The sequence below is a fragment of the Schistocerca americana genome, chromosome 1, assembly GCF_021461395.2.
Source record: "Schistocerca americana isolate TAMUIC-IGC-003095 chromosome 1, iqSchAmer2.1, whole genome shotgun sequence".
NCBI lineage: Eukaryota > Metazoa > Arthropoda > Insecta > Orthoptera > Acrididae > Schistocerca > Schistocerca americana.
In genome coordinates, this window is record NC_060119.1 from 1105298386 (window position 1) to 1105542178 (window position 243793).

The 243793-nt window shown below is 41.0% G+C and overlaps 1 protein-coding gene across 1 annotated transcript; it reads right to left on the bottom strand.

The window, feature by feature from the left end:
• Positions 1-81606: 81606 nt before the first annotated feature.
• Positions 81607-226822, bottom strand: LOC124618413 (E3 ubiquitin-protein ligase listerin). Its single transcript, XM_047145347.1, has 23 exons — positions 226641-226822; positions 226332-226538; positions 213988-214257; positions 205632-205747; positions 193192-193372; positions 183367-183540; positions 177718-177908; positions 176110-176245; positions 170448-171188; positions 169305-169515; positions 163470-163749; positions 159755-160130; positions 142337-142455; positions 126932-127076; positions 125262-125461; positions 123092-123498; positions 109208-109400; positions 106037-106318; positions 101269-101446; positions 99116-99292; positions 89559-89750; positions 88967-89134; positions 81607-81826 (listed from the first exon to the last, which is right to left on the bottom strand). The coding sequence occupies exons 1-23, from the start codon at positions 226686-226688 to the stop codon at positions 81767-81769; spliced, it is 5052 nt and encodes a 1683-aa protein (XP_047001303.1). The 5' UTR covers positions 226689-226822; the 3' UTR covers positions 81607-81766.
• Between the last annotated feature and the right edge of the window lie 16971 nt (positions 226823-243793).

A 243793-nucleotide genomic window follows, 5' to 3' on the forward strand; every position in this document is an offset into this window, starting at 1 on the left:
GCATCTAGAAGACATGGCCGTATGTCAGCGTAACATCATCAGCAGGTACGAGGTGCGACAATAAAGTAATGAGATGATGTGAAAAAAAAATGTTGCTTACCGTTTTAGTCAAGTTCAGTGTTGTCTCCTTCAAAGTAGTTTCCTTCTGACTACACACACTTTTTCCAGCGCTTCTGCCATTGATGGTAACATTTCTGGAACTCATCTTCTGTAATATCCTCCAAGACCCTCGTCACAGCTTTTTGGACATCTTGTGTTGTTTGAAAATGGTGTCCCTTGACCGCCGTTTTGACTCTTGGAAATAGAAAAAAGTTGCACGGAGCGATATCTGGTGAATAAGGTGGCTGTGGTAGTGCTGAAATTTGTTTTGAGATTAAAAATTGCTGTACTGACAGAGCAGTATGGGATGGTGCATTATTGTGATGCAGAATCCAACTATCAGCAATGTTGGCACGGACACAAAGAACTCTTTGTAGTAACATTGGTTCACTGTTTGTCCAGGAGGCACCCACTCTCTATGAACATTTCCCTTGGAATCAAATAAGCACACAAGCATGCATTTCACTTTTGACTTTGACATACGAGCTTTTCTTGGTCAGGGTGATCCCTTTGAGCGCCATTGCGAACTTTGGCGTTTTGCCTCTGGATCGTACTGAAAAAACCAACTTTCATCACCAGTGATAACACGGCTCAACAATTCTGGATTGATTTCCGTTTGCTCTAACAGATCGGCTGCCACATTTTTCCGTGTTTCTCGCTGTTTTGGTGTGAGATTTTTGGGGACCATTTTTGCACAAATCTTCAATTATTATTAGAGGGACCTTTTCTCGATTGACGTTCAGTTCTCCTGCAATAATTTTACGGATAATCTTCGATCAGGTCGTACGAGTTCGCACACCCTGGCTAAGTTGACATCCATCCGTGAGGTTGATGGTCATCCACTGCGGTCTTCTTCAACAGTCGTACTGCCTTCAGTAAACATTTTATGCCAACGAAAAACTTAAGCTCTTGACATAACCTCTTCACCAAAAGCCTTCTGAAGCTTACCATAAGTTGTCGTCGAGTTTTCACCCAATTTAACGCAAAAAAATGGCGTACCGTTGCGCAATATTATGCAGTTCCATTTCCGTGACGAGAGACACAAACACGTGTTAACTTATTACAGCACAACTCACGACTGAGCAGTTGCATCACTGTGCCACTTGGACTAGAAGCAGCTTATAGACCGAGGTCAAAGATATTGTGCCTACGCAAGCCTACATCTTGCAAAGAAAATCAGTCTCATTACTTTATTGTCGCACCTCGTATGTAAATGATTGCGGATGCAATTCTCCGCGACACGTAGAACAACCACTAGAGTGCATAGGCGTCGCTCCTGTTTAGTGTTGTTACGAGGCCTGATAGGGTATGTAAGGGGCCTGAACAGCGTCATATGCTGAGTGACCGCTATCAAGGACACAGTGACGCCGCGTACTCGTGTGAGACTGCATTATCAACATCTGACAGAATTTAAAAGAGGTCTTACAGTATTTTCCTATTTGGTTGGCTGGTCGAATAGCGCAGTATCCAAATTTGTGGGCTATTCGGATGTGACACTGGCCTTTTGTTGGATTGCGTGGGATCGAGAGGACAGGCATACTCGCCATTAAGGTCCCAGTTGACCTCGTCTCACCACCACAATGGAGGCTCCCCGTTTTGCATTAAGAACACCGTAATCTTTTCACATCTGCACCTGCTTCCCAAAAACAAGTAATGGACTCCCTGAAACGTTCTATGTCATCCCGCGTCGATGGTCACAGACTAGCAACAGCCTGATTAGGGAATTACCAACCTGTGTGTCGTCTGCCATTAACACCGCAAACAAACAGCTGCATCTGGCATGGTAGAGCCACCCGGAGGGATGGACTGCTGATAAATGGCGTCGCAGTGTGTTTAGTGATGGATCGCAGTTCTGCAGTACCCCAGAATACAATCGTCGGTGATCTGGGGAGAAGTCTCATTCTTTCAGTGTTTTGAATAGGCACAGCAGTGTTACTCTCGGCGTCAAGGTGAGTGGAGCCGTAGGATACTTTAGGTTATGGCTGGTAGTGATCAAGGAAACTCGGACGGCACAACGAACTTCACGGTCATCCTGGAAGGTTGGAAGGAAGACATGAAGAATTTTACGTCCCATCAACACCGATGTCATTGGAACACATGCTCAGGTAACAAAAGTATGGGGAAGGAAATTGGCCGTGCCATTTTCAAAGGAACGATCTTTGTAGAAATTTAAAGTAAATCTGTGAAGTACCTTTAGAGATTTTTGGTAATAGCATTTTCCCTTCATATGTTACATACATATTTATGTATTATATATACTAAAAATGTACAGCGTATGTCCATCCAAATGTTCCTTAGAATACCACGTATAAAATTTGAAGTAAAATAGGTGAAGATCCTTACGAGATTTTTGATAACAATTTTTCGCTTTTATACAAATATTAAAAATATATAGCCTATGTCTATCGGAATGTTCTTTCGAGTATCTTGTAAAAATTGATGTATATCGGTCAAGGACTTTTCGAGATTTTTGCTGTCAACGTTTCCTCTTTATGTATTATATATGTATTACTATTCGATACATATTAGAAAAATATCTAACATATGTCCGTTCGAACGATATTAGGGCATTGTGTACAAAATTTGAAGTAAGTCATTCAATAACTTCTCGAGATTTTTGGAAACAATATACATATTTACATACAGTACATATTAAAATATGTAGCCCATACCTGTCCCAACGTTTTTTAGAATATCGTGTAAAATGTGAAGCAAACCGGTCAGGTAGCTCCGAGATTTTGTGTAACAGCCCTTGTCTTTATGTCATATGTATGTGTGTGTATTGCAAAGTGTGCCGCGCGGGATTAGCCGAGCTGTGTTATCCATAAGTTTCTTCTAGGCCTTGTCTTTTTACCCCTGCAATCCTCTCCTGCATTCACTGTTTCATATCGCAAAGGTACTCTTTTGTCTTCTGTTGTATTTCTTAGCTATGCTGTAGTCCAACGATGCCTAATGCTCCCTCTGAAGCTCTCAACAACCTCTGGTTCATTCAGCTTATCGAGGTTCCATCTCACTATCTCGTTAATTTCCTATCTTTTGCAGTTTCTTCAGTTTCAATCTTCAGTTAGCAACCAATAAATCTTGTAAAATAAAGAAAAAACTTACCGCCATCAGTCACAAACCGTGACTTTTACTTCAGTGACGATGTGGGTCTATTTTAGATCCGGAACATTTTTCCCAAGAAGATATCATCCTCATTATGCTATGTCCCTGGGAAAAATAAGGGCTGTAGTTTGCTTTCATTTCGAACCCTAAGGGATAATCTTCAGGTGCTCGATCAGTCTACATAATTTTCGCATTTATGTTACTACTGGTCTGTTTCTAGCAGTGGTTACATGGTTTCTGAGCACAGTATAAATTTTTATTATTTGTATAAGGATACAAGGCCGATATCAGTCAGTTATCCGGATATTTTTCTCTTACAAGTACTGAAAAGGCTGCTGCCACTCTGTCTAAGGCGCTGCAGTCATGGACTGTGCGGCTAATCGCGGCGGAGGTTCGAGTCCTCCCTCGGGCATGGGTGTGTGTTTTTGTCCTTACGATAATTTAGGTTAAGTAGTGTGTAACCTAAGGGGCTGATGACCTTAGCAGTTAAGTCCCGTAAGATTTCACACACATTTTTTTATTGCAAAGTGTGCCCGGGACTACGGCCGCGGCTTCAGCTTGGCAGACGTGAGGCGTGCACACACAGAAAGCGCCGTGCAGTCGGTCACGTGCTGCCCCGTGTGACGTGACAGAGCTCACACAGCTGGGAACCAGAGAGACGGGAGAAAGCGGCCAACGGCCAACCTGACGGTAAAGGGGGAGGGGGGGGGGGGGGACAGGAGGGGTCAAGAGCCGCTAACTCAGCAGACCAGGCCACACGTCTGCTCTGCCCACACATGCTGCTGCAGCTCGTCACGGTGTGCCCAAATAGCCGAGCAGAGGATGCGAGCAGCCAGAAGACGGCACTCGCATCTAGCGGAAGAGAGGCACGGATCTAGTACCCGCTTCTGCGGGGAGGAGAGGAGTCACAGTTCTTGACCGCCCCGCCCCTCATCTCCAAATGTAACTTGCCGTCCCCCTTACTTTTAACAAGGCACTGATGACTAAGATTTTAAAAATAATAACAATACATTATTATTGCTTTGAAACATTTTATACTGATTTATGCACCAGTGCTGAGAGCACTGCAGTTCACATAAATGCATCACCTAAAATACATTTGTCCATAAATTAGAATAGTAACTGTATCATACAATCCTGTAATGGCAAAGAAAATTTCACAACTTCGAAAACTCCGTAATTTGTGTGTTATAATTAGATAGTTTTATGTTACATAGATAATTTTACACGATAAATCGTAATGATGAGGAAGAGTCAGTTTTTCCCGGGTTCGATTCCCGGCGGGGTCAGGGATTTTCTCTGCCTCCTGATGACTGAGTGTTGTGTGATGTCCTTAGGTTAGTTAGGTTTAAGTAGTTCTAAGTTCTAGGGGACTGATGACCTCAGGTGTTAAGTCCCATAGTGCTCAGAGCCATTTTTGAACGAGTCAGTTTACATTCACATCGCAAATTAATTTGTACTTATGGTGGCATTCTGAATGTTATAAGTTTTTCCTTATAAGAAGATGAAAAGATATACAGATGCTGGTAAGTAATTCTATCCACCAACTCTTACACATTACAATAATAAAAATTCTTCTGCGGAATAGGAGGAGTTGAAGTAGTTGTCAAGCAGAAACTTCCTGTATATTTTCAAGTTTTACTTTGCTGTATAATCGAACTGTGCGCCAATCTTTATAGGTATTTCACTTGGATTGTGCAGACGACGGCCGTGCGAACATATGAGTGGAAAACTGAATCTGTTTTTTCAATCCACGTTCAGGAAAATTAGTGTTTCTGATATTTTTTCTTAGTGAAGCATCTTTCCCCTTCTATCTTGCCTTCCAGCATCTTCCTGTGGTTTACCTGTCGACCCACGAACCGTGCCAAATTTTTTGTTGGCAGTAAGTATGAAGTAAGTGAGTCTTCTTGCTGGGTGAATTGTTTTCGACTGCCAGTCAGGCTACAAGTCAATCCACGTGGCTAACACTCAGTAAAGCAAGCGAAAATTGTCCTACATTAAACTTAACTCGTAATTTTTTAGAACTTTCTGCCGTTTTCGAGACTCTTAATTCTCATGATACTGTAACCTCCGAAAGTTAGCGGAAAAATTTTAAAATATAATATATAAAAATATAAATGCTTTTACCAAAACATTGTTGTGACTCCCATGAACTCAACACTCTCTGCCCCCTTTACTGAATACGCCCTGGCCGAAGACGAATATGACACTGCATTTACTCTCCGATGGCATTCGTGGCTGACAATGAATAACACTCTCAAATGCAGATAAAACATCGTGTAATTTTGGTCTCGTTACAGTCGTCTTCAATGTCGCAGCCAAACTTGACCCCTCTGCTGGGATCTTCTTCAACAGTCCGGGTGTCTCCCAGTGTCTGAATGAAGATAGTGTCCAGCCACCCAAAAATAACAGATGACTCCTGTGGAACAACCCAACAAAGAGGCCAAAACGTCGAGTGTGAGGAAGAAATTGAAAAGGGTCATGCCAAGGGCTTCTCACACAGAATTCATTTTCAACAATTATATCGAAACCCTCGAACTTAACCACTTTCTGTTTTTTCGTTCCTCAAAATGTATATTAAGACCTACATCTATAGAGGGTAAGACGGGTAAGACAAGCTACACCAAATACACTGACAGAAAAAAACTGCAACACCAAAAAAATAATTAACGTAGAGTAATGAAACTTTGGGAATACATTTGTCCGGGTAAAATTTTTAAATGATAAACATTGCAAAATCACAGGTTAATCTAAGCGCGAGATAAGCCATTGCAAATGTGCAATGCTGGTTGTAAGGTGTCATGCAAATCCAACACCTTCCATGAAAACCCTGACATGGTAAGCAAACCCAGTAGTATGTCACATAGCTCCGAATAAATCGTGACATTAAATTAACCAAAGTAATACGAGTAACGAGTGAGCAAATGGAATACCACAGACTAACACAAGAATGCCTAAATGCATGTCATACCTTCCCACCGTGAGACAGACGCAGTTCCGAGGGGAGAAACGAGAACAGAAGCCAAGAGCAGAACCGTGTTAAGCTAGAAGGCCCTACGATAAGGGACGGACACCCACGTTGCCAGCTAACAGCCAGGACCACCCCCCAGCCCATGTTAAAAGCTAGAGCCCTCCAGAAGAACAGTATAGATCTTACGATAACACTAAAAGGTCCACACCAGCTGCAAGTTTTAGCGTGAGACTTTTTCGCGTCTCTGTTACGTTGCAAACTTTAAAAACATTGCCCCACCACGAAAAGTTTCTCATTGGATAGACAGAATTTTTGTAGGCGGAGCTTAAGGTTAACATTGACACCCTGATTGGTCAGATGAAAACACAGCCAGATAGTTTTTTTTTTTAAACCAACTTCGGTAAATTGTAGTAAGGAGAAGTTAGGAGAGAGTTGCTTCCGATACGGCGAACTGTATGGAGCTTCGCCAGCCGCCACCCCATCACGAAAACCGACAAGGTAATGAACGCACGCGATGCCGCATTTTTGAGTGCATAAGGCTTCACTCAGAACTGCAGAAGTCTCATCTGTTACATCCCATTTTTACGTAATACTAGTGTCGATCGTCAATTGAAGCTCATGGTATTCACATTTGCTACGTAAGTTAAAATCTGAAACGCGATGATTTTTCTGCTATATAATTATTCAGAAGCCACATCAGCCACTGTAATATACGACAAGTTAGATAAGTAATTAAAGATAATTGAGGGTCATTGTAGACCATTTTTGATAGTTTTCTCTTTTGTGAAACTTAATTTAAACCTAGATTATAGATGTTATATGGAATAGGTCATCCTTCGATCCATTGTAGAACTTGGAAACCCACTCAGGGAATATTCGTTCACATTTTTGTTGAACGTAGTTGGTTTTTATCATCCTGTATTAAAATATTTCCTTTTATCAATAGTGCAATTTATAAGCAATGTTTTGTGAGTAGAATAAAATTTCCAATGCTAAACTTAACTGCTTTTTCGACGTTATTTTACCAGCTAACTAAAAATAGGAAAGCCTTGAACCCCTTCCACTAAATTTAGATAGTATTAAGATTCTTTTACAGGGAGTGCAGTGGAGCTGACGCTGAAATCATTAAGTATTTGGTTATATCATCACTAGTCTCCCTGAACTCTTCTGAACTCTACATGTCATGTGTGGTCTGGCGTCTCCTTACCAGCAACAGGTCCCAGGTTCAAACTAGTCAATTCCCTAAAAAACACGCTCAGAGCGTCGTTGCGCGAAAGTGGTAGGGAGACACGACTTAGAACAGAGACACAACGCAGAATGTTAGATGGTACATTAAGGACCAATGTAACCGCCAAACCTTTGAAAAAAAAGCATGCAAAGTGCCTGCACTGTGTTGGACAGATGTCGGAATCAGCTTGTTGGATGGAGTTCCATGTCTGTGGCACTTGGTTAATCAATATATGGACGCCAAATGCTGTTTGTAAATGACGCTGTAGCTGTCGTTCGATGCTGTCCTACATCTGCTCGACTGGAAAGAGTCAGGTAATCGAGCAGACAAAGGCAACATGTCGACACCCTGTAGAGCATGTTGCGTGACAACAACGCTATGCGGACGATCGTTATCATATTGGAAAACACCCCCTGAAATGCTGTTCATGAATGGCAGAACAACACGTCGAATCACAAGACTGACGTACAGATTAGCAGTCAGGATGCGAGGGATAACCATGAGAGTGCTCCTGCTGTGATACGAAATCGTATCCCAGACAATAACTCCAGGTGTAGGTCCAGTGTGTCTAGCACACAGACAGGTTGTTTGCAGGTCTCAGCCGGCCTCCTTCAAACCAACACACGGCCATCACTGGCACCGAGACAGAACCAGCTTTCATCAGAAAACACAACGAACCTCCACCCTGTTCTTCTATGAGCTCTCGATTGACACTACTGCAGTCGCAAATGGCGGTGTTTTGGTGTCAGTGGGATGTACGCTACCGGACGACTGGCTCGGAGCTGTTTTCAAAACAACCGATTGGTTGCGTCACTGTGGTGTCAAATGCTGCTCATACTGCTGCTGCAGATTTAGTACAATGCGCCAGAGCCATACGGCGAACACGATGTCTTCCCTCTCGTTAGGCCGGTATTACACTATCAAATTTCTTTGTCCAATATCTTTTTCCAATATCTTTGTCAAATATATTTGATAGTGTAATAGGGACTTTGTCAAATGTCGTCCAATATTTGATCAAATCTAGGGCGTCGCTGTATATTTGATCAAAGAAACCGCTTGTCTTCTGTTCACTGCAATGTGACATGTTACCACATGGAGCGCTAGCATCGCTGCAGCGTTGTGTCCTCTGTAGTGTTTTTATAACCATTGCCGGTAAATACAATTGGTGTGTGCCGACAACTACAAAATAAATAGAGATGTCTGAAGCTGATGAGGCGCTTTACAACGTGAGGCACCCTGAATACAAAAATAGATTAAGAAGATTGGAGACCTAACCTGACCTAACCTAACCTAATCTAACCTAACATAACCCTCTCCTGTAGCAAGGAATCGGAGTGTTATAGTGAGCCTGTCTTCTGAAGATGTAGCAGTTCTTAAGTGAATATTGTGCTTTGTGATATGAGGATACACTTCATTGAGCACGTACAGAAACGTATGCTCATCCATTCTTAAGTAATTGATGTACGACTTGACATCCTCCACTATAAGCTCACGTAACAAGTTTTGTTGAATGCTTTTATCGTGTCGTCGTAAAACCCACGGCTTCACCCAGATTAGATTAGCTTTTCGTTCCATAGATCCGTGCTGAGGAGATCCTCGTGGATGTGGAACATGTCGATTTTTTTAAGCTGAAATAAAAATACTAATAGTATGAGTAAATACAATACATAATTTGTTTCTATTAACAATTTCACCAATGGAGTAGAAGAAGTTGGCCAGTAGTAAGTCTTTCAGGCTCCTTTTAAACTGATCTTTATTTGTAACTAAATTTTTTATGTTTCCTGGCAAATTATTGAAGATGAGTGTTCCTGAGTAGTGGACCCCTTTTTGAACTAAAGTAAGTGCTTTTAAGTCCTTGTGCAGATCATTTTTGTCCAAAATGGTTCAAACGGCTCTGAGCACTATGGGACTTAACATCTATGGTCATCAGTCCCCTAGAACTTAGAACTACTTAAACCTAACTAACCTAAGGACATCACATAACACCCAGCCATCACGAGGCAGAGAAAATCCCTGACCCCGTCGGGAATCGAACCTGGGAACCCGGGCGTGGGAAGCGAGATCATTTTTGTTCCTGGTATTGTATGTATGAACTGAGTTGTTTGTTGGAAAAAGAGATATATTATTTACGACAAATTTCATTAAGAAGTAAATATACTGAGAGGCAGTAGTTAGTATACCCAGTTCTTTGAAGAGGTTTCTGCAGGAGGTCCGTGAATTTACTCCACAAATAATACGTATTACACGCTTTTGGACCTTGAAAACTTTTGTTTGACTTCAAGATTTACCCCAAAATATTATCCCATATGACATTATGGAATGAAAGTATGCAAGCTTTTTCATTTTTATGTTGCCTATGTCTGCTAACACTCGAATTGCAAGTACATATTTGTTAAGGCCTTTCTGCAGTTCTGTGGTGTGCTCCTACCAACTGAATCTATTATCAAGTTGTAATCCCAGGACTTTTAAGACTGTCAACATCGTATGTATGGTTCCATTTCCCCCCCCCCCCCCCTTCTTTTCCGCATGTGCACACAATGCAATTGGAGTACGTAGAACTGCTGCGGTTAATAACAAGTTGTTGTCAGCCATCTTGAACTTTGACGAAAAATTTGATGACAGTGTAATACCCCTTCTAGCGCTACGTCAAAGATCTTTGTCAAATATATTGGACGGAATATTGGATCACATCTTTGATCAAATCTTTGACAAAGAAATTTGATAGTGTAATACCGGCCTTAGCGCCACATAATCGTCCAGAGCGCTGTCTTCTTATGAGCGTACATTCTCATGATCACTGCTGCCAGCAGTCATGTACAGTGCCTACATTCCCCAAGTCTTTCTGACATATTGCAGAAGGAACATCCATCTTCTCGTAGCCCCATTACACGACCTCGTTCAAACAGAGTGAGGCGTTAATAATGGCTTCTTTGTCGCCTTAAAGGCATTCTTGACTAGCATCAACTAAACACGTGAGTTTCGAAGGTAACTAAGGCTCACGACCATTACAGCACATATTTAAAGCAAACCTGATTTGCATCCTCACATAGCACCACTCTTAAGGTGCGTCCACACTACTCGTGCTCGCCAGACTTGTGCTTGTCTTACTCGTCTGTCGGGAGACTTGTCAAACTTGCCTGACTTTCTCTCGTGCTGCTTCTGCCTTCGTCCACACTACTCCAGTTGCTTGCCAGGCTTTGGCTCGTGAGGATCCGCACCGTACTCGAAGTCGTGACCAGTGCCAGTTTCCTAATTTAAAAATGGACGAAGTGGTTATAGCAAGTGCCAGCTTCCTTGTGATGCGCCTTTTAGCTGAGGAAGAGTATAGAAGAAGACGCTACAAAGTCCCAAGAAAACGCAGTTGGTGGATGACCACAGTTTCCAGAAGCAGAAAAAGATATAGTGGGAGTGATTTGATGGATGACTTGGATGTTGGAAAACATACATTTCAAGACATTTTGCCGTACGTCCGCATCAGATTTTGAATAGCTGATAAATTTGGTAGGACCGAAAATATCAAAGGCTGACAGCAAATTTCGGAAAGCTATACCAGTTGCTGAGCGGTTGGCACTTACGCTCAGATACCTAGCCATTGGCGATTCCTACACCAGCCTCAGATTTTTATTTAAAGTCTCCAAGCAACTGATATCATTGTTCCTGAAGTATGTGCAGCTCCTACTGGCAGCTTGAAGGAGTTTGTAAAGGTAAGTTAATACATTATACAGATTTTGTAATTAATGCACTTTTATTCATCAGGTAATAAGCAAAAGAAATAAAAACATTTAGATTTAAAGAATGAGAAACAATTAAACGCAAAGATTATTACTTTTAATTATTATAAATCAAGTAGATCCAGAAAATGTGGAGAGCCTTGTTCGGTGTTGTCAGAAGTAGAAGTAGATGTCTGTTGGAAGTTGCTTTGCATCTGCTCATGGGCATGAACTTGTTGAGTTGCAGGAATCGGTAAATGCGACGAGAAACTGTAGTCGCTGTTGGTTGAACTTGGTCTAGAATGTTCGAAACAGCCGCTTTCTGCTCTGAAAATCGTGTCGGAAAATTCTTTTTCAACAAAAGCACGTGTTCTGTTGTCCATGGACGTATCTTTATGCGACTGACTCGAAATTTGAATAGGCATCACCGTTCAGATGTGGAAACACGCCTCCCAACGTCCATTTACGTCGCACAACTCCTTCTGGGTGTTGCGATTTTTTTTTTTTTTTTTTTTTTTTTTTTTTTTTTTTTTTTTTTTTTTTTGCCAGTGTATGTGTCCATAACGAGTAAATACATCGGGCTGCGGTTTTGGCTAAGTTATAGAGGACAATATGGCGAATTCCCCGATGTCCGCAACTAATTTTTGACGTCTGTAATTGCCCAAAGTTCGCCTCCTTAGCTAACTGGAAGACGCGTCCGACTACCATGAGGAGGACTGGGTTCAGTGCCAGCTACTGCCATGGACTTTTTCCTGGCGAGAGGCACTGCGCTCGCTGCATTCAGCCTCGTGAGGCAAACTGAGAATCTGCGTGACCGAGAAGTAGCGACTATAAGGTCTGGGAAGCTTACAACGGCCATGAGAGCAGGCTACTGATCCCATATTCCTCCATACCACATCCAAATGACGCCAAAGGCAGAGGATGACACGGCAGCCGATCAGCACTGGTTGGCCCGGGCTGGAATGCGGGGTTGATATATGACGCTGACTTCGGTCTTTTACGGAATTTTAAATTCCCCCATCCCCATGAACCACGAACTTTTTCGACGTGGGGTTGCTTGGGTGCCACAACGATACAGAAAGCCGTGCTGTAGGTGCAGCCACAGGAGAGGCTACAGGAACTTGTGACTCCTGGTGAGTGGCAGCAAAAAAAAATGTTCAAATGTATGTGAAATCTTATGGGACTTAACTGCTAATGTCATCAGTCCCTAAGCTTACACACTACTTAACCTAAATTATCCTAAGAACAAACACACACACCCATGCCCGAGGGAGAACCCGAACCTCCGCCGGGATCAGCCGCACAGTTCATGACTGGAGCGCCTTAGACAGAGTGGCAGCAGCCTTTTCAGTACTTGTAAGGGAAAAATATCCGGATAACTGACTGATATCGGCCTTGTATCCTTATACAAATAATAAAAATTTATACTGTGCTCAGAAACCATGTAACCACTGCTAGAAACAGACCAGTAGTAACATAAATGCGAAAATTATGTAGACTGATCGAGCACCTGAAGATTATCCCTTAGGGTTCGAAATGAAAGCAGACTACAGCCCTTATTTTTCCCAGGGACATAGCATAATGAGGATGACATCTTCTTGGGAAAAATGTTCCGGATCTAAAATAGTCCCTCATCGGCACTGAAATAAAAGTCACAGTTTGTGACTGATGGCAGTAAGTTTTTATTTTTATTTTACAAGATTTATTGGTAAGTTTAATAAGTCACAGCTGCAAAATACTAACGAGAATTCTTTACAGACGAATGGAAAAACTGGTAGAAGCCGACCTCGGGGAAGATCAGTTTGGATTCCGTAGAAATGTTGGAACACGTGAGGCAATACTGACCCTACGACTTATCTTAGAAGAAAGATTAAGGAAAGGCAAACCTACGTTTCTAGCATTTGTAGACTTAGAGAAAGCTTTTGACAATGTTGACTGGAATACTCTCTTTCAAATCCCCAAGGTGGCAGGGGTAAAATACAGGGAGCGAAAGGCTATTTACAATTTGTACAGAAAGCAGATGGCAGTTATAAGAGTCGAGGACATGAAAGGGAAGCAGTGGTTGGGAAGGGAGTGAGACAGGGTTGTAGCCTCTCCCCGATGCTATTCAATCTGTATATTGAGCAAGCAGTAAAGGAAACAAAAGAAAAGTTCGGAGTAGGTATTAAAATCCATGGAGAAGAAATAAAAACTATGAGGTTCGCCTATTACATTGTAATTCTGTCAGAGAGAGCAAAGGACTTGGAAGAGCAGTTGAACGGAATGGACAGTGTCCTGACAGGAGGATATAAGATGAACATCAACAAAAGCAAAACAAGGATAATGTAATGTAATCGAATTAAGTCGGGTGATGCTAAGGGAATTAGATTAGGAAATGAGACACTTAAAGTAGTAAAGGAGTTTTGCTATTTGGGGAGCAAAATAACTGATGATGGTCGACGCAGAGAAGATATAAAATTTAGACTGGCAATGGCAAGGAAAGCGTTTCTGAAGAAGAGAAATTTGTTAACATCGAGTGTAGATTTAAGTGTCAGGAAGTCGTTTCTGAAATTATTTTTATGGAGTGTAGCCACGTATGGAAGTGAAACATGGACGATAAATAGTTTAGACAAGAAGAGAACAGAAGCTTTCGAAATGTGGTGCTACAGAAGAATGTTGAAGATCAGATGGGTAGATCACATAACTAATGAAGAGGTATTGTATAGAATTGGGGAGAAGAGGAGTTTGTGGCACAACTTGACCAGAAGAAGGAACCGGTTGGTAGGACATGTTCTGAGGCATCAAGGGATCATCAATTTAGTACTGGAGGGCAGCGTGGAGGGTAAAAATCGTAGAAGGAGACCAAGAGATGAATACACTGAGCAGATTCAGAAGGATGTAGGCTGCAGTAGGTACTGGGAGATGAAGGAGCTTGCACAGGATGGAGTAGCATGGAGAGCTGCATCAAACCAATCTCAGGACTGAAGACCACAACAACAACAACATTGGTTGCTAACTGAAGATTGAAACTGAAGAAATTCAAAAGATAGGAAATTAACGAGATAGTGAGATGAAATCTCGATAAGCTGAATGAACCAGCGGTTGTTGAGAGCTTCCAGAGGGAGCATTAGGCATCGTTGGACTGCAGCATAGCTAAGAAATACAACAGGAGACGAAAGAGTACCTTTGCGATATGAAACAGTGAATGCAGGAGAGGATTGCAGGCCCGCATCTCGTGGTCGTGCGGTAGCGTTCTCGCTTCCCACGCCCGGGTTCCCGGGTTCGATTCCCGGCGGGGTCAGGGATTTTCTCTGCCTCGTGATGGCTGGGTGTTGTGTGCTGTCCTTAGGTTAGTTAGGTTTAAGTAGTTCTAAGTTCTAGGGGACTTATGACCACAGCAGTTGAGTCCCATGGTGCTCAGAGCCATTTGAACCATTTTAGAGGATTGCAGGGGTAAAAAGGCAAGGCCTAGATGAAACTTATGGATAACACAGGAGATGCTGAATTTAATTAACGGAAACATGTGGAAACGCAGCAAAAGAAGCAGAGCAATGGGGGTATAGAAGAATTAAAAAATTAGATTGACAGGAAATGCAAAACGGCTAAGCTGGAGTGGCTACAGGACGAATACAATGCTGCAGAAGCACGCATGAGTAGGAGAGAGATAGATGCCGCATATGGGAAAATTACGAGACCTTTGGAGAAAAGAGAAGCAGCTGTATGAATCTCAAGAGCTCAGATGGCAAGCCAGTTCTAAACAATGAAGGGAAAGCTGAGAGGTGGAAGGAGTATATAGAACTATTCGAGTATAAGGGAAATGAACTGAAGGCAGTATTGTGGAAGGAGAAATGGGAGTAAATGGAGAGAGGAGATATGATACTGCGAGAAAAATTTGATCGAACAGTGAAAGACTTAAGTCGAAACAAGGCGCTTAGAGTACACGATATTACCTCAGATTTAGTAAGAGTCTTGAGAAAGCCAGCCATGACAAAACTATTCCACCTATTGTGTAAAATATACACTGAAGCGCCAAAGAAACTGGTATAGGCGTGCGTATTCAAATACAGAGATATGTAAACAGGCAGAATACGGCGCTGTGGTCGGCAACGCCTATGTAAGACAAGAAGTGTCTGGAGCAGTTGTTAGATCGGTTACTGCTGCTACAATGGCAAGTTATCAATATTTAAGTGAGTTTCAACGTGGTGTTATAGTTGGCGCACGAGCGATGGGACACAGCATCTCCGAGGTAGCGATGAAGTGGGGATTTTCCCGTATGACCATTTCACGAGAGCACCCTAAGTATCAAGGATTCGGTTAAACATCAAATCTCCGACATCTCTGCGACCGGAAAAAGATCCTGCAAGAACAGGACCAACGATAACTGAAGAGATAGTTCAACGTGACGCGTACGTAAGCATCATGTCTGATCACCTGCATCTGTTCGTGTCTTTTGTGCATTCCGACAATGCGACACCCCACACGTCCAGAATTGCTGCAGAGTGGCTCCAGAAACACAATTTAAACACTTCCGCTGGTCACCGAACTCCCCAGACATGATCATTATTGAGCATATCTGGGATGCCTTGCAACGCACTGTTCAGAAGAGATCTCCACCCCCTCGTACTCTTACGGATTTATGGAGACCCCTGCAGGATTCATGGTATCAGTTCCCTCCAGCAGTATTCCAGACCTCAGTCGAGTCTACACCATCCCGTGCTGCGGCACTTTTGCTTGCTCGCGGGGGCCTTACACGATATTTGGCAGGTGTACCAATTTCTTTGGCTCTTCAGTGTATAAAACAAGCGATAAGTGAAATGGTTTCAGATTTCGGGAAGAATGTAGCAATTTCAAGCCCAAAGACAGCTAGTACTGACAGGAGCGAGTACTACCGACCCATCAGTTTCGTAAGTCATGCTTGCCAAATACCGACGTGACTTATGTACAAAAGGTTGGAAAAACGGGTAGATTCGTCCTCACTTAAGATAAGTCTGGGTACTAAGGAAATATAGGAACACGTGAAGTCTACGACTTATCTTAGAAGATAGGTTCGAGAAAGGAAAACCTCAATTTGTAACGTTTGCAGATTTAGAGAAAGCTTCGGGCAATGTTGACTCGACTACACTCTCTGAAATTCTGAAGGTAACAGAGACAAAATACAGGGAAAGACATGTTATTTTAAACTCGTACAGAAACCAGACCGCATTTATAAATGACAAAGGACATGAAAGGGAAGCAGTGGTTGAGAAGAGAGTGACACAGGTCTGCATCATATCCCTAAAGTTATTCAATCTGTACATTGAGCAAGTAGTAAAGGAAACCAAGGAGACATTTGGAAAGCACATTGAAGTTCAGGGAGAAGAAATGAAAACTTTGATGTTTTCGATGACATTGTAACTCTGTTAGAGACGGCGAAGGAGTTGGAAGAGCAGTTGAACGAATTGGATAATGCCTTCAAAAAGATTTAAGATGAAATGAACAAAAGAAAAACAAGGGTAATGGAATGTAATCGAATTAAACCAGGCAATACCCAGCGAATTACGAAGCGTAGATAAGGAAATGACACACTGAAAGTACTAGATGAGTTTTCTATTTTGCCAGCAAATTAACTAACGATGGCATAAGTAGAGAGGACATACACTGTAGACAAACAATAAAACAAAAGCATTTCTGAAAAAAGAGGTCTTTGTTAACGTCTTATATAAATATAGGTTATAGCAAGTCTTTTCTGAAAGTATTTGTCTCAAGTGTAGCCTTGCAAAGAAGTTAAACGTGGATGATAAGCACTTCAGACAAGAACAGAATAAAGTCTTTTGAAATGTGGTGCCACAGAAGATGGGTAGATCGAATAACTAATGAGGAGGTACTGAATCTAACTGGAGAAAAAAGAAATGGATGGAATGGTTGGCACAACTTAACTAAATGAAGGTATGAGTTGATAGGACACATCCTGAGGCACCAAGAAATCGTTAGTTTGGTAGAGAGAGAGAGAGAGAGAGTTAGAGAGTGTAGAGGGAGATCTAGAGATGAATTCAGTAAGCAGGTTCAACTGCATACATCTACATCTACATCTACATCTACATCTACGTGATTGCTCTGCTGAGGCGATGCGCCTAGTAAGTGGATGAAGGATGGAAACTACCCACCATGGTTTCAAAACTGAACTCCGAGGATGCTGAGGAAACAGAGGCTGTTGCTCTCGGTTCAAAAGGAAACGCGTATATGACGACAAGCGACCGTTAGTAGAGATTCGTGCGTCTGTGAAAAGATCTATACGCGAAGCATACAACAACTACCACCGTCACGTCTTAGCAAAAGATCTGACTGAGAACCCGGGAAAATTCTGGTCTTACGTAAAATCGCTAAGTGAATCTGGCTTCCACTCAGTTCCTTGTTGACCACTCTGGTGCGGCAGTTGAAGGTAGCAAAAAGAAATCCGGAGTTTTAAATCTCACGTTCAAGAAATCATTTACACGGTAGAATCGTACAAACATATCGTCATTTGACTACCGAATAAACTCCCATATGGATGAATAGAAATAAGCACCTCCGGCGCAGAGAAACAACGGAGAGATTTCAAAGCAAATAAGTTACCAGGTCAGGATGGAATCCCAATTCGGTTTTACATAGAGTACTCTACGGCAAAATGTTCAAGGATTCTGCGGCAAACGGAAATTAGGGATATTGGTCTGTAAGGGTAAGAGAACGGACTCGCAAAGTTACAGACCGATATCCCTAATTTCGGTTTGCTTCAGAATCCTTGAACATGTTCTGAATTCGAATATAATAAAATGTATTGAGACTAAGAAGCTTATGTCCACGAAACAGCATGGTTTTAGAAAGCATTGCTCAGGCGAAACTAAGCTTGCCCTTTTTTCACATGCTATACTGCGAAGTATAGCTGAAGGGAATCTGGCAGATTCCATATTTCTAGATTTCCGGAAAGGTTTTGACACGGTGGCCCGTTACAGGCTATTAACGAAGGTACGAGCATACGGAATAAGTTTGCAGATACGTGAGTGGCTCGAAGACTTCTTAAGTAATAGAACCCAGTATGTTGTCCTTGACGGCGAGTGTTCATCAGAGACAAGGGTATCGTCAGGAGTACCCCAGGGAAGTGTGATAGGACTGCTTTTGTTCTCTATGTACGTAAATGATTTGCCGGACAGAGTGGGCATCAATCTGCAGTTGTTTGATGATGATGTTGTGGTGTACGGAAAGGTGTCGAAGTTAGTGACTGTAGGAAGATACAAGGCGACTTGGAAAAATTTACAACTGGTGTGATGAATGCCAGCTAGCTCTAAATGTGGAAAATGTAGGTTAATGCAGATGAGTAGGAAGAACGAAGCTGTAATGATCGGATACAGTATTACTGACACAGTCAATTCGTTTAAATATCTGGGCGTAACGTTGCAAAGGGTATGAAATGGAACGAGTATGTGATAACTGTGGCAGGGGAGGCAAATGGCCGACTTCATTTTATTGGGAGGATTTTAGAAAAGAGTGTTTCATCTGTAAAGGGACCCCATACAGGACGCTGTTGCCACCTATTCTTGAGTACTGCTCGAGTGTTTGGCATCCGTACTAGGTTGGATTGAAGGAAGACATCGAAGCAGTTCAGAGGGCTGCTAGATTTGTTACCGGTAGGCTCGAACAACACGCAAGTATTATGGAGATGCTTCGGCAACTCAGATGCGAATCCCTGGAGGGAAGGTGACGCTCTTATGCGAGACACGCTATTGAGAAAATTTAGAGAACCGGCATTTGAAGCTGACTGTCAAACGATTCGACTGCCGCCAACATAGCTTGCGCATAAGGTCCACGAAGATAAGATATGAGAAATTAGGGCTCATATGGAGGCATACAGATAGTCGTTTTTGCCTGGCTCTATTTGCGAGTGGAACAGGAAAGGAAATGACTAGTACTGGTAAAGCGTACTCTCCGCCACGCACCGTGCAGTGGCTTGCGGAGTATTTATGTAGACGTGGGATAGATTTAGCATAATGAATCCATCATCACGTTTCACTTCCGTGCAAGGCTACACTCCAGTTATATATGAAGGTAGTACCTGTTCCCGAAAGAACAGATACCATTGATGACTGTGCAGCTTCTCTAGAATTCTAGAGAAGCTACACGGTCATCAATGGTATCTGTTCTTTCGGGAACAGGTACTACCTTCATATATAGTTAAAATATGGCTACCCGGCCATTGGCCTTCTGGTGCGAACGCACTCGCTATGCCCCAACTCGTACGGGACTTGGTTGGTTCAAATGGCTCTGAGCACTATGCGACTTAACTTCTGAGGTCATCAGTCGCCTAGAACTTAGAACTAATTAAACCTAACTAACCTAAGGACATCACACACATCCATGCCCGAGGCAGGATTCGAACCTGCGACCGTAGCGGTCGTTCGGTTCCACACTGTAGCGCCTAGAACCGCACGGCCACTCCGGCCGGCCGGGACTTGGTAAATTAATCTGCCACGAGTAATGAGTGTGACGGGCAAACATCCATTAGAGCCGGCACGGCAGCTCAGCGTGTTCGGTCAGAGGGCTGCGTGCTCTCTGTAATAAAAATTAAAAAAAATTTAAAAAAACTGAGTCAAGGAATCAACGATCAACGTGAACGGATGTCTTGTGACGTCCGCCCAAACCAAACGCAACGAACTATATCGAACAAAATCTCCTGGCGAATGACGCCAAGCGCTCATTTCCATTTTTAAGCCAGTACAGTAGCTCAGCGTGTTCGGTCAGAGGGTTTAACTACCCTCTGTAATAAAAAAAACTCAGTCAATGGATCAACGAACAACTTGAACGAGTGTCATCGGACGTCCGCCACGAACAAATTCAACGTACAATATAGAACAAAATGAGATAAAAAAAGGTGGATAGAGCGTCTGCCATGTAAGCAGGAGATCCCGGGTTCGAGTCCCGGTCGGGGCACACATTTTCAACATGTCCCCAATGATGTCTATCAACGCCTGTTTGCAGCTAGGGTGTCGAATGAATTATCATTACACTCCAGTTAATTACTTTCAGAAAAGAATTTCTAAACTTAAGTTACTTTTCCCTTATTGAGACAAGCTTTTCTTACTATTATCAGTCTTAATTTTGTATCATCTCGACAGCTATTTTGCTGCCCAAATAGCAAAACACATCTAATGTGTTAGCGTGTCATTTCTTAATCTACTTGTCCCAGTATCATCTAGTTTAATTCGACTATATTCCAATATTCTTGCTTTACTTTTATAGATGTCTATGTTGTAACTTCTTTTTAAGTCACTACTTATTACGCTCTACTTGTGTTCCAGATCCCTTGGCATATCTGACAGAACTGCAATCAAACCTTCACGTTTTCATTCCAACTTCCGTGGACTTTCATTTCTTTCTTAGTTTCTCCTTAGCTTACTTTACTAGTTGTTGTATGTCCCGATTGAATAACATCGGATGTAGTCCGCAACCCTGCATCACTTCCTCCTGAGCTACTGCCCCCTCCCCCCCCCCCCCCCCTTCCGTGCCTTCCGAATGTTGAAACTGCAGTGTGGTTTCTCTACAAATTGTAGATGATATTATCGTTATTATAAGCGAGGGTATGTATCTCCATGTACTGCTTTCGCCATGTAAAAGTTTGTATATCTAGAGTGTACATGGGTGTACCCAGCGAGGGGAAGGGGGGGGGGGGACAGCTGCTCCGCCCCCCCCACCCCACCCCCCAAAAGATATTCGCAGTTTTTCACTGGTTTACTGTTTTATTTAATAAGAAATGCTGCATGTTTTCTCGGATTGTACAAGTGCATTCTTGCATTTAAAATGTTTATTAAAAGCAGTTTTTCACTGATTTACTGTTTTATTTAATAAGAAGTGCTGTATGTTGTCTCAAGTCCTTGTTTCCTGAGACTAGTATGACCTGCCCCTCCCTAGTTCAGATCCTGGGTACGCCCTTGACAGTGTACACTGTGAGCTGTTAACCGTCTGACCTGAAGGTGGTCAGAAGACCTAACCTCCTCCGTAGGGCAGAAGATGAATAGAAATGAGACGAATGTAATCTGCTTGTTTACGTGACCGGTCACATCGCATGTCTTCTGCTCGCTGTCTGTCACCTCTAAACTAATCACCTTCTCCAGCAGTTCTTGATTATCTCAAGGCCAACGGGCGGAAAAAAGTAGAACTTGCGACACAGCAGGTCTGCGTGCTTAATTTGTACCGGTCACCTTGTTCGCAGAATCCACGTAACTGTCAGCTGACTGTTTACTTGCAAGTTAAACAGAACGACACTGGCGTGCTGAAACACCCGTATACACGATGATCCGGGACGTATTCGCAGTGTCTTTGGTGATAGCACCCCTGATAATTGTCAACAAAGACGTAATGTAACTTGTGGTCTCCTTCGGACTATTATCGAGATTTTATCTGTCTGACGACAACACACTGACATGACAAAAGTCATGAGATAGTGAAGCCAGTTCATTTCATGCAAAAACACACCATTATGAAGCCACCACCAGCTTGCTCAGTGCCCTGTTGAAAACGTGGGTCCATGGCTTCGTCGTGTATGCACCACACTCGAACGGCAGTATCGCGTACACAAGGTATAAAAGGTCAGTACTTTGATGGAGCTATCATCTGTACTCAGGTGATTCATGTGGAAAGGTATCCGACGTGATTATGAGCGCACAACAGGAATTAACAGACTTTGAATGCGGAATGGTAGTTAGAGCTAGATGCATCGTTAGGGGATTCAGTATTCCGAGATCTACAATGTTAAGAATGTGCTGGCGCAAGCTGTCGCCAGCACATCGCTCGGCAAAGATGTAGTACTGAGATCGATAGGAGGCGCTGGATGAAACGCCCCTATCACGAGAGGCCAGAGGAAACACCTGTCGCGCGGGATTAGCCGAGCGGTCTAGGGCGCTGCAGTCATGGACTGTGCGGCTGGTCCCAGCGGAGGTTCGAGTCCTCCCTCGGGCATGGGTGTGCGTGTTTGTCCTTAGGATAATTTTGGTTAAGTAGTGTGTAAGCTTAGGCACTGATGACCTTAGCAGTTAAGTCCCATAAGATTTCACACACATTTGAACATTTTTAGGAAACACCGACAAGCAACACGCCGACAACGTCCTCTCGACAGCAAGTATTTAGGCCGCCGCTGCTGACCAGAGGGTCTCACTGACTCACTGGCTCTCTCAGGCTACGACAGTGCACAGCGACCAGATTAGTGACTAAAACCGATATTGTCTCCAAGAGGACAGTTACTGAAGAGCTTGTACCACGAAGATGGACTCTATTCAAGTTAATTAGCAGCTTCATGTAAATAAAGAATCAAATTAATCAATGTGTGCATTGGTGTTGTAGAAAGAATATACTGGGTACCCATAACCATATCCTCTACCTTGCTTCCTACTGTACAAGACTCTTCAAAGAGTGTGCCGAGAATATCAAATTTCAGGCATTACCTCTCACCACATACAGCGCAGTGGCCGACGACCTTCACTTAACAATCGACATCAGTGGCGTTGGCGTGCAGTTCTAAGTGCTAACAGATAAGCGACACTGCGTGAAATAATTGCAGAAATCAATGAGGGACGTACGATGAACGTATCCATTAGGACAGTGCGGCAAAATTTGGCGTTACTGGGTTACGGTAGCAGTAGACAGACGAGAGTATCTTCGCTAACGGCACGACAACTACCCCCACAAATGTCAACTCACATCTACATCTACATCTACATCTACGTGATTAATCTGCTATTCACAATAAAGTGCCTGGCAGAGGGTTCAATGAACCACCTTCATGCTGTCTCTCTAACGTTCCACTCTCGAACGGCACGCAGGAAAAACGAGCACTTAAATTTTTCCGTGTGAGCCCTGATTTCTCTTATTTTATCGTGATGATAATTTCTCCCTATGTAGTTGGGTGGCAACAGAATATTTTCGCAATCGGAAGAGGAAACTGGTGATTGAAATTTCATGAGAAGATCCCATCGCAACGAAAAACGCCTTTGTTTTAATGATCGCCACTCCAATTCACGTATGTCTGTGACACTATCTCCCCTACTTCGCGATAATACAAAACGAGCTGCCCTTCTTTGCACTTTTTCGATGTCATCCGTCAGTCCCACCTGATGCGGATCCCACACCGCACAGCAATACTCCAGAATAGGGCGGACAAGCGTAGTGTAAGCAGTCTCTTTGGTAGACCTGTTGCACATTCTAAGTGTTCTGCCAATGAATCGCAGTCTTTGGTTTGCTCTACCCACAATAATATCTATGTGATCGTTCCAATTTAGGTTATTTACAATTGTAATCCCTAAGTATTTAGATGAATTTACAGCCCTTAGATTTGTGTGACTTATCGCGTAATGGAAATTTAGCTGATTTCTTTTAGTACTCATGCTAATAACTTCGCACTTTTCTTTATTCAGGGTCAATTGCCGCTTTTCGTACCATACAGATATCTTATCTAAATCATTTTGCAAGTCGTTTTGATCGTCTGATGGCTTAACAAGACGGTAAATGACAGCATCATCAGCCAGCCGGCGTGGCCGTGCGGTTCTAAGCGCTTCGGTTTGGTACCGCGTGACCGCAACGGTCGCAGGTTCGAATCCTGCCTCGGGCATGGATGTGTGTGATGTCCTTAGGTTAGTTAGGTTTAAGTAGTTCTAAGTTCTAGGGGACTGATGACCTCAGAAGTTAAGTCCGATAGTGCTCAGAGCCATTTGACAGCATCATCAGCAAACAATCTAAGACGGCTACTCAGACTGTCTTCTATGTCGTTAATATATATCAGGAACAATAGAGGGCCTATAACACTTCCTTGTGGGACGCCGGATATTACTTCTGTTTTACTCGATGACTTTCCGTCTATTACTATGAACTGTGACCTTTCTGACAGGAAATCACGAATCCAGTCGCACAACTGAGGCGATACTCCGTAGGCACGCAGTTTGATTGGAAGACGCTTGTGAGGACGGTGTCGAAAGCCTTCTGAAATCTAAAAATATAGAATACATTTGACATTCTCTGTCGATAACACTTATTACTTCATGAGTATAAAGAGCTAGTTGTGTTTCACAAGAACGATATTTTCTGAATCCGTGGTGACTATATGTCAACAAATCGTTTTCTTCGAGGTACTTCATAATGTTCGAATAAAATATATGTGTAAAACCCTACTGCAAATCGACGTTAGTGATATAGGCCTGTAATTCAGTGGATTACTCCTACTTCCCTTTTTGGGTATTGGTGTGACTTGAGCAATTTTCCAGTCTTTAGGTACGTATCATTCTTTGAGCGAGTGGTTGTATATAATTGCTAAATATGGAGCTATTTTATTAGCATACTCTGAGAGGAACCTGACTGGTATACACTCTGGACCGGAGGCTTTGCCTTTATTAAGTGATTTAAGCTGTTTTGTTACACCGAGGATATCTACTTGTATGTTTCTCATCTTGGCAATTGCTCTTGACTGGAATTCAGGAATATTTACTTCGTCTTCTTTGGTGAAGGAGTTTCGGAAAACCGTGTTTAATAACTCTGCTTTAGTGGCACGAAACCAGACAGAATCTGCTCCGATCGAAAGCGACACACGTCATTGGTACCTACATGAGCCACCATCTGCAGTTGGCTGCACCCTGTACTCTGTATGGCATCCGGAAGCACCCTTTCCACATCCGGAATGACTCCCCCCCGGAATGCACACAGAGTGCACACTGGCTTCCTTCCCCTCCTTGGCAGCCATGTTCCTAAGAGCCCCATTACGCGCCTAACGTTGGAGCTCCCAACTACTAGCAAATCCACCCTCTGTGAATGCCCAGACCGTGCAGGCTGAGAAGCTTCCTCTGGAACGGGGTGGACGACTGCATCCGGCTCAGAGACATCGTCAGCCACAGATAACAAAGTATTAAGGGTGGAATGTAGGAATGGAGAAATTTAGGAGTACATTATAGGCTACTACGTTTCGTTGCAGTAAGGACCAATAAGCGAAGATTAAATTGATTATAGCGCACACAGTCATATAAACACTCATTCCTCCCGCTCGACATTCGCAAATGAAATGGGAAGAAACCTTAATACGCTGTACAATGGAAAGTACACTCAACCGTGCACTTCACAATGCTTTGCAGACTATAGGTGTAGATGCAGAAGCCACCCTGATGAAGCTGTGCTGCAAAATGTACACTGGCGAAGTAGAAACGCTATTGAAAAGACTGTAAATGATCTTCACATTGAGGTAGCAAAAGTCATGGGATACCTCCTAATATCGCGTCGGACCTCCTTTTGTCCGGCGTAGGGCAGCAGCTTGACGTGGCATGGACTCAACAAGTCGTTGGTAGTCTCCTGCAGAAATACTGAGCGATGCTGCCTCTATAGCCGTTGCAGAAGCGTAGCCAGTGCAGGAGTTTGTGCATGAACTGAACTCTCGATTATGTCTCATAAATGTTCGATGGGATTCATATCAGGGTGACCAAATCATTCGTTTGAATTGTCCAGAATGTTCTTCAAACTAATCATGAACAACTGTGGCACAATGACATGGCGAAATGTCACCCATAAAAATTCCACCATTATTTGGGAACATGGAAGTCCATGAATGGCTGCAAATGGTCTCCAGGCAGCCGAACATAACCATTTGCAGTCAATGACTGGTTCAGCTGGACCAGAGAACCCAGTTCCTTTCATGTAAAAACAGTCCACACCATTATGTAGCCACCACCAGCTTTCACGGTGCCTTGCTGACAGTTTGGTTCATGGCTTCGTGGTGCGTACACCACACTCGAACCCGTCCATCAGCTCTTACCTACTGAAATCGGAACCCATCTGACCAGGCCTCAGTTTCCCAGTCGTTAGGGTCCAACCGATATGGTCAGAAGTCCAGGACAGGCTCTTCGTTCCATGAGCAAAGACTCTCGTGTCGGTCGACTGCTGCCATAGCCAAATAACGCCAAATTTCGCTTCACTGTCCTAACGGATACGTCCGTGGTACATTCCACATTGATTTCTGCTGTTATTTCACGCAATGTTGCTTGTCTCGTAGCACTGACAACTCTACATGACGCCGCTGGTCTCGGTCGTTAAGTGAAGGCCTTCGGCCACTGCCTTGTCCATAGTCTGAGGTAATCCCTGAAATTTGATACTCTCGGCGCACTCTTGACTCTGTATATCTCGGAATACTGAATTTCCTAAGGATTTCCGAAATGGAATGTCCCATGCGTCTGGTTCCAAATACCACTCCACGTTCAAAGTCTGTTAATTAACAGTCGTGCAGCCATAATCACGTCGGGCACATTTTCACACGAATTACCTGAGTGCAAATGACTTCCCTGCCAATGCACTGCCCTTTTATACCTTGTGTACGCGAGACTACTGCCAGCTGTATATGTGCATATCACTATCCCATGACTTGTGTCATCTCAGTGTACTGTTAAGTTGTCCATTTATTCCAATGCGCCGATTTTGCCAAGAAAAGCCACAATAGCTACCATGGAAAATATTGTTAAAATAAGTTTGGTTACTTTTTGAACAGATCCCCGTATATACCTTCCAACATTTGACACATTCGACATCATTATGAGTTATGATCTGCAGAGCCGACAATATCCCAGACATATAAAGGACTCTGTGGACTTTACGTCCGTGGCGTTCCTGGCCGTTTTGTAGGTGCCGCAAGTGCTGTGACACTTCCGGCCAACCAGATTTTACCGTGGAATTTCCGACCACTCTCCACCGCTGATGTCCGAAAGAACAGATACCATCTTCATATAGTTAAGGCTAACCGACCGTTGACCATCTTCTTCTGTGCGGATGCACATGCATTGCCCGAACTCTTACGGGACTCTTTAAGATTGTCTGCTGCATTGAGTGTAATGGGCAGGGGCACTACGAATGTAGTGTGTGGACATTAAGTTGGGAATGTGGGTCTCACGGAGAGCGTGCAAGGGATAAATCCCTGCAGTCGCACTGTCGTCTGTGCCGTCGGTGGCTCTGATGGATAGAGCGTCTGCTATGTAAGCAGGAGATCCCGGGTTCGAGTCCCGGTCGGGGCACACATTAACAACTGTCCCCGTTGATGTATATCAACGCCTGTCGGCAGCGTAGGGTCTTGATTTAATTATCATTACACCCTCGGAAATCGCGACATATTCGGAAAAAAATCGTACTTTCTTTAATCAGACTAAAAATAAAAAGTATACATTTTAACATTCCTATGTACTTTGCGCAAAGTCTGCCCTAAGCCCTTTCGGTGGCCAGCGGAGTGCGCGATTCTTCGTACCACACGCGTAAACTACAAGGTGTGTGGCATTCTACATTGTCCTTCTGGTAGATGTCATCGTTCCGAGGAAAAACTACCTGCATGCACGGGTAGACATGGTCCCCAAGGATAGATGTATACTTGTGTTGATCCATTGTGCCTTTCAGAATGACGAGGTCACTTAGGGAAAGCTACGAAAACATTCCCCAGACCATAATACTCCCTCCTCCACCCTGAACTCTTCAGACGATCGTTGCAGGGTGTTTTCTTTCAGATGTTTCACACCGTACACGCCAACGGCCGTCTGTTATCTGAAAAGGCCACCTATTGCCAATCAGTGGACGTCCAATTGCGGTAGTCGCATGCAAATTCCAGCCTTCATCGCCAATCAACAGCAGTCAGCAGCATTTGTGCATGAATCAGGCGCTTGTTGTGGAGTCCTACACGTTGCAACGTTCGCTGAACGGACGTTGAGGAGACACTGTTGGTAGCCCCTTGGTTCATCTGGGTGATCAGTTGCTCAACAGTTGCACATCTACTCGCCCGTACACATCTCCACAGCCGTTGTTCACCCCTGCCAAGTATGGTCCGTGGTGCACCACAGTTGAGATCATCAAGTAAGATGCAATGAAGTTAACGATATGACACTCCCAGAGCCACAGCCTGTCGCCTAGGGGACCGTTTCGGACTAGTAAGAACTGTCCTTCTCACTTTGTTCACATATTCCGGAGATCGGAATGAACGAGAAAGAACATGTGGTTTTTCCATCATCACAGACCCAGTATATCTAAACAAACAACCCTTCCGAGTAGGGCGTTTCGATCTGGGACCCCACCTCGGCGTTCGGCATTAAAATTTCGATGGAAAAAACGTTGAACCATCACAACAGACTGTTTCTAAAATAACTGCTCGACGGCAAAACACACGATGCTCTTGGCTCCAACGCTCCACAGTGACTGAAATTTCTTTGTTTGAACCGTCCTACAGCGGTCACCAAAGGTCGAATGGTTCAAATGGCTCTGAGCACTATGGGACTTAACTTCTGAGGTCATCAGTCCCCTAGAACATAGAACTACTTAAACCTAACTAACCTAAGGACATCACACACATCCATGCCCGAGGCAGGATTCAAACCTGCGACCGTAGCGGTCGCGCGGTTCCAGACTGAACTACTCGGCCATGACGGTCGACCACCAAAGTTCAATACCTCACTCTCCACTAAGTACTGGCAGTTTAAAAAACATACATTTGCTGTACTCCATCCTGCATTTGCGCATTATCTTATCAGTCACAGACGTCGAAAAATGGTCCATCACTTGCGAATATTTCTTCATGCCTTCCGCACTTTGGGTTAGTAATAGCTGGCCATATACGAGCGGTTTTCCTTAGTGCGCCAGAACCGTGGGCCAGTTCCACGGATGTCTCTGACCGGTCTGTCCCGCCGATCTGGGTCCGCCGTTTCCCAACGTGCAGTCTCTGCCCCTCGGATCTGGCTCTAGGATCAGCCCTCAGACTGGGTCCATTCGTGCGTACGGGCAGATCGGCGGGTTTTCGTGATTTATCCGCAGATCCAGGACTGCCATGCATGCACGACAGGCCAGATGGCACTGGCGATGGATTTTAGGAGTTATGACTGCATCACGCCGCAAAGTACGTAGTTCCGTGCGATGTTTCGTAGGCGTTTTATTTATTGTGGTATATTTTCGCACTTTGAAAGTAGTTTACGTCTTCGAGAGAAGGAATGGACGATGATAGGAAGAAAATTGTGGCATTTGATGACTAGTTGAACCTTTATAAAGTGTAGTAATTCGTAATGCCTGTTAAATAATAGACACGACACAGTTCTGGGGAATATGATAATTAAAAAACAGTCTTGATCGCAAATTTCTTTTAATCGGAGTGACCGGTTTCAATCCTTAAGGATCATCTTCATACTCCGAAATAACAAATGTACAGATAGAGGGATCCCTACAGTAACGTTTATACACTGAAATGAGATTGTTGTTGTTGTTGTGGTCTTCACTCCTGAGACTGGTCTGATGCAGCTCGCCATGCAACTCTATCCTGTGCAAGCTCCTTCATCTCCCAGTACCTACTGCAATCTATATCCTTCTGAATCTGCTTAGTGTATTCATCTCTTGGTCTCCTTCTACGATTTTTACCCTCTACGCTGCCCTCCAGTACTAAATTGGTGATCCCTTGATGCCTCAGAACATATCCTAGCAACCGATCCCTTCTTCTGGTCAAGTTGTGCCACAAACTCCTCTTCTCCCCAATTCTATTTAATACCTCCTCATTAGTTATGTGATCTACCCATCTAATCTTCAGTATTCTTCTGTAGCAGCACATTTCGAAAGCTTCTATTCTCTTCTTGTCCAAACTATTTATCGTCCATGTTTCACTTCCATACATGGCTACACTCCATACAAATACTTTCAGAAACGACTTCCTGACATTTAAACCTATACTCGATGTTAACAAATTTTGCTTCTTCAGAAACGCTTTCCTTGCCATTGCCAGTCTACATTTTATATCCTCTCTACTTCGACCATCATCAGTTATATTGCTCCCCAAATAGCAAATCTCCTTTACTACTTCAAGTGTCTCATTTCCTAATTTAATTCCCTCAGCATCACCCGAATTAATTCGACTACATTCCATTATCCTCGTTTTGCTTTTGTTGATGTTCATCTTATACCCTCCTTTCAAAACACTGTCCATTCCGTTCAACTGCACTTCCAAGTCCTTTGTTGTCTCTGACAGAATCACAATGTCATCGGCGAACCTCATAGTTTTTATTTCTTCTCCATGGAATTTAATACCCAGAACGGCAGGTGGACTTCCATGGAGCAGGTTCCGCCGATCAACGACGCTGAACTGACTGCTAAATGGATAGCCTACAATAATGAATATACAGTAGTATAAGCAACATTTTATTGGCACGCACAATAGTGTTGCTTGTTGGTTGCCGTTGTGACCGAGCGGTTCTAGGCGCTTCAGTCTGGAACCGCGCGACCGCTATGGTCGCAGGTTCGAATCCTGCCTCGGGCATGGATGTGTGGTATGTCCTTAGGTAAGTTAGGTTTAAGTAGTTCTAAGTTCTAGGGGACTGATGACCTCAGATGTTAAGTCCCATAGAGCTCAGAGCCATTTTTGTTGCTTGTTGCTTTATACAACTCATCCCCTTCTTCCCCCTTTTAGGCTTCTTTCAAGAGACTTACACCTTACTGAGATTCTTTCACAGATTACTGCAGGTATTTTAACTCTGTCTTTGCACCTACAATTTTAACACTGTCTTTGCGAGTACAAGAAAATGCGTATTTTTATCACCAAATGCGTTTCGTTTTATTGAAAAAAGCATCATCAGTGGTCTGTAATGAAACCTGTTTTCAATCTCGCTTGCTTTCTGCATCTGAAAACAGTTCGTTACAGAAGATGTTGATATTACTTACGATATGTTATGTCCGATTTTCGCTCACATCAGGAAACACTGTCTGCTTGCATGTTTTTGACGCGTTCCATCGTGTGGCAATGTTGTTAGTTTTTATAACGCTTTGGTTCACAGTTGGAATACTGTCTAGAAATGTTTCAACCATCTCTTTGTAAAACATATTTTTTACAATCTTGTTTTTGTAATGTCATGTGTCAGTTTTCACAATCAAGATTTCACGGTAGTGTTGTATAAGGTTTTTGACGTGCTCATTGGTTGACATCTTTCCTATACTTGCAGCAACTAATACCGTGCGGCTGGTCCCGCCGGAGGTTCGAGTCCTCCCTCGGGCACGGGTGTGTGTGTTTGTCCTTAGGATAATTTAGGTTAAGTAGTGTGTGAGCTTAGGGACTGATGACCTTAGCAGTTAAATCCCATAAGATTTCACACACATTTTTGAGCTTGCTGTAACCTGAAAACCACCCATGAATCAGTGGCAAATTTCCAGTATCATCTAAATTTTTCTTGTTGCCATGTTAAAATTTTCTTCTATTGTTAGAACAAAGTGGAGCTTACACGCTGTCACGTCACTAACATCCTAACGAAACTGCAAATGCAACAGAATCCTGAAACATTGGTTTATTAAGGAAGGAACAGAGGACAAGTCAGGTCCAAAACTTATGAAAAAGAAAATGGTCGGTATAAATATAAACGTGTAATTTCTTCACTCATCTTGTTGCAAAGTCACACTAATGCTCATTCCACCAGTTACCGAGGACTGTTGAAAAACATTATTCCACTGAAAAAGTCTGCAGTTACTCGTACATCACGGAAGCTACGAATGTGGCTTATTTGGCATATCGCAAAATACTCTTCCCTTTGTGTGCTATCATTTGCCAAAATCTCATTTCGATATCTCTAACCGTTGTTTAGATACGACGGGTGTTGTGAGTATTTCATTGTAGCTTTATTGATGGCATATGTGATCCCAAAAGGATGTGATACATAACACCAATTTCCTGGAGATCGGTGGTAGAGACCGTCTCCTAACACCAAAGAAAAATTCAATATGTAATCTAAATTTCACACACGGCAATATATGATTTAATATGCACCAAACGCAAATTCATAGAGACCCATATTTTTCACTGCAAACTTTTGGAATTTTACACTGTGAAAATGGAATGATCGCAAGGCATTGACGGCTGTGAGCCCCGACCAGGGGAAGTTCAGCCGTCGAGTTGCAAGTTAGAAAGGGTAGCTAATCAAATTTTTACTGACATTAATAAGGGATTCATAGCCAATTCACTGTCATTAATCTTTGAAAACCCACTATATGCAGTTCAGAACTTCCAAGAGATTTCCTTCTAGTGTGTGTATAGAATATGATGACATGGAAGTAGGAGAAGTTGAGAGTGTAAAATTCTTAGGATTACAAACTGATAATTAATTCAGTTGGGAGCGACATACTAACGAACTGCTAAAGCGCCTAAAGAAGTCTGTGTTTGCAATGCGAATGATGTCAGACATAGGAGATATAAATATAAAAAAAACTGGCATATTTTGCTTATTTTCACTCCATTATGTCATATGGTACCATATTTTGGGGTAACTCCAGAAACTGAGAAAAAATTTTTACATTACAGAAGTGTATAATAAGAGTAATGTGTAGTGTAATTCCAAGAACATCATGTCGAAACCTATTCAAAGAATTGGGCATACTAACCACAGCTTCTCCGTATATTTATTCCTTAATGATGGTTGTTGTAAATAATACATCCCTTTTTCCAACTAACTGCTTACAGTATCAATACTAGGAATAAGAACAGTAGAGATAAAGATTTAAAATCACTTACTCTTGCCCAGAAAGGAGTTCAGTATTCAGCAACGAATATTTTCAATAAGTTACCGGCAACCATTAAGAGTTTAGACAAGGCATAATTTAAACATAATTTAAAATAATTTGTGGTGGCCAACTCCTTCTATTCCATCCATGAATTTCTCAACAAGTGCAGTAGACTATTTTAATGAAAATTTATTATACTTTAATTTTTGACAATACTTGGTTGTAACAACCAAGTTACCTACTGTGTAAAAGATGGATGTATGGAAAGCAGCTGTAAGTCTCAAGTCTGTAAATAGTGGAAGTTTAATTTTAAATCTTGTACATAATTTGACTGTTCTTAACTGAGGATCATCGAAATGAATAATTTAATTTTTGACAATACTTGGTTGTAATAGCCAAGTAACTAGCTACTGTGTAAATGATGGATTTAATGAAAGCAGATGTAAGTATTAAACCTGTAAATATTAGAAGTTTAATTTTAATTCTTGCACATAATTTACTGTTTATTGATTGAGGATCATTAAAATTAATGAAACTCAAGTTTTTCTAATTTCCTTTTTGTAATGTGTTTATCTGACATGTTCCGCACCCAGAAGGATCCCCTCTTTTGTGGGTCTATGGAATGAATAATCTAATCTAATCTAAAGCCTTTTCAGTTGGGCGACTTGCGTGTCGATGCTGATGAAAGGATAATGAGAGCAACACAGCACGCAGCCCCGAGTGGAGATATCTCCAACCCGGCCGGGAATCGAACCCGTGCCCGCTGCATGGTAATCAGAGGCGCTAAAAGGGCGAACTCACGCAGTGAGTTACTTACATGCGAAATATCCCAATAATTGTGACCAACAGCGAAATTATAGACACTTTATCATGAAACTGTAAACTATGTAAAAACCAATTTTTTTACCGAATAGTTTCTTTAAAATCTTTTGAGAAAGATTGCGGAGTAGCCAACGTGAGCACGCTGTCCTCGGCTCGCCGAAAACTCATGGACTTTGTTGTAGGAGCCCCATCGCAGAAGTCGGCCCACGTGTGTACCTCCTGAAACAGTACACAGTTTTTATCTGTAAGAATCAATCATTATGCCTTTCTAGAAGGCTATTGGAGTGACTTAAAAGGAGTGCTCTACATAAAGTCAGGATGGGATGCCACAATGGGAAAACTACGATCGTAGAAGAGCCTTGCCGTTCAGTAGTCCGAAGACGGAAACAAGGTTTTCTTCGCTCTGGCAAGTTGTTGTCACCACCTGAAGACTGGTTTGATGTGGCTCTCCATGTTAGTCTACCCCATGCAAACCTCTTTATTTCTACGTAACTTCTGCAACTTAGATACATTTGATCCTACTTACTGTAATTAAGTCTTGATCTACCTCTCTACAACTCTCCCGACCTCCTTTTTCACCAACGAAGATGCTTACTCCCTCCTTTCCTGTGTTACTTGTGTTCCGCCAGTGCGACTAATGATTGTCTTGAAGGGTCATTCTATGCATGCGGTGAGCGGAACTTTAAAAGACTGACTCATCTTGAAATAAGGGGGGCAATATTGACAGAATTCTACCAGGCTTTAACGTTATCTTAAATTGGTACTGAGATGAAGCAGTGCCTACCACTTGCAAGATTCATTTCCACTGTTAAGCTGATTGCTCGGTTTGGAGACGCTTCGCGTTGTGTCAGGCTGCGAGTAATTCCTCAACCGCACTTGTCTGCAATTCGCCCACGATTTCCCGACTGAACTGCTGCCAACTGCGGCAAACGAACATCTGGCGGCCGCGTACATCTTGCGTCACTGCGAAATTCAATCCAGATTTGGTTCCACTCGCCGGTATTCCATTGCAAGCGGAGCTTGTGGTAATCTGGGTTCGTGTCCTGTTCTTCTAGTTAGAGCAAAACATACAAGACACTAGTGCGAGAATTTCTACTGTTGCTGCGTTTTGAGTTCTTATAAAGTAGACATGATAGCACACAGGCGACGTATAAGGAAACATGCTAGTAGAATCGTATCAGGTATATATAGGCCAATCGAAAATGTAAATAGAGATACCGAAAGAAATTAATTCGCTCCCCTTAGACACTTGACACCTGCGACGAATTTCCCTGAATTATCACCAATCGGATAATCAAAAGTCGGGTCTTTTCGTATAGGTAATACAATTCTCGCACTGCATTACGTTCATCTACACTTGGAGGTCGACAGTCGACTTCTCATCCAGATTCAAGACAGAAGTTTATCTAGCAAAATCAGATCGTGTGCACTTTGAAGACACATGGAACTGGCAGCACTGTCACATCGTAGAGCGCTTCGGAATGTACGTGTTATCACACCACATTACCATATGAGCTGTCGTAGCTCACTGAGTAGACTGCTGGGCTATCAAACCCGCCCACACAATGGAGCCATGTTTCGAACCCTCGGGAGGTTCCTCTATAATTTATTTAGATATCGGTTCCCTAGTTCTCGTCGTTTATACGCAGAACATCATTTTGTCATATGACAATAGCTTATCGCATGAGAGCGGTATCCATTAAACTGTATGCGTGTGTCTACTGACCGCATAGTCCCGTCGAGCTTATGTAGGGCGGCTTGCCGATAGTGTACAGAAACGACGAATACGTCGATATGCTTTACCAAACTACAAAATTGTTTTTAAATAATTCTATCTCCACTACACGGCAGACCTGCTTCCTTCCTTTTCAAACCAAGTACATAGCCAGACAGTCCAACACAAACTGCTCGCTACTCTCTTTAAAGGAAGTAACCTCTCTGATCAACATCTGTTGTCTCAAAAGCAGACTTACAAAGAATATGATTACGTGGATACTACAGACGTTTAGCACATTTATCAGATTCATAACTTCATTTACATTTATGGTCAAAACTTCTTGAGTAATGCCGGCCGGGGTGGCCGAGCGGTTCTAGGCGCTACAGTCTGGAACCGCGCGACCGCTACGGTCGCAGGTTCGAATCCTGCCTCGGGTATGGATGTGTGTGATGTCCTTAGGTTAGTTAGGTTTAAGTAGTTCTAAGTTCTAGGGGACTTATGACCTCAGAAGTTAAGTCCCATAGTGCTCAGAGCCATTTGAACCATTTCAATGAACCCATCTTCAAGCTGTCTCTCTACCGTTCCACTCTCGAACGGCACGCGGGAAAAACGAGCACTTAAATTTTTCTGGGTGAGCCCCGATTTCGCTTATTTTATCGTGATGATCATTTCTCCCTATGAAGGTGGGTGGCAACAGAATGTTTTCGTAATCTGAAGAGAAAACTGTTGATCGAAATTTCATGAGAAGACCAAGTCACAACAAAAAACGCCTTTGTTTTAATGATTGCCACTCCAATTCACGTATCATGCCTGTGACACTATCTCCCCTATTTCGCGATAATACAAAACGAGCTGCCCTTCTTTGTACTTTTTCGATGTCATCCGTCAGTCTTACCTGATGCGGATCCCACACCGCTCAGCAATACTCCAGAATAGGGCGGACAAACGTGGTGTAAGCAGTCTCTTTAGTAGACCTGCTGCACCTTCTAAGTGTTCTGCCAATGAATCGCAGTCTTTGGTTCGCTCTACCCACAATATTATCTGTGTGATCTTTCCAATTTAGGTTATTTGTAGTTGTAATCCCTAAGCATTTAGTTGAATTTACAGCCTTCGGATTCATGTGACTTATCGCATAATCGAAATTTAGAGATTTCTTATCTTATTCAGGGTCAATTGCCGCTTTTCGCACCATACAGATATCTTATCTAAATCATTTTGCAAGTCGTTTTGATCATCTGATGACTTTACAAGCATCATCTGCAAACAATCTAAGACGGCTTCTCAGATTGTCTCCTATGTCGTTAATATAGATCAGGAACAATAGAGGGCCTATATCTCTTCCTTGGGGAACACCAGACATTACCTCTGTTTTAATCGATGACTTTCCGTCTATTACTACGAACTGTGACCTTTCTGACAGGAAATCACGAATCCAGTCGCACAACTGAGGCGATACTCCGCAGGCATGCAGTTTGGTTAGAAGACGCTTGTGAGGAACGGTATCGAAAGCCTTCTGGAAATCTAAAAACATAGAGTCAATTTGACATCCCCTGTCGATAGCACTTATTACTTCATGAGTATAAAGAGCTAGTTGTGTTTCGCAAGAACGATATTTTCTGAAACCGTGCTGACTATGTGTCAATAAATCGTTTTCTTCGAGGTACTTCATAATGTTCGAATAAAGTATATGTTCCAAACCCTACTGCAAATCGACGTTAGTGATGTAGGCCTGTAATTCAGCGGATTATTCCTACTTCCCTTTTTGGGTATTGGTGTGACTTGAGCAATTTTCCAGTCTTTCGGTACGGATCTTTCTGTGAGCGAGTGGTTGTATATAATTGCTAAATATGGAGTTATTTTATTAGCATACTCTGAGTGGATCCTGACTGGTATACAATCTGGACCGGAGGCCTTGCCTTTATTAAGTGATTTGAGCTGCTTCATTACTCCGAGGATATCTACTTCTATGTTTCTCATCTTGGCAGTTGTTCTTGATTGGAATTCAGGAATATTTACTTTGTCTTCTTTGGTGAAGGAGTTTCGGAAAACCGTGTTAAATAACTCTGCTTTAGTGGCACTGTCATCAGTGACTTCACAGTTGTTATCGTGCAGTGAAGGTATTGACTGCGTCTTGCCACTGGTGTGCTTTATGTGTGACTAGAATCTCTTTGGGTTTTCTGCCAGATTTCTAGACAGAATTTCGTTGTGGAAATTATTAAAAGACTCTCGCATTGAAGTACTCGTCATATTTCGAACTTCTGTAAAACTTTGCTAATCTTGGGGATTTTGCGTTCTTTTAAATTTGGCATGCTTTTTTCGTTGCTTCTACAACAACGATCTGACCCGTTTTGTGTACCATGGGGGATCAGTACCATCACTTATTAATTTATGTAGTATATATCTCTCAATTGCTCTCGATACTGTCTCTTTGAAAACATTCCACAACTTTTCTACACTTACATGATCAGCTCGGAAGGAGTGAAGACTGTATCTTAAAAAGGCGTTAAGAGCATTTTTATCAGCTTTTTTAAATAGATATACTTTGTGTTTCATTTTGATGGTTGTAGGTGTTACGGTATTCAGCCCAGCAGCAACTGCCTTGAGGTCACTAATCCCTGTATTTGTCACAATACTCACTATTTGTCCAGGATTATTTGCTGCTATAAGGTGAAGTATGCTTTCGCAACCATTTACGCTTCGAGTGGGCTCATGAACTAACTGTTCAAAATAATTTTCTGAGAAAGCATTCAGTACAATTTCGGATGACGTTTTATGCTGGCTTTAAACGTATAATTTTTCCAGCATATCGAGGGTAGATTAAAGTCGCCACCGACTATAAATGTATGAGCGGGGTACTTATTTGAAATGAGACTCAAGTTTTCTTTGAACTGTTCAGCAACTATATCTTCTGAGTCGGGGGTCGGTAAAACGATCCAATTAATAGTTTAGTCCGATTGTCAGGTATAACCTCTACCCATACTATTTCACACGAACTATCTACTTCAATTTCGATACAAGGCAAACTACCTCTGACAGCAATAAATACTCCTCCACCAACTGTATTTAATCTATTCTTTCTGAATACTGTTGCCGGCCGCGGTGGTCTCGCGGTTAAGGCGCTCAGTCCGGAACCGCGCGACTGCTACGGTCGCAGGTTCGAATCCTGCCTCGGGCATGGATGTGTGTGATGTCCTTAGGTTAGTTAGGTTTAAGTAGTTCTAAGTTCTAGGGGACTGATGACCGCAGAAGTTAAGTCCCATAGTGCTCAGAGCCATTTTTTTTTAACACCGTTAGATCGTTTGGAAAAATTTCGTCTGAACTTATTTCCGGCTTTTGCCAGCTCTTTGTATTTACAACTATTTGAGCTCCAGTGTTTTCTATTAGGGCTTGGAACTCTGGTTCTTTCCCAACACAGCTACGACAATTTATGACTACAGTACCAATAGTTTCTACAACTATCTTACTGTGTTTTACCTGCCCACTTTTAGAAGGACGTCCCTTCTGTGGTTCCCTGAGACCCCCTAACCTAAAAAACCGCCCAGTCCCTTCCACACAGTCCCCACTACCCGTGTAGCCGCCTCCTGTGTGTAGTGGACTCCTGACCTATTAAGCGATAACCCGGAAACCTACCACCCGATGGCGCAAGTCAAGGAATCTGCAGCCTACACGGTCACAGAACCGCCTGAGCCTCTGATTCACACCCTCCACTCGGCTCAGGACCAAAGGATCGCATTCGGTTCTATCGACGATGCTGCAGATGGTGAGATCCGTCTTAATCTCGGAAGCAAGACTGGCAGTTTTTACCATTTCCGCTAGCCACCCGAAACCAGACAGAATCTGCTCCAATCCAAAGTGACACACGTCATTGGTACCGACATGAGCCACAACCTGCAATTGGCTGCACCCAGTACTCTTCACGGTATCCGGAAGCATCCTTTCCACATCCGGAATGACTCCCTGGAATGCACACGGAGTGCACACTGGCTTCCTTCCCCTCCTTGGCAGCCATGTTCCTAAGGGGCCCCATTACACCCCTATCGTTGGAGCTCCCAACTACCAGCAAACCCACCCTCTGTGAATGCCATGATCTTGTGGGCCGAGAAGCTTCCTCTGGAACAGGGTGGACGACTGCATCCGGCTCAGAGACATCGTCAGCCACAGATAACGCCCGAAACCTATTTGTCAAACGAACCAGGGAGGCCCTACGATCAGCTCCTCGGAAAGTTTTTCGCTGCCTGCCAGACTTTCGAATGATCTCCCACTCGACACGGGTGAGGGGTCAACCTCAATGCAGGCAGTACCTGGGGCGGCCACAGCAGTGGACCGGTAGGAGGACACGTGGGACGTGCTCGACGTCCCTCACATCCCAGCGTTCGATCCCCCACAGTGACGCCCCTTGGCAGTAGCCTCAAGCTGTGTGACGGAAGCCAAAGCTGCCAGGAGCTGCGAGCGAAGGGTCGCCAACTCAGCTCGCATCTGTACACAACAATCACAGTTCCTATCCATTACTGCAGTCGCTCCTGTTTGAAGCTCGTAAAAATATGTAACAAGCGAACGGTGTACTCGCCTTATTAGTAGAGGGAACTGTAGAGGATAAAAACACTGGGCGAGAGAGATATTGGAAACATCCAGAAAATAGTTCAGAACGTTGGGTGTAAGTACATTTGGCAACATATTGGATGAATTCGCAATTGCGAGTAATAACTACCATCAGCTGTAGAATGGAGTGACGACAATGAAAATTTGTGCCGGACTGCGACTCGAACGCGGTGGAAGTTTGGGTCTGACCGTGCGTCGTGCACGGATAGTCAAATGGTAAGGCGACCGCTCGCGATAAGCGGGAAATCCAGATTCGTGTCCCGGTCCGGCACAAATGTTCATTGTCGTCACTCCATTCTACAGCTGATGGTAGTCATTATTCACAATTGTGAATTCATCTAATGTGTTTCGTAACGGCTGTGGTCGCCGCAGTGCATCGTCATCAGAATAGCAGAGGCACTGCAAATCGCATTTTGCAACATCTCTCACTGGAGAGCGAGAAAAGATCCTACCGACCGTTCAAGTGCGCCCGATTGCTCGGCTACGGCACCCAGTGCTTTTCACCACTCATCGCTCCTAATTGTACCATACATTTGAAGAAACACTCCACATGTACAGGGGTGCTACTAGGCTCTCCAACAAGTAACGTGCCCTCAATCCTGCCGGGCACATGTAAACGCCATGAAGCAAAATACCAATCGAGATGGAGCAGTGGAACACACTGGCTTTGCATTCATGAGCAAAGATGCTCAAACGACTGTACAGCTATTCATATAAGCGATTTTCCTTAATTCGCTTAAGAGAAATCCTGGGCTGACTGTCCCTTTGAAAATGGACGTGGCTAAATGCCTTCGCCATCGTTTCTCAACCGCCCTTCGCGATCCGTCTATAATATCACGTTTTCGACAGGGCGTTACACCCTAATTTTCCTGTCTTCCTTCGCCTTGGATCCAACTGCGACCAATCTCTCTGAATGCTGGGCACTCATAGACCAGACCTGAGGCTTTTCCCCATCGCTTTCGCTGCCTAGACGACTCTCTCTGCAGCACTATGCATTGTCGCAACCATCACAACAAAAGGTGGTGCCGCACACTGCTTACAAGGGGAGCCCGCTGGTTCCAAAGCAGGTGCTGCTTGCTCCTGCTCGTGCGTATGCTGCACGGTTCCCTCGAAATCTCCGACCCGATAAGAATGTTTTTCGTCGTCTGGAGCAACGCCTTTGGGAAGCAGGTAATCTTCGTCCTCAAGTGATGGATAGAGGTCGTGCAAGGACTAGACTTAGACAACAAACAGAGGAAGCGATTCTTGAAACTGTTCACCAGTCACGTCGGCGAAGTAACCGAGGCATTCCAGATGTCTCAAAGACTGGCTGCTGAAGTGTTGCACGATAAACTGCATTCATATCATCACACGTTAATTCAACACCAGTGGCCAGAAGACCATATTCGAACGAGTATAGTTTTCTGAATCACTTTTCACCAAGTCGAAGATAACAATCATTTTGTAAATAACATGTCATGGACTCGTGGACGTATTTTTAACCTCCACAGCAGCCACTTTGGTCGGAACACAACATGCATGTCACTTGTGAACGATGGCTTTCAGGCATCCTTTGGCATGAACCTGTGAACTGGAATCGTGGGAGGAGTGCTTTTGGGCCCTTACCTACTCCTGGACAAGTTGAATGGGCCACTGTATCGTACATTTCTTTGCAATACTTTGCCTGCCTCATTAGGAACCGTTCCACTTGGTGTTCGACGACAGCTATGGTTTCAGCGTGATCGTACGCGGACACACTTCTGAATGATTGTGCATAACTACACTCCTGGAAATTGAAATAAGAACACCGTGAATTCATTGTCCCAGGAAGGGGAAACTTTATTGACACATTCCTGGGGTCAGATACATCACATGATCACACTGACAGAACCACAGGCACATAGACACAGGCAACAGAGCATGCACAATGTCGGCACTAGTACAGTGTATATCCACCTTTCGCAGCAATGCAGGCTGCTATTCTCCCATGGAGACGATCGTAGAGATGCTGGATGTAGTCCTGTGGAACGGCTTGCCATGCCATTTCCACCTGGCGCCTCAGTTGGACCAGCGTTCGTGCTGGACGTGCAGACCGCGTGAGACGACGCTTCATCCAGTCCCAAACATGCTCAATGGGGGACAGATCCGGAAATCTTGCTGGCCAGGGTAGTTGACTTACACCTTCTAGAGCACGTTGGGTGGCACGAGATACATGCGGACGTGCATTGTCCTGTTGGAACAGCAAGTTCCCTTGCCGGTCTAGGAATGGTAGAACGATGGGTTCGATGACGGTTTGGATGTACCGTGCACTATTCAGTGTCCCCTCGACGATCACCAGTGGTGTACGGCCAGTGTAGGAGATCGCTCCCCACACCATGATGCCGGGTGTTGGCCCTGTGTGCCTCGGTCGTATGCAGTCCTGATTGTGGCGCTCACCTGCACGGCGCCAAACACGCATACGACCATCATTGGCACCAAGGCAGAAGCGACTCTCATCGCTGAAGACGACACGTCTCCATTCGTCCCTCCATTCACGCCTGTCGCGACACCACTGGAGGCGGGCTGCACGATGTTGGGGCGTGAGAGGAAGATGGCCTAACGGTGTGCGGGACCGTAGCCCAGCTTCATGGAGACGGTTGCGAATGGTCCTCGCCGATACCCCAGGAGCAACAGTGTCCCTAATTTGCTGGGAAGTGGCGGTGCGGTCCCCTACGGCACTGCGTAGGATCCTACGGTCTTGGCGTGCATCCGTGCGTCGCTGCGGTCCGGTCCCAGGTCGACGGGCACGTGCACCTTCCGCCGACCACTGGCGACAACATCGATGTACTGTGGAGACCTCACGCCCCACGTGTTGAGCAATTCGGCGGTACGTCCACCCGGCCTCCCGCATGCCCACTATACGCCCTCGCTCAAAGTCCGTCAACTGCACATACGGTTCACGTCCACGCTGTCGCGGCATGCTACCAGTGTTAAAGACTGCGATGGAGCTCCGTATGCCACGGCAAACTGGCTGACACTGACGGCGGCGGTGCACAAATGCTGCGCAGCTAGCGCCATTCGACGGCCAACACCGCGGTTCCTGGTGTGTCCGCTGTGCCGTGCGTGTGATCATTGCTTGTACAGCCCTCTCGCAGTGTCCGGAGCAAGTATGGTGGGTCTGACACACCGGTGTCAATGTGTTCTTTTTTCCATTTCCAGGAGTGTATTTAAATGAAGCGGAAATGGATTGGTCGTGGAGGTCCTATGTTCTGACCTCCAGATTCCTAATAGCTCACGTGCATGCCGCTTCGGCAGTCATGCCTGCAGGTGTGTTTCGTAGGGTTCAGAAAAGTATGATGCAGCGAGTGGTGAAGTGTTTGCAAATGCAAGGTGGTCGCTTTGAACATCTTCTCTAAAGTGAACGTTGTTCTTACGTGTGTGTACTGGCTCAGTGAAGATAAGCCTGGGCGTCAAACATACAGAATGGAATTAATGTGCGTAGCATAATGTGCAATTTAGTGTAGCCTACCTATTGTGATTTTTGTGCCTCATTGGATACAGACGATGTTACTGTATCTACTGTTATTTTCTATTTTTCTTTATTTGTGTCATGAACGAAACAAAGCGGTCGTGTACGTCTGTAAGAAGTTCATGTTAATGTTTAAACAAAGGTAACAGTAACAGAAAAAAAATACACAAGATACAACATTGTGAAGGTTTAAATTGGATACAGTTTGTTGCTTTAATCGAAAAAAAGTATTTGGTGCGAATACGTTTCCTACATCGGCGAATCTGCACATTCGTTCCCCACTGCATAGCCTCGTCTCACGGAGCTAGCTCAAGCCTAGCACAGAGTTCACGCTACGTATTCTTGGCCGCGCTGCACACAGTTACAGCGTGTTGCCAGAACCTTGTTTTTTTTTTTTTTTTTAATTCCATTCCTATTAAATCTATTGGCGGGAGTAGGTTTTGCTAGATGCATTTTTGTCTCGAACTGGGATGAGGAATCGCATGCCGACCGCCAGGTGCAGCAATTATTTCTTCACACTGTATAATGAATGTCACAGAACTGAAAACGCATAACGAGCGGTTTATGTACGGGAACTGAGGAAGACTGGTCATCCACAATATATCCAGAAAGATTAAATGTCTCAAAGTGTGGATTTGTCAAATTACAACGGACAATGTGCCAAATTTTCTGGCGAAGGCAAGTAATTTTTATGTTTATAGCTGCCGACTGATGAGACCCACTTTGACCTAAATATTACTGCTATTATTATTATTATTATTATTATTATTATTATTATTATTATTAGATGCAACTGCACCCTATCGGACCACGCAAAATTGTTATATTTCAATATTCAGTTTCCAAGAGCTCTCAATTTTTCTGCGTGAATTCCTTTTATTTCTTCAGCCCACTTTCTTTTTGTCTGGTGGTGACTTCGTTCTCTGGAGGTACTCACAATTTGATAATTCTTTGTCTGTATTAGTTTCTGTTGAAAATGTCTGATGGATCTATGCAGAATGATTCTTTTCTAAATCGTTTTTGACCTGCTGGATCCAGGTTTAGTTTTGGGTTGTTCTTCATATGTTCCAATTTTGTGAGAGAGTCTTGTTATTGGGTGTCTGTGCGTATGCTCATAAAATTTCCGTCTTCTCTTTCTGATGTCTCCCGCGAGATTCGATAGTTTTTCGGTCGTGTTACGGGATTGTAGTCTGCATCCATCTTATGTTCCTTTGCGACCGTATCTTTCTTAGAATTTTGTGTTCTTCTTTATAACTGTCTTACAGTGCCTGTTTTTCGAGTGTATGGACATACACTTTCAGCTGTAGATGTAGATTTTACCGTAGGCTCCTCTAAGCTTTTGCATCCGAATTTTTTTGTGTCATCTTTCTCTCCTCCTGTACGTCCAAAGATTACACCGAAATACTTCAAGTAGGAAACTCTCAATTTGTTCACATATGTCATCAGTTTTTTAATAAATCTTTTGCGATAAGCTCTATCAATTAGACATCTCTGGGCATAACTTGTTTACATTTATGTAAACCAGTTGGCTTGGTTTCAACGTGTATGTGAGCATATGAGCAAAAAGTGACAGAAAGCGCCTCAATCCGGAACCGCGCTGCTGCTAAGGTCGCAGGTTCGAATCCTGCTTCGGGCATGGATGTGTGTGATGTCCTTAGGTTAGTTAGGTTTAAGTAGTTTGAAAGGTCTCTGTTGGATTCCTTTCATGTTTGATTTCTTAAATCTGTTGTCATTTATGGAATAAATTCCTCTTCTAAATTTACTGTGGCGTTTCTGACTATCTGGGAGGAGACTGAGTAGTGGAACGTGTTACTTTTACACATAAACAAGAACGATCTGTCACACTACTACACTTTAAAACACAGTTTATATGTAATTCATGTCACACAGTCTTATACGGAACCTACATCCGCTTTCTTTAATATACTGTATATGATAAGATACTGTCATCCCCCTTCCCTTCTGTGTGAGAGTATGAATGAGCAAATGTATTTGTAGTTGCATGCTTGAGGGTAGCAGACAAGGCTGTCTGCTAGAGAACAGTAGGACCAACGTCGGAACAGGTAGCTACGCTTTCTTAAAGCAGAGAGGTTTCTATCCTTAGTATGGTTCTGTCCGTCCGTTGTCATGTTGGTATAGGAAGCTGCCCCTCTGGCCCCTTCCGTTTGTCTTTGTGAGCCACCCTCAGGAAACACGCTCGGCAGTAGGCAGTTGCAGTCTGGCGGTGGCGAGCGTCTGAAGTGGTAAGATCTCCGGCTAAGCGCGTGTCTGCTAAGTCCATAGGACAATGGATTTGTTAAGTTCAGCCTAACTGAAAATTTAATCATCTTTATTTCGGTTTTAACTCTAAAATATCTAAGGTTATCTTAAATTGCAGCGTAGTGTAATTCTCGTGTGAAGTTCATATTATTTTCCGGTTGTTGCTTTGTTACTACTTTGTGAGTAAAGTGGAACCACGTGTTGATCAGTAACTCTAACTAAGTTCATCAATCTTAAATGCGAATGCTTGTGTGATTATAACGTCTCGTCTTGACTATATTTTCAATATAGCAACTTTTCTTTATGTTCAGCCCACGTGGGGTGTACTTTGCGAGACCACTACCACGTGCTTATATAACTGTTTGACCCATCAGGTTAATAGTAAGACGTTAGTAACCAGTTCAAGGTTTTGCTTTTGTCAATTGCTTTTCGATCTAATGTATTTTAATTATCAAAATTATTGTGGAGTTGTACGCTTTGTGTAAACCAAGTTGACCACGTGGAGCATGTGGTGTAATCATCAAAGTAGCCCTCAGCTATTCTTTTTGCGAAGACTTCACAAAGAGTTAATATGAATTTAGTATACCAGTGTGTGGTAATTACATGACGGACAGGATTGTGGTATGAACGTAATTTCTTTGGGTAAAAACTGAATCTGTTGGTTGTGGTTAATTTCTTCTTGCTTATGTTTCAATGTTCTTCGTGAGTTATTTTATGAATGCAGTGTCGTATGCAGTCTCCCAATCTTGGCTCCATATTTTATGTGTTCCGTAAGATTACAATCTCACATTTTTCAATCGTAAATAAGGCACCAGCTGAGTTATAACTCACGTATAATATGCTGAGATTTCAATGAACAATCTTAAAATAAATTTCCAAATATAAACTGATTTCTTTCTTTTTATTTAAATTCTCTTTTTATATATATATATATATTACCGGTTTTGTATGACTATTAAAAGATTATCATTAATGTTAGTCTGCTTGGTAAACCTAGACTAAATATCTGATGAAACAGTTGCCCAGTAATCCACAGTTAACGTCCCCAGACAGATCACGGCTTTTACCCACTTTCATTGTCAATTAGCACCGATATCAGCATACCAAATTAAAGTTACAACATTACACAGCAGCTAGCAAAATTAAAGTTACAACATTACACAGCTGAGGGCTACTTTGATGATTACACCACATGCTCCACGTGGTCAACTTGGTTTACACAAAGCGTACAACTCCACAATAATTTTGATAATTAAAATACATTAGATCGAAAAGCAATTGACAAAAGCAAAACCTTGAACTGGTTACTAACGTCTTACTATTAACCTGATGGGTCAAACAGTTATATAAGCACGTGGTAGTGGTCTCGCAAAGTACACCCCACGTGGGCTGAACATAAAGAAAAGTTGCTATATTGAAAATATAGTCAAGACGAGACGTTATAATCACACAAGCATTCGCATTTAAGATTGATGAACTTAGTTAGAGTTACTGATCAACACGTGGTTCCACTTTACTCACAAAGTAGTAACAAAGCAACAACCGGAAAATAATATGAACTTCACACGAGAATTACACTACGCTGCAATTTAAGATAACCTTAGATATTTTAGAGTTAAAACCGAAATAAAGATGATTAAATTTTCAGTTAGGCTGAACTTAACAAATCCATTGTCCTATGGACTTAGCAGACACGCGCTTAGCCGGAGATCTTACCACTTCAGACGCTCGCCACCGCCAGACTGCAACTGCCTACTGCCGAGCGTGTTTCCTGAGGGTGGCTCACAAAGACAAACGGAAGGGGCCAGAGGGGCAGCTTCCTATACCAACATGACAACGGACGGACAGAACCATACTAAGGATAGAAACCTCTCTGCTTTAAGAAAGCGTAGCTACCTGTTCCGACGTTGGTCCTACTGTTCTCTAGCAGACAGCCTTGTCTGCTACCCTCAAGCATGCAACTACAAATACATTTGCTCATTCATACTCTCACACAGAAGGGAAGGGGGATGACAGTATCTTATCATATACAGTATATTAAAGAAAGCGGATGTAGGTTCCGTATAAGACTGTGTGACATGAATTACATATAAACTGTGTTTTAAAGTGTAGTAGTGTGACAGATCGTTCTTGTTTATGTGTAAAAGTAACACGTTCCACTACTCAGTCTCCTCCCAGATAGTCAGAAACGCCACAGTAAATTTAGAAGAGGAATTTATTCCATAAATGACAACAGATTTAAGAAATCAAACATGAAAGGAATCCAACAGAGACCTTTCAAGTTTTAAGTCTAGGGTACTGATGACCTCACATGTTAAGTCCCATAGTGCTCTGAGCCATTTGAACCTTTTTTTTTTTTTTTTTTTTTTTTTTTTTTTTTTTTTTTTTTTTTTTACAGAAAGCGCAGTAGCGAGAACATCACCAATCAGCAATATGCAGCGTCTTGGCTGTGCCCCCCATGTATATCCAATAGTATGGTCCTGTTTCTGGTGGAAAACTTTTTCCTCATCATCAACTCAAGACGACATATAACTTGCTCATCATTTAACTTGCTACAGAAAGAAATAAAAGTTCTTTTCCATCCCTTATTAAACATTAAAAGACTATAATCCCCGTAATTTTTCACTTGAGTATGGTTGCATTGTTAGGATTCTACATTGTCCAGTCACATGATGTGACCAACTGTCAAAAGTCTAAATAACCAGCTTTTACGGTATGGACCACTGCGAGACGTGCAGGAAGACGTTCAGTGAGGTTCTAGAAGGTAGAGCCCTGTCGATTCTAGTTTCCTAGATGAGTCTCCATTCCACGAACAGTCCGATCGAGGTGGTCCCACTGATTCTCGACTAGGATTGAATCCGGGAAGTTTAACGGTCAGGGGGGGGGGGCGGTAAATTTATCCTGGTGCTCTTCACGCCACGCATGCACACTGCGAGCTGTGTGACGCGTTGCATTCTTCTTCTGGTAGATGTCACTGTGCCGGGGAGGTGCATGTAGAGGTGGGCATGGTCGCCGAGGACGTATGCATACTTGTGTTGGCCTTTGTGCCTTCCAGAATGACTACATCACTCAGGGAATGCCACGAAAACGTGCCACAGACCATAACGCTCCCTCCTCCGGCCTGGACACTTCCGACGATTATTGCAGGATGTTTGCTTTCAGACGTTTCAAACTAAATGCCAACGGCCAACTGTCGGATGGAGCATTAAACGTGATTGATCTGTAAAGCCCACCGTTCGCCATCCAGTGGAAATGCAATTGTGGCACTGGCGTGCAAATTCCAACCATTGTCGCCGATGTAGAGCAGTCAGCATGGGTTTATAAAGCAGGCGCCTGATGCGGAAGCCCATACACACCAACGTTCGCTGAACGGTCGTTCGGGAGACACTGCTGACAGCCCCTTGGTTCGTCTGGGCGGTCAGTTGCTCGACAGTTGCATGTCCAGTCGCCCGTACGAACCTCCGCAGCCGTCGGGTCATCTATGGCCCGTGGTGCACCACAGTTGTCTCTGCGCCAGTCTCGGATAACACCATTTTGCCATGCACGGAATACTTTAACCACTGTGGTACGCGAACAGTTTACAAAATAACCCGAAAGGCAATGATCACGCACATTTGGACGCCAGGCAAATCGCTCCGTTTCCGCATTACGACGACGCACTTTTTACCGCGTCCCCAGATACGCTTTATATACCCTCCACCACTAGTGCTGCCACCTGCGTCTGTGAGTGTTACTGGACGTTGACGCCATTGCTGGCTACAACCGCTGCTGCAAGCCTCGAAATTGAATCAAAGAGGCTCTGGATGTGTCAAATGGTTCAAATGGCTCTGAGCACTATGGCACTTAACTTCTGAGGTCATCAGTCCCCTAGAACTTAGAACTACTTAAACCTAACTAACCTAAGGACACCACACACATATCCATGCCCTAGGCAGGATTCGAACCTGCGACCGTAGCGGTCGCGCGGTTCCAGACTGAAGCGCCTAGAACCGCTCGGCCGCACCGGCCGGCGCTCTGTCTGTAATTGACCGCGCTGTCGACGGGATGTTAAACTCCAATCTGTCTTCGTGTTTTTTTTATGTGTTTCAGCAGCATCCGCGAGGTGTCCTTGTGTAACGACAAATAAGTGAACAGACAACTGACGAGAGAAGTTTTCTTTACACCCGTGTCGGTAACCTTAGTTTGAAATACTATCTGATTTATTATTATAGCAATCAAAATTATCATCCCTGTACGGATGCCATGAAACTCGAACTTTTAACGAGAAGTTTACATCTGAATCTAGCGCTGAACTACACTGACGAAAAAAAAAATCGTAGGCCTAACACCAAGAAGGTGTAGTGCGACGTAAACGAAAATCGATAGGCGTTTTTCTGCATCTGAAAGATGAAGTCTTTTAACATTTCGCACCAGTCGCATAAGATGGCGTTAGTAGTGCCACTGTGAGGATGAAAATCACGTTTGCTTTAAATAAACGATGTAACGGTCGTAAGCGTTAGTTAGCTTTGAGACAGAACGTGGTGAGTTGATATTAGTCAAGAATGCCTTTAGGGCAACAAAGACACCATTATCAACACCTCACTGAGTTTTAACGAGATCGCGTAGTAGGGTTACGAGAAGCTATTGTTCGTTCTGCGAAAGACTTGGCAGGACTGTAGCCGCTGTACATGATTGCTGGCAGCAGTAGTCGCAACAAGACCGGGCTCCGAGCGGCACTGTGATATCCGCCTTTAAATGACCGAGTTCCTCTCTCTGGCTGCAGTATTCTGATCTCCACAGTAGCAATGGCGCTGCCCATAGGGCTTTATGTGAGGCGACTACCGGGAAGAAGAACATCGTGTTGCTGTATAGCTCTGGCGCATCGCACTCTATGTGCAGCAGCAATCTCAGCAGCAGTTGCCACCACAGTGACGCAACCAGCTGTTACGAATCTGTTAGTTCAAGGGCGGCTCCGAGCCAGAGGCTGTGTACCATGCATTCCACGAACGCCACCAACAGCCGCCATTTGCGACTACAGTGGTGAGCGAGAGCTCAACGGAGGGCAAGATTGAGGTCTGTTCTGTTTGCTGATGAAAGCTGATTCTGCCTCGGTGCCAGTGATGTAGTGTTGGTTAGGCCGGTATTACACTATCAAATTTTTCTGTCCAATATCTTTGTCAAATATCTTGTCAAAGAAATTTGATGGTGTAATAGGGAACTTTGTCAAATGTCGTCAAATATTTGATCAACCTCGCTGTAGATTTGATCAGAGAAGTAGCTTGTCTTCTGTTCACTGCAATGTGACATGTTACCACGTTGAGCGCTAGCATCGCTACAGTGTTCTGTCGTCTGTAGTGTTTTTATGAACATTTCCGGTAAATACAATTGGTGTGTACCGACAACTACAAAATTAATAGAGATGTATGAAGCTGATGAGGCGCTTTACAGCGTGAGCGCCCTGAATACAAAAATAGATTAAGAAGATTGGAGACCTGACCTAACCTAACCTAGCCTAACTCTCTCCCGTAGCTAGGAATCGGAGTGTTACAGTGAGCCTGTCTTCTGCAGATATAACAGTTCTTAAGTGAGTATTGTGATTTGTGATATGAGGACACACTTCACTGAGCACATACAGAAATGTATGCTCTACCATTCTAAAGTAATTGACGTACGACTTGACATCCTCCACTATAAGCTTACGTAACAAGTTTTGTTGAATGCTTTTATCGTGTCGTCGTAAAACCCACGGATTCACCCAGGTACGTTTTTCCCCCACTTCTCTTCCGCATGTGCACACAGTGCAAGTGTGGTACATGCAACTGCTGCAGTTAATAACAAGTTGATGTCAGCCATCCTGAACTCCGACGAAAAATATGACGACAGTGTAATACCCCTTTTTAGCGCCACGTCAAAGATCTTGGTCAAATATATTTGACGAATATTTGATCACATCTTTGATCAAATCTTTGACATAGAAATTTGATAGTGGAACACAGGCCTTAGAGGGAGGCCAGTTGTGGACCTGCAAGAAACCTGCCTGCGTGCTAGACACACTGGTCATGTACCTGCATTTATTGTCAGGAGTGCGAATCCGTACGATAGCAGGAGCACTCTCGTGGCTATCCCACGCATCCTGACAGCAAGTCTGTGATTCGAACTGTTTTGCTGTCATTCATGAACAGCATTCCAGGGGGTGTTTTCCAACAGGATAACTCTCGCCCACCTACCACTACTGCAACCCAACAGGCTCTACACAGAGTTGATATGTTGCCTTTGTCTGCTCGATCTCCAGATCTGTCTCCTACCGAGCACATTTGGCACACCATCGGATTGAACACCAGCGTCATCCATAAACAGCATTAGCCGTCCCTGCATTAGCAGATGAACTGCAATAGGCATGGAACTCCATCCCACAAACTGATATCCGGTATATGTACAACACAATGCATGCACGTTAGCATGCCTGCATTCAACATTCTGGCGATTACACCGGTTATTAGTGTACCAGCTGTTTACATTTGCAGTAGCTTATCTCGCACTTACATTAACCTGTGTCTTGCAATGTTAATCATTTAAATATGTTACCTACGCAAATGTTCACCCGAAATTTCATTACTCTACACTGATTATTTTTTGGTGTTGTGATTTTTTCTGTCAGTGTAATCAATTTTATGTGAACTTTCTTTTGGACAGAAAATGGTTATCGAGGCCGCTGATACGATAGTTTGTACGGCGTGGGGGGAGGGGACGAGATCTAGGAGTATCGAGTATTTTTAATATTTTGGGAGACAGGTGGTGACGTGTAAGAAGCCAAAAAATGCTCCAGTTCCAATCCTGTTAAAAACCTGCATGATACCGACATTCAAATCATTTTTTAAAAAGAAGAACACCTGACCACACTGTATTTTTTCCTTTCCCTGGAAGACAATAAACACCAAGTTGTGGCCTGAATTATCGCTTTTACCCTCTGAATCCTTTACTTACCGTTTCGTTGTCCTACACCGAGTTGCTTCACGAATACAAGCATTAATGTTGCGAGAACCCTTTACTTTACAAAGAATCGTAAAGTATTAGCAGCTAGTAGGCAGAGAACGATGATGCGTCAGGGACTACATAGAATAAACCATCGAAACACGTTATCATGTAAATAAAATACGTGACTCACGCAAAAACTTGTTTCATTTATCTGCAGTTGCAACAGCCCTTTGAGGAGAGTGGCAGAATGTTAGACGCTAATTCCACAACAGCTGCCGGATGCTTGCAGAGGTAGGGGTGAAGAAACGGGAAACACGTTTAAACAGCTAAAGCAGCTCCCGCTGTGTCTACACACTGTCAGGAACCCTATGGCTTCTAGCGGTTCAGATACTTTCGAATATCTGCACTCAGCAGCGGGCGTGACTCAGCGCCAGACTACTGCGCATGCGCCGGCGCACGTAGGCATTCGTCACGCGCTGCTGCAGCCGCGTCTGCTTTCCAGGAAGGCGTGGCTGTGTTTAGACTGCAGCGCGCTGTCCCTCACGTCGGCAGCAGACACGCGACCCATTTGCGTGGTGGCCACCTGTAACTGCACACGTGCGCTGACGCACGTGTGTCTGTCGAAGCGCAGCAGGTCCAAGCGCTTGTCCACCACAACTCCATCGTGACACCAGACGGGCGCGACATTGACGATTCGTGCGTCTGAGGAGTCCAACTTGTACAAAGCGGCGTATGCTGTGACAGTGTTCCCCCAGTTCTGCATTACGGCGCACAATACACTTTTTCAGGCAATGCTTAGGCTGCAGGTCTCTTGGAAGCATTCGCTTTTATTCTCGCCAACGCACTGAATGTTGTTCTAGGATTTGTGTATTTGTTTGGTACAAAACTTTTTTTTTTTAATTCTTAAGTCTTAAGAGGAAGTTAAACCATTGTAAGTGGCTCTTTTTTTGTTTATAGCTCAAGTATGGAGGTATTAAACAGATAGAATTGCAAGATACAAAAAGTTTATCCAGCAGATATTGTAGTAGCTCTTGTAATTGCTAGTAACAATTTTCCATCGGAATTAAAATACAGTCTTTACGTATCTTCACAGTTTTTCATTAAAATAATTTTACCGGAGACTTACACAGGTATAAGGTTTCAATACCTAAAAGTCCGCCATACACACGTTCCGACACAGTTATGTTTCCAATCGAATTTTTACACCCAACAGAAAACTGTTTTACTTTACACTGACATCTACATTCACAGTCTACAGAAAACTGCAAACGGTACTTACAATTTTCTGATGTATTAGGGTTCGCGTAAAGAGCACGAGACGAATGACCGTTGAATGCCTCTTCGCACGCAGTAACTAATATTGTCTTCACAGCCCCTATTGGAGCAGTATTAGAAGACAGTAATACACTCCCAGATTTCTCTCTATCAAGTAGTACTTCGTTACAGGTAAATACATCATCTACAAGAAATTAAGGCTACTTTTAATATTATCTACCGGGTTACTGATATACAAAATGAGCAACGAGGGTGCCAAAAAATTTCTCTGGGGCACTCCGGTCGTTTGACGCAACAAAGGAGTAGCTCAGGGGTAGGCTTATCCTCTTTCACACAACACACAGACGAGATATACATCTCTTGAGTAATGAAAGTACTAATGACTGGAGTTACAACTTTCCTGAAGAGACTGAAAGAAATTTTTTCCACTAAATATGTATCTCCATCTACCCAAGGGTGCAGTTACCTCTTAATTGCAGCAAAATGTTCAGTCACCAACCGCTGGTTAAGGACCATCGGTGTATACAGCCTTGTGTCCACTTTTACTGAAATTTCACCAATAGTCTGTGTTGCATTGCTACACACTGAAATACTGTGAATTCAGATTATGACCAACAACTGGGAGTAAACCACGCATGTAAAGAAGCACATCCTGGAAGCAGACCTTATTGAGTCCACCAATAAGTGCAAATGAGCTCTGGCGCGCTTCTGGAACGGCGTCTTGCGTTTACTGAAAGAGCGGTAGTGTGATATTTTTAGCTGACATCCTTTCTGTACGCCCGTTAAGAGCTTTGGTAAGTGCTTATGGCAGGTCGAGGGCTGCAGTCATTAAATCCTTATCGGATGTCCCAGAATTCTTCGGATTTTATGTGTTTGCTATGTGTTACGCGTCTGTTCGACAAGAGATGCACATGCTGACTTGTACGGCCGGATCCACCCTCCATTGTTGACACAATAAACGCTTACTGCTGCCGCTCGATGAAACTTAGACCATACTTAAAAAGGCTACAGTATATGACGTGCGACAATAAGGTAATGAGATTGATGTGAAAAAAAAATGTTGCTTACCGTTTTAGTCAAGTTTAGTGTTGTCTCTCAAAGTAGTTCCCTTCTGACTACACACACTTTTTCCACCGCTTGTGCCATTGATGGTAACATTTCTGGAACTCATCTTCTCTAATATACTCCAAGACCCTCGTCACAGTTTTTTAGACATCTTGTGTTGTTTGAAAATGGTGTCCTTTGACCGCCATTTGACTCTTGGAAATAGAAAAAATTCGCACGGAGCGATATCTGGTGAATAAGGTGGCTGTGGTAGTAATGAGATTTGTTTTGAGGTTAAAAATTGCTGTACTGACAGAGCAGTATGGGATGGCGCATTATCATGATGCAGAATCTTCAGTTATTATTAGACGAACCATTTCTCGACTGATGTTCAGTTGTTCTGCAACCACTTTCACGGATAATCTTCGATCAGACCGTACGAGTTCACGCACCCTGGCCAAGTTGACATCTGTCCGTGAGGTTGATGGTCGTCCACTGTGGTCTGTATCTTCAACATTCGTTCTGCCTTCACTAAACATTTTATGCCAACAAAAAACTTGAGCTCTTGACATAACCCCCACTCCAAAAGCCTTCTGAAGCTTACCGTAAGTTGTCGTTTCATTTTCACCCAATTTAACGCAAAAAAAAAAATGGCATACCGTTTCGCAATACTATGCGGTACCATTTCCGTGACGAGAGACACAAACACGTTATAACATCCACGATATATATATTTTTTTACTTATAATGTGACGAGTGGAATATGAACGTGTGGAAAACTACGTAACTCAATAATATTCATTCAATTATGTAATTATTTCTTTTCTTTTGTTTTGTACCCTTTTGTCGTCTTCTTCTGATGTACGTCGCCGACGCAAGACGCGAATCGATTTGAGGTCTATTGAATGAAAAACATTTAACGTATAATTATTATAGTTTTATGTTCATTTGCTGGTAAAAAAAGAGTCAAATGCGTTAAAACTATTTATGATTAATTATTGAAAAATCACTTCCTCTTTTAATTATAATTTTGCATTAATTGTTTTATCACAGCTGCAAGAAGCACAGCCATTGTTAGTTGCGGTTATATAGCAACTTCGTCTGTGCTTCTGGTCGTAATATCAAGGGTTTGTGTTAAACTAATTTGCAAAACAGTATTAATAATTTTTTGGTGGTATCAATTTAAATGATTAATTATTTATCGAGCAAAGGAAAATCTTAATTAAAAAAGAAATCCTCAGTCTTTTGTTGGCCGCCATCTTAACTTTTATCTCAGCGGCAAATTTAAATTACTTGAAACTGCAAACAATATTCCGATGTGTAAGAAATAAATGTGTACCGGTGGTACTGAACTCTATTTATAAAAAAAAAAAAATAATCGAATCAGACTGCATCTTCTAAGAACAGTGCTGATGGTATTTATTGTTGATGTATCACGCCAAAATTAAACTACGCACGAATCACGGAGAAAAATATTTCTGGTAGCATACGTCAGTGTTGTGTGCGGGTGGTATTCTGTGGTTTTTCATGATCAATTTGCTAAGAATAATTAAATCCATCGAAGACAAAAATTATAAAAGCTCTGATGTACGACCTGTAATTTTAGTGATATGAACACAACTTACAGTCAACATTATTACACTACATCAGGTGGAATTCTTGTGCAATTTGAACAAAATAATTATCCGGGAGAAGTTGTAGTATGAATATTGTATTATACATGAATATAATATTGTCAGTCTCATTTACAAAATCAAATCAATGTAACTGCTAAATATCAGAGTGAATTCAAACCGCAGAATACCATAGAGTATCATATCATCCATATTCATTGCATTTGACCATGTTGATGATACGCAAAACCGCCACAACGTGTTAACTTATCACAGCAGAACTCATGACCGAGCAGTTGCATCGATGTGCCGCTTGGACTAGAAGCAGCTTATAGACCAAGGTCAAAGATATTGTGCCTACACAAGCCTGCAGGGTTGGCACATCTTGCAAAGAAAATCAGTGTCATTACTTTATTGTCGCACCTCGAAGTACAGAAGACAACTGAAAGAAATACGTAGTGACAAGAACAGAAAAACCACTTTTAGTCGAAGACAACAGTAAGACTCACGTCACTGCGATTTATGATGGTCCTCTGGACATTACAAAACGCAGGTCATGGTTCTTAAGCGGATGTCTGATCACCATGGACGGCAATGCATACACTGCAACGTGCTTCCAAGTTGGACACAAAGTTGGTAAGGAGTTCTTGAGGTAGGGCGTTCCATTTCTCCATCAGTGTGGTTGACAAGTGCCGGATGGTCGTTGGTGCATGTGGAAGTGCCGCCATATGCCACCCCAACACTCCTCTTACGTGCTCGATGGGATTTAAGTCGGGGGACTGGGTAGGCCAGTCCATTCGCCAAATATCCTTTCGTTCCAAGGGCTCCTCCAAGTGTGCAGTTTGATTCTATCGCGCATTGTCATCCGTAACAATAAAGACAGAGCCAAATGCAGCACTGAAAAGACACAGATGGATTAGGAGTACAATGTCACAGTTCTATTGACTGGTGAGTGTACCGCATTACAAGGTTTGGAAATAAGTACGCCCATGTAACATTACGCCTCCTGTGAAATTTCCCACCAGCTGGGTTCTTTCACTTCGACAACTATTTGCTAATAATGCAACTTCAATACATCTCAAAAAAAGATTTGTCAAACCAAATACTGCAAAAATAAATATTAAAATTCATTTAATATAGTGGTGTGTACTCATTCATTCCTTTTTGTCGATCCGCTGCTGCAAGTCACTGAGTTACTGTATGTCCGCTGTAACTTTGTGTTTTATGCCAAGAACAATTAAATCGAACATTATGTTTCAGAACTTCTTTTTAATATATCACCTAGTTTTTAATCTTTTTATGTAGCTGCACTGGTGAAATGATAGATCAGACTTCTTACATATTCCATACAATTTGCCAAGTCTGACATGCTTACTGCACTTATTTACATATAGTACTCACATAAGCAATTACATGCTTCTTGCACAAAATGTCATAACACACTGACGTACACCTTAATCCATCGAATGATCATAAAGTACTGGCCTCCTTGTGCCAACATGGCTTTTATATACAATTCCGAACAATCCTCGGAATTGTTATAAAGGGTTTTTTAATAAAATTACAATTGAAACTGTTACCTCAAAATTAATGACTCATTTCAACAGTTGCATTAGCTCTTGTAGAATATACATAGATTAATTTTCAAGTGTATAACATTTTAAAGAGTGTACAAATGCTCAAAATATGAAATATTAACAATATTTTTACTATTTTATTAAATACAAAAGATACATGGTTCGGAAAATGTTTCTACCAATTTATATGTTTCTAAGTCTCCCATTGAATGTGGCAAAATAGGTCTTTTGTTTATTATTGACAAAACACCTAAAGAACTGCCTATGCTTACACGCCACTTACAACAATTTCCCTGATTACATTTCAATTTTCTAATCAATTTTGATTCTCTCAGTTGGTTTTTCTTTTAAATGGTTCAAATGGCTCTGAGCACTAAGGGACTTCACATCTGAGGTCATCAGTCGCCTTTAGAACTACTTAAACCTGACTAACCTAAGGACATCACACACATCCATGCCCGAGGCAGGATTCGAACCTGTGACTGCAGCAGTCGCGCTGTTCCGGACTGAAGCGCCTAGAACCGCTCGGCCATTTTCCTTTAAATACCACAGGCCTTAATTTAGATACTGTTTTGACACAAATCTATCTCAGTTTCAAAGAAATGACTTTGAACATTGTACTTGATCATTTGTTCCAGATTTCACCTAATTGCGTTAATCCTAAATATTCCTACCGATTACAGGACCTATATACTTCAATACAATTATAATTTAGTAACCAGTTTCATTGTAACAATTTTATACGTATAGGTTTACCTATACCACTACCTTTTGTTTACATCAGTGATTCCTGTTTATTTCAAATTGAATCGAAAAATACCTGTTTTAAATAGGTTTCAATGGACTGTTACGTCTCACTCCCCACACCGCAAAACTGGGACACCGAAACGATCATGTTCGACAATGTTCCTGCGTGCATTATGCTGTCCCATCCCTCGCCAAATTAGCATATGTAATGTAACCAGCAACATTATCGAACATAATCGTTTTGGTGGTCCAGTTGTTATGGTCCGTGGAGGCAAATTGTTGTAAGGGTGTACTGGCCTCTGAACCTTTGAATACGGTACAATCGTCATTCAATGTTATCGTGATCCTGTACTCCTTTTCCGTGGGCGTCTTTTCAAGAGTCTATTCGGCTCTGACTTCATTTTTGGAGATGACAATCGATCAGCGCAATTGGATGAGCTCTAAAAATGAGAGGATATTCGGCGAATGGATTGGCCTGCCCATTCCTCAGACTTAAAACCCACCGACTACGTGTGGGATGCGATCAGGAGACATATTGCATCATGTCTAAATGCACCATTGACCAACCAGCAGGTGTGAACAGCGCTGATGAAAAAATGTAACCCTACTACGAAACTCCTTACCATCCTTATGGGAGCACTTTGCAAAGTATGGCTTGCCATCCGTGGTGATACCATTCCCTATTAAGAAGAATGTCCCACCTTTTGTAATGTGCAGGGGACCCCATAAATCGCGACGACTTCAGTGTAATTATTCTCTTTGAATAAAAATGTCATTTCTGATCGTCTCATTGCGTATTTCTCTCAGTTATCTTCTGTACTTTACTATACGGTAGCAGTTCTTTCTACGTATGGTTCTAGTTTCATCGAGCTACACTCCTGGAAATTGAAATAAGAACACCGTGAATTCATTGTCCCAGGAAGGGGAAACTTTATTGACACATTCCTGGGGTCAGATACATCACATGATCACACTGACAGAACCACAGGCACATAGACACAGGCAACAGAGCATGCACAATGTCGGCACTAGTACAGTGTATATCCACCTTTCGCAGCAATGCAGGCTGCTATTCTCCCATGGAGACGATCGTAGAGATGCTGGATGTAGTCCTGTGGAACGGCTTGCTATGCCATTTCCACCTGGCGCCTCAGTTGGACCAGCGTTTGTGCTGGACGTGCAGACCGCGTGAGACGACGCTTCATCCAGTCCCAAACATGCTCAATGGGGGACAGATCCGGAGATCTTGCTGGCCAGGGTAGTTGACTTACACCTTCTAGAGCACGTTGGGTCTAGGAATGCCGGTCTAGGAATGGTAGAACGATGGGTTCGATGACAGTCTGGATGTACCGTGCACTATTCAGTGTCCCCTCGACGATCACCAGTGGTGTACGGCCAGTGTAGGAGATCGCTCCCCACACCATGATGCCGGGTGTTGGCCCTGTGTGCCTCGGTCGTATGAAGTCCTGGTTGTGGCGCTCACCTGCACGGCGCCAAACACGCATACGACCATCATTGGCACCAAGGCAGAAGCGACTCTCATCGCTGAAGACGACACGTCTCCATTCGTCCCTCCATTCACGCCTGTCGCGACACCACTGGAGGCGGGCTGCACGATGTTGGGGCGTGAGCGGAAGACGGCCTAACGGTGTGCGGGACCGTAGCCCAGCTTCATGGAGACGGTTGCGAATGGTCCTCGCCGATACCCCAGGAGCAACAGTGTCCCTGATTTGCTGGGAAGTGGCGGTGCGGTCCCCTACGGCACTGCGTAGGATCCTACGGTCTTGGCGTGCATCCGTGCGTCGCTGCGGTCCGGTCCCAGGTCGACGGGCACGTGCACCTTCCGCCGACCACTGGCGACAACATCGATGTACTGTGGAGACCTCACGCCCCACGTGTTGAGCAATTCGGCGGTACGTCCACCCGGCCTCCCGCATGCCCACTATACGCCCTCGCTCAAAGTCCGTCAACTGCACATACGGTTCACGTCCACGCTGTCGCGGCATGCTACCAGTGTTAAAGACTGCGATGGAGCTCCGTATGCCACGGCAAACTGGTTGACACTGACGGCGGCGGTGCACAAATGCTGCGCAACTAGCGCCATTCGACGGCCAACACCGCGGTTCCTGGTGTGTCCGCTGTGCCGTGCGTGTGATCATTGCTTGTACAGCCCTCTCGCAGTGTCCGGAGCAAGTATGGTGGGTCTGACACACCGGTGTCAATGTGTTCTTTTTTCCATTTCCAGGAGTGTACATTACTTGGCAGTGACACATCATGAGAAAGTTACTTTCGTCTTTACGTTTCGCATAGCAGTGTATATTCTGTCTTTGGAAAACTATCTAACCTTTGTAGACTGATTGTATTTCCTCAGTATCTTACAAACGAACTGAAGCCTGCCGTCTGCTTTACCTGCAATCGAGCCTACGTGGCCATTCCGCTTCGTATCATTACAAATTTTCACACTCGGGTACTTGTATGAGTTGACTGAGTGTAGCTGTGACTTAGTTATACAATAAGACATTTTTTCGCTTTATGGAATGCACTTTTCTACGTTTCTGAACATTTAACTCATTGACTGCCAGCAGTGGCCACAGGAGGGGTTTCCTTTGCCCCTGAGATCTGGCCTAGGGGTGAAACATTCGTCGCGATGTGTGTGGCAGCCAACTTATTACAGAAAGTTGCGAATCTTTGCATCACTTTGAAATAGTCTATCTGTACCAGTTCTGCAGAAACAGACCATCCACTTGAGATAGCCTAATTTAATGGCCCTTATGTAAGCAAACCACTCACTGGGGTGCATGTTTTGTTTATTCGTGCCGTAATTAATGTGCAATTACTGTCATGATAATGACAAATAATGGTCAATAAGTGTCACGATAACGCCGGCCGCTATGGCCGAGCGGTTCTAGCGCTACAGTCCGGAACCGCGCTGCTGCTACGGTCGCAGGTTCGAATCCTGCCTCGGGCATGGGTGTGTGATGTCCTTAGGTTCGTTAGGTTCAGGTAGTTCTAAGCCTAGGAGACTGATGACCTCAGATGTTAAGTCCCATAGTGCTTAGAGCCATTTTTTGTCACGATAATTACCATAATTTATGGGCAATTTGTCCACCTAGTGGGGGACTTGGCTTCATGTTTACAGATTTTCCATGCTTCTAACATAAAGTAATAACTGTCACTTTTAATTATGGTAAATTATGATACAAAAAGTGACATCCCCACCACCACAGGTCCCCTCCCCCACTGCTCCATAGTGCCATCCCGAGGTGGTTGTTTTTAATCAGGACCTCACTGGAGTACCGGCAGTAAATTAAAGTGATGTAAATTTCCAGCGCAGCATAGCACCCAGCATTTTTGGCCGTGTTTTCGCTAATGTTTGGCACCGAACGCCATTTTCTGCAACGTACGACGCTGTTTACGGTTTTATGGCTAATTATTACTGCTTTTTTTTAAAGGTGCACAGTTCATTGCTATTTTCTGATTCCTTGCACTTATTTAAGAAGATACATTTAAACATGGGTTTCGTTGCTATTTTCCCCCACTTTTCAGGAATGTAAACGTACATACTGGTTTCGTGTCTGATTTCACCGACATTTTTAAGGTGAGGTCCATAAAAATAGGTTTCGCTGCTATTTCACCGATTTTCAGGGAAACAAGTACAATACATGGCTTTAATATTTAATAACTATCACTACCAGTATATGACGCTGATTACACTGTTCAGGCAGATCGTTAAAATTTTATCGATTACCTCGTAGTATTCCACAAACAGCTACTTTTTTCGGGAACACTCTCGTAAAAATATTCGTGAAACAAACGCCACATCGCGGTAATCTAATAAATTACACGGATATTCACATTAAACAGTTTTCATTTAACAACAAAACACACACCAGATCTAAGTTTCCCTTGACGTGTTTCGTCATCTGAATACAACTTGACACGTTCTCTCAAGTAAACAGATTTTACTTGCAATTACTCTCCAAATAGAGTGCATAGCTGATGGCTGACACTGATACTCAATGGTCACGACCACGATTTACCAATTAATTTATACCAACAAAATTATGATAGTTAAACCGTCTTCGGTCTAGCGGTTCTAGGCGCTCAGTCCGGAACCGCGCGACTGCTACGGTCGCAGGTTCGAATCCTGGCTCGGGCATGGATGTGTGTGATGTCCTTAGGTTAGTTAGGTTTAAGTAGTTCTACGTTCTAGGGGACTGATGACCTCAGATGTTAAGTCCCATAGTGCTCAGAGCCATTTGAACCATTTGAACCAAACCGTCTTCTAACAATTCCCTGACAAAACTGGCTCCAAACAACACATTTGGAACGTAATCCGCTATCGTCTAAGTGTTTTTTTTTTTTTTTTTCGTGCACCTAACGTATAGTCGTTTTCCTGTCCAGTTCGCGCCGTTGCTATGCATTTTAGGGATGCGAAGCCCGCTTTCGACCGGTGGAGTCATATGTTTCTGCAGCCACCTACCGTATCTAACCATCACTTACATTTCGTATTTTAGTACTACCGTGGCATAACTGCTGCGGTAGTATTGGAATAATCACGTCTATAGTTAAATAAATACTGCACAGCGCAGTGGCCACTTACAAAATGTCGCACAGCGTGTGCGTGTAGTGAATGAGACTCCATGCTGGCTCGCAGGAGCACTGCGCTCACCCATCATTGGCACGCAGGGGGGGGTAATGATAGCAGAGCTTTGTGTGACCTGTTGCGATAGGTCGCATGCCGATGCTGTGCCACGTCTAGGCCCGGGTGCAAGACGGTACACCTCTGTCCGACTCTATGAAAACTTCCCGCACTTGTCACGGTTAATAAATTTGCTTTGACCACTTCCACCCAGATGCACGATTTTGCGATAAGCAGACTGTATTCTACAGAGTGATCGGACGTATCTGGACACTTACCAGCGGACATTAACACGAGATCTGTCTACCGGGGAAATCAGGTGCAATACTCAACTAGAGAGAAAAAAAATCGTGGCAGACAAGTCTGATTCATATGTGCGGGATCTGCGATGCGCTGTAAATGTTTAGCTTTTTTTTTTTTTCTTCCAAGGCATTGTAGCGTAATGCAACAGCAACATTTCAGTACTGCTTAACGTGTTTGTTCTTCTAAATATACAGAAACGGAGACGAAATAACGTGTTTACAGCACGTCGAAGGACAGGGCGAAGACTGTTTTACCCTCACAACACTTGGAAGGTACAGAAAACTCACACAAAAAAGATTGCCATACACCACGCTTGTTCACCCCTTCTCTCGACTATTTCTGCGCGGTACAGAATAGGCTGACATCTAAAAATTTTTTCGATGAATGGTAAGTTATTTACGCATATTCGCGAAATAGATGACACAGTCCCAGGGATGATGATCTTTCCCCATGCAGACCTGCACACCATTCAGTGACTTTCTTTGACAAAGTGCAGACTATTACAGATATCAAAAAAGTTTCGCATCACCCCGGTTCCCAGAACTCCTGAAGACAGACGTTGACTGTGGATATTGCATCACAGACACAGTCCCTTTGACCGTTCAGAGATCTCACTAAACCCACCCAAAGATGTAAACAACCATTCATGAGCAGCGCCTATTAGACGGCGGGGGCCCAACAGCCGATCAGTTCCAGTCATTCGGCCAGTAAGGAGGTACACGGCTCAACCATGCCTTGACGGTCAATACCATGGTTCGATCGCGCCCACATTGTTACTTTGTGCCAGGAAGGGCTCTCAAAAAGGGAAGTGTCCAGACGTCTCGGAGTGAATCAAAGCGATGTTGTTCGGTCATGGAGGATATACAGAGAGACAGGAACTGTCAATAATATGCCTCGCTCAGGCCGCCCAAAGGCTACTACTGCAGTTGGTGATCGCTACCTACAGGTTTATGGCTCGGAGGAACCCTGACAGTAACTCCACCATGTTGAATAATGATTTTCGTGCAGCCACAGGACGTCGTGTTATGACTCAAACTGTGCGCAATAGGCCGCATGATGCGCAACTTCACTTCCGACGTCCATGGCGAGGTCCATCTTTGCAACCACGACACCATGCAGCGCGGTACAGATGGGCCCAACAACATGCCGAATGAGTCGCTCGGGATTGGTATCACGTTCTCTTCACCGATGAGTGTCGCATATGTTCTCAACCAGACAATCGTCGGAGACGTGTTTGGAGGCAAGCCACTCAGGCTGAATGCCTTAGGCACACTGTTCTGCGAGTGCAGCAAGGTGGAGGTTCCCTGCTGCTTTGGGGTGGCATTATGTTGGGACGACGTACGCCGCTGGTGGTCATGGAAGGCGCCGTACTGGCTGTACGCTACGTGAATGCCATCCTCCTACCGATAATGCAACCGTATCGGCAGCATATTGGGGAGGCATTCATCTTCATGAACGACAATTCGCGAGCCCATTGTGCACATCTTGTGAATGACTTCCTTCAGAATAACAACATCGCTCGACCAGAGTGGCCAGCATGTTCTCCAGACATAAACCCTATCGAACACGCCTGGGGTAGATTGAAAAGGGCTGTTTATGGACGACGTGACCCACCAACTACTCTGAGGGATCTACATCGAACTGCCGTTGCGGAGTGGGACAATCTGGACCAACAGTGCCTTAATGAATTTGTGGATGGTTTGCCACGACGAATACAGGCATGCATCAATGCAAGAGGACGTGCTACTGGCTATTAGAGGTACCGTTGAGTACAGAAATCTGGGCCACCACCTCTGAAGGTCTCGCTGTATGGTGGTACTACATACAGTGTGTGTTTTCATGAGCAATAAAAAGGGTGGAAATGATGGTTATGTTGGCCTCTATTCCAGTTTTCTGTACAGGTTCCGGAACTCTCGGAACCGAGGTGATGCAAAACTTTTTTTGATGTGTGTATTGTGCAGAGCCTGTTCAAAAATGGTTCAGATGGCTCTAAGCACTATGGGACTTAACTGCTGAGGTCATGAGTCCTCTAGAACTTTGAACTACTTAAACCTTACTAACCTAAGGACGTCACACACATCCATGCCCGAGGCAGGATTCGAACCTGCGACCGTAGTGGTCTCGTGGTTCTAGACTGTAGCGCCTAGAACCGCTCGGCCACTCCGGCCGGCCCGGAGCCCGTGAACGAGTATTTAGGAAACGGCGAAGATGGTCGAATGTCCGCTCGCTACTGTCGTGAGCATCTGCAGAAAGAGGTAGAAGGACAGTGAAACTACCACTAGGCGCTAAGAGGTTGGATGTCCACGACCCTGCACAGAACGTGGGGTTCGGAGACTTGTCTGCTCTGTAAAGTAGGATAGATGGTGATCTGTGGCATCTCTGCCGAAAGCGCACATGCTGGTGCACGCACAACTGTTCATCATACATTGTTGAACATGGAGCTCCACACCAGACCACACCTAAGAGTTCACATGTTGACCCAACGACATCGTCAATTACGATTGCAGTGGGCACGGGACCATCGGGATTCGACCGTCGATCAATGGAAACGTGTTAGCCCTTCGGGTGAATCACAGTTTTGATACATTAGGTCGGTGGTCGCCACCACAAAAGCCATCAGAGGTGAACGGCGGCTCGAAAAGTGCAGCGCGCCACGGATGCAGGCTGGTGGGAGCAGTATTATGCTATGGGAGACATTCTCCTGCGCTTACGTGGGATCCGTGGTAGTAATTGGAGACACGCTGACAGCTGCGAACCACCTGCACCCCTCCATACCTGATGTCTTCCCAGACGGCGATGACATCTTTCAGCAGTATAATTGTGCTTGTCTCGGAGCCAGAACCTTGCTACAGTGGTCTGAGGAGCATTATAGTTCGCCTGATGTAAATCCTATGGAACCCATCTGGACCGCTGCTGGGCGCCGTCACTGCGTACGCAATTCAGCGGACCCTTATTTACGCGAATTACGTGACATGTGCGTCGAAATCTAATGCCACGTACCTCCACAAACCTACGAACAAACTGTCGGATCCCTGATGCTTAGATTCAGTGATGTATTTCTTTCTAAAGACGGACAAACAATCTAATAAGCAGGTGTTCATAATATTTGGCTCATCAGTGTAGTTGTTTGACAAATGCTTACGTGTGATCGTAATTTGTCCTGCATTATCGAAGTCATATCGCCACAAATCCTCAATTTTCTTTTTACATTCTTCTGTTTATTAATCTTGTCGACTGTTTGGATGCATGAGATGTTAACCTGAATGTGTGATAGTTTCCCACCTGTCTGAAATTTTTATCTTCGAATTGTGTGGTTGACAGTTTTCCGAAAGTCTGAAGATATGCCGCCAATCTACACACCAACCGGAATAGTCGTTTGGTCATCTTTACCCTAATGATTTTAGAAATTCCTGTGGAATGTTCTCTATCCGTTCTCCTTTATTTAGAAGTCTTCCAGAGATCTTTTAAATTCTGACTGTAATACTGGAGTTCCTATTTCTTCCTTATCGACTCCAATTTTTTCGTCTCTCACTTCATGAAAAAAGTCGGAGCTCACGGGTGCTCAACGCCGATGTTATCAGCTCAAACAAGTTCTCCCCCTCACAGAGTCCTTCAATGTATTCTTTCCACCTATTCGCTCTTTCCTCTGTGTTTAACAGTGGAATTCCCATTGAACTCTTATCGTCACCACGCTTGCTTTTAATATCATCAAGGTTTGTTTTGACTTTTTTATAAGCAGGGCAGTTCTTCCGAAGATAATTTCTTTTTAGATTTCTTCACATTTTTTCCTGTAGCGATATCGCCCTGGCTGCCCTGCACTTCCTATTTATTTAATTCCTAAGGTAGTTATATAGCCGTTTTTATGTCTTTCCATGAACATTTCTGTACTTCCTCGATAAATTCATCAGTCAATTAGGGTATCGCCACTAATTTTCTCATTGCAGTCAGTTTGCGAGATGTGTGTGGGAGGGAGCAATATTGTTTCCTCACAACACTCGGAAGAAGCAATAAATATACCATCACTCAGACTCTCTTTTGTCAGAGTATTCTCATGAATCTTCCAATCTTCGATGTAAGGCATTTGCACCTACTCGATTTTGATCTGTAAGACTGGCTTTAGGTATCCCCAACCAAGTCACATAGCGCTGCTAATTCTCTCGAAATCCCATCACGACGCCACAGCATTCTTTCATTAGTTAGAAGGCTGTCCAGTTCTCTACCATCACTGGCTATGCGGTGAGCTGTCACAAAGAGGAAAACAGCACACTAAAGTTCAGGGAGAAATTCACCACCATGCAGGAGCTTATGTCCACACATTTTTTACGACTGTTACTGCTTCTAGTGATCTGCAGTCAGTCGCATAATAGAATAGCAGCAGGTCTCTCCAGCTTTGTATCTCCACGAACACACAAAACTGCTGTCCAGTATTCAGCTCCTCTGGCCAGTCTGATCAGCACGGAAACACTTAAGCCACCCTTCCGAATCTCACATTCGGTCGTCCCGACAATCATCCGACTCGGGCGATGAACAGTCACTTTGCAAGGGTTGCATAAATTTAGCACATGTTGTTGTAGTCCCGGGACACAAGTGGTCATCAACTTCTCGGCATACGTCATAGGTATCATTAGTTTTAACTTTTGTAACTCGACAGGAACCTAAATTCTTGGGCTTCAGCTTTTGTGTTGGTCCAGTGGGTGTTCGTTTTATTGCCACCATATCACCAACTTTGTACTCGTATTTCGAGACTTCGGTTGAAGTTACCATGCTTTCCTTCATGCACCATGCTGATCTGTAGCTTAGCATCATCCTTCAGTTTACCTCGTCTCTCTTCAAATGAATTAATAATTTCTTCTTCTAATAATTTTGTGAAGTGAATATCTATCTGTGTATACATATTAACTCCTAACAAAAGTTCAGATGGTGTTTTCCCAATACTACTGTTGAATGTTGAATTCATGACATGTTGAACTGATGGTGCCATCTTGTACCCTTTATTAAGCCTATAATTACCAAGCTTAGCAATTATTTTAGCCAAAGTAGAATTAATCCCCTCAAGCTATCCATGGCTCTAGAGGGTTCTGTCATTATTGAAACGTGTTCAATTCCTTCTGTAGCGCAGCGCACCTTGAGTTCTTGACAAGTAAAGCAAGTCTCTCTGTCAGTAATTACTTGGACTGAAGTTCCAAAATTAGTTTTCTGTAATTCGATCTTACTGCTTCTGCTGATTTTGTAGTCGTTACAGGATACAGTCAGGTAAACTTGGTGCATGCGTCAATAATACTTAGCATGTGGTTGCATCCTTTGTGCACTAATTGAACTGGTACAATGTGATCTTGTGATAAGTGTGTAATGGATCACTTTCTTTGAATAAGAGATGAAGTAAACCTTCCTTCTTTCCGAATTTCTTATTCACAGTTAAACATTTCACACAATTTGAGATCACTCTTTTCACCTGATCAGTGAAATTTAGCATTTCATGACCTTCATTTACTTCCTCCTCAATTCTCTTAACTGCATAATGACAGTTCTCAAGCACAAGCTTGATGATTTCATGTTGCATAGTGTGTGGAAGTACCACAGTCTCTCTCCCATCATAGAACTTGAGACCAATTCCACCTCTCACTAAAAAGTTTTCTTAAGGCTGTTATTTGCGAACACTTGATTGCTGCTAAACCATCATCATTCTCTTAAAATTCCCTGATTCTCGCTGTTAAACCATCTAAAAAACCAAACAGTACATTCATACAATGACTTAAGGTATCTATCAGGTCGGTGTTCGGTGGGTATAAACGCTCTTCCAAGACTAAAGCCCATCTTGCTACTCTTGGTGATTGTTGTTGTTGTTGTTGTGGTCTTCAGTCCTGAGACTGGTTTGATGCAGCTCTCCATGCTACACTATCCTGTGCAAGCTTCTTCATCTCCCAGTACCTACTGCAACCTACATCCTTCTGAATCTGCTTAGTGTATTCATCTCTTGGTCTCCCTCTACGATTTTTACCCTCCACGCTGCCCTCCAATGCTAAATTTGTGATCCCTTGATGCCTCAAAACATGTCCTACCAACCGATCCCTTCTTCTAGTCAAGTTGTGCCACAAACTTCTCTTCTCCCCAATCCTATTCAATACCTCCTCATTACTTACGTGATCTACCCACCTTATCTTCAGCATTCTTCTGTAGCACCACATTTCGAAAGCTTCTATTCTCTTCTTGTCCAAACTAGTTATCGTCCATGTTTCACTTCCATACATGGCTACACTCCGTACAAATACTTTCAGAAACGACTTCCTGACACTTAAATCTATACTCGACGTTAATAAATTTCTCTTCTTCAGAAACGATTTCCTTGCCATTGCCAGTCTACATTTTATATCCTCTCTACTTCGACCATCATCAGTTATTTTACTCCCTAAATAGCAAAACCCCTTTACTACTTTAAGTGTCTCATTTCCTAATCTAATTCCCTCAGCATCACCCGATTTAATTTGACTACATTCCATTATCCTCGTTTTGCTTTTGTTGATGTTCATCTTATATCCTCCTTTCAAGACACTGTCCATTCCGTTCAACTGCTCTTCCAAGTCCTTTGCTGTCTCTGACAGAATTACAATGTCATCGGCGAACCTCAAAGTTTTTACTTCTTCTCCATGAATTTTAATACCTTCTCCGAATTTTTCTTTTGTTTCCTTTACTGCTTGCACAATATACAGATTGAATAACATTGGGGAGAGGCTACAACCCTGTCTCACTCCTTTCCCAACCACTGCTTCCCTTTCATGCCCCTCGACTCTTATAACTGCCATCTGGTTTCTGTACAAATTGTAAATAGCCTTTCGCTCCCTGTATTTTACCCCTGCCACCTTCAGAATTTGAAAGAGAGTATTCCAGTTAACATTGTCAAAAGCTTTCTCTAAGTCTACAAATGCTAGAAATGTAGGTTTGCCTTTTCTTAATCTTTCTTCTAAGATAAGTCGTAAGGTTAGTATTGCCTCACGTGTTCCAACCTTTCTATGGAATCCAAACTGATCTTCGCCGAGGTTGGCTTCTACCAGTTTTTCCATTCGTCTGCAAAGAATTCGCGTTAGTATTTTGCAGCTGTGACTTATTAAACTGGTAGTTCGGTAATTTTCACATCTGTCAACACCTTCTTTCTTTGGGATTGGAATTATTATATTCTTCTTAAAGTCTGAGAGTATTTCGCCTGTCTCATACATCTTGCTCACCAGATGGTAGAGTTTTGTCATGACTGGCTCTCTCAAGGCCATCAGTAGTTTTAATGGAATGTTGTCTACTCCCGGGGCCTTGTTTCGACTCAGGTCTTTCAGTGCTCTGTCAAACTCTTCACGCAGTATCTTATCTCCCATTTCATCTTCATCTACATCCTCTTCCATTTCCATAATATTGTACTCAAGCACATCGCCCTTGTATAAACCCTCTATATACTCCTTCCACCTTTCTGCCTTCCCTTCTTTTCTTAGAACTGGGTTGCCATCTGAGTTCTTGATATTCATACAAGTGATTCTCTTCTCTCCAAAGGTCTCTTTAATTTTCCTGTAGGCAGTATCTATCTTACCCCTAGTGAGACAAGCCTCTACATCCATACATTTGTCCTCTAGCCATCCCTGCTTAGCCATTTTGCACTTCCTGTTGATCTCATTTTTGAGACGTTTGTATTCCTTTTTGCCTGCCTCATTTACTGCATTTTTATATTTTCTCCTTTCATCAATTAAATTCAATATTTCTTCTGTTACCCAAGGATTTATATTAGCCCTCGTCTTTTTACCTACTTGATCGTCTGCTGCCTTCACTACTTCATCCCTCAGAGCTACCCATTCTTCTTCTACTGTATTTCTTTCGCTCATTCCTGTCAATTGTTCCCTTATGCTCTCCCTGAAACTCTCTACAACCTCTGGTTCTTTCAGTTTATCCAGGTCCCATCTCCTTAAATTCCCACCTTTTTGCAGTTTCTTCAGTTTCAATCTGCAGTTCATAACCAATAGATTGTGGTCAGAATCCACATCTGCCCCTGGAAATGTCTTACAATTTGAAACCTGGTTCCTAAATCTCTGTCTTACCATTATATAATCTATCTGATACCTCTTAGTATCTCCAGGATTCTTCCAGGTATACATCCTTCTTTTATGATTCTTGAACCAAGTGTTAGCTATGATTAAGTCATGCTCTGTGCAAAATTCTACAAGGCGGCCTCCTCTTTCATTTCTTCCCCCCAATCCAAATTCACCTACTACGTTTCCTTCTCCCCCTTTTCCTACTGACGAATTCCAGTCACCCATGACTATTAAATTTTCATCTCTCTTCACTACCTGAATAATTTCTTTTATCTCGTCATACATTTCATCTATTTCTTCATCATCTGCAGAGCTAGTTGGCATATAAACTTGTACTACTGTAGTAGGCATGGGCTTTGTGTCTATCTTGGCCACAATAATGCGTTCACTATGCTGTTTGTAGTAGCTAACGCGCACTCATATTTTCTTATTCGTTATTAAACCTACTCCTGCATTGCCCCTATTTGATTTTGTATTTATAACACTGTAATCACCTGACAAAAAGTCTTGTTCCTCCTGCCACCGAACTTCACTAATTCCCACTATATCTAACTTTAACCTATCCATTTCCTTTTTTCAATTTTCTAACCTACCTGCCCGATTAAGTGATCTGACATTCCACGCTCCGATCCGTAGAACACCAGTTTTCTTCCTCCTGATACCGACGTCCTCTTGAGTAGTCCCCGCCCGGAGATCCGAATGGGGGACTATTTTACCTCCGGAATATTTTACCCAAGAGGACGCCATTATCATTTAATCATACAGTAAAGCTGCATTTCCTCGGGAAAAATTACGGCTGTAGTTTCCACTTGCTTTCAGCCGTTCGCAGTACCAGCACAGCAAGACCGTTTTGGTTAATGTTACAAGGCCAGATCAGTCAGTCATCCAGACTGTTGCCCCTGCAACTACTGAAAAGGCTGCTGCCCCTCTTCAGGAACCACATGTTTGTCTGGCCTCTCAACAGATACCCCTGCGTTGTGGTTGCACCTACGGTACGGCCATCTGTATTGCTGAGGCACACAAGCCTCCCCACCAACGGCAAGGTCCATGGTTCAAGGGGGGATTCTTGGTGATAAGAAGAATTCTTGGTGATAAGTTCTTCTTATTCGTAGTCTTTTGGAATGCAGTGATGCCCGTTGTAACTTTCAAACGTATTCCTAGTAAATACACCCAGAATTTCCTTCAGACATTAACAAAAGCTAGAACTCAGAGCTCATGACTCTGTATTTCATCTCCTTGAGACTGTGTTTTTTTACCCATATACGAGACTGGATGGAACTTTTGCCACTGCTCTTCTTCAAATTTATATTCTCAATTATTCCTCGGTAAATCTGTGTGAATTGCGTGGGGGGGGGGGGGGGGGGGGGATGAGCGGGGTGCAGCATGCATTTTCTTACCCTCCTAGCCGCCCGACTTAGCAAGCGACTTTGCAATGCGTGAATGTTTGCCACTGCTCTTCTTCAAATTTATATTCTCAATTATTCCTCGGTAAATGGTTCAGAGGTGTGGCAGTTGTAGAGTAATTTGAGATAAATTTCCTAAAGTATCCTGTTAGATCTAGGAAACTTTGTATTTCTGCAATAGATTTCGGTTCTGGACAGCCTGAAGAGCTATTGCCTTCTCAGAAGTACGTCGGATTTGTTCACATTGTATGACATACCTAAGTAACTCAACAGTCCCGTTCAAGAACTGGCATTTTGCAAAATTAATTTTTGAGCCATATTCTGCTACTGTTTTTAATACTAGACCATGCCGCTGAAGTGCCTCATCATCAATCTTTGTTGGTATTGTAATACTTGTATCGTCCATGTACATGCCCAAAAAACAGTGTTCGTGTGGATCACTGCAGGTGAATTTGATGAGGCAAATGGGACTTTCCTGAAATGAAACTGCCCTGAGTGTGTCACAAACGAGGTATATTTTCGGCTTTCTTCTTTAACATCAACGTGAAAAAAGATTGCTGGGGGTCTAGTGTGGAAAACACACAAGCGTATTGTAGTTTATTTAAAAGATCTTCTATGAGGGGCAGTGGCCAACGATCTTTACTGTGAATTTGTTTAATTTTCTGTAGCCTATACAGACGCGATAATTTCCTTTATTTATTTATTTTACAGCTACAACCTGGCTTGGTTCTATTATTCCTTGATCAAGCCACTTTTGGACTTGGTTGTCAAGAACTTCTTTCTCTCCTAGTGACATACTTCGGTCTGCTACATATCGGTTGTTGTTCTCTCTCAATAATCTTCATTCGGACATCAGTGGACTTTGTCAGGGCTTAATTAGTCACAAAATCTCCGATGTGTCCCTTTGTTTCTGTTTTATCTATTACACGGATACACGTAAGATGAGCTGCACTTCAAAATCGTTTCCAGTTCCCACTGCTAAATTCATTGTCTCTCTAGGAATCACATAAATATCTGTTCCAATTTTCACATCATCAGTCTCAATAATTAGATTGGATTAGATACAGTTTTCATTTCACAGACTCATAAATGAGATGATTCTCGTGGGTGTGGAACAAGTCGGAAAGTGAAACATAAAACATTTGATTATAATATTCAGTACCCTGATCATTTGTCAGGAATTGGCAAAACCGGTGAATACATTACAATAAGCTGGAATTGCTAATATTTACAGAATTAATACACTGTCAGAATGAAATATAGTTACGTACTTTTAATAAATTTATCATACACAAAATACCTAATCTTGACTGTTGAGACCAAGTGCTGTCAAAATTGAAATGTAACAGACACTTTTATTGAAGCTGGTCTAACAGTCCCTGTTAAGATATTCATCTACAGAGTAGAAGGAGTTGCCTATCAAAAAGTCTTTCAAACTCTGTTTAAACTGTGCTTTATCTGAAATCAAGTTTTTAATGATTGATGGCAATTTATTGAAAATGAGTATTCCTGAATATTGGATTCCTTTTTGGACCACGGTATGTGAATTTAGGTCTTTATGTAGATTGCTCTTATTCCTGGTATTGATACTATGTATTGAGCTTTTGGCTGGAAACAGAGATATATTTTTGTTTTTTGGCCGCCTGTCGTGACGAGTGGAGCCAGGTTGTGGCTTGTGCCTGCCGCAGGGCACTTTAGGTGCGCTCTCCGCGGATGCGATGCCCGAGCTGGATGTCCTTGAGCACGGTGGTGACTCGCTTGGCGCGGATGGCGCACAGGTTGGTGTCTTCGAAGACGTCAACGAAGTAGGTCTCGCTGGCCTCCTGCAGAGCCATGACGGCGCAGCTCCGGAAGCGCAGGTCGGTCTCGAAGTCCTGGGCAATCTCGCTCACTAGGGGCTGGAAGGGCTGACTGCGGATGAGCAGCTCGGTGCTCATTTGGTAGTGGCGGATTTCTCGCAGGGCGACGGTTCCCGGCCTGTAGTGGTGGAGATACTTGACGCTGCCGGTGGCGGCTGCGCTCTTCCTCACCGCCTCAGTGTCGAGCTGTTTGCGCGGCCCCTTTCCGCAGTTGACTTTCAGATCTTTTGCTTTGTGCTCTCCGTGACGAGAGCGTTTAGCGTGACGGAGCGGAGCGGCGTGGAGGTGGGTGCGCGACGGCGTCTACTACTGTCTTGTCTATAAAATACACTTGTGGAGAGGTGAGGTTTTTTGCAAATTCTATCAAGACCACTTCGGTGTTTTACATTTTTAAATTTACAGGGGTCAACTCTCTACCTGTCCGCAGCTCGTGGTCTTGCGGAAGCGTTCTCGCTTCCGGCGCACTGGGTCCCGGATTCGATTCCCGGCGGGGTCAGGGATTTTTCTCTGCCCCGTGATGACTGGGTGCTGTGTGTTCTTCATCATCATTGAGTCGCAAGTCGCCGAAGTGGCGTCAACTAAAAAGGACTTGCAATACAGCAGCCGAACTTCCCCACATGGGGGCTCCCGGCCAACAATGCCATACGATCATTTCATTTCATTTCAACTCTCTTCCTATGTAACGACATTACATATACCAATCAGTAGGCAGCGGGGAAGAAAAAAAAAAAAAAAAAAAAAGCCTGGGAGACTGCACTGAAAATGAAATGCAGGATTTTATAGCTGTTATTCTCCTTAGTAGGTATGTTGTGGTCCAGAGGAGGAAGATGTACTGGCAAGGAGAAACTGACAGCCATAATCAACTTCTCTCCAATGCCATATCAAGGGATATGAATTAATGTTTGAGCATGACCTCAGTGATGTTTTTTCAAATGTAGGCATTCCAGTTATCATTGTTTAGCAGATTTTCCTCATAGTACCAATTGTGAAATGTGAAGCTCAGAGAGGATGCTCCAAACTAGCTCTAGTTACCAAGGACAAATTATGTGCTACAATGCAAGAAGAACGAATTTCCGATCACGCCTTGTTATCAATTGAACATTAGGTAACTAGTTCTCTAAATATCCAGGAATAGATAGAGGGATTTCACTAGGACAGCAATTTTGAGGTATTCTGAACCGTGAATTTACTTTCAAAACCTTTTCTTAAGAATTTACTTTATTTACTTGCGATTCATCAAGAACATCAACACATTTAATCACACTATGTGAGCGTGGAAGTATTTGCCAATGGTAACTGAAGAAACAAATTATGGAAATTTTATTCCTAAAAGCCTTTTTTAAACAGATTTAAAATTATAATCAGAAGCATGCTATAAATATCAAGTTACAATTTATTCAGAGGCAGAAATAACAATTTTTTAGTATGAGCTTTTGGGCTGAGAACCTTGCCGCTCCTTTTTAACACGGCCGTAGTGACTACCGCTCACAACAACATCTGAAAGACTACACTGGTGCAAATCTGCAACACACCAGATTACTTTAAACAAAAAATTTTAACAACTGACACAAACACATAAACTATGCACCCCGTAAGAGGGATGTAAATGGTACAAAACACTCACATTAAAATTATTTGCCACCGAAAGTGCTTAAAAGAACTCTTACGGTGGAAGGGTGGCAACTTTATATATTAAAATGACAATTTAAATAAAATCCATGAAATGCAGTTTTACATAAAATGTACCAACATGCTCTACATTACACACCTCGCAAGATGATAGGCAAGATAAAAACATATTTCAGAAATTCGGCCTTTACACCTTCAGCAATAAATTCCTTAACACCGAATCTGACAAACATGGCAGAGCCAGCTATTAACGTATGGCAGATTGAGAGGGGGATTGCTGAACAATCCGAACCGCAGATTGCGCTAACCCACCCCAACTCCACAGGGGAAAACAGACCACCCAATTCATAAATAACCACCTTCTCGTGGGTGGGCAAACGGAGAAGAATGGTGGGACGACCCCAAAACAAAGCGGCTGGTAACCTCACTAAGAAAACAAGTAGAATTTAACAAGTAAATGAAACAACATATCTCCAATCAATTAACTTCTAATAAACTGCGATTGCTGGCGAAGACCTGGCACAGAACCCCCAATGCTCTCCCGAACCGTCTGCTGCCAGCCGCTTCAACGGAAGCGGGAAGGCGCGCCAATTTCCCGTCTCAGTCACACGGCGTCGCAGCTCGCCCCGGCCAGCCCGACGTCATGGGTTGACTCCTGTTGCTCCTGTGTCGACCGCGAAGCCACTACCCCTTTCTATACGGCACAGCCCACTGGACTCACGTAGGGGCCTCACATGCGCCGACACTCAAGGCGGACCAGTCATCTTGTGTCTCAGTGCGCAACCGACCATCCGACCGATCGATCCAACCACCAATGACCACTGCCCAAGCAACTCGAGCAGACTGGCGGCCTAATGTGCAGACTCAGATGCAGGAACACAGCCCCTGCCGGGCGACCACTAACTGAGTTCTGTTACTGGTGGAGTGGCAAGACCTTCATTTTCTTGCTTTAAAGTTTGATCCAAATGACAGCCATACTAGCACTCCGACGACAGACAGACACTCACTGCCGCACACATGTGAACGAGAGACAGACCAGCAACTGGTGACGCGAGACTGACCCAGCCTCACTCGGACTGACCAACTGCCAAGCTGATAGTGCCCCTTAAAAATGCACGTGAACGGGCAACCTTTCCCTTTCCCACCAGAGGCAGACACCAAAGCTGCAATGGGGAGCCGCTGTATTGTGACGAGCCTGATTCCAGTTCTCTCTAATTAACCCCGGGGATACCCGCTCAGGAAGTAAGCCAGAAATGTGCCATAAGTTAGACAAAGGCGAATTGATAGGATAGGCCAATAAGAGAGAGGCCGGAGTAGTCTACATGCCTCATGAACCGTAGTGTTAAACGCAGAATTAATCCAGGGCAAGTTAGTATCCCACTTACTCAGTTTGACTTGATGGTAAATTATTAAAGCTGATTTTAGGTTGTGATTCACACGTTCAGCAAAGGACCCGTGAGGGTTATACGGTGTTGTGTTTATGTGCTTGATGCCATTCCCAAATTTTACCACAGCTCATACTCATTTTTTAATTTACTGCATTTATACAATAGGTAACCCTGTATGTTATTTTTAGGCTTTTGGAAAGTTCCCTTAGGTATATCATTATGTAATGCATGTCATAGGTGGTGTTGAAGAATTACGTCTATTCCCTGAACTCTCCTACTGCACTTTCATGTAAATGTATTAGGCCTACATGAAGTCAACAGGGGCCACATTTCTTCTGGTCCCAGTCCTCCACATGGGTTAACCCTGTGTATGGTGCACACTACTGCTATACATTGTGAAGTACATTACAGGGGTTACTTTCCATTTTGACACATATTAAGTTTTCCTCCTATTTCATTCACAGGGTCTATAAGGAGAGCAGGAGGAATCGACTCAAATACATCTGTGCATGTGGTAGCTGGTTGTATCTTGTTTTCACAGTTCCTATGGAAATGATAAGTAGGAGACTGTAATATATTCATATATTCCTTAGTTAAAACTGATTCTTGAATCTTTGTAAATATGCTTTTATATGATAGTTAGTGTCTATCAAATCAGTATATTTTGGAGGTCTCACCATGAAAAGCATTTTTAAACAAAAAGTTTGGTGTCAAATTGTGCCTCCTACACCATTTTACGCTATGAAAACTTGCAGGCAACTGAACACCACAATAGCAACAGATCCACATTGCTTTGATCATCCCAGTACCCACTTGCTCATGCATGAACAGCTGCACATACCACCAAGCAACTGAACAACCACACTGTATAAACTTGTTCTTCACATGGTGAACATTGTCATGGTTTTTGTGTTTTGAAATAATGTAGTTTTAAGTACCTTCCAGAAGTTCATTGTTACCCAAGAGCTGTCAAGATTACCTTCGGTTTTTATCCATCACTTTCCACTCCTTTCATCTTTTAACAATGTTTGTCAATGTGAAAAATGCAAAGCTGTGGTGTGGTTTGGTGTCCATGTTAAACTGTAGTTCTGTTAAAATGACAGGGCAAGTTAGTTTAAACTGGAAGGAAGGCAATGCCATACCACCAAAATAGGATTATGCCAAGTAAATCACTTGCCACTCATCCACTCTGGTGGATTACAGGTGTACTTTTTTAAGGTTACTTCTAACAATGTAGAAGTATAGAAGACTACTCATCCAATAACAGAAGTGTTGTCGACAGGCACAGACAAGAGAAAGAAAACTTGCTAGCTTTCCGACCAATCCTTCCTCAAGCTGGAGTACACACATGCGCGTGCACACCTGTGCCCACAAGCAGTGCTGGATGGACACACAATGCTGTGATTACAGTTTAGTACGTTAGTAGGTGGACTGGGTAGGCTGCAGGTTATGTTGGAAGGGTGGGCGCAGAGAGAGAGAGAGAGAGAGAGAGAGAGAGAGAGAGAGAGAGAGAGAGGGGAGGGGGGGTGGGGGGGGTGGGGGGGGGGGGGTGAGGCAAAAGGAGAAGTTGAGGTTAGGCAGCTAGAAACGTGAAATGATGGGTGGCAGATGATGCACAAGTGATGGAGCCAGTTGTGTATGGCGCATGATTAAGGTGATGTGGACATATGAGTTGGGAGGGACTGATAGGACAGAGGAAGGAGAAACTATTAGGTGGAGGGTGTGGGAACAGTGAATTAACAGAGCCAGGGAGGTTACATGAGTGAAGGACGTATTGCAAGGAATGGCACCTATCTATGTTGTTCAGAAAAGCTAATGGTGGACGGGAGTATCTACATGGCCCTGGTTGTTTAGCAACCATTGAAATTAAGCGTGTTGTGTGCAGCTGCATGTTGTGCCACTGGGTGACCTACTTTTGTTTTTGACCACTGTTTGGCAGGAACATTCATTCTGATGGACAGCTGGTTGGCTGTCATACCAACATAAAAAAATTGCAGTGATTGCACATGATTTGGTATACGACATGGCTGCTTTCACAAGTGGCCCTGCCTCTGATGGGGTAGGATAAGCCTCTGACTGAACTGAAGTAGGAAGTGCTGGGTTGGTGGAGTGGACAGGTCCTGCACCTGGGTCTTCCAAAGCGTGAAAGGGGATGGAAGGGTCTGCAAGGGAAGTGGTGAGGGGTTCGAATCAATAGCCTGGAGAAGCACATGCTTCAGTTGGGGGGGGGGGGGGTTGCTCATTTGTAGCTGATTCTTGATGGTGGTGGGAGGATTAGCAGTGTGTGAGGATATGCAAAGGGAAATCTGTCTGTGGACTAGATTTGGGTGGGAGTGCCTGTCTTTGAAGGCCATCATCAGAATGTCAGCATACTAGGCAAGGGACCTCTCGTATCTGCAGATACACTGCCCGCAGGTGGCGAGGCTGTACGGGAAGGATTTTTTTGGTGTGTAAGGGATGATAATTGTTAAACGCACGTATTGTTGGTGGTCAATCTGGGACATCTGGATCCTTCCCTCCGTAACCAGATTCTCTGAACTACACAGATGGGCGTTGTCCTTGCAACGCATCCTTTGTTCCCATAACTATCCTGGCCTGTCTGTTAGCCCACTGGCCCCACAGTCCACTTGAAAATTTTCCCCTCCCTCTCTCCTATTACCCCCTCTCAACTCACATCTGTGTGCCACCTTTATCGTGTGTCACACCCGTCGGCCCCACCACTTATGCATCACTGGCCCAGCCCATGCACCTGGCACCCTCCATCCCTGCATTCCTAACCAGCAAACCACTGCCTTCCTCCACTAGTTACTCACCCCCAAACTCACTTTCTGCCTTCCATCTCTCTCTTCCTCTATCTGCCCCATCCACACAACCCTCACCTTAACCAATCAGGCTGCCAAACTGCAATCGTGGCATTGTGTGTCCAGCTGGCACTATGTAGGGGCACAGGGGTGCATGTGTATTTGTACTTCAGCTCAAGAAAAGACTGACTCCGAAAGATAGCAAGTTTTTGTGTGCCTGTCGTGACTCGGTGCTTTTGCTATTCAGTGAGTTGTCTCCTTTACCCCTAAATTATTTACAGTTACCATATCTTTCCTACTATATTTAATGTTAATTTCAGTTATTTGGATTGTTGTAAAAAAGCCTAATAAAGCAGTTGTGGTGCAAACCATGTTCAAGGCAGTCAAAATAGTTATTTTATCCATGTTGGATCTTGTGAACTCTGTAGCCGTTAGATAATGATAGTTGGCGAATGACACAGTGGCTGGTTTGCTTCATTCACCAACAGTCAAGATAGTGATTTGACAGTTGAATCTGAGGATTAGGAAGACTACCTATGAATACATGCAACAATTTACTGAAACTGGTAATTCCAAAGAAACTTTAAGGGAATACAACACTTATGTGAGTACATTTATTTCATCACACAAGTGACTGACTGTGACTTTGCATTTTTCACCAGTGTGCTTACTATGTTTATCTTTTCATCTAATTGTGTTCATGCGAGTTTGTGTCAGAGTGATGCTTTTGATATGTAAAAGTGGTTTTATTTAGTTAATTTTTTCAACACTGAAGAACTGAGGCATTATTAAAAATTAAGCACACTGTGAAACTCTTAGAAAAATTTATTTAATAATAAATTATAAATTCTGTACAGAATTTCACCCTCAAATATTTACACAAAATTTACATTTTTGCACTTTACAAACATGTGTAACACATTAATTTGTATGAAACATTATTACACATAAATAAAATTCTGAACATTCCTCAGAATATATTTCTGCATATAGGGCATGTTGACTTGTTGCTTGTGCTGAACCATTTGTACTGAAAAAGAAACAAACAATAAGTAGCAGCTTCAAATACTGCAAATAAAACTCTGTGAAAATGACAATTAAAATTCCCATATTAAAATTGACTAACATGTTACTATAACAGCCAGAGGCTTCCTGTGATGTATGGCTGTAACTTCTATAATAGAAGTAGAACTATAGCAAAAAGCAGATATGAATAGAATGTGTACAGTCTTAGTATACAGGAGGATCCTTAATAATACCGACAGACCAGACACAAATAAGTAAAATACCTTGAGGTTATAGGAAATGTATATGATTGAAACATGACTGAAATTGAAACCTGAGACCACTGAAGGACAGAGCCACGTGTTGTGCACATACCAGCACACATGCTAATTGTCTACGTCATATAAACTAACATAAATGCATGTGTTGATGGAGATATAATCCAACACACATCATGGGAAGAATAACAAATTTGACTGGTTACAAAGCTTTTTACTTTCAACTGGATACTCTATGATTAAAAATAGTAATGGAACTTCTTCATACCAAAAAAAGGGACAAACAACACTTCTTGTGTGTGTGTGTGTGTGTGTGTGTGTGTGTGTAGGGCGGAGGGGAACATTAAGTAAAAAACCAAATCTATGTTTAGTAAGTATTACTTCACTGTTGGTCATTATTAGTCAATCAATAAATCTTAATTAACCATAAATATTCCAGTATTTTTGTTTTCTTTCCTTTGGTTACTAATATCCTTCATTTAATCTTAAGAAACTTCAAATTATCATACAAAACCACTAGAGGTTTTAGTTTTTAATTAATATCACTTTTGCAGAAATTAATCATAAAAACTGGGACAAAGACAAAAAGAAATGTATGAAAGTTACATATCGAGTGGCCGATGTGTTTTGCAAACTCAAAAGACCTGAAATTGAAATACACAAAAGTGAGGGTGTAGGATAATGGACCAGACTTTCTTGGTCTAAATTGAATGGTTATTGGTCTAGTTTAGATTCTTTATCTGTACTTTTCTCTCATTATAGGGCTTGTGGGAAGAACCAGAGAATTTGTCTCCTGGTTTCAACATCAATTCACTTAAGATTGGTAACATATGTTAACTTATCCAATTCTCGCACTAATGTAATTATTTCTGACCATACAGGAAAATAAGGGTGGCTTTTGACAGGTTTCCTGGTGCATGATACACTCTATAATGAGTATGTGACAGCCAGATCTGTATTAAATTGTACTGTAGTGACTGTGCATCATTACATTAAGTATGTTCAAGGAACAAAGTGTTTATGCTAAACAACATTATCGCTGACGTTCGCTTATACTTTGGTTTTCATAATTATTCCTAGTATTGATTCTTGCTATGTATTCTCAGACTGTTTTATGTTTTTGCACATCATTAAATGTTACAATAAAGCAGATTTACTCTGAACGGTGACATTTTTGGTGACCCTGACGTGATCCCAGGTGCCAATTGACATAGTATCTGGTGGTAGCTGATGTGAATGCCTGGAGTTAATCAATGTTTCACACAGTTCCACTTCAAATGGCAAGTATGAACTGACCATGTTGCGCAATGTCTGTATATTGAACTGCAGTTCTGTCCCAAACGTCAACCACGCCGTGTGCCATCCACGTATTGAATCCTGAATCCTAGTTTTGCTATGTCAGATCCACCACCGACTGTTGATGCACCTCCAAGCATACCGGTTAGCAGCTTCATGGCCAAACCACCATGATTCTGGCAGGAAAACCTAGTCTTGTGGTTGGCACTGTTCGAGAGACAGTTTGTGCTAGCTGTTACCACTCATGAAACCAAACACAGTTACATAGTTGCTGCATTAAATGAAGACAGGACATTTTGGCTTTACCATCAAACACTGAACAGCAAGAACACCCCTGATCACTTGCCTGTCACAGTCTGAAGTAGAGTGCCTAGAGAAGTTACTGCATACAGAGGAATTAGGCAACTGTGCTTCCTCACAGTTACTGCACCAGCTATGGACTCTAGTGAGGAACATTCTCATCAAGGGTATCCATGAACATCTGGCTGCTGCACTTAACCACCAGATGCAGAAAATATCTTGACACACTTATACTCACTGCGGACCACATCATAGAAATGTATCTGTCCACAGATGTAGCAGTTATTGCTCAGTCGGATAATACTATCGCACCATTATGGGTCAAATTGCTGAAGTTAATGTGCAAGTTGCTGCACTGCAAACACAGCATTCCAGTCACCAATCGTGGTGCTACAGATCAGAGAGGAAATGCAGCCAGTCGCTCTCAGCCACGAAGCTTGTGCTGATACAACTGGCAGTTTGGCTATGAAGCATGGAAAAGCAGTCCTCTATATGAGACGGGAAATAGTCCTGGAGATCAGTAATGACAATGAATGGCTTCCCAAATAGCAGCCATCCACTACTTGGTAGTGAAACTCCAATTTCTAGTGGACACAGGACCTGATGTATCAGTGTATCCATCTTCCAGCTGCCTCGCCAAAGTAGTGATGATCGTTGTCTCTTTGCTGCCAATGGTTCTACCATCCTGACACATGGTAGTGTGACACATTGTTGATGAACCTAGGCCTACATAGCAAGTTCGAATGGCAGTTTATTGTGGCAGATGTGATGCACTCTATTCTCGGGGTAGGCTTTCTACCATTTTATGGCCTGCTATGGGACCTTTGTCATCATCATCTCCTAGACACTACCACTAATTTCACCAGCCATGGGTGTTTACGCTGTGTGGACAATACTGCTCTGCGAATGATTGCAGGTGGTTCTCTGTATATGGAACTTCTTAAACAGTTCCCGGAGATAACTCGCAGTTGCTTACACTATACTGACAATACCAACTCTGCCAGTTCACACTCAACATCATTGCCTGACAACAGGAAAGTTGGAATTAGATAACAAGAGTTTTCCTTTATGTTTTTGCAAGGAATCTATTCCCATAAAGCAGTAGCTGGGTCTCACCCCTAAACATAGCTCCCAAGAAGACCAATGAATGGCGCCTTTGGGAGATTACTGGCAGCTTAATGTCTGAACAATACCGGATTGCTATCTGGTTCCACACACTGAAGACTTTGAATTCGAGATCCATGACAAGCAAATACACTGAAGCGCCAAAGAAACTGCTATAGGCATGCATATTCAAATACAGAGATATATAAACAGGTAGAAGATGGTGCTGTGGTCGGCAATGCCTAATATGATAACAAGTGTCTGGTGCAATTGTTAGAAAGGTTACTGCTGCTACAATGACAGGTTATCATGATTTAAGTGAGTTTCAACGTGGTGCTATAGTTGGCGTATGAGCGATGGGACTCAGCATCTCCAAAGTAGCAATGAAGTGGGGATTTTCCCTTACGACCATTTCATGAGCGTACTGTGAGTATCAGGAATCTGGTAAAACATCAAATCTCATTGCTGCAGCTGGAAAAAGATCCTGCAAGAACAGGTCCAACAACGACTGAAGAGATTGTTCAACATGACAGAGGTGCAACCATTCTGCAAATTTCTGCAGGTTTCAATGCTGGGCCATCAACAAGTGTCAGCGGGCGAAACGAAACATCATCGATATGGGCTTTTGGAGCCTAAGACTCACTCGTGTACCTTTGATGACTGCACAACACATAGCTTTATGCTTCGCCTGTGCCCAACAACACCAACATCGGACTGTTGATGACTGGAAACATGTTGACTCATCGCACGAGTCGCATTTCAAATTGTATTGAGTAGATGGAGTGTATGGGTATGGAGGCAACCTCATGAATCCATGGATCCCACATGTCAGCAGGGGACTGTTCAAGCTGTGGAAGCTCTGTAATGGTGTGGGCCGAGTGCAGTTGGACTGATATGGGATCCAGGATATGTCTAGGTACAACTGTGACAGGTGACACAGACATAAGCAACCTGTCTGATGACCTGCATCCATTCCCGTCCATTGTGCATTCTGACGGACTTGGCCAATTCCAGCAGGACAATGCGACACCCCACACATCCAGAATTGCTACAGAATGGCTCCAGGAACACTCTTCTTAGTTTAAACACTTCCACTGGCCACCAAACAAACTCCCCAGACATGGACATTATTGAGCATGTTCGGGATGCCTTGCAACATACTGTTCAGAAGAGATTGCCACCCATCGTATTCTTACAGTTTATGGTCAGCCCCGCATGATTCATGTTGTCAGCTCCCTCCAGCACTACTTCATACATTAGTCGAGTCCATGCCATGTCGTGTTGCGGCACTTCTACGTGATCGCAGGGGGTCTGCACAATATTAGGCAGGTGTACCAGTTTCTTTGGCTCTTCAGTGTATTTTCCAAATTAGATTTGGTACATGTGTTTTACCCACTACCTGTTGTTGCAGGAGACATAAGTATAACAGCCTGTACTCCGTTCTCTCTCTTTCAGTTTATGAGAATGCCTTTTTCGACAATGCAATGCTGTGCTGTGCAGACCTTTCAATGCTTTATGGATGAAGTACCATGAGATCTCGACTTCCATTATGTTGACATGGACGATGTCTTGGTGACGTCCAGTCCCAAAACTGAACACCTGGAACATGTATGCCAGATCTTTACTCACCTCTGTTTGCATGGACTAATCATAAATCCATCAAAATGCATCTTTTGGGCATCCGAAGTCTGCTTCCTGGGTTGCACCATCAATGCTCAAGGAATACGCCTGCCACAGGACAAGGTTGAAGCTATAAACAACTTCCCACAGCCTGTGACTGCTTGAGTTCCGACGATGTCTTGTGTCACCAATTTCTACTGCTGTTTCATGCAGAACCACGCATTCTTCACTGCCCCATTGAATGAACTTTTACAAGGTTCATCAAAACTTGCCTAATCGAATGGACTTTTACACGGCTCACCAAAAACCAAATGACAGGTTGCTATGGACAAGTGACGCCGAGACAGCCTTCAACAACGTGAAGACTGCTATCACTAAGACTGCACCTTTAGCCCATCCTGCCCCTCAAGTGCTACTTATCTTAATGGTTGAAGTATCTGCAACCACAATAGGTGGTGAACTTCAGCAACAAATAGACCAACACTGACGGCCTGTAGCATTCTTCAACCAGCTGTTATATCCACTACAGCACAGCTGGTCAATGTATGATCGCGAGTTGTATCAAGTATACTTCAATCAAGAAGTTCTGGCACATGACCAAAGATTAACACTTTATGCTCATTACTGACCACAAGCCACTGATGTGTTCTTTCCCTCAGATACTGGACAAAGCATTGCCGCATCAACTATGCTAGTTAGACTGAATAGGATAATTTACGAAACATATAGTCCATACCATACCAGCAGATACCCTCTCTCACATAGAAGCAATACAGGTGCAGTCAATTACGAAGCGCTCGCTTTGGTGCAGCAATCAGACAACAAACTCCACAATTTACTGGCCAAGAAATCTAGTCCACAGCTCCACGGTCATGCATGCTGTTGTATTGTGACATCTCCACATTGAAGCCACGACCATTTGTGACTGTTAACTTGCATCTTTGGACAATTTGTCTCATCCAGGGGTCCAAAGTAGAATGTATTTGGTTACATAAACTTTTGGGTGGCCAAGTATTGACAAAGACTGCAAAGCATTTGTGCACCAGTGTACAGCCTGTCAGTGAAATAAGCGCTGGGGATTTTCTCTGCCCGGAGACTGGGTGTTTATGTTGTCCTCATCATTTCATCATCATTCATGAAAGTGGCTAGACTGGACTGTGTAAAGATTGGGATATTGTACGGGCACTGATGACCGCGCAGTTGAGCGTCCCATAAATCAGACACCATCATCGTCACCAGTGAAATAAAATCATTCGCCATGTAAGTGCACTCTTTGGCACAGTTGTCCCACCTAAACAGCGATCAGACCACATACATATCGACAAAGTCAGGCATTTACCGTATTCTGAAGGACGTACTTGCTGCCTAACTGCCACTGACCACTTCACTTCACTCTTTGCCCTGAAGTCTTTCCCGTGGTCACCACTGCAACAGTCGCAACCACATTCTTTTGCAGATGGATTTTTTGTTCCGTAGTGCCACTTTGCAGTACCACTGGCCAGGGCAGGCAGTTTGAATCCTACCTGTTCAAGGCACTCATGTCCTGTTAGGCATTATGTGCATTCAAACAATGGTTTATCACTCAACAACAGACGGCTTAGTGGAATACCTGCACCAACAGTTAAGGGTACCACTTTGGTGCCCTGAATTGCAATTATAGACAGAAAGCCTGCTGATCATCCTCCTGGGCCTCTGTACATCCATCAATAATGACAAACTCTACAGGACCAGATTTTGTTAACGGCCAACTGATCTGACTGGCCAGTGAGTTCCTCAGCAACATGCCAGACACTTTTAATGAGGCATCAGATTTGTCAACAAACTATGCACGTAGACCTGGCAGCTCCATCCTGCTGCAATGAGAGATCAACAGAGTTGTTGCCCTTTTGTCTTTGCCAATGTACGCAAATGCGACGAAGTTTTTGTTTGCCACAATACTGTCTGCAAGCCTCTGCAGCAACCATATGATGGACCATGTCCAGTCCCCAGCAGAGGTGGCAAAATGTTTCAAGGTAGACGTCATGGGAACCTCGACATCAATCTCCACTGACTACCGTAATCCACATTCAGCACTGCCTATGCTGGTATGAGCAAATTGCCTGACACACCAACCACAGAGAATACAGAATCACCTGCTCCTTCACTGTCTGTCTTGAACAAGCCACAACAGACACTGAACACTGACTACGATGCCTCAGGAGCAGCAAAACCTGTTGTCACGCGATCCAGTTGTCAAGTCTGCTTCAGTCAAAGATACCATTAGCATTTTGTGGGGGAGTGATGTAGTGATTGTGCATTGTTACATCAAATATGCCCAAGGCACAAAGTGTTTATACCAAGTAACATAATAAAGCAGATTTATTCTAACCCAAAACAGTATGTTTCCTTAGAGTATTCTATCAAATATATGTGCATACTTGATAAATAAGTGCTGCTGAAGTAATATTTCCATTGCACACTGCCTGTGTGTGTGTGTGTGTGTGTGTGTTTGTGAAATTTATGAAAACAGTTGTGGTGTATCCCTCAATATTTTATTATTTTCTTACTATAAAAGCTAAATTACTTACAAGACAAGGAGAGTGAAATTTCTTCTTGCAGGTTTTGCAGCATAGTTTCGGCAGTTGGAAATTTGATCCATGCAGTACAGAAAAACAAATGTAACATTCTTCAACACCTTCAAACCGTTTGTCAAGGTTGCTCTTTAGCAACATCAGTCCATCCCACAAAGAACCATTCTAGCAAAGAGATGTTTATGTAGTTAGTAGATGTTATCATTATACATGTTTGACATACTGAAGAGACATGTTTATATACCTGAGATGAACACCACTGATCTCAAATGATTACTTTAATAAAATGTGACAAAACTATCAACTATCACATCTGGAGGTTGTCATTGCACACATATTTTTATATTTTTTATTAAACAACTACAACCAAAAGCTAGTGACACACTTTGACTGATTTCTGCAGTCTACTGCAGCCGTCTTCAGTCAAATGCACATCACTAATGACCTTGTGAGATGAGTGATAATCAATAAACAATAAAAATAATAAATACATTGAGTAAACACAGGAAAGAAAAAAAACATTTTCATATTGAAGAGACACTAGGCAGATGAATTACTGATCTGATGTAGTGATTTTATCTGTACAAACCTGATGTGTGAGGAAGATCGTTAGCTGCAACATCCAGTTCCGCCATTGCCCCGATCCAACAAAACGTTGACCACTCTCCACCTTCACAAGCCCCAGTGGATGATTTGGAGCCAGTTTCACCACCAGTTCAACACGTGCTTCATCAAGTGAGTAGATTACAACTACTTCACGAACACTTGCATGTACTTTCACCTGCAAGATAATAAAGGACCTCATGAAACAACTGTAATTAGACATATACTTAATCTCGCCTCTGTACAATATTCCTTATAAAATATGCTGTAAATCTGTTTGTTGTTTTAGTAATGATACCGACCAAAATCCACATGGTAAACAAAGGTAATTAATTTTTTCACTTAAATATGACACGCTAAATTGGAATGAGTATTCTGAAGGTGTCATCAGCACTATCTCCTTAAAGTGATAAATGCAACAGTACTCCACCATATGTCAGTTGACAAGGATTGGATTCCACTGGAAAGTTACTGTAAGATATAATTAACAAACATGAGACTCATCTATATTACTAAAGGGCTAACCCGGTTAAAATTGGCTACGTAATGACTTCCAGGGGGAACAAAAAGTTTTTAACCAACCAAATTTAAAATGCTACTATCATTTATTCATTAAGAGATAATGTTAAAAATTCAATGCAATAAGACAAGTTTCACAGTTCGAAATTGCTAGGGTAGTTTGAAAAGTTCTCAGAATGGAGTAGAAAAAAAGTACTTCCAGCAAAATAGTTGTCAACTCCATCTATCAATTCTTTGTTTGAAGTGAATCTTCGTCCACCAAGAAAAATTTTCAGTTATGGGAAGAGATGGAAGTCTGATAGAGCCCTATCAGGTGAATAAGGTGGGTGTGGCAACAATTCATACCTTAGTTCGTGTAAATTTGCCATGGTGATGACACGTGTGTGGGCGTGCACTGTCTTCATGGAAGATTACTTTCTTTCTTGCTAAACCTGGCTCTTTTTCACGTATCTTTTGTTGCAATTTGTCCAGGAGGTTAGCATAGTATTCTACAGTAATTGTTTGCCCAGTGGGGAGATAATCTACCGACAGAATCCCCTTCACATCCCAGAACACTGATGACATGACCTTTCCCACCAAAGGAATTGTCTTTGCTTTCTTTGGTGGTGGAGAATCAGCATGTTTCCACTGCTCTGACTGTTGTTTTGTCTCTGGAGTATAGTAATGCACCCGAGTTTCATCTGTGGTCAGAAAGCGGTGCAAAAAATCTTGTTCGATTCTCCTAAAACAGGCCAAACATTGTTCCAATATATCCATTCTCATGCGTTTTTGATCCAGCTTCAAGAGTAACGACACCCATCTTGCAGATAATTTTTTCATTTCTAATTCTTCAGTTAAAATGTGATATACCCTTTCACATGACATCTGGCAAGCGTCAGCAATTTCACACACTTTCAATTGGCGATACTCCATGATCATTTTGTGCACTTTTGCTATGATTTCTGGAGTAGTGACACATCTTGGCTGACCACTGCATGGATTATCATCTAAGCTCTCATGACCACATTTAAATTCATTTGTCCACTTGGAACAACAACAGAGCCACGTCACTGCCACAGCTCACTTCCAAGGGCATTGACATGGCACATGTTTACAAACAATAGTCCAATGAATATCATATGAACAACTTGTTGAGCTAGCGCTGACCTCTCATGGTGATTCCGAGAACTTTTGAAACCACCGTTGTATGTATATGTCTTGAGGCAGTGTATCTCGTGGTGGGCGAATTACCCAGACTACAATTGTACACTATGAGAGCACTTAGCGACTTCCACAACAAACTTTGCATGTAATAAGAGACTCTTTTTCACTGACACAGCACAAAAATAATTAAAGGAAAACAGTTTAGCGTGTACTACATTTTCACTCTTCATTCTGCAAAACTTCAACTCTTTGTTCTGTAAAACTTCAACATCAGCCATGATATTTTAATTTATTACTTCTTTACTATTAACTCTTTTTGCAACACATTCTGCGGATAGTAACAACATATACCACTGCATGAATCTGCCAAAATTATATCATTGTATGTTACATAGTTAAGGAGAATTGATGTTATGCACAATGTGATTTGTGCAAAACTAGCTTTGGCTTAAAAGGGAACTTAAATTATCTGTCATTTGGGGATGAGAGTACTTAGTGACTTCTGACAAACTTTAAATATTATTTCAAATTTTTCTAAACTTTTTGTTGCTTACATTCTTAGCTTCAAATATTTAACACATGAAATTATTTATAAAATAATAAGATGTTTGCAGCTATTTTACACAAGGGACTTCCATTTTTTAAAGAATAGGAGTGGGGTTTACTGGTAGTCTTCTAACTTGTGATAAGGAAACCATCTATTGTAATGTGTCATGAAGCACAAAATACTTCTGAAAATTTTATTTTCTTCTAAAGAATATACTGATGTTTGAGAGGTACACATTTGAACAAATAGAGATTTGTGCCCGGTGCAGTAAGTTTTTCATATCAGCTCTCACAAATAAAATATTCTTCGCTCACAAGATGAATTATTTCATTACACAATCTCAAACTTTAGGGCACTGTCACTTTCATCATTATCAAAATTATACGTTTTAAGTGGCACAACACATCTATTACTTCTTACACTGGTAGTGTAACAGTGTCCACTAGCTACTATAACCAATAAATTTTATTTTCAAATTTTGCGTCCAATTCCAAAATAACAGATTAGTAACAGACAGACTATATGTCTATCCAGCAACAGGTCCAAAGTGACATCAGTGAGAAGGATCAGAGGCTACTATGAGAACTATCTGGAAAGTAACCTCAATTTTCACATAGCAGGGGAAGTAGTTGAGTCAACTCAATAGTCACTACACTGACTCATGCAGTGGGTCAGTGTGCTAACGGCTGTGATAGCGATAAAGCCATATTGCTTCTCATTTGCTTTTAAAATGAGCAATGCAGTTGAAAATCCTGCCAAATTTGAAATCTGAATAGAATTTTTTGTGGCGGGGTATCACAAAACAGTTGGAATTCTTCCTGGAATTTATGCTGTATACTGACTAAATGTGATAAGTGAAGGTGTTGTATGTCAATGCTATCATTTGCTTAACAGTGGAGACGAATGTTCATGTTGAGGACTGAGAAGTTCTGTTAGCTACATAGCAAGTAGCAGTCTTCGTTTGAAAGCTGCACGACAAGCAGTAAACAGGACTCTTTTATTTACAGAAGTAGGTAACTATTTTCTTCAAAAAATTACTCAAGTAAATATTAAGCAACCATAGGAGATAAAAAGCAGCTGTTTAATATAATTGAGGAAGGAGTATCTTTTTCAAAGCAGCAGCTTTCTTTCGAATTTTCTAGGATTAATAAAGCTGACACAACCACAAATAGTATTAAGCACTATAATATACATATTACATTTCTATATTTGCCTGCCTTCTGCTGACATATACCATGACTTTTCCACACCCCATAAAGTTTTCTGTTTTTACAGAATCTATGGAACATGAAGACTGGATGAATGATGATGACAGAAGTGGGATGAATGATGTTGGCAGAAGTGGATATGCAACTGCAGCCACCACCCAAATGTTACAGAAAATTGATGAAAAAATAGTGAAAAATTTCCTTGGATTTCTCAATGTTTTATTTGAGTTTGACAATAAACAACTGAGGTACCACAAGTTTTGTGCTTACCATGGTGTCCAAACTTTCTGAGAAGTACAAAACTCAACAAATGACTATTTTTCTCGACTTAACTTCCCATTATGAAGCAGAAGGAGATGATCTATGGAGCAGGATCATGACAGGTGAAAAGACAATGGTTTCCTATACTAATGTGGTGGCAATAGTCCTCGGTGTGGGGTCATCCAAAAGCTGTACCATATTCTTTCCATCTTTAGTTATGACTACCATTTTTTGTAACATTATTGCAGGATTTTATTTATAGCCGAATGGAGTTTACTTACCTGATTGTCTTTGTACACCACATGTGGATTCTCCATGTGAATGTGAGAACGGTAAATTAATGTAAGTCTGCAGACATTCGTGGCTGTTGTTACTGAAGATAAAATCTTCTGGGTTGTTAGGCTGAATCGTATTTCTTCTATGAGATTGACATTTTGACCCCTGTGCTGGGATCTTCTTCAAGATTTTGTGGTGTCCACAATTAACTGAACATCACAAGACTGTCCTCTTCTAGAGCATGTTCTGCAACATGTATGTGTTGCCAGTGTACACCACCTGCCTATGACCATTCACGATAACTGATAACTTGTTGGTAGTCCTGCCAATGTAAAAGGCTGAACAGTGTTAACACAACACAACAGGTAGTGTATGATGTGTCACTTCACAGGTGGCCCTCCGTTTGATAAGATATGTTTTGCCAGTTACAGAGTTGGTATAGGTGGTGGTAGGAGGGTGCATCGAGCAAGTCTTGCAGCAGGGGCGGTACCAGGGGTTGACAGTTGTCACCTTGGTGCCTGTTTCAGCACAAGTGCCATTTGGATTCTTTCCCCAAACACCAGTTTCTCAGAACACCACAGGTGGGAACTGGCGCTACACCATGTCTTTGGTTCTTGCCATCCATCTGGCCTTAATTACTTTAATTCCTTCAGTCTTAACATTTCTTCACAATAACTATTCATTTGTTGACTTCCTTTTAGTTTACTAAAGCTTTCATTTTTTGACCTGTCTATGTTTTGCCATCCCCATCCACCACATACAATGCACTTTGCTTTTTGCTTTTATTAACTTATCCACAATGTTTTAGCTAATCTCTGTCTTGCAATTTACCGTATCTTCCACCTTTAAGCTCTCAGGTTTTCAAATCTCATCCGGTACATTCCCCAACAATAAATCTTTTCTTCTCATCCCGTCCGGTAAGCCTCTCCTGACCCAGGGTTCTGGGTAGCTTCTCCGAACTCCACCCCTTTTCGTAAACCTCACCAGTCATTTTCCTTCACCCCTCTTCTTTCCCCTTCAACCATTCTCCCAGACGAAAGAGCCAAGGGCTCCAAAAGCTTGCAAACTGTAATACCTTTTATATGTGTGTTCTTCTGCCGCTGCTTGATGTGTACATTTTTTATCCATGTAATTACATTACATTTTCAAAAACTGATTATTTTTATTTATAACATACCATATTTGTTGGTTTTCATATTTATAGTTGTGTATTACACAAACATACAGTTTATGTACTACCGCATTAAAGATATCTTCAAAATGTGTCATTTTTAGCAAGGACTGCTGTGCTCAAGTGTCGGAGAATGTGACTCGTGGATAAACATGTAATCACACTTTTTATAGACTTCATTTAGTATGCTAAATAGGTATTTATAACAAAAGAATTGCTTCTTAACCCCTTTCTGCACTGCAAAATGATCTATGACTGTATCATTGCAATTTTTATGATCAATGTTTCTTTTTCAAAAGAACAAATTGCAAGTGCACAATGTCTGTTCTCCGTCATAGCATTTTGCATGAATATTTTCATCTGCTTTAGCAATGTGAAGCAGTGTTCTGCCTCACCAGTCACCACTGGGAAGATCACATTATCTGTAGAAGTTTAACACTTTTAGGGAAATCTTTTGCCAAGTTGTTCTCTACATCTACATATATATTCCGCTATCCATCAAGTGGTGTGTGGCGGAGGGGAACTATTCATGACAAAGCCATATTTCCCCCCCTCTGTTCCACTCACGGATTGCGCGAGGGAAAAATAACTGTTCGAAAGCCTCAATATGAGCTCTAATTTCCCTTATATTTGAATCGTGATCATTGCGCGATATGAAAGTTGGTGGCAATAATATATGCTCTACATGCTCGGAAAAGATTGGATTTTGGAATTTAGTGAGCAGCCCCTTTCGTTTAATGTGTCTATCTGCAAGTGTGTCCCACTTCACACTTTCTATGAGATTTGTAATGCTCTCGCGATGGCTAAATGTACCCGTTACGAATCTTGCCGCTCTTCTTTGGACCTTCTCAATCTCTTGAATCAGACCCAACTGGTAAGGGTCCCATACAGATGAACAATACTCCAAGACTGGACGAACTAAAGTATTGTAAGCAATTTCCTTTGTTGAAGGACTGCATCACTTCAGGATTCTACCAATAAACCACAATCTAGACTTCGCCTTACCCGTTACTTGTGTAATATGAACATTCCATTTGAGATCATTTCGAATAGTCACACCCAGATATTTGACAAATGTTACAGCTTCTCATGCAGAAAACCTAATAAGGTCAAAGCACCTGATGCTTTCACTAAATCCTTTTGGCCGTAAAATACATTCAGTTCATGAATTAACTCTGAACACTGTAGTTTAAACAAATTAACAGCTATTTTCAGTTCTTTTTCTGGGAAAACAATATGATGTTCCAAAAACAGCTACAATTCAAAGAGAACTGCAACTGACAAGTGATCATTAAATCTTAATCGGTCACTGATTTTGAGTCAAGATGGGGTCACAGATGTCTCGTGCAGAAACCATTCTTGATTCCATGAAACATCCTCATTTTGCACTTGGTTCCTCTTGTTCCCAGTTATAGTCAGTGTCAAGTACGGGCCTAACATGCTGAACAAATATTGCCAAGTGAGATACGCATTCAACAGTTTTTATCTGCATCAATATTCCTTTGCAGTAATTCATCAAACAGAATGTCACATTGAGGTACGACCCTATTAAAAAAATGAAACCAGAAGAAGAAATCTCACTCTTGATATCTTTTCAATTATTTTTACACTTCTCTTCAATTCTGACTTAAGCTCCAGCTATGTGGCCACTTATAACAGGAGCACTGTTGTAATGTTGAGCTATCAGTTTTCCAGGTGTTTCATTTACTTTTCTTTTGTCTAGCTTGCTGAGACAGTTACTATACCAACATCTGCAGTTTGACTTTTTCGCTGTAAAAAAAAAAAAAAAAAAAAAAAAAAAAAAAAAAAAAAAAAAAAAAATATATATATATATATATATATATATATATATATATATATATATATATATATATATTTCATTTATTTTCCCCAGTAGCAAATGCCAAATTATTAGGATCAGTTACAACAATTTGCACAGTCAGAGATTCAGGTATATCTCACAATTGGTTAAAGGAGTTCATTTTGAACTGTTCTGGACCGACCTAAGAAAACCCAATTTTTCAATGTGGTCCTTCAAGATGCATTCAGTTCTGACATTAGACCAAGTAGCCCCCAAAAAATTATTGGGTTTTTGGATTTTCCTATTTCATCAGGACCCCTTAAGGTGAACTCAAATTTGCTGCACTAATTTAGTCTATAAGTTTACTAACTATACTGATTCTTTGACACACTGTCATTGTATGTCTTTATATTAATGTGGCAAGCAATATCTACTTGGTACATAATGTGCACTTTGCATAACACTGAAAATTCAATAAAACCATTTAAATGTTTTTCATTGGTGTGAAAACTCTTTAAGCCTGTATACTATCCTCAGTCTAGGCAGTAACACTGGAATCTGTGACATGACTGGTGGTGGTGGGGGGAATATAATAATAATAATAATAATAATAATAATAATAATAAAATGAATTTTTCCCTTCACAGCCACACCCGCATTGTACATTGCTCTGTTGCAATTGTGTATGCAGCTTTGCCTGGATTTTTACTGTTTTTGTTTTTGATTGATGTTTGGATCAGTTTTGAAATTTGGGTGGACTATTCTTTGCATCTGAAAATTCTCAAAAATAATCTATTTCTTACATAATTATACAATGAAATTAGAGAATGACTGTTCTGAACAAAGATAGGCCTGCTGCTCTCAAAAATTTTAAAAGCGCACAAGTAAGTTTAAGCCTACAATTGATGATAACAGTATGAGTTTATCGTGGCACTCGTGAATATTCAAAATTTTACAATATACCACAATACAAATGGGTGCTGATACAATCAATGAAAGATTATGCAGAAGCAACACAGATGGTAAAATATGCAGATCTAGAATTTCAAATCAGTACATTAATCTTGCTCACACCTTGCTCGCACAAAGGAAAATTCTGAAGTTGGCTTTTACATACTAATAAACATACATATTGTACAGCTGTTTTAATTAGCTGTTTCTGGGCCAATTTCTACAATGGTGTGCCCAAGAAGAAGACCACAGCAGGAGCTTATTTCAGTAAAAATTGCGAAACTGTGCAGCACCAAGAAAATGCATCTTTTGCCTGTTGCAGCAACAATTCTTCTGTACCAGTGAAACTTCTACCTATCATTCATCTTTGCAGTGGAGCGAGAACTGAACTGGGGATGCTTTTGTATCTTCCTTTGTAAAGCAAAATAGAGTTCATTGTCTCTGTTTTTGGAATCCAGTGTCTCTGTTTTTGCTTTGATGCCCTCAATTGCACTTCCTGTCATGTACAAGTGCCTGGACACTAATTATGGTGCCTTCACTTCACATATGAACAGAATTTCTTTGGGTTTTAAGAGTTATTTAGATAATATCCTTCTGTAGTAATTGTCGAAGTCTTCATGCATTTCACTTTTGACAGACATGTGTTTAATTTAAGATCTATATGTAATCCACATTTATATGTAACCCAACTGTCTAGTAATTGCTGTTTACAAATGACAGACCACAGCAATCCGTCGACCCTTTTTGCAGGTTTTATTGGGCAAATCCAGATTTCGGCTAGTGCCTAGCCATTATCATGCACCAAAAGAACTGCGACAGATACCTGAACAACAGCGGACTGACATGCATTGATACTATGAAATAGTGCATTGATAATGGCTAGGCAATAGCCAAAATCCAGATTTTAGCAATAAAACCTACAAAAAAAAAAAGGATGACCGATTGCTGTGCTCTATCATTTGTACATCATATCACAGTCACTGAGTGCACCCACATTCCTAATTGAGGTTAATTTGATGAACTGCTATTTATTTATAAGCTTATTTACTGAACATACAAACTCCTTTCCAACACAAACTTTTCTACTGTGTATACATCCAGTGAATGGTCAACTATTTTTCTGAACTTGATCCACAATTCCTCTACATGCTCCAGCGCAGAGGTGAATGTGCTGAGTTTCTCTGTGAAATACGATACGACTGCCCGTTACCTACTGAGCATGTAAATCTTTCTACTCGTTTTAGTCATCCTTTGTACTTCGGTAGTCATTGTTGCTGCCACTGCCTTGTTATCACTGGTACCAATTTCAACATGGACATCCTCAAAGAGATAAGCTCTGTTTGTTGCTACTAGTCATCATATATTTCCATCATGGGTGTTCTTTTGTACAATTTGTTATATGTATTATAACTATAATTTACTATTAATTAATATATGAACAAAGCAAATATTTTATGCAAAATTCTAGAATTTAACGGCTGATGATGAGTGTGTTAACCTTGAAAAACATTATAGCAAATAAAATATGTTAGTGAGATACAGCAAATAAAATAGATTAGTAAAACTGTCTCACAGACAAATACACCATCATTATAACCTCCACAGTCCTACAGTGATGCCTGATAAAATGGAATACTGCAAGCCAATTTAAACTGTTTTTAAGTACCTGCATGTTGTTGTATTTGACATCCTGCTGCTGAACAGCCTGCATCTCCTGTATACAAAGCAATGGCGATACGTAACAAGACGTCACTTTGTCAACCATATTAGCAACACGGGGCTCCACCTCTCCCCACCACTGCCGCACCATAGCAGGCAGCCGCCTTAAAGTAGAAAAGTATACCTGCAACAGCAAACGAATACCTAACAAACAAACAGACAACAGTGCTTACCAAGGAAAGCTGTACCAGAAAAAGCAGCTCAACAAAACTTAGTTACACAATAAGAGAATTGTTCAGAACATCATCAACTGTAAATTACACATTTAGACAGATATCACCATCAGATTTGAGGAAAAAAATAATGAATACATTAATTGAATTGTCCCATGTAAAAGGGTCAACTAATGCATGGATAAATAATAAAGTACTATCCAGCCATTCTCTCACTGTGTAAGAGCACCATGCTCTATTATAAATTTTAATGGTCTAGATCACGATAAAATGTAATTATGATACAATGATTTCCAGCTCTGGTTCACTAGCAACCATCCTCAGAGCATATTTAAACTAGAATTGATGTCTAAGTACACTGTTGATCACAACATCACTACTATCTGCAATTTGTGAATATTAATTGACCATGCTCATTGATATCTTTCAAGACTTTATGTCTCTTTTCTAACATTGATAGTGCCACAAGTAATGCTGATTTTTTTTTTTTTTTTTGGTCGACCCCAAAATAAAGTATTTTGAAATCTGAATAAAAATTAAAATTAAAAAGCTTGCACAAGGCTTAGTTCACCCTGACTTTTTTGATGATCTGTGGCTGAAGTGGAACAGGAATACATCGAATAATCCTACCACAAGCATTGTTAACACTCTTTTGCTTGTCTATTGACATGACCTGTAAAAAAACATTCAACCTCATTATTACATGATGTTAAGTAGATCATTAAGTGGATGGCTAACTATTAAATTGTAGGATACGCAACAATCAGACAAGCTTTTCTTGTATGTCTGGCCATCACCAAAACACCATGCATTAAAACGAACTGCATCCCTTCTTGAAGCATACACCTGAACTCTCCCTCAGTCATGTTTTGTGGGATATAGACAATAAATTCAGCATTTCCCATGCATTCTTCAAGTAGGGATGCAGTTCATTTTATTACATGGAGTTTTGTACACACACACACACACACACACACACACACAAACACACACACACTCACACACAAACACACACACCGTGAGGGTACATAATTTCATATAATTAAATTGGAGAATTTCCCCTTTTAAGACAAAAAGTGCAAAGTTTTCTGTACTCTTGTTGTCTCCTATAAATAAGTTAATTGTGGAGTTTTTAACATTACAACAGCACACAGGTCTACATTTTGCATGTGGTATTATGTGAGTACATATATCTGTTTGAGTGGTATTATTATTCTGTTTGAGGTGCTCCATGCGTGGCATGCAGTGACTGGAGTTCGCCAGTAAACACTTTTACATGACAAGTATGTCAAGGAGCTTCCAACATTGCAGATGTTGATAGAGTGCCTTGAATAAGACAACTTTGAACTTCATCAATAAAGTCTAGAAAATGTTCGGTAAAATACATGCAATTCAGTTCAGTTGTAATGAGATATCCACACTAAGAATATGCACGCTGTTCATGAATCTGGTGGAAGTCACTGGAAGCAGCTGAACTGATGGAAATGTTTTGATGGATTTTTTAAAAAATTATTTTCCACGATATTGGATACCTAGCAGAATTCTGTCTACACACACACACACACACACACACACACACACACACACACACACACCTACCTGGCTGTGCACTGAATCATACTGTTCAATTTTTTACCATAATTTGATAATAAGATTTAATGTCTCAAAACTGCTCATGTCTATAACTAAAGATAGTCCTCACAGTAGCTGTGGGGAGATTTATTCAATGTATTCCTTAATAAACTTATGTTGCAACTGGGACATTAACAGTGACTGATAACTTGAAGGAATTACAGAATTAGTGCAAAACTCCAGTTAATAGGATACTTCTGGAGTAAAAGTCGATAAAAGAACAAGGCTTCAAGAGAGATTTAATAAAATGCTGCATTCTTTTATCTGAAATTATAGAAAACAACTGAAAACATACCCAACATGCCAGATGCTGTAAATATTGCCTGTCACATGGTTCTGAAAACTGAAGTGATGGTTCCGCACTAAACATAAAGGCCTTCGGTGGTTTTGGCTTTATATCAGACACCTTGAGAACTTCTGCTGGCATTAGGCAAAACAGGTTCTGCAGCAGACACCTCAGACTACCATTTTCACTAAAACAATTTTTTCACAGATACTGAAAATGTATAAGAGAAGTAACACAAAACAGATTTATTCTGTAACAGAGAAAAGAAATAATGTCACATATTCAACTCCCTATGATTTAACTAGTACTTCTTTTTAATTAATTGTCTTCGGTTATTATGAGAAACAGTTCAGTAAGTAATGCAGCACTTTTTTTTCTGAAGGTAGGTTGGTGTTATTCAATATTCCAATACATCATATGATTCTCCAGTCTTTTTTGGCTCCAAAACCCCATTTTTCAACTTACTCTCCAGTGTGATGGCCTTACATTACCTTTCTGGGAGGGCCTGTATACCTGCAAGGCACCACTCTACTGATCAACATCAGAGGCAACGTCTTGCTACGTCAGTAACCTCCTCATTATCCAAGTACTGCTTCCTGTGGAGTGCATCCTTCATTGGACCAAACAGATGGAAGTCAGAAGCTGTGAAATCCGGGCTATAGGGTGGATGAGGAACAATAATCCAATGAAGTTTTGTGAGCTCCTCTCGGACATGCAGACTCGTTGGGTTGGGTAGTTTGGGGGAAGAGACAAACAGCGAGGTCATCGGTCTCATCGGATTAGGGAAGGATGGGGAAGGAAGTCGGCCGTGCCCTTTCGAAAGAACCATCCCAGCATTTGCCTGGAGCGATTTAGGGAAATCACGGAAAACCTAAATCAGGATGGCCGGGTGCAGGATTGAACCGTCGTCCTCCCGAATGCGGGTCCAGTGTGCTAACCACTGCGCCACCTCGCTCGGTGCAGACCCGTATGATGCCTTGCATTGCCATGGAGGAGGAGATGTTCATTTACGTTTTTCTGCCAATGAACACACTGAAGTCAGTTCTTCAACTTCCTGAAGCTGTGTGTGGTTGGTAGGCACACAGATCAGATAGGTTGGCGCATCCTTGTTCAATAACAGATGCTTTACTGAACGACTCACCATGCTTTTGTTCACTGCCAGGTCCCTGTAGACATTCTGGAAGTGCCAATGAGTATCTGCAATGCTCTGGTTTTCTGCCAAAAAAAGCTCAGTGACAGCTCTCTGCTTGGAATCCACCTCTATTACAGATGCCATTTTGAAGCTATATATAATGCCGTCGTCTACCAATCTACCAAAACTTCATGAAACTATAAGAGCTGTAGCAGGAGTATTCCACAATCTCCCACAACAAATTCCGTGCTTAAAGAAAAGAAGAAGAAGAAGAAAAGGGCTGCATTACTTATTGAATGCCTCTCGCAGTTTTATTTTTATACAAATTGAAGAGTATCTATTTAGTGAGAGAAAAACATCATTATATAAGAAAGATACTTCAATTTTGTTAATGAGATGTAAACGCATTTCTCTCTCTCTCTCTCTCTCTCTCTCTCTGACCCTCTCAGCATTATCCAACTTGACCTGTATTGTGGCATCACTGCACTGACTTATTAGCACATCTACATGCTGGATGTTAGATACAAGTGAGCTTCTGAGCAACAAATTGTGATATCTGTGATTCAAAGGCATCTGGTATGGGGCCCAATGCTGGAGTTTAGTAACTCTGAAATCAATCACATCTGAGTATATAATCATTGAGAACATAGCTGTTAATGGGAAATACATTTTATGAATAAAGAAATGTCAGTAGCATTACAGGTTGGCAGCTCCAAGCCATCTTTACTGGAGCCCCAAATTCAACAGAAACGTTTTTCTCTATTGGAAAAATTGCAAGTATGGAGATTAGCAACAGTATGAAATATGTGTCTGTAAAATAAAACTGTTAACATTAAATATAAATTTAAATGTTAGAAATTAAAGCATTTTTCTGGAATATAGCCTTGTACTGAAGTGAAACTTGTATGATAAGAAGAGAATAGAAGCTTTGGAAATGTGGTGCTACAGAAGAATGCTGAAGATTTGACAGTTTACTTAACGAAGATGTACTGACTCAAATAAGGAAAAAAGAAATTTGTGGCACAACTACACAAATAGAAGGGTTTGGTTGACAAGCTACATCCAGAAGCATCAAGGAATTGTCACTTTTTTCAAGAAGGGTCTTGAATAGTGCACAAAATTATGGCCTGTATATCTCACATTGGTCTGCTGTAGAATTTTGGAACATATTTCATGCTCACGAATTACAACAGTTGCGAAGCCTGAAAATTTGTAGGAATCAACATGGGTTCCAAAAACAATGACTATGTGAAACCCATCTCGCTCTGTTCGCCCACGAGGCCCAGAAAACAGTAGATACAGGCACTCAGGTAAATACTACGTTCCTTGAAGGTGTTCAATACATTTCCACATTGCTGCCTAATGAACAAAATGTGAGCGTATGGAATATCAGTCCAAACGTGTGTGTGGATTGAAGAGTTTCTAGCACATGGAACACAGCACGTCACTCTCAAAGGAGAGAAGTCTTCAGAGGTAAAAGTAACTTCGGGCATGCCCAAAGGGAGTGTTATAGGATCACTACTTTTCACAACATATATAAATTACCTAGTAGATAAAGTCCACAAGGCTTTTTGCAGATTATGGCATTGTACACATAAATGTCACAACAGTAAAAAGATGCAGTGAAATGCAGAAAGACTTGCAGAGGATCGACAATTGGTGCAGGGAGTGGCATTTGACCCTCAACATAAACAAATGTAACATATTGTGACTACATACACAGAAAGACCCTTTATTGTACAATTACAAAATTGTAGAACAATCACTGGAAGCAGTTACGTGCATAAAATACCTAAGAGTATGCATACTGAGTGATCTGAAGTGTAACGCCCAAATAAAATTATTCGTGAACAAGGCAGATGCCAGACAGATTCATTGGAAGAATCCTCAGTGAATGTAGTCAACCAAAAAAAGAAAATAACTTCAACACACTTGTTCAACCGATACTTGAATATTGCTTGTCCATCTGGGATTCATAGCAGACAGGATTGATAAGAGGAAACTGAGAAGATCCAAAGAAGAGCAGCAAATTTTGTCGCAGGTTCACTTGGTGGGTGTGGGGACATCATAGAAATGCTCATCAGCTCCAGTGGCAGATGTTGCAAGACAGGCATTCTGTGTCACATAGTGGTCATTCCGAGAGTGTCTTCCTGGAGTCAAACAATATATTGCTTCCTTCTACGTATACCTCACAAAAGGACCATGAAGATAAAATTAGAGAGTTCTGAGCCCACACACAAGATTAACAGCAATCACTCTTCCCTACAACCAATCATTCTTCCTACAAACCATTTGTGTCTGGAATAGGAAAAAGGGGGTTGTGACACTGGAACACAAAGTACTCTCCGTTACACACTGTAAGGTGGCTGGCAGAGTATGGATGTAAATGAAATGGAAGGAAGTGGGAGGGGGGGGGGGGGGTGTAAAAACTGTTGAGGGAGACCAGCAAGTTAAAGTGGATGGTGGTTATAATAGTTATGCAGAGACGAAGAGGCTTGCACAGGGTACTCTGACATGGAGAGCTGCCTCAAACCAGTCTTCAGACTGAAGACTGCAACAACAACAACAACAACAACATGCTGTGGTACTATGAGTAACATTACATTTCAGCAGTAACAGTGGAAACAGTACATGTTAAAATGTAACCAGATCCAGAAGCACAGCATGTTTTACATTTTTGGAGGTGATAGCTTCACTGCAGAAAGTCTTGGGTCACTACCAGACGTACAGCAATTAATCTGTTAGGAACACTTGGTTATTTGTCATAACTTAACAGGCACTGCAACACACCAGCTAATCCTCCAACCGCTCTTCTCTGGCTTTTTGGACAATGTGAATTTATACATCTTTTAACAATTACAGTATTTGACATTATTACGTTACGACTTTTTTACAACATTTGAAGGCTAAAATGCGGAATAATTACGCACAACCCAAAATCTTTAAATTGTGTTACAAAAGATTAATGAATCGTTCTTCTAACATCATTTATGATACAAACTGTCTTTCTGAACGAGGTTAGGTCTCCAATTTAAATGAATCTTCTCTAGTTTTCGTAATATGTGGACATTGCACTGAATTTCTCTATAGAATGTTTCAGAAACTTTAATTACGAGTTTAGTTACAGATTTTTTTTTAGTTGGTGATTTCCATACGAATATGTTGTCCTGACTTGCAAAGATACATAAATGTTAGGCTTTTCCAAAATTAATGGTTTACAGAGTTAATTTATGTTATGGTAAACAATGAATTTTACAAATTGAACTATTATAACAAAACTGAATGAAAAAGGTTATTAACATTTATACACTATTAACCCTGACTCCCGATCTTGTTCTTTCTCTTCAAAACATCCCGAAATTCATATCAAAGTGGTAATGACTTATCCTAACTGTACATTAATTTACAGTAATTGGTGTGTTACACTATTTCACAAAGTTGCACTAAGTGACCTTATTCACTAAGCGTCTTTATACACTACCCACATCTGTTTTAGTGTGTATCGCAAACTGCGAAATCTGCTGTATCGGGTACACCGCATGACCCAATACAGCCTGTTTCGTTACATTGTGCTAAAAGTGAGACTTGTGTGGTAAAGTAAATGAGGGAGGAGAAGAACATGGGAGATAAAAAACAATGCAGTACCTGAGTTTAGCTGCATATTGGTATCTTAGCTGTGGCGATGCATGAGCACAGAGCTCCAGGGTCAGTGACCACAGCAGCAGATAGGCACTGCAGTAGGCATGTGACTCTGTGAACGGCTCAAGAGTGCAGCTCTCGCCCATACGCAGCTCACTAAGCAGAGCACCGGTCGCGGCTTCACCTCTGTCCAGCAAACTGGTCAGGAGGCTGAGGCCCGGAGTGGGCATCTCCTCGCCAGTCACTTGCCCAATGCTTGAATCTTTCGCAGAAAAGAATGGCACCAACCTGAAAGTACAGAAACCGAGATAATCTGTGTGCAATAATAAGTAGCAAATATAATATATGAAGTGGAGAAGATCAAACGTTTGCTGAACGTTGGAAATATGCAGCAGAACCAGTAAAGATAGCATTACACCAATGCATAGTAAAAATCTGGAATGAAGAGAAATTACCAGAAAATTGGACTACTGCTATAATACATCCATTACATAAGAAAGGAGAAAAATCAAATCCAGACAACTATAGAGGAATTTCCCTTTTGGACTGCACGTATAAGATCATGTCAAGAATACTATACAACCGCTGTAAAGATCAATTAGAACTGGAATTGGGAGAATATCAAGTGGGATTTAGATCCTGGAGAAGCTGCCCAGAACAGATAATCACCTTGAAGTTGGTTATGGATGTCTACAAAAGAAGGCAAAAACAACTAGTCATAACCTTTGTAGATTTCAAATAGGGGTATGATTGCATCCATAGATCTTCAATGATGAAAATATTAAGGAATTTTGGACTTCATCCTAAATTAATAAAAATGATACAGTTAACCTTAACAAACACCAAATCCAAAGTAAAATTTAGAGGAGAAATATCTGAACCATTTACGATTAAAACAGGGTTGAGACAGGGAGATTGTTTATCACCATTGCTATTCAATTGTGCTCTTGAATATGTAATGAGAGAATGGTACAAGGAAAATCCTATGAATATTAAAATTGGAACTAAGAAAGATAAAATAAACCTAAATTGCTTGGGATTTGCTGATGACCTAGCATTACTAGCTAATAATATTCAGGAAGCCACGAAACAAATAACAAGCTTACAAAATATAGCACAAAAATTAGGACTCCAGATATCATTTGAAAAGACTGAAATAATGGTAACGGATCCACTTGTAATAGATCACATCACAGTGAACAATAGGGAAATTAAAATAGTGAAACAATTTAAATACCTGGGTGAAATTATAACACACAAATTGGACGAGAAACCTGCATGGCGAGCAAGAACTAATAAAATGATAAAAGCTCAAAAACTAACATGGTCTACGTACAATAAAAAATGTCTATCAATTAAAACAAAATCAAAACATTACAAGACGGTGGTTCAACCAGAGGTTACATACGGAAGTGAAACTCTTTTTAAAGCCACCCAGAAAAACAGAATTGACAAAATTTTAAAAGTAGAGAGAAGAATTGCTAGAACATGCATAAATAAGAAATATCAAAAAGCTGGGCAATGGCGGATAGTTCCAAATGAAGTGGTATACAGAGAACTGGAGCCCATCACTGATACTATACGAAAGAAAAGGATCTCTCTTTGTGGTCACATTCTGAGGACACCAGAAACCAGATTATCAAGGAAAATTATTGAGAAACTCTGGAATTTGAAACAACAAGGAGGATGGCTTAAGGAAATAAGAGAGGATATGGAAGAACTGGAAATAACTCTGGATGATTTGCAGAACAAAACACCAAATTTAAAGAAGTTGAGGGACACAGAAATAAGATTTAAACCAAAAATTGACAAACGACATACAATGAAAAGGGTATTTACAGATAAGGAACGACGAAAAGCATCGGAACGAATGAAGAGATACTGGGCCACTCGGAAGGGGAAAATACCAAAGAAGAGGACCAGAAATGATTGACTGAAGTGGTCCAATGAGGCCGTAAAAGCAGAAGAAGAAGAAGAAGAAGAAGAAGAAGTGATATGAAATGAAACATTACCTCCACAGAACAGATCTATCAAATGAGATCTGAAATAAAAGTTAACAAGAGTTACTTTTACAATTACAATGATGCCCTTTATGTGAACGCACCCCCTCCCCACACACACCCAGCATTTCATTCTTCAAGGTGTTGATGTTAATATAATAATACCAAGTAACAGATCATAACACACACTACTTAAAATTACAGTGCAATATAAATCAGATGCTGACATTTAGAAAGGGTTTGTTTGAGCATCATAGTGACTTAATATGTATGCTCTCACTGAAAATGGTAGCCTCTACTGCATTTTGACTGAAAACTGCTCCTTAACAAGGTGGAAATTACAATTTAACACGAAATCTTAACCATGGTGTAAAATACATGTTTTACAAACTCAGAGGTTAACATGATAAATGTCACAGCACCTATACTGACTTGGGATCAAATCCCGAACCTTTGGATTTGTAATTTAAAATCCCCACAGTGCTGATACTCATGATGTCGGCTGTTTCTGTGTCAAAGTTGGTTAAAATCAATCCAGGGATTTGGGATAAGATTCCAGACATACACATACGTACATACTTTATTGCCCTGAATTTGTGCAATATTTGAGTATTATCATGCAGAATGAATGCACACCAGTGAATTAAGTTGTTGTGGATGTACAGCCTACATAATATGTACTAGACCATTACAGTAACATCAATAATTTAACAACACAATGAGGAATAGTTTAAACTAGTCATCACTTGATCTTAGAGCAGTACCGAAAAGAGTGAGATATTCAGCCATAAAAAACTTTCACCACTTACCCGATAGTTTTAAGAATCTTACAGACACAAAATTAACTTCAAACTGAGATTACTCCATAGACACAGTTTTGGATGTTTACAACTATAAAGTGAGTGTGTGAGTGTGAGTGTGTGTGTGTGTGTGTGTGTGTGTGAGAGAGAGAGAGAGAGAGAGAGAGAGAGAGAGAGAGAGAGAGAGAGAGAGAGTGCTTTTAGGTACGAAATTATTATCTAACTGATCAACATTAGCCATGCACAAAACCAAAAATATCTTTGATGAAATAGCCGCTGTTATGAAAGTTTAGTCAGTTACTAATGATAAAGTTAATACAACAAACTGACAGATAAAGCTACCCCAATAGTAATGATGCAAATTACATCAAACTTACTTTTTCAGCATTTGAAAACCAGTTAGCTGGAGCACATTTAGTGGTGAGTAAATTAATTTTTCACAGCTTTCTATGAATGCTTCATGCTGACTTCCTTGGAGATACTGCCCAACATCAGCACACATAAGAGACTTGCCAATTTCTTGGAGTAATATCTGTCGATCTAGCGTCACAACTGTTTCTTTAGCAGCATCTGAAGCAGAGCAAGTAAGGATGTTAATTAAGAGTACAAAATCTTCTTGGACTGCTAACTTGTATCCCTCTCCAGTGCTTCACCTGAAAACAAAGAGAACGGGCACATCGAAAAGGCAATGGAAATATATAAGGTTCAGGTGAGGAGTGATGGGGAGGGAGGTAGGACAATCTGCTTTCCACATGAGATAAGACCAAATAGCTGCAGAATGGAAGTAACAACAGACTACAATAGTTGAGATTCACATTCCCAAGTAATAGCTATGTGGTGCAGGACTTCAAAATAATAAGAACTACAACATAACAGGAAATTAAAGGAAAATATGGGAACATGATGAAAAAAGGCTGATAATCAAGAATAGAATATCTTTGTTGTGGCTTTCCCATTTGCAGTTAGTGGTACAGAGGAGAAGTATCGTGTAGAGCCTCAATCTTTGCTTAAGACTTTCATATTGAGAGGTTGTAAAATGGTCAAGAAGGGACATTGTTTCAAAAATAAATGGCTTAAGCTCAGTTGGTAAGAGCATTGCCTATGAAATATAGGTTCCACATCTTACACACAGTCTTAATCTGCCAGGAAGGTTTGAAACAATGGATACTCAATTGCAGACTATAAGATTTATTCTGGAAATATAATACCAACATTTCAACACATGTAAACATGTGTGACACTGGTAGGCATTCTTGTATTGGCACTGACTGAAAGGCCGGAACTGAGGATTAATGTGAGACAGTCATATGTTGCAGACTTGGGCTCATATTGGAACTGTGTGTCAATATCAAGAACTGTAGGTGACAAGAGAGATATAATGTACAGCTTTTAGTATGCAGGTAGAATTCTTTTCTCAGCCTGTATCATACAAATCGCTTCCAAGCTCTGTACCATACAAATAGCTTCCAAGCTCTGTACCATACAAATAGCTTCCAAGCTCTATCATGTAGCACAGGGATACTGCGACGCACTGGTATTTCGCACTTAGCATTTAAATGTTTTCTTATTTACTTATTTAGCATCTGCACAGGACACCTTTTTTAAGTTGATCGCACCATGAGTAAACACCTAGCGCAACCTTGGAGTGATCAGAGAAGTATGTGCATTCAGGCGAAATAATTTCAAAGACATAAATTTTTATTATCTCCAAAATTAATAACATTTGTATTTAAGACATATAACTGGTGACTTCTGTCAGTGTGCTGCGCAAACTATTTACCATGTTAAACGCGCTACACAAAAGAAATGTGGTAGGAAGATCTATACCTAAGTTAGCTACAGTATCTTGTAAATAGTGAGGTATACAGGGAGTCTCAGGAAGGAACAGTCAGTATTCTGGGATATGACAGGAATGCTCATTTGAAGCAAAAAACTTCATATGGGTGGACATATACCCTATTCCAAACAGTTTCCAAGATAGAACACATTTAGTGCGCATTGTCATTTATTTTCTGTTTTATTCAGTACATTGTCAAGTTTAACAATGCAGGAAAAGACAGATTGCTACGTAACGTAAAAGAGACATGCTAAGTTGCAGACTGGCACAATTAAAAGACACTCCACATGTGCGACAGTTCTAAATGGGTTGACATTAGATAACGACTGACAGTTTGTACCACTGTTGCCAGCTTTCGAATGTGAAGTGCTAACAGCAGCAGGTCAAACAACAGCTGTCTATAGAGATGTGACAACATCAAGGCATTGCCTTATGTTTAAAAAATTGCATTATGTTATTGGTTGAGGTACGACTGTGAAGCTGCCGCACCCAGCCCACAACAGCTGTCAGGGATTAATTTACACCAACTCAACTACAGTAAGCACTACAACATGCATTTTACAAGTATAATCACACCCAATCTTTTTATTTATCTCCTTTTCCGCAATTTCCTCCCCTCCACACCTCTCCGTGTAGCTTGCAGCACTTCACTGTCTGCCACTCCCATCATACTAAATACTATCCTTCCCCCTCCCCATCCCAGCCTCCTCCTTACCCCCACCCAGTCGCCACTCCAATCATGCACTGGTGCTGCTGCTTGCAGTGTGTTTTCAGTTACCTGAGACTGCAGTTGTGTGTGGGAGTTGCGTTTGTGTGTGTGTGTGTGTGTGTGTGTGTGTGTGTGTGTGTGTGTGTGTCTGCGTCGTCTACTGTTGACGAAGGCCTTAGCGGCCAAAAGCTTTAACTGTAAGTGTCTTTTTGTTGTGCCTATCTGTGACTCAGAACCTGTGCTATATGGTGAGTAGCAATTTTCCTTTTCGTAATATTGTTACATTCCATCCTGGATTTTCCACTGTTAGATTTAATTGAAAAATATGTATTTTTAACAAATTTACCTCTAACCATTGTCATACACTTCACATTAAAGCTGTTGTACAGTTCACAATAAATGTTGGAATACACCACCAACTTCAACTCATTTGTGCACTCTTGGAAGAACATGTAGTGTTGCTTGTCTGAGTGCCTCTGCACATTTCCTAATGAGGGCAACAGTGTTCATGATGCGAAAAAGCACTTCATCTCATGTATTCACCTTTCACTTGTACAATTCAGATTTCATCCAACTCCGTAAACAAAAATTTAATGGTGTAAGGTCTGGCAAACTTGGTGGCCAATCAACTGTACTATCACAGCCAATAAAGCAATTAAGGTAAGTATGGTTGAGATGTCCTCTCATACGTCAGGTAACATGTGGATGGGCTCCATCATGCTGGAAGTACATTCAGGATGTATACGTGGACAAGGAAAAAAAAAATTCCCGGATTTCCCGGTTAAAAATACAGTTTCTCCCAGGTCAAAATATACTTTTTCCATGGTAAGTGACAGTATATTCTTCCTTGCCACTCTAAAACTCATCAATCCTTTGTTTACGGTTTCATATACCGACGTAGAATTTCCTGGCACTTTAGAAAACGAAACTCGAGAGAAGCGGTGCGGAGGGGGCGGAGGGGACTCTTTGAAAGATCTTTGATGTTCAGCAACATGTACGCTGCATATGTTTGTGTTACAGAGATATAAATTCAGATTCCACCAAACACCGCATGTTAACAGCCAATAGCAACATCACTCTTAAGTAGTGCGAACACACAAATAAGAAAAGTTAATGGTTTAAATTAATATACATAGCATTCACATATAATATTGGTCTCGAAGATTAATAAGCTGCAAGAGAAGCTAAGCTTGCACATATAATGCTGACTTCTTTGCGCGTGTTACACTTTAAGATACATCACATAAATGTACCAGTAAAATTTTTAATAATGACCTAAATGTCTGATTTTCTGGGCTAAAAATTCTTCTAAATGGTCCTCCTCGAAGAGTTGATTTTTAAATGAGAGTCAAATGCTTTGTGATTTAAGAAATTCATCGTAATTTCTCGCACATAGTTCATCTTGAGTAAAAGGAAATTTGCTTTGAATGTAACGCTTTTCAAACCACCATTTGCAACATTTTCCTGCGTCCTGTTAGAAATAGGTTCATTTTGGCAGTTGGCAGAGAGCGCCAGATAACAGGCGTCACCACGCTTGCGAAACTAAGATGACGCAGGAAGTCCGATGTTCCTATGTGTAAAACATTAAAAGATCTTACATTATGTCATAAAAGAAACAAGACATCAGAGGATACTTCAAGAGCATCGGAATTTCGTGCACCATACTAAAATGTATAATTCGGTTTAAAGTGCACATTCATTTGTCCAGGTTCAGATGTAAATTCTCTTGGAGCACCAGTACTGTATTACCTCATGTTCGGTTCATTATTATGGAATAATGCTATAAGTGTACTTGAAATATAGTGAACAGTTGAAACTAGCCAACAGTGTGAAACTAAACACTTTGTTTCAAATAAATTGACTGCCTCAGCAGAAAAGATTAATAAAAGCCAAATCTCTTTAGCAAACCTTCAAAAATAACTTCATTACTCTGTAAGGCAATTATGCTTGACTGTCAGAAAGGTGGAAATAAAATCTGAAACTAATAACATATTTTAGCCTTCTGTAATTATGCAAACGTATTTTAATTCATTTGATAGCTCCCAGTCACAAAAATCCTTTTTGTTTTAATTTAACGTGAGAGCCATAAACAAAGAGGAAACAATAAAATCACTGATGTGTACACAGGTCACGTCGAGACGACACACCTCCCCACCACAACTCAGACTGCTCTAAGCATCAGCCCCGGATTTACTGTATTTCTGAACTGGAGCAATATTAGATAGTGGCGCCCAGCCACACTTCTGTAACCAGAAGTGGGAGAAGGTACTACTCATATGCGACTCAACTGCGCATGCGCAAGAGCCCGCCCGCAACTGCTCAGACGAATCTAATTTAAACAGTTGTCACATCAGGCTCATCAGAGGCAATATGTTGTTATGAAGAATTGCACAGTCTTCCTAAAGCCTTTGACAAACTTTGCTGTTGGCAGACGCTTATATGAGCACTGTGTTTTGTTGTTGTATGTGACGCATTTCCTTTGCAACTTAAGTTTTATTTTAGTTTCTTCTCGTTCATGTTTTGTTGCTGCAGTATTATTCTGCAGTAGCAGGATACAGTAATATCCTTTGTTAGAGTATTGGTTCTTACCAATCAAAATCACAAAAATTTAACTGAAAACTAAAACGATGAAAAATTCCTAGAATTCTAAACAATTCCCGGGTCTTTCCTGGATCTCCCGGTTGTCCTGGGTCGTATACACCCTGACGTTGCAATCTGCATCGCCGAATAAATCTCCTCAAGATGTTCAACAAATGAATTTTCCAAAAATGCAAGTAATTCTGTTCCTTCATTCGCTCTTCTTAAATGATAGGACCTATCAACGTTTTATCACTCATATCCCACCAAACACTGATCGCAAAACAAACTTGGAAATTGGTTTCCACTGTAATGTGTGGTTATTCCTACAACCATCAGTGATTTGCATACTTGTTGATTCCATTCCGTGTAAATGTGTCTTCACCAGTGAATCGTATTAATGGTAGCAAACGATTATTGCCAGTGACAAAATTCAAATCATGTCATATTGTCACCAATGTGACAATTGTGAACATGCTGTCTCTGTATTGGTACAAGTTTTTTGCATGTAATATTTGCCATAAAAGTGTTCGTTGGAGGTAGATATATGCAGAAAGTTGCCACATGCTCTTGGTAGGACCACAGTGCACAATTTCAGCATGTTGTTGTTACTGCACAGCTTGTTGAACTACAGATTCAGAAGAAAAATGGAAACTTTAAAGAATATCTGTTTCATGTAATGTGCTGAAAACTCTGGTAAGCTCTCCAGATCAGTAATTCGACATGACAGAAAGTGCCAATGGTATTTTTCAACAGCAGCAGGAGCACTACAATCGCAGAAGCAATAAACATGCACTATCTGCACATTCTTCATTGGCACAGATTTGTGGCATTTTAGCCAGCATTTTGTATGAACAAGGGTAACCAATGCTTCTCTCTGATACACTCTCAATCCTTCACACTACTTCCGTCACAACACACCATGTATAACTGCGCAGGCTTGTTTAATGGCAGAAAGATATTCCGATCAAAGAGGCTGAAAGCAATCAAGTAGGTTGGGCTAGAATTAAAACGCCAAACAGACTATGTGGGTAGGACGCGTGTGCAAGCCATGAGCCCAAAAAACAAATATACATTAAATGTTATCTATCTCAGAAACCATTCGGAATAGGGCATATGTCCATATGAAGTATTTTGTTTCAAATGAGCATTCCTGTCATACCCCTGAATATTGACCATTCCTCCCGGGACATGTGAGTATATACACTATGTGATCAAAAGGATACGGACACCTGTCTGAAAATGACTTACAATCTCGTGGAACCCTCCATCGGCAATGTTGGAATTCAATATGGTGATGGACCACCCTTAGCCTTAATGACAGCTTCCACTCTCGCAGACATATGTTCCATCAGATGTGGAGGTTTCTTTGGGAATGGCAGCTCATTCTTCACGAAGTGTTGCACTGAGGATGGGTATCGATGTCAGTCGGTGAGGCCTGGCACGAAGTAAGCATTCCAAAACATCCCAAAAGTGTTCTATAGGTGTTCTATAGGTGCAGGCAAGTCCATTACAGGGATGTTATTGTCGTGCAACCACTCCACCACAGGCCGTGCATTATGAACAGGTGCTCGATCATGTTGAAAGGTGCAAACGCCATCCCTGAATTGCTCTTCAACAGGGGGGAAGCAAGAAGATGCTTAAAAAAATGTCAATGTAGGCTTGTGCTGTGATAGTGCCATGCAAAGCAACAAGGAGTGCAAGCCTCCTCCATGAAAAACATGACCACGTCATAACACCACCACCTCAGAATTTTACTGTTGCCACTACACACTCTGGCAGATGATGCCCACCAGGTATTCGCCATACCCACACCCTGCCATAGGATTGCCACATTGTGCACCGTGATTCGTCGCTCCACACAATGTTTTCCCACGGTTCAATAGTCCAATGTTGATACAGTTTGGAATTCCTGTGCGATGGTCTGGATAGATGTCTGCCTATTACACATTATGACCCTCTTCAACTGTCGGAGGTCTCTGTCAGTCAACAGATGAGGTCGGCCCGTACGCTTTCGTGATGTACATGTCCCTTCACGTTTCCCCTTCACTACCACATCAGAAACAGTGGACCTAGGGATGTTTAGGAGTGTGGAAATCCCACATACAAATGTATGACACAAGTGACAGCAAAACACCTGATCACATTTGAAGTCTGTGAGTTCCACGGAGTGCACCATTCTGCTCTCTCACGAGGTCTAATGACTACTGAGGTCGCTGATAATGGAGTACCTGGCAGTAGGTGGCAGCACAATGCACCTAATATGAAAAACGTATGTTTCTGATGGGTGTCTGGATACTTTTGATCACATAGTGTACAAGTGTAGAACATTAAATTTACATCTTGTTCTGAACAGATATCGTTCATGTGTTTTTGTTGCCCAATGAAATTAATACTGCAATTTAGATTTTGGTTTGCACTTCACAATGGATCTAATAATGGAGCAACACTCCAGCTTTCAAGTTGAACTCATGAGGTAACATCCATTGTTTGATAACTGGCTCTTCATAAATCAACTATCATAAGTTTTCCTGGATCTTTTGGGGAGAACTTCAATTAATGAGTAACGACTAAAGCTAGTAGTAATTAGATAACATTGAAATTTCCATTCTTACTAGTGCATAAATGTGATGACAGCTGTTACAACAATTAGTTCAGTGTTATTACAGATACACATTTTTGCTTTCTGGCATTACTTATGAAAACATGTGAATTTGATCAAACTATAAACAAACTTTATATTATTTCATGAGCCAGTCCCAGAATATTCAAGAGGACAATAATTAAAAATGCTGTCAATTATTTTTGTGGCTACTGTAGGATATTCATGCTGTTTTATGACTATTCTTCTTGTGGGTTCATTTTTTGCTCTTTAAATACCACAATTTGTGTGAGATTTCTATTGTCATGTGAGTCAGTTGCAATAAATGTGGATTTCAGTTCACTTTCCTGTTCATCTCAGTATTTTTTTAGCTACTATTTTTCTTTTCTTTTCTTTCTTTCTTGACTTGAAAGAAGTTACGTAACTTGACCTCCATACGAACTGATAGATACAATCTCCAAATAATAATCGAGCAGACTCATGGTTGTTTACCTCATTAAAGGTGTTCTGTGGTGGTAGGGACAGAAGATTTTCACACATTTCTAAAACTAAGCAGTATCTACCATATCTTGTATATATACTGACATATTGATTGCATGTAGTAACAGGTGCTCAATCGCTACACAAACTGAAAGTTGTCTCCAGAAAAGAGAGATGAAGTTCCTTTGTTCCTTCCTACAAAAGACAAATATGCATCAAGTAATAAATGAGAATATTCAGCAACAGCTACCACTGGAATGGAGTCTTCAGAAGACTGAAGCAATTGTGGTAGTATGGTCATAGGAAAAGAATGGCTTCCATTAGGATTCTCGAGGACATTTGAACTGGAAAAGCTCTCAAAAGAGTTCATGAGGAAAGATCACGATGGCTGGAACAAGCAGATGTCCATGAACGGTGATCAAGGTTTAGTGTCCCACTGACTTCAAGGTCACTGGAGATGTAGTGCATATGCAGAGGGCTGGAGAAGAAAATCAGCTGTCTCTTTTTTAAAGAGACCACCCAAGCATTTACCTTCAGCAATTTAGGGAAACCACAGGAAAAGTCTGGATGGGCGAATGGGAATTTGTACTTCCACGCTCCTAAATGTGAGTCCAATGTCTTACCACTGCCTTACCTTCCTCAGAACCAGATCTTCAAGGACCTTGAAACTGTAGAAATTATGGAATAAAATATACAAACAGTGGCTGTCAATGAACAACATAAACAAGAAGGACAAACATGAAATCACAACCAGCACAATGGAGTGAAGAAATGATGACTAGAGCTCACATTTTTGCACATTTTCTTGGTAGTGCATATATAAGGGGCTACTGCATATTTAACTAATATGTGAATATTTATGGATATATTTTACCTCTTCAACAATGATTCTTCAAATATAAATAGTTCACCAAGATACTTTAAGAAGAAGAGGAAGACGTGAGCAAATTTCTCTTTTATTGCTCTTTTTTGTACAAGGACTGTAATTTATTATGTTTCTAAATCCATACAGGGTGGGGGAATGAGATCATAGGTATCAACAATGGCTGGTTCCTGATACAGCACAAAAATATGCCGCTCAACAGCTTACCATAAACAAAACTGTGTTCAATAATCATGTGGCAAACATTTAAAGTTCGGTGTGGTCTTCGCATCATTATTATGTTTCAAATGAAGCCATCTGCTGTGACGATAACATTTCCATGAATTAAAAAGTGTCATTTTCAGTTAACTTTTAATTTCTAACTAGTGTGCTGTTACTTATAATTTCTGAAGTGTGAGCAAGAGGAGACAGAACAGTACAATGCTGAAGGAAAAGAGCAGTAAAACTTATTTGGTTTGACTAAGAACAGACAGAAATATGGTACTGTGCCACATATGTAAAAACACATAAGTTGTATTGCTCTATTTTAAACTAACACTATTTTTATACCACTGTTACAGTTACCCAATGACAAAAAATTCCAGATTGCACATCATTTGCAAGCAGCTGCTCATAGAAATGCTGTTAATAGAAATGTCTCCAAGAGCTAAACAACCTCACCAGCAGTATTCTCTGCAAGCAGGTGTGGAAATCATGTCAATGACAGTTTTTTGGAAGATATAAGCAAAGCATTAGTTTCAGCCAACGGCCCTCTGAATAAGTTAAATAATGTAGAATTTTGAACGTTCCTGGAAAAATATTCTGAATGAAAAGTTCCTGATGAATCAACAATAAATAAAAGCTACCTTGGCAAAGTTTATGAAGAGGTAAGTTAAAAAATTTATTTAATGGAATTAGTTTGTGTATGTCAACTAACACCCTCTCCCTGTAACTTTTAAATATGTAATACAAAAATATTTTAAACTGGGAACATAAAATTATGTAGATCTGTAGTTCCACAGATTTTCATTTAGTTTAGTTTATTATGAAGAAACATATTTTTATAAATTTCTTATACTTGTTTGCCGCAAAAGTGAGACCCCAAATTACAACCCTGTTATTTACTAATTTTCGATAAAATAATTCTTTTCATGCAATACAAGAAATAAGAGATGATATCAGCTACTTAATCTTGTTTTTATCTGTAAATGAAACAATCAACTCGTAAGGGACATTTATTGGCAATGTCGCAACAACTGCTAGAGTAGTTCATGATGCATTACCTGTTTTGTGGACTGCTAAAAAAATGAGAAAACATTAGCAGCTCACTGAAACACGACATTTTCCCAGATAGACTGACATATGCTACTGTTAAACCATTGCATAATACAGGTGATAGGTCTGATGCTAACAATTACTGCCCAATCTATCTTCTGACAGCTTAATCCAAAATTCTTGAAAAAATAATGTAAATTGGATCAGCTACATGTATTTGTGAAAATGATGTACTAACAAAATGTCAGTTTAGTTTATAGAAAGGCTCTTCACCAGAAAATGCTATACAGGGTGTACATAAAGTCCAGGAACACTTTCAATTATTTACTGCACACCAAACATTGTGCAGAATCATACATATGTCATTTTGAAGAGAAACCACGAAAGTTTTTTTTTTTTTCTTTTTCCTGTATACTGCCACAGCATAGTTTGGTAATTTGCTGATAGTCAGTGCCGCATCGATGGATCGGCCATGCTACAGAAGGGGACAGATGTTTCATGAAATGATCTCCCCGGTCACCAGATCTCACTCCGCGTGACTTTTTTCTGTGGGGACACATTAAAAATCTGATGTATGTACCGCCTCTACTATATGATGTAGCAGAGTTCCGGGAGAGAATAAGGGAAGCTACTGCCACAGTCGATGATGCCATACTGGGATGGGTATGGCAAGAATTCGATTACCGTATTGACGTCTGCCAGGTGACTCATGGTTCGCATATCAAATGTTTGTAAAAAAAGCTTTCAGAGTTTCTCTTCAAAATACAATATGTATGACATCTGTACAATGTTTAGTTCTTGTGCAATAAATAATTGAAAGTGTTCCCAGACTTTCTGTACACCCTGTATATGCTTTCACTGATCATATATTAAATGTCTCTGTGTGTCCATATTTTCAGAGGTGGTTGCGGAATTCAGCTGTTCACTACAGGATATCAAATCAAACACCTTAGAGGGCTGAAAGGTGTTTGATTTGACATCCTATACGTTAATACTCTGAGTAACTGAACATCACCAATTGGGGTATTTTGTGACCTCTCATAGGCTTTGGACTGTGTGAATCATGAAATTCTTCCAGACAAGCTAAGTAGGTATCAAGAATGGTATCCCACAGGGTTCAGTCTTGGTTCCCTTATTGTTTATATTAATGACTTGCCACTACATTCATGAGGATGCAACGGTAATTTTTTTGCTGATGATGCATTTGTAGTAATCACTCCCAGTAAACAAGAATTAGCTGAGGAAACTGTAAATAATGTATTTCAGAAGATTATTAAGTAGTTCTCTGCAAATGGACTCTCACTAAATTTTGAGAAAACACAGTATCCACAGTTCTGTACAGTAAAAGGCATAACACCATTGATAAGTATAGAATGAACAGAAGTCTGTTGCTAAGGCAGAATATTCAAAATTTCTGGGTGTGTGCATTGATGAGAAATTGAATTGGAAGAAACACATCGATGATCTGCTGAAACGGTTAGATTCAGCTAATTATGCTATTAGGGTTATAGCAAATTTTGGTGATAAATATGTCACTAAATTAGCCTACTATGCCTATTTTCATTCATTGCTTTCATTTGGCACCAAATTTTGGGGCAATACATCATTAAGAGAAAAAGTATTCACTACACAAAAGTGTGTAATCAGAATAATAGCTGGAGCCCACCCAAGATCACCTTGCAGCCATTGATTTAAGGAACTGTGGATATTCACAGTACCTTCACGATACATATATTCTCTTATAAAATTTCTTACTAATAACACATTCCAATTCAGGAATAATAGCAGATGCATAGCTACAACACTAGAAGAAAGGATGATCTTCACTATTCTGGGTTAACTCTGACTATTGCACAGAAAGGTGTGAATTATGCTGCGACAAAAATCTTCGGTCATTTGCCAATTAGCATTAAAAGTCTGACAGATGGCCAACGAACATTTAAAAACAAATTAAAACAATTTATGAATAACAACTTTTCTATTCAATAAATGACTATTTAGATATGAAGCAGTAACTAAAAATTAAAAAAAAAAAAAAAAAAAAAAAAAAAAAAATGTGTAATGAAAACTTATGTTAAACTGATACATTCCACATCATTACGACATATCGTAGTCATGATCTGTGGAACAAGTATTAATGTAATGTAATGTAATTCTTGCTGATAGTTACAGATGCAGCAGAATACATGATTAAGGCTGCAAAAGCTTTGAAGGTATTTTATCCTAAGGCATTTCATATGACATGTTTAACACATGCTCTTCACTGGCTGGCAGCCTTAATTTAATTTGCGATGAAGTATCTGTGAATGTGCCATCAAAAGTGAAATTATTTGCTGATATGATGAAAGGTATTTGTTTACCACCCTAAGCCAATCCTCATGAGATGGGGTACATGAATTGAAGCAATTCCATATTACAGTGATCAATTAGAAAATGTGAAAAGGTGCTTGATGTAATGCATAAAAATGAAGCAGCGAGTACCCTGCTTAGTTTAGTGCTTGCAGTAAGCAGAGTCAACAGAGTAAATTGGTATTTATTAACACATATTTTAGTATTTCCCATCTGAAATCACATGTCTGGAAGGAAAAGAGATGCCTCTATCCACTACACTGCAAGTATAAGAAACAGATGTCACTGGAGACATAGCAGGAGAAATATGAAAGTATCTTTACAACAAAATTGAGAAAACTGATGAAATGAATCCATGTTTAAATTTAGTGCAGGATATGAATAAGGTGCTATCGGAGAAAGTGAAAAACAGCCTAATGCTTAGTCTGGAATTGGCATAGCCTCTTTTCAGTACTGTGCTCTGACTTCATGTGAAGCAGAGAGACCTTTATCTTCTTATAAAAACAATTTAAGTGACAGAAGGAAACTATTTCTTCCGGAAAACTGTGAAAAACATTTAATTTTTTTTTCAATAGAAATGCTAAAATAGATTCAGGGAGGGAGAGGGAGGGAGGGAGGGAGGGAGGGAGGGAGAGAGAGAGAGAGAGAGAGAGAGAAACATTAATTTTGTTAATGACTAAGTTTAGGAATAAATTTGCAAATCTGATAACTTCGTCTAGCTTAATAAATGTGGGAAAGCTGAAATATGGTACTTTATTTTTTATGCATATTTTAAAGTTTTTAGAGCATATTTAGCAGATTTTTTGAATGGAGATGATTGAATATATCATACTTTGTAGTACATCTAAATCTGAGCTCTTGTGGTGATGGTACCGGTGCCAGTGGAGTAAGTAATTTGTAGCTGACAAAAACTCAAATCGGGACTGGATGGGAGGAATTAAATACATGGAGGAACTTGATACTAACAGTAACCTTTCAGGTCTTTTTCAGCATGATTGATTGATTATTGATGTGATTCTAAATGTTCAGCTTAGCTGTGATTCCCATTTTATGCACAATATTTCGATAACCAACTCAGTTGTCTTCAAGTGCTGCGAGTTGTGCTGTTACATGTACTCACTGCCTGTACTCTAACTGGACCAACAATAATTCATAGTCTGGTTGGAGTCCAGCCAGCTAGTATATAAAACAGCACAACTTGCAGCACCTGAAGAAGATGACTGGGCCAGTTGTCAAAATAATGAACATCAAATGGAAACAACAACTCAGCTGAACAACAGGTAGCACAGCATTAATTTTCATAAACTATTTACCAGAAATGTCTGGACTATCACTTAATATTTTTCCTGGAGGATCATGTACAGGTAATAACAACTTACTGTTACTGTATCATAAAATACACATCAATCTCAGAATAAAAGGTAAAAGTCATCAACTGTGAACCACATGTGTAATGCACACAGATTAAGGAATACAGCAAGCAGCACATTAAAGTCAAGATATGCTAATTCCTCAGTATGCTATATTCTAATTAATATTTATCACTAAAAGATTTAATGAAGAGTTATACCTGCTAAGAGTTTGACAATATCTGTGAAGGTCTTGTAAATTTCTCCTACATAAACCAGCTTCCATTCTTCCAGTAAGTCTTTAAACATTTTTTTGTCCAGTTCTTTGTTGTCTTCTTTGGCAACTTCTTTGAAGAAATTGTCAACAGCTCGAAACAAGAGGCATGTTGCAACTGCAAAGGAGGTTAGGTTTCTCCTACTAGTGCTGTGTGTGCGTTGTGCATTTGTTTCTTGCAGGAGAGTCTTAACAGCACTGTGTAAATTCTTTACAAGGTGCACAAGAGCCAAAAGAATGAAATCCCACATGCGCACTGGAAGAACATGCCACGCATTTTTCGTGACTGCAGCAAGGAAGTGTATTTTCTCTATCAACTTATGTACTTCTTCCCAGTCAACATTTGACAATTCACTGTAACACATAAAATCACTGTAATCAGTATTCTGAAGATACAATGTGTTATTAAGATAATATTGGATACGACTGAGAAGGCAGGTAACATTACAACTCAAAGGCAGAGTTACGAGCTGCTGATTGGCCCAGACAAATAGAGCAAGTGACTGATAGTGAAATACATAATATGATCCTGCATTGGAGCAGATATGATGTTTTACAATCATTTGTACAGTCCTGATGCAGTGACATAATTCAGAACAGAACTATATGTGTATATGTATGCAAAACTTCTTTTCAACTCCAATGAAGGACTGTAGTTTAATAGCGTAGCAGTAATCACAATATGTGCCTATGACTCATTCGTCACTTTAGCTTTAAAGTGAGTGGTGACCTATCCTTTCAATTATATTTTCCTTAGACACTAGAAACCAATAATTAATACATATTTCTACTATTGAACAGAATAAAAGAAAGAAGTTATTACCTTAAAAAAGATCAACTGAAACATCAGTTAAGTAAAAGTGTCCAAATCATCAAATTCAAATTTATACGCAAGTCATGTAGAAGTTTTGTTGGTGCTGGGCTGGCTAGTTTCACCCTCCCTGCCAACCGTCATTTATGCTGTTCTGTGTCCTGAATTGATGGACCAGGGCATCAGTGACAGCTTCAGATGTTATTACAGAAATACATTGCTGTATATGGTACTAATTGGAAAAGAATATGGAGTGGGGGGTACTGAATTGGCATTGGTAAAAAGGGATTCATTTTAAGGATTACGTGTATATGACAGCACAAACTTAAGCAACTTCAAGGGCATTATATTAGCAAAAACTTGGAATAAGCTCCTTCCTTCAGATGAGTCGATCAATTGCATCTAAAGAGACACCAAACAGCCAATTTGTTTCTGAACTTGGAGAACCAGTTACATAATGTTCAAGATTTGAAGAATGTGATCAGGAAAATACTCAGAACTGGCTTGAATGTTATGTTGATGACCCTGGCTATCAAGTAGTGACAGACGATGAAGTAACTGCCAGTGTCATCTGTGACGAATACCTGCACAATACCAAGAAAGGGCCTCACGGCAATCACAATGCTGGAAAAGGGCTGTCCAGTAAGAAAGTCATCCATTGTTGACAGATGGCCATCAAGTGGTTAGAATAGAAGAATATGTTGCTGTCCAATAGCTGTCTTTGAAACATTTGCAAGATTTAGAGAGACGGGTGGAGGATTGGGGTGGGGTGACGTGGGTTGGGGTGGGGGGTTACTGAGTCTCAGTTCTACACAATATCTAAATGAACATATGAACATAGAGAACCTGACTCTTGCAATATTACAGAAGACTCAAAAAAGGAATTAAAAAAAAATGAAATTATTACAACATATTTGTCTGTCTCCACTTGTGCTTCAGTTTGACCTGCACTCACTCATGCCATCACATTTATTCTAAGTGGTAACAATTCCCACTGGCTTCAGCTCACTATCTGATACTGCTCACAGCCTAACATGTGCTTACTTGTCAACTGCACATCAATCAGCAACTCATAAGTGTAAATTCACATTGGGCATCAATCTAGTTTTCAGTTTTACATGCAAGCCCATCTGAATTATCTACTGATTCTCAAAGTTTGCCTTGCATCCTTATCATTATAGAAAATCACTCCTCACTGTCCATGTGACATATCTAATAAATGGTTAGAGTTCTAAAGTTTTTAAAACAGATTGTAACAATTCATTTCATCATGCATTTATATCTGAAGTTTACAAGAGGTACTTACCTCGTGGGAATTCGTGCTTCAACTGTTTTCCAGTATGCTGGAATGTGCTCCATGAAATGCCTCACAACAATGTTACCACTTTTATGAAAGGGCCGTGTCACATTATTCAGCCAGCAAGTAATGGTGGGCAAAGTTTTTGACAGTTCTGTTTCCGCAAAATCCACATCGCAGTTCTTTGGGGCGTTAAGGCCATAAAAAATCTGAAATTGATAAAGCACTGGGTAAAGTTTTTATACTATGTGACAACTTACCAAGGGAGACAGCAACCTGAGCAAAATAATTACAGTAAAAATTACCAATGAAGTACTGTTCTAACTAGAAAATACAATAACATACAAGATATTCTTAGCAATCACTTAGACAGGAAGGCAAAGTGAAAGTTCTTGGTGTTACAGTGGAAAGCAATACTGTATCTTTCTCTTTCCTACTGCACTGATGCAAAATAATTTTTTTCCTTTGACACCCAGTGGCAGAAAATGTTGCTGCAAGCAACACACTTGACTTCAATGGCTGCTTTAGAAGCCATGTCATCTGGTTCTTCCTCTCTCAATTGCAGCTTCTTTGAGTTAAGTAGACTGGAATTGTTCTTAAAAGCACATCCTGTGTTCCCACAATCCTCGTGGCCTCAATCTCAACTAGTCCCTGTCCCCATGCTCCCTCTCCTCCACCAACTTCACTTACTCACTCCTTCCTCTCCATGTCATCCCCCACTGCCACCCCCTCCCCCTCCTCCCAAGTCAGTCCAACATTTCACACGTTAAACAACTTGAGCTCACTGGTGCTACATTCCTATCCCATTTCCTGCCTGCCTCTCCGTATCAGTTGGCAATCAACCTTCCCTCCTACCTCCTCTCACCCTCCACACCTCACCCCTCCCACCACTCCACCTGACCTGAGCAAACTAGTCATGATTTCTTAAAAAGAAACTCTTTCAATCTGCTCAAGAAAAAGAGGTAAAAACTAATTTTGCAGAGAACTAGAGAAACAGATTTCAGATGGCAATATGGTTAAAAGAGCATATGCCACATTATTTTGTATCTGTACAAAAACTACAAGAATCAAGAAGAGCCTCTTGCCTCTGCTCCTATGGCTACCAATCCATTTGATACTTGTATTAAGAAAAAGGCACACAAACATACATGCACTCTAAGGTTTATGGAACATAATGTGTGAATTAATTAATTAAATAATTAATATCAAGGAACAGACCAATATATTTCGATCAATATTGGTAATTCAATAGGCAAAACTGAACACAGATAAAAAGAAATGTTAAAAAATGTCTACTTTTTTTAAATTATACCAGCCCCTGCAAAAGAAACCAAGAACTACAAAAATGCAAAAGAAATTTCTGCTTAGCAGGTCATAGCAAACACACGCGTAAACAGAAGCTGACATTAACACTAGCTTCCACACATTCCTCCATTGGAACAACAGAGGAAAGAGGGGTGAATAAAACAGGAATATTCAAGGATCCAGTAAAACATTACTCGGAATGCCAGGTCAGAGGGGACCTTGCAGAACACTGGGGTCTTTCTGGTAACTACCTTGTCACGCCAGCCTTAAATAGCACCAATACTAATTTGCTCATACAGAACTTCCTAATTTCCATCATTTTGTGTTTCAAAGTTGTTTATCACAGAGATACACTAATGGTCATAAATTCTCACCTGTTCAGTATGCATTCTGGGCAGGCCAAATAGTTTGGATTCTTTAATAAGACAAGAGAATATTGCCGCTCCATCTTCTATGCCAAACGCGTATTTGTGTAGGTTGTATATTGCCCATATCCATGTATTACCCTCCACTTCTGCCCTGCAAAATGGCAACATACCTTTGTTACAGTCCTGTCTTTATTTAAGAAAAGATTATTAACTATTAATATGTATGAAATACACAAGTGTGTCACCACAACATGGACAAATTTAAATTTACCATTACATTATTCTTCTGTCAGAGGTCAGTGTTGAGCTCAGCACTGTCAGTTTTTCCTAGTAAACAGCTGTAATCTCAAAATATCCAAAATGTTCAAATGAAGTGCAAAGTATGGTTAGAGAGCCACAGTGGTCAAAGGTCATGAAACAGGTGTTCGGCAAAAAATATAAATTGTTTCTTTAAATACCAATGTTTAGTTAGGAGAAACGAGATATTGCTTTGCAGACTCAAGTCCCCTCATTGGAAATCAGTTAGAATAATTAATAGCTCCAGGACAAAAGTTTTTAAGAATATTTTTCAAGATATGGTGTGGGATGAAATTTTTAGCAAACCAAATGCTGACTTAAAATTTAATCGATTTCATGACAAATTCACATAATTATGACACTCAATCTTAGGATTTTTATCTGTCACTTATGGCTTCTGTCACCTCTGAAAATGTTTGTTGATGTGAAAATTGCCGAGTTGCACCATGGTTCAGAATCCATGTTAAACTGACAGCCCCCCTGTGTACTGGCTGGGTAAGTCAGTTCAAAGGTCTGAGGAAGACAACAGTAAACTCCACAGGACCATGCCCAGCAAAGCACTGAAGCATTCAAAGCAATCTTCAGGTTGATGACTGCTTCACTTTTTTTTTTAATTTGAAAGTAACTTTCCTCATAAACTAATCAGAAAGGGCATTAAACGAATTAACTACAGCCTTCAGTATCACCAGCTGACTCTGACCGAAGGTAAAAATTATTCCAAAATGGAGACCAAGACATCACAATCACCCATTCCTATGGTGTGAAAATATAAACCTCAATTATGGAATTTTACAAATTTTTAATTATAAATAGTGAATCTACTCAGATTAAGTGCTGTAAACTGGCCGTTCTGGGTAGGAACAAACTAAAATCTAAAATAACGATCACAACATTACAGAAATACTAAAATATACAAACAAAAACCACCAGGTAAACACAAAAAAATAACTAGTATCAAAGATGAGGAGGGCGGGAATCAAAATTAGTGTGAACCAACAATATCTCGAGACCTACAAAGCCAAAAAGTGAGATTAACCCAGGCAGTCAAAATTTACAGTAATTCACAAAACACAGTATTTGAAAAGGTTACGTGAACCATTCAGCTCAAGCGAGACTCACGATACCAATACAAAAAGCGATACCAGAACAGAAAGCCAAAAGGCAATCCCAATAGAGACAGCCAGAAAATGCAGAAATGAACAAAATGTGATATCAAAAGTATCACTTGACCTATATAGCTAAACTGCATACAGAAACTAAATACATCTGATACCGCTTAGATGTCAGATGGTGTATATTAAAGAGGGCAATTATGATTTACTTTATTCTATCACTGTACTGTATTGTCAGCTCCCACTTCAACTTATTCTGATACAACTCAATACATTACTTTCTGCTATTAAAATATTAAACTTTACATTAATGATATGTAAAGTGTAATATATTAATAGCTGAAAGTGATCTGCCTAAATGCTATTGCCTGGCTGTTGGGATACAGAGTCATGCACCAATGAGAAGAGTGGCTGGAAGCGACAGGAAAATAAGTTGCATCTAGTAAAGTCCACAATGAGGTAGTGGCGTACCTCCTCCTAGCCAATCAGATGGGATGAGGTCCTTCTAACCCTTCTTTGCATTGGACACAGCCCTAAATGCATGGCTTCTAGCTCTGCTGAGAGGACCATCCTATGTGTGATGCTTGTGGCATACTGATCATAATGCACCACATTTTAGTAGACTGTATTTTGTATTCAGATGAGAGGGCAGCCTTTATATCCCCCAGGAGAGATTCTTGGTATTCATTTGATTGTATGCTGAGTGGACCTGTGGCTGTCCTGGAGGGACTGGAAAGACAAAAAATTCCCACCCTACCTGGGACTGAACCTGGGACCTCCAGGCTGGAATGTATAACATGAATGTCAAATTAATCATTCCACATAATTATGAAAATTTGTACAAATAAATCACAGTTAATGATGTGGCAAAATACTCTGGTTCATAATAGTTGCATGAAGAGTCCAGTGCACTGGTGAGAAGTTGTTCCTTGACAACACTTGGAGGACACCTGAAGTCTCTGAAAGAGCTCAAGTGCTACTTTTGGAGAATTCAAGGAAATAACTGCTATTATTGGCAAACATTGCTCGTGTAAGCGAGCCAATAACGTGTACAATTGGCTCTTTGATAGAAACCTACACACTGAAGTTAACACAAATGCTGCCTGAGACTGGTATGGCAAAGTGAGTCAGCCAAAGTGATTTGCTTCTGTGTTGACTGAAAAATTATACCAAGGGGCCAGAACAAAATTTTCCACCAGTCTGAACATAATAGAAGAAGCTTATTTGACATTATTTCAAGTGTTGTGAAGCTGTGGATGGAAATCGTGACATCTGGAACTCCATATGTTCATCACGAAGACAGTGCACTGACCCACACAAACCATTTTTACACCTACATCAATACTATGCAAACCATTGTCGTGTGCACGGCAGAGGGTATTTCCTACTGTACCACATATTAGGACTTCTTTTCCGATTCGTATGTGTATGCATAACAGAACGAATGCCTGTGTAAGTACTTCTGTGGACACTCTAATTAGTGTAAGCCTGTCTTGTGGTCTCTACAGGAGTAATACCTTGCGAGCTGTAACATAGTCCTAGATTCTTCATTTAATTCTGGTTCTTGAATCTTTATGAGTATGCTTTCATGGGATAGTTGTCACCCTCTTCAAACATCTGCCAATGCAGGTTTTCAGCATTTCTGCGACGTTCTCCTGTGAATCGAACAAACCTGTAATCATTTGTGCTGCCCTTCTTTGTATATACATCCACATATACTCTGCAAGTCATTGTACAGTGCATAGTGAAGAGTATATCATATTATTATCGACTTTCTTTACTATTCCATTCATGTATTGAGCTGGGGAAAAATGACTATATATATATGCTCATGTACAAACCTTAATCTCTTATTCTTGCGATCCCTGCACAAGATATATGTTGGTGACACATAATGTTTGCACAGTCTTTTACATATATAGGTTCTCTAAATTCATCCACCACTGACTCAAGAACATTGGCGTCTTTCTTACAAGGATTCCCATCTACTTTCCTGAGCATTTCTGTTACAGTTACTTACTCCTATACCAACCTGTTTCAATTCTAGCACTGTGTCTAAGAATCTGATGTCTGTTGCTGTCTCTACATGATAAGGGCTCCAAACACCAGAACAGTACTACAGAAGTCTTTCACTACTGTTTTTTATGTAATTTCCTTTACAGATGAATTCCATTTTGCCAAAAGTTTTCCAAACACAATCTGTGTGTTCCATTCACTTTCTGTTGCTGATTTTGTGATTGTCCCAGAACACTGATTCTTAGTGTTACCCCCCAAATACTTGTATGATATGACATGTTCAATAGTTAACCACTAATCATGTAGTCAGATACCTCTTGTGTTATAAGCATTATCTTATACTTATCCATGTTTAAAGAGGGTTGCCATCAGAAATTTCTTTCCAGATTTTTTTGGAATTCCATATGATCATCAAATGATGCTATTCTCTGGTCACACTGAAAACATTAGATGCCCTATTACTCTCTCATTAGTGTTCCAGTGTAACATACTGTGTTCCATTAGTCACATATTCCTTGAGCCAATCACATTTTTGCTAAGATACTTCATATGATTGTGTCTTGGTTAGCTGGTTAGTAGCTGATGATGTAGTACAGTGTGGAACATCTTTCAGAAATTTAGGAACCAAGTAATGATAATACTGCTCCTCAAGAAGAGAAGCAATCATAGCATAAAAATCTATTGTTCCATAAGCTTAATCTGCATTTTGTAAAAAGTTTTTACAAGAATATTGTTAAATCGTATAAGTGTCACCCTTTCTGCAACTCAACCCATTGAGCAGACTGGATTCGGCAGTAGCTTCAGTAAACTACACTATATTTTTGTTGTTGTTGTTGTTGTTCCTGTTGCAGTTTTGGGGTCTACGAGCACTCGACGGTGACGTTATCATAACCCTTATAAATATTAAAACAAATGAATATGGTTAAAGGGGATAAAAATGTTGGCACACTCACTCACTCCTATCTCAATCATGGTGATCCACAGAATCACTCCATATCATATTACGTAAAACAAAGGAGAAATAATGAACAGCACTACACCTGGGAAGAAAACAGAAGGAAAACAACAGGAGAGCTAAAACAATGATACAGGTATATGTAACTGGCTGACCACTTACAAAATACCTCTAAAATTTTTGAAAATAATTTGGACAAACCACAAAACCTTAAAAGTGACATCACATTTGTTTGAATGCCACTTGAAATAGAGGGGAGATCTGTCAGCAAATCTGTTGCTGCCCTCTGGTCCACAAACAAAACACAGCCTAGTAAAATGTGGTGCACAGTGATCTGTACACACATTGGAGGGTCATCATGCTGGAGCAAGAAGCCATGCGTCACGGGACTGTGGCCTTTGCGAAGACGAGTAAGAAGGACCTCAACCCATCTTTGTGGCTAAAAGGAGGTACACCACGGCTGTGTAGTGGGCTTTACTAGATGTAGTTTATTATCTATCATGTCCAGCCACTTGTCTTCCTATTGACACCAAACTCTGTACCTCAACAGTAAGGCAATAGCGTGCAGGGAAATGGCACACTAAAATAACTGAGGATCAGGACACACCTCCTTGGTTGCTACATCTGTCCTTTCGTTCCTACAGTACCCGTGTGCCCTGGTACCCAGCAGAAAGACATTGTAGTTGTAGGGGGATGTCCTGGATATTCTGGACTATTTTATCTGCTGGGGACTAGCATCATGGATGGAGAGTAAAGACCACCCAGAGAATTGGAATACACAAGGAATTTAGCACTTGAAGCACATCTCACCTCCTTCAGTGCCTGTTAGATCGCTTATAGTCCTGCTTCAAGGACAATAAAAGTCTCGAGGCATTCTGACATTGAGGACATTATTATGGAAAACAACAGAGCAACCAACGGAATACCCCCTCTTTCAACCCATCCGTAGAGATGGCTGTAGAGTTGTGGTGCTCAGTTAAAATGTCATAAAATAATGTATTAAAAACATATGCATGAGTGCAATCTCTCCTGTTCTGTAGCAAATCTAAAATTACCCAGGGCCCTCTGCAGTAACCATGGTGGCAAGCAGCTAAGAGCATAGATCTGGGGTTGTACATGCTTCACACCAACTGACTCCAGCATTCGCTTCATGCAGATCCCAAATGGCCTTGCTGCTCATGGACGATAGGAGAAAAGGCATTCCAGAGATGGACAAATAATGGTACAGTATGTAGGTGAAGTTGGAGCTGCAAGGAACTCACATGCCTAATGCACCATGAGGAGCTGTCACGGGATGGTGAGTGGCAGTTCCCCAACCTCTGCCCAGAGCCTGGGTATGACACTGTTCATGTAAGCACCCATGGCCAGCCTAAACCCATCAAGGTGGATAGCGTCTCTAATCTTCAGGTAAGAAGGCCTCACTGACCTGTACTCTGCGCATCTATAGCTTAGCCACAAACACACAAAAACCTATAAAACTGAAGCAGACATGCCCTTTTTGCTCCCCAAGACCTGTGGATAAGGCACTTTATGACATTCAGTGTCTTCTGAGTTTTGGATTCAGGTCTCTCAGATGTGGTAACCACGACAGTTTGGAGTCAAAATTAGGTCCCAGAACGCTCACTGAGTCTTTAAATGTAGAATGGTGTCCCTCATATGTTAGTCAGGTAAATTAAAAGTATGACAACAATGATTAAAATGAAAACACAAAAACAAAACACACACACACACTTATCTGCAACAAACTGTAAACTTATCTTTGCAGCCCACTCCTCTAACCTCTGTACTGTAATCTGAAACTGATGTGTCATCGTTGCAACACTGGAGGACGAACAGAAAACAGCAAAATTGTCTACAAATAAGGAGCACTGCACAGGACTCCTTACCATAAATGTGATACTGTTTATGGCTATGGCAAAGAGGGTAACACTTAAAACACTGCTCTAATGAACATCATACGCCTGTTCAAAATGATACCTGGTCATGACCAAATCCGGTACTGCAAGACAGCATGCCACCAAGAGCGATCTAAAAAAATCGCCAAAACAAAAAAGATCACATGAAGATGGGAATGAAAGCCCCGCAGATAAGAGTTGCATGATGATACTGCATCTCCAAGTAGTGTCGTAAGCCTTACTGATATCAAAGAATTTGACGAGATAGCAATGTTTATGTAGGAAAGTCTGCTGAATGGCCGCAGGTTCAGGTTGCTGACAGTGGACTGAAATCTCCAGAATACACATTGAGAGCAGCTAAAGAATTGCCTGGTCTCTAACAACAAGACCAGACAATGGCTAACCATTAAATCCAGTCTTTCCTGGACATCTTGTTAAGGCAACACTCTGGTAACTACTGGGATGCGTGCAGTCCTTTCCTGGTTGGGGGAGAGGCATCAAAATTGCCTATCTCCATGAGTTGGGGAAGTGATTTGTCTGCCATATCAAATTAAAACATTCGAAGAGGATTTCCTTTGACACTGGTGGCAAGTGTTGAAGCGTGCAGTACCGGATTTGGTCATGACCAGATGCAGTATCACAAGTCTCAGACACTTCTATATGGAAAAAGGGCAGGTGTAAAACTCAGAATTGTGTGATCAGAAGTCCAACTTGTCCCTCTCTGCATGGTAGTGGTAAAACATCGGATCCTGGCTGACATTGGCAGTTGTTGTTGTTGTTGTCGTCGTCTTCAGTCCTGAGACTGGTTTGATGCAGCTCTCCACGCTACTCTATCCTGTGCAAGCTTTTTCATCTCCCAGTACTTACTGCAACCTACATCCTTCTGAATCTGCTCAGTGTATTCATCTCTTGGTCTCCCTCTACGATTTTTACCCTCCATGCTGCTCTCCAATGCTAAATTTGTGATCCCTTGATGCCTCAGAACATGTCCTACCAACCGGTCCCTTCTTGTTGTCAAGTTGTGCCACAAACTCCTCTTCTCCCCAATTCTATTCAATACCTCCTCATTAGTTATGTGATCCACCCATCTAATCTTCAACATTCTTCTGTAGCATCACATTTCCAAAGCTTCTATTCTCTTCTTGTCCAAACTATTTATCGTCCATGTTTCACTTCCATACATGGCTACACACCATACAAATACTTTCAGAAACGACTTCCTGGCACTTAAATCTATACTCGATGTTAACAAATTTCTCTTCTTCAGAAACACTTTCCTTGCCATTGCCAGTCTACATTTCATATCCTCTCTACTTTGACCATCATCAGTTATTTTGCTCCCTAAATAGCAGAACTCCTTTACTACTTTAAGTGTCTCATTTCCTAATCTAATTCCCTCAGCATCACCCAACTTAATTCGACTACATCCTCGTTTCGCTTTTGTTGATGTTCATCTTATATCCTCCTTTCAAGACACTGTCCAGTCCCTTCAGCTGCTCTTCCAGGTCCTTTGCTGTCTCTGACAGAATTACAATGTCATCGGCGAACCTCAACGTTTTTATTTCTTCTCCATGGACTTTAATACCTACTCCGAATTTTTCTTTTGTTCCCTTTACTGCTTGCTCAATATACAGATTGAATAACATCGGGGACAGGCTACAAACCTGTCTCACTCCCTTCCCAACCGCTGCTTCCCTTTCATGCCCCTCTACTCTTATAACTGCCATCTGGTTTTCGTAGAAATTGTAAATAGCCTTTCGCTCCCTGTATTTTACCCCTGCCACCTTTAGAATTTGAAAGGGAGTTTTCCAGTCAACATTGTCAAAAGCTTTCTCTAAGTCTACAAATGCTAGAAATGTAGGTTTGCCTTTCCTTAATCTATTTTCTAAGATAAGTCGTAGGGTCAGTATTGCCTCATGTGTTCCAACATTTCTGAGGAATCCAAACTGATCTACGCCGAGGTCGGCTTCTACCAGTTTTTCCATTCGTCTGTACAGAATTCGCGGTAGTATTTTGCAGATGTGACTTATTAAACTGATAGTTCGGTAATTTTCACATCTGTCAACACCTGCTTTCTTTGGGATTGGAATTATTATATTTTTCTTGAAGTCTGAGGGTATTTCGCCTGCCTCATACATCTTGCCCACCAGATGGAGGAGTTTTGTCAGGACTGGCTCTCCCAAGGCCATCAGTAGTTCTAATGGAATGTTGTCTACTCCCGGGGTCTTGCTTCGACTCAGGTCTTTCAGTGCTCTGTCAAACTCTTCACGCAGTATCGTATCTCCCATTTCATCTTCATCTACATTCTCTTCCATTTCCATAATACTGTCCTCAAGTACATCGCCCTTGTATAGACCCTCTATATACTCCTTCCACCTTTCTGCTTTCCCTTCTTTGCTTAGAACTGGGTTTCAGTTTGAGCTCTTGATATTCGTACAAGTGGCTCTCTTTTCTCCAAAGGTCTCTTTAATTTTCCTGTAGGCAGTATCTATCTTACCCCTAGTCAGATAAGCCTCTACATCCTTACATTTGTCCTCTAGGCATCCCTGCTTAGCCATTTTGCACTTCCTGTTGATCTCATTTTTGAGACGTTTATATTCCCTTTTGCCTGCTTCATTTACTGTGTTTTTATATTTTCTCCTTCCATCAATTAAATTCAATATTTCTTCTGTTACCCAAGGATTTCTACCAGCCCTCGTCTTTTTACCTACTTGATTCTCTGCTGCCTTCACTACTTCATCCCTCAGAGCTACCCATTCTTCTTCTACTGTAATCTACAGTTCATAACCAATAGATTGTGGTCAGAGTCCACATCTGCCCCTGGAAATGTCTTACAATTTAAAACCTGGTTCCTAAATCTGTCTTACCATTATATAATCTATCTGATACCTTCTAGTATCTCCAGGATTCTTCCATGTATAAAACCTTCTTTTATGATTCTTGAACCAAGTGTTAGCTATGGTTAAGTTATGCTCTGTGCAAAATTCTACCAGACGGCTTCCTCTTTCATTTCTCTCCCCCAATCCATATTCACCCACTATGTTTCCTTCTCTCCCTTTTCCTACTCTCGAATTCCAGTCACCCATGACTATTAAATTTTCGTCTCCCTTCACTACCTGGATAATTTCTTTCATCTCATCATACATTTCATCAATTTCTTCATCATCTGCAGAGCTAGTTGGCATATAAACTTGCACTACTGTAGTAGGCATGGGCTTCGTGTCTATCTTGGCCACAATAATGCGTTCACTATGCTGTTGGTAGTAGCTTACCCGCACTCCCATTTTTTTATTCATTATTAAACCTACTCCTGCATTACCCCTATTTGATTTTGTATTTATAACCCTGTAGTTGCCTGACCAAAAGTCTTGTTCCTCCTGCCACCGAACTTCACTAATTCCCACAATATCTAACTTTAACCTATCCATTTCCCTTTTTAAATTTTCTAACCTACCTGTCCGATTAAGGGATCTGACATTCCACGCTCCAATCCGTAGAACGCCAGTTTTCTTTCTCCTGATAACGATGTCCTCTTGAGTAGTCCCCACCCAGAGATCCGAATGGGGGACTATTTTACCTCTGGAATATTTTACCCAAGAGGACGCCATCATCATTTAACCATACAGTAATGCTGCATGCCCTCGGGAAAAGCACTCCTGTTCCAGATTGCTGAAAGGCACTCATCAGTCCACCAACGTACATTTTGCCTTCTAAGATGACCTGAAGACTTTGGGATGGATAAATCAGCAACATGATGAATCACTCATGCGATGTGATCAACTCATTCCTAGACACTGTCGCAGTGTTCAAACACAGCCTGCTGGTTGAGCAGCATCCAGTGAGCCCCACTGATCATCCATTTTGGTGGCTTCCAATCAAGCAGTCCTCCATCCAGGAAGTGGATCTACGGTGGTAAGAGGATACTGGAACGAAGGTCACCAGTTGCTTCCCACTGGGGTGAGTCTGCATGCTTTAGAGAGCAGAAAGAGAGGTTGATGGTTGAGGATGATCCAGTGACAGCTGAGAAATGTGTGGAACTGCATATGTTGAGGATGTACAGCTCCTGAGACTCCATGAGGTTCTCCATGACTCAAATCCTGTGGCAAGTATAGTTCAAGCCCCATAATGCATTATGGGCACTGAAGTCACCCATTAGGAGAAATGGGCAGGGGAGTTGTGTAGTAAGGCCTGCAAGAGCTCCAGAGTCTATTGCATCCCATGGAGGTAAATACAGGGAACATATAGTGATCTTCTGAACCACAAGGACAGCAACAGTCACATTTGTAGGTCAGTAATCAAGGCGAGAGCAGAGGAGTGGTGTGTATTACTGACAAAGACAGCAATCCCTCTCTTGACTCTGTCCCCAGTCAGATTATTCTTTCAGTTCTTCCAGTGAAGGGTATAGCCCCATAGTGCAGGGACACCAGTGGCTTTAAAATGTTTTTCTTGTAAGCACAGGCACAGGGGGTGTTCCTGTGCTAGCAGTTTCAATTCCTCCACACGTGTCCTGAACACAATGATGTTCCATTGTAATATGGCAGCAATCTATGATCAGTTGCACTTTGACCCAGTCTTTCCTCCAGGGAGGGGAGCCCATAATGGGTCGAGACTCAGTCTTGGGCAAAGTGACTGCCCCCAATCAGACATCAAGGTCAATTAGTTCTACAGAAAAATCATGAGAGATGGCAGAGTCGATGATGATAACACTGTTGGAATGTTTACTCCCCGACTTCAATGGTTGGTGGATGCTTGACATTTGACTTTTTGCCCTGGTCAGCCTTCAGAGCCACAACCATGGCAGTTAAGTGACAATGCTGGATGGTGGACAAGACTCAGCCTTTGGAGGAGCAGGGAGATGTGGAATGTTGGCTACCACATCCTTGTCTGGGAGGAAGTATAAGTATCGAAGTAACTGCAGCAGCACAAGTGCACTGACAAATGCAGGTACCAGAGCTGACACTAGCAAAGTCCATTTGTGTACCAGTATTGGTTTTCTGAACTGGCTGTTTAACAACCGAAGCAAAGTAGGCAAACAAGGCGGGCTGCATGGCCTTGTAAATCTTTTTAGTTCGAGGAAGGAGAGCTTTGTCGCTATGAACTCTTGTATCCTCCATTCTTCAAGGAGGGCACAGCAATCTCTAATCCAGACAAGATGGGCCCCAAAGCATTTCACATACTCCGGTAGAGATGAACATCCAACTAATTCATGGGCAGCCTTACCCCACTGCCACAAGTGGTTTCTCCCTTACATCCAAGAGTGGTGTTCCCAAATCACTGGCATTTAAATTACTGCACTGGATGGGAGACATAGAGCTGCACTGCCTTCTTGGGCCCACTCAACTTTCAGGTCTTCTTTGGGGACGTCAACCATGTCCCTGCACGTCACTAAACCTCTACTGTACTTTAAGGTACTATGGAGCTCAGTCTCAATGGCATATTCCCCAAGGCTTTTGGCCTTCTGTAGGTGTGCCACTTCTTGGGAACTTGAGCTTTTGATCAACAGTGTCCCACTCCATAACCGTTTAATAGATTTTAATGTACCTGCACTCTCCTCTAAACCCTTTTGAATGTAAAAAGGTGAGATTTTTTCAAAGCTTCCTTCTCTCCTTTTAACCAATAAAAACACAACCTGACTAACAGCATGAATTCTGTTACTATACATACTATAAGTCTAAAACATCCCTGAGTGTGGATGGCTGGCTACACAAGCCCTTTTGTTTGACTGGATGCTGGGACATACCAGCAGCCTACCCATTCCACTGGGAGGATGAAGAAAAAATTTCAAATGGCTGTTACACCTCAACAGCCATGCACCTCATCAGCAGGAAGCATACCTACACCTTCAGATGGAGGTTTTTCTATATAGAGGGTTTTACTGTCCTCATGATTCAGGTAGGCAAACCAACGTCCCTGTTCCCCGTTGCACACAACGTTCCACCGCAGCACCACATGATGGTCAGCTTACAGTGACAGAAGACTTGTGGTGCATACCAAATCCAGCTCAGTAACCTTGGGGTCGCCAAGCACATACCCAACAAACAAATGCTGAGCCCCTGAGGGTCACTATATTATTGTTCTCTGAGAAGTGGTAAGCAGAGCAAACAAATACTGGGTGCCTTTTGTAAATTTTGAAATGGCCTTTGATTCAGTCAGCCGTACTGATATTGTGCCATCCTTAGCTGGACAAGATGTGGCCTCTGTTACAATTATGTACCATGTATATAAAACTTCTACAGCTTTCGTTAAGTGTCATGGAATCCAACTCAGGAGTTAATAAGTCAGAGAGGTGTGAATCAAGGTGACCAGTCATCTTTCCCAAGCTGAGTTCTGCCTTCCTAGAAATGGCAATGTCATAATTAAACTGGGAAGAAAAAAGGAATTAGAATCAACGGGAACATACTTAACAACCTGAGATTTGCAGATGACACTGTGATACTGGCAAATGGTTTTGAAATACTACAGACATTGGTATTGGATCTCACCTTGGTACGTCACACAGTGGAACAGGACATAAAGCTTTCCAAGACAAACGTTCTGTCTAATAAATAAATACACTACTGGACACTTTCAGAGAATACATTTATCTTGCCTAGATTGTAGACACAAGAGCTGTAATTTTTCAATGTATCAAATTAAGTAGCAAGAACTTGGAAGACCTTCAGCTATCTTCCAGATAAACATGGCAGTAAAACTGAAAAAAATAATTTTGGGTCGGTATGTCTTCCCTGTGTTGACTTACAGCGGTGAGACTTGGACACTTCATGAACATACAAGGCAGTAACTAAGAACTGTGCAGCAAGGTGTGGAAAGCTCTATGTTGGGTTTCACAAGGAAAGACAAAAAAGGGTTGGAGACATTAGATCAATTACTGATATCAAAGACAATCTGATGAGAATAGTCACTATGAAATGGCAGTGGGCCAGCCATGTTACCAGAAGAACTGATGACCAATCGACAAAGGTCAATGCTGGAATGGAGCCCACGAGACATACACACTCCATGAGGATGACTGTCAGACTGATGGTCCATGAGGAAGACTGTCAGACCGATGGGACAAAGACCTGTGGAAGATCACTGGAGTTAGCTGGGTGAACATTGCCCAAGACTGTTGCTCATGGAGAAAATTGCCCAAGGAAGAAGAAGTTGCAGATGTACCTGAACTCAGTACTGGAGAGGCTACATCATTTACTGACAGTAGTGCTTAATGATGATGATGACACTTACACTACAGATCATCTTTATGTTGTTTGCCGAGAACAAGCTGAGCTACTGTAACACTGATACAACGTATTCTCTCTCTCTCTGTCTGTGTGTGTGTGTGTGTGTGTGTGTGTGTGTGTGTGTGTGTGTGTGTGTGTGTGTATTCTATATTAACTAAATCTGAAGAACTACACGGTCTGTAAGCTTTGCAACTTTTTAAATCTTCTTTATGTGTGTACTGACCACTCAACACAATAACTATCCAGTCAGCTGTTACTTTTTCTCCTTCTATTGTTTGTGTTGCATCCTGGACTTTCCATTATTACACTGAAGAGCCTAAGAAACTGGTACACCTACCTAATATCGTGTAGGCCCCCATGAGCACGCAGAAGTGCCGCAACACGACATAGCATGGACTCGACTAATGTCTCAAGTAGTGGTGGAGGCAATTGACACCATGAATACTGCAGGGCTGTCCATAAATCCGTAATAGTATGAGGGGTGGAGATCTCTTCTGAACAGCACACTGCAAAGCATCCCAAATATGCTCAATAATGCCCATGCCTGGAGAGTTTGGTGGCCACTCAGAAGTGTGTTGCTGGAGCCACTCTGTAGCAATTCTGGACATGTGGGGTGTTGCATTGTACTGCTAGAATTGCCCAAAGCTGTCGGAATGCACAATGGACATGAATGGATGATGGTGATCAGACAGGATGCTTATGTACATGTCATCTGTCAGAGTCGTATCTAGACATATAAAGGGTACCATTCCAATAGCACACACCCCACACCATTACAGAGCCTCCACTGGCTTGAACAGTCCCCTGCTGACATGCAGGGTCCATGGATTTATGAGGTTATCTCCATACCCAAACACGTCCATCTGCTCGATACAATTTGAAACAAGAGTTGTCCGACCAGGCAACATGTTTCCAGTCATCAACAGTCCAATGTCGGTGTTGATGGGCCGAGGCGAGGCATAAAGCTTTGTGTCGTGCAGTCATCAAGGGTACATGAGTGGGCCTTCAGCTCCAAAAGCCCATACCTATGATGTTTCATTTAATGGTTCACATGCTGACACTTGTTGACAGAACAGCATTGAAATACGCAGCAACTTTGGGGAAAGGTTGCATTTCTGTCATGTTGAACGATTCTCTCCAGTTGTCGTTAATACTGTTTTTGCAGGACCTTTTTCCAGGAGCAGCGATGTCAGAGATCTGATGTGTTACTGGATCCCTGATATTCATGAAATGGTTGTATGGCAAATCCCTACTTCATTGCTACCTTGAGATGCTGTGTCCCATCACTCATATGCTGACTATAACACCACCGCCAAACTCACTTAAATCTTGATAACCTGTCATTGTAGCAGCAGTAACTGATCTATCAACTGCACCAGACACTTGTTGTTTTGTATAGGCATTGGCAACTGCAGTGCCATATTTTGCCTGTTTACATCTCCCTGTATTCGAATATGCATGCCCATACCAGTTTCTTTCGCAGTTCAGTGTATATTTCCAATTTTGTTTCATATTGTAGCAGCTTGTCAAGGTTATTAATCATGGCAACAATCTCGCCTCTCCTTAACCTAGTTACTCAACCCAACAGTAAACGAATAGTAGAAAAGACATAAAGTGAACCTGTTGCAGCCAGTTGAACATACTCTCACTACATGTAAAATCCCAAGCCTCCTGTTTTTTTTGTAGTTCTTTAGGAAATATTTTCAAAACCATCCCTACTTCATAATTACCTAAGCACTATTTTGAGAATGTGAAGATAACGGTCTGAAATACCCTACTGATACTTCTGGTGTAATTTTCAGTAAGTTCTGTAGGTGAATGAAGCAGCTGGTATGAAAGGAAACATTCAATAAATCTTTCTTTAAAAAACACTGTCCAAAACTTTTATATTTAGTTACGAAGTGAAAGTAGCTTACCTTTCAGTAATTGCATCTGAAACTTTCTGAATCTCTTTCTTACTGAGCTGCTGAATAATTTTTTTGTATCCTGATTTTAAATCTGTAACACATGCAGACATTCCATTTGCTTGAGGTGTCTGAAACAAAACAGAACAGAATATAAGCATTTCTTTAACAATGAATGGGAACTCTCTGTGCAGTTGTAATTGTAAACTTCACTCGATAAATTTATGAGTTAGTATGAGCAGCCCTCTTAAGACTGTTTGCAGATGACGATGTCTTACCATCTAGTAAAGTTATCAGAAAATCAACCACAGACAATAAAAATGTAAGGTCCCCCTCATGAGTAATAAAAAAAATTGTTAAATTTAAAATTGTGTGGTGCTCCACATGAGTACTACAAAGAATCTGTTAAACTTTGGTTGCACAACAAATAATACAAATTTAAAAGTAGTTGGTACAATTAAATATCTAGGGATTAAAATTTCAAACAACTTAACCTGAAACCATCATACAGTAAATGTTGTGAGGAAGGTGAACCAAAGACTCCATTTTATTGGCAGAACTCTTAAAAGATGCAACAAATCTACTAAAGAAACAGCCTACACTACGCCTGTCCATCCTCTGCCAGAGTATTGCTGTGCAGTATGGGATCCATACCAGATATGATTGACAGAGGACTTCAAAAAGTTCAAAGAAAGGCAGCTTGTTTTGTATTTCATGAAACAGCGAAGCAAGTGTCACAGTTATGATATGGTGATCATTAAAACAAAGGCATTTTTCATTGTAAGATTTTTTCACAAAATTTCAGTCACCAACTTTCTCCTTCAAGCGATATTCTGGAAATGATTCTGTGAATCCTGTGCCAAGCACCTGAATGTGAATTGCAGGCTAGTGATGTAGATGAATTGAGGGAACACATTCCGAATATGATGATACATTATGGAAACAAACCAAAGCCAGTGTGTACAAGAGGTATAAAAATTCTGAATAATATAAATCTCTTTTGTGACTCTTCAGGCTTTCCCGGCGGATATGTTGTAAATAGTCTTCACGCGTGTGCCGCCAGATGACGTTGTGCAAATCCCACAATATTTCCTCGGAGCAACTGTCCGACATCATCAGGTGGTTGAACTTCGCTGGTGGCTAGGTACAACTAGCTAGGAAGTCAAGCATTCAAAAGTCTAGTGGAGCCTACAAATGAAGAAACAAAATCTGACAGAGTGTTGTATGACTACTAATTGAAGATTCTTGAGTTTGAAATGACTATGAACATCTCAAGTAAATGGGTATTCAATATTCGCTGGTGGTTAGGTACATAGCTAGTTGTACCTAGCTACCAGCGAAGTTCAACCACCTGATGATGTTGGACAGTTGCTCCGAGGAAATATTGTGGGATTTGCACAACGTCATCCGGCGGCACCCACGTGAAGACTATTTACTACTAAATCTCTTTTGTTTACCTCTGATGTGAAACATCTTTTCCTTTCAAGTATATCCCAAACAACTGGTTTGATCTATTTCTTAGAACTATGTTGAGTAAGATCAATAACAGATATATGGATGTTTCTTAAATAAAAAAAAAGTGAGTTCCAACAGTTGATGAAACATGCAGTGTTGGATTGGGATATGAGAAAAGAAGCAACAGAAAAGTTTAAGAAGTATTATGGGGATTCTTGTTCTTCCATCTTATGGTACACTAAAAAATTGTGCCATTAAAGTTTACTTAATCCATACAAGAATTAGTGAAGTCAAGCATTCAAAAGTCTAGTGGAGCCTACAAATGAAGAGAGAAAATCTGACAGAGTGTTGTATGACTACTAATTGAAGATTCTTGAGTCTGAAATGACTATGAACATCTCAAGTAAATGGATATTCAATATCTTTCATGAACATTTTAGTAGGAAGAGGCTGTTGTCAGAATAGATTCTGCAATTTACCACTGTCAATGAGTTACAGATACACTATTGCATACAAATTCAAGAAGAGTACTTGTAGAATGTACAGAGGTACACTTTCGGAGTTGCAGGATGTTTCACTACTTCCACATAATGTTCAGTGTAAGCATTGTGCAATAGTTGCAATTAACAAAGTCAGGCCAAACAACCTGCATGAACTGGGAAAGAGTTGTCTCTCTATCGAACTCAGACAACTAGATTATTTTTGACCAATAAAACACAGTTGTTTCAAGCCACAGACATTTAACATGTGATTTAATTTTTATTTTACATACTTTCTCAGTCTCAAATCACATTACAACATTGATATGACAGTCACAATATGTAGTACAGATGATAATGGAAAAATTATATACAAAGGGAGAAGCCTGAAGATGAAAGCAACACCACACCATTATATGCTGGCAAATTCTCTGACACAAGACAGCCACACAGTGTTGCTATCTGGTGAAAACATAAGTCGTTGCTATCTGGTGAAAACATAAGTCTACTTTCTTCACTGTGTTTTCTGAGAATCATTGTGCTTTGTTACATTCTCCACGTGTCCGCCATTGATGATAGACTATTTACCATGCTACAGAAAGAATAATCAAATGCACGTACAGCTTGGCTATACGAGTTTTAAATTAATACAATTAGTAATTTCAAACAATAGAAACCACAGTTTGGAATGTCAACAACATTAGGAAAAGGATAGATTGCTACTCACTGTAAAGATGACACAGTGAGTTGAGGAAAGGCACACTGAAAAGACTTCACACATTTAGCTTTCGGCCAACACCTTAGTTAGAAAAGAAAATACACACATGTTCACACAAGCAAGCACACCTCATGCACATGTGACCACCATCTCTGGTAACTCAGACTTGACTGAAAGTAAATGTGTAAAAGTCTTTTTATTGTGCCTGTCTGCAACTCAATGTGCTGCCTTTGCAATGAGTAGCAATCCATCCTTTTCCTATATAATTAATAATCTGTAATAGAGATACAAAATTTGCATTCTTTATTAATGTAATGATCCATTACAAAGGACCAAACTGAAAGAAAATTTATAAAAAGAAGGTAGATTTGTTTCAACATATGTACTGCATTTCTCAGGATAGTTCTCATCCGCTGCTAGGACATCCTCAATGATACCAAAGGAGTTTGCTACAAGGAAGATTTATTGCTTGGATTTGAAAATCTGATTTTTATTGCTCACACACCTCCATTTCTGTTGAAAATCTACAGCAAACAGTATCTGCAAGGAAATGCCTACGGTATCTTTTCGTACAACAATTAAAGAAGAGTAACCAAAGTGAAAATCATTTTTATGGACAGCAGAGAAGTCAGTATGAGTATCCCACTGTAGTATAACAAAAGTGTTGACACTATAATGTTACACGTACTCATGCTGCTTGTGCAATCACTGCCAATCTCAAATTTTAATTACGTATTTCAGTTTTATATGTTATGAAATTAATATATTTAATTTCAATTTTCATGGATATTTATTCCATTTTGTTGTTTTTTTATGTAGAACTAGTGGGTGTTGTGAAATTCGTCCAGCACTGGTCAGTGTGGAACAGTTGAAACAGATACTTATTGTGCCTGCCACTAGTCAAAGATCCTAAGAAGATGGAACATCAAGGCAGCTCACAACCACCACACTTCGATCTCAACAACAGATTTGTTAATGTATAGTAATGGTAAACGTTTGATGAAAAGGCTTTAGTCAATCACATCCAATAAAATATAATGATGACAATGTAGGAAAAGATAGATTGCTACTAACTGTAAAGAAGACACATCAAGTTGCAGACAGGTGCAATTAGGAGACACTCACACTCGTATGTGCATGAGGTTTGCTTCCTTTTGTGTGTGTGTGTGTGTGTGTGTGTGTGTGTGTGTTTCGGATGAAGGCTGTGGCCGAAAACTATATGTGAGGTCTTTTAATCGCGACTGCCTGTAACATGATGTGACTTCTCTAAGGTAAGTATCAATCTGTCTTTTCCTACATTGTTGATATTCTTACCAGGAGTTTCCACTGTTTGAAAATACAATACTGGATGTGTGATGTTATCATCAACAAATTAAATAAAAATGTTAATTTACATCCTGGTTTTACAAAGCAACAATAATAAAAATTCAAATTTAATTTTGTCATGGGTAAACTGCACTTTGAAAATAGTAGCTGATCCTGCAGCTGAAAATAGATAAATACAAATTATACATGCTCACACACAACAACACAGGTACCCAAATGCACACTACCATTACAATAATGATTGTTACTGATTTTCCATTATTGAGAGCAGTTGGCGGGGCTGATGAATGTGGGGAGAAGGTTGGGGAGGAAGTATGAGGCATGGATTGGGTAACAGGGTAGTGAGAGGCAGAAGTGGGAAAGACAGCCGGCTGAATAAGACAAAAGGAATTCTGAGGGGGTAAGGTATGTGCATGATACAGAAAGAGGGAGTGGGAAGAGAAACAGGATGTGAGAGGAGGGCGGGGAGGGGGGTGGAGGGGGCAAGGAAGGGGGAGGGAGAGGGTGAGAGTGAGTCCCCACATGGGAGTGAAGGGAGGAAGAGTTTGTAGAAGAAGCCAGTACACAATCGAGAGAGGGAAGGAGTGGCATGGACAACATACCAAAAAGGGGAGAGATAACATGAGGCACAGGGATACATTAGTAGAGGATTAGGCCAGGATTCGCAAGAATGCTGGATATATTGGATAGACAATTCCCACTTGCGTAGTTCAAAGAAACTTGAGGTAGAAGGGAGTATCCAAGTGGCACAAGTACTGAAACAGCTGTTAAAGTCATTTGTGTTGTGATGTGTAGCATGTTCAGCAAGTGGATGGTCAAATTTGTGGTTGGCTACAGTTCGGTAGGGGCCATTTATATGAGTAAACAGTTGATTACCTATCATGCCCACACAGAATGCTGCACATCAATTGCTGCATAGCTGATACATAACATTGCTGCTTTCACACATGGCCACATCATTTGTAGGGCAAAAAGGGCTTGTGGCTGGACTGCAGTAAGAGGTAGTAAGCGGCTGTATGGGCCAGGTCTTGCGCCTGGGTTTTCCACAAGGGAATGACTGATGGTGTGCAGGATTGGAATAAGGATGGACAAGGAAATTCTGTAGGTTTGGTGGGTGGCAGAACACTACTCTGGGTGATGTGGTTAGGATTTTGGGTAGGATAACTCTTACCTCAGAGCACAATGATGAGAGGTGGTTGAAGCTTTGAGAATGATGTAACTGAGCTTCTCAAGCCAGAGTGACACTGGATGATCAGAGGAGTGCTAGTCGTTGTTTGGTTAACAGGTTTACTGATGTCAGAGGAGATGGCATGGGAGACCTGTTTAAGATGAGCTGGATAGGAAATCATCTGCCAACAAAAGTTCTGGTAATGTTGTCAGTATATTTTGACAACTCCTGTTTTTCACTGCAGATGCAACATCCACAGGTGGCAAGGCTGTAAGGAAGAAACTTTTTGACATGGAATGGGTGACAGGCGTCAGAGATCGATGGCTAGGAAGGTTGTTTATTGAGTTGAGAAGGACCAGGTGAAGCAGATTTGGGAGTAGGTGTTGAGAATATTGAAAAAAAGAGCGAAAGTTGTCCCTGTCATAAGTCTAGATCATGAAAATGTCATTAATGAACCTGAGCAAGACAATGGGTTTTAGGTGTTGTTGAGATAGGAATGATTCCTAATCAGTACTCATGGCAGTGTCACAGATTTGTTTATAGACTTAGCCTTCAAAAGTAAAATAACTGTAGGTCAGAATGTTGTTGGGCAGGAGGATTAGGAAAAAGATGGTGGGTTTGGTATCAGAAGATACTGGGAACAGTGCAGCCATGGGCATCGAGGATGTAGTATATAAGGACATTGCATCCTCAGTTACCAACAAGGAGTCTGGCAGTTACAAGACAGGAACTGTGGAAAGATAGTGAAGGAAGTGAGAAGTGACTTCAACATAGGATGGGAGGATAGGGACAATAATTTTGAGGTGCTGGTCAATAAAGGCAGAGATTTTTTTTTTTTTTCCATGTGAGAATATTGTAACTGACCACAATGGGATGACTAGTAGGAAAAACTGTAGGGTTGGGTTTGTGGAGTTTGCAGAGTAGGTAATAGAAAGGAGTGCAGGAGGTTGCAGGTGTGAGGAGTGAGATGGAGTCAGGTATTAGGTTTTGGGATGGATCTAGGCCTTGAGGAGCTGCTGGAGGTTTTGCTGGACTTCTGGGATGGAATTATGGTTGTGAGGTATGTATGCAGAGGTGTCAGAAAGTTGGTGGAGAACTTCAGCTGCTTAGTCAGCATGATTAATGACCACAGTGGTGGAGGCTCTGTCCGCAGGAAGGATGATACGGTCTGGACAGGTTTTCAGGTAGCTGTGTGTTCCATACAAGTGATGTTGGACTCACTAGGGAGAGATTTAGGAAAGAAAGGTGAAACCAGGTTAGAAGCGAGGAATTCTTGGAAAGATAGCCTGGATACGATTGTGTGGATGGAGAGGAGGAGCATGGTTGGAAAAAGGTTCGAACTGTTTTAAAGAATGAAATGATGATGAAATCAAGACCCTAAGCTGTCAACAGGCATTGATATACATCAATGGGGACAGCTGAAAATTTGTGCCTCGACGGGGACTCGAATCTGGGATCTCCTGCTTACATGGCACACACTCTATCCATGTGAGCCACCGAGGGCACAGAGGATAGTGCGACTGCAGGGATGTATCCTTTACACGCTCCCCGCGAGACCCACATTCCCAACTTAATGTCCACACATTATATTCGTAGTGCCCCTGCTCACGGCACACAATCTTACCGAGTGCTGTAAGAGTTCGACCAATGCATGTGCATCCCGTGCAGAAGAAGGAGGTCAATGGCCAGTTGGCCTTAACTATATGAAGATGGTATCTGTTCTTTTGGACATGTCCGAAATAACAGATAGCATCTTCATATATGTTTTAAAGAAGGTTTTATGTTAGTAGTTTTGGTTGGCTGTTGTTGGTGTGGTGCCTGGTGAAGAAATGTTTCCACTGCCAAGAATGAGTGAAGGAAACCAAGTACTTTAGCAGTCCAGCATGGCTGAAGTTACGTTTTGGGCTACATATGAGGCCTTTAGAAAGCACTGAAACTTCTGCAGGGGTCAGAGTTTTGGCAGATAGGTTGACAACAATGATAAGGAACGAGCAGTGTGTTTCATGGAGGCTGAAGAAAGTTTTCAGGGGTATGGAAGGCAGAGTGAGCTAGAAAAGTATGATCAGAGAGCTTTGAGGGGATGACACGAGTGGCTAGAGGTAATCCCATGCGAGCAAAAGACAGGAGCAGCTTGGATTACCTCCTCAGGTAGTGCTAGGAATGCTGTTCCAACTGATGGGGAAGAATTTCTACTGCAGTGTAGCACCCATCAGCTCAGGCAACTGCTTTCAATAATTAATAATCCTTAAGCCCTGGCTACTGCTCTCCATGATTGATAACCAATAATTCTATCAGTCCAGGCAAGTGCTTTAAATAATTTATTATCAATAATTTCTCTGAACTACGCAGATGGGAATTAAGGGCTCTGCTGAGAGGGGGAGTCATGCCACTTTCATAATAAAAGGAGATAAATTGAGGCATTATTTGTACAATAAAGGTTAAGTTTTCACTGTTTAACTGATTATTAGGTAGATTATGCAAAATCAAAAACATAAATGTCAACGTAAAATGCACTTATTTTGAACATCTATGTATGATACATAGTTTTTGTATGGAAAATGAAGAATTTTATACTGTCGTGTCAGAGAGCTTTATACTGATGTAAATACTTTTTGTTGAATTAAACCATATTAAGAGGCTTACATATCAAGAACATAAAAACTATTTTACATCTACTCTGGCGCATCTTCCCAGTCCAAGTTCCTGTGGATTTCAGTTTTTTGTAAACACCATGAGAAAATGAGGGGGGGGGGGGGGGGGGGGGGAGATACATGACAATATTGAAAGAATGATGATATGGGCAGTCTGTATGGATAGAATAATTATATTTCTTCAAGAAGTTTAGTCATGTAAGGATTATCAAGCATGGTTTCTTTTCTGGTTTCTGAGTGTTGACATTACATCTGCTTGAAGAGTTCCAATCTGTGCCACTTTTCAACTTCAGAATAGATGTCTTTAAAAAAGAGCACACCTGGTTGTCTATCAAATTTAACAGCAGTTATTTTCCTGATATTAAAGCTTGCACTAGGTATTACAACTCCACTGTTTAACTGTTGTTTGACTCTGGCATTTTCCACAACTTCGTACAATTGGTCAAGAGTGTAAATATGACCTGTCTTTCAGAGTCTTTCATTGTGCTAAATCTCGATCACTAAGGTAAATAGGTATGTCCAAGAACAAGGAAATAATGTTGAATGAAATCACAGAGTTCTTTAGCAGTGGCAGAATAACCCACATCAATCATTGTATTGTTTCTGTTTTGTCAAATACGAGAGTCTAACAAAAATTATTGCAAAATGAACATTCAAGGGATCACGGAACATTTTCATGATACAGGATACAATTCTCACAAACCCCTTGAGTCACTATCTTCTCGTGATATAACATAATACCTGAATTGGAGCTGGATTTGTGGAGGCCAAAGTTGTACATTCACAACTGCCTTTGGTAGAAAAATGTATCTGTTGGAATTTTTGGTGCCGGCAGTGCCTGTTGTAAATCATAGGTGATTATACAGTAGTCACAACCATCACTGGAACACGTCATTGTGTATTCCATCAAGAGAGAGTATGCTTCTTCAGTTTTAACACAGAAAGAAACAGTATCTATCATATAAGCAGCACACTCATCACAAGTTTCACATGTGATGTGTGATAACTTAAAGCTCAGTTTTGAAAACTTTCACAGACTTCATATGTTGCGGAGTAAAACTCCTGAACCTTGGTATCCTTATCCACACAGATAGTGCATTTCAGCCACCTTTACTGAATTGTCATTCCTTGAGTAATGACTTTTGTATTTCAGTAACTTTTTAATATGGTCTCAAACACAATCCAATGAGGCTTCACTGATTTTATGCTTAACATTGGCATGTCTTTCACATCTACCTACATGTGGCATGCCAAGGTGCATTGAATTACGTTCATTGCTAACTTCATCACCATCTAACTCTTCCCCAACATTATACACTTTCCTGTTCCTCTTGCTGCTGAAACTCTTTTCCGCAAAACTGCAAGTATACTGCAAAAAGCTTTCAAACATACTCTAAGTTTTGTGCCAGTAGCCACTGTCACATGATCAGTAAATGAGTTCTTTCTTCTGCTCACTCCCACGTCACAGCCCTGACTGCAATCCTTATGCTCAAAAAGGCCACTGAGGTGGGCATTTTGAATGTAGTACTCTAGCAGTTAGTAAAAATCACAAATCTTTGTCTAACACTGAATAGCTACACCAGTTGAGATTAGAACTGTCTGATTTGCTTTTGTAGCCATATCCAGGTCCTTGTTGCTTAGCTCCTACTTTTTTTACTGGTTTTATCACTAATGTTCACATCCACCGTAACTTTTCTTCTTCACATTCTCTCTCTTCTATATCTCTGAGTTACAAATACATTTTCTGCAAGCCCTTTCAACATTCTCTGATACACAAGCAGCCATGTTTCTCTGAAATACTGCATAGCAGGGGTACCAGAGATATCACTTCCACCACCAAAAGAAAGACAAACATCTGTTACAAGCTGGGGAAAAATAACTGTTTGTGTGTAATGTGCATTAAAAAGGGAGATGTAAAAAATAAACAACATGCCCTTATAATATGATAAAATTTATGTAACAGTCTGTAACATTCCTATGTTGGTAACTCTGCCACTGACACAGCAAACATCAGTAAGTGACATAACTTCTCCTCTCACTCAAAATTCTGAGGGGAACATATTCCTGAACTTAACAGAATCTACTGCAGAAAGGGTGGGAGCCTTGCCATTCTAGTTCCCATGACAGACAATATATGATAGAAGTATACTAGAAACAACAAAATCTATATTTTTCCAGTTTAATTCCACAGCTCCCTTTTCACTAAACCTCTAAATCCTCTCTCCAGCATACCCTATGTTTGTTTCCCACTGTCTCAGCATACCGTTTCATTTTTCTCTTCTGTCGTCATCCATACCACTCCTTCCCTGTCCAGATAATGTACTACCTTCTCCAACCACCCTACATCCTCCCCCTCACCCCTATATGTGAGCTCTCCCACCCCCAGCCCCATTTCTGCCCTTCTCCCCCTTTTTTGTTTTTCTCTTCCCTGTTCCTCTTTTTGTCTCTGCCCCCTCTCCCTCTTGCTCTCTCTTTTATATGTTCTACACCCTCATAATTCCTTTCATCTTATTGTGCAGACACTGAGTCTTTCCACTCCTGCCTCACACTACCGCTCCTTCCTTGCATGTCCCTCTCCCCACATCTATCAGCCAAGGCAAGTGCTCTCAATAATGTGTAATCAATAATAAGTGTTGCTGTGGCCAAATGCATGTACTTGCTACTGAAAAAGAGCCAGGACTCAAAAGCTAGTAACAATGTTTTTTGTTACATGTGTCTATGTGTTGTACATCAGCCTGTTATAAGTGTAGTTACCATTCCCTTATTTTATGCATTGTTCTACCCAGGAATTTCCATTACTGCTTCGCAATGAGATTTAGGGCAGAGACTGAAGATGGCATTTGGCAGTGTCATCAGCACCGTATGATGATGATAATGATGACGATGATGCCGGCCGGGGTGGACGAGCAGTTCTAGGCGCTACAGTCTGGAACCGCGCGACTGCTACGGTCGCAAATTCGAATCCTGCCTCGGGCATGGATGTGTGTGATGTCCTTAGGTTAGTTAGCTTTAAGTAGTTCTAAGTTCTAGGGGACTGATGACCTCAGAAGTTAAGTCCCATAGTGCTCAGAGTCATTTGATGATGATGATGATGATGATGACGAACAAGTGACAACATGCTTATCTTGGTGATTCCAACTTGGGGTTGGCAGTGGTGGGCACATGGAATAAGTAGGAGTAATGGAGGAATATAGATGATCCACATAAGAGTTACTAGGGTACGAGGCACAGTACTGTAGCAATGGTTTTAGCAGGTTTGTCACAAACACTTAGAATAATTTTTTATTTCAGAGAGAAGTAAACACTCAACTTTCCAAGGAATATAGTCTGCAACTAAAACCCAATCAAGCCAAGTGTCTGTAAAGTCACTCTTTAGGAGCATGTATATTCTGATAAGAGAAACTAGTCTACTACAAGCTATTTAAAAATGACAGAACAACCAAAAAACCAGTCAGTCTTACTGAAAGAAAACCATCCCTTCTGTCACTCACATGTGACAACATTTCATGATAGTCTACGAGAATATTTTCTTTAAGCTTTCCATAAGTTTTGTTTTTTCATTTTTAGCAAAATAATAAAAAACAAAAGTATAAGATTAGTACAATAAATATTACAAATAACAAAGTTTTTACAGTTTCCCTCAAAGAGAACCTGAAGTATTGTAAAAACAAACATTAATAAGTAGCACAAAAAATGCACATACAGGGTGGTCAGAAATTCCTGTTACAGACTACTAGGACTTGTAGAGGGGAGTGAGTACATCGTATTTTGAATAGGAACCCATGTCCAGAAACGTCATCCAATGAGACTACAAACATCAAAGTTATAGGCACGGGTGTCTGTAAATGTATGTATACACGGGGTGATTCCGTGATGGTGTTACAGACTTTCTAGGATGATGGAGAACGATAAATGTATTAATCTGAAGTAAGGATTCCTGTACTAGAAATGAACGAGTCGAAAGTTATAAACAAAAACCATTCTGATTCCTCTGACAGTTGAATACATATACCGGTTCTTGTGTTGCAAAGAGTGTAGGGTTGGTAACTTTAAGTGATGGTACTGTGGACAAAGACGAGAAAAAATGTGGGCTCTAAAGGGCGTACCTTAACAGCTATGAACACTTGCTCCGTAGAGGAGATGTGTTTCACATTAGCGAAGATGAGCAAATGGTCATAGCTCCTCAGGTATGCAATTTAGAGCATACGTTTATTGGACATTTTTTCTCGTTTCTGTCCACACTACCACCACTGAAAGTTACCAACCTACACTCTTCGCAACACAAGAACCGGTACATGTATTCAACTGTCAGAGGTATCAGAACAGTTTTTGTTTATAACTTTCGACTCGTTCGTTTCCAGTTCAGGGATCCTGACTTCAAATTAATACATTTATCATTCTCCATCATCTTAGAAAGTATGTAACATCATCATGGAATCACCCCATGCATATGTACATTTACAGACACCTGCGCCTGTAACTTTGATGCTCTGTAGTCTTGTTGGATAACGTTTCTGGACATGGGTTCCTATTCAAAATACGGTGTACTCACTCCCCGCCACAAGTTCTAGAAGTCTGTAATGAGAATTTCTGACCACCCTGTATATGATACATGTTGGACTCTGACCCAAGGCAGCTTCATTAATGTGAACAATTTTACGACTCAGCTATGCCAGATTTCATTTCTCACATTGCTTATAAAACATTTATGCAAAATGTTACTTTTCATGCATCTCTTTGCTGTTATTTTATACTCGATACTGTGTTACTAGCCTGCAGTAAAACAAAACAAACGCAAAAATACATTAACTTATATTCTATGATCCTGAGTCAATGTCTTCTCCTTGTTAGACATGTATGTATTGAAGAACATGGCGTCCGGTACAGTTGTTTATAGTGAGAAAGTGAACAAAAGTTATAGTTGTGTGGTGAAAAACGGAACATACATAAATTATAACAGTGAAATAGTGAAGCTAAATGAACGTGTATCAAGCCTGCAATTAATTGTAGATGTACTAAGGCGGGACATTGCGCATTTAGAAAATGAAAATGCCGAACTGAAAAAGGCGCGTAATATCCCGATCGCCAAAGCAAGTAAAACACGGAACTGGGAGCACAGGACTAGCATGATCACGGAAGAAAGAAGCGAAAAGGTGATAAATACAACGAATGGAACGAACCGCGGCAATAAAAGCAGTTTCAGTGTCCTACCTACAATAAACGAGTGCTCTGAAGTGGATATAGGCCTAAAGGCAGAAACAACAAGGCAACATATGTTTACTAGGCCAAAAAGGGTTGGTCGTGTGAAATTCAGTGACTGTAGAATTACTGTGGTAACAAAAAACCGTTTTCATGCACTAGATTCAGATATAAATGTGGAATCCACGGAAAACTGTGACGACAACAACACGCCGAATCTATATAGTGACAAGCACATGAGCAGAAACTTCCGCAATAAACGTGAAGACAAACTCAAAGTGAAAATATTCTCTGATAGCCATGGACGTGAGATCGCAAAAATACTACGTTACAGTCATTGTATACAAGCAACTAGTATTGTCAAACCAGGTGCACCCATCCAAGAACTCGTTAGAAACATAGAAACTGAAAATGATCGTCATATTGTCGTCATAGCAGGAGCCAATAATGTATATAAAAACGACCTCCACAGTGCAACACGAAACCTTAAAGCAATACTAAATTCTCGGTCAACAGGAGAGAAATCAGTTTTTGTAGTCGGAATTCCACATAGGCATGACCTTTCGGAATGGTCATGTGTGAACGTGGAAATCATAAAAGCAAACAGGCAATACTCAAAGATTTGCAGGGCCTATCAAAATGCATATTTTATAAGTATGGACTCCTTGCAAAGAGACTGTTACACGAGACATGGCATGCACCTTAATAACAGAGGCAAGAAGATTCTGTGCCAAAACATCAGCATGATACTGAAAGCATCTGACAACCAAGAAGTAATTGCTGCTCTTCCAGTTCCTTGCTTGACGCAAGCAGAGCCTGAAGAAATGTTTACTTCTATTGCAGCAGTAGAAGTAGAAGTGGAAGCAGCAATTGTACCTACACACATAACAAATGCTGCAGCAGCAATACCTACCACACTTCATCAACAGGATTCAACAGCAGCAGAAGATGAAGCAACATCCAAATCTCCACTGTCACCAGTTGCCACAACAATGCCTACAGCAGCAGCAGCAGTACCAATCACACTTCACCAGCAAGATTCAACAGCAGGAGAAGAAGAAGCAACCACCTTATCTCCTCAGTCACCAGGTGCCACAACAGTGCCTCCAGACACCATAACAGCAGTTACATCAACTCCTCTAGTAGCAGCTTCATCTACAATATCATCACAAGGAGGGAAGAGTAGGTATACAACAGTAGATGTGCTACCACTCCAAGTGAACAATTTTTTAGTAAAAGGCAACAAGAGGCAGAAATCCAAAAGATAAGCCCTGAAAAACGTTTGAAAACCAATCACCATAGTGTTCAGTGTGTTAGCAATAAGAGCATGGATCTTAAAATATGTTACCTTAACGTTCAAGGACTGAAAGATAAAGAACTTATCATAAATGAGTTTGGACTTGATAACCAGTTTGATATTTTTTGTCTGAGTGAACACTGGGCTAATGAGAATGAACTTGCAGTTGCCAAACTTGACAATTTTAGTATAGTAAATAGCTACTGTAGGAAAAAGCACATTAGAGGTGGTGTGGCAATTTATTCCAACCAGTCACTCAATTGTACAATAACCAAACTAGACCTAAATTCCTTGTGTGATGAACAGCACTTTGAAGTTACGGGTATAATCATTAATAGTCATAAGCTAATAGTAGTATCCATGTACAGATCACCAAAGGGAAGCATTAACATATTTTTAGAAAAAATGGACATGCTATTGAGTGAATTAAGTAATATTAAATGGCTACATTATGATATTGCAATAGGAGGTGATTTGAATGCTGATTTTGATGTTACTAACTGTAAGGGTAGTGTTGCAGATCTGGAAAACTTGCTAAGACAATACAATTTACATCATGTTAATAACAGGCCCACAAGAAACAAAGCATGTTTAGATAACATCTTTGAAAACTTCAAGACCACTGAAAACACATGCGAAGTTGTAGTGTTCCCATTCTCTGACCATGACTCCGTATCTCTAAATTATGCAAGTAAAATTCCCCTCAATAGGTGCAATGCAAACAGACCTGTCCCAACAGTTGTGATTACCAGACCCATAACTGAGGATAAAATTAAAACATTTCGTAATTCCCTTGCTGACAGAGACTGGTTTGGCCATTGTAGTGTTGATGGACATTACACATCAAGTAATGATCTGCCAGCCAAAATAATATTTGATAGATTTTTTAATGCATTCTTGACCCTATTTAACCATAGTATTCCCATAAAGAAAATAAAAATAATGGACAGCAGCCACAAATCCAGATCTCAAAACAGACAAAATATATGGTACACTAAACAGCTGACAGATCTAAAGAAACAAGTTTTGTTACTGTACAATATATACAATAGTATGAAGTCTGACTGTGCCAAATCAGCCTATGTGGAATGCAGGAATGAATACAAAAAAGCCATCCTGCAAGCCAAAAAAACCTACAATGCCAACAGCATACATAATTCCACCAATAAATGCAAAACTGCGTGGAAAGTAATTAACAGTGCTGCCAGAGATACTAAAAAAGACAAAATTAATATCCCACCACAAACACTCAATGAGTTTTTTATTAATTCAGTGAAAGAAATAGGAGACGCAATTATCAAACCAGACATTAGTCCATCAGAGTTACTCTCCCAAAATTGGGGTAGACAGTCACTAAATACAAGCATAGTAACCTTCTCCGAAGTATCGCCTAGATATGTACAAGGGGTCATAAAACAACTGAAATCATCTGATAGCTTAGATATATATGGCATATCATCCAACCTGCTAAAAAAAGTGTGTGACTGCATTCTCTACCCCTTAACCCATTGTATAAACAAGTGCTTACTTGAGGGATATTTTCCTGATGAGTTAAAACTATCTAGGATCGTCCCAGTATACAAAAAGGGAGATAAAGACTCTCCATCTAGCTACAGGCCTATTTCAATAGTACCCACATTCTCCAAGGTAATAGAATGCATCATGTACCAACAATTATCATCTCACTTTGAGAATCTAGGAATAATTAATGCTACACAATACGGGTTTAGGAAGAATCTGTCGACCATTGATGCAATCAACACGGTAGTCAGTTACATCCTCAAAGTTTTTGAGAACAAAGGCTTTGCTCAGGTCTCATTCTGTGACCTAAGCAAGGCCTTCGACTGTGTTGAGCACATGCCACTACTAGAGAAACTAGAATTCTACGGCATCAAAGAAAACAGTCTCAGACTATTAAAAGCTTATCTCAACAACCGTAAACAGGTAGTTTGTGTTGGTAAGGAAATGTCAAACATAGAAAATGTTAGAGTAGGTGTGCCTCAGGGATCTGTACTGGGGCCCTTCCTGTTTCTGATAATGATCAATGACCTCCCCTCGTTTATTAGATCCACCACAGTATTGTATGCAGATGATACGACTTTTCTCCATAGCAGTAACAGTCTTAACGATCTTAAAACCTGTGCTGAAAATACACTCACTCATGCAGCATATTGGTTCAGAGCAAATAGTTTTCTGCTAAATGAAAATAAAACTCAGCAGATAATCTTCACTCTAAGAGACAAGCCACTATCTGATGACCCTAGTTCTGTTAAATTCCTGGGAGTTTATTTAGACGAAAAGTTATCCTGGGGCCAACATGTAAACTATATTAGTAGTAAGCTATCTAGAGTAATTTATTTATTAAGACAACTCAGAAATTGTGTACCTGAAACATACATCAGATCATCTTATTTTGCATTTTTCCAGAGTATAATATCCTATGGCATTATCTTGTGGGGTAACTGTAGTCATATACATGACATCCTATTATTGCAGAAGAAAGCCATTAGGATAATTACAAATTCTTCACATAAGGCTCACTGCAAACCCTTATTTACTAAACAAAAAATTATGACTGTAATAAACCTCTATATATACAATGTCTTAATCTTTACGAAGAAGAACCTACAAGATGTGAAACGTAGAGAAAATGTACATTGTTACAACACAAGAAGCATCAAACACATATACACGCCTTACCACAGACTATCAAAATTAATAAATAGCTATGAAGTCACAGGGCACAAGCTATTTAATAAGCTGCCACATGCCATACAGGATCTTCCTGAACATACATTCAAAGAAAGACTGCATGAATGGTTTATTGCCCACCCATTCTATGATATCAATGAATTCTTCAACTGTAAAATGCAGTAATCTAACAGATGACCCACTGTACATTGATTGTAATATAAGCTAAAATATTTCAGTAGTCAATACCTTATCACACTGTATTATAAATTGTAACTTCATTTGACGTTGTCAATTGCTGTAATGGCCTAAAGACAATAAAATCTTTATTATTATTATTATTATTATTATTACTTATTCAGTCACTGGTAACAACCTACAAATATTGTTCTGAAGTACCATAAGTTTAAATATAGACCACATGCCTAACAGATTGTGGTACTTACATTAACATAGCAGGTAAGAAAATCATCAGCGATAGCCAGGGCATGTGTCAGCTCCGGCATGTGCTCAAGCAGTTTATCAGTATCTCCATCATCATCAGAAGAAGACTGGCTTTCTTTTTGTGATTTTTGAGAAAGTAGTAGCTGAACCGACAGCAAAGTGAGTGCAGCAAAGCTGTGAGTGTCATGGGAAGGACCTGGAAGAGGCGGAGGTGTGACAGCATCGCCTGTCAGCTCTCCGAGTAGCCGATGAGCCAGGTGACATGCCCACGACATCCACATACCGTCATCACAGCGAGCAGACTTCAATTCTGTTAACAGTTCGGCTTTGACTTCTGTGGGCAGAGGCTGCAGCTGTTCTGTTATTTCTGCAACCTCACTGAAGGAAGACAACATAGAATAAGAACAGGGAAACACATGTAAACAAAGTAACATTAATCTACAGAACTGGATTACCATCGATTGTGACAAAATGCCTATATTACACAAACAGATCTGAAGTTACTGTTTCTCTGCAACTAATGTAAGTGGAAAATGTAACAAGGTCACATACATATTGGCTTACAGAGCATCACTGCTCAGAAGTGAAACTGTCCTACAAAAGCTTGTCTAACACCTCATTTTGATGTACAAATTCAGCACTGACATGATATTTGCATGAAACAACTACAGCACTGTCCTGTGGCAGTTTATAAGCGGTTCACATAGCTGAATTTGTTTATAAGGTATTTAGTAGTTGTTTATTCCATAAATTAACTGAAAAGCAGTTATATGATATTCACAGAAGTTACTTGATGAGCAGAATTTACCGAGTTCCTTTGCAACACAATTTCCACAAAAGTTTATTTTAGAATGCAATTTCAGTTAATTGATAAATCACACAAATTTTAAGCTGTCAATGCAACTAATACCCAGGGATTACATTCTCTCTTGGGATGTAGCAGAACTGCATATGCAGGAGCTGAACTAAGGTACAAGGCCATTCCAAATATCATTTTTTTGGCAGGGTATGAAGGGTACGTGACAACAATTTTTTTTTTCATCATCACAACAATTAGGTCTTGTATACGTCTACATCTATACTCTGAAAACCACTGTGAAGTGCATGGCAGAGGGTACGGCCCACTGTACCAGTTATTAGGGATTCTCACCATTCCATTCACATAAGGAGTGTGGAAAGAATGATTGAAATGCCTCTGGGCATGCTGTAATTACATTCTAATCTTGGCCTCACAATCTCTATATGAGTGATACGTAGTGGGTTGTAGTATATTTCGAGAGTCATCATTTAAAGCTGGTTTTTGAAACTTTGCAAGTAGACTTTCTCAGGGTAGCTTTGTCTATCTTCAAGAGTCTTCCAGCTCAGTTTCTTCAGCATCTCTGTGACACTTTCCCATGGACCAAACAAACCTGTGACATTTGTGCTGCCCTTCAACGTATACGTTCAATAGCCCCTGTTGGTCCTGTTTGGTAAGGGTCCCATACATTTGAGTAATATTCTTAAATGGATCACACAAGTGATTTGTAAGCAATAGTCTACAAAGGTAGACAGATTGCACTTCCCCAGTATTCTACCAATAAACCAAAGTCTACCTCCTGCTTTACCTACAACTGAGTCTATGTGATCATTCCATTTCATATCCCTACAAAGTGTTACATCCAAGTATTTGGATGAGTCGACATTTTATGTGAAAAACTTGCATTCTATGATGACTTACGAACTCCATGTTATACATGCAGCACTCTACCAGTTGTGCTACAAAGAAACATATGTATTCCATATTCCTTTGCAACACAATTTCAACATAAGTTTATTTTAGAATGCAATTTCAGTTACACGATAAATCACACAAATTTTAAGTTGTCAATGCACCTAATTACCTAGGGATTACAAACAACTTAAATTGGAGTCATCAATAGAAAATGTTGTCCTCTTCTGGAGTATTATTGTGCAGTACAGGATCCTTACCAGAGAAGACTGACAGAGCACACTGAAACAGTTCAAAGGAGGGCAGACAGTTTTGTATCTACATCTACACTACATGACCCCTCTGCAATTCACAATCAAGTGTCTCACAGAGGGTTCATCAAACCACTTTCACACTATTTCTTTAGAACAATGCATGGCAAAAATGAACACTTAACTTTATACATGTGAGCTCTTATTTCTCTTATTTTATTATGGTGATCATTCTTCCGATTCAGTGAGCATCAACAAAATATTTTCACCTCCAGCAGAGAGCTGGAAATTGAAATTTCATAAGAAAACCTCACTGCAATGAAGAACACCTTCGTTTTAATGACTGGCATCCCAACTTGTGTACCGTATCTGTGGCACTCTCTGACCCATTTCATGGTAATTCCAAATGAGCTGCCCTTTTTTGAACTTCTTCAATGCCCTCTGTCATGGATCTCATACAATGCATCAGTACTCCAGAAGAGGACGGACAACTGTAGTGTAGACAGTCTCTTTAGTAGACCTGTTGCATTTTCTAAGCATGCTGCCAATAAATCACAGTGTTTGGTTCATCTTCCTCACAACATTATCTTTGTGACTGTCAGAATTTAAGTTGTTTGTAATTGTTAGCCCTTGTATTTAGTTGAACTGAAAAACTTTATATTCATACGGTTTATTGTGTAACCGAAATTTAACGGATTCCCTTGAGTGCTAAATGTAGATGACCCCACATTTTTCATTATTTAGGGTCAATTGACATTTTTCACATCATACATTTTGTCAATCATTTTGCAATTGGTTTTTCCCTTCTGATGACTTTGCTACATAAGCCACTGTCAGTCCATGTCCAGTATTCAAAGACTACAAACAGTATCAGTCACTCTGCATGTAGCAGCCATCACATAAAGTTCCACGTCAGTCTGCATTGTTTCAAATGAGTCCAAACTACGTAATCATCAGCTAATTTTCATGCAATCAGTTTGTGTTTAGCATTCAGTCATGTAAAATTCCATGTCAGCAGGCTGAATTATGTACATACTGTCACTTGTATGGAACAGCTGTTGTATGTAAATACAGTATTATTGCCACATATTAAGTGTTGTTAGGCTTCTTGAAGTTTATTGACTTGCTGTGTAAAAGTATGAAGATTGCAATACAGCTGATTTCTTCTGTACTATAAAGTAATAATAAATGTGCATAAAGTATTCTGACCATTTTATATACAATTATTTAGATATCACCTAAAGCTCTGTGTAACTGATGAATGAACTTTGAGAAAAAGACTACCAAGGAACATGACTGACAGATCAGCAAAAATTACAACTGGAAAATCTACACCAATCCCAGCAGAATAAGAATAAACTACAGCTGACATGCACCTCAAATGACTGGGAAAAGGCAGCTTCACAAGAGGTTAATGTGATGCCAATACACAAGAAGTCTACCAAATTACAGAAGAATGTCCTTTTGGTCTAAGTGTGGTCATTGGTCTGACTTCTTCACAGTGACAAAAGACACAATCAAATTAACACCATCTAACTATACGCATGTGATTCATGTTCAATTGTTGTGTATGATTTGTAACTTGCTACGCCATTTGCTAAATAAAAAACCCACAATTAATTAGGTCTTGGCACAGCAGCTAGGAGCTAACTGATGCCATCGGTTCTGCTACAGAGCTTTTTCCTGTGTTCTATTTGCCCTGGATATCTTTCCTTATACAGTAAACAGATAAATATTGACATGAGAACTTACACTCACCAGTTATGAAGCAAGGCCCTGATCTCTGCAACCAGTGACGGAACTATAAAGATGTCAACTTCAGGTGCTACACTGTGCCACGCTTCGACAACCTCCGGCTCCTCAGCTTTGTGCAATACTGCCAGAGCGAATACGCCTGCCAGGAGGTCAATGCCAGCAGAGCCAAAGTTCACTGCCATTGCCGCTGCTTCACAAGCCAAAACTGTGCATGTCATTGTAGGTTGTGGAGTCCTTCGAAGGCCCACTGCCAGCTCTCTGAGTATGCCTGGCACTGCTGTGTCTGTAAGTATTATTTAAGAAGCATTAGACTTAAAGAGTAGAAGCTGATCGCTTTTTACAAACTCACATCCAGTATTATCCATATAAACAATACAGAATAGAACAGGTGTTAAATTATTTTTATGCTTATTTTATTTTTGAGGAGCATGACTGAGAACTATAATACGCTTTAGTATTTTTTTAAAAAGCTTATTTAACTGACACAATCAACCAACTATTGCACTGCATTACCTGTTTTGGTTGTGACAGCAACCATCTTCAGATCATATTATTGCTATAGCAGTACACTAACAAATCACTGAATGTTCAAATGCAAGCAAGGCGCAAATGACATTCAGTTTTGGTGTTGCATGTATTCAAACAAGCAATAATTTTTGCTTTCACTGCCACAGCAGTAATACGATCTGAAATTAAGTGGCGTGACAACTGAAGTCTGGTATGGAATTTAACATTGTATTTAATTTTTTTAATCCACTAATTTGTGGCAAGGCATAAAATGATGGAATATGTTGTTGGTTATTAGAGTTATCCGCAGGCTTTAATACCACTGAAGCACTGTATCCAAGTAGCATACAACATTTATTCAACAAGAGCAAGGAATAACTAACTACTACAAAACAAAGACTAAACATACGTTATAGAATGTATCAATGAGCATAAATACTTTTAACACTGTATGGCAAAAATCAATCAATGGAAAATCCAGGATGGAATGTAATAAAATTATGAAAAGGAAAGTTGCTAATCATCATATAGCGGAGACGCTGAGTCACAGATAGGCACAACAAAACGACTGTCACAAAGCTTTCAGCCAGCAAGGCTTTTGTCAAAAATAGATGACTGACACACACACACACACACACACACACACACACACACACACAAAAGAGAAAATCACACGCACAAATGCAGTCTGTGGTATGGCTTCAGTTGCCACAGACTGCAGTCATGTGTGTGAGCTGTGTTCGCGTACACGTACGCGCACGCACCCGTGTGTGTGTGTGTGTGTGTGTGTGTGTGTGTGTGTGTGTGTGTGGTCTATTTTTGATGAAGGCCTTGCTGGCCAAAAGCTTATTAGTGATAGTCTATCTGCAACTCAGCATCTCCACTATATGGTGAGTAGCAATTTTCCTTTTCATAATATTGTTTAACACTGCATGATGTCACTACAGACACTGTAATGTGCGATCAATAACTCACTCACACTAGTGTCAATGATATTTGGTGTTGAAACAGACGTTGTGTCTCGTTCACATGATCTCTTGCTTTGTGGAACCCACTGCAGTATTTTGTGGACTACTGTTTGCAGCACACTCTAGTATAGTCATGTCTGCTGCAGCATCCGTAAGTTTGGTGTCTGCTGATTGTTGTGGCTAGTTCATGACAGGTCGGTTGATGGTAACTGAGAGTGCTATATTTGCAGTAGGCAGAGTAGGTGGACTGCATGTACCAATGGTGAAGTTGCAAAATGCAGGCTTTAGATGATCCACAGAGACTGAGGTGGGAGTAAACATAATATCAGTCTTAAAGTCTTTCCAGTGCTGCTGAGGACTGTGTAAGGCCCATCTACGGGGATTGGAGTGGCTTGCATACCGTGTCGTACCAGACAAAGACTTGGTCATACATTGCTAGATCCTTGAAAATAAAATGATGATGAGTGAGATGGCACTGTGGTGCGACAGGTGGAGTTATTGGATCAGCGGCCACAGCCTGGAGACAAAGTCAGATGCATCGATGAAGTCATTAGGTACATGCTCAAGGAATTTATCTGGTAGTTGTATTGTTTGGCCAGATATGAGATCACTTAATATAGCCTCAAGATTTTCCTTAATGGATGCATGGAGGCCTAGAAGCACAATGGATAATGTTTTTGTCCAATGTTGTGAATTGTGACATTTTGGTGCTGCCTTCAATTACCAGCGCAGTCATTCCACAAGTCTGTTAGCTGCAGTGTAGTCAGCTGTAGTGTCAATATACTTCATACCTAGCAGGGTGGAGAGAGCTTTAAATAAATACAACTCAACTTCTTGGTCTTGATCTGTGTTAACATGAAGAGGCATGCTGAAATGAATCTGGCTAATAGTTTCAGTCATTGTATCACCCATAGGGGAGGCAAAAAGCAGTCCAGAGGCATAAGGGTAAGCGAAGCCTTTGGATGAGGGTAACACTGGTGCACAAACCAGTTGCACGCTTTGTCCATAATCAGCCACACAAAAGCATGTTTTACAAGATTCAATGTACCCAGGTCCCTGGAAGTGCCAAGTTATATAATGATGCAGTGGCCTGGAGTTAAAACCATAGGGGCAACAGTTGTGTCTTCGCTGCTGAAACATCACAATACACCCACATGTTTGCTGGTGGTACTGGGACATATTGAGGTGCAAGTTAGTTGGTTACTCCAGTAATGCACATAGCTATGGATCGAGGTGGTGCGACTTAGCAAGAGCTTCACTGCTGATTGCAGCTGTGAGTGTTTCAACACAAGAGAGAGCACCCAATGGGACATTCAGACTATCCCATGTGATTACATGCATCTGAAATTGACCTATGTAATCTAAATGGTGTAGGTGTCAGGTGATGCCTAGTCTGTCTTCTGATGAAATGCAAATGTCAGTGGCTTGTGGTTGACGACCACAATAAACTGATGCCCTTCGAGCATATGGCAGGATGCGCCACATGTAGGTCACAATTGTGTGTCGACTAGCCTCATTCTGCTGGTAAAATCTTCTGGGTAAAAAAAAAAGGCAGGAGGTTGCCAACACTGTTCTATTTGCTGCTGTAGTACAGTGCTTATCGCTGTTAACTATGCATCTATCACCAAAGCGAGGGGGGGCCTGAGTGACAGGATGTGCTAACAGCGTAGCTTCGGCGATGGCAGCTTTCACTTAGCAGAAAGCTGCCTCTGCTTTGATAGTCCATAAGATTTCATCCTTCAATTTTGAAGCACCTCTCAACAGATCATTCAATGGATCTGTCTTCATTCGGGAGAGAGCTCAATTTAACAATTTCTCAGCCAATGTCAAGAGCTCACAGACTTTAGCATTATAACCATTTAACCTGTAATAATGTTTAGTTTAATAATTTATTGTGCTTAATATTGGCCATTAGGTAAAGTGTAATTTCAACATTAAGAAACAAGTTTGATTCACAACACTCGATGCAAGTGGATTGTATCTTTGCTTACAATGTTTGGTTACCTAAGAACTCATGTCCCTTCCGGAAGCTAGTCAGTTGTTTCTTGAAGATGACCCAACAAGCTGAAAACTAGTTTGAAATAAACAAAAATCTGTGGAACAAAAACAGTGTACTTATTACTCAATCAACAGATAATCACTCCCCTTGCTTAAGCTATTGTCCCAATATGGTACTTGTTTTTCTGTAGTATACCTTTTCTGAAGAATGTCAAAGCCTGAAGAAGCAAAAACTTTCTACTCCATTAGACGCTACTCAACAGCAGATGAAGTGATGACCTTCCAGGGCCTTCATCCAGGAATCAAACACATGGTAATTGCAAAGTGAGAGATTCATACTACATAGAGGGTGATGCAATACATTTCATTAGAAAGACTGTAGACCATCCTGTTCTGCCTTGTTAGTGCATGGTTATCATGAAGCAAAATTGCAACTTGTAACAACTTGCCAGACCACTTGTTTTTAACAATCCTTAGAAAGTTGTGTGTAGTCCTGACATGAATTCACTCCAAAATCAATAGTCCCTGACTCAACATGACCCTTCCAGCCACAGGAGTTGACTGCGCTTTCACAGCCCTAGGCAGAAATGGACCTCTCCGTGACTGACACACACTTTACGTTACCTGTTGGAAATGGTGACATCATGTTTGATCTATAGCCATAACACAGTCCAAGAATGCTGTTTCATACAGGTATCACATCAGATGTACGAGCTTCCGCATGCAAGTCTTTCTGCTCATTACGAAGGTGTCAAAGTACATTTTGCAGAAAAAAATTTCTAATATCCAAAGTCTTTGCACAGCACTTGACAGCACACAAAATATGCTACTTTACTTTGTCAGCCACTCTGAAATCGGGAACATTACTCTTACACACAGCTACATTTGAAGCATGCTTCCCTATACACAGTTTGAATTTGATGATGAATTTAACTTTACGAGAGATGTTCTTTGAACAAAAATTGAATAACAGCATGCTGTACTTGCCTGGACATACATATTCAAGACAATTCTGCTGCTAAAAATGGTGACGTCATGTTTCACCTATAGTAACAACACAGTCTAAAATGCTATTTCATCCAGATATTCTTGTGTGTGGTGCAGGTATCTCTGGAAATTCACATGTTTGCCACAATAACGTCACAGCACCAGCTTGGTTAAAGTGACATCTTGTGGCCAAATGACAATTATTTCTCTTTTACTGGCTTTGTCTATCATTTGAACAATTCGTACCAAAGTTTGTATGTTACACGAAGAAAAGAGAATATGTGATTACTATAATTATAAACATGGGTTTCTCTTTAAAAATACAATCAAGAAAACTGGCTTATTTTTGTTCATATTAAAAAGGCTTTTTCTTTGTGACATTTAATTTGAGTGTTGTGTACTGTCTCATACAAAAAGATATATATTCCTAAAAACAAAGATGATGTGACTTACCAAACGAAAGCGCTGGCACGTCGATAGACACACAAACAAACACAAACATACACACAAAATTCAAGCTTTCGCAACAAACTGTTGCCTCATCAGGAAAGAAGGAAGGAGAGAGAAAGACGAAAGGATGTGGGTTTTAAGGGAGAGGGTAAGGAGTCATTCCAATCCCAGGAGCGGAAAGACTTACCTTAGGGGGAAAAAAGGACAGGTATACACTCGCACACACACTCATATCCATCCGCACATACACAGACACAAGCAGACATTTGTAAAGGCAAAGAGTTTGGGCAGGGATGTCAGTCGAGGTGGAAGTGCAGAGGCAAAGATGTTGTTGAATGACAGGTGAGGTATGAGTGGCGGCAACTTGAAATTAGCGGAGATTGAGGCCTGGTGGATAACGGGAAGAGAGGATATATTGAAGAGCAAGTTCCCATCTCCGGAGTTTGGATAGGTTGGTGTTAGTGGGAAGTATCCAGATAACCCGGACGGCGTAACACTGTGCCAAGATGTGGTGGCCGTGCACCAAGGCATGTTTAGCCACAGGGTGATCCTCATTACCAACAAACACTGTCTGCCTGTGTCCATTCATGCGAATGGACAGTTTGTTGCTGGTCATTCCTACATAGAATGCGTCACAGTGTAGGCAGGTCAGTTGGTAAATGCCTTTGATCGTGTACACCTTCCGAGTTACAGGACTGGAGTAGGTGGTGGTGGGAGGGTGCATGGGACAGGTTTTACACCGGGGGCGGTTACAAGGATAGGAGCCAGAGGGTAGGGAAGGTGGTTTGGGGATTTCATAGGGGTGAACTAAGAGGTTACGAAGGTTAGGTGGACAGCGGAAAGACACTCTTGGTGGAGTGGGGGAGGATTTCATAAAAGATGTATATTAATTGAAATAACTTATAAACTAATATTAATGTAGTTGTACCTGCAATGGCTGGAGTCTTGAGACAGAAACGAAGAATTTCAAGGGCATCCCCACCATCACAATCAGAACAAGATGATACCTCTCCAGAAAGTGCAACAAGTTCTCCACTCATCTTCTCTCCACGAATAAAGTAAATTACATCCTTATCACCAACGTGTTTGACACACATCTTCAGGAGCCACAGAAGCACTGATCTGTGGGACTCAGAAATCTGCCAGATATATCGAACGGTGTATTAGGCAGGACTGTTATTTCCACTTATAACTAAAGGATAGTTATAAAATTTGTGGAGCAATATATAAAGTACTGAAAGAATGTAATTTGAATACTAAATGGAATATAAAAAAGTTGAAACAGAGTAACAAAACAAAACAGCCATACAAAATAGTGTTACTTCAAACCAGGTACATGTTAGTTGCAGAGATATCCCACAGAAAACTATCAGCCACATTGTACTCTGATGCCACACAGGATGTTATTTTAGGACACAGTTACATCCACACCTATACTCCAATGCCATCTTAAAGTGTATAGTGAAGGCTACATCTGCTAGCACTACACTTTCACACCTATCCTGTTCATATTGCTAATGGTGAATCATCACAGTCATTTAGTAACATGTATGTGAGAACAAGTAATACATTGCCCGACTTGTCTTGGAACGTGTGCTCTAGAACTTTTAACAGGAAATCTCTCCACAACGCACAACACCTCTCCCACAGCATCTATTTGACACTCTTGTGCTAATTAAATGAAAATGAATCTGTGACAAAACATGCCACCCTTACTTCAATTTTTCCTACCTCCTCCATTAATTGTGCTTAATAAGGGTCCCACAATGACAAGTATTACTTGAGAACTGAATGATTGAGGGATTTGTAAGCTCGTTCTTACATAGTCTAATTACATTTCCTTAAGATTCTTCCAATGAATCTCACTGTGGCATCTCCTTCTCCTACGTCTAGTTTTATGTGGCCATTCCTGTGTGGCATTCGGATGCTTCCATAAATTGAAGTGGTAACATTTTACTCTGTTTTAGTGCCTTTTTTTAGTCCCCAAGATTAAGAAAGAGTAAAGTAGTCTGGTCTTAGCCTTAATTTCAAATTCAAACATTATGGTAAGAAAATTAGGATTAAAACATACCTCATACAAACGGTGAATAACTCGATCCTTCATTTCGGTGGAAACATGCATCAATAATGAAAATATTAATTCGACAACAGCTTCAGAGCACCTGGCTTTGTCCTGCAACCAAGCACAGAATGTTTCATCCAAAAGCTTTTGCAGTTCATGTATTTTCTGTTCTTCATTTTGGTCAGTGCTCCCCACAGCATTCAGTAAGTCATTACTGCTTAGTGCAGAGTTCACCAAATTTTTCAGGGGTTTAATATATGCAGAAACGTGACATTTTTTCAACTCATTAATAAACACAGTTGCCAATTCACAGCTCAAACGACTCAATTCTTTGGCAAATTCGTCAGCATGATCTTCGCTGAAAACAGTTAATGATACCTGATTGTCAGTTTCACAATTTTCATTTTCACTCACTTCATTGTCAATTATTTCTTTAGATGAAAACCTAACTTTTGAAACACTTTTTGGAATCTCAGAAGCGGGACATTTTAACAAAGCACACAAGTCCACAACACGGTCCACCTTCCATTCTGCCGGGGTTTCCTGTGGCTGCATTGAGTCATGCCCTGGAGGTTTCAGTATCTTCATGTACATTTCCGATAGTCCACACCAAAACAAACTTAGCAGTTCAGCATGCAAAGCATTATGCCTGTTCCTGCTCCAGTGATGAATGAGATTTGAAACTTCTCTGAATAGCATTCCACAGTTAACTGTACGTTCTGTTAAGGCAAGTTCAATGACAGACATTAGCTGCAAAACAAAATCACAAAAAATATCAATTAAGGCCTACAATTTTCTTAAACACTGACTTGAGCAGTCCACAATGACAAGTACACGTGTCTTCCTTAACTGAAGTATACTTTAGTGAAATTTGAAGGGGATGGAATGAATGGCTAGTACTTACCTCCAGAGGATGAAATACTGAGTACCGGTGATATGCACACGTGCCTAAACAGTATATTTAAATGTATTTTAAAGTTAAAACAACCTACTCAGCTTTCGTAACAGTCAGTTAATTTATCAGGAAGGAAAGATGGATTTCTGGGTAGGGTTGGCAAGGAAGAGCAGGTCATTCAGATGCCGTACTGAGAGGGTCTCACTTGCTGCAAGGACAAGGGGAGAAAAAGATGAAGTGGGAGAGGTTCAGTTCAAAGGTGATGGAGGAGAGAATGCAAAATAAGATCAATTAAGACAAAGAGAAATGATAAGAGGGATGAATAGTACAACGGAGAAGAGGAAAGGAGAGGGGAAGAAACCCAAATTGAGACAAAAGGAGAAAGGAAGAGGGACAGGAATGGCGATAAAAAAATAAAAAAGTAATTACTAATGGAATCCTCCAAATGTAAAAAAGGAGTAGTAGGGATACTAGTTTTCTTGAACTCTGACGATGGAAATTCACTATTCAGTACACTGTATATCTTCGAACCCCATCACCCTCCTGGACTCAACTACACTAACCACAGGTTAAGTTCATTAATCCTTTTGCTACTTGACATGCTCTTTGCATTCCATGGTGAGGCAGATTTTATTATGGCTGTACTGCTCGTCAAGTGCTGGTGCTGTGCTGAGAGCCAGCATTCTGGCCGATTTGAAATACTTATCATTCAATTTTTCAAAAACTATTTTTTCACAGCTTACCGTCTAATATCTTTTGTGTGTGTGTGTGTGTGTGTGTGTGTGTGTGTGTGTGTGCGTGCGTCATCAGTCTTCTGACTGGTTTGATGTGGGCCACCACAAATTCCTCTCCTGTGCCAACCTCTTTGTCTCAGAGTAGCTATTGCAACCTATGTCCTCAATTATTTGCTGGATGTATTCCATTCTCTGTCTTGATCTACAGCTTTAGCCCTCTACAGCTCCCTCTAGTACCACGGAAGTCATTCCCTCATGTCTTAACAGATGTCCTATCATCCTGTTCCTTCTCCTTGTCAGTGTTTTCCACATATTCCTTTCCTGTCCTATTCCATGCAGAACCTCGATAAAGAACTGAATTTCTTTTCTTTAACTGCCATACTTACTGCACTGCATCAAATTATGTAAAATACAGCACGAAATGTTAAAGAGTTTGCAGAGGTAAAAACGCACGGCATAAACTTTACATATGTTTGATTTTAGCTCACACATTACAGTGAATGAAGTATACACAAGATATCAGAATTTTATTTAAAACTGAGAGCAGAATGATATTTTGTTTCATTTTCGAGTTATTGGGTTTTATATCTCATGAATGGTCAAGTGTGATGCACTCAGTTCTGTTGATGCGGGCTTGTCATCTGCTATGAAATACTTCTCACCGGTCTTTAAGAAAACTGTTTGGTGAAAAAAATTGATTTTTGCACATCTTACAGTATGATATCTTCATTCAATAAAAGATTGATTCCCTTTTCGTTATATGCCATACTTACTGTGCTGCATCATATTAAGTAAAGTAATATGTGAAATTTTAAAGATTTTAACAGAGGCAATAACGCTTTGTGTAGGCTTTGTGTGTGTGGCTGATTTTAGCTTAAACATTTCAGCAAATGAAATGTACATAAGATATTTAAATTTTATTTAAAACTGAGAGTAGGATATTTCATTTCATTCCTGAATTATTACATTTCATATCCAAAGGACAGTCGCACGCAATGCACCCATTCATGTCCCTGCACGTCGCGAATCATATGGTCATAACAATTGTCATATCTCATAAACGATTCAAGATATCGAAATCAGTTTTTTGCAAATGACATCACACAATGAGACACATATGTTGCATGATGAATACTCAAAAATGTTTCTATTCACTCAGATATGGAAGTAACTCGTCCGCAACAGTGGTGACTCAGGATGCATTCCGACATTCACAGTACTGAAGGAAAACCCAAGTGAGGCACATATACACGTCCTCAACATGTGGGGAAGTGTGGCATGACATATATACATAGCCACACAGTGAAAGGGTTAACATATAGAGGGTGATGAGGGGCGAAGATATATACCACATAGCAAATTCTGATCTCTGGAATTCAGAAAACTAGTACTGGGGGTAAGACGATGCAAATGCCCTTGTGTGTTGCAGGCATTCTGCTGTAGGGCATGCTCATCAACTGTGTATTGTGTGTCCCTAGGCAGACAACCTTTAAATATGTCTGTCAGCAATACTTGGAATTTTGCCTCCTTAAAGTTAAGTACAGGGCTATTACAAATGATTGAAGCGATTTCATAAATTCACTGTAGCTCCATTCATTGACATATGGTCACGAGACACTACAGATACGTAGAAAAACTCATAAAGTTTTGTTCGGGTGAAGCCGCACTTCAGGTTTCTGCCGCCAGAGCACTTGAGAGCGCAGTGAGACAAAATGGCGACAGGAGCCGAGAAAGCATATGTCATGCTTGAAATGCACTCACATCAGTCAGTCATAACAGTGCAACGACACTTCAGGACGAAGTTCAACAAAGATCCACCAACTGCTAACTCCATTCGGCGATGGTATGCGCAGTTTAAAGCTTCTGGATGCCTCTGTAAGGGGAAATCAACGGGTCGGCCTGCAGTGAGCGAAGAAACGGTTGAACGCGTGCGGGCAAGTTTCACGCGTAGCTCGCGGAAGTCGACGAATAAAGCAAGCATGGAGCTAAATGTACCACAGCCGACGGTTTGGAAAATCTTACGGAAAAAAGCTGAATCCTTACCGTTTACAATTGCTACAAGCCCTGACACCCGATGACAAAGTCAAACGCTTTGAATTTTCAGCACGGTTGCAACAGCTCATGGAAGAGGATGCGTTCAGTGCGAAACTTGTTTTCAGTGATGAAGCAACATTTTTTCTTAATGGTGAAATGAACAGACACAATGTCTGAATCTGGGCGGTAGAGAATCCTCACGCATTCGTGCAGCAAATTCGCAATTCACCAAAAGTTAACGTGTTTTGTGCAATCTCACGGTTTAAAGTTTACGGCCCCTTTTTCTTCTGCGAAAAAAACGTTACAGGACACGTATATCTGGACATACTGGAAAATTGGCTCATGCCACAACTGGAGACCGACAGCGCCGACTTCATCTTTCAATAGGATGGTGCTCCACCGCACTTCCATCATGATGTTTGGCATTTCTTAAACAGGAGATTGGAAAACCGATGGATCGGTCGTGGTGGAGATCATGATCAGCAATTCATGTCATGGCCTCCACGCTCTCCCGACTTAACCTCATGTGATTTCTTTCTGTGGGGTTATGTGAAAGATTCAGTGTTTAAACCTCCTCTACCAAGAAACGTGCCAGAACTGCGAGCTCGCATCAACGATGCTTTCGAACTTACTGATGGGGACATGCTGCGCCGAGTGTGGGAGGAACTTGATTATCGGCTTGATGTCTGCCGAATCACTAAAGGGGCACATATCGAACATTTGTGAATGCCTAAAAAAACTTTTTGAGTCTTTGTATGCGTGTGCAAAGCATTGTGAAAATATCTCAAACAATAAAGTTATTGTAGAGCTGTGAAATCTCTTCAATCATTTGTAATAACCCTGTACTTGGGCATCCTGCCTCCTTGTAATTTTACAGTTTATGAGTGATTCTTCCATTTGATGAATTATTTTCTGTGTATAATATGTAAGTCTACGTGCATGGGCATGGGTAATGTCAAAACATATTTACACATACAGTGTTACTCAGAACTCTGAACACATTTATACATTGTTGTACAAAATTTCTGTCTACAGTACAATATATCTGATCACAGAACAACAGTAATTATTTACATCATCAAATTTAGAACTGGGAGACAATTGTTCATAAAATTTCTATTCCCATCAACTTCACAGAAAATGGACATTCAAACAGTTTCTCTAGTGAACACTGGCAGTTCATTAGGTAGCAAATTAATTAAATTCATTGAATTCTTCATCGGTGCTTGACAGAACATAACAATAATATCAAAAAGGTTATACATTACTGATGCTCTGCAACTAGGGCTGCAACTTAGTTCACCAGATGAGCTGCCAATATTAGTCCCTTACTAATCATTTTATACAAAAATTAGATGTGTCCTTTTTAAAGGAACCTCACTGGTCTTCACTTTAATCAATTTAGGGATACCACAGAACACCTAGACCTGCATGTCCAAAAAAGGAATTGGATTGCTATCCTCTTGATTGTTAGTACAGTGTCTCAAAAACCAGAACTGTGTGTTAGAAGCATTACTGGGTGACAAAGGAAGACAAACAAATATAACAAGCAACAAACTGCAGCGAAAAATGTAATTATAACTGTAATGATAATGAAATGGGCCAAGGAAGTACTTCGTTGGATTTCACGAGACAAGGAAAGACCAAGCCAATGAACTAATGGAAGATGTGTAGATGATAACAGAAAACATGCAGGTGCAAAATAGATTTGTATAGCTTAAGACTGGAATGTCTGGAGAAGTCTGCAGAACAATCCTATGTAACAGTGGATGTCAAAATGTTGCTTATGATGTTGTTACCGTTGTAGTTTAATACAGAAAAATGGACATGCTTTTACATAGAAATTAGTGACAATTTTTGTGCAAGAATATTTCAAACTGATTGATTATCCAAACTACAATATTGATGACTGCATATATTTTGGAAAAATGTGCATTTAGACACTTTTTATTTTAATCTGAGGTCCTTAATAGTGTTGTTTTAACACAATGTTTATATTGTTCTTTACCTGCTCCCTGTGCAACAATTTGCAAAATTCTATATCATTGTTCTTCATGCTTATCAAGTAGCGGAAACATTCAATATAACATTTGGCAACAGCATGGTTTTCTGAAATGCTCTGCTGTACTGTTTTCTGCTTGAATCTGAAAGAAAGGAAATAAAGATTATGTTATATATTACACAGCACAAAAAAAGATAATGAAGGGTTTGGAAGAGGAAAAAGTAATGAGAGAGGGTTAATTGTTGGCATGAGGACATACAGTAACTGATGACGTAAAATACTGCTTTTAGTTAATATTACAAGAGTCACTGTTAAGTATTTAATGCATATAATTAAACACAACCATCTATCCTGTAAACTTCTTCACAAATATTATCTAAAATCTAGTATAATCTAAAATCTAGTATAATTTCTATGAACTGATAGTATTCAGGTATTTGTTTGAAACAAAATTTGATTGTGTTTAATAACTTAAATGGATTCAAGGGGTTGGGTTGGGTTGTTTGGGGGAAGAGACTTAGTGTCTATTTTCATTCACTATGCTTCTCACATATTTCTCAAATATCTTCAAGTATTTTGCAATGTGCTACAGAAATAACAGAAATTCTTATCGTACAGCAGAAAAAACAACTACAGGAATCAGTTACAATGGATAAGAGGTTTTTGTGAGAACAGGAAGATAGGATTAATCAACCTACAGGAAGGTAGGAATAATCAAACTATGGAAACTACAGATTGGAATGTCAACAATATTAGGAAAATGACGATTGCTACTCACCATAAAGATGACATGTTGAGTTGCAGACAGTCACACCAAAATGACTGTTAGACATTTAGCTCTTGGCCTAAGCCTTCTCCAGAAAAGAACACACACACACACACAAACACACACACACACACACACACACACACACACACACACACATATATATTCACATAAGCAAGAAGCAAGTATGCACACATGACTGCTACCTCTGGCAGCTCAGACCGGAGTGCCAACCAATGCATTCCGGTCCAAGCTGCCAAGGATGGCAGTCATATGTGTATGACGTGTACTTGCTTGTGTGAATGTGTGTGTGTTTTCTTTTCTGGAAAAGGCTTTAGAAGAAAGCTAAATTTGTAACAGCCTTTTTGTTGTGCCTGTCTGCAACTCAACGTGTCATCGTTACTGGAAGACAGGAATCATCATTTGTGACAGCTGTCTGCCAGATATGACTACCAAATGCGGAAGTAAAATATTATTTAGAGCATTGGAACAAAAATAATTCACATAGTCAGTGGATATAGGAGCTTAATGTGTTACAAATGTCACTATGTTAATACATTTTACATAAGCAATTATACTTAATAACAATATGTAACATCATTTTCTGTAGATTTTGGAAATGATATAAGATGATCTCAAAATGAGTGAGTGAGAGAGAGGCACAAATGGAAAGTCTTACAAGACGACAATGTGCAAGGGTCAAATTGTTGTGAACATTGCAAAGCTGGACAAGAGGGTTTCACACTCTTAAAACTATAGAAAGGTGAGGGTGGTACTTAACAAAAGACTATTTCTGGGCACATTAGTTTATTTCAAATTAGAAAACAAAGTAAGAATAAAACTTTTACCCTTGCCGCAAACTGGAAAAGAACTGCTCACAAAAGCCACCATCATCTGCATATGTAGAAGCAGGCAGCTTGCTAAGGAAAGGAAGCAGGTTTGGGAAAATTGTCACTGCATTTCCATAGCCACCTTCACGCAGCACATTCCATAGTTTTGGAAATACGAGTTTTTCAGTGTCCACTAGCGACCAACAATTCTGCAAGGAAAAAAACAGAACACTAACATGATAAAATAATTTAGACGTGACACACACTGTAGTTTGTTGTCAGTTGAATACAGAAAAGTTCTCACTCAATCAGAATTGCTTGTTCAAGTAGGAATACTCAGATAGCTTGTGGAATCAACATTACAAAAAGCAATAATTTATATTTTGAGTTGATATATCTAAACCACAACAGGAACCAGTTCCCCCCTGTGTGGCCAAGGTTGCTAAAGCACACCTGTGCGGTGGTGCTTGACCCAAGGGTAAGCCAGTTCGAATCCTGGTGCTGCAAAAAATTTTCACTAAATTTGGCTGGCAAGGGGACGAGAAGAGGTACTGGCTTAAAGTTCCTGATCACTAGACTCTGTGCCAACACCCTGGTTTAAATACCAAACCTCTCCACAGTCTCTCATGAACTGAGCACATGTGACACTGTTGATGGTGACCCATCTGTTTGGAAGGGGACGTTAAGCTTGGTGGCTCCCTTGGTGCTATTCATGAGGAGCAAGCTATGTCCCGGCACTGGGTTTCACCCTCCTCCATTTCTCCTCATTACCACCATCAACATAATTCAACAAAAACATTGCACCACACACACACAACACACACACACACACACACACACACACACACACAAAATGCATACCTGTAGGGTTACAAATAGTGTGTAATGCAGCATGTTGTAAACAAACAAACAAACAAATAAAAGCCAGGCTCTAATGCTCAGATAATCCAGATTAGAACTGGGATTTCTGAGATAAAAATTTGAAATAGGAAGGGGATAATTATAAAGTAAGAAGAACAAGCAGTGCAGTGAATATCTTACGAAATAACATCAAAATTACACATATCTGTTATGCTATGAAAGGCATTGTCTGACAAACAGTTTTACCACTGTGTGTAAAAAGCAAAAAGTGATCTTTTATGGAAAGATATCACTGATGTTGAAATTCCTCCAGCACCTCATCAAACTGTAGAAATAAACATTCCCAATACGACTATTTTAGATCTGGTACAGACAGAATAACTATTATCAGCCACATAAATCACTTAAAAAGCCTTCTTCCACACCTTCAAATGTTGCTGATGTGAGCAGAATATCCCCAGAAGACCAGGTCACACAAAATATGATACTCGAGCTGCCCAACTTACAGCAGTCATTAGTAAACATAACTAGCAGTTTTCACACATGATACGAGACTCATAATGTGCTTTCACACAAAAGTTAAATGTACTGTCAATTTAATTATTGCATTAATTCTTGTAGATAAGATACAAACTAAGTAAAAGAAATAAATGAGGCAGTAAACTTGTAAATACATGGATTTGACCATTATATGTTTTATACTGATTTCATAATGCTTAAAATGTTATCTTACATATTATTTTTGTACTCTTTTAAGAACACAATACTGAGGTAAGGAAAGCGCTCATCAACAAATAATTCATGGGTGGCACATAAACATATTTCACTGAACAATTCTTATTAACTTTAGAGCTACTACTCTTCCTCACAATATACACTATCTGATCAAAAGTATCCAGGCATTTGTTAGTGGAGATTAATATAGGGTGAGTCCATTCTTCACATTTATGATGGATCATTTGAATGTCAGTGTAAGTATGGTAGCCCTTTCTTCCTCAAAAACTGAAACCAGAGAAAATAGTAATGTTGGATACTGGGATCTGTAGCGAAGTTAACATTCTAATGCGTTCCAAAAGTGTTTCATTGGATTCAGGTCAGGAATCTGGGGAGGCCAGTCCATTTCAAGAATGATATTGTCCAGAAACTATTGCCTCACAGATGATAGGGCCCATAGTCAGGGTAAAACAATCACTCATTGAAAACAATCACTCATTGTCTCTGAACTGTTTCTACATCATGTACGTAGTACACCATGCCGTAAAAGGTATTCATATCCTCTCATATTTAGCAGTTTCTTAAGCTCAATAAGGAGAGTCGAGTTCTCCATCTTTGGCTTGGATGGATTGTTTGGGGGAAGAGACCAAACAGCGAGGTCATCGGTCTCATCGGATTAGGGAAGGGTGGGGAAGGAAGTCGGCCTTGCCCTTTCAAAGGAACCATCCCAGCATTTGCCTGGAGCGCTTTAGGGAAATCACGGAAAACCTAAATCAGGATGGACGGATGCGGGATTGAACCGTCGTCCTCCCGAATGCGAGTCCAGTGTGCTACCACTGCGCCACCTCGCTTGGTCTCAATAAGGAGATCACGCCTTAACCATGAAAAACACCCCCCATACCGCGACACCACTTGTCGGCACTACATATGATGGCAGGTAACATTCTCCAAGCATTCAGCAAACCCAAACCCTACAGTCATTTTGCCACAGGGTATAATGTGATTCACTACTCAAAATAACTCATTTCCTGTCATTCACTGTTCAGTGGTGTCACTCTATACACCACCTCAAATGTCGCTTGGGATAGCTACAGAAAGGTATGGCTTATAAGGAGCTGCTTGTCCATTGTAGCCCATTATTTTAAACTCCCTATACATTCATTATGCTATCTGATCTGGTAGCACTTTGGAGCTCAAAAATGATCCTTTCCACTGATTTCATGCAATTTGTTACAATCATCTCTCACAACCCTCGACAGTGCCTGTCTGTCAGTACATGAAATCTACCTGGTCTTGGTTTAGCTGTGATTGTTCCTCTATGTTTTTCACTTCTAGTTACATCACAAACAGACACCTTGGGCAGTTTCAGAAAGGCTGAAATGTCCCTAAAGTATTTGTTACTTTGATGGCATACAATAATATTCCATGTTCAAAGTCACTGAGCTCTCCCGACTGACTCACTCTGCTGTTACTGCTTTTCTACTGATAACTCAATACTCTCCACCTCCTTTTATACTGGCTGGTCCACCTCGTGTGAAATTTAGTAGCGACCATGTTGGCTGCAGATTCCTTCACTTGCGCCATAGGGTGGTGGGGTTTCGGGTTCCGCTGAATAGGTCAGGAGTTCACTACACTCAGCTGGCGGCTACACGGGTAACGGAGGCTGTGTGGCGTGGACTGGGCGGTTTATTAGGTTAGAAGGCCTCGGGAAAGTACGGGGTGGGCTGCAATATCAAAGGATGCATGGCAAATACAGGACGTGCTTGGATCAAGGAACAGTCGAAATTGTAGTTATGAATTGTTGTAATTGTGCTGGGAAAGTCCCTGAGCTTCAAGCGCTAATAGAAAGCACAGAAGCTGAAATCGTTATAGGTACAGAAAGCTGGCTAAAGCCTGAAATAAGTTCTGCAGAAATTTTTACGAAGTCTCAGATGGTGTTCATGAAAGATAGATTAAGCAGAATTGGTGGTGGAGTGTTTGTGTCTGTCAGTAGTGGTTTATCTTGTAGTGAAGTCGAAGTAGATACCCCGTGCAAATTGGTATGGGTGGAGGTTATATTTAACAGCCGAACTAAGTTAATAATTGGCTCCATCTACCGACCCCCAGACTCCGATGATATAGTTGCTGAACAGTTCAGAGAAAATTTGAGTCTCGTAACAAATAAATACCCCACTCATACAGTTATAGTTGGTGGGGACTTCAACCTTCCCTCGATATGTTGGCAAAAATACTTGTTCAAAACCGGTGGTAGGCAGAAAACATCTTCTGAGATTGTCCTAAATGCTTTCTCCGAAAATTTTTTCGAGCAGTTAGTCCACGAACCCACACGAATTGTAAATGGTTGCGAAAACACACTTGACCTCTTAGCCTCTGTTGGAATATTGCTGCGTGGTGTGGGATCCTTACCAGGTGGGATTGACGGAGGACATCGAAAGGGTGCAAAAAAGGGCAGCTCATTTTGTATTATCACGAAATAGGGGAGAGAGTGTGGCAGATATGATACGCAAGTTGGGATGGAAGTCATTAAAGCAAAGACGTTTTTTGTCGCGGCGAGATCTATTTACGAAATTTCAGTCACCAACTTTCTCTTCTGAATGCGAAAATATTTTGTTGAGCCCAACCCACATAGGTAGGAATGATCATCAAAATAAAATAAGAGAAATCAGAGCTCGAACAGAAAGGTTTAGGTGTTCGTTTTTCCCGCGCGTTGTTCGGGAGTGGAATGGTAGAGAGATAGTATGATTGTGGTGATGAACCCTCTGCCAAGCACTTAAATGTGATTGCAGAGTAATCATGTAGATGTAGATGTAGATGCAATTCCACCTTACAGTGGGGTGTTGGGAAACTCTTTATCAGGTAGTGTATGTAAGCAAACACATACACAACATATGTTTATGCACCACCTGCTAATGTTTGCAGGTGAGTTGTTTCTTGTTTGCATCCTAAAATTTCCATCATACTATTTCAAGCAAATTATATTTAACAGGAGACACACTGCCTTGTTACTAAATTTCAGAATTATTTAAAGGGCATGCTGAAAAGTAATGTCTGAATGTTTTATTTTGTTTTCAATAATGGCTGAAGTATAGCATGTCATGCATGCTACTTGGGCAACTAACCCACTTCACTGATGCAAGTTGCAACTCTTTACTGCTGGAGGGTTTGAAATTGTGTGGTGTGTGACATGGTGGTGCGTAATGTAATTATATTAGTGCATGAGAAACAGTGTGTGAATCAAGTTTTGAGTTTGAAGAGTTTTTCCACATGTGGGCCACCTTCTTCTTCAGCATGGTAATGCAAGACCACACACCAACGCTGCAACATCTGCAACAATCCCATGCCTCGGGTTCACTCTCATCAATCATTCTCGATATAGTCACGATTTGGTCCCATTCTATTTTCACACGTTTCCAAAACTTTAAGAACACCTTTAAGGACTTCACTTTGATAGTGATGAAGCGGTGCAAGCAGAGATAAGGTTGTGGCCTCATCGACAAAGTCAAACATTCTACAGTGATTGTATCAACAAACTGGTCTCTCATTGGGAGAAATGTGTTTGTCACAAGGGTGACTATGATGAAAAATTCATATGTAGCATGTTAATAACTCTGATTTCATTTAAAAAGGTCTAAGAGTTTTCACATAAATTTGGAGGCTTTGCTTTGCAGCATGCCCTCATATTATTTCCCACCATTATGTTAATCTTTCATGTTCTTTAATTATTTAACCTACTTGCTGAGAAATAAACTTACTGAGAAATTCAACTCGATGCACAAAATTATCACCATCATATAACAATATCCACTTCATAAAAAACATGCAGTAGACATTCTAAACGAGAGGTGTACAATTTAAAACTAATGTCTTCTAAAATCCTAAATGCTGTGTAAAAATGCTGACTGTTACTTCATTAAAATTTTGATAAAGTAGAAGTACTGACGACAATAACGAAGTAGCAATAATGCTCATTCAAGAATTCTAGGCATTCCATTATGCCAGCCAATCAATCATTCAGTGCCTTACATTATTTTACATGACCTCTTTTAACTTTTAGGGCAGAGTATATGGACAATACATCTAAAACATACAGACCTGCACTACTGTAAGGACGTGCAGCGCTGCTTCCCATACCGCGGGTAGTACGACTGGGTCAGTCTCGTCAAGTTTCCCAAACACAGCTACAGTAACTTGGCTGCCGTTGTTTTCCAGAAGGTTTGGTGCTTTCTGGCATACTGCAATAAGTGCAGAAAACCATGCATTCCGTACCTGCAAACACAGTGTTAGTACAGATTGACTAACAAGCATACATTACAAGCCACAGAGCCCTTTTTAAAAAAAAAAACTGGTTTTAATATGTGCACCATATGCTGCAAAACAAAATTTTATCAGATTTTCATTGATAATTTGGAATGAGGAGGATTATCCAGAAACTAAGGTTTAATAGTCTCCAAAAATGGCACATGCATTTGGAGTGGAACGCATCCTTGAGGTAGCAGAGAGGGAACAGGGGACAATAATGTGGTGCACTTTCAGTGTTAGGATGGCAGTGATCATATCACAGTGCTAGGAGAAACTGGTGGGAGCTTTGCGCAATTATCAGATTTCTGCATGCTAAAAAGCAAATTCCAGCAGAGGTCCACTGCCAGCTGTGCCACATTATGAGTAACAGAATGGTTAGAGGATGACACAGGCAAATCACTAACATGCACAGTAAAGATTGTAATGGCCAACCACTTCCAGTGCCAGCGGAATTGGTGAAAAATGTGTGACAAGCAGGTTCATAGAACCCATCCTTCACAGTTAGGGCACTCATCAATTCCCCAGATATTTTACTCACTGCTGCTCAAAACAGACAAACTCAAAACCAAATGTATAGGCACAACATTGATAATCTTCCAGATATTAAAAGAAACATGACAAGTTTCACACTCTTACTGTCACCAGAGATGAAACATGGGTGTTGAATGTTACACCAGAGTCAAAACAAGCATAGTGGTTTACTTGCGAATACCAAATTAAAGCAGAAACACTGCCAAAAATCATGTGCACTGGGACTGACAGGGTGTTCTCCTGAACAAGGGTTTCTGGCAAGGGTAGATCAAAAATGCTGGCCAATATGGTCAAACAATTTACAAGAAGACACCCAAGTAATGTCTTCAACAACCACCAACATTTCTACAGGTGGACGCCACATCATTTTCAAGGCACAAATTTAACTAGAGAGCACTGTACAATGGAATTTAAGTGCTCAGCAGCTATGTGTATGCTGACCAAGGACCTTAATATGGCTTACTTCACCTTTTCAGATTCAACTAATCCTTGGCCCTCACAAACCTGGTACTGCAAAAATACCTCTCCATGTCACAGGTGTGTCAGAACCACCTCTACTCCCTCTACAAGATATTGTTACTGTGCAATCCCTACTCCATACATTATATCTCTGAAATTGAATCCCTTGCTCTCCAGCACCTGGAGGAGCATTCCAGACAACACCTCCATAAGTTATCCAATCTGTTGAAATCCTACTGCCACCTCAGGGCACCACTATCCAACCCCTATCCTACCCACAGTGTTGCTCCTCATCAACCCTTGTAGCATCTAAACCCCACCTAGTTGACCTTTTCAACTTGCCACATCCCCCTAAACTCCATACCAACTCTCCACCAAATCCATAAACAAAATATTCCTGTAACACTGTTGTTAACCTTTCTAGCACAACCCACGGCTCCACAGAAGTTTCAGCTCTATTCAAACACCTCACATTTAACCATGTTGGACTTGTCAAGGACCTACTCTCCTTCTCCCGATCCCTGCAATGGAAGGACTTCTTTGCTGCCAATCCCTCCAATCAAAACCAAACGAATTCCAAAACTAAACCCTTGCCTCTTCCAGTTCATACCACCATCCACAATCCTCCCCCGTCCCACCTAACCACCCCCTAGTCATTTCCCAGGAATTCCTAACCTCTAACGTAGCCTCGCCATCCTTCCCCAGGTACCTTCCTCAAAACACTAACTTTCCAGTAGGAAAAAGAATTGCTGTACACAACCTCAAAACAAATCCTGACATAATTATGCCACCTGCAGACTGTTGTTATGAATTGCAATGACTACCTGACAGAAGGCCTCTGACAGTTATCAGACTCCTGCACCTATGAACTCTGCAACCTCCAATCTCTGCTTAAAGGATTAGGCCCTTCCCGGAACCTCTCTCCAGAATCCACTTCCCTCCTATTCCTTCCTACCCCCATGACACACCGCACATCTACCTTCTACATGCTCCCCAAAGCCCACAAACCCAACAATCCTGGTTGCCCAATTGTGGCTGGTTATTGTGTACCCAATGAAAGAATTTTGGCAACTTTCCACCATGAACACCCCCTTACCTCCTCGATCTCTACTTGTCACTGCTGATGCCACCTCCTTATACATCAACATTCCTCATGCTCATGGTTTTACCACTGTTGAAAATTACCTTTCCCAATGTCCTTCAGATTCCAAACCCACTACCTCATTCACCTTACTGACCTTATCCTAACACACAACTACTTCTCCTTTGAAGGAAAGTCATACAAACAAATCTGTGGCACAGCCATGAGAACCCATGTGGCACCCTCCTATGCCAACCTGTTCATGAGCCACCTAGAGAAGACCTCCCTAGCCTCTGGAAACACCAACCCTTCATCTGGTTCAGTTTCATTGATATCTTCATGATCGGGACTCAGAACTGTTTAGCAGTCAGCTTCAAGTGCTGGTTCTCTAAATTTTCTCAATAGTTTTTCTCAAAAAGACACTGGCCTTCCCTTCAGGGACTCTCATTTGAGTTCCTGAAGCATTTCTGTAACACTTATGTGTTGTTCGAAGCTACCAGTAACAAATCTAGCAGTCTGCCTCTGAACTGCTTTGATGTCTTCCTTCATCCGACCTGGTGCAGACACCAAACATTCAAGCAATACTCAAGAATAGGTTGCACCAGCAACCTATGTTTGGTCTTCTTTACTCTTTTCTAAAATTCTACCAATAAACCGAAGTCAACCATTTGCCTCCCCTACCACAGTTTTCACATGCTAATATCATTTTGCAATGTTATATCCAGATATTTAAAAGACTTGACTGTGTCAATCAGTACACGAGTAATACTGTATCTGAACATTACAGGTTTTTCTTCCTACTCATCCATATCAACTTAAATTTTTCCACATTTAGGGCTAGCTGCCATTCAATACACCAACTAGAAATTTTGTCTAAATCATTTTGTATCTTCCTACTGTCACTCAACTTCGACACCTTACTGTACAACACGGCATCATCAGCAAGCAACCACCTATACAGCCTGGCTTCCTGGGGATGGCATATCTGCAGTGACAAGAACTCCCGTGTTCTGTATGCTAAGTGTCCTCACCAAGGTCTTCACAGACTGGCACTATCCCCCAGACTTAGTTCAAAAACAGATCTCCCATGCCTTTTCGCCTCATACCCTCAATCCTCCCACCACCCCCAAGAAACAACCACCCTTTGTCATCCAGTACCACTCTGGACTGGAACAACTGAACCACACCCTCCATCATGGCTTATGCCCTGAAATGAGGGACATCTTACCCGAGATCTTTCCCACCTCTCCTAAAATGATGTTCCATTGCCCACCCAGCCTCCACAACATCCTAGTCCACCACTATGCCACTCCCAACCCCCAAACTCATGGCACAAGTATCATATCCCAGCGGAAGACCCAGGTGCAAGACCTGCCCAACTTACCCACCCAGCACTTCCTTTTCCAGTCCTGTCACAGGTTTATCCTACCCCATCATGGGCTGGGCTACCTGTGAAAGCAGTTATGTCACTTACCAGCTCTGTTGCAATCATCTGCAAAAGATGAACTGTTTCTAAACGTTTGGAAGAGCACAAGGGAAATTGTAGAAGAGGAGAAACGGAACGATCAGCTGTTGCAGAGCATGCTTTCCAGCCAGGGAACCACAATATTCGTTTCAAGGAGACACAAGTACTAGCGGCCACGAGCGGATACTACGAAAGGCTCTACAGGGAGGCAATCGAAATCGCTAAACACCCAAATAATTTCAACCGAAAGGAGGAGGGCGTCAAATTAAACGGTATATGGATGCCGGTGTTAAAGAAGATGTGTACCACTCGTCCACTACCGGGTGATGGCAACGGCGATCGACGGCGACGGACAGCGGCCAATTGCACAGACGTTTTCAAAACACGTGACGTCACACCGCGGCGCGGGGGTGCGCGGACACGGAATTTAGCGGCAGTCAGTAGCGAGCCAGTGTGTGTGTTGGACCTTCCATCAAGCTACGGACCCCCTTGAAGATGTCTCCCGTAGTCGGAGACAAAACGTTGGGAATCACCACAGAATTCATCAACCGACCACGGCATAACAGCCCGGATAATTATAATGGACATTTTTTATATTGGTATGACTACCAACCAGCTGTCCACCACAATGAACGACCATTGCCAAACTGTGGCCAAGAGCAAAGTAGACCACCCTGTGGCACAAGACGCCTCCTGAGACGCGGCAAGGTAGGAGTAGGCAAAATGCAACAGGGAATAACAATATTAATGTGCTAATAGTAAACTGCAGGAGCGTCTATAGAAAGGTCCCAGAACTGCTTTCATTAATAAACGGTCACAACGCCCACATAGTACTAGGGACAGAAAGTTGGCTGAAACCAGACGTAAACAGTAATGAAATCCTAAACTCAGACTGGAATGTATACCGCAGAGACAGGCTGGACAGTGAAGGGGGAGGCGTGTTTATAGCGATAAGAAGTGCAATAGTATCGAAGGAAATTGATGGAGATCCGAAATGTGAAATGATTTGGGTGAAGGTCATGGTTAAAGCAGGCTCAGACATGGTAACTGGATGTCTCTATAGGCCCTCGGGCTCAGCAGCTGTTGTGGCTGAGCACCTGAAGGATAATTTGGAAAATATTTCGAGTAGATTTCCCCACCATGTTATAGTTCTGGGTGGAGATTTTAATTTCCCGGATATAGACTGGGAGACTCAAACGTTCATAACGGGTGGCAGGGACAAAGAATCCATTGAAATTTTTTTAAGTGCTTTACCTGAAAACTACCTTCAGCAGTTAAACAGAGAACCGACTCATGGCGATAACATATTAGACCTTCTAGTGACAAACAAACCCGAGCTATTTGAAACAGTTAACGCAGAACAGGGAATCAGCGATCATAAAGCGGTTACGGCATCGATGATTTCAGCCGTAAACAGAAATATTAAAACAGGTAGGAAGATTTTTCTGTTTAGCAAAAGTGACAAAAAGCAGATTACAGAGTACCTGACGGCTCAACACAAAAGTTTTGTCTCAAGTACAGATAGTGTTGAGGATCAGTGGACAAAGTTCAAAACCATCGTACAATATGCGTTAGATGAGTATGTGCCAAGCAAGATCGTAAGAGATGGAAAAGAGCCACCGTGGTACAACAACCGAGTTAGAAAACTTCACAGCAAATATAAACATAGCCAAACCCTTGCAGACAAACAAAAATTACGCGAAGCGAAATGTAGTGTGAGGAGGGTTATGCGAGAGGCATTCAATGAATTCGAAAGTAAAGTTCTATGTACTGACTTGGCAGCAAATCCTAAGAAATTTTGGTCTTATGTCAAAGCAGTAGGTGGATCAAAACAAAATGTCCAGACACTCTGTGACCAAAATGGTACTGAAACAGAGGATGACAGACTAAAGGCTGAAATACTAAATGTCTTTTTCCAAAGCTGTTTCACAGAGGAAGACTGCACTGTAGTTCCTTCTCTAGATTGTCGCACAGATGACAAAATGGTAGATATCAAAATAGACAACAGAGGGATAGAGAAACAATTAAAATCGCTCAAAAGAGGAAAGGCCGCTGGACCTGATGGGATACCAGTTCGATTTTAAACAGGGTACGCGAAGGAACTTGCCCCCCTTCTTGCAGCGGTGTACCGTAGGTCTCTAGAAGAGCATAGCGTTCCAAAGGATTGGAAAAGGGCACAGGTCATCCCCGTTTTCAAGAAGGGACGTCGAACAGATGTGCAGAACTATAGACCTATATCTCTAACGTCGATCAGTTGTAGAATTTTGGAACACATATTATGTTCGAGTATAATGACTTTTCTGGAGACTAGAAATCTACTCTGTAGGAATCAGCATGGATTTCGAAAAAGACGGTCGTGTGAAACCCAGCTCGCGCTATTCGTCCACGAGACTCAGAGGGCCATAGACACGGGTTCACAGGTAGATGCCGTGTTTCTTGACTTCCGCAAGGCGTTCGATACAGTTCCCCACAGTCGTTTAATGAACAAAGTAAGAGCATATGGACTATCAGACCAATTGTGTGATTGGATTGAAGAGTTCCTAGATAACAGAACGCAGCATGTCATTCTCAATGGAGAGAAGTCTTCCGAAGTAAGAGTGATTTCAGGTGTGCCGCAGGGGAGTGTCATAGGACCGTTGCTATTCATAATATACATAAATGACCTTGTGGATGACATTGGAAGTTCACTGAGGCTTTTTGCAGATGATGCTGTGGTGTATCGAGAGGTTGTAACAATGGAAAATTGTACTGAAATGCAAGAGGATCTGCAGCGAATTGACGCATGGTGCAGGGAATGGCAATTGAATCTCAATGTAGACAAGTGTAATGTGCTGCGAATACATAGAAAGATAGATCCCTTATCATTCAGCTACAAAATAGCAGGTCAGCAACTGGAAGCAGTTAATTCCATAAGTTATCTGGGAGTATGCATTAGGAGTGATTTAAAATGGAATGATCATATAAAGTTGATCGTCGGTAAAGCAGATGCCAGACAGATTCATTGGAAGAATCCTAAGGAAATGCAATCCGAAAACAAAGGAAGTAGGTTACAGTACGCTTGTTCGCCCACTGCTTGAATACTGCTCAGCAGTGTGGGATCCGTACCAGATAGTGTTGATAGAAGAGATAGAGAAGATCCAACGGAGAGCAGCGCGCTTCGTTACAGGATCATTTAGTAATCGCGAAAGCGTTACGGAGATGATAGATAAACTCCAGTGGAAGACTCTGCAGGAGAGACGCTCAGTAGCTCGGTACGGGCTTTTGTTAAAGTTTCGAGAACATACCTTCACCGAAGAGTCAAGCAGTATATTGCTCCCTCCTATGTATATCTCGCGAAGAGACCATGAGGATAAAATCAGAGAGATTAGAGCCCACACAGAAGCATACTGACAATCCTTCTTTCCACGAACAATACGAGACTGGAATAGAAGGGAGAACTGATAGAGGTACTCAGGGTACCCTCCGCCACACACAGTCAGGTGGCCTGCGGAGTATGGGTGTAGATGTAGATGTAGAACATGCAGCAGAACATAACATGCTTTGTTTCAGTGGTTGCTTCACTACCCGAGCCATCTGGACCCTCCCCTTCACCACCAGCATTTCTTTCTGAACTGCACAGATGGGGGTTATCGTTACAACACTTCCTCTGCTCCTGAAACTGTTCTGGTCTCAACCTATGATAAAATACTGTCCCCACGGCCCTCCACCCAACAGTTTCCACCCTCTCTGTCCTATCATTCCCTCCCCCCCCCCCCCTCCCCAATTCCCGTCTTCCACCCCCTGACAACACACTCTCTCATCTTTCCCCACTCCGCTCCTTTTTTTCTTTTTTTACCCACAACCTACTGACATTGTGCCCAATGCTATTCTAGTCCCTGCACACACTGCCAGACAGTGTCCGCCTTTACCCCCACCCATACACTACTATCCCTTCCCTTCCCCACCACCTGTCTGCTGCTTGCTTCCCAGGTGATACCTGCATTCTGGCCTGAGCTGCTGGAGTTGGCAGTCATCTGCATGAGGTGTGCTTCCTTGCATGTATGAATGGTGTATGTTTCTCTTTTGCTGATGGAGGCTGTGGCTGAAAGCTTTATTAAGTGTCTTTTAATTGCACCCACCTGCAACTTAACATGTCTTCTTTATGGTAAGTAGCAATCTATCTTTTCCTACATTGTTGTTATGCAGAAAGACACCACACAACCACAGATGACCACATCAGAAGTTATCAATAGTTAGTACGAATTATCAGTGAGCGAGCTTGAAGCTCTCTCTTTGTTATTTCATCTGAGAAAGAGCAGGATGCCAAACAGAATTTAAGCAAAAACCTCCGCTTTTATTTATGAGGTGAAATGCTAACTTAATCTCAACTGCATACTTAATGACACTATTCCAAATAGCTGGAGGTGTACACCAGAATCTCAGTTTGTTGTACTCCATACGATGATGGTACCAAGCCAATGTTCCACAATAGCAGATTTCCTCAGATGATGTAAGAGCGTGTGACACTTACGCTCTATACCGAAGCAGGGAAAAAGCAAGAATACTGGCATGGGTGCTGCTGGCAGCATAGTGCTGTGCTGCAAGCTTGTGAGAATCATGTACAAAATGAGGATTTTAACTGTGTGGTTTTTATCATTGTGTGTATTTTACCAGCTGGATTTTTATCAAAACAAGTACATGTGGGGAGTGCCTTTTATGCTTTACTTCAAATAATGTAACATGGCAATTTTATAGCAAGTTCCATAAGATCAGACTGTTGAAACTGGTCACTCTGGAGCAAAAAAACTGTCTACACTGCAATCATGGCATATGAGTGTGTTCACTTTAAACCTTGGTGCCTCAAAAGTATCAATATGTCATCTCCTTTGTGTAGAAAGTAGATAACATTTCAACAGTGTAGGTTTTCATGGCAAGGAAAATTGTATGTTTAATTTGCACTGTTCTCATAAAAATGGCAGATTTATGTGACTGAGCTTTTAGGGGAAATAACTGTTTCTTCCTTGTTTGTTGTCACCAATTCATAGACACATGCACAGACCATAAGCCACTACACAAATGAGAAGAGTTTCATGCAAAATAGTGCACACTTGCACAAATGCACAAACTAGAGAAATTAAACATGGAATGCCTGTCAATACATACACTCTGAGGCTGAGCCAGTTGTGACTGTAGAGCTAGGTAATAGAGAATATTTTTTTTTTTTTTTAAGCATTATAAATTGACCTGCGGCATTATCAAAACTAAGTATCAAATATCTTAACCAGAGTCACATGTGCAAAGTCCTAACAGATGAGATGAGAAATTATGTTAGCCAGCCTTTCAAAAAGAGGCACTGACCTACTACTGCGTGATTGTGGTCATTTCTATGAGATATGATGGGAAAAACAAGATAATTATTTAATGGTGGAAAGGAAGGATCAACAAGGCATCTATAACTTAGTGCCAATATCTTCAAGAAATGAGGGTCAAAACAACGAGAAGACTGTGTCAGTTCTACCAGACACCAACACTTTATGGTAACTTGTCTCATCACGAAGGTGAGTACTACACCTACATCCATGTTTTGCAAACCTGTCACTTCCTGATTTTAACAGGTTTCAGAATTCAACTTTTCCTTTTACACAGCCTTGATGTATTTGAACCCAGAGATGTGCGTATTCTCAAGAGAGCACAAAGAGCACACACAATAGCATCTTTGTTTGTCAGAGTACCTCTTGATGGTGTTCCCATCTGACACCAAAAGTTTTGCAGCTATATGTCCAAATTAACACCTTTAGTCACAATTAATGTATCTACAAATTTACCAAACCAAATTATTGGTGGTAGCATGTGTAAATGATTATGTGAAATGCGACTAGTGTTCAGGTAAACTATAAGTAGTGGAAATGGGGTGCATTCTGTGTTGGGAAAATGTGAGATAATCAAAATATCTAACTGTGCAGCATCTGATCAAAATTAAATTAATGCTTAGAGACAATTGACCAAGTTTAGTGGTACATGCTTCTTAATCTTTTAATTTTCAGTTAGTTATAAAAAATTCAATGCAATTATAATTTAAGATTGCACACGAAGTACTGCATACCAGCGGGGCTTTATGTGAAGCCAGCTTCCAGAACCTCTTGGAAGAAACAAGTTTTTTATTGAGATCATGTACAGCCTCAAGATCCTCTGGTGGCATCTTCTGTAGAAATAATGCATATCCTTGTAAGGAGCTCACAAGTACCCTCTGATATTTGGATTCCATATCTTCAGCAGATGATGTCCTGCATAAACATGCATCACATTAATCTCATATCCATTCCACATACAATACACTGCACTCTCCACAACAACGTATATGAACAGAATATACCTCTGTCCTCCTGCAGTTATTGTCTAGTAATGCAGATTAGTTAGTGATGAGATTTTTGCACAATATTAACAATAAAAGCTTCAAAAGGAAGGTAGAAAAAACAAAAGCAATGAGAGAGTTAGCCAAGAATTTCAAATTAACCACAACACCTCAGTAGGATTACATGGACACATTTATGATACTGTATAAAAATACAACTGGTTCCTAAGTACATTAACTCAGGATGAAGCCTAATATGTTCAACTCAGGGTGCAGATGCAGAGAAAAGAATCACTTTCACTCTTTCGCACGCACATTTTTTGTAGCAACTCAGTGAAGATAATTTTTTGCTGTCCTACCAGAATTGTGATCAGCCAACTATTTTTTTTTTTTTTTTATAATTTTATTTTTGTGATTTAGGACCAAAAATTATAGTGGTAAATAGATTTTCCACTTCCCTTTTGTGAGCTGTTATGTGTTGCCATTACACATAAAAAATAATGAAAAATGTTTTCTGTTTTTATTTTTTTACATTATTTTTTATTTGCTTTATTTTTTTTTACTTTATTTAAAAAATATTTGTAACCAATATTAAAAGTTCACTTACTACAATGTGAAAACAATTCTAGAAACTTTATCATGCAATGTGGTATGAGCTGATGCAGGTCACAATAATGTATAACGCAGAAGTGAAGCAATGTGTTCCAATAACAGCTCATCTCATGCAAACAGAAACTGATTGTTGTAGCAGTTTTCATACACCAGTTACAGTGTACTACCACAAGATGTCAGGCATAGGCAGAGGTGGTAAGACATATTCCCAAAAGCTTTGGGATACTCCTAAGTTGATGGTAAGTATGATTCCCAAGGAACACAAATGATAATTAATTTTGTGGTAAGTATACTTCCCAAGCCCCTTCCAGAAACTACATTGGTGGTAAGCATACTTTCCAAGAATCTTTAAAAAACCATTGTTTGGTGAGATATATACTTCCCACAGTCCAAAAGGCTATATATCACAGCAAATGGAAACCACAGCTGGTGCAGCGGACTGCCACTAGATGCCAGGAGTGTGCACAAGTGGTAACACATACTCCCTTAAACACTGTGAAGAAACACATTTAGTTGGAAGCATATCCTGTACGGCCCAAATAGGGGTTAATGTCTATGTAATATATAGCAACAAAGGATAACTCTGTTAATACTGTATTATTCTGAGTGACCAACTATGCTGACAATCCTACTTTCATTCAGAATATTTCAGCAGCTGAGCTAGCTGTCTTTGTAAGGTGAAGAAAGCAACAGTCTAAGGTGTCATCACTGCCTGGACTCTAAAATTAACTGTGAGTTATCAATATAAATGCACTACTATTTATTTGAGATTCAAACATAAAAGAATTACAGACATTGGCTGCAAGTGGGCATTGATGTAAATCAAGGGGGAAAGTTGAAAATTTATGCTGGACTAGGATTTGAACCCACATCTCCTGCTTACTAGACAGATACTCTGACCATAAGCTGTCCAGCCACAGTGGTCATAACAACTGTACAGACTACCCTAGCATACTTCCCATCAGACCCAAATTCTCAACTTACTCACACATTCTTTCAGACGAAAGAACAGGCTCCTAAAGCAAATACAGCCACTGATCTTTTCAGTGCGGATGCACACCAGGCTCAAACTCTTATGGGAATTGGTGACATGCCACGATGTAATGAGGATAATGGGCAGGGAACACTACATTCGTAGTGTGTGGATAAGTTGAGGATTTGGGTCAGATGGGAAGCATGCTAGTGTAGTCTATCCAGTAGTGATGACCACTGTGGCCAGATGGCTTAGTGGTCAGAACATCTGCCAACTAAGCAGGAGGTGCGGGGTCAAATCCCGGTCCAGCGCAAATTTTCAACTTTCCCCATTGATTCACATGAATGTCTATTTGCAGCCAATGTCTGAAATTCCTATGTGTTTAATTAATAGTGACTGCCAGATCGAAAGGATGGTTGTTCTTTCAAACATGGGCTAAACAATCTTCAACCTAGTTTTCTGCTGTTCCATAATCAGACAGCACATAGGAAAAATGAACACTTAAATCTTTCTGTGTGAGTTCTGATTTCTCTGAATTTATTATGAAGATCATTTCTTCCCATGTACGTGGGTGCCAACAAAATATTTTCAGAGTAATGGGAGAAAGTTTTTGACAGAAATTTCATGAGAAGATCCTGTCGCAACAAAAAATACCTTTGCTTTAATTGGTGCCACCCCAATTCACATATCATATCCGTAGCTCTCTCTCCCATTCTACAATAATACAAAATGAGCTGCTTTTTTTAAAGTTTTTCAATGCCCTCCATAAATCCATCTGCTGCATAGCCCACAGCGCAAAGCAATACTCCACAAGATTAGGAACAAGTGTAGTGTACACAGTCTCTTTAGTAGACCTGTTGCATTTTCATGTTCTGCCAATAAATCACAGTCTTTTCTTCGCTTTCCCTGCAACATTATCTAGGTAGGAACACAATTAGATTACACGTCACTTGTTGGAATGGTATCAAAAGCATTCTGGAAATCTCCAAATATGGAATCAATCTGACATCCCCTTTAGATAGCACCCACTAGTTTGTGAGAGTAAAGTGCTAGTTGTGCGTCACAAGAATGACATTTTCTGAATCTGTGTGGTCTATTTGTCAATAAAACTTTTACTTCGAGGAAATTCATAATGTTGAAACACAATGTGTGTTCCAAAATCCTACTGCAAATGAATGTTAGGGATATGAGTCTGTAGTTCAGCAAATTACTCCTATTTCCATTCTCGGGTGTTGGTTGAGCTGTGCAACTTTCCAATCTTTACTTATAGATTTTTCAACAAGTAATTAGTTTTATATGATTGGTAAGTACTGAGCTACTGTATCAGCATACTCTGAAAGAAACCTAACTGGTATAAAATCTGGACCACAGGCCTTGCCTTTGTTAAGTGATTTAAGCTGATTTGCTACAACAAATTTGTATCTAAGTTAATCATACTGGCAATTGTTCTTAATTTGAATTCTGAAACATTTACTTTGTCTACTTTGGTAAAGGAATTTCTGAAAACTGTGTTTAGTAACTCTGCTTTAGTGGCACTGTCATCAGTAACATTACCACAGCTATCGCACAGTGAAGGTACTGACTACATCTTGCTGCTGGTGTATTTTATGTACAACCAGAATCTCTCTGCGTTATCTGCCAGATTTCGAGATGGAGTGTCCTTGTGGAAACTATTAAAAGCATTGAAGATTATGCTTAATTTTGAGCTTCCATAAAACTTCACCAATCTTGGGGATTTTATGTTCTTTTAAATTTGGCATGATGTTTTTTTTGCTACTGCAACAATGTTCTGAACTATTTCGTGCACCGTCATGGATCAGTACCATCTTTTATTAATTTATTTGGTATATATCTCTCAATTGCCAGCAATGCTATTTCTCTGAATCTAATCCAAATCTAGTCTACACGAACAGAGTCAGATGGGAAGGAATGGAGACTGTCTCTTAGTAATGTATCAAGCAAATTTTTATCTTCTTTTTTAAATAGATATATTTTGCATTTATTTTTGGTGCCTTTTGATGAACATTCATTCTAAAAGCTTTACAGCTGTCCTTGTTTTGTCTTGTGAATCTGGACTGCTCTATTCTGGTTGTTCCTGCATCAACAACTTTTTCACTTTACAAAGAATAATCAACTCTCATAATGCAGTCTGGTTTCTGTAGAAGTGGCAGATAACTTTTCATTCCCATTATTTTATCCATCAGACTTTCAGAATTTCAAAGTGTGCATTCCATCAACATTGTCAAACACTTCTACCAGCCTATTTGATCTTCTGAAAATAGTTCATGTTAGTATTTTGCAATCATATCTTATTAGACTCATGGTTTGGTCATTTTCACACATGTCGGAATCTGCCTTCTTTGGAATTGGGATTATTACATTCTTCTTGAAATCTGAGGGTATTTTACCAGTCTGATATAGCTTGCACAATGAGTGCAACAGATTTGTTATGGGAGGTTAAGCCAAAGTTCTCAATAATACTCTGAGGGAATATCATCTATTTCAATTGCCTTGTTTTGGCTTAGGTCTTTCAGTGTGCTGTCAAATTCTTCCCGCAGTGTCCTCTCTCCTGTCATCTTCATCTATTTATTCTTCCCTTCCAATAACATTGCCCTGTAGTTTGTTTCTTTCATACACCTCTTCTACGAGTGTTGGAACATTAATAGTGACAACTATTTATTTACAGCTCGTACAAAATAGATATATGTTTCAAAGTTTTACTGACCTTCAAGCTGGTTGTAGGTTGTGTTCCAAAAGTGAACAGCATAGAGGCAGAAGTTGTGACACTTTCTGCAGGACCTGACCATCATTTTGCAGGACAATGCTCAAGCACGTACAGTGCAAGCTGTTACTGATTTGTTTGACTGAAGGGGCTGCTAAGTGCTATACCACCTACTGCACTCCCCTGTCTTAAGCCCTCATGAGTTCAACTTCATTTCTAAAGTGAAGGAAACACTTCACGGCATTCGCTTCTGAGCTGCTACAAATTTGTTGGGCAATAGATCGCACTGCTCGAACTGTCAACACACTGGCACTGCTAAGAGTGACCTATAACTTCCACATCACTGGCAATGGGTTATACACAATGCAGGTGACTACACTGAAGGTCAGTAAAAATTTGAAACATGTATCTATTTTGTACGAGCTGTAAATAAATAGTCGCCACTATTAAAGCTCCAACCCTCATATATAGTTTTTCTATCTCTCATCCTTCATCGAATGACATGAAAGGGAGGCACTGGTTGAGGATGGAGTGAGACAGAATTGTAGCCTATCCCCCATGTTATTCGATCAGTACATCCAGCTTACAGTAAAGAAACCCAAGAGGAATCTGAACAAGGAATTAAAGTTCAGAGTGATTAAACAGTAGCTTCAAGCTTTTGCCAATGGTATTGCGATTCTGCAAGAGACAGCAAAGTACATGGAAGATCAGTCTAATAGAGGTTATAAGATGGGCAGTAACAAATTGAATAAAGGGTAACTGAGTGTAGTTGACAGTCTTTTTGCACATATTGCTCCACAGCCATTGTAAATTTCTTGGGGGATGTCATTTTCCTACACAGGCTGTTATTTTATTTTGAAAAAAATATTTTATTTCATAATTTAGTGATTAGCTAATTTTATCCCCTTGGGCAATTATCATGCTAAATCACAGCAAAATTTGTGATTCACTTAGCATGATATATTCCTTACATCTTTGAAGGTGTCTCTAATAAGGGTTTCGCACAGCTAAAGTAGATGTAGACATAACTATCTTGAACGTGAAATCCATATAGGGGGGGAAAAAATGATATAACTATATATGCAAGCCTCATGTCAGTTCTATTACTCAGCCAGCATTCAACACATTAAAATATATTAGTGTCACTGTAAAAAGAACATGCACATAGCTTGGTCACCATCATAAAATCAAACTGAATGCATGTCAACTTTTGGTTTTGGTTTTGTTTTGCTTTAGGGCACAAAAAACAACTGGGGTCATACGCGCCCAATTCAAAACAGGCACATGGAAAAAGGGCTAAAACAAGACGCCATACAGAATTGGAGGTCCAAAACTAAAAATTAAATGGCCTTCGCCATATTACTTTGATGAATAAAAAGTAAAAAACGGTTGACAGCTCACACGTCATTTGCTAAAACGGCCGATAAATCAGACAGCAAACCCAAGCGGGAATGTAAGCGGTTACAAAATGGACAGTCCGTCAGGAAGTAGCAGACTGTTAAAACTTGGGCACAATGTGTACAAAGTGGTGGGGTAGCACCACTTATCAAATGACGATGGCTAAAACAGCAGTGCCCAATACACAGCCTAGTTAAAATGACCTCATCCCACGGGAGGACCGAGAGGAGGTTGTCCAAGCCACTTGGACAGGCTTAATAAGCCAGAGCTTATTCCCGTGAAGTGAGGACCATTGGCGATGCCCAAGGGACACCATCTCCTGACAGATGGCAACACAAAGATAATCAGAGGGAACGCAGGAACTCGCGGGCTGAGGTACGAGAACTGCAACCTCGGCAGCAGCATCAGCAGCCTCATTTTCTGGCAGACCGACATGACCAGGAACCCACAGAAACATCATACTGGCTCCACCAAGAGTGAGTAAGTGACAGTTTTCCTGGACCCATTGCACTAAGGGATGGGCAGTGCACAGCGCACATAGATTTTGAAAGGCGCTGAGGGAGTCTGAGCAGAGGACAGAATCGAAAAGGCTGTGTCACCAGATATACTCTGTGGGCTGATACAGGGCAAAGAGCTTGGCTGTAAATACTGAGAAGTGTGCCGGAAGCAGATATCGAAAGATACAGGTGCCAATGACGAAGGCACACCCAACCCCACAGTCAGTCTGAGAGCCATCAGTGTATACAAAGGTACTCTCGCGAAATTCCATGCGAAGGTCATGAAACTGAAGGCTACAGACCGAGGCTGGAGTAGTGTCCTTAGGAAGCGAATGAAGGCCAAGGCTAACATGGGCCACTTCACGAAGCCAACGTGGTGAAGGGAAAGGTACAGGTAATGTGAAGTTAAGCCACTGTAGCAAGTGCTGAAAGTGGACTCCAGGAGGTAACAGAAAAGAGGAATGTGCTCCATACTGGCGATCAAAGGAATCATCAAAGGAGGAGGGATAGGATGGGTGGCCACGTATGGTAAACAAATGGCGTGCATACCTGCTGAGAAGAAAGTCACATCGTTAGGGCAGTGGTAGTTCAGCAGCTTCAGCAAACAGACTCTCAACTGGGCTAGTGTAAAAGGCGCCTGTGGCCAAACAGATGCCACAATGGTACACAGTGTTGAGACGGCGTAAGACGAATAGACATGCAGATGCATAAACAAAGCACCCACAGTCGAGTCTCAAATGGACAAAGGACTGGTACAAATGGAGAAGGTTGGTTCGATCAGCATCCCAGGAAGTACCGTTGAGAACATGTAGGACATTGAGGAACCATGTACAGTAAGACACATGGGAGGACCAAGAGAATTTCCTATCGAGCATGAGCACCAGGAATTTTGTAGTTTCAACAAACGGAAAGGCAACAGGCCCAAGATGTAAAGATGGTGGAAGAAACCAATTGCGTCACCAAAAATTCATGCAGACGGTTTTGTCAGTGGAAAAGTGAAAGCCACGGTCGATGCTCTAGGCATAAAGACAATGAACACATCGCTGAAGGCGGCACTTGGTGAGGCAGGTCCATGGAGAACTTCAATAGATGGCAAAATCATCAACAAAAAGGGAGCTGGAGATGCCCAGCAAGGAGACAGGCCGTTATAGGGTTGATGGCGACAGCTAAGAGGAAGACGCTCAGGATGGAACCCTGAAGCACACCATTTTTTTGGATAAAGGTGTCCAACAAGGCAGAACCCACTCGGCCTTTTAAAAATGCCTGAAGGAAACAGGGCAGGCAGCCATGGAAGCCCCATGTGTAAAAAGCACGATGGATACCGGTTCTCCAGCAGGTGTCATAGGCCTACTCCAAATCAAAAAACATGGCCAAAGTCTGGGATTTCTGCAGAAAACCATTCATGATGTGGATAGACAAAGTAACGAGATGGTCAACTGCAGAACACTGCGCTCAAAACCCACACTGTGCATTCGTCAGTAAATTGCAAGACTCGAGCTACCATACCAGCTGGACATGAATCATACGTTCCATCACCTTGCAAACACAGCTGGTAAGAGAGATGGGGTGGTAGCTAGAAGGAAAGTTTTTGTCCTTACCAGGCTTAGGTATGGGTATGACAATGGCTTCATACCAGCATTCGGGAAATAAGCCCTCTGCCCAGATGCGGTTGTACGTGTTAAGCAGAAACTGCATGCCCACAAGACAAATTTGCTGCAACATCTGAATGTGGGTGGCGACTGGCCCTGGGGCGGAGGATCAGGAGGAACTGGGAGCATGATCAACTCCCTTATACTAAAGGCGGCATTGTAGCATTCACAATTCTGAGCTTCAAACTTCTGCAAAAAGGCGGTCCAAGGTGTTGAAGATAGCAACAGGGTCCACAAGGACATCATCTGCTACTGTCAGGCCGGAAATTGGGGAATAGTACTTGGTCCCAAAGAGCCGTCAGAGGTTAGCACACATGACAGAAGATGGGGTGGAACTGTTAAAAGAACTAGTGAGTGAAATCCAGCTACCTTCTTTGCTGTCCCGAAGAATGTGATGACACTTTGCACACATCTGTTTATAATGAATGCAGTTTGCCAGGGTAAGATGAAAGTTAAAAACGCAGAGAGCATGTCTCCGTGTACGAATTACGTCACGACATGCCTCAGTCCACCAAGGGACTGGGACATGAAATGGTAAAGAGGATGTGCGAGGAATGGGACATTCTGCAGCAGTAAGGATAACATTTGTGAGATATTCCACCTGGCCATCTCAACTGGGGAAATCTTGTTCTTCGAAGGTCACCAGGCAAGTGTAACGCTGCCAGTCAGCATTAGTAAACTGACATTTGGGCGTCCACGTGGTTGAGGTAGGAGTCAGCAAACAGACAGCACACAGGAAATGGTCACTTGAGTAGGTGTCAGAAAGAATGGACCACTCAAGATGATGGGCAAGCTGGGCGGTGCAGGATAGGTCCAAATGAGAATAGGTGTGCAAGGAGAAAGAAAGGAAAGTGAGTGCTCCAATGTTAAGGCGGAAGAGGTTAGGTTCGTTAAGAAGGTCAGCCAAGAGGGCACCTCTCTGACAGGTCCTGGGAGAACCCCAAAAAGGATGATGTGCATTACAGTTGCTGAGTAGCAAAAATGGGGGAGGTAGCTGCCCAATAAGCTGAAGGAAGTCTGCCATGGTGACATCGAATGACAGAGGGACATAAATGGTACAGGGAAAAAAGTCAGGTGGGAAAGGAAAAGGTGGACTGCAACAGCTTGAAAATCGGTAATCAGGGAGATGGTTTGACTGAGAATGTCATCCTGTATGAGCAGCATAATACCCCATTGAGATAGAATGCCGACCTCAGGGGAAGGTCAAAACGAATCGATAGGAAATGTGAAAGCTCAAAACAGTTGTGAGGGCGCAACTTCATTTCCTGAAGGCATAGAACAAGGGGACGCTGTGATGCTAAAAGCAGCTGTAAATCCTCTTTGTGGGACCGAAGGCCGCGAACTTTCCATTGGAGGAGAGTCATGATGAGGAAGAGATGTGGGGGTGGCACCTCGGCAGCTGCCGAGTGACCGCTGGTGAAGAGTCGCTACTACAGGGCACAGAAGCAGAAGGATCCTGCTCCATAGGGTCCGCAGAGGCATCACCTTGCTTGTGTGGTCGGTCTGTGGAGTCTAACGCTGAAAAACAGTTGGTGGTGCGCACCGGCAACACAGAGGCCAGCTGGGCAACACCGTCAAAGAGGATTCCCGAGTTGGTGAAGGAGAAGACCATTTGCCTTTGGTGGATTTCTCTGAGCCTTACTGGTTAGAGGAAGACACCGGTGTTGTTTGGCTGGAGGGACGGATGAAGTCATCACGGGAGTACTCCTACTGTCCTCTCCGGCCTGCCGGTTGTGTAGCTGGTGGCTTCGCCCCTTGAGGCGAGAGTGTGACGACTTGTTGCACAGCTGGACGGGGGAGATAGCGACGCTACCTTGACACTGGGCGATTTCACAACCTCAGAGCTGAATTGGTGGTCGCACGTCTGCGTGGGCACATCCTTAATGGAGCGAGGGGTAAAAAGAATAGAACTATGGGTGCCACACAGAAGAATGCTGGGTTTGCGACTAGCCAGTAACCTGCAAGCTACTGGGTAACGCACTTTTTCCTTTACCCCGCTCTCTTGGACAGCCCGCTTATCAAGATACACGGGACAATCCCGAGAGGAGGTGGCATGGGCGCCATTGCACTTGATAGAGTGGGCAGGAGGTGGACAATCGCCCTCGTGCGCATCCCTACCACACGTTACACATTTGACTGGATGTCGACCGACGTTCTAGTGTGGTTCAAACAATGACACTGGTAGCAGCGCACCAGGTTCGGAATATATGGCCGGACTGTGATAATTTCATAGCCTGCTTTGATCTTGGATGGAAGCACCACTCTATCAAAGGTGAGAAAAAGAATGTGGGTGGGCACTAAGGAGGAATCTACCTATTTCATTACACGATGGACGGCAACGACATCCTGATCAGAGAGGTAAGATTGAATTTCGGTCTTAGTTAGACCGTCGAGCAGCCTGGTGTAAATTACACCACAGGAAGAATTCAAAGTTCTACGGGCCTCGACACGAACAGGGTAGCTGTGGAGAAGCGAGACTTCAAGCAATTGTTGTGCTTCAGAATCAGAAGTAGTCTCCAAAAGCAAAGTGCCATTCCGTAAATGAGAGCAGGACTTCACAGGGCCGGCAATTGGATCAACACCTTTCTGAATAATAAATGGATTTACTGTGGCGAAGGACTGACTGTCTTCAGTACATAAGACCATGAGGAAACATGGTGCAGTGGGAATAGTCTTTGAATCATTGCCTCATTATGTTTATGTTTTGTAGACACCGATTGTGAACATGGCAATTTGGGAAGTTTGCACCTCAGGTGATCGCCCCTTCTGGGCCTGGCCAGTACCAGGGTGTACGTGCGAACCCTACCTGTCAACATGGGACCGGTTATTCCGCGTTACCCAGTTGCCTGTTATGCATCAGACGCATGGGCTGTCCTTCAGGAGCGCACAGGGAGGAAGAAGAAAAAGAGGAACCTCAAATGCTGAAGTGGAGGAACGAGAGGAGAAGGGAAACAAGGAAAGGAAAATGGAGCAAAAAACATAGGTGAGACTGTTCTTACATCAGTGACAGACAATGCAGAACATTCCCAATAGTATCCCAGACATGTTCCAAAAGTGAGGGGGAAAAGAACAGCAAGAGGATAGACATAAAGCACATAAAGGAAAAAAATGCTGCAAAGGCTGGGGCCCCGTGGTGGCCAAGCACAAACCCGCTAAAGAGTGGCGAGCCTCCTAGGGGACATGTCAGCTTTGACGATACAGTTGTGCTGTTGAGGTGTTTGATATGCATTCCATTTAATTTTATGACACTGACCATACCATGTGTATTTTCACTGTAATAGTAGCACTACTGTATTTTAATGTGTTGCATGCTGGTACAGTGACAATATCTACATATGTTTCATGATCTCCTCCATTTTACATACCCAATCCCAGGCCCCTGCCACAGGGATCATATATCCCAGTGGAAGACCCAGATGCAAGACATCCCCAATCCTGTTATAGTACTGTCACAAGTGTGTCCTATCTCATCATAGGCTGGACCACCTGTGAAAGCAACCATGTCATCTCTGCTGCAATCATTGCTCAGCTTTGTATATTGGTATGACTACCAACCAGCTGTCTGCCAGGATGAATGGACAATGCCAAACTGTGGCTAAGAACAGAGTGGATCACCCCATGGCAAAACAGACAGATGAACATAAAATGCTTGCTTTTAATGGCCACTTCACAACCCAGGCCATCTGAATAATCCCCTCCACCATCAACTTTTGTGAACTGCATAGTTGGCAGTATCCTTACAAAACATTATCTGCTCCCAAAATTACCTCGGCCTCAATCTACGATAACCTAGTATCTCCACATCCTGCCCATCACCCTCACTGTGCTCACTGTCTGCCAATGTCTCCACCAACCTTTTCCACTTTCTGCTAGACATCACTCTTCTCTCCCACACCCTTACTCTGCTATCCCTCCCTCTTCTCTATCCCACTCTGGATTGCTGCTTTCATTCAATGTAACAGTTGCAGTCTGACTAAAGTGGCCAGAGATAGCAATCATGTGTGCCTCCTTGCATGAATGGGTGTGTATGTTTTCCTTCCTTTTCTGAAGACGGCTTTGGCTGAAAGCTTTGTATGTAACAGTCTTTTTGTGGAGCCTGCATGCAACTCAATGTTGCATCTTTACACTGAGTAGGAATCTGTCCTTTCCACAGTTTTTGATATTCCAACCCGGAGTGTTTACCTAAATATCTGACCTTCAGAGACATTATGCATAAAATAAAACATTTCTATAAATGTTTTTAAATGTGTATTACGCATTCTATTTATATTATTCATTAAGCGAGTTTCATAAGTGGCAGAATTCGCCCTTTCAAGAATAAAAATGAGGAGCTCACTTACTTTGGGTTACTCAGGGTCTGAGGAGTCTGCACAGTGACATTATCGATTATGTAATTTAATATTTCTTGTTGGCAAAATATTATTGCTTCAATCATCTTCTTCGGTGGAAAAGCATCCTAAAACAAATAAAACATGATGCATAAATGAGAGGCCATAAAACATGCATTCTCAATGACATTATAACTTATAGAATAATACTGAACTAAATCTTCGCCTTCGAAGTTTTGACAATACATTTAATGTTGCACTGTATGCGAGAGAGAAAGCATGTAGTTAATTCATGCTATTCATTTAACAAATTATAGAACAAAGGAAAAATAGATGGGATGGAACTTTTCTATAACAAAATATAACTTTCACAATGGTTCAGTGTTGAACCCCAGGGGTAATAATATCTCATTAAAAACCTATTTAAAAATGTTTGAGAACTGGTTTTTAACACAGAATCCACAAATTCGTCAGCTGACATATCGCTCCGGTAGTGACCATAAAGATAGAATTACCTCGATAGCACTATGTACAGTAGCTTACTAGAAGGCTTTCTCCTGTTCTCCATCAATAAATGGAACAGGAAGAAACTTTTTAATTTGTCTTACTATGTGGTGCAACATATAATCTCGGTGATTTCCAGAGTATATGTGTAGAACACTGTCCACATAACTTAATACAGTTGCATTTGGAACCGCAATTTTACAAATTCCCATGGAGCTCCTGCATTGCAACCAACCTCTTTCTGAGCAATTTTCCCAGTAGTCCAAAGAAGTGACAAGTCACACAGCAAAATGTCCAGCTTCTCGGTAGAAATGACAAGGGCCAACTATGGGAAACTTGCCAGCATATTGTGCCAAACCTAAACGTTTTTTGGCTCATTACTCACTATCTAAGAGCCCTATTTGCAACCAAACTGCAAATATGTTTAGTTTCTAAATAGATAATTAACATATGAGATTTGCTGTAAATTTTAACTGCTTTTCCCAGGAAATAACAATTTTAGTGACCAAAGTTGAAACTGTTCATGTGTGAATTAACTTGACCAGCTTCCACTGTACAATATGACAGAGAAGGTTGATGAACAAATGATCAAGATGGCGATTTGAAGGCAAGGCTAGTATCTTGAGATGTTTCTCTGAACTCCCAGGTGGACGGATATAAGCTGAAGAAAAAAAGACACCCCCTTAGATAGATAACGCCATTCTGTGTCCAGAAAAGTGCTGCTTAATCCTTTTGCATTACTGCATAATTGTCTATGAAAACAAAGTATTGCTGAGGATGTGAAAGACTCCCTCCACAAGGAGCAAATTTTGGACATAATACTAAGGAGTAAGAGAACAAAACAGTTGCTACTGCCAGCAGTCACAACTGCTGAGTTCATTATTAATGGGTGAGGAACTCTCTTTGTGAATGGTTAGGATAAAGGGCCCTGTATTGCAAATGCAAGTGGGTGACCAAACCTAATGTTTCTTAAGCTTTTCCTAACTGAATATTTATCTAAATCAACATAACAGCTACTCAGTAGAAGAATTCTCTCTATTACAACACAGCGACAAAAACATTCTTTTTAACAATCTTGTACTGTTACCTGATAGCCCAAATTTTACTGTAATAGCCTCTGCTAGTCTACCACACTGGGGAAATTGTAATAACTTTACAATTGTGGAAGACTTGTTTAGTTATGTGAAATAAATGAGTGTTTACGTAGAACATCAATTTCTACCATATACCTTTCCTCTTTGTACAATAGCCTTTGGATAGTTTTAAATATTAAGAGATGTGAGCACTATGGCGATCTTCTGCCAATGCCAAGTAAATCAAGGATTGTAAAGTAGAAGTGGTGTCGACATGAATTACAGGTAATACTGCATCTCTTCCTAACAGTCTCACAGGTACTCGAGGGACCTGCAAGTGGGTGAGTACATCACAATGACTTATCCTTTGCACTGTTCCCTATGGTACGAAATAACTTGCCCAAAATTGCACTCTGTGGTAACAGACTCAAGAGTTTCACTGTTGCAGAGCCAGCCAGCATGTCTGATTGAGAAGTCCGAATGTGCGATTGGAAAAATCTGTGTGGTAGTACAGCAGGTGGTACAAGTAGTATCCTGTATGTAGTGCTCAAATGTTCAAAATGGGAACCTCTACTACTGCATACCTTCTGATAACATAATCACATGACATGGATGGTAAACAGAATCCAAAGCTGACATGCACTTCTGACATCACTTGTCAGTCAACTTACGATTGGTATGGCTTGTATGTCTGTGATATCAGCAACAGCATGATAATGCTGATCTTGTTGTGACACATTCTCTACCTTCTGATATTGAGAAAGGAATGTCAGGCACCAAAAGACAGGTCTCCAAAACATTCAATACATCCAACAACACATTCCCCACAGTTAGGAAATGTATTATACTTCACTATCTATATGCAGATGGGTTTTCTAGTGTCATGATTTATTGTGATACACCTTTGTTTTATTACCAGGGACTACACAAAACTAAGTTGTGTGCTGTACAGTACTTGTAACTTTGGTGTTGGAAAAACAGAGCCCCAGTCTGATGTGGCATTGAAATTCTCACTTTCATTTGAGGATGTCATATACAATCCATGGTTGAACAATAGGACACAATCAATAGCAACAATTATCTGACCAGCAGTGACTTTAATGTAATTAGAAATTTACCTTTATGCATACCCTTCTTAAGACCTTGGCTAGTGGCACCTACAGCATATTTACAGTGCATAACTAGGTAATGCAAAAGACTGGCGCAACCAATAGAAGGGTAGTTTAAAAGAGAGGCCATAAGTGAACTCATTTTATGACCTGTGCATGTTACTGTATTAGCAATTTTCTTAAAATTTGGTGCTCATAGCTTTGGCATTTTCTTCTACTATTGAGTTCGAATGTAGGCTGTAGTGACAGATTGGTTTGTAGCATAGTCCAAGGTCTGCATTAGGTTGAAAAATTGTGTGATATCAATGTGCCATAATTTATTTTTTATTTTTATTTGTTTTTTTTTTATTTTTTACACACACACATGGCACATTTCATCTTTACACTGACAACAGGATTTGAAGCAACTGCTTACACCCTTTCTACAAACATGTCATCTGTCCACTTCTCTGTCACTAAGTACTTACAATCAGCTGCTGACACACCCCATCATATTTCCGCCACACCTCATGGTGTGAACTGCCACAAGTAAGTAACAGCTTACCACTGATCTAGGCTCTTACAGACTTTTTTTTTTTTTTTTTTTTTTGTGCTCTTTACTGTAAATCACATGATGGAAATATTAAATAAAAAAAAATGAACAGTAATTCACCTGCAGATTTCTGGTACACAGACAGTAATGTATGGAGGGTTACTGGAGCCCAGGGAAAACTTTGACTTTGGACTCCCACCCTCTTCCGTTCATCATCCTACTGTTTAATCCTCTTTGCAGCTTAACAACATATGCAGAAAGTACTCTTTACAATTTCGTTACACTGGATCATTTGGTACAACGAGAATTCAATCAGGATTGTCTTTTTATTTTCTTTGCCCCATTCCCACATCACTGTCCCAATCCTTTCCCTTCCTCTTTCTCTTCTTCTTCTTTCCCCTACTACTACGTTCTTCCTCTTTCTCTTTTTGCTCCTCCACATATGCGGAGACACACAAAATATACAAAACTTGTAAGAGTATTTTCTCTACTTCTAACTACAGTGAATAGAGTGTATATGTTACATAGAGAGAACAAAAGCAAAATTTCAATATTAATGTGATTTCTCAACCATTCAGTGGCCCATATGTCACCTACCGATCAACTATAAATGAGTGGTTACCTATACTTATCTGAATTTTATTTTTTGTGGCTTTTATTTCACATAATTTTTACTGCATTTCACCAATGTGGAAGTTACTTTTGTACATGCAAAGGTAAAAGTCTGAGACAAGGGCATTGCTATTACATATCTAGATATAAACACTCCACAAGTAACCTTATGATGTGTGACAGAGCATACTTCTGGTACCATTAGGTGAACTCCCCCTCCCCTCACACACACACACATTCCAGATCCAGTTCTAAATGTTGCATAGAAAGTATGACTGTCCATAAGACTCCATATGAACTCTAATTCTTTTGATTTTCTGAGATATATTGGGAGGAAGCAATATGTAACCTCAGTCTCAAAATGTTAGCGGCAAACTTCTCTGTGACACACAACGCCTATCTTGTAGCGTCTGACACGGGGGTTAGATTGACATCCCCATAACATTCTCATGTTTACTGATTAAATCCATGACACAACATATTGTTCTTCTTTTGATCTCCTCCATTAAACTCGCCTGGTAATGGTGCCAGACTGGTCAGCAATACTCAAAAGTTTGTCTTACAAATATCTTGTAATTCCCTTCTTTTGGGGATGAATTATGATCTGATTAAAATTACTTTGTGATTGACATATTGCAGTGGCAGGGGGCATGGTGCCAGAATGCAACCAGCCACACTTCACAAGGCACTGCTTGTACCTACAAAACAGCCAATACAGTGAGCATGTGCATTTGAGGAAGAACTACAATTGGATGGCAGCTGGCCCCCTACCACTCACCTCAATGAGACATCAAACAAAATGTGATTTTAATTGGAGTATAAATGTCCTTAAGATTCTCCCAATGAATCTCAGCATGCACTATGATTTTCCTCCAATTACTTTTATGTGACCATTCTACTTTAGGTTGTCCCAGAAAGCTTTTCCTAGATGTTTTACAGTGGTTATTGTTTCCAGTGAATCATCACCAACTGTGCAATCAAACTGTAGTGAAGCTCTTCACCTATTTGTGCACAATACATAACATTTATTTACATTTAGTGTCAGCTGTCAGTCCCTGCACCAATCATTGATCCACTGCAGCTCCTCTTGCATTTCATATAGTCTTTCGGTGCTGCAGCCTTCCTGTATACAACAGTAATGTTCAGAAACAGCCTCATAAAATTATTTTGCATTATTTACTAGATAATTTATACATGTAGTGCACAGCAACAGTACCGCAATAGTTTTTTGGGGCATGCCCAAAGTTATTTTTACATGCATGTTACACGGAGCAAAAGTGGCAATATTTGGTGGGACATGAAATGCGAAGGCAAAAGTGTGTCTCTACAGCTAATTGTAAGAACCCTATGAGAAACATCTTTTCCATGTATTTACGGCACCAAAATAAAAAATCTGTTTCGGTATGTCCATGGCTTTTGGAACTAACATGTTGGTAACCTGCTGCCACAATATTTTGGTGTGGAGTCTTCTGGCAACCTTCATGCGTTTACTGACAAAAGTATATTGAGCGCCTCCTTTATTAGATGATCTATACACCAGTAAAGTTTTAAATGCCACATCTGTGTTGTACATTCAACAGTTCCCCTGTAAGATGGTAAACTTAAGCACAGTGAATAACATATGATCTTCCAGGGCAGTGAAATTTTACCTACAGATTTATTTATTCAATTTATTTAGTGTCATAAGTGATTTGAACTGTTACCTAGACTGTAAAAGATATCACGGCTAAAGTCTAGATCAGGGGTAATGGTAGTCATGGCGGTGTTTGTCTATTGTTCACAGGTTTGCAACGCATCAGTTTCGCATAGCCAATGGGGCGACACTTTAACATAAACGACAAGAGGTGAGAAAAGAGACAATGAATTTCTAGCACTGAAATAGAAATTAGAAACCATTCCTTCCTTTAAATATTTGACTATTTCCAAACATGTCACAAGCTGTGAGACTGTGGGTAGGTTGGTAACCAATAGCACAACTTCAATTGCAGCAGCCAAATATTTATGACAAGCAATATTATAAATTTTACTGATGCTTGGCATGCAACAGTGAAATCTATAATCCTGCTTGTCACAAATATTCAGCTATTTTTTACTGTGTATGTCATAACATCCATGGGTGTGATTATGATGCTACCCAAGAACAAATAGTAATATAATTTTTGTTGTCACAATTATTTGACTGAATTTTCTGAATACAAAATAAATTACAAGGTTGTGGATAGTTTGAAACGTGACCATTTGGTTGTGAGTTGGCGAAGTCAACAAATACGAGGGTTATTCCAAAAGTAAGGTCCGGTTATAAAAAAAAAATCAAAACTAAAATGTTTTTTCAAAACAATTATTTTATTTACATTCCTTACATCTTTATCTATTTTTCTACATAACTTCCATACTTATTTAAACATTTGTCACATCGTTCAACAAGCTTTTGAATGCCCATGTTATAGAAATCAGCCGCCTGTGACGATAACCAGTCCTTAACTGCTTCTTTCACTTCATCATCTGTGTCGAAGCGCTTGCCGCCGAGAAACTCCTTTAAGTAACGAAACAGGTGGAAATCACTTGGCGCCAGGTCCGGACTGTAAGGAGGATGGTCCATCTGTTCCCATCCAAATTTCTTGATCAGAGCTTGCGTTTCATTTGCAGTGTGGGGTCTGGCATTGTCATGCAACAGCAAGATTCCAGACGACAAAAGACCACGTCGCTTATTCTGGATTGCACGTCGAAGTTTAGTCAGGGTAGCGCAGTAGGCGGCTTTATTAATCGTTGTTCCTCTCTCCATAAAGTCGACTAACAATACTCCACGTCTATCCCAGAACACAGTCGCCATAACCTTATGTGTTGAGATTGTCTGCTTTGCCTTGACCTTGACTGGCGATGACGTGTGACGCCATTGCATTGACTGACGTTTAGACTCTGGAGTGATGTGAGAAACCCATGTCTCATCCCCTGTGACAACATTGTCTAAAAGACTGTCACCTTCCTTATGATATCGCTCCAAAAAATCAAGAGCAAAAGCCATTCTTTTCATTCGTTGGGGCTCAGTAAGCAGCCTGGGAACCCAACGGGCACACAATTTGTGAAACTTCAAATGTTCAGACACAATTCTGTACAAAGTTGTTCTACTCACATTCAGAAAATGCATGTCTACGTCTGTAATAGTGAATCGGCGATCTTCACGAATTTTTTTGTCAACCGCATTGACTAAATCGTCTGAAATCACTGATGGTCGGCCACACCGTGGTTCATCGTGCACATTATCCCGTCCTTCATTAAAAGCTCGCACCCACTTGCGCACTTTACTGTCGCTCATTATGTTAGGACCGTACACTTCAGTAATCTGCCGATGGATTTCCGCCGCTGAATTGTTTCTGCCCTTACTTCACAATCGGCGGGCTGATCAATTGTCTTAAACATTGTAAAGTGACACTGTGAACTACACTCAGCAACAGTAACAAAGCGAATGGCGGCGTTTGACGCGCAAGGCTTGCCGGGAGTCGGCGCGCATGCGTGTTTTGTCATTGGCGCCAAATTTCAATAGTTACGGCGAATTGGACCTTACTTTTGGAATAACCCTCGTATATAAGATAAAATATCTGGTTTGCTGACAGACTGAACTGTAGCTTAGCCAGAGGTCTAGGTTAGGAGGAATATGACAGTTTTACTCACAAAATTTAAATTTAGGATCTTTGTTGTCACATATATTTGTTTCTTCTAAATATGTCATGAATTACGAGGTTGTGGTTAGGTCTGGACCTAACAGTACAGCTTAAATTAAATTATTAATCTTTGTTGTTAAAATGTTTGCCTGTTTCTTCCGAATGTGTTAAGATGTTGGAGGTTGTTGTACACTGACAAGAGAAGGTGAATATTCCTTCAAAACACATCTTCCGTTCACTGATCTCTCACTGGCTCTACACATCCTCTTTCCTTTCCTCAAGATGAGCACTGACAACATTCTGCACAAAACACATTAGTAGTACAATACTGGCTCTGATCTAGACTTTTTTATCACATTGAAAGCACTTACTAATTGCAGTTCATTTTATAATTATCACATCACAAAGCCCATCTTGATTCAGTATACACATATTGATAAAATTATGTAATAATTTCCAGTATATTAATATTAACTCAATAAAAAATATTATTTTGTTTTTGTTTGCAGCTTTTTACGAAAACTCAAATGTGTAACAAATGAGAATTAGGAAAGGTATTAAATTAACAATGGTGACTGATTTTCAGAAAAGGAAGAAACAAAGATTGGAAAGATAAAAACTGTACAGTGTTTCACAAACAATGTAGTTCTGGGACAGTGGCCCTGAAAAAAACATCAAGAGTTTTGTTTCCAGACTGCATGTTACCTGTGGACGACTGTTCTCATGCCTCATACTGCACAGATATATAGCCTCCAAGAGGCTGGACACTCTGTTCTTAGCACCTGACATACATTTATGTCTATACACTTTTTTGGGTATCCTTTTGATATGCAGTAATTGGGCATGATCTCTTTCACATGTCCTTCGTAGGTACAATACCTGGAGAGCAAGCGCAGCAGCACTGGCGGCAGGGGGATGAGTGTCATACTGTGCGGTGAACCATGGACCGGCGAGCTGCCGAAGGTGCGGAGCCAAGTTGCGGCGGGCGGCCCGAACAATGGCACGCTGTGCTACATGTGCAGCTTCCCTCACACGGTGTTCAGGGTCTTGCACCAGCTGGCAAAACAGGCGAGCCCAGCATGGGAGCAAGACTTTGACCGCCTCAGCTGAATCTCCTGCTGATACCAACTGTGTGAACTCCTGTAAAGCCTACAATGCCATACAAACACAATTGGTTTGAGAATCACATAGCAGTCACTAGAGCATTATACTACACACGTTTCAAAGCTGTAGATTTTGAGAGACTACAGTACAGACTGTTCATCATTTCACGAGGAGAGATACATCAACTTATCCTGATAATCTGAAGAGCCTAATTTAACCTAAGACAATATACATTAAAAACTGATATTTTAATCAATGATCTTTAAGTATGGCTGAGTGAGAAATATAGGGAAATGTACGTTATATGAGATTCTGAAGGTAACTAGGGATAAAATACTGAGAGCAAAATATTATCTACTGCTTGGACAGAAATGAGACTGTAGTTATAAGAGTCAAATAACATGAAAGGGAGGCAGTTATTGAGAATGGAGTGAGAGATGTTATTCAATCAGTACACAGAGCAAGCAGTAAAAGAAAATAAGGAAAATTTGGAAAGTGAATTAAAATTTCAGAGAGAAGAAATATAAACTTTTAAGGAAATTTTGTCAGAGTTGACAAACAACTTGGCAGATTAACTGAATGCAATGAATATTATTTCTGAAAAGTGGTGATCCACAGGTACAATATGTTTCATGAAGGCATATTTATGTAGCTGCATCATCAGCTACAGTCAAAAAATTATTTTGTTACATCATCAGCTGCTGTCAGAAACTTAAGTCGCTGTTAGTTTCAGTCTGCGCACTTAAGGTGTTGACGGCCTTTGTGTTGCATGCTGCAGTTAGTAACTGTTTGCACAGAGAATTATGAGAAGTGAACACAATACATTATGATTCAGATGATTAGACAAGATGGCAGAACTAATGAGAAACTAGTGATCATAATGCGGAGTCTATCCAATTACATGGTGGCATAAGGAAATGTATTGTGTGGAATGCTGTCATATAAAACAAAATATTCTGTAAAATTTAAACTGTACCCTTAGGTTCCTGTGTAAGCACAACCTCAACATTTAGAAAATACCCCACAGAGTTTTCGAAATAACCACCAGGCTATGTTACAGATCAGTCCATCACCACAGCCAGTTTTCCTCCTGTCATATTTATTGGCTTCACCAACTCTCAACCAAACTACACACTCCAGGAAATCCTGTCCTATTCTGAGAAAGATACAATACAAAACATACATTTGAAAACCAATAATCAACTTTATACTCCATAACAGCCACATCAATAATGGTCAATCTCATAGAATCCATGCAGAAAACAAAATTAGGCCTAAATCATGTCTTCCAACAAAGAAATCATTGGATTCGGCAATTCTCACTGATTTCTATATACAATAAGCCAATTGGCTATAGTCAAAAGAAAAAAATTTCTCACAGCAGCATGCAGCAGAAGAGCCGACACCATAAGTGCACTTTAACCTTTTGGTCTATGCATGGACCATCTTCTGGTACTGGCTAAAAATTGATATAGTATTTTGCTTTCTGATGTGTTACATATCACTACCTTAATATTACGTTAAATGGGAAAGCATGAGTGTTGTTATTACACATCATAAGTACACTATTGCTATCTGGAAACAAACGTATTTTTGTTATAAAAAAAATGATAAACATGTTTGTTGTCAGACCTCCCAATGTTACTCTTAAGAAGTTCACATTGCAACCCTGCCGAAAACTTCATCCTTGGAAGATGAAAAACACATTCATCTTGTCTGCAGGCTATTCCTTTGCAGATGCATTACATAACTCCACATACAGAGTGCTCCTTAACTACCATTAATGTGAGAACAGACTTGTCTGTTACATATGTGATAAAATTCACCTGGACTGTAGGTATTAGATCAAGAGGAGTGTTTCATTCTGTGTTCACTGACCAAGTCTCATGCTGCCTTGCTGGGATGGTGAGCTTTTTCGATGAATATAACAATGACCATATTTGTCAATATTGGTTTCTGCAGATTACATGCGCTATGTCAGTAGACAGTTTACTGAGATAGATGTCTCACAAGCTGATCACAGAAGTGTGACTCTACTGCGGTTGCTCCAAATGAATCACTGTTGCCCCGTGTCTTCTAATGTCATTTCCACTTATTTGAACACAATATCTTCATATAGCTCTCAATATAACTTTTTTCTCCTTCTTATTACACTATTTCCTCTCTGTGACACCTTTTCTGACTTTGGTTTACTCATTGGTCTCTTACAGAAAATTGTGCCTGTTATGCTTTGGCATTTCTGATCAGTTCAAATCTCACATAAACTGGAACACACATATCAGAAAATTGTTAAAAATCATAAAGAGAGAGAAAAACTGGACAATATTTGTCTTATGGAGGTGCAACTCTAAATCCTTTGGTTAAAAACACTTAAAACAGAATACAGCAATCCCAGCTTTGTGGAGCAACATGTTCCTTCTTTGGCAAGGAGAAAGAAATTGGTTCGAGATGTTGAAAAGGGGGCAGGTCACTTAGACTACAGATAAAACGGGAAGGTGTCAACTGAAGTGTACCAATACCAGATGTCAGATTTGTACCGTGGCACAATGATGATGTGACATATGACGTCTTATATTGCAAATGGGAAACGAACAGAACACTGACTTTATCTTGTGTGTGTATTTATATCATTTTTTGGAAAGTCAGTTTTTGTGACAGACTGATCTGAAGTATAGTGCAAAGTATAAGTTAGGTTGAAAGGTAACAGTTTGGTTGTCAGTTGGTGAAGTGGTATATAAGATTTCAGTTGATTGTGAGAATTACCTGTTATAAAGAGGAACAGGGGTCTTTGCAAACACCTCTTCCCTCCTTGAAGAAGGTATAATGCGAGTTAGAGAATACTGTTTTATCATATGTTATTTACACCAGGTCCTTCCCTTACGTTTCTCACTTTTTAACATTTTAGCTCTTACCTATTTAACTAGCCATCAAATAACACTCTTTCTCAAATATATTTCTTCTGGTTAAATTTGCTTCCCTCTTCTTTCCCCTCTACATTAACTGTTGGACAACGGACTGCATAAAAAACAATTAAACCCATCATCTCTCATGGTTGCCAAATTCTGAGTGCAACAATTCAAAAAGCGACCACTCAGATTTGTGTCCAATAGATACAATGGTGTAATATCTGAAGCAGCAGCTGACAAGAAATCATGAATGAAAAACAAATTTTAATTCACTCAGCCAAAATGGTGCATACAAGCTCAAGACTGGCACTCAGTGGAATTTTACACAGAAGATTGGTGAGTAATATTTACATACAAAATAAAAAATTGAATTAGTGAACAGTGTGACAGACTTGGTGTAATATTCATCAGCCCAAAGAGACAGACAAACTGGACAATATTTGTCTTATGGAGGTGCAACTCTAAATACTTTGGTTAAAAGCACTTAAAACAGAAAACAGCAATCCCAACTTAGTGGAACAACATGTTCCTTCTCTGGCAAACAAATTTCTAAGTGACAAATGTCTGAGAAGGGATGGCGTGCACGTAAATAGACTAGGAACAATGACTTTCAGTAAAATGCTCATAGATGTATGTAAAATAATTTTTAAAAAAGGTGAAACTGAGATGGTCCTAAGAGAGTGATAATTCAAAAATATTTCTTGAAAATAAAAAAACATGAATATAATTGAAATGATGAAGCACTTAAACCAATTCACAGAGAGAAGAGGAAATGCTATATGGCGGGTGATGGAGCCTCTTAGGGAAATAGCATACAGGGCTGGAAAGAATTCCAACGTGCACTTGGTTTGTCTGCCGGGGGGGCCCTCATCCAAGATGTGGAGGCGGCCTTGCCTGCGGCTATTGAGCGTACGCTGTGCAGTCGCCTGCAAGTAGTTGCTCACATCGGCACCAATGATGCCTGTCGCTTGGTTCTGAGGCGATCCTCAGTTCGTACAGGCGGCTGGCGGATTTGGTGAAGACCGCTGGCCTCGCAAGCGGGGTGCAAGCACAGCTCTTTATTTGCAGCATTGTTCCCAGAGTGGATTGGGGTCCTTTGGTTTGGAGCACTGGAGGGTTCAACCAGAGGCTTCGTCGACTCTGTGATGGTCTTGGCTGCAGATTTCTAGACTTGCGCTATTGGGTGAGGAATTGTAGGACACCCCTAGATAGGTCAGGGGTGTACTACACAAAGAAAGTGGCTACTCGGGTAGCAGAGTACTTGTGGCGTGCACATGGTTTTTTTTAGGCTAGGCAGCAGTGCGAGGTGTCCTGATGAACACTCACCAATTGATGTACAGGCAGGGAAATCAGGACGCGCGCAGTGTAAAGACACTTCAGCTATCAAGATATTAGCAGTAAATTTTCAGAGTGTTTGGAATAAAGTTCCTGAACTTACTGCCCTCCAGGAAGCATGTGGCGCGCAAATTATTCTCGGGCTGAGACCTGGCTGAACCCTGAGATAGGAAGTTCTGAAATATTTAGTGAGGGTTGGAAAGTGTATCAGAAAGACAGATTAGAACCGTAGGAGGTGGTGTCTTCATTGCAGTTGACAAAAATATTGTGTCTACTGAGGTCGAAGTAGAGTGTGATTGTGAAGTTATCTGGACACATTTTAACAGGGCTAGGAGAAATAACTTTATTTGTTGGGCGTTATTACCGGCCACCAGGTTCCACCATGACAGTTCTAGAATCATTCAAAGGGAGTCTACACTCTGTATTGCAGAAGTACCCGGATCATGCTATATTAGTTGGAGGCGACTTCAACCTACCTAGTATAGACTGCGTTGTCTATGGATTCATTACAGGTGGTACAGACAAGCCGTTGCATGAATTACTTTTGAACACATTATCCGAAAACTGTCATGAGCAGCTAAATTGACAGCCAACGCCTAATGGAAATATTTTGGATCTGGTAGCCACGAACATACTAGACCTCATTGACGGTGTCAGTGCTGAGACAGGGATTAGTGATCATGATGTTGTCATTACGACTGTGGTTACGAAAATTAAAAAGTCGGTCAATAAGGCTAGGAGAGTATTCTTACTGAGCAGATAAGCAGTTGTTTGTATCCCACTTAGTAAATGAATCGACTTCATTTACTTCCGGTACGATGGACATGGAAGAATTATGGGCAAATTTTAAACACATTGTAAATCACGCATTGGAGAAGCTTGTGCCAAAAAAGTGGGCTACAGATGGAAAAGACCCACCGTGGTTTAATAGCGCAATTTGGAGAATTCTCAGCAAGCAAAGATAGTTGCACTTGCGGTACAAGAAAGATCGGTAGAATGAGGGCAGACAAAAGTTAGTAGAGATTCGTGCTGCTGTAAAAAGAGCGACGCGCGAAGCATACAACCACTACCACCGTCATACCTTAGCAAAAGATCTTGCTGAAAACCCAAGGAAATTCTGGTCTTACGTAAAATCGGTAAGCGGGTCGAAGGCTTCCATCCAGTCACTCGCTGATCAGTCTGGCCTGGCAACGAAAGACAGCAAAACAAAAGCTGAAATTTTAAATTTAGCATTTGAGAAATCTTTCACGCAGGAGGATCGTACAAACGTATCGCTGTTTGAGTCTCGTACAGATTCCCGTATGGAGGACATAGTGATAGACATCCCTGGGATTGTGAAGCAGCTGAATGGGTTGAAAATAAATAAATCACCAGGTCCTGATGGGATTCCAATCTGGTTTTACAGAGAGTACTCTACTGCATTGGCTCCTTACTTAGCTTGCATTTATCGCAAATCTCTTGCCCAATGTAAAGTCCTGAGCGACTGGAAAAAAGCGCACGTGACGCCTGTATATAAGAAGGGTAGAAGGACGGATCCTCAAAATTACAGACCAATATCCTTAACATCGGTTTGTTGCAGGATTCTCAAACATATTCTCAGTTCGAATATAATGAATTTCCTTGAGACAGAGAAGTTGCTGTCCATGCATCAGCACGGCTTTAGAAAGCATCGCTCCTGCGAAACGCAACTCGCCCTTTTTTCACATGATATCTTGTGAACCATGGATGAAGGGTATCAGACGGATACCATATTCCTTGACTTCCAGAAAGCGTTTAACTCGGTGCCCTACTGCAGACTCCTAACTAAGGTACGAGCATATGGGATTGGTTCCCAAATATGTGAGTGGCTCGAAGACTTTAAGTAATAGAACCCAGAACGTTGTCCTCAATGGTAAGTGTTCATTGGAGGTGAGGGTATCATCTGGAGTGCCCCAGGGAAGTGTGGTAGGTCCGCTGTTGTTTTCTATCTACATAAATGATCTTTTGGATAGGGTGGATAGCAATGTGCGGCTGTTTGCTGATGATGCTGTGGTGTACAGGAAGGTGTCATCGTTGAGTGACTGTAGGAGGATACAAGATGACTTGGACAGGATTTGTGATTGGTGTAAAGAATGGCAGCTAACTCTAAATATAGATAAATGTAAATTAATGCAGATGAATAGGAAAAAGAATCCCGTAATGTTTGAATACTCCATTAGTAGTGTAGTGCCTGACACAGTCACGTCGATTAAATATTTGGGAGTAACATTGCAGAGCGATATGAATTGGGACAAGCATGTAATGGCAGTTGGGGGGAAGGCGGATAGTCGTCTTCGGTTCATTGGTAGAATTTTGGGAAGATGTGGGTCATCTGTGAAGGAGACCGCTTATAAAACTCTAATACGACCTATTCTTGAGTACTGCTCGAGCATTTGGGATCCCTATCAGGTCGGATTGAGGGAGGACATAGAAGCAATTCAGAAGCGGGCTGCTAATTTTGTTACTGGTAGGTTTGATCATCACGCAAGTGTTACAGAAATGCTTCAGGAACTCGGGTGGGAGTCTCTGGAGGAAAGGAGGCATTCTTTTCATGAATCGCTACTGAGGAAATTTAGAGAACCAGCATTTGAGGCTGACTGCAGTAAAATTTTACTGCCGCCAACTTATATTTCGCGGAAAGACCACAATGATAAGATAAGAGAGATTAGGGCTCGTACAGAGGCATATAGGCAGTCATTTTTCCCTCATTCTGTTTGGGAGTGGAACAGGGATAGAAGATGCTAGTTGTGGTACGAGGTACCCTCCACCACGCACCGTATGGTGGATTGCGGAGTATGTATGTAGATGTAGTAATAATAAATTAACAATTGTTCACCTAAATATTCAGTGCCTAACAAATAAAGTGCAACAGCTAGAGGTTTAGCTGGAGGTCACTGACAGTTCTGTTGCTTGTATGACTGGTGTGAACAATCAGAAATTAATCATGTAATCTTAAAGTTTTACAATTTAGCATGTTCATATAGCAGAATATCTAGGGAGTATGGAGGCTGTTGTATTTACTGTATAAAATGTAAATGAAGTCCCATGCTTCTTTACAGAGCGTAGGGGAACGATGCAGGAGACCCGCACCGCTTTACTAGGCAAGGTCCTAATGGAGGTGGTTTGCCGTTGCCTTCCTCCGACCGTAATGGGGATGAATGATGATGATAAAGACGACACAACAACACCCAGTCATCTCGAGGCAGGAAAAATCCCTGACCCCGCCGGGAATCGAACCCGGGACCCCGTGCTCGGGAAGCGAGAACGCTACCGCGAGACCACGAGGGGTGGACATTTACTGTATATGAAACAAAATTATCAATTTAATGTCAGAAGCGATCTCTGGGAAATCAGTGAAGAGAAGCATTTTGAGTTGACAGTAATAGAATTAAGGGACCAATATAAATGTACAAAATACACTATTTATTATTAAACATTTTGGCAAGTGACTGCCAACAGTCATTAAGTAATGTATTAAATGCATATTTTATGATTATACAGATCTCTTAGTGGACATACGAATATCTTTTTGTCACAAATAAATCAAATTATTGATATGATATCCACTCCAAAGGAGTGATAGCTGAGTGCAACAAATGGTATGTCAATTGTGAAAGCTGTAAAAAATTTACACAGAATTCATAAAAAAAAGTTCCAAAATAATTCAAAAAAAACTGTCAACAGATGGAGCTGTACACTGTGCAGCTCATAAAGTATCAGCGTGCATAATGGAACTCATTCTCTGCAAGCAGTCTTTGCAATTACATCACAATCTTTTTGAAATTTCCACCACTCAAAATACAGAGGTGATGCAAACAAACAATGAAATTTGTCATCATACCCTGTAATGTCTCAACCGAAAGGGTTTCAGATGCCACACAGATCACTGATACAAGTTCATTAAGCATGGTGGGCTGGTTCCGGTAGACAGCACCTTTCTATGTGCCCCACTGAAAGGTGTCACAAGGAGTCAGATAAGGCAAATGTGGAGGCTGATCCATCCTTGCACCAGTAAGTTTGCAATAATCCAACACAATGGCTCTATTCATGAAGCATTCATCAAGAAAGTGTAACAACTGTCCCGTGTGATGTGGTCTGGCTGGCTCCATATTACATTGACCACTCGGTGCCTGATTCATCTTCCAATGCTAGCTGTGTGACAACAAACTAATCCAAAATCTACATCTACATCCATACTCCGCAAGCCACCTGATAGTTTGTGGCGGAGGGTATCTTGAGTACCTCTATCGGTTCTCCCTTCTATTCCAGTCTCATATTGTTCGTGGAAAGAAAGACTGTCGGTATGCCTCTGTGTGGGCTCTACTCTCTTTGATTTTATCCTCATGGTCTCTTCGCGAGATATACATAGGAGGGAGAATATACTGCTTGACTCCTCGGTGAAGGTATGTTCTCGAAACTTCAACAAAAGCTCGTACCGAGCTACTGAGTGTCCCTCTTGCAGAGTCTTCCACTGGAGTTTATCTATCATCTCTGTAACGCTTTTGCAATTACTAAATGATCCTGTAACTAAGTGCGCTACTCTCAGTTGGATCTTCTCTATCTCTTCTATCAACCCTATCTGGTACTGTAACCTACGTCCTTTGTTTTTGGACTGTTTTTCCTTAGGATTCTTCCAATGAATCTCAGTCTGGCATCCGCTTTACCGACGATTAATTTTATATGGTCATTCCATGTTAAATCACTCCTAATGCGTACTCTCAGATAATTTATGGAACATGATGATCAATGGAACATATGATTTCAAGGACTTCCTTCAATACGTTACCCACCTTTCATGTTTCAATGGCAGAAATGATCGTTCTGAGCTGTGGTACATCATTTACAGGCACTACGTATTGTGATCATAGAGCCACCTGTTAGCAGCTTTTCAGACTATTTCAAAAAGTTCTGAATAAAATTCTTACAGCTTTCATAATAAACATTTAGTTTTTAAGATATTTAATGTTGAATTCAGAGACTCCTTTACTGGACATTCTATAATTGTAAATACACTGATCCTGATGTTACCTGTAACTTATTCTTAAGCATCATGCAACATTTCAGTTTAATGTAAGAGGTTAACAGTGCAACAAGAATAACAAACCAGTTAATGACAGCAACTGATCATGTGCTAACAGATTGAGACAAAGAAAACTGTAATGTTGGTGTAGTAGATCTAAGATTATCTGACTACTTAAGTAAAACATTACACTAAAAGTGGCTACAATAGAAATAAAGCAAATGCATGTCTACAGATGAATATTTTCTAAACCAAAAAGGGTAAAAGTTATGCATCTGACCTTGCTGTCATTTTTCAATATGGTGTACACATAAACAATAGGCCTCACCACCAGTCAATTTGTTACCACATTCACTGGCTTCACCAACTAGCAACCAAATTGTCACCTTTCAATCAAACCCAGACCTCGAGCTGGACTACAGATCAGTCTGTCATCCCACCAAAATTTCCGGGGGAGGGGGCTCCAATTTGTAAATTTAGCCACAAAAAGGCATGTGTTTGTCAAACAAACAGCACATCAAACATGGGAAGTAAAAAACACACAGGCAGATGCAAATGAAAAATTCAAAAATTTCATGACACTAGTGAAACTAAAATTTGGCAACATTTCATGACACTTTTAAAACTAAAATTTGACAGCATTCCACAGCACTATTCAACTATTTGACAAGGCTTTTACTAAATTATTATGTCCATTATCAACAGTGGAACAATACAAATGGGTGACCAAAGATTTTAAAAAATCATCCCAAACACTGATGTGCCTCAGTTCCATAAGAAACAGCCCATCCAATCCGCTTTCTCACACTTTTATAAACAGTAGGCCTGTAGGCAAATATACATGAAAGTTTTGCTTGCAGCAAACAAGGCTCATATTTTCAAACTGATACTCACCACTCAAAACAAAAACAATGTAGGTAACAGAAAGATGAATCACTCAAATGAAAAATTAAGGACAAGGGGACACTACTAAAAAATCCAAAATATATGACAAAATATACAGACAGCTACTATTTAGAGGAACAATATTATATTAAAAATTTCAAACGGCCCCTTAAGTCAAAAGCTGAATCAGTGTGCGCCACATTCAATACTATTACTGCCCACAACAAAGAAGGAAGTCTACAAAGCAATTTGCAAATGGAAAAATTAAATTTCAGCACGTTTGAACGAAGTACAAACTTGCCCACTTTAGCAGTGTACAGACAACCTAACATCATCATTACTGACCATGATAAATCAATCATTCACACAGAGCTGCTTTCTTAATTACTTAAAATATGCTAAATTACTGCCTCTCTTCAAAACTGAAAATATTTACAGGAAATTACAGGCTACTCTCACTACTCCCATGCTTTGCAAAAATAATAGAAACTATTGAGAAAACGAAACATTTGAACTATTTAAATAAATACAACCTTTCCAATGATCAGTTACGTTTACAATCACGGAAAGGCACCAAGACAGCAACATTATATCTCACAAAACATGTACTAGAAGCACCTGGCGTTAGTAAAGCATTTGACACAGTGGTACACTAAATAACATTAGATGTGAATTAGTGGGCAACAAACAATAAAGTCACACTTAATGTAAAGAAAATAAGTACTACAAACTTCCACATAAACAAAACTCCAATTACAACAATGTAAAAATAAATAAAGAAAAGTTTATGGAAAACACAGAATTCCTTGGAATGGATGTTGACAGTTAAAAGTGGGAATAGCGTGTAAAAATACTTACTAACAAAATCTCTACAGCATGCTATGCTCTTCGAATTCTCACACCAGCAAGCGATAGGCTATCTCATGTATCAGATAAGCTGGTAACATGAGAAATACAATGGAAAATACAAGAACAACACCACTGGACGCTTTCAGAGCTCTAAGCCCTCCCAAATGTAACCGAGCGAGGTGGCACAGTGGTTAAACACTGGACTCGCATTCGGGAGGACGACGGTTCAATCCCGCGTCCGGCCATCCTGATTTTGGTTTTCCGTGATTTCCCTAAAATCATTCCAGGCAAATGCCGGGATGGTTCCTTTGAAAGGGCACAGCCGACTTCCTTCCGCACCCTTCCCTAATCTGATGAGATCGATGACCTCACTGTCTGGTCTCCTTCCCCAAACAACCCAAACCTCCCAAATGTAGTTTTGTGATTTAAAGACAAATGACTTCGAGTACACACACTACAGTTAGAAACCATTACATGTACTGGCTCTCTTCAAACTGACACTGACAATATAACCAGTCACTGTGGTTGGTTCGTGTGGGAGGAGGGGACCAAACAGCGAGGTCATCGGCCCCATCAGATTAGTGAAGTATGGGGAAGGAAGTCGGCGTTGCCCTTTCAAAGGAACCATCCAGGCATTTGTCTGAAGCGATTTAGAGAAATCACCAAAAACCTACATCGGGACGACCGGACACGGGTTTGAACTTTCATCCTCACGAATGTTAGTCCAGTATGCTGACCACTGCACCACTTCACTCGGTCCAGTCACTGTGGTGTTGACAGATGGGAATTTGGTTTGTGAGGATCAATTTCTTTTTCCAACGGTAAAAGAAGGGGAGGGGTGGTGCAGTGCACGAGAGGAAGGGAATAGTCATTCCTGGCTGGGTACAATGATGTACCTTCCGCAGATACACGTAGCATGAATGGACACTGCGTTACAGAAAGTCATGTTTAAAACATAAACGAAGCTACATTTATAAATTAAATAAATCACCGCAATGTTTTATGGTCATCTGTATTATTATCATTGTAGCAACAGATTGTGATCACCATTGGGCACCTTACAGATGATTGGAGTAATTCACTTTGAAAGCAAATTGGCAACTTACTTTGAGTCTTGTCGTTGAATCTTTCTTGCTCATTTTCTTCAGTACTAACTGAAAGTTCACGTCAATGTTGGGGTCCACATCTTCATGGCTTGGTGCTGTAAATCCAGATAGTGCTGGAATGTAGCCACACTCTTTGACAGCATCGAAACCGGGGAAATTTGGCGTGGTATTTGCTAGCAGTGCAGCACTTCTACCACTGCTTGATGGCTGTAAAGTAGAAAAATTGATTATATTGGTTACGTTCCGGAAATATGGAAAATTAAAATACGCAAACACCATACGTACTAACCATAATGTTTAATTACTTACCCGAACATTATTCTTCGTCCTTTGGGCTTGTTTATGTTTACCTCCCATAGCTGAATCTAATTTCACTCTACTACTGAAAATAATGTTTTGTGACACCAACAAAGATTTCGCATATGCAAAATTTGTAAATAAAAACTAACCTACACGAATTCAGAAATCATCTTTGACAGCGAGCCAAAGAGTTTCGCCGAGACATATTCTGTGAGTGACGAAAGAGAGTATGTTCAAGGACGATTCTCACTTGACGGAACAAGGCGTTCCACATTGTCAAATGTCAGGTAATTACTGGCCGGTAGACTGTTCGTAAAGAGCTCCGTTTTGGTGCCCTCATTCTCCGAGTTAATTCATGAAACTGATCTCGAATCGATGGGCGGGTGTTACGTAATTGGTGACAGGACGTGTACTTGTGGTTTAAACGCCAATTCACAATGGTCGTCACGTTAAAACATTTCACAATGCCCCTCGAATGGCGGCATTCCCAAAGGCCGTCAACTGACCGTCAGGTGTTGTCAGTATTTCTCGGGAGGAAAGTTTTGACGATGTCGTCCGTTGACATCGTAAGTTAATCTATATTGGTGGATTTTGCACTTTGGTGACTTCCTAAACTTCATTCAAATATTGTGCTTTGCCTTCATCTACATCTAGATCTACATTCCTCAAACCACCATGAAGTGCATGGTACGTCCCACTGTACCAGTTATTAGAGTTTCGTTCTGTTCCATTCACATATGGAGCGCGGGAAAATTGATTGTTTGAATGCCTCTGTGTGTGTGCTGTAATTATTCTAACCTTATCTTCACGAAACCTGTGTCAGCGACATGTAGGGGATTTAGTATATTCGTAGAATCGCGATTTGAAGCTGGTTCTTGAAGTTGTGTCACTAGACTTCCTCAGTACAGTTTATGTCTATCTTCATGAGTCTTCCTGTTCAGTTCTTTCAGTATCTCTGTGACACTCTTCCATGGATTAAGCAAACCTATGGCCATTAGTACTGCCCTTCTCTGTATACACTCAATGTCATCTGTAAGTCCTATCTGGTACAGGTTCATACACAAGAGCAATATTCTAGAACTGGTCGTATGATATTTCTAAGCAATCTTCTTTGTAGACTCATTGCACTTCCCCAGTATTCTACCAACAAATCACCAGATTTACCCAAGACTAAACCTATATGATCATTCCATTTCATATCCGTATAAAGTGTTGCACCCATGTATTTGTAAGAGGTGGCTGAGTCCAGTAGTGAGTCACTTACATCATAGTCATAGGATATGTTTTTTTCATTTTTGAAGTGCACAATTTTACATTTCTGAACATTTAAAGTAAGTTGTCAATCTTTGCACTTCTTTGAAATCTTATCAAAGTCAGGCTGAATATGTATGCAGTATTTTTCATACATTACTTCACTCATAAACTAAAGAGCTAAAGAAACTGGTACATCTGCCTAATATCGTGCATGCCCTCCTCCCCCCCCCCCCACCCCCCCGAGCGCGCAGAAGTGCTGCAACATGCTGTGGCATGGAGTCGAATAACGTCTGAAGTAGTGATGGAGGGCTGTCCATAAATCCGTAAGAGTATGAGGGGGTGGAGATCTCTTCTGAACAACACGTTGCAACGCATCACAGATATGCTTAATAATGATCATTTCTGGGGAGTTTGGTGGCCATCGGAAGTGTTTAAACACAGAAAAGTGTTCCTGGAGACACTCTATAGCAATTCTGGACGTGGGGAGTGTCGCATTGTCGTGCTGGAATTTCCCAAGTCTGTCGGAAAGCACAATGGACATGAGTGGATGCAGATGATCAGACAAGATGTCAGACAAGATGCTCATGTACATGTCAGATACCAGAGTCGTATCTAGACGTATCAGGGGTCCCATGTCACTCCAACTGCACATGCCCCAAACCATTACACATCCTCCACCAGCCTGAACAGTTCCCTGCTGACATGCAGCCTCCATGGATTCATGAGATTGTCTCCATACTCGAAGACGTCCATCCACTCGATACAGTTTCAAACGAGACTCCTCCAACGAGGCAACGTGTTTCCAGTCATCAACAGTCCAATGTCCGTGTTCACGAGCCCAAGCAAGGCATAAAGCTTTGTGTAGTGCAGTCGTCAAGGGTACATGAGTGGGGCTTCTGGACCGAAAGCCTATATCGATGATGCCTCTTTGAATGGTTCACACGCTGACACTTGTTGATGGCCCAGCATTGAAATCTGTAGCAATTTGCGGAAGGGTTGCTCTTTTGTCACGTTGAACGATTCTCATCAGTCGTCGTTGGCCCCGTACATGCAAGATCTTTTTCTGGCAGCAGCGATGTCGGAGATTTGATGTTTTACCGGATTCCTGACATTCACGGTACACTCGTACGGGAAAATCCCCATTTCATCGCTACCTCAGACATGCTGTGTCCCATCGCTCGTGCGCCGACTATAACACCACGTTCAAACTCACTTAAAGCTTGATAACCTGTCATTGTAGCAGCAGTAACCAATCTAACAACTGCGCCAGACGCTTGTTGTTTTATGTAGGCGTTGTCGACCACAGCGCCGTATTCTGCCTGTTTACACATCTCTGCATTTCAAGATACATGCCTATACCACTTTCTTTGGTGCTTCCGTTTAGGTAACTGCATCATCTGCAAACAGTCTCAGGTTACTATTCATATTGTTTGCGAAGTCATTAATAGGCAACATGAACAGCAAGGATCTCTACACACTTCCATGGGGTACACCTAAAGGTACTTCTACATCTGATGACGACTCTACAGCCAAGATAATATGCTGCATCTTCCCTACCAAAAATTCCTTAATCCAGTACAAATTTCACTTGATATTCCACATGAACGAACTTTTGACAGTAAGCGGAGGTGTGGTACTGAGTCCAATGCTTTTCAGAAGTCAAGAAATACTGAAATACCTGACTTCCTTGATCCAAAGGTTGTAGTATGTCATGTAAGAAAACTATGAGTTGGATTTCACATGATCGATGTTTTCGGAATCCATGCCAGTTGGCACAGAGGGGGTTCTTCTGTTCAAGATACCTCATCATGTATGAGCTCAAAATATGCTTTGAGGCTCTACACAACTCAGTGTCAAGGATATTGGACAGCAGTTTTATGGATCATTCCTACCCTCCTTACAGGCTGGTGTGACCTGTACTTTCGTCCAAATACTTGGCACTGTTTTCTGTTCAAGAGATCTATGATAGATTATAATTGGAAGAGAGATTAACTCAGTTAAAAATTCATTATAGAATCTGATAGGGATTCCATTGGGCCTTGGAACTTTGTTCAGTTTTAACAATTTCAGCTCTTTCTCAATGCCGCTGACACTAATACTGATTTCACTCATCTTTTCAGTGGTATGAGGATTAAATTGGGTCAATTCTCCAGAGTTTTCCTTTATAAAGGAACATTTAAAAAAAGAGTTAAGCATATCAGTTTTTGCCTTGCTAGCTTCAGTTTCAGTGCCTGTCTCATTCAATAGGGACAGGGCACTAATTTTGGTGCCACGAACAGTCTTCACATAAGACCAGAATTTCTATGGGTTTTGTGAAAGATCATTTGACAATATTCTGCTATGGTACCCACTGAAGGTTTCGCGTATTGCCCTCTGTTTTGACAGCCAAATCTATTTCATTCAGCAAATCTCTGTCTATAGTCCCACACTTTGTTTTACACTTATTGTGCAGTAATCTATGTTTCTTTAGAAGTGTCTTTACAGTGACTGTAAACCAAGGAGTGTCCCTCTCATTATGAACTGTTCTACTGGGTACATATCTGTCCAGCACATGGTCAATGATTCTTTTAAATTTGAGACATAGTTCCTCTACATGCTCCTGCCCTGTCCTGAAAGTTTCAAGTCTTATTGAGATATGATACTACTGATTTTTTATCTAGTTTACTGAACATATGTCTCTTTCTACTTGTTTTAGCTGTCCTTCATACTTCGGTAATCATTGTTGCTACAAATGCATCATGATCGTTGATACCAGTTTCGATTTGGACATCCGCAAAGAAGTCAGTTCTGTTTTTGCCAATCGATCCAATATATTTCCATAATGAGTGGGGTTCTGAACTATTTGTTCTAGGTAGTGTTCAGAGAAGGCGTTTAGTAATGTCTTGTCACACCCACCACAACCAAAACTATTATTTTCCCAATCGATCGTTGAATGATTAAATTAGTTTAGTAGGCGATACAAAGATCCATTTACTATTTTATGACCATCCCTGATTCTGAGTCTTGCTCAAACAATATCATATGCGGCGATAAATTGTAATTGGTGGGTTTGAGTTTTTTGTCTACTGTGAGGAATACACCACCTCCATTTCCCATTAGCCTATCCTTTCGATGTATCCTTAAATTTTACGCAAAACTCTCAGTGTCATCCATTTTAGGTTTTAACCAGCTTTCTGTACTAGTACAGTGTGAGCTTCCCTGCTTTTCAGGAGCACTTCAAACTCTTGCAATTTGATGCAAGTGCTTTGGCAGTTAACCATTAAGAGTTTAGTACTCTCACCTGTGGGAGATAGTTCCTTCAATATTACAATGATACGTCTGGGTTTCCTACAGTTATCGTTATCCAAATTGGATGTGGAGTCATCTAATCTAAATTTTAGGCGCACCCTACAGTTACCAGTTCCATGGCGCAAACCCAAGAAGTCGCAGCCCAGTTTGTCACAGAACCTTTGAAGTCTCTAGATCAGTCCTTCCACTTGACTCAGAATCAAAGGGGTGTGATCACTTCTGGCGACAATTCTCCAAGTTGTGAGCTTTATTGAAACTCCATGCTCAAAGCCGGTCTCCTCTACTTCTCTGCCAGTCGCTGGAATGATCCAAGTTCCAACGTGTGCCACAATCTGCAGTTGGTTGCATCCTGTTCCAGCAATGGATGCTGGAATAGCTTCTTCAACATGTTGAATGAGGTCCCCAGGCATACAAACTGAGTGCACCTGCCGTCCTTTCCTGTCCCTTGCTCCTATTTCCCTAAGGATTCCATCATTCGCTGCCATTTGAACTACCGACAGTTAAAAGACCCCTTCTTGTTTTTGCCTCCTCCTGCCACTGAACAAAACAGGTTTCCCAAAAACACCATAAATGATCGTATTTTCCTCCTTCATTAGACCTGACTTTTTCACTTAAAATGTTATTTAATCGAAACTGCCTTAGTGACTATATTATTTATATACAGTTTGGCCATCAGCTCTGTTCGGCTATTATAAAACCTAAATAATTTTTCGCTTTCAAATGTCTGACCTCTCTCATGAATGAACATTAAATGAAAGTTGGATTTTATATATAAATAAACATGCGTATTATTTTTCGCTTAGCTGTTTCTGTACAGATTTTTACACTGGCATGCCGAAGAAGAACGCTTCAGCTTGAGCGTATCCTTGTCAAAAACGCGAAAATGTGCAGCGCCCAAAAAAGTCCTTTTCTGTATGTTGCAGCTAGCAGTGCACCGTGGCAAATTTCAAATACTTTTCCATAAAATGTTCCTTCATGAGCGAGGTCAGACATCTGACAGCGAAAAATTATTTAGGTTTAATGATAACAGAACAGAGCTTATGGGCACACTGTATATAAATAACATAAGTTGCCAAGGCAGTTTCGATTAAATAACATTTTAAGTGAAAAAATCAGGTCTAATGAAGGAGGAAAATATGGTCATTTATGATGTTTTGGAAAAACCCATTTTGTTCAGCGTCAGGAGGAGGTGAACACAGAGTTAGGGGTCTATTAACCATTAGTAGTTAAAATGTACAGCAAATGATGGTACCCTTAGGCAAATGGCAGCAAGAGGGAGAAAAGGACATCAGGTGCCTGGGGGCCTCATACAACATGCAGAAGAAGCTGTTCCCACAGCCATTTTGGAAACCAGGTACAGTGTGGAAAGAACGAACACCTATATCTTTCCGTACGAGCTCTGATTTCCCTTATTTGATCATGGTGTGCGTTTCTCCCTAAGTGGGTCGGCGTCAGCAAAATATTTTCACGTTCGGAAGAGAAAGTAGGTGATTGAAATTTCGTGAGAAGACCGCGCTGCAACGATATTAATTATGTACACCTCAAATCCTGTATCATTTCCGTGACACTGTCTCTCCTATTTCGCGATAATACAAAACATGCTGCCCTTATCTGAACTTTTTCGATGTATTCCATCAATCCTATCTGGTAAGGATCCCACACCGTGCAGCAGTATTCTAAAGGAGGGCGGACAAGTTTAGAGTAGGCACTCTCTTTAGTAGATCTGTTACATTTTCTAAGCACCCTGCCAATAAAACGCAGTCTTTGGCTAGCCTTCCCACAACATTTTCTATGTGTTCCAGTTTAAGTTGTTCGTAATTGTCATTCCTAGACATTTAGTTGAATTTATGGCCTTTAGATTTGACCATTTTATCGTGTAACTAAAGTTTAATGGATGCCTTTTCGCACTCATGTGGGCCGGCCGGAGTGGCCGTGCGGTTCAGTCTGGAGCCGAGCGGCGGCTACGGTCGCAGGTTCGAATCCTGCCTCGGGCATGGATGTGTGTGGTGTCCTTAGGTTTAATTAGTTCGAAGTTCTAGGCGACTGATGACCTCAGAAGTTAAGTCGCATAGTGCTCAGAGCCATTTGAACCATTTGACTACCTTGGGGAACGCCAGTAATGACTTCTGCTTTAGTTGACGACTTGCCGTCAATTACTATGAACTGTGACGTCTCTGATGGGAAATCACGAATCCTGTCACGCAACTCAGACGATATTGCGTAAGCATGCAGTTTCACTAAAAGCCACTTGTGTGGTGCATTGTCAAAAGCCTTCCAGAAATCCAGAAATATGGAATCAATCTGAAATGCCTTGTCAATAGCACTCAGCACTTCATGTGAACAAAGAGCTAGTTGTGTTTCACCAGAACAATGTTTTCTAAATGAAATGATAATTAAATGGACACCCTAGCTGCAAAAAGGCGTCGATATAGTTCGTTGGGGACATGTTGAAAATGTGTGCCCCGACCGGGACTCGAACCCGGGGTCTCCTGCTTACATGGCAGATGCTCTATCCATCTGATCCACCGAGGGCACAGAGGATAGTGCGCCTGCAGGGACTTATCCCTTGCACTTTCCCCATGAGACCCACATTCACAACATGTCCACACCACTACATTCGTAGTGCGCCTAATAGGTGTTTGCCCATCATACTCATTACTCTAGGTAGATTAATCTACCAAGTCCTGTACGAGTGCGGGCATAGCGTGTGCGTTCACACAAGAAGGTCAATGGCCAGGAAGCCATATTTTAACTATATAAGACGGTAGTATCTGTTCCCGAAAGAACAGTTACTGTTGATGACCATGCAGCTTTGCTAGAAATGAAATGATAATTAAATGGACACCCTAACTGCAAACAGGCGTTGATATACTTCGTTGGGGACATGTTGAAAATGTGTGCCCCGACCGGGACTCGAACCTGGGATCTCCTGCTTATATGGCAGACACTCTATCCATCTGATCCACCGAGGGCCCCATGTTATTCTTTCCAATGGTTTGTTTTTCTTTGGACACCTGGTATGTGTGATATTTGAAGTGTTAAAATCTATCTTGTGAGTGATTGTTACAGTATTTTTGAACTGCTGGAGATACTCTTTAGGCAGAGGAGCCTGTTGTCTGGATTTATCCTAAAAAGACCTACTTTTCCAACTTATGACAACAGGTATTTGACCACGTGTGGCTCGAGATCCAGCCCCTATACTTCCATGAATCAGCTGTACCAATCTTCCCTTCCCAGTCCTGTTTAGGTGTAGGCTATGTCTACTGAAACCCCATCTGTTGATAATCCTGACAGGCACCAGAGAAACATGAGCAAAGTTGGCTGTCCTCAGAGCCATCCATAACCCCACACTGATTCGCCTCACAGCTCCATTAAGGTGTGGTCGATCATGACCCCAGAACAGCTCAACAAAGTGTATGTTGGTGCCATGAGTCAGAGAAGTTATCTTGTGCATGTCACCAACTATGTCATATGCCCCATCCCTGACCAAACTGTTTCCCACCCCACCCACTATCACTACATGTTCCTCTTTTGTTAAGTCCTTACATAAAGACCCTACATCCTCCATCACATGACTTAGCCCTGCATTTGGCTTGAAGATACTGGTGGCCTGGTACGCTGCTCCTAAACTTTCCTGAAACTGTGGGCCTACACCTCGCCCATGGCTACTACGTAGCAGCAGCACTTTCTTCTTCCTAATGCTTTGTACATTCCTAGGCTTCTTGGCCTTCGTTGAAATGTGCTGGAAATTTCCTGGTGCTCGTTCTACCTGAGGCTCTTCTCCACTTAACTCTGGCAGTGGTAGATATCTGTTTTTGGTGTTGATGATAAAACTGTCAGATCGCATTCTCTTTCTTCCTATCCTCCTACCAGCTGCTAGTTCCCAACCACCCTCTTCCCCCTATCTCCCTTGATATGAGTTCCTTCCTTGCTTCCTCCAACTGTGCCTGAAGGGTACAGATTTTCCTTTCCTGTTCCCCAATCAAAATGTTCCTACTGCATACTCTGCAGTTCCAGGAGGAAGCGTCTTCTGCTCTCCCAACATTCTCCCCACTGAATCCCCCCCCAGTGAAAATATTTCCTACAAGACTGGCAACAAATCCCTCTACTCACTACCCTATAACAGCTCCCACATTTCTCACTCATGGTCAGTTTAGAAAGAGTAATTAAGTTTAAGGAATGTTTTAAATTTGACAAGGACGCGAGATTGGCTGTGTGTAAACAAAATATGACACAAAGGTCTTATGTGCGGTGGTGGTTGTTTTTTTTACTGGTTTAGAGATACAATGACAGAAGAATGAATTTGTAATTACTTTGCTTTTAGAGAATTTACGGTATCAGGTGTGTTTGCTCAGGTTTTTAAACGTTTATACCTCGGAAAATTTAGGCCTAGACCGCGTCTATCTAACTAGTAAACAATACGAAATGTGTTAGTTAAATACGATTTAGAAACGTTTAATTACACTTTTATTGCGACAGCAGACACTGATGAAACTAGTAGCTGTCTTTTTTAAACGAATTTTGCACCATCAAGAAAACTTGAATAGAATTTTTTGTGTTTATGTCATGCAAATTTTTGGGTTATGTCGCGATTATCGCGACTTCAACTAAAGAACAAGTTTTTTCAAGAACGAGCTCTGCTTGGACGCTAATATTTAGTTGTGTAACAAGAACTAACACTACAGCAAGCATACAAAACAAGGAACATTTAAATTTGACACTATTTCCTCTTAAATAATTTCTTTTAGAGGACGAAGAAAGTACCTATCATCTCACTCGGCGGCCAGCTTCAACTTAGCAATAGACAACAAGAATGCCAAGGTTGTCAGTGAAAGATTTATCAAATCAGTTTAACCCTACAAAATATGATCTTAAAATTAAATACAAAAAGGTGAACATGAAAACAATAATTTTATAAATATAAAACAAAACAGGCAGAAAGAACTGCCAACAAAGCTAAAACGACTGTGAATATAAAATGCAAACCATCGAGAAAGAAATGATCTCTACCAGCAACATATGAAATACCAAAGAAGCAACTGATCAATAAATACTAGAAAAGTTTTATGAATTGAACTTCAAAGACAAAGTAAAGAATACTGAATTATTGGAAGAGATAAAACTCTGCTTCTGAATGAGGTATCAGTTGAGTAACAGATTCCATGGAACTACTGAAGTAATTCAGCGACATAGGAACATACTTCTGGAAAGAGGAAAGTTGTTCATTGACTTCAGGCACATAACATTAAATACTATATTTCTGTTCCGATATATTTTAAGTGCCATGACCTTAATCACACAGCGAAATATTGTAACACACAACAGCAAGGAAGTGGCAGTTTTGGTCAACCTGGTCATCAGAAAAATAAATGCAACTATGAGTCAGTTAGAAGTAAACCATGAATCAAGAATCAAGAATTTTGATTCACCATTAATCATTTTACAAGGAAATAGGCTTTGCCATTGTTCTACAATACAGAATGTAGTAAAACGTATGGGTATATAATAATAAAACAATGCCAATAAACTGTGGTATACATACTTAATAAAATTTGCTACAGGAAGATTTCTAAGAACTAGTGTCCATACGTTATACTACAGTATAATGTAGTAGGGCACAAAGACTGTGCAATAATAATTGGATAGAGTACACAGGAAACAATTATACAAAACATAGAAGAATAATTATACAGTACATAAACATGCCACATAATGATGCAGTAAGCTATAGGAAAATTTGTTAAATCCTCCTAAGTCATCTCAGATAATTCTTTAATATGTTAAAATGGATAATCTGATAGCCAGCTGTACCATTTAACTTTAAAAATTTTTAGATCCATAGACCAAACACAGATTGGTAATTTGTTGAAAGTTTTGGGCGGGTTCACTTTATGAGAATTTCAGTTCTTGCTAACTTGAGCCTTGGTATATCTAAATTAACCTTAACTTTGGTATTGTGCCCAGACAGTTTCTCACATAGCGGCAAATTCTGAAATATTATTTTTGATATAGAGCCCAGACACATATAAGTAAACATTTATAATTGTGAGTATTCTGAACCTGGAAAAAGCAGGACAACAGTGCTCCTCGTACCCTATGTTACATATTATATGTAAGATTTCCTTTTTTAAAAAAATATTCTTGTTGTGAGGGGAGTGTTCAAATACAATCACACCATATGACATATGTGACTGGAGTAGTCCAAAATATGTCACCCTAAGCTCACTAAATCTCCTAGCTTCTAAATAAAGTATGGCACAAGAGATATTTCTTCATATACATAACGATAATTTCCTCCAGCGGCGTTTGGAGTCAACGTAAATATTTTAATGTATTTCAGTAGACATTCTCATTAGGAGTTGTTGGGTTTTATTGGGACTTAACAATAGTTTATAAGCTGCAAACCAGTACAAGGCTATATCAAGAGTTTCTTTTATTATCATATTCAAATCTGAGATTCTAAGATGTACAGTAGTGGTGTTGTATCATTTGCACAACATATGACAGAATGAGCTGTGTTATCAGGCAAATCATTGATTGCTGCAGTGAAGAAGAAGTGTCCGAGAACAGATCCTTGTGGAACAAATGGCTCAAATGGCTCTGAGCACTATGGGACTTAACATCTATGGTCATCAGTCCCCTAGAACTAAGAACTACTTAAACCTAACTAACCTAAGGACATCACACACATCCATGTCCGAGGCAGGATTCGAACCTGCGACCGTAGCAGTCGCGCGGCTCCGGACTGAGCGCCTAGAACCGCTAGACCACCGCGGCTGGCTTTGTGGAACATTTGTGCTGATTTCCATTAAGGAGGAATTTACGTTTCTACCTCATACAAATGTTTTCTGCTGCTTAAATAAGAATGCATCACATCCAATGTGCTCCCACCCACCCCATAAAACACCTGCTTCCTTGTTAGTAGCTGGCCGGAGTGGCCGTGCGGATCTAGGCGCTGCAATCTGGAACCGAGCGACCGCTACGGTCGCAGGTTAGAATCCTGCCTCGGGCATGGATGTGTGTGATGTCCTTAGGTTAGTTAAGTTTAATTAGTTCTACGTTCTAGGCGACTGACGACCTCAGAAGTTAGGTCGCATAGTGCTCAGAGCCATTTTTGAACCTTGTTAGTATGTCAACAGGAATGCAATCTAATGCTTTTCTTAGGTCACATAATAGCAGTGATACCATGTTTCTGTCTTCAAGTTTGATCCACAATTTCCAAATCTCAAAGTAACTTCTTATTCGTATGTGTACCATTGCCCCAAATATCGTTGAACATATTGGCGCTATTGAGACTTCTCTGTAGGATTTGGGAAGCTGTTTGTTCCCTTCTTTCAAAAACTGGGTAACTTTTGATACCTTGAGTGAGTGTGGAAATACTCCAGATTCTACACATACATTAAAAATAAAAGCTAATGGTGTAGAGACATCTTGCTGATGATGTAATTCGAAAACCAATAGCATCCATACTTTTAGAATACGAAAATTTGGAAACATCTTTTATATTATTGGCAGGTGTGATAGTACTCCATTGAAATACTCCTGGCAGTGGGGCTCTGATCAGCTCTATTGCTGATGAACTTGTTGCTTTAATATTGTTTCCCATTTCTTTAACTGAGTTGAAAAATTAGTGATTTTAATTCCTTGGGTTCTGGTGGAGCATTTTGGTGGGTTCCCTTGCTTTATTGTTTGCCACGCTCCCTTGCATCTATTGTGGGAACTTTCTGTATAGTTTTCCACTGCTAGTTTTTTGCCATGTGGAGCTTAGCTTAGTAGATTTTTTTGCATTTCAGATAGGACCTATAAATGTTCTCTCTCTGTTCTGTCCTTTGATGCTTATATATCTGGTACAGTATGAGCATGTTTTCTCTATTTTCCACAAGTTCTTCAGAAAACCAGTCCAGGCTTTTATTTTTACTGGGGAACAAGACTACCGTAAATCTGTATATTTCTTAAAACATTTATCAAAAGACATTTCAGCTTTTCACGTACAACTCTCTCGCGGATTGTAAAATTGTTGCTCTTTGGTTTATTTATTCTCTTTGTAACAACACATTTACGAAAAGAGTTACGTGAAATACTTTTAGCAATGCTGTGCTTTGCTTTTCTTTATCATCATTACCCTTTAGCGGAATAAAATGTATATATGGAAGTCTTATTGTTCTGTATCTGGCCTACAATTTAAGGAACGATTTTTCGTAACTGCAACTCATGCTAAGAATCAATATATCTTCCCTACTTCATAGTGATTAAAAGTTGAAATTACTTTGTTATGAGCACTGATGTTACAGTCCGTGTGATCGTTCAAAAACACAAGTTCGCAGTGGATTTTATTTCTCGTTAAAATGCTATTTCATACCACGACTAGCCCAAGAACATGAGACTCTCATTAAAAAAATACGTTGCCACTATAAAGTTTGCCAGATCAGAACGGAGCACAGCAAGATTCCTATCAGATTCTGAAGGTACATTAAATTATTTGCACTGTAAATTATATCCTATCAGCAGCCCGCGTCAATCTGCAACACATCATAAAATCTGCTGATCTTCACTTCCAGTCTGGGAGCTAAAAGAAATAATATTATTTTACTATTATTTTACCGCTTCCTTGCGGTATGCTCGACTATATTGTAAGTCGTTTAAATACGCCGCGGCAGCGGCTCTTCGTTCTCCACGCAGCTCAGCACCACAGATAATATTTATATAACTGAAAAATGTCTCAACAGGATGGGATAATATGCAAGCAAGCTTAACAATAAATAATACAAGTTTTCATTTAAACAACTCTATTAAAACCTTTAAATATCTCAGTGATTACAGACCTTTGTGAATTCACACGTAATGGCGTACATTGCTTAGTCTCGACAAAAGAATGCTACACTAGCGTTCGCTACTACGACACAGGATATCTTACTTGTTCGACTCCCAGATGAAGAAGACAAAGAAATTGCTATTCGTCACGTATTATATACTAGTTACTTATTTTAATCTTTGTTCGACATTTATCGTCTGTGGCGGTTTCATTACTCGCCGACGCAGATATTCTCAAAAATAAATAATAAAAAAAAATACATAATTTTATACAATAACACAATATGATACATATAATTTTCTCGTTACTACATAATATGTTGTTTTTGTTTCTTACTAGACGTTACAATGCCCCCTGGCAGCAATTGACTAACGTTAAGAATGTTCGGCAATATGCTGCCACTAACGTCTGTTTGGTTATTGTCTGTTACCTTGGTTAGAACATTCACTTTAAACTTCTTAGTTCTTTTACACTGTAGGTTTAATTACACTTTTTATACTGTTCTTACACTTTGCGAGGTGACCATTAACCTAGTCCCAGGGTCATTACATTTATTTGGCTCCCCCATTCGGGCTACGTGCGATCAGAAAACCTGGGAAAACTGCGCTGGAGCCATGGTCATCTCGTCTGGTTTGTTTTAATACCCAGTTTGATCACAAAAAGTTCAGATTCTATCCAATGTTCACATATAACAAAGGCTATTTGTGAGAGCATGTTAAACCTTTAGTCTCTTTGTTACCCATATAATATTTGTGTTTTGGATTGTAATGAAAGTCACTTATTACACATTTTTACAGTAGTATCATGAATCGTCCTTGCATTTACTCGCGACAATTGGTTTAAAATGTCTAGCATTCATGCGAGTATACTTCATTAACATGACGAAAACATATTATATCTATATCTCACTGAACCAATGAATACTTTGGGTCCGTATTGAATAACTCAAGAAAAAAAAACAAATGTTTGTCACGTCATTTCGTGTCCACTAAACCCTATTCATGTTAGTGCATTAAACACATATTTGGTAGTTCATTTGAATGACAACAATGTTGTACGGAGCTGGCGGCGCGAAGCAATTGTTGAGTCGCGTCGTCTGGAACGCCGCGTGCCGACGGCCGCTGGGTTCGACGACCTGCTCTCAGTAACAGCGACGTCGTGCTGACGTGGCGCCCAAGCAGTCGCGAACCGCGGCGAACCATTCGCCGATGTCGGTGAGTGGCAGTGGTTTACCGCGACCGGCTGGCTGGCGGCAAGGCACTCGTCTCGGCTTCTCCACATAGCTCCCCGTTGTAGCGCATGAAACAAACATTCCACAACGGTGTACTGCCTTTAAGGACACAGATTACTAGCTGTGGAAGAAGATGCAACTTGTTAAAAGCGTTTATTGTTCAGTAAGCCGTCACTTCACTGGTATGCACAGGATGGTTTGGCGTGATAACAGGTTTCTTGTGGCATTGTGACACTGGTATTCAAGGTTCGTCACACGCACATTGTACTACACATTTTCACTCACTCCACGGTTGGTACACTGCCAGAGCGTCTTTCAACACGTGAAAATGTTTCGTAACCCACATACTACATGTCCCCGTCGAGCTAGGTTCGTTTAACTCGACTCCGAACGGATCAATAACTACTGTTTTTATACACCGTCTATTGTTCGTTGAGCACTGCACTAGGACAGTCTGTCACTCAACACTAGACTTATCGACGTATATATTGGTGCAGATACAACAGTCATTTTCTGTCCCTGCTACACACAATATTCCGTCCTTTCCTCCATTGTTTATGCACACAGTTTATTTTTTAATACCTTTTAACTGTTCTTCGCATACTCACTCTCATCTACATGGCGTCTATTTGTTTTTACCTTATCACAACACACTTTTCATATTGTTACTAGGCGTATATAGCCCTTTTGTGAAATTTTTTAATTTTCTTATCAGTGTAGCTTGCCTGGTTATCACCCATCTATCAAACAGATTTTACCATGTGCATGACAGCTGGACTTGGGCATATTGATCAATAAATACTTCATTTAGCACTAGCATTATTTTTAATGATTTTTCCTATATGACTACAGTGTAGGTTCCACATTGGTTGACTTAATTCACGTATCGCGTAATGAATATTCAAGGGCGTGTACCAAGTACACAGGCTTCAATTGAAGCATTGTTATATACAAAGCGGATTTTCCACGGAACGGGCTTGTTTTTTGATTAGCTTATGCTCCAGTGTCGTTCTCATATCACTACTGGCAGCAAACATCACATAATTGTTGCATATTACAGAGTCCATGTTTGGCTAGTCAAGACTCTCTCTCTCAGGGTTCCTTATCCTAATACAATTACAACAGTTACCTTACTATATTAGATTGCATCATTAATTGCACTTACATACTACACATAGAAAATGGTTCAAGAAATTAATCCTTTGTATAATGATTCAAGAAATTAATCCTCACTTTATCAACAAGAAGATTGTTCGTTGCTTAATGAGCCTATAATTTTTAAATGGCTCTAATTGTCTGTAAACAAAATCTTTCCTGTGTAAGCTATTGCCTACTTTCTGAATCCACTTCCTCCAAGTTTCATTACACACAAATTTCTTTCTTAATACTAACATACTTATATTCTAAAACACAATTAAAATCTTCTTACAACTATTACTCTTTATATGTGATATGTCACTGAATAAATAACTTCACATCTTTACGTGGATACAATCCTTTGATCTTCCCCGTATGGGGATGTGCTAACAGATAGCTACATTCGTGTGCCAACATCTTCCGAATCTCTTTAGCTACTAATTCCCTCCTCGACCAAGGGATGGAGTAAGTTGCGCGACAGTATGTTTTGTGGGGCATCACCTCTATGTGATAGTGGTACCCTTTGACTATTCCTGGTCGGTCGGTAAATACCATAGTGTATTCCGGTAGCAGCTGCGTCAACTGTTGCTTTTGTTTACCGCTTAAACCTTCAGATTCCTGCACTTTGGTTTGAAATGCCTCAACATTTGTTTCTAAATTTCGATCCTCTAAATTCGGGTAATAGAGGTCTGCTGCATGTGACAAATCATCAAGGTGTAGTACCCAAGGGTTCCTACCCTTGATATTGATTCGATTACAACACGGCACAAGTACCTCCTTCGATTTCATCATAGATAACTCAATCCTCCTACCCCTATTAACTATGCTTAATTTCCCCAAGGAGAGGTCGATCAATGCGTCCCTCTCACGGAGAAAATCTACTCCCAGAATGCAGGCCACCTTCAATCCTTTAACAACGAGGAACGAGCTCACTATGGCTTCGCCCTCCTTACAAATCTCCACCTGCACCTGGTACTTAACTGATTGGCTCTGTGCACCAATGGCTCCAGACACCTTACAATTATTAACTGGGAAAGTCCTTTTCCCAGTGCCTTAAATAACTCCATACTCATTACACTTACTGAGGCACCTGTGTCGATGATTATATTCACTGCAACATCATTGATTTTCGCTTCGATAATAGCTTGCACATTTTCGTTATTATCTTTCTTGCATTCGTGTGGTTCGTTCAGTAGATCTTTATCCATACTGACACCATCGTTGTATCGCAGCATACGTATCCCAGGTATATTATTATCACTCGTGTTGCTCTCACTCCATCCCTCGGCCATCGATGGAGAGCATATCGAGGCCGATTCTAGTTTGTTGAATTAGTTAGTTGTGAAGTACTTGGAAGGCTATTGTCCGCGACCTCCACTATATGTACACTCTGATTTGTCGGCCGCCACGGCTGCGCAATAGGCGCGTTTTGCGGCGGTG

Excerpts from the sequence above, each read along its gene's own strand:
- LOC124618413 (XM_047145347.1), bottom strand. The coding sequence starts at position 226,688 with ATGGGAGGTAAACATAAACAAGCCCAAAGGACGAAGAATAATGTTCGG. Across the intron at positions 226,539-226,640 it reads GGACGAAGAATAATGTTCGG|CCATCAAGCAGTGGTAGAAG; the intron begins GTAAGTAATTAA and ends TCTACTTTACAG. Across the intron at positions 127,077-142,336 it reads TCAGATGCAATTACTGAAAG|GGCAGAAGTGGAGGGTAATA; the intron begins GTAAGCTACTTT and ends GCCATTTTGCAG.